This window comes from Mchenga conophoros, linkage group LG15, assembly GCF_057382185.1.
Source record: "Mchenga conophoros isolate Kocher_MC1m ecotype Shallow Benthic linkage group LG15, M_conophoros_male_GT1.1, whole genome shotgun sequence".
Lineage (NCBI taxonomy): Eukaryota > Metazoa > Chordata > Actinopteri > Cichliformes > Cichlidae > Mchenga > Mchenga conophoros.
The window spans coordinates 9,669,608-9,922,149 of NC_140540.1; the positions used below are offsets into that span (position 1 = coordinate 9,669,608).

Sequence of the window (252,542 nt, forward strand, 5' to 3'; positions counted from 1 at the left end):
GATAAAACACCCAAATATTCTGTTAAACATGGACGGCCTCTGCCATGTGGCCGATCCCTGCAATGCCTCCTGGGTAATTATGGTAATAACTCAGCTGTCAGAGGCGAGGCCAGAGGCCCTGGGATGACGAGGTCAGACTAAAAAGGCTGAGACGAGAAGAGTGGCGGTGGTGGAAACAGGGTGGCGGGGTCAAGGTGAAGCGGGAAGGGCTCGTGCGTTGCTATCCCATAAACCCTTGCTGTCATATCAGAGGCCGTTGGATGAATGTGGACATTCCCTCTGATCTGTACTCCTCAACAATCAAGATGCTGATGAGGGATGATGACAAGTGTTTGAGCAGCACTGTTTGTGCAGCCTTGACTAGCGGACGCCTGCTGGGTTGGTGGGTAGGAAGGTCAAAATGTGCCACAGTTTGGGCTGCTGAACTACAGACTTTTAATAGTTGTGAGATATTTCATGTCAAATTTTGAAAAGCTGATTGGACAGTCGACCATATTATTTTCTTCTTTACTGAATTTGCGAAAGGCAAAGGACAAATATGATCCATTATGGGTGCACGTGGTCTCAGAGACGGAGGTTTACACCATTACTTTCAGAAATTAAAATCGACTCCTTTGTATTCTCTGTATTGTCTGACTGCCTGCACAATCTGACGGCGATCTCTTGTATGATGAATAATGGAGACAAAACCAGATGAAACTCTGTGTTTGGATTTTTTTTGCAGAAGATCTACGTGTATCAGTTGGTTCAGTGTTCAGGTTAGACTTTTTCTTCATCTACCCCATTCCATTTAGAGTCATCTATTCTCTGTAAAGAGTGTAAGTGTATGTAAGTTTATTAATCATTAACCCACATTGGTGTGGATTCAAAGAGGAGTAAATCAGAGGGTTGCTGATTGTAAATTAGTCTATGAGAAAACATCCTGGGCTCGTCCGATGTGTGACCTCAGTAAATAGTTTATGTTCTAAATCACAAGTTTAAAAACTTCCCTAATTCCTAATGCTTTTTATTTTTGTAAATTATGGTCTTATTTAGAGTAAAATAGATGACAAGTCAAGATATTTTGGTCAAACATTAATTAAGCTTCAGAAAAACCTACTCCACTAGGGGTGGACATTTACAGTCTTAAAGTTATATCACCATATTTTAAGAAAATTAGTAATAATGATATTTATGATGACTAGCAAAAAACTGTTTTTAGTAGGCCTTTAATGCTTCTTCACTTTGCTCATGCATCAAAACACAGATATGTAAATTGATTTATCATATTATTTTTTTCATCTTCCTTATATTACAGTATATAGTGAGACTGCTGGCATAAACCGCTGTTCACAAACCCAAAACAAATCAATAATAAATGCATGTTTTTATTCCCATATGGAAAATAAATAGAAAAAACGTATAAAAGACTTGCATAAGATTTGGCTTGCTTCATATAGTGAATCATGTAAGGCTTATATGATTTACTCATGAAAGTGGCCACATTTTCATTACTTTCATATATTGTTTGAGTAAGTATCCAAAACATACGAGTTTCATTTATATAATTTTTCAAGGGATCTTATATCTGTTTTCACTCTTGTATGCTTTTCATACAAGTTTCACACAAGACAGATACAAACTTTATAAGATTTATATATATCTTTTCCATATGGGTTGTTCTTGTTCTTTGCAAGCTACGTATTCATTGAAGACTAAATTAATTCTTTTTAGTGCTGCTGCACTAAAAACAGTTTAACAAAATGCATTTACAAACAATAACGTATACGTAAAGTAACGTAGATATAAGGCTGCTATTCGTTTTGAGACGTTGTAGTTTACTACTGCAAACAAAAACAAAGGCAGTTTCCATTCTTCTTGTCCAATGAGCTACTGTCATTGATGACACAAAATGTTGGTGGTAGAAGGTATAGCACAATAGTACTGACACAGCATAAAATATATTTAAGCACAGAAGTAGCAGTAGCATGTTGGAGTGTTTGGGTCTAACTTTTTCAACCAGTTAGTTAAAGTCCTTCTTTTCCTCCAATTGGATTGGCAGTATATCCTTGGCCAAAACACATGTAACTGCATCAGTATTTTCCATCCGCTTTTTGCTCATCCAATTATGTGGAGTGCAACTACTCAGTTTAGGCATTTGTTTTTACTTTTGGAGTGAACATCACCAGATGATTGTATCTTCACTTGACTGGCCTTCATTAACTGGCTGTACTCAATAGTGTGTTTTTGCTTCCAGCAGAATTTGTTGACAGTGGTGTTCAAGGTTTAGCACCAATGGTTTGCATTTTTCGCAAAGCACTGTGGTTTTTTGGAAGTCTGGTCTCTTGTTGCAAAACCACCTCCATACTATTGAAATTGCTTCTTTTTTAGGTACTAAGTCGTGCTGATACGCTACTTAAAAAAACCTAAAACTAAAAGCAAAGTGGGAAAATACATTTAGTTAACTAAAATAAAAATTTAAAGTGGACTTTTGAAAAAAAAAGAAAACTAACTGGAATACCTAACATCCCTATAGGGTTTAAAATATTTCCTTCACAGGGGTGGATCTAGAGAAATTTTGCTAGGGTGGCATGGAATATGTACTATATGTGGTTAAAATACATAAAATGCAGAAAGTATACACGTTTCATTTAAACATTGTCTGTAACATTCTTAATAGCTTTAGCCCAAGTAATTAAACATTTCAGTTACATAAAAAAATTTGAATTTTTTGTATAACAAATAAGCATGTAGCCGAATAAGTACTAAATCTAGAAAGCTACACAACACAAGGTGGTTCAGTTAGAAATACAAGTCTAACATAAGTTTTAATTGCTACTGATAACAAGAAATAAGGAAGCTATGGGTGAACCATTTTTTAATTGTGGGGCCATTATGCGGTATATTCACTTTAAGAATTTGCATTCAATATTAATTACTAATAGGCTTAACATGTTAATGCTAGCTTATTTTAATGAACAACATTGTCATATGCAATGGTGGCACTAGGGGTGGCAAGAGATTATTTTATTATTTTGCCACCACAGTAGATCCACCACTGTTATTTCAAATAGAAAGTGCTTTTCCTGTGTCTTTTGTTTGTACATAGAAACTATGTGACTGAGGCTAGTTTGTGAACGCACGCCATTTTTACAAATATAAATTGAACGTAATGTTTGCACGTTCATGCGCACATTACACTTACGTTTTAACGGTCATTATTGAGTTCAAGTTTTACGAATTTGCAGTTTTAATTTCCTATCTGGCATGCTTTACAATTCTAGACCACCGGTCCCAAACCTTTTTTGCGCCACGGACGGTTTATGTCCGACAATATTTTCATGAACCAGCCTTTAAGGTGTTGCGGATAAGTAAAACCAGTGTGGGTACCTAAAACAAGAAGATTTATTCATAACACACGGAAAAAGACCCAGGGAAACAGAGTTAACGATAAAAATAATTTAAAAAAAATAACGATAAAAATGGATAAAAACCCTGAAAACCATAAATGTCACACCCGAGCCTCATCTTGCCCAGCCCGGGGGTTGGGGACCGCTGTTCTAGACCATTAACTTAGGTTGAAAGATGGTTACAGCAGATGGCAGAGAGAGGGAAACTTTCTAGACATTTGCATGTTACATACAAAGAACCATGATCACCTTAAAAGTCTGCAAGGATTTGCCATGAACTGTGTGGCTGGTCATTCCTTTGAGGTAAGGTATTGACTTCCCTTTTCAGTCACTTCAGTCTCAATTTCTGTGTTCACAATTAAAATTAAATAATGGATTAATATGAATTAATCATTAATTAAAATATAATTTCTGACCTGTTGCAAAATATTGAAAGCTGTACCCTTTCCTCATTTACTGACAGTATAAATGTGTAGTTTTAAATGCTGCTCCAAGTCATCTTTAATAATAATTTAGCAGTAAATCAGCTATTTGTGGTAGATCAACGTTTTGAAGTAACAGAAAAGATATGTAGAACAATCATTGTAACTAGTTCATGATAAGCGCCATACCACATACAGGATGGGCCCGCCACCATTCTATCTTTGTGTTTAAGTTACTTGTTTCTACTGCTTCCTATTGTTTCCAAATTTTTAGTTATTAAAAATCTATATTCTTAAATTGTCAACTGTAACTGTACCAAGTTTATTGCGGTACTTAAAAAGTCTCAAACTAACACTGAAACATTTTAAAAATACAAGACTATAATAACTTTGGCTCTTGCTCTCAGAGAACCAGAGTTATGTATTTGTGCTAGAAAATGTTAAACACACCGTGTAGCTATATTATGGATATCATGAGATGACATTTTTTTAATCACATGAAAATCACATGTAGTATTGTGCAGTGTTGGGAAGGTTACTTTTAAAATGTATTCCGTTACAGAATACAGAATACATGCCCCAAAATGTATTCTGTAACGTATTCCGTTACGTTACTCAATGAGAGTAACGTATTCTGAATACTTTGGATTACTTAATATATTATCGTGCTTTTTACAACAACGTGAATGTACTATTGCTGTGTGATTTATTACTATTACTGAAGGTCCGCGACTCCGAACTGTAGTAAAGGGACCTCTGACTAATACGGCGGGGTCCCTGTCAGCTCATAGCCGAAAAATAGCTTTACTTTGTTGTGTGGGTCAATTTTTCTTGCGAGAGACAGAGAGAGGCGTTGAAAGACTGCTCCAACGGTGTTATATTCTGGTCTCATTCACGACAGACTCCAGAATATCTATTTCCTACCCAACGGGGTAGTAAGTTTTATTAACAAGTCATGCGACTCAGATTGGTCCTCTGCCATGTACAACAGCAACATACAGCCTAGCAATCCTTACTTGTGTGACACTCTAAAACGTCCGTGCAGCAACACAATCTATTGTGGAACAAAACATCTTGCAAACAATAATTCACATTATTACATCCTTTTTTTTTTTTTTTTTTTTTTTTGGAAAAAACAGAAGTCCTTTTGTTTTGATTTGTCCTTCTTCTCACTGAGGGTGAAAACAATATGAAACACTCAAAGAATACAAAAGCATTCCACTTATTCAAACATGTACATTTCTGTAAGCTGTAGTGAACATCAATATCCACAGAATACACAACTCTTCCCCTCAAACAATAAACAATAAATCCTCATTATGCAACATAGTCTTTGTACCTAAGTGGTGGAACCACTTTGCGGCCTGACCTTGTCCTGACACCCCCTGTTACCTCGTCAGTCTTGATCTGCCGCTCACGAGTGTCTGAGGGAGCTGTCACTGACCTGGTCAGTGCCCCGGTGTCCGTTATGGCATTTTCCTGATCCACCACGCCTGCATGTCTCAGGTGCCTCCGATTCCTCCTCAGGACACTTCCAGAGTCCAACTGAACCTCATAGGATGTATTCCGTTACTCCCCAACACTGGTATTGTGGATGGCCTGATATGGCACAGCCCTAGTGTTGGTGACATCACAGTGGCTACATCCTTTATATACAGTTCTTTGATTGTATTGATTGATATTGCCGATAAGAACTTTCTTCATATAGTAATATGATGTCCATGTTAAAAATGAAGACAATTACTAACTTAATAATGATGTAACTCTACTAATTATAACATTCAAAAAGATATGTATAAGCATCATTTAACAGTAAAAGCTCACAATAATTACTTACTCTGTTGTTTGTGCGTGTGTTGCTGTGCATGTGTGTAGCCTGAGGCTTTCTTACATAACCTATATTTAGACTGAAAGTTATGCTAGACGAACAATGACAGAAACACAATATTCCCCCCGTTTTCAGTCCAAATTCTGGTTGGAGGGGAGACCACAAGAAAATGTTACCATTCAATCACCATTTTGGCTTCTTCAGCATTTCCACATTTCCTTGAGCCTTAAATTTTCCTCTCCTGTGCTACTCCTTCATCAGCCAGGCCAAGGCTTTGTCTAGGTCATTCCACTCTCTTTGCATAGAAATATCCTCTCTAAATTATAAATTTGAAAGGAAGTGGATTGAAATGACAAGTGTAATAATTTCCACTGACACACATCTCCATTGAGACCGAGGCTTAATGTAAAAGTGATCAGAGCCAGAGCTATCATCAGGCATTCACATGTCAAGGAAAAAGAGAAAGCTGCATTTAGGGAAAGTGTGAGCAAAAATCTAACATTGCAATGAATAACCTCATAAGGCACTGGGAAACTCTCCACTTAGGTTATTGTGAAGTTAACCAGAATTAGAATTGATAGATATGGACTCAACCTTAATTTTGCACCATAGATCACAATTTTTATGTACGTATTTTTTTCCATTTTAAAGTAAGAGGAATCGCCAAGCCTTAAATATCTCACTTCAGAACCCATTAGTTATTGATGCCATATTCGTGCTTACACAGTTTCATACACTCCATCCATGCTGTGGTTCATTGAGACACCTGACCTGCAAACAACTATAAATATGTATTTGCGTCAGCTTGTCTAAAAATAACTGTATTACAATTGAGTATCCTGGAAAAGGTCCAGGCGAGTTGTGGAGCGAGCAGCAGTCAGCATTCAAAGTCCAGAGAGAGACATGGCAGTGTCAAGAAAGTGCAGGCATATCGATAGCTTTGTGGTCAGCAGGAGAAAAAAAAGAACCCACTTCACATAGGGATCCTTTGGGTCAGAGGATGTATTTCTGGAACATTAAGACTGAGGCCAAGAGCTTATTTAAAGTAATTCTCCCATCAGAGCGTTGAAGCTTTAATGATAGAATCCAAGATGTAAAGCGTTTTTTACCATGTTAGATAAAACAAAGATTCAAGATATATCTCAATGTCAACAGTAATTACTTAATAGTCATCTATAGATGCATACTTAAGTTTGGGTGCAGATGCCATCTGACTAATAAACAAAAGGAATAAATAAAGAAATAGAAGTGCTGGCATGTGATAACAGTGAATTAAACCAAATAGCTATCTACAGTCCTCTGTCAACTGCCAGCATTGTGGTCTTTGACACTTTAATATGTATTTTATATGATGAATTATAATATTCAGATGAGGACTATTAGGCCCTCCTATGAACATTTCATTCTTTTGAGGTATTTCCCAAGTCCTGTTAAACAGAGCACGGAATTTTTAAAACAGCTTTTCCAAACATCCTAATTTTACTTTGGGTGCTTAAATTATTTTACTTTGCGCACAGAAACAAAATTATTTTAAGAAATTAATTTAAAAAATGCAAGGTTAAAAATTTGTCAGTTGGGTCTCTAGCAATCCCAGCTTATTCTTCTCTCTCAAGCTCCTCCAGATTTGATGGTCTTCTAGTATGGACCTTGGTCTTCAGTTCATGCAAGAGGATTTGCGAGGTTTAACAGAGTTAGAAGTTAACTTGCTAGTTTCAATTTAAAGGTGATACCTGAATGAGGGATTTCTGAAAACCTTGGAGTCTTTCAACATAAACGAAGGATCATAAAGGATTAAACAGCAGTAACGCGTTACTGCCCATCTCAGCTGGGTAATCGGATTACGCGTTACTGTAATCCGATTACTTTTTCAAGTAACGAGTAAAGTAAGGGATTACTATTGCAAGATTAGATTAGATTAGATTAGCTTGCTGTTACTTTCCCGTAGGAACGCTGCGTTACTGCGTTACTAAAACCGTGACTTTTTTTTGCAAGAATGTCTCATGACAGTGACGTAAGCGAGTGCCACGTTTGTGACAACAGCTGTGTGCAGATCAACAGTGGATAATATATCCAGTGCGGGAGAGAGTATGAGCATTCAGCGTTTAAAGTAGAAGTACTGACCTTATTTTGAGTTTGATTCCATAAAAAGTGACAAAAACCCTAAACTTCCAAGCAAGCACCGAGTGCGCTACCACGTAATGGGAAATTCACAGAGAAACTCGCGGATTCTTCAACTGACCGCTGCAGCACACCTGCACCAGGGCAAACATCTGCCTACCCCACTCCTGCTTTACAGGTGAAAATAGAGCAACAGGACCGCTAGTGTTTGATTTTATTTATTTTCTGCTGTGTTTTACTTGCATCTATTTGAAAGAGTGAGTGTAAACACAAAAACATATTTTATTTTATGTGCTGGAATGTGCAGAAAATAGGTTTAAATGTTAAACTAATTTCTTCAAGTCAGAGAATGTTGCATATAATTACATTTTTGCTTGATGCATAAAGTTAAAAGATTAAAACCAGTGTTGGGGAGTAACGGAATACATGTACCGCCGTTACGTATTTAGAATACAAAATATGAGTAACTGTATTCCGTTACAGTTACCGTTTAAAAAGGTGGTATTCAGAATACAGTTACTTTGTTGAAATAAATGGATTACACTGCGGTACTTTCCTGTTTCATTTTGTCGCGGGTCAGGACTGTTTGGGTTTTGTTTGACAGCTACGTTCTTTCGTTCCAGGCGGCAGCGTTACGGTTGCCATGGTTACAGGGCGACGCTCTCTCTCTCTTTCTGCGACTGTGTGTTTCCTGGGTGAGAGAGCGCCTTTTCGTTGTTGTTGTTGTGCTAAGCTAACAGGCAGAATGCTACAAGCATAGCTCTAAAGAATGTAGCATCATGGGCAGTATAGTCCGTGTTGCAGGGAGAATGGACTGCCATACACGTTATGTGTCTGTGAGCGCGAGGAGGGAGAAAAAGGCGAGTGGAAAGGTACGAGTTGTCGTCGAGGAAAAACGGGAGCTGGAAACATGTAAATATAATAATAACCACTGCAGCCAAGAAGAGTGCCTGACGAGCCCAGTTGTAAGTAAGCTATTAAGACTCGACTGTACACCGTGTTCGTGTTTTCCTCCGAAAACAATAAGTTCCGTTGGAGCAGTCTTTCAACGCCTCTCTCTGTCTCTCGCAAGAAAAATTGACCCACACAACAAAGTAAAGCTATTTTTCGGCTATGAGCCGACAGGGACCCCGCCATATTAGTCAGAGGTCCCTTTACTACAGTTCGGAGTCGCGGACCTTCAGTAATAGTAATAAATCACACAGCAATAGTACATTCACGTTGTTGTAAAAAGCACGATAATATTGTAACGATGGTTAAGTGTTACTGGACAGTGACATGTTGGTTTTCTCTGCACACTGTTGTTGTTCCTTTAAGATTCATGTTTGGTTGGGCTGCAGGAAGTAGTGAGGGTGGTGTACAGGAAGGGGTGGGGGGACCTGGTTGTTCTGTGTGTGTGCCAGGCTGAAGAGAGGTGTAGTTCGAGAGCGCTTCCCCCTGAGTTAACAACCCGCTGGCTTATGTGCCGAATAAACGGACAAACTGAGACCCCAACCGTCTGGTTCTTGTGAACGTTACATTGGTGTCAGAAGTGAAGAAAGAAAAAAGAACCCCAGAACGCCCGAGACCCTGTTGCCGGCGACGCTTGCCGTTACGAGACGAGGATGTTGCCGGGCAGGATTAAGAAGGAGACGGAGGAGAGGGAGGTTCGTCCGCGCTCGCCCGCCCATGGAGTGAGGGAAACGGCGCTGCGGCTGTCTGCCGAGGCTGGATTTTCTCCAGGTTTGACTAGGCTCGGGAACTGTTCGCACAGCGGCCGCGATTCCGGCGGGAAGGAGTCGACCTCGCTTGGCGCGCCGTCACGTGATGTAAACAAACATGGCGGCGCCCAGCAAGCTGCAGCGAATATAAAAACGCCTAAGTTCAGCGGCAAGACGCCATGGGAAGTGTTTATCGCACAGTTCGAGCTGTTAGCTGTTGCAGCTGGCTGGTCTGAGGAACATAAAGCTCTCCAATTGGCTTTGTGCCTGTGTGAGGATGCAGCTGCATGCCTGCTGCTGCTGACCGAGGAGCAGAGGGGAGATTATAATGCTCTGGTCGGAGCACTTCAGAGGCGCTTCGGGCAGTATAACCAACCAGTGCTGCTGAGGTCGGAGTTCCACAACAGACGCAGATTGCCAGGTGAGCCCCTCCGCATTTTGGCCCATGAAGTCGAGTGCCTTTGCCGGAGGGCGTATGACAGCATGCCACCATCAGTGCAGGCGGAGTTAGCTCGGGACCAGTTCCTGCAGGCCCTGAGCCCTAAAGAGCTCCGCATGCAAACTCAGCTTGCTTGGCCGGCCACACTCAGTGCAGCCCTGGAGCTAGCGTTGGAGAGGGAGATGCTTGCAGGATCCTCTGGGGGCGCTGACGACGCACACGTGGTGAGGGCTGTGTCAGCACCTGTGGAACAGATGGAGACGCCAGCGGGCCTGTGCAGTTTGGTGCAGACAGCTTCGCTGCAGTCGCCTTCCCCTCGGGCTGGCCCACACCGCCGACCTCAGAGCTGCTGGGGATGTGGACAAGTCGGACACCTCATCAGGCAGTGCCCCAAGCTTGCAGCGGTTCAGGGAAACGCCCACGGGCCCGTGTAGGCGGGAGTACACGGGCCTGGGAGAACGACATCCCCACACCACCGCCACCTCCACCCGGTGCGGCCATCACTGTGGGCTGGACCCAGGTTGGCGGCTTTTGCCATGTTCCAGTGACGATTGCGGGGGTGTCCTGTACGGCCCTGCTGGACACGGGATCCAATGCAACGCTGGTCCGACCCGATATTGTCCCAACCGGAGCTGCTGTACAACCGACTAACGTGCAACTTAAGACTGTGACCGGTGATCTGGCCCCAATGAGAGGGAAGGGAGTGTTCCAGTTCAAGGTGGGGGACCTCGGTGTGTCTTATGCTGCCTGGGTGGCTGACGTGCAGGACGCCTGCATCCTTGGGCTGGATTTTTTACGAGCCATTGGTGGTGTACTGGACTTAGGCAAAGGCCTCCTCGTACTCCCTGATGGGAAGAAGGTGCCGCTTATTCCTCCCCCGGTCTGCACAGCATCTGCCGCGGCGTCCACCTCCACCGCAGAGACCCCTGCAGACCCGCCAGCAGAACAGCGAGCGGAGGAGGAGGAGGAGGAGAGGCTCTCAGCAGTGAGGAGTATCTGGTCAAAGAACTGTGAGGGGCTGACTCCACAGCAGCAAGAGAGTCTATGGCAGGTACTAAAATAGTTTAGTGACATTTTTGCCCTGAAAGAAAGTGATGTTGGCTTGACACACTTGGTAGAGCACGTCATTGAGACCGGGGATGCCCAGCCTATTAAAGTGCGCCCCCGCCGCCTGCCCCTGGCTCATCAGGAGGCTGCAGACAGGGAGCTGTGTGAAATGATGAAGGCGGGCATCATAGAACCATCTGATAGCCCGTGGGCCTCCGCGGTGGTGATGGTGCCTAAGAAAAAAAGTCCTAGGATGCGTTTCTGTGTGGACTACAGACCACTCAACAAAGTGACGAAGAAAGACTCTTACCCCCTTCCCAGGATTGATGAGTCCCTCGACTTAGTAGCCGGGTCCTCCTGGTTTTCCACCCTGGACCTGCGGAGTGGCTACTGGCAGGTGCCACTGTCCCCGGAATCCAGACCGAAGACAGCCTTCTGCACTAACAGGGGACTATGGCAGTTCAAAGTCCTGAGTTTTGGCCTTTGCAACGCTCCTGCGACCTTCGAGAGGCTCATGGACAGTGTGCTGGCTGGCGTCCCACGGCAACGGTGTCTGGTTTACCTGGATGATCTTCTAGTGCACGGGAGCTCCTTTGATGCTGCCCTGGATGCCCTGAGACAAGTGTTGGAGAGGTTGGCGGCTGCAGGCCTGAAGCTGCATCCCGACAAGTGCCACTTCATGAGGAGGGAGGTGGAGTTTCTGGGCCACAAGCTGGGTCGTGAGGGCATCAGCACTTTGGAGGAAAAAATTCACACCATTACCGAGTGGCCCACACCAGCAGACCAGAAACAGCTCAAAAGCTTCCTAGGACTGGCGTCTTATTACAGGAGGTTTGTGAAGGGCTTTTCCTCCATAGCCGCACCACTCTTCCACCTGCTGCAGAAGGGTTACTTCGTTCGACACCCTCCGCAGATCGCTGACAGAGTCCCCAGTCCTTGCCCCCCCTGACCCCGCCCTGCCTTTTGTCCTGGACACTGACGCAAGTAATGTGGGGCTGGGAGCGGTGTTGTCGCAGGTTGGACCGGAAGGGGAGAAGGTGGTGGCGTACTTCAGCCGGGTCCTGAACAGGAGCGAGCGGCGCTACTGTGTCACACGACGAGAGCTGTTGGCTGTGGTGGCGGGGGTGAGACACTTTAAATACTACCTGTGCGGCACAGCATTTGTTGTCAGAACTGATCATGCTGCCCTTCAGTGGCTGATGTCTTTCAGGGAGCCAGAGGGACAGGTGGCTCGCTGGCTGGAGGAGCTCCAAGCCTTCAATTTCACCGTGGAGCACAGAGCAGGGACGCACCATTCTAACGCAGACGCCCTCTCTCGCCGCCCATGTGCTGCAGCTGGCTGCCGTTACTGTGAGAAGCGAGAGGAAATAGAGCGGGAACTCACGACAATAGACGGAGCAGCACAGCTCGCCTGCAGGGTTCTTCTGGTGGTGGATGCAGCGGAGTGGAGGGCACGGCAGGAACAAGACACAGACCTGCTGCCGGTCCTGCAGTGGCTGGAGAAGGGGGAGCAACCCCTTTGGGATGAGGTCACTGGGTTTTCCATCTGTACCAGGGGGCTGTGGGCCAAGTTTGCAGCTCTCAGGCTGAAGGAGGGGGTGTTGGAGCGTGCCTGGAAGGATCCTACCACGGGGGAGGAGAGGTGGCAGGTTGTGGTGCCAAGGTCGCTGAGGTCAGCTGTGCTGGGAGCCTGCCATGGGAGCACTGGCTCTGGCCACTTTGGGGTCTCCAAGACTCTTCGCCGCCTCCGCCAGGGCTATTACTGGGGTCAACAGCGGAGGGATGTGGAGGACTTTTGCCGCAGCTGTGATGCATGTTCCTCACACAAAGGGCCACAAGACCAGTCCCGGGCTCAGCTTCAGCAGCAACCAGCAGGAGCCCCAATGGAGCGAGTAGCTGTGGACGTCATGGGCCCATTTCCTCGCACAGACAGAGGAAACTGCTATGTTCTTGTGGCCATGGACTATTTTACCAAGTGGCCGGAAGCATACGCCATCCCAGATCAGGAGGCTGAGACGGTCGCTGATGTATTAGTGGAGGGGATGTTCAGCCGCTTTGGAACAGCAGAGACCCTCCACAGTGACCAGGGGCGTAACTTTGAGTCCAAGGTATTTGCTGCCATGTGTGAACGCCTTGGGACTAAGAAAACCCGCACCACCCCACTTCACCCCCAAAGCGATGGGCTGGTGGAAAGGTTTAACAGGACGCTGGCCCAGCAGCTAGCCATCCTTACCTCAGAACACCAACGGGACTGGGATTACCATCTTCCCCTTACCCTCATGGCCTACAGGTCGGCAGTGCAGGACTCCACCCAATGTACGCCTGCCCTGCTCATGTTAGGGAGAGAGCTGAGAACTCCTGCAGAGTTGGCTTTTGGGAAACCCCCGGACGCGCCAGAGGCACCACCGGGCCGGGACTATGCAAGGAAGCTGCAGGACCGGCTGGATTCTGCACATTCCTACGCCCGAGAGCAGCTGGCGAAGGCAGGCCTGCGCCAAAAGAGGAATTACGACATCACCACTAAAGGGAGGCACTTCCGTGCTGGGGAGCTGGTGTGGGTCTACAGCCCAAAGAGGAAGAAGGGACGGTGTCCTAAACTGGATAGCAGCTGGGTGGGGCCTTGCAGCGTCCTAGAGCGAGTGGGGGAGGTTGTTTACAGGGTGCAGTTGCCTCCTAGGGGGAGGATAGTAGCGCTGCACAGAGACCGGATGGCCCCCTACAGAGGACAGTCCCTCCCCTCCTTTCCAGAGGGACGTGTACAGAGCGTCCATGACCCTGCTCAGAGGGGCCCCCGACCGGGGCTGCGTTCCCCCCCCTCGGACTCTTCACCCCAAAGCCCCGAAGCTCCGCGTCCTCCTCAGGGGCTCAGGAGGTCAAGGAGGGAACGTAGGCTACCGCCCCGCCTCAGAGACTGTGTCGTTCCCTCGGGGACGAGGAACTTATTGCTGGGGGGGCAGTGTAACGATGGTTAAGTGTTACTGGACAGTGACATGTTGGTTTTCTCTGCACACTGTTGTTGTTCCTTTAAGATTCATGTTTGGTTGGGCTGAAGGGAGTAGTGAGGGTGGTGTACAGGAAGGGGTGGGGGGACCTGGTTGTTCTGTGTGTGTGCCAGGCTGAAGAGAGGTGTAGTTCGAGAGCGCTTCCCCCTGAGTTAACAACCCGCTGGCTTATGTGCCGAATAAACGGACAAACTGAGACCCCAACCATCTGGTTCTTGTGAACGTTACAATATATTAAGTAATCCAAAGTATTCAGAATACGTTACTCTCATTGAGTAACGTAACGGAATACGTTACAGAATACATTTTGGGGCATGTATTCTGTATTCTGTAACGGAATACATTTTAAAAGTAACCTTCCCAACACTGATTAAAACTAATAAAAACAAGTTTAAGTTTTAAAAAGAGACTTTTCCATTTGATTACATTTTGTATGATGGATTATGCAGAAAAAGTAGAATTGGGCTGAAAGATCTATCGCTTTATCACCTATTCAGGTTGTAAATCGTGTTTTTAAAAAGTAATCAATTAACTAAGTAACTAATTACTTTTCAAAATAAGTAATCAGTGAAGTAACGGGATTACTTTTTGGGGGAAGTAATCAGTAATTAGTTACTGATTATTTTTTTCAAGTAACTTGACCAACACTGTTAAACAGTAGAAATGTTTGTAGGGTTATTAAAATTATGCTAGCTGGCATATAATGGTGTGCTACCTGGTGGCTACCTACTGAGCTATGGTTAGAATAATAATATAACAACGTTAGCAGAGCAAATCCAATAGCTCTATTTGATCCGGAAGCATGTCATCACTTAACAAGCGGATTTAAATTGAGCAAACAGGCTAACATTTGATTTTAGCCTCTAGCTTGATTTCCGCCCAGCAGCAACACTTCTCCCTCACCTACACACTCATCCAGCAGTGGAATACCACTTGGAATACTAGTCTTGGTAAGAGACAAATAAAACTCATTTTAAGCTTCTTTTTTTTCGCTGTAAAGTAATACTCTAATTTTACTTATATCACGTAATTGAAGCTGTGGGGTTTGTGTGGTATTGTGGGTATAAACAGACACTTCAAAGCTGGTGCACACTGTAGCGATCAGTAATAGCAAGTTCATTTAGCTGATTAACACAGGTACTAACAGAGTCACAGAGACATATTTTGGGGGCAACGCAACTCTAAACACTTTCTGACCTGCCCATGTGTCATATTCCTTGCATGTTTGAGCGTGTTGGATCAACTAAATGATAATGTGAGGCTCAGTGTTGCTTAAATAATTGGTTGGATTGTTACAAAGCAGCAATCCCACTACGTGTTATTGTCATCTACAATTTTTCCTCTTCTTCTCCGAATATTTATTTACGCCGTTTGTCTGTAGAGAGACTGCTCGCACCTCAAAATGACTGCCTCAATCATATGCTGTGTTCTTCTATTTAAACTTTCAAAAATTTTTACTGTTTCTGAACTATTCTACTTTTTCTGATGATAAAGTTCCATTCATTTTGAATTGAGGGCAAGTTCTCTCTCACCTTTCCCCTTTTGGCTTTGTAGGGCTGCTCAATTAATCGAATTTTAATCACGATTACGATCTGGGCTTTCAACGATCATTAAAAATGACGGAGCCGATTATTAGCCCCTCCTTCATTTATCCGCGACACCTTAAAGGCCGGTCCGTGAAAATATTGTCGGGCATAAACCGGTCCGTGGCGCAAAAAAGGTTGGAGACCGCTGATTAAGAGGACCCGAGGGAAGCTCGGAAAGCTAAGCAGAAGTTATTTGGAGAGGAGAGTGACTGCTGTTGGTTGAAAAGAGAGGTTAAAAAAACTTCACTGGTGTTGCACACTATTTTATATTATTTTTTTAAAGTCATTGTTAACCCTTTAAAGCCGGTCAGAGCAGCACGCTCCGTTTTGTGTAACTATTTTTAAATCCCTGTAGAACCAGAACCGTGTAAGCTAGCGCAATAATTTGTTTTGCACCGGAGGAGTTGTACTTACATCTGATGCCATCAGCTTGTCCTCGGTCACGGTTTCCTTCCACATAAAGCTTTGCAAAAATTGCATAAAAAGCGCTTGCAGGAACAAAAACATAATATTCCAGAAACACGCTTTGCCGATCTGATCAGCTGTTCGTAACACTTCCCACAGTTAAACAGACGTCAGCTCGAACTGTCACATGTCCGCCATGTCCTGCCCGAAACCGGAAGTGACGTCATTTTCGCGGAAATTGTAGTTTTTTTACTTGTAGGCCTTAAAAACCTATACTGGTCATGTTTGACTTTTCTGAATAGTTGCTGGGATGCTTAGAACTCGAATTGCACTGCTGGAAATATTTTATTTTGATGCACCTGCTGTTTTCTTTGCAAATTTGCATCATAGGATTGTTTTTTCGTTTTTCCTGCAGTATATAAAAATTGGTGTATCTCCAAAATAAAACTATGAAGACACTCAAAATAAATTTCCTGTTGTTGTAAACTATTTTTTGCAACTTTTTTGTATTTAAAGTTTTGAAGGATAAGCCTCTTAAATTTCTCCAAGTAGAAATATATGTAAAAAAAACAAAAATGATTTTCAATTTTTTTTGTAGTTTATTGCACTTTTTTGCAATTAATGTAGTTACTATGTACTTAATGCATACATATTATTAAAATATGGGCTATTACAGTTGCATAGCAAATTGAAATGCTCCCACAAATGGCACTACAACATGTAAAAATATAATATAAGCTCTGGCGGACTTGGTTCTATAGTAGGTCTTAAAGGGTTAAATAAATATCGTCAAATAATCGAGATCTCAATTTCAGTGAAAATAATCGTGATTATCATTTTTGCCATAATCGAGCAGCCCTATGGCTTTGTATACTGAAGATTATCAGTTCAATTACAACATAGGATTTCTTCTTCTGTCTATGTTGTGTATTACACATTTTGCACAGCACGCTTTACAGAAATCATTTCAAACTGTATAATAATCAAACTATAAACATTTTCCCATGTAAAAAATGATTGCATACTGCAAAGGGTCACCTTTACTACAATAACAATACAGCAGACACATTCATAAGCCCACATCTTCGAAGACTGTGCATGTGCTACAACTTCTACCTGAAAATGTATTTTGTGAAAAAGAAAATACAGAAGATGAAAAGTGTTTCAAACACCATATATATAATATATCAACTACCAATACTAAAACCAGATGCTCACTTGGATGATGAGCGATTAGAGCGATTAGAATCATTCTTGTAAAAACCTCATTCTAATCTGTCTCCCTTTAAGTAATACTATTGCTTACTACATTGACATTTAAAATGAGAGACAATGAAATTCTGTTTAATTACACTCATAGTCGGGGGGCCGTATTATAAAGTGTTAGACACTTCAATAACAGATACTACAGATGTCCCACAGGAACAAATGGAGGAAGACAATAAAAAGGCCAAAAAAGGCTCCCAGGACAAAAATTGCCCAACGTTTCATTCAAAAGGTTGTCACAAATTTCTTTTTGTTACTGACTTTGTTACTGAAAAAGTTGCAGTCAGACAGAACTGATATATTTTAGAGAAATTCACTCTTTCATTTGAGGATCAATGTGAGAGTGGCAATCACTCTTACAGCATGTAAAAAGAAATTTGAGCAGTCACTAAAGAACTGCAGATCAAAGAAAAACTTTACAAAGCAGTTTGCAAAAAAACAACAATTCCTCAGGGCTGAGTTTCACAGACAGAGCAAAGTTAAAAACAGTGAATCGCTTAATACCATTATTCTTAAGGATGAGGAATTTACCTCTCACTTCTCTGCAGAATTTAAAGCGTTTTTGGATATCAACACCCCCTCAGCTACTACTGGAGAAAACATATATTGCCTCCCCATCACCACCATTATGGCAAGAAATAACCGCACTCAGGTCAGCGCTGCTGAATTGCCTTCTTACCAGAGATGCAGAGAAGAAACTTAAATACACCAGACAGAGGTTCTACGAGCATGGAGATAAGGCCGGTAAATGTCTGGCGTACTATGTTAAGAAGCGCGCAGAATCGAATACCATTGCAGCGATATCTGATGAAGGTGGCCACAAGATATATGAAAACAAACTGATAAATGACTGTGTTAAGAAGTTCTACGAAGCCTTGTACTCTTCTCAACAAGTCCCGGAGGGGGTGCAGCTGATGCATAATTTCTTCACCCAATTCGACTTACCAAATTTGTCAGAGGAACAGAAGACTGCCCTTAACAGCCCTATAACTAAGACCGAAGTGTTTAAGGCTATTAAATCACTGCGAAGTGGAAAGTCGCCAGGGCCTGATGGCTTCTGTTGTGAATTTTATAAACAGTTTCGGGATATTATTGTGGAACCGCTTCTTGATATGTTCAACCACTCCTTCATTACGGGTGAATTCCCGCAGACACTGAAGGAAGCCAACATTTCCCTAATTCTAAAGAAAGGGAAGTGTCCTGATTTGTGCGGATCCTATAGACCTATAGCCCTCTTGAATGTAGATAGGAAACTGCTTTCTAAAATTCTGGCCACCCGCTTAGAAAATTTTTTACCTGTGCTGATAAGGGAGGACCAGACAGGCTTTATAAAGGGTCGAAACTCAGCCACCAATGTTAGACGCTTACTGAACGCTATTGTAGCTTTCAAGCAAAAATCTATTGACAGCCTGGTGCTTTCTCTCGATGCGGAGAAAGCATTTGACAGAATTGAGTGGTCTTATTTGTTGTATACTCTGGGCAAATTCGGCTTAGGGGAGAATTTTATAAAATGGGTCAAAGTTATCTACAATAATCCACAGGCAGCAGTCCTGACTAATGGACTTAGGTCTGATTACTTCAACACTCATAGGGGAGTTATGCAGGGCTGCCCCTTATCGCCCCTTCTATTTGCTCTGGCCATAGAGCCTCTTGCTGAGGCCATAAGGGCGACGCCCACAATACGTAGTTTAGAGATTGGACAGCTGTGTCATAAAATAACCTTATACGCGGACGACATCTTGATTCTTTTGACTAACCCTGTAACATCCGTACCCAGTCTCATTGAGGTGATTGACAGGTTTAGCCATTTCTCTGGCTATAGAATCAATTTGGCTAAGTCAGAGGCCATGCCTCTCGGTACTCTTTTCACAATGCCGGCTACTGTTCCTTCCTTTCCTTTTAAATGGTCTCCTAATGGATTTGTGTATTTGGGGATCTTTATTACCCCGTCTCTCGACCAATTGTACAAAGCCAACTTCACACCCTTATTTGGCAAACTCAAACAGGACCTAGAGCGGTGGGCGTCACTTCCTGTCTCCTGGCTAGGACGCATTGCCCTGATCAAAATGAATGTGCTGCCCAGGCTATTGTATCCTATCCAAATGATCCCCGTCTTGTTCTCTAAGAGAGTACTGAAGGACATAAATGGTTGGCTCACCTCTTTCATCTGGAACAAGCGCAGACCCAGACTCAAGATGGCAGTGTTGCATCTGCCAAGCTCCAGGGGCGGCTTGGATCTACCTAATATTAGATTGTATCAGCTTTCTGCCCATTTAAGATTTGTGAGCGACTGGGTTAGGGGTAAAACCTCAATCTGGTCGGATATTGAGACAGCTCTGTCACAATGCAAACTAAGCGATCTATTATTTTGTAATGATTTTAACGGAATTAAGGCCCTTTGTACAAATCCTGTAACAATCAACACCCTAAAAGCGTGGCGAATTGTCCGCCGTCTTGAGGGAAGATCGAGAATAACATCAACCTTTACCCCTATAATGAATAACCCTGCTTTCCCTCCGGGTTCTTTGGACCCCGGCTTTCAACGATGGTCTGATAAGAATATTAAGTCTCTTGGTGACCTTTTCTCGGGTGGTGAACTCATGTCGTTTGAACAGCTTACCAACAGTTACGGCTTGCCTAGACAGGATTTCTTTCGTTTTTTGCAAATACGACACTATATCACTCACAATACAACCCTTGCTGAGCACCCTGAAGTATCTAATGTTGAGAGGGTTTTGTTTGGGCAACAGCTGACGGTGTCTCTGAGTTCATTTTACCATGTGCTTAATGCTTTGACTACCACTGATGCGCAGGGGATTAGAGGTGTGTGGGGGAGGGAACTGTCGGTAACCATAGATGAAGATAAGTGGGATACCGTTTGGTCTCTCGCAAAAAGGATTTCAATTTGTACTCGGACAAGAGCAATCCAATTTAAGATTTTACACAGATTACACGTATCCCCTCACCGCAGACACCTCTTCAGCCGCTCTCTTTCCCCTGTGTGTCTTAAGTGCAAAACTGATGTAGGGACTTTAACTCACTGTTTTTGGTCCTGTTATAAGCTTCAAGAATACTGGGCTGACATTACAGGTGAACTGGGGAAAATCTTCCACGTTGATATAGAGATGGACCCTTTGTCCCTGATTCTAGGTCTTCCAAGTGACCACCTAAAAGCGGCGGCCAACAAAAGATTGTATAACACTCTAACATTTGCAGCCAGGAAAAATATCCTCTTACAATGGATCAACGATAGGACTCCCACTGTCTGTGGCTGGCGCAAAATAGTTTTTGAACTGATTCCTCTGGAATACCTCACACACGTTATACACCACAGTGTGGGTCAGTTCTATGGGATGTGGCACCCCTTTTTGGACTATATTGGACCGGACCTTTCCGCTATCTTATTCAAAGGACTACTACACACGTGATCACCACCCGGGCGCTGTAAGACTGACTCACCACCTCTTGTATGTTATATTTTGTATTTTGTAGCTTGTATTATGCCTTATTTAAGAGCTGTTGTGTACGTTTTGTGTTTGTACTGTTTTGTTGTTCTGTGTCTGCTGTCGAGACACTGTCGTGTTAAAGGAAAATCTGCAATAAAAACAATGATGAAAAAAAAAAAAAACAGTGAATCAGTGGAGAAACCTGTTGATGATGTTGATTCTCTGCTTCAGCCTGCGAGCTCTGTGAGCTCGAAACACTTAAATCAGCTTCAGTGGGCAAATGTTTGGCGTTCACAAAGGCACCTGAAATTCTCCCTGATGTTCTCAGAAGGAAAACACCTTTAACAACAGAATATGATTCACCACACAACACCACTCTGTTTATATTATATTATATTTATATTTAGGTAAAAGTAAAGGTTTTGTTGGCGCTCATGAGATTGTGGTTAGGTACCCAGACTGAGAGCCATAGTCAGCGTAACATGGGCAATTCTTGGCACTCAGACGATAAAAGATCCAGAATTAATAAAAATGCATCCCAGTTGCAGCTTCCCATGCAGTACGTGACTTTTAATGTAAAGCTTAAATTAAAATATTCCTTCATTTTGCCATAAAGCTAAGCAATTAAACATGGCTTGCATTTGTGGATGCTCAGAGAACATTCACAGTTGGCTTCTAGAAGAAGTGTGAGGCGAACTCCAGGATAAAGAACTTATTCTAGTGCAAGAAAACCTTCAAAATTTTAAAAAGTACATTCTCAAAGACCTCCGACTGGGTTAAGATTTTAAATAAATCATAACCCAGAATAGCATAATTTAAATTACGCTGTTTACTAGACCAGCGGTCCCCAACCCCTGGGCCACGGACCAGTCGTTTGGTACCGGGCTGCGAAAGTTGAGGCTTGGGTGTGAAATTCATGGTTTTCAGAGTTTTTATCGTTAACTCGGTTTCCCTGGGTCTTTTCCCGTGTTGTAGTTGTGTGAAATATTTACACGTTACCATAGCGACCAGAGAGCATTAAGGGGCAGAGAGGAGGATGTTACTCTCAATGTTGTTGGCGCATTTCAGGAGGACGCTGCTAATAAAGTTACACAATTACACAGTGAATTTGCGTTTATTATTATATTTACAAAATACCACAGTTTTTGTCTTGGTCGTATCATTTTATTTTGTTGTATTTATCCGCGACACCTTAAAGGCCGATCCATGAAAATATTGTCAGACATTAAAACGGTTCGTGGCGGAAAAAAGGTTGGGGACCGCTGTACTACACTATGCAATTACTGGAGAAATTGTAGGTGGGTTATTGTGTGTAGAAAGTAGGGATGGGCTTGCTAATCAACTAGATTACGACACGACTAATCGCTGCTATTTTAACTAGTCAATACCAAATATACTGGTTATTTAATTGTTAACATTTCAATTGACGCCCAATGCCAGTAATTTGCTTTGTCATTAGATGCCTGCATAACCTTTGAGAAATGCCATAAATTTGTTACTCTCGGCTTGATTGTTCTTTTAAAAGCGAAAGAATGAGATCACAGATACAAGCAGTAGAAATGAGCTTTCTCTGAGGAGTGAATGGGCTTTCCGTTAGCAAAGGGTGAGACGTTCAGTCATTCAAGAGAGGCTCAGAGTAGAGCTGTTACCGCTCCACATCAAAAGGAGCCAGCCCGCCTACTGGGTAAGGTGTTCCAACCAGGTATTTCCTACAGGGAGAAGGCCCCAAGGTCGATCCAGGACACGCTGCAGACATTATAGCTATTGGCTGGCCTGTGAACGTCTCTATTTTTAACCGGATAAACTAGAGTAGGTGGCTGGTGAGAAGGAGGTCTTGGCTTCCTTGCTTAGACTACTGCCTCCGCGACCAGCAACTGCAGATAAGTGGAAGAAAATGACTGGATAATTTACTGTTCTGTTATTTTAGATTTGAACTTATACTGGCTATCAAATGCTTCAAGGAAATATAGTTTCTACATACCTCGTTCAACAAGTTTCACACAGAGGAAACAGAGCAGAGGAGGTTTAATCACTGATTGACCCTACTGCCACAGTGTTACAATAAGCGAATCTGTACAACCAAATCTTAGACCTCAGGTTAACAGAGAATACAACTCACAGAAGTAAAAAAATATCATTAATTCAGTGGCATTTATATTTAAGGTTGATTTTAAAAAGTGCTCAAAGTGAAATAAATGCTGCCTTTATTTCTCTTAGTATATAGTTAAACTGGACTTTTTACCTTAGAGCAACCAACTTCTAAAAGTTTAGTTAAACTGTCTAAAAATGGGATTTTTCCTTTGCTTTCTTTTGCTCATGTGTGTCTGTAGGGGTGTGTGTGGTCTGGTCCAGACACTTGGGTTTTCCTTCAATCCAAATGGGCCTTTTGGGGCTACCGCAAACGCAAGCATGACCAGTCCACTTTCTGGAAAGGTGATGAATAACGTGTGCACTTTCCTGTAATTGCAGAGCATTTGATCAATATGATAAACTTGTTGCAACTGAGTCATTAAAACAACAATTATTTAAACTTCAATTTGTTTAAAAAATATTTTTCACAATGCTGGTGAGTCTGGTTTTACCTCTTACTAAATAAAACCACCTTGAGGGGCACAGAAAATCTGTGGGACAAACCATGACTGTTACTCATAATGGGGATCTAAATCTGCTTACACAGTGTGTGTGTGTGTGTGTGTGTGTGTGTGTGTGTGTGTGTGTGTGTGTGTGTGTGTGTGTGTGGTTTTGAGTGTTTTGGTAGGTGTTTATGTCTCTCTGTGGACAGACTTTGTCACCACAATAGCGTCATGAATGTAAAGTTGTAATGAAACTTGTTGTTGCATGTTATATTTAAATTATTCCAATCCAATTTCTTTATTTAGCACCAAATCACAATAACAGTTGCCATAAGGCACTTTATTACTTACTTTATTGTAAGGTAAAGACCCTACAATAGTACAAAGAAAACAGAGGAAACCCTAACAATCATATGACTTCCCCTAAGAGCAAGCGCCTTAGCAACAGTGGGAAGGAAAAACTCCCTTTTAACAGGAAGAAACCTTCAGCAGAACCAGGCTCAGGGAGGGTCTGTAGCGACCGGTTGAGGGTGAGTGTATATATATATATATATATATCAAGAAGATATGTAACGACACCTGTAATTTTTGTTACCCCCCCCACACACACACACACGTGTGTGGTGTGAGACTTGTCCCGTTTTTGACTGGTAACATATGAGTTGCTGTGCTACGTAAAGCTCAGCCTGAAGCCTAATCTGCCCGGAGACAAACAGATTCAAACTCTGCTCCGTGGCGGATAATTTTATTGTCCTCGCATTGTCTTCATTCTTTGTGCCAACGCTGTATGCCAGTCGATATCAAACTGTCTGCCAGTCTGGCTCAGTATGAGACGCGAGTCTCACTCCGCAACTTGTGCCTCTCCTCCCCAATCCCTCCTTCACCCCGGAATGCAATAAATGTCCGGCCATCATTTATTTTAATTCACTCCCCTCTTGCACAGATGAAATGGATTCGTAACCTTGTAGGACAAGGACGTGCATGCCGTCTGCCGTCAGTTGCTGAGTTATTCTCTATTCTTCTAGCATAGAAAAAGAGAGAGAGAGGGGGAGAATGAGAGAGCTCGAGAAAGAGGCCCAATGATGAAGAGAAATAGTCTGGCATGCAAATTGCCGGCTGCCATGTCCAATGAGGAGGCCTGGCGGAGACTGTCACCGTAGAAACTCTGGACAGGGTTAACGAGGGAGAGACAGACAGGAAGACAGGAAGAGTCTGAAAAAACTCAGAGTGTGATTTATTTGCCAAATCAAGGCACGATGAGTGGATTATGGGTAGACTAATGAGAAAGAGTGTTTAGGGGATAGCTAATTGAACGTGACCAAGAGGGGAATGCTAAGAGCAGGCAGAGATGGAGACTAGGGTGCCGTATGTCATTCATGCTGGCAGTAGCTTAGCTCGCAGCATGGAAGTGTAAGAGTGAAGCGAAAGGTGGGGAAAAAAGAAGACCATAGAGCTGTAATACTATAATATTATTCACCTCTCTGCTCATTTTTTTTCTAATTTATATATAACACATTTAGTGTATCGAATATTAAAATAAGTAAATAATAATTAAATAAATAAACCTGCATTCACAATTTGTAAAGGCCACAGTAAATATTAAACGTACTACTGAAAATGACTGTTTCCATGTTTAGCTCTCGTCCTGCACGATCTCTTTAGTTCTGTATGAACAGATGAACTTTAACGTTATGCCTCACTTGTTAAAAAAGCTGCTTCTCATGTTTAATATTTGACTTTGAGCATTTTAAAATACCGAGGACCGTTAGCTTACGTCTGATATTCTCATGTTCGGATTACTCACGCCTTTATGAAGATCACGTTTCAGTGTTTTGCTCTGAATGTGAGATTAGAACAACAACATCATTTGGTAATGAAATGGAGACTTTGCTTTCCTTGAACTGGATCATAACTAGACACCCAGCAATGCTGTAACGCCCACTAGAGGGTAGTATTTAACTACAGGCAGTATTTAATATCTATTTCTGAATTCTAAACTATCTGCACTGTCTACTGCATGCGTGTCTGTTTTTGGAGTTTGGTAAAATTCTTTACCTTTTTCTCCCACAATCATTGACCCACTTAAAAGCTTATTATTCTCACAAAACACTGAACATTTCTTCTTTTGTTAAAAATTCTTAATCATGTATTTAAGAAACCTCTGTCTGCTGACGGTTATGCGTGTTTTTGTCCAATGATCCCAAATAGTTCTTGTTTTGGTTTTATTTTTTGTAAACATCTTGTATCACTAAACATTGATATTTTTAATATCCATCCTACGTGAACTTAAATGGAAACAAATAAGACCTGGTTGCTGATTTAAAGCAGATCACTGCTGTTTCAAAATCACTTGGAAGCCATGTGAAACTACTTAATCAGGAGCAAGAATCCCAATATTTTTAAAAGGCGTGATATGACTCCCAACTGTCACCACCTGCTGCTGTAAATATTTAATTTTAAGATTTCTGCTCATGCTGTGTTTACACGCTTTGTACTATTCCGGTTTCTTCCTCTATTACGATCTTGTAGAACATAAAAGAGACTTTTTAAGTTAACAAACATAATTTTTGTCTTCTTTTGTTGAAATCTTACTAGAGGCTTTTAAATTTGACCCCACATTTAGCTTCCACGTATACAAATTATTAGCCCAGCCTCTCAGCAATTTAAAACATCAGTTTCCTTCCCTTTCGCTGAATGCAGAGCCTCATAGTGATGACATATCCTTTGTGTGTCCACTGAAGTCCTTGGAAATGTTTGTGTTGCATCCATCTGATCGTGGCTGCATCCCTCTCATTTCATGAGTGCAGCCGAACACACATTCGAAATGGGTTTGGACACAAATTGGATTAATGTTTGCAAGACATCTCCTAAAGTGTTTCCACCTGTAATGTTGTTTGCAGATGCACTAAATGAGATGTCTCAGCGGGAGCGAGCGTCTCTGTATGCAGAGCTAACAGAGGGAGGCCTGCACCGGGCTGCACTGTGACCCTCCTGATGCAGCGTCTGCATCCTGGCTCCAGTTTCAACAGGATGTAGCGTTCAAGGTAAGGGACAACATGGGAAATGTGATTACATAGTTGCCTAATGTAAGGGAATCACATTTGGTTTGTGTGCGACGTTTGATTGTGCCTTTCTCTGCTGGCAAACTTTAAAAAAACAAAAAAAAAAACACAATGCAGATGTGAACAAGGGGGAGCAGTCGCTGTTACTGCCCAATCTAAGGAAGTGTGTTCCCTTGAAAGCACCAAGCGTATCTCACTGCAAGAGACGCAGAGGAAGAACTATTCGAAATAAATCTTCTGTACATTTAAATTTAGCCATAATACTAAAAATAAAATGAAAACTGGCCTTAGAGAGTGTAGACTGTGGGCGCGTTGCAGGATTATGATGTAAGACGTCTATTGAAGGAAAAGACTTTCCTAAACAAGATGAATGAGCAGTATCGAGCTCTAGCTTGACAAACGAGGGCTGAAGTGTCGCAAGTGTTTTATGACGCTCCCTCGGGGTCCTTATCTCTCATAACCTCTGACCTCTCGACCTTTTAAACCACAAGGGTGATTACAAGTGGCCAGCCAGTGGAGTAAGTGCTATACTGTTACCATTCTCTTGCACTCAAACCTCACCCTGCTGTCCAACTGCTACTGCTTTATGCAGTGGTTATGCATTTATTTCAGACTGGAAAATTTAAAACATGAAGACAAACTCTGGTCTTTGATGTGCAGTAACAGTAACTGGCCCTAAAGATACAGTTCATCACCTCAAATTTTCCAAAATAACAAGACTAGGTTGCTGGTGTCAGTGGATTTGAGGTGTTTATGTGTTTGCAGGCGAGGTAGCACACGTAGCAAACTCCCAGCTGCCGTCTTAACCGGTCAGCAGAGTGACGAGCAGAGGTCTCACTCACCACTCATCCACCACGTCTGTCATGTGGCAGAGTGTGATACCCGTTCCCCATGAGACGCGTAACAGTGTAGCACCGGCATCCCTCACTGGCTCTGACAGCAACAGCAGCACTGGCCGCTAAAACCATGGCACACGAAGCATTTTATTAAATGCCATCAAGGTGAAAGAGCAGTCGGCTAAAGCAGGGCTAAGCTTCAGAATAAATACCAGCTGTAACAACGCAGCTATACGGGAACTCGTTGACACAATATTTGATTTTATTTGCGCTTGTTTTCTAACGGGATGAATTTTTGGGGAGCACGGGTTATTGATGTCTGGGTGTTTTTCAGTGGATGCAAGGGTAACCGGCTGCTGGAGACGTACTGTATATCATTTTGTGTAACATTGCAGCCCGAGATTAGTGAGGGGTCCCTGGGGTCTCACTCGTCACTCCATTTCCTAAATTGACAGCTGGAGAAACTCTATTCCACCGGACGTGATAAACGACACTGGGCGTCGGAGGAGAGCGTCGCAGAAGAGAGAAAGGATTGATAAATGAGGGAGGTTGGAAAGAATCAGGGCAGATGAAAGTTGTTGGGCAGTGAGAAATGACTGACAGCTCATTATGAAAATCCAAGGAGGGAACCTAACTTGTTCAGCCACTCCTTTTTACTGTGTTTTCTTGTCTTTTTCCCTGTTTGAAATGCACAAAACGCAGACACAAATGTGCACTAATATGAGTGCTTTTAGTTATCTGGAAATGTTCTTTTTTTGGCGTCTGAGAAGGAGGAAAAACAGAAATTCTAGTCAAATTTAAGCAAAACCTGAAAGTCTTGTTTAATAAAACACAAATAGTTTAGCGTTGTTTTTTTACACTCATCGGTGGCAAGCAACCAGATTTCAGGACTGGTTGCTGTTTTTGGTTAATTGGTCCACTTTTATCAACCTCACCTCACCGAGCTTTTGAAGGTTTCCACCTTCTGTATGTTCAATACTTTCCATGTCTGTTTTTAATCACACGAGCAGGTGTTTGAGCTGGACAGAGGTTATTGTTTTGGCAGGAACATTCTTTTTTTTTTTTTTTTTTTGCATTGTTCACTGCTGTATAACCCCCTTGTCATTTACATTTAAATCATATAAAAAGCTATAAGTCACCCATGTGGACACTAGAAAGCTCAAAGAAACCCCCGAGAGTGCCATTTGGCAGTGCTTTATTGGGTATTTTCCCTCAGTACTCTTACTAGCTTCTTGCAACCTCACTCAATTTAGTTGTTTTAGCCCCCTATGGCCGTGTTGCTGATTTTGAATAAGTGCTCAGGGCAAGAGGGGTCAGCTGCAATTTCAGCTGTAGCTAAACTGGTCTTTTCTAATGTGAGATCTGAGGTGACTTTGACTTTTGATTAATGACAGTTCTCCAAAGGACATCTCACCAGCAAAAACTTTCCACAGCATGAAAATCACTTCCAGTAAAAAAGAAGAAGAAGAAGAAGAAAACATCTATATCTTTATGCATACACAATCCAGCAGCGACTGACTGCATTCAGTGTGAAATAGTACCCAGGTGCCGTTACAGGAGGCAAACAGTGAAAGTGTTTGTTATTAAAATATTTGTACTTTTTGGGCCCCAAAGGCCCACTATGCTTTTTCTCACTTATGCATATTTCCATTATAGTGACATCAAGCAAACAGAGAAACGCTGCTGCCGCCTCACTCCTGTTCTCTCTCGAGTGCTTCTCTCACAGGCTGTGAAAACAGCAGCCCCAGGGAATATTCGTATCCCAAGAGCCCTTGGGGCAGAAGGCCCGAGGACACGCTGTGGGGATGTATTGAGGGGTGTTGTGGGAAAAAAAGGAGAGCTGAATATCTCAATATGATGACTATAGATAAATGTAAAGCAGATAGTTGTTGAATAAAATTGGCCCATTTGGGATTTTAGCAAAGAGATTAAGAGATAATGGGAAAAAAGGTACTGCAGTATAAATAGTTAGACCACAAGCAGATGTGCAAGAAGACCTATAATATTGGAGCTTTTGAAAAGGCAATTTATAGTCAGTTGGCTTTTTTTAGAAAATGGCATTTTAACACACGATCCACAGACTGAGAAAAATAAATGGTGCTTCTAAGCCTTCTGATCTCAGCAGCTGGCAAAGTTATAGTATGCCTATTATTGTCCCTGAATGTGTGAATGAATGGTGTTTCTGAGAAAGAAACCAGGCTGCTTGTGAGAAAACATTACTGGTAACTTTATTAGGTACACCTGCTCATGCACTTGTTAACACAAATATCTAATCGGCCAACTACATGCCAGCATCAGACAGGACAACCTGCTGATGTTCAGACAAAGCATCAAAATTGGTAGGAAGGGTGATTTAAGTGACTTTGAATGTGGGAGGTTTGTTGTTGCCAGAGGTGCTGGTGATAGTATTTCATGATGACATTTTCACACACTACCATCTCTAGGGTTTTTACACAGAATGGTCCAGTAAAGAAATATTCAGTGAGTTGCAGTTCTTTGGGTGAAAGTGCCTCAGAGGTCAGAGGTGAATGACAACAACCAAAGTATGCAGAAGAGCATCTCTGAATGCACAACATATTGAAGCACGTGGGCTACAGCAGCTGAAGACCACACTAGGTTCTAACCCCATCAACTAAGAACAGGAAACTGAGGCTACAGTTCACACAGGCTCAACAAATTTAGACAATAGAATATTGAAAATAAGTTGGTCTGCTGCAGCATTCATCTCTTAGGGTTCAAATATGGTGTAACATCTTGAAAGCATGGATTCATCCTGCCTTGTATCAACAGTTAAGGCTGCTGGTGGTGTTGGGATGTTTGTGTTGCAGATTTTTTTTTTTTTTTGCATACTTTGGGCCTGTTATTAACAGTAGAAGATTCTTTAAATGCGACAGGCATAGACAGTATAAAGCATGGTCATAGTTTCTGGGCTGCAAAAATGAAACTAATGTTGAAGCGCTGTAAACCTGCATTTGATCTGAAAGCCACCAGATGGCGATAGTCATGGTTGAAAGAAGACTTAAGGTCTATGGGGAAAGGGCTTTCTGTCCTGCTGCCTTGACCTTTTGTAAATACTTTCCTGCTGAGTATATGGGCTCAGTCACTAATTTCGGATCATACCAAAGTCTATTTTTAAATCGTTAAATTTAATATGCTTGAAATTTTAAAAGATGAAAGTTTATCTGTGGAATGCTCATTGGTTAATAACTTGTAATTGATTGGTTGGTAGCCATTGAGGATGTAGTTTCACAGTTAGACCTGCCCCTCCTTGTCACATCTGGTTTTCTTTAAACCAAGATGGTGACAGTGGAAATACTCACCCCCCCAACCGGTCGCAGCAGATGGTCGTTCCTCCCTGAGCCTGGCTCTGCTGCAGGTTTCTTCCTGTTGAAAGGGAGTTTTTCCTTCCCACTGTCACCAAACAGTCAACAAAGCGCTTGGTCATAGGGGGTCATAGTATTGTTGGGGTTTTCTCTGAGAAATGTTTGCAGCGCCTTTTTAATTAAAAGGGGGTCCAACCTGGTACCAGGATGGTGTACCTAACAAAGTATCCAGTGCATGTATGCTGTGTGTAAAGCAAGGATTCCTCATCAATTACTTTTAGAGTGATTTGTTGAGTCAATGTTATGATCCCATAAATATGCACAAGGTCAAATGATGTGGAAAGGTCATGAAAAATGAAGCAATGGGTGGACTGGAGTCCATTAACATTAAATATTTGTGAAACAGGTTCACCCATCACCACAAATACTTCTGCTCAGGGTTTGTGAACCAGACCAAGAGCTTTACCAGAAGCAGGACTCTCGGACTGTGGGACAAATTCTCTGTGTCTGTACTCTCGTGTATGATCTTATTATCTGTCAGCCAATTTAACAGAGAGGCCTCTGGGGAGTGACAACGGGGATGTAGGGGGAAGAGGAGGGGACGCCCTCATACACACACATCCACGGACAAACACACACACACACCTCTGCTCTAATTCACACTGACCTCTGTGGCCTCTCCACTATGCCTGTTTTTGTATTTGATAGAAAAATCGATAGGCTTACTGGCAGAGAACAACCTCCATGAAGAATTAAAGCAAGAAAAGTGTTGGTAGTGGTCAGTCGTTTCTCTGCAATATTTTTCTGAAATATATGGTTGATTCCAGAAGAGCACTGTGTATTTTCTTAGATTAAGACAGAATGGCTTCATAATGGCTGCGATCTTAATTCAAAGCTATGAATTGTCATCAAACCATGTTAACTCAATGCAAATATATTCATCCCTGTTTTCTGCACTTTTCTCAGAGTGATGCTGAAAAACAAGCTTCTAGGCTGGACTATTACAATTCACTATTATAAAATTGTGCTCCCTGAAAAAAATCTTCATTTGATCCAAAACACTGCAGTGAGAGTATTGACAGGGACTAGACAGAGAGATCATATTTCAACTAGTTTGGCTTCTCTTCACTGGCTTCCTGTTAAATCTATAAGTGAATTTAAAATTCTTGCCCTCACATACAAAGCATTTAATAATCAGGATGAGCATCATATCTTAGAGACCTTGAGTTTCCGAAAGTAGAATGGGAGGCAGAGCCTTTGGCTGTCAGGGCTCCCAACCTCCCAGTTTTGATTCAAGAGACAGACACCCTTTCTACTTTAAAGGTTAGGCTTAAAAATGTCGGTTTTGATAAAGCTTATACTGAGGGCTGGATCAGGTGACCCTCAGCCATCGCTTAGTTATGCTGCTTTAGGCTCAGGCTGCACAGGGACTTCCCAGGACACACTGAACACTTCTTCTCCACTTCCATCTTTACACTCCACATGTGTTTAGATTCCACTACTGCATGTGATTGCATTAGGTCTTCGCTTTTGTCCTGTATACTCGCCTTTTTTTCCTCTTCTGTTTTCCCTTCACCCCCAGCTGGTCACAGTAGAGGCTGCCTCTCTCTGAGCCTGGCTCTGTTGGAGGTTTTCTTCCTGTTAAAAGGGAATTTTCCCCTCCCAGTTTTGCCAAGTGTTTAAACGGGGTCCTGTGTTTGCTAGGGTTTTTCTCTCTAATATTTCAGGGTCTTTACTTTAAATCAAAGCCACCTGTTGTTGTAAATGCTCATATATAAATAAAATATATTTTTATTGAACTAATTTCAATTTTTGTTTTTATATTTTCATGTCAGCTTTCCTCATCTCATGATAAACAAAAAATTGGATAGCTCTTCTTGGATGGGAAAGTCAATTCCTTTTTAGCCTCAGATTCATATTTGATCAAGAAGTGGACTTTGTTGTGCTGTAGTTGAGTCACAAATGCGTCAACTAGGAAGGCTACCAGATATTGAAATGTGCATCGATCTTATTTTTTGAACTAATGCCAGATTTTACTTGGTTGCCAGTTGCAGTGCTAAAAAAAATACAAAAAAAAAGACTCGCCTTTCATAGAAGACATCCAACTGGGTATTGGTAAAAAAATTTGAGGTCAGTCAGTGGTCTGAATCTTACATGCACTAAACTATTTGAAAAATTAACCACTTTTATGGCTGCATGGACCAGTAATGAGTTTCGGAGCTATAAATCCCAGAACAGTTACAACCTATTAGGAAACATTTGCTTGTTTACTCATTCAGCCATCATAGAGAAATATGTTAATTCAAATTGTTTTCTATTTATTTTATATTTTTTGGTCTCTACCAAATTATAGGTGAGTCTAGTTTGCTTCCAGATGTTCACTGATTTTATGGTGCAGACCTTCACATTTAACTGAACACAGCTAACTTCTGTTTCCAGAAATGGCAACATGAAAGCGATGAAAGCGATTGTGGCTCAGGAGTTGGGCCTTGTAATCGGAAGGTTGCTGGTTCGAGCCCCGGCTCGGACAGTCCCGGTCGTTGTGTCCTTGGGCAAGACACTTCACTCATTGCCTACTGGTGGTGGTCAGAGGGCCCGGTGGCGCCAGTGTCTGGCAGCCTCACCTCTGTCAGTGCGCCCCAGGGTGGCTGTGGCTACAATGTAGCTGCCATCACCAGTGTGTGAATGTGTGTGTGAATGGGTGGATGACTGGATGTGTAAAGCGCTTTGGGGTCCTTAGGAATGGTAAAGCGCTATACAAATAAAGGCCATTTACCAAAATGCCCCAGAAATTAAATATGTGGATGGAACAGGTAAACAATGGGCTGAAATCTGTTACAAAGGGAGCGGCTGAGTTGGGTGTACATTTGCACAGTTTTTTTTCCAGTTCTTTGTTATAAAACTGATCAATGTTGCTTTAAAGAGCAGTATTTTTGTGACTGCTGACCCCTGCTGATGCTCTTTATAGGTTTCAGCTTAGTATTAAAGTTTTATGTAAGCATTAGTTGTTGTTTTTTTGTTTAGTTTTCATTTTCATTGTTTTTTGTGTTCTTGTTCTTTTTGTGCAGTTTACTTATTTTGATGTTTTGTATTTTCCCATAGTTGGAGCTGCACTTGATTTTTTACATTTATAGTAACATGCTACATGATTTGTAGTTTGATTGACGTTGGACTTTTTAGACCAGATTTGTGTAACCAGGGGGAAACAGTTTCATTCACATTCATTAGATCACATCTGTGTCCAAGCCATGTTCAAGCATGCACTGCAACACTGCAACTTTTCTAGGACTCTTAGCCAGTAGAGGTGCATGTGAAAATGTATATATCAGGTCATTTAGATCAGGCATTATAGCCATATGTTATCCTGGTTTACAGAAATGCAGTGCATTTGCTGCTGCTGAGTGGGTTTATGTGCTGCCTTCTCTACACATCTGCAAAAAGGACAACTGTGAAAAATGTCTCTGACCTGCTTCATGGGTGAAAACAGTTTAAGATGAGTCAGATATTTTACAGTGTTAAGTCTTTTTGCAGATGCTTGGTGTGTAAACTGTGTCATCAATATATCTCACAACTTTTTGTCACATATTAGGGAACAGATAATACACCAGTACCAACTAAAGTCAAGTATTTTTTTAAATAGCACACTGGGCAAACAGAGGTGCAAAAAAAATCTAGACTAATAAATTATGTTTTAAAAGCAAGCATTAAAAAATATAATAGAAATAACTAAGCTAATGTCGTTCAAGATATTTTGTCCAATTTGGCTTCACTCTGCTATTAATTAGGTTGTCAGTGTTGTTTTACACATAGTGGCTCCATAGTGTAGTGGTTTGTATGTTTGCCGAACGAATGCAAGATGCCAGCAGGAGATGCAAATCCCTTTCATGTTGTATCAGGACGTGCATTTGACACAAAAATCTGCCAATTCAAACATTTGGAGCTGCATTCTGTGGTGACCTCTGTGTGAAGGAGTGAGCAGCTGAAAGTAGCTTTAATATAAACTGCACATCAGTCACATGAAATCAGCAACCTTAAGTTTGGACTTTTATCAACTTTTTTTATAAGGACTGTGTGTGTGTGTGTAGATGTGTGTGTGTCTGTATCTGCCTTTTGGTTTCTTTTGTTAGTTTTTCCAGCCTGAGTTGGTGGGATTATTGCCAAGGACCCATGAAACCGTCCTGTCCTGGACGCATTGGGTAGTTCACACACACACACACACACACACACACACACACACACCTATATATGTATATATATATATATATATATATATATATATATATATATATATATATATATATATATATATATATATATATTGTCATATATTTGCCAAAATTTGTTCTCTTATGGGGTTTTAACAACCTACTGACTAACCAGTTTTAATTTCATTTTTACTGTGTTTTTTTGTTTTGTTTTGTTTTTCTTACTGATTGTTAGTGGGTTTTTTTTTAATGAAAACAAGACAATAAGAGGACCAAAACTTTGCTAAAATGTATTGAACTTCTAGTCAGTGAATAAAAAGGAGATGAAAATGTTTTGGAGAGACGAGATCCAACCAGAACGAATGAAGTTGTGGAGAAAGGCGGGATGAGTTTGGAAGTGATCCAATCAAAAGTAATCTCCTTGTGTCATAAGGTTATCTGCAGCTGACAGAGTGTGAGGGATATTTATTCGACTAAAACTAAAACAAAATAGATGTCCACATTAACACTGTGAGTAACAAACACAAACCCTAACTGGGATTGTGCATAAACTTGTGTAGCTGCAACAATGTGAACATGTTTTTTAGCCTTGCTATGATCTATTTTTATCATCGCGATGGTGATGTTGCTGCTTTTGTTGATTACAGCGAAGCACATGGATGGCATACTGCGTGAAGTCGCTTTAAATGTTAGCCTGTGCATTTAATTAGTATAGAGAGCGTATCTGGGTTACAGTCTGACGACACGTTTACATTTAAGAAGGTGCACTACACCACATGTATGCATCATCCACGCTGTAGTCTGTCTGCTGTAACAGTCATTTTTTTCCCAAAACCGCGGCCGCCGAGCCAAGGTCAAGCAGCGTAGACAGGCCTCTCTCATGCCAGTCTTGAGGCCATTCTGAACAGATGTTGGCACAGCCAGCTGGACATGGCGACCTTGAGGAAATCTCAAAGGGGTCTTCGTTGGCAGCATGGGCACCAACTCTCCCCCCCTGGCAGAGGAAACCCAGTGCAGTAGCATATAAGCAAGCGATATGTACATATGTGTGTGTGTGTGTGTGTGTGTGTGTGTGTGTGTGTGTGTGTGTGTGTGTGTGTGCGTGCGTGCTTGTGTGTGTGTGAGCCTCTACACAAACCAGCATTGTGTGTCATTCAAGCTTCAGTGAAAAGGTACCAGTGAATCAATCACATGCCCTGTGTAACACAGCACTAAATGAAATTCAATGGACTGATTGAGTGAGTGATGGATGATTCACATACATACAGCCAGAATTAAGTGATGGAGAAACACTCAGACGCAGAGTGGAGGAGGTGAGGGTTGGTTAGACCTCTGAGGACTACATGCTGGGTGTGTGTGTTGCTCTGTAAATGTGTGTGTGTGTGTGTGTGTGCGAAGGGAAAAAATGTAGATGTAGCGTATAGACTCTGAAGGCTGAGCACCCTGAGGAGCGGCTATGTTCGTACCCCACATCTGCCCTCCCAGGATGCAGCAGAGTGTGTGTTTACTCGTCTGTGTGTGCGTGTGCTCATGTGAGTGTGCGTGGTTGCCATCTGGGCAGAACATCAGGGGTACGCCTGGACTGCACGGTGAGCCAGTCCACTTTTAATCTGCCCAGCACCCTCTCCCCACCAACGAAGGTCACCGCCTCGGCAAGGACAGTACTGTCACCCCTGTAACACTAACAGCAGGGGTCGGCGCTGGCTATCCATAATAGATGGCAGCTGGCTTTAGTGTACGTCTTCACTTTGCCTGGGGCAGCGGTGTTCGCCCATCTTTCATTCCCACAACTCCGCTGAGCTAATGTGCTGTGTTAATGCTTGTGTGAATCAGGAGGAGTGCTCAGTCGTGTGTCTCCCCCGTAGCTACCGAGCGCTCGTGTCATTGCCAAAATAGGACAGAAGGTGCTTCAACAAAGGAAACATTCATCTGGAGGTATCGCAGCGTGGCAACAAAATCAACCTAAATACATTAAGAGTTCACAACTCCAACTAGAAAGAGAAGTGGGATGGGATGAACTTTTACGGGACATCATGCCTTTGGTGCACAGTTTTTTGTTTTTTCTGTGTGTGTTATTTTGGTGCAGTCATCTGAAAGTTTTCAAACTTAGATGTACCATTTGGAAAAAAGCACAAGTCCTAGTTTGACAGCACTTTATGTTAAGTGCCTGCACAGTCAGACTCACCCATCAAATATGATTTGCACGCGCAAGTTTTTTTTTTTTTTCAACTTGCCAGAGAGACCAAAACCATTTTAAATGCAAATGACCTAAATAAGATTAGCGAGGTAGGCAGTCCGCTCCCTGTTAATTATCACACGCAGTAGTCAATTAACAACGCTAACGATGGGACACTTAGTGTGCGTTAACCCAATTTACCACGGCTGAGAGCCGGGTGGACACAGTTGCAAGGGGTAAGTTGAGGTGGGGTATGGAGGAGGAGGAGGAGGAAGAGGAGGGGGTTGGAGGTCGCATCTTTATTGAGCTCTACCCCAATTACAGCAGCTCAGAGGTTAGGGAGCTCAGGAGGCGAGTTTAGCGCTTTGCTTTGCGAAAGAAAAGAAAAAAAAAAAGAGACTCTTCAGTGATGCTAAGTGGTTTCTTTTGGTCTATTCTCGCCACCAGGATGTGGAGTTGGGCACCATGTGGGTAGAAGGAGGAGCTGGACTCATTCGGGGGTAATTAGGGTGTGCTAGACAAGATGCTCCTCTACGCTTAACAGCATTATCCATGGCAGGGATTAAGGCATGCTCTGATTTAACAGTTGTCACTAGACCTTGGCTGCGAGTGGCATGGGTGACTGACAGGTCGAAACCAGGATCTCATTTGCGTGTCTGGGAGTGTGCACATGTGGTACCTGTTCACCTCAACGTTCGTGTTTGTCGTGGTGGTGTGATGAAAGGATGGGTAATCACATTTTGAATTTTGCCTCTGCAGCCTCAAAAACTTTTTTTTTTTAAAGAGACACTATTTTACATTTAATCGTCTGACAAAAATTTACCAGTGCGGCTACTACCACAATACACCGTTACCATGTTTTTATTAAAAAAAAATTTTTTAATTGAGTGTGCAGCTTTTCCAGCGTCACATACCAAGTCATAAATATAAATATGATCATACAATGAGGTTAAACTATTATAAACAGCCGTTTGGTTTTGGACTTCAGACGGCATTTATCGATCATCTAAAGACAGCACTGATAAAACTGATCTTATTTTTTGCACTTGCACTATTTTATACAAATATAAAAAAATTATGTCATTATTGGTACGCATTGAGGCTCAGCTTTGTTTTTAAAATGTGCCTCTTGTTTGATTTTAAACCTGATGTTTTCAGGATAACTAGCATAAAAGCACAAAAATAATTTAAAAATAATAAAAAATAATAATTCAGAAGTCTTTGGAGTGTTTTTCCCTTCTTAGTTCTTGGCTAACGATAAAAAAAATTATTCAGTGTTTTTCACATCCCTGTGAGTTTCTACCACTTTGTGGACTTTTGAAGTATCTCCAGCATGCCAGCAACAGTCCATTGGTATGAAACACTCGCTCACTCTCCCAAAGTCCATGCGGTGACATTCAGGCATCTCTATCAGACGCTCTCTCCACAAAATAACACATCTGCCCCGCTAACATAAATCATCATCACACTCTTGACCTGCCCACCCATTTTCATCTGTGTAACCAGAGCCCTGAGCGTCAGCAGGAAGTGTATTGGTGTGAGCGGCCTATTGATAATTGATCTGGCGCCATTGATCCCAACCTAGCCTAGCCTCTGTCCTTCTACAATTCCACTCTTTCTTTTTGTAATCTGTTTGGATTCAGGGGGACATCTTTTGACTCTAATATCCCTCCCTGGAATATGCACGTAAGCTCTGATAATGGGAGAAAATAGCAGTGCTCTTTTGTTTAATGTCTTTATTATCAGGTAACACATCAGGTACCTGATAACAAGTTGACTTCATTTTGTAAAATTTATTTATACACATTTTAAGTCTTTGTAACAATATATATATATATATATATGTGTGTGTGTGTGTGTGTGTGTGTGTGTGTGTGTGTGTGTGTGTGTAATAATATATTCTTTTCATGAAAAAACTTTACTACCTCCTCTTTAAAGGCTTTTCACAATAATCATACTCGTGCATTTCTGTAAGTAATCAAATAATAACGTGCTGTTGATAGTAATTCTAATCTCTAGACATATAGAATATTTTAATGCCACATAATTTCCTACTTTACCAAGAAGAAAATGGTTAAATATTTATGTTACAGAGTTCGATCTTGATCTCTCTATCAGTGGCACAAATGGGTGACAGTAAAAATCACAAGTGCATCATGAGCAAATCAATATACACGTAATTTACAAACTACAAGGCAGCTAATCAATGGGTATAAAAGTATATGAAATATACATTACAGGAATTGGGCTGCGGCGCTAACCACAGACTTTAATAAATAGTTAAGCCATTTATTTTTGTCAGTATTGATTATTCAATCCCGAGAGTTCAGCAGAGTCATCTATCTTCTCCTCCCCTTTTCACTCAATCTTCCTCTGAGAGCTGATTTATGATCTTTTGGGTCAGATGAGCAGCTGCTGGTTAAGACACCTTGGACATGCATAAAAGAGATATGAAGTAACGAGGCCCAAATGGGATTTTTAAAAAGTGGCTTCCCTTGTTTGAAATTGTTAATTAAGAATTTAATACATTCCTTTTGTATGTGGTTTAAATAGATGAATGTAACATTGGACTCGTTTAATTTCCAATTTTTAGTTACTAGTTAAGTAAAAAAGCTGCTGAAATTTATGTGGCAATAACAACACCTGGCTAATGTCACAAGGTTCTGCATTTTTATTAAGCCCTTTAGTCTTTTTTAAAATTTTCATCTTCTTGCCAACTTCAGATTTCCCATCTTTGAGCAGCCATTGCTTGTCATTAGAATAACAAATGCACCGGGGCTTCTGATTTAGTGTGGCACTCTGCCCTGTGATGTATATTAATACCACAGCTCTGCACACTTTACCCAGGGTTCATCTTTCATCGGCGTAAAAAAGGTGGAATTGAAAAGCAGTCCTTGTTTTTGCGGGAATCTGTATCATAGTCATTTATTGTGTCATGAGACAGGGCAACCACTCCGCATGTCCTTCATTTCCACGTGCAATGCCAACCTCTGTTAGGCACTACACTGTGTTTGGGTTTAAGCAATCAGGTGTCAACATGGATGGCAGACTTGACCATTTGTGAAAACGTAGGATACGTTTCCGAAGCAGCTCATCAGGTTAAATATTTCTTCTTGTTTTTTTTTAAATGTTTTCTAGATTTGTCTAAATGTGACTTACGCTCAGATTTCTGAGGCCAGCAGTAAAGTAAAAGGATTTACATTTCATTTCATGTGGGTTTTTAATCATATCTCTCTCTGGCTCTGCCCAGCATTCCCATTTTAGTCTGGTGAGATTTTCATTGAGTGAGTGGTGCAGCTCTGGGTTGAGTTAAGTGATGACTGCTGATGACAGATTGTCCTCCACCACATTGCTAGCACTTCTCCCAGACAGAACGTCCATCCCTTTTTCATCTCTTCCTGAGTGGACATGAGGGCTCACCCAGCAATACAAGACAAATAACACTTCTGCCAGGCCATCACTCTTTCCAACAACAAGGCAGCTTACCTTTCACTTGACTATAGTCCATGTAGTATCAGACTCAGCATCACCTCAGCTTCTTGTTCACTGACTTGTCCTCGGTGCTCTGCCTGAATGCGCAGGGCTGAATCAAGACATCTATGTTTTTTGTCTGTTGATTTTCACTACAATGACTGTAATAACATTTAATCAGCAACATAAAACAAGATAAATATAAGTCTTTTAAAGCAAGAACTATGATAAAATGCTTTTTAGTTTATGGTAATCAATAAGCTCAATGATATAAATGTTCATAGTATGATATATTACTCAAACAGTGTATTTTCTGCAGGTCACAAGGTTTGTAAAACCAATACTGATATTTCAAAAGCTGATATTCAGATGTTTGAATGGTGTTTCTTTCATCTCTTTCTTTTTTTGTTTCTTTTGTTTTGTTTTTTTATGTACTAGCCATTAGAAATGCCAATGCTGACGTACCAACTAATAGGTAATACTGGGGCAGCACAGGGGCACTGAGGTTAGCACTGTTCCCTCACGCTGGATCCGAATTCACCATCTAATCAGGGCCAGCATGGGTTCTCTCCAGCTTTCACTCACAGTTCTAAAAGCCATGCAGTGAGGGGTTAGCTACAGGTGTGAATGTGAGTGCAAATAGTTGTGTGTCTTCCCGTGTTAGCCTGAAACAGACTGTAGACCTGTACCCTGCCTCCTGTTCTATGGTAGCTGGGTTTAAGCCCCACCAGCTCGAGTAGGATAAGAGAATGAATGGGTAGGTGATAATATTGGCTTGATAAATCGGCTGAGTTCTCCCCACAGAAACTTGTCAGAAGGCAATCAAGTAGCCTGACCAAAAATATTTTCTTTGATGATTCATTCTTTGGTAGCAGGGGATCGGTCCGCCAGGACCTCCGCTGCTGGCCACCGTCTGACTCACAATGCACTCGACCTCTATGGCGCCTCCTGCAGGTGTTGGGCCTGCATGTCCCTTTTTCGGGCTGTGCCCTGCCGGGCCCCATGGACTAAGGCCACCAGACGCTTGCCCTCGGGCACCCTCCCCAGGCCTGGCTCCAGGGCGGGGCCCCAGTAACCCTATCCCGGGCAGGGTGAACCGTTCCCTCGATGGTCTTCTCACAGATATCTCTTCTCGTGTCTCTTACAGATAAGGTGAGACGTTTGGCCATCTGGGAGGAGCTCAGAGTAGAGCCGCTGCTCCTTCACATGGAGCCAGTTGAGGTGGTTCTAGTGATGTGTTGGTCGCGAACGAAATGGCTCTTAGAGCCGGCTCTTTGAAGTGAACGACGCAAGCCGTTTTGTTTTTCTTTCTCCCACCTTCTCTCTCGCACTTTTTTTCCGCTTCACTCCATACTAGGGCTGCCACAAACGATTATTTTGATAGTCGACTAGTCACCGATTATTTTTGCGATTAGTCGACTAATCAGATCATCATCCATTGGACGTACAGCTTATTGCACCAGCAGCATCTGGTCTTATATAACTATCATTAGCTTACAGCTTGAAGTGTTTGTGCTAACTAAAAATAAAGACAAGATGGTAGTTTATTAATTTTTAATGAAATTTGCAGATTGTTTCGGTGAAGTTTAATAAACTCCTTGCTTTCTAAAATATAACAGGACACCGGAGTATATTCTCCAGCGTCTCACACTTCTGATAATCAGCTGTCTGCTTGACAGTTTTAGCTGTGCAAAAACTATAACTTTAATCTCAGCCAAACCGATTTACTCAGGAACAAATAAAATACTAAAGAAAGCCAAACAATAACATTTTTAATTTATCTAAGTGACTTATATATATGTTTAACCTGACTAGCGAAAGACGGCGGTGGGTTTGAAAACGATTTGCCGGGAGTCCGGTGTTCTCATGGCTCCAGTTAGCCTTGCCCCCGCCTAGCTAACGAGCTAGTGGGTAACAGACATCTCCGAAAACGTCAGAGCGCTTTTGAAAATATGTGGTGTCTTGATAAACTGAGCAGATATTTGAGGTTTACACAGCTACATTCTCGCCTGAAAATATGTTAAACGTTTATTTTGTGACCAAGAAAGAATAATAAGAGTAAAGTTAAAACTAACTAGCTGCCGCCATTGTTGACAACTGCGCTGGGCTGCGCTATGAATTCTGGGACACAGCTTCTTCTTCTTCGGGGTTTAACGGCAGCTGGCATCCTTGTACATGCAGTGGTGCCATCTTATGTTTCAGTCCGTTATTACACTCTTAAATCCTACTACTCATTCCTGCGTCCTTTGTGATCTTACAAAGCTTCAAACGATGCGTCGACTATTAAATTAGTCGTCGACGATTTTAATAGTCAACATAATCGTGACTAGTCGACTAATCGTGGCAGCCCTACTCCATACGCGAGCCTTGTGCTTGCGCTGGGCAGAGGGGGGTAGCACAGGAACAGAGCGGGAGGGAAAGAGAGAAAAAGAGAGCCAGAGACGACAACGTCACAAATTCAAATCAAATTCAAATTTTATTTGTCACGTACACAGTCATACACAGTACGATATGCAGTGAAATGCTTAGACAACTGCTCGTGACCTAAAGAAAAAAGAAAAGGCTATGAATAAGATAGGAAATAAATATGAAAATTAAAAAGGGTAAATTTAACTAGGAAGGAATAAAATAAAATATATAAATTAAAGTTGAAAATAAAATAACTGTACAACAAAATACACAATACACAGTATAGAAATATATAAGAATGTATGAAGAATTATAAATATATATATACACAATAACAGCAGCTGTACAAGTATTAACTGGAAATGAAGAATATAATGACCAGTGTTGTGCAATCCACATTATTTAATGTCTTGTGCAGTGCAAATATGCTTAAAGTGATTTAAGTGATGAAGGGAAAACAATGTCCAGAAAGTCCAGTGTGTGTGTAAGAACCATATGTGTGGGTCAGTACTGTGTGGTGGTGTGATTGAGAGACCGTATCGCCTGCGGGAAGAAGCTCCTCCTCAGTCTCTCTGTGTTGATCTTCAGGGAGCGGAATCGCTTTCCTGACCTCAACAGAGAGAACAGTCTGTTGTTGGGATGGCTGAGGTCCTTCACGATCTTCCTGGCCTTGGTCCAGCACTGCCTGCTGTAGATTGAGTGCAGGTCAGGGAGCTCGGAGCGGATGGTGCGCTCAGCTGATCGCACAACCCTCTGTAGAGCTCGTCTGTCCTGCATGGTGCTGTTCCCGAACCAGGTTAAGATGTTTCCCGTCAGGATGCTCTCTATGGTGCACGAGTAAAAGTTCCTGAGCACCTTGGAGGGCACATTAGAAAGGTATATTATTGGTCCACAACAATTTTTAGTTACGGATGATAAAGGATTCAGAAAGTTTATTCACGCAGGCCCATATGACTGTGAATGTGCATCTTCTTTGTGTTTTGCATATTTTAATTTATATTTAATTGTGTTGTGGTTTGCAGTGTTTTGTGTTGTTTCACTTTAAATTTGTTTGAATGGAAAAAGCTGAAAATGTAAACAGTTAAAAGTTGAAATGTGAATAGTTGTTTTTTGTATTATATGATTTATTTATTACATTGTATGTGGAGTGAATAAATAAAAGTATATTTACGGTGGCCCCTAGAGACAAAACACGTACAAACTCCAAAACACGTAAAAACTCCAAAACACATACAAAACACAACGGAAGTGCTCCAGGATGCTAGGGGGCAGTGTTGAGCTTTTGTTACCTAGTGGCTACCAGAGATGGGCAGTAACGCGTTACTTGTAACGCGTTACTGTAATCTGATTACTTTTTTCAAGTAACGAGTAAAGTAAGGGATTACTATTGCAAAATCGGTAATTAGATTACCGTTACTTTCCCGTAGGAACGCTGCGTTACTGCGTTACTAAAACCGTGATTTTTTTTGCGAGAATGTCTCATGACAGTGACGTAAGCAAGTGCGACGTTGGTGTCAGCAGCTGTGTGCAGATCAACAATGGATAATATATCGAGTGCGGGAGAGAGTATGAGCGTGCAGCGTTTAAAGTGTGGAAGTACTGACCTTACTTTGAGTTTGATTCCATAAAAAGTGACAAAACATTAGCGTCCATCGTGCGTGGGAAGAAAACTTCTTTTTACAGCGAAAAAAACCCCTAAACTTCCGAGCAAGCACCGAGTAGCTACGACGTGATGGGAAACTCACAGAGACACTCGCGCGGATTCTTCAACTGACCGCAGCACACCTACACCAGGGTAACCCTCCGCCTACCCTGCTCCTGCTTTACAGGTGAAAATAGAGCAAAAGGACCGCTGAGTCTTTGACTTTATTTATTTTCTGCTGTGTTTTACTTGCATCTGTTTGAAAGAGTGAGTGAAAACACAAAAAATATTTTATTTTATGTGCTGGAATGTGTAGAAAATAGGTTTAAATGTTAAACTAATTTATTCAAGTCAGAGAATGTTGCATATAATTAAATGTTTTGCTTGATGCATAAAGTTAAAAGATTAAAACTGATAAAACAAGTTAAAAAAAGAGACTTTTCCATTTGATTACATTTTGTATGATGGATTATGTAGAAAAAGTAGAATTGGGCTGAAAGATCTATCACTTTATCACCTCTTCAGGTTGTAAATCGTGTTTTTAAAAAGTAACTAAGTAACTAAGTAATTAATTACTTTTGAAAATAAGTAATCAGTAAAGTAACGGGATTACTTTTTGGGGGGAGTAATCAGTAATTAGTTACTGATTACTTTTTTCAAGTAACTTGACCAACACTGGTGGCTACACAAGCCAAGAAGTACCAACGACCGGATTTGGTGTGTGGTAGTAACAGGTAAATGAACTTTTTTTTATTTTTTATTATTTGAATATATATGAGTGCTTGTGTATAAATACACAAACAATACGCATATCCTTTCAATTGTGTAATTTAAGTGATCTAGGTAGCTCTGTTTTGGAAGGTCAGTTAATGCTAGCGATGTGTTTTGGAGTTTGTACGTGTTTTGGAGTTTGTACATGCTTTGACTCTAGGGGCCACCGTATATATATTTATAGGTAAACATATAAATAAATCCACGTTGTTTTTTTACATTAGTAATTTCTTTTGTGCATAATTTTATATTGTTGTTGATAATCAATTAATTAAAGCAACAAAACAACCTGAAGAGCCGGTTGGGAGCTGAAAGACCTGGCTCTTTTTAGTGATCCGAGCCGAAAGAGCCCGTTCTCCAAAAAGAGACAGAATTCCCATCACTAGGTGGTTTGGACATCTGACAAGGATGCTCCTGGGCACCTCTTGGGTGAGGTGTTCCAGGCATGTACCAATGGGAGGAGGCTCCCGGGCAGATACAGGACACGCTGGAAAGATTCTATCTCTCGGTTCGCCTGGGAACGCCTTGGTGTTCACCCCGACAAGCTGGAGGAGATGGCTGGGGAGAGGGGGGTCTGGGCTTCTCTGTTTAGGCTGCTGCCCCTGCTACCCGACCCCAGATAAGCGGAAGAAGATGAAGATTGATGGATGGATTAATTCTTTTAATAAAAAACAAATACAACAACTTTGATTTTATATATTTCAGTTGCATTTTATTTAGAATTATTGCTTTACGTTTGCAAGGACGAAGAGCGGGAAGATAGGACCTTCTTTCTCACCTAAGGCCACTTTTCTGTGGCCTTCCTTAAACTTCTACAACTTAAAAATGTGCAATTTCTTCCTTTTGTTCAGGAGCAGTCTCACATTTGATTCTCCACACTGGATAAAAACTCACTAAAACTGACAGTTGGGTTGCATGTGACTAAAATTATAATAAAATCATTAAAACTAGTGTATATATTTCTTGTGTCATAACTCTGGCGGTCTCATTGTGCTGAATATAACATAAGAAAAACAAACTTTGGCTCAAGACTGGCTCTACTACACATTTTACCTTGTACGGAAGCATTAAAATGAATGTGTGCAGAGGCGTATACAATAAACCATGGGAATCGCACAGAAAATGCCTCGCTGACAGCAGTGCTGAGGGATGAAATGGAAGACCATTACTCAGAGCTGTATCCAGAGCAATTCACATCTGATGTAAACTGAAATGAATGCAGCATGTTTCTAAAGCTGAACAAAAGACTGGTTATAAAATTTTGCAAGTAAATTTGTCATGTTATTACTTATAAAATAAAGCAACCCTAAAAAATGAGCCTCATTTAAAAAAAAAATATTGCATTTAACAGAAAAAAAATGCAATAATTTAATGCATGTCTCATTTTACATGTATTTATTGTGCTGGTCTGCTCAAATATAAACTGGGCTCAAAATTTTAGACAACTTAAAATTATGTTTAAAAAAAGCTTTTTATATTTTTTTTTTTTACAAAAAAAGAATCACTTCAAGGTTTTTACCTGAACTGCAAAAGGCACTAAATGTGTTGCCTGAATAACGGTATACGGCTGCTCTACCAGCCTATTACTCCGGAGGACGCTGGTGTGAATGTGCTTGTTTGAAAGAGGAGCTTCGGCTGAATCTCGACTTATGATTCGTTAACTTCACAGGCGCTCTCGGGGAATCCTGAGGCCACACTCCCCCTGTCACCGCCCTGGGCAATTATGCTCTTTTGAAATGCAAATGATGGCATGTGCGAGTGTGTGTGTGTGCCTGTGTCGCTGCACGGGTGGGTGTGTGGGTGGGTATACGTACAGGTTTTTGTGTGTCTTCATTCACATCTGTGGGTATGGGTGCGTTTTTCCCGTAACTTATCTTAAAAGCACCTAAATCCACTGGCACCCTGGTGCAGCAGCAGTCAAATACAATAACATCTAAAAGCGCTGCTACCTTGTGCTCGCTCGGTCCATAGAAGAGACCCTCCAAAACGCAGCGCCGACAAAGAACATACCTTCAATTAGCTAAACGATTAACATTTTAGAGGAAGTCTGTGTTTGGGTCCCATGGGCTCCCTGTGCGCCCCACCAGTCTCTTTTCATATTCAAATTCACAACATAAAAGTTAGCCATATCTAATCCTAAAAATGGGTCTTTTACTGTTTTGTAAGGAGATAATGCCTGAAGTTTTTGCAAGCAGCATAATTGCCAGGTTATGGAGGAAGGTGTACCATTATGTTAGACAACCATCGTGGGCCATGGGTGCTAAGAGCAGAACAAAGCTCTGATATGCAGCACAGAGCTGTATGATATTGTCTTTTCTAATTTACTCGGCGATTAGTCAATCATACTAACCTAGATTCATTTAAACAAGTGCCTCTCTGAGGGTAGCCTCAACGCTTCAGTGGCTTTGTGGTCATTATCATGTTGTGCCATGGTTTGGTCTTCTCCATGAGAGACGCCACTATTGATTTGTTTCATTTTTGTGTCTGGCTGCTGTCACTTAACCATGGCATCTTGGTGCGGTGTAAGCAGGGGTTGCCCATCTGCCCGCCCTCCATAATACAGTGTGACAGTGTAATAAAATGGTACAGCGTGGAAGCCGTAAACTTTGCGTGAACTTACACCACGCTCCTGCGCCATTAGGACTGGATGAAACTCCTCCCGGACGCTTAACCCCGGGTCGGGTAAAGTGAATTTCTCTCGGCTGGGCCACTTAGAGGATGCACAGAGGTGTCTGTTTAATCTTTTTTGTGACTTTAGACTAAAAATTCACGGCAGTGTGCTGTCAGTTCTTAGTAATGCTAGACCTCACATTTAGCAGATTCAAATTCAAACTCTATTTGCATCCAGCAGCTTTAAGGTGACTTTATATAACCCACAACAGGAAGTAGAGGTAAATCATTATTTATTATCAACTATTTTCATTGTACAATAAGAAACACAAAAAGAGCTTAACTCACAAAACAACTAAGTCAGAGTGGTGAATTGAGACATTGATTCAGTTGAAGGAAACACCCTCTGAAATGCTGAAATTATGTATTGATTTTCCTCCTGTCTTTCGCTTCAATGACTCTGGATAATTGCCTCTTTGCTGCTGCTACAGCTGAACTGAACCATCAGGGTGTCTCAGTGTCTCTGGCCTGTTATGTAGACTCGTGGAAGACAACCCTGACGACTTCACATTGCTTATGTGTCTCCACCACCATCAGCTGGACAACTGCAGATCTCTCTTTAACTTAAACATTAGGAAACATTTCAGGTTCTATTAATGGAATAAAAATGTTAATGTTATTTATAAAACAATACATTTAAAAGATGAAACCTTAAAATTGTTTGTTGGTATAATATCAGTCCATTAGGAGCCAGTTTATATGTTTTTATTTGAATAGTTTTAGTTATTAATTATTATTTTATTTCTAACCATGCTGCATGAAACTTTTACTAAATATTGCTTCGCTAAATAATGAAGGGGGTTGAATCTGTCATATAGATGACAAAGTAGATCAAACCACGTTCTAACATTGAGTTATTTTCTTTTTATAGTGTTGATTTTATTTCCATATTTATCCAACACACTTAAGTTTCCTGCACAGTTTGACTGACTGGAAGTAGATCTTACAGTCCCAGGACTCCGGCAAGCTTCTTCGTTATTTTGGTCCTATTTTTTAACAAAGTGTTTTCTGAATATGGCCTCTATTTTCAGTCCAATTCTGATAGAAATTTTAGCATGTTTAATTTGTATATTTTTTGTAAATATACAATTCTTGCACTTTTTTTTATCCACTATCAGCAAATATTAAGAGGTGAAATAAAATATTTTTTCTATATTTTGATTTATTGGTCAAGATATTTCTTTCATCAGTGCAACTTTTATTCATTTCTATAAAATGAATAACTTGTGGATGGAAACCTGCTTTGCCACCTCTTTTGAGTGCAATCAGCCCAGTAAATAACTGTTGCTTTTGCTCCCATAATCATGCATCAGTGAGGCCAGAATAATTGAGATTTCTAGACTAATATCTTTTTCAAAACCTTTAAATTTGGAAAGCATAATGCATACTTTTGTTACATCTAGACTGGACTACCGTAATGCACTGTACACTGGACTTAATCAATCATCTCTTACTTATTTGAAATTAGTCCAAAGTCCTTTGGCCAGATTACTGACTGGATCAAAAGAAGAGAGATCATATTGCTCCAGTGTTGGCAGCCTTGCACTGAGTCCCTGTGCATCACAGAATCTAGTATAAAGTGGCACTGTTAGTGTTTAGAGGCTTAAATGTTCTTGCACCTACACGTTACATACCTACATGCTGGGTCCATAGACTCTCTTAAGAACAACAAGGTCCCCAATATCTCTTAAAGATCCTGTAATGGTGAAGAGCGATTGGGAAGCTTATTTCAAAAGGGGTTTGCACGATGCACTCCGCAACGATCTCCCAAGTGACCTCAGACAAAGGTCAACTGTGACTGTCTTTAAGCAGCTAATCTCCGGGACTGTGGTTGAAGGATAGGTTGTTGTTCTGTTATTTCATGTAAATAGTGTATAAATAGTATATATGTATTTTTTTTATTGTTGCAGCCTCTTCCATTCAAGCCACAAGTACAATCACCTATGTGCTACCAACCAAAACACTCACAATTAGGTTTTTGCAGTGACCAATTTCACCCACAGACAGACACCAACCACTCATCAGCTGGTCAGTTGCCAGTGTCTAGGCCTGTATGCATGAGGCCTGAGCCAGGAGGTGTCTATCATTAATTCTGTCATTGACAATCACATAAGGAGGGCACAAGTGCGCATAACATGTCCAGTGTTGACCACCGTACTATCATTGAAAGCATTTGTTGAAGTATCCTACTGGTTCACTAGAGTACCTTGTGTTGTGTTTTGAGCTTGTATTGGTGTGAAAAAGAGGTTTTGTCCAACAACTTGAACCCAAAGTACGATCTTTCCCTAAAAGTTTTCTTTTTTTTTTCTTTTTGCAAAAACTAAACAGTTTCTGATAACTGTGAAAACCTGGACAAGAAACTATGAGTAAAAAACTCCATCCGGTGGCATATACCACCACCAACACCACCATCTAAGGTGTCATTTTTTGCTACTTCAGCAAACATATGTACGTGATCTGTGCTGCCATCTCCATTCAGTAAGCTTAGCCCAGTAAACAGTAGAAGAGAAACCGTGTTAGCTATAACAGTGAGAGTAATAACAACTGATAACATCCTTTTAAAGAAAAACCTCAAAATCATATGTATGTTTTTCCTCTGTTTTTTTTTTTGTGTGCCTTTGAGCCATCTAGTTTGGAGATCGACAGCTGCACAGATGCCTACAGTTTTATGTAGAAACAATTTTTTTTATAACAAGCTACTTGTCTTATCACTTTGCAGAAGTAAGGGTCTCTCAACCCATAAAGAGAGGCTCATGACAGTATGACAACGTCACTTTGTGGCACCACCAATCAGCTTGGCTGAGCTGTTACATTAATGACCTGCACATTTCTTATGGCTAGTAAAAAGAAAATGTCCCCGGTGTTCTGGGAATACATCCTACCCCACAAACCATCCTACCCCTTGTTTCTGCATATGTGTGCGCATGCGCAGAACACAAAAATGCAAGTTGCTAGCATCTGGCTGTGATTTAACACTACTCCGTTTTCATATTTTGAACTATTAGCACTTTATTGACATGGACACTGTATTTTTTAAGCCACTGTGATTGTTAATTGTACAGTGAAAAACTATCTGCTTATTGCAGAAAACTATTGAAATCAAATTTCCAGCTTTGGTCAAGTCTAGTTTCAAGTTATTGCTTCTGCACATGTGCACAACACAAAAGCGCAAGTTGATAGCATCCGCCTGTGATTTAACGCCTTTTTCATATTTAGAAAATAGCTAAGTATTAGCACTTTATTGACGCGGGTACTTGATTTTAATATGCCATTGTGAATGTTTGTTAATTTTCAAGTGGAAATGCCATCTGCTTTTTGCACAAAACTATCAAATTTGCAGCTTTGGTTGAGTAGGATGGTTTGTCAGAACAACGGCATTAAATCACTCACCACAAAGTGATGTTGTTGAGGTTGTGATGGTTGGAAAGAATTGCTGCCGATAGTTCAAAACCAATTTATTTATTTATCATTTATTTAGTACTAGGTTAATGGTTACTTGGTGTCAGGATATTAAAGAGAAGGCCAATATTTTTATAGCAGTTGTTTCCACAAGTCAGGCAACACGGTGAAATAATTAAGATCAGCGGTCCCCAACCCCCGGGCCTCGGACTGGTACCGGTCCGTGAGTCGTTTGGTACCGGGCCACGAGAGTTGAGGCTCAGGTCTGAAATGTATGGTTTTCAGGGTTTTTATCGGTTTTCAGCGTTATTTTGTTATCGTTTTTATCGTTAACTCGGTTTTCCTGGGTCTTTTCACATGTGTTATGAATAAATCTTCTTTTTTTCGGTACCGGTACTAGTTTTATTTTCTTGTATTTATCCGCGACACCTTAAAGGCCGGTCCGTGAAAATATTGTCGCGTATAAACCGGTCCGTGGCGCAAAAAAGATTGGGGACCGCTGATTTAGATGAATAAATAGCACCGCGGGCAACTTTAGAGAAATTTGTACATTTCATTTCCTGGTCAGCTGTTCCTGAGCTTTATTTTTTGGTATGAATACTTTACCACTTTTCAGATGCAGAACATAAGTTTAAAAAAAATTAATATAAACATGTCATTGCTGCTGAGGATAAAATGTGATTTCCACCTCAAACTCTTGAGATAATAAAAAATCTTAGGCAAAAAAAATGCAAATAAATGTGGAGATAAAATCTAAATTTTTATTTGTGTTTTGAGATCAGTGCTTCACAGTAGCTTACATGTCATGTAACTGTCATGTTTTTCAGTGGTTTTAACAAGCATGAGTAAAAGTCTGGAGGTGAAGCCCGATAATTGCGATGTGTCTGAAGCACACTGCCTCACTGCTCCTGTTTGACAGGTGCCAGCTTTTGGTGCTACAGACAGATTTAATGAGCAGGACCTTTTCCCTGAGAGGTGACACGCTCAGGTCACAAATAGTTTTGCCTTTTATGTCTCGGATATTGGTGAACAATTTTGACACTGTGTTTTGAACAGAGCAGAATAAACCGCTATTTTCATACTTGAGGACTCGTCAGTACACTTTAATTCTGTCAGGATGCTTGGCTGCCTTTTGAAAATGGAAGACGATGAGCCCTCTGCATGAAATGTCTTTTTTAGGACAATGAGCCTTGTGGGCTTTAGAGAAATATGAAGACAAACTGTTGATGACAGCCCCTAATTCCCAAGATCTAGAATAAATGTTTTTCCCTTTTTTTGGTCCAGAAAAAAATAGACCTCTATCCATCATCGAGTTTTCAGAGCACGCCTACAGAAAACATGCTCTTATTTCCAGGGCTAGATGTTGCTCATTTGGCTGAAAGGTAAGTGGATTTTTCTGAGGTTAAACTGTCGTTTAATGCCCATTAAAGGTTTGACGCTGTTTTGCAAACTGACATACGTCCTAGCAAAATCACAGGGCAAACATGGGACACGAAAATGGATAAAAAACTGATTCAAATTCCTTTGATGTGGCGTTGTCTCAGTCACTTGAAAAATCAGATGAAGACAGAGCTGTGGTAAATTGCTCTGTGAATGTGGCTGCTGAAACCAATACTGTTTTCTTTGCTTTGCTAATTATTAATTACCCATCTCCATGCATATGTGTTTATTCCTAATTGTATTTGATGGATGAGTGGCAGCTTTGACACCTCATTAGACCAGATTAATTGAACGACACAATATTTATGTCTCGGCAATGACCAGTTATCCTGCCATCTATCACCGAGATGATCTCACTGATTGAAAACCACTGGTCCGTGTAATCCTAATTATTTTGAATTAGAAAAGAATTTATTGCTTCTTGTGGCGTTTTTCTGTGATGATGGCAAATTGGAAACATTAAATGCATAACGAGGGAGAAAATGAGAGGAAGACACAATCACAGAATTAATGCGGGTGAATGTCGGAAACCAGGTGCACGCCTTATCGAGCCACGGCTTTTCTCCTGCACTGCACAGTCTTAGACGCAGGCTGTCATGTTTTCTCAGGATTCTGCAATAATATTTGTCTCTTTCTCATAAGTCTATAAGGCAATGCCCACAGGATGCCTATTTAGAAGAAGGGTTACTTCTTTCTTTCTTTTTTTTACTCAACCAAACCTCTATATTTTCCAACTCCCTATCCACTCTCTTCCAAACAAGCTTGTGCAGAACATCTTGATCCATATTCTTGTCTTTTATTAAAAAGTTGGCTGAGTACTCGAAAAACATTCCCACTGAACTTCACATAACCCTCCTCCAACTTCTGCAAAGCTTTGCCCCTCATGGGAGGAGCACAAGCTAAAATCCAGCATTTGAGCTCACAGAGAAGCAACAAGGCCCTGAAGAGTGGAGCTTTTACTATCATACAGCATAGGAAAGCCTCAAGGAACAGACTTCTTTCCCAGGTAGTCAGAACTTCCTCATGCTTATTTTTCCAACTTTTCAAGTTTCTAACACCATTAGCCGGCTCCCCTGTGGTCTTGAAAGCAGTAGCATTGATTGAATTAAGCTATTTCCTTCTTTGAGACACTTTGACTAGCTTTCTTATACCGCAGCCAGTCACTGCTGTAACTACACAAACGCCCAAAGCTATAGGCACATACAGCACACACACACATGCTCACCACTGTTTGTATATGTATATGCACAGACAGCGCACATTAAAGATTGCACACGACTACAAATGCAAACTGAATCTGACAAACCATCTGTAGAAATCTGCTGACCAGAGTCGCTCAATGTGATATAGACCAAAGACATTCTTAGAAGCTGCTCTATAATGCCATTTACACCATAGTATTTTAATCAATTTAACTGGCCTTTTTAGATATAGTTGGCTCAAAATGCTCTTTATAGTTTTAAAAATAGGACAAATGGTCTTTTGGAATCAGCTGGGGAGAAGTTTAATCTCATTGAATGGAGCCAAAGCCAGACGTTTAACTCCACACAGTGTAGAATACAAGATTATACCGGCCTGATATAGCCCTTCCACCACCCGTTTATTTTTATCCTCTATTAAGGCAGCGATATCCTTAAAGGCTGCCAAAATTATCCTGTAAAAATGCTGACTGGGAAATATGAAAGGTTCCAGGCGGGTCTAGTAAGCAATCTGTGTGCATGGCGGAGCAATGTGACTGCTGTGCTTGCTATACCAACAGGGGTGACCCCAGTTGGAGGGAGAGGTGAGACTAAATGAAAGTCATCCCTGGATCTTGGGGGAGCCGAGCCTGGAATACCAAGCCTCTCTCTCCGAAATGAGATTTGCTGCCAATGAGGCTGCTTTGCATAAATGTTTGCTTTTATTTATTTATTTTAACTTGATGATTTCTCGGCAGCTAAACTAATATTTAGAGAGCTTCTTTTACGGGCTACGCCACCAAATCTCCGCTTAACCGTTTTGATAATTCTTTCACCCATGGAGGTAATTCATTCACACAAAGAGCTTCTTTCCTTGTGGGTTTGGGACGAACGAAGAGGATAATTTCCCTATCAAACGCGCTCATTTAAAACAGAAAGTTTCGCACTTAAGTTAACCGTTCCTCAGAGGGAAGCTCGTAATTGAAGAGTCACTAGTGCCCTGTGGGTGTTCTGAGACGTTGAAGTCGGTATGAGCCCAAATGGCAGCTCTGTGACATGAATTTGAGAACGTGCTATATTTTTCTTCTTTCAGACACTTTCGGTGAGGCTGACTAATGTGCACACTTGCTATCATGAAGATCTAGATGCTCGTATGCATTCCTGTGTGTTTTATTTTTGTCCAATCAGTTGTGTTACCCACTTCTCTTTGGGCTAGCCGTTTTTATCGGCAGGGTCTAGACACGGACATGCGCGCAAGCATCGTAAGGCTTTAAAAAGCTGACGGCACCAGGCTCCCCTTTTTGCCAGCTTCCATATTGGAATGAACTTGAGATGAATGTATTGATCCGACAATGACACAACCTGGCTTTGCTTCAAAGGTGACTCCATCCCAGACCCTCTTGTGTTATGCAGTTGACGTGGGCGAGTCGCAGAGGATTCGAGCGGTGTCAAGGAGTCGTTTAAAATTAGAGCGTGGGGGGTAAAATTGATTTTGTTTATATGTGATGTGATTAAACACAGCGGAGACCGTTTGCTGTCGCTGGAATCACAATCGCGGCTTTCAAAGATGCAGCGCAGGTTGGAGAAATGTCCTTAAGTTAATATATGCCATTTGGTGATTGCCTTTAACCAAAGTGACTTCTGATGAGTGAAAACATTTAACAAAGAGCACAATACGTAACAGCACCAACAAGGCAGTGATTTAAGAGTTCATAACAGCGGATTTCTCTAATTATGATGCAGACTCTGTACTGAATACTTAGTCAAAGGTCTGATGGAGGCTGCTTAGCTAATTTGGGTGTCATCCCTCTCAGCCTTACATATTTATAATACATTTGCTCACAATATAAACTCCCGCAGGACCTTAAAAGATGTTTTTGGAGAAGCTGTATGCTCACATTTGGTCACACTCAGCCTGTTGCTTACTATCAGTGATGTCACATCAATATCCCACAATAGTAAATGATCAATCTTGAATTGACTGCATGGACATTTTTAACAGCACGAACCAGCAGAAGAAAAGTGAATCCAGTCACATTGTGGGAGTCCGGCTCTCGCAGTCAACGATATCGGAGCCCTGCAACAAGTCTCTCATTTACACAAGCGCTCACGTAGTTTTATTTTAACTGCCCTCAGTAAAATGAGAAATTAAGAGGCAAGAGATAGAGGCTAATAGCATTTATTAACCCAGCGTGAGCGGGCAGCGGGGCGACAGCGGTCCTCCACCAGCCCTGTCTCGTCCTGGTGGTTCAGTCGGCGCAGCCCAGAGAGGGGAGTGGAACATAATAAAGCCCAACAAATGCACCCAGCTGATTAATGCAGCCCTGTGGCTATAGTAATTATCCCTCTCCACACTCCTCCGGCAGACGAGCCAAACAAGTACGCGGCAGCGAAAGGAAAATGTGCAAATGATGGATTTGTGGGACTCAGTGTCTGTTTCGTGAGCTTTGTGTAAGAAGTCGAATGTTGACACGGGGTTTGTTGTTTCGGTTTTGCTGTGGCGGCGGAGTTGAAGGTTTTGCACTTGCAGAAGTTTAATGTCAGCAGTTTAATGTCTGTCTGGAGTGAGTTACAAATTCCTCGTGGGTTTAAATAGATGAAAATAAATGTATCGATTTATTGCATGTAGACGAAAGAGATAACAGTATGTGTGTTTTCAGACAGCAACATACAACAAACTTTTAACTAGTATAAAGTGAATCAAATAATAATGATATGCACTTAAATGCAACACTGAATTTTTATTTTATCAGATTTATATGAAATGCTAGTACACTGATAAAGCAGCTTTGCAACGTGATCAAAAAGTCATATGTATATATATTGCACTATTCCTGTTAAGAATCACAAAGTGCTTGATGACAACAATCAAACGCATTAAAATGCACAAATCTCAAATGTAATGGCAAAAATAAATATAATAACAATTCTATATTTTAAAAGAAAACCACAAGTTTTTTGGTTCTACCTTCATGCACCTTGATTATTTTCCGTGTCACTGATTGCTCATTATGTCAGTAATTTGATTAAAGCAACTGATGATTTCAGGCAACGCGCTGAGTTCATCAAAGTGGCCGCTGATCGAGTGGTGTGTGGCCGAAGTGAAACTAAAAACACCGGCTCCAAGAACTGAAGGTATTGTCTCGTGTTCCCTGCATAAATGAACCAACAAGAAACGGTTTCATCTGTACCAGCTTCTGGAGACTGAATTGAATGCCCAGAACATTTAGGAAGGCGTACAGAGTGAACTTCCTCCTGCTGATACACTTTCTTCATGGCGAGGTCAGAAGGTCAGCCATAACAGGCAGTTTGCTCGTGAATCAAGAATTTAATTACATACAAGCAGCGTGACAGGAAGACCGTGTCCCTCAGCCCACTACAATATGTCATTACTACTTATTGACACGTAACAATTTTGTCCTTTTTTGCACTTTTTTGCACTTTTGAGAAATCTGCAAATTTCTGCTCCTCTACAGAAATTTTTTTCTCACAATCCTTCTCATCTTTGTTTTCATTCATTAACACTCACTGTTTACACTAGTCCAGATTTCACTCCAAAAATAAACCCCGATTCCCTTTCCTACTCAGCTGTTCTTCTCTAAATTACAGCCGTGCTGGGAGTTTACAGTGCTGAGAATGTAAAACGGCAAATGAGAGCAAAACTATAATGAGAGCCTAAACTGCTGCCTGAAAATGCAGGGTGGTGCGAGGCTGGTCTGCACTGATCTCCTTAAAGAGACACAGTCACGGTCATAGAGCCGAAAATCTGTTTTTGCTTAAATACAGATTTAATGATTGGATTACGGTTTCTTCTTCTGAAGATAACGTGATGGTGGGATTACACAGACTGTGCGCTCAATAGATTTCCTGTCAGATGCCACAAAACCCTGTGTCTCTACTCTGTGTGAGCAGGCCGCGCAGAGGAAGGGAGACAAATTAGGTCTGGACGCAAGTATGTACCCACCTCAGAAAGCTGGCAACACAAGAGTGGAGCGGGAAAATGCAAGAAATGTGGAATTTAGCCTTGAATTAAGCATTGCCAAATAAAAATGTGTTTTATTTTAAGGTAGTCTGACATACACTTTATATTTTGCATAAAGTTATTCAGTCTTAAAAATACCAAAAGACCACTTTTTTTTTGGTTTGACTGGCACTGGCTCTATTTTCTGCATGTGAAATCATACATGTCATCTGAACATCAGTTCTCATCTTCTCGGTCTCATTAAAAACATAAACATATCCCCCCTATTGATTATGTCTGGATGTCTTAATCGGATCAGCGGGAATAGCCGGATTTTCCTTCGCAGGAAAGTACATTAAATGCTAAAATATTGATCAAAAATGAAATGGAGAATGCACAGCTGCTTTAATAAAGCAATCAGCCTTTTGCTCCTGTGACTCTGATATGGACTGACATGAAAAGAAAACGTTCAAATGTATAATTCCTTTTCATTTAAAAGATGGTTGGGAAACGGGAGTCTGTCCTGAGGCTTGTGGCGACACGGCAACGCTGTGATCAATAGGAGCGTGTGATGGGTTTTGCATCGATCGGGAAAATGTGGGTTGATGAAGTGGGCTGGAGGGGTGGGTGGCGGGGCTTTGGGTTTCCTCCGATGGGCTGCCACATTTCACGTACGTGGTAAAGATCCACTCAAACTTCTCTGTCGTCGTCATCATTATTATCATTCCTGCCGAGGTCATTATCACTCTCAGTTTTCCTACATCCTGCCTCGCTAAGGACGGGTAGATCCCCTCTCTTCACAGCGTGACTGGTGGAATGCTGTGGGAAGCAGCTGTCATTACTTTAAAGGAGGGCAGGCTGTGGAAAGCCAGATCCATGGTGGAGAGGATAAAAGACTAAAGGGAACCGTTTAGCTCCATAATCTGGCACTGAGCCCTTTAAAGCACCGTAAACAGACCTGTTCAAATCACCCTCAGCGAACGTGCCTCTACTTCTGTTTCTTGTCAGTTACTGCTGTCCACTTTTGTTTACCTCATTACTTTGAATATCTATCTATCTATCTATCTATCTATCTATCTATCTATCTATCTATCTATCTATCTATCTATCTATCTATCATTTCTTTCTTTCTTTCTCTGTTTTGCAGCGCTCCCTTGTGAATGGAGGCCGACTAGTGGCCCATTAGCCCGTCTCATCTCAGTAATCTTTCATCACCATTGGCTGCTGGCAGGACAACCTTCCTGAATCCAGCCAATAGTGGTCGCTCCATATGCACCTAAACCACTCCCTCCTGTTCTTAAAGAGCCCCCTTGTCTTCAATGGAGACTCAATCCCCCCTCGCCGACTTACTCAGCCTGAGTGCGCTCTCACTGCTGCTGCTCTCCATCCATCCCTCTTATCTTTTATTCTCTTTCTCTGTCCACCAATCCCATCATCTGTGTTCTACCTCCTCTCGTTGCTCACCGTTTCCTCTCTTCATCTCTTCCTGAGGTTCTTTTTTTGTTTTTTCCTCTCTCCTCTTTCTCGGACCACCACTTTTCTTCTCACCGGCCGTACTCCTGAGCCCGAGCGTGCGGCACCTGTGCAGACTGGAGTTTGTTGGGCCGAGGCAGAAGGTTTTTCTTTTTTTTTCTTCTTCTCTTTTTTTTTTTTATTTTAAGTGTGCAGGTTGAACACAGGAGGGAGGGGAAGCAGCACCCGGGACCACCTGACCAATATTTATTGAGAATATGAGGAGATTTAGGAACTGATCTCCTGCTTCAGCTTTTCCCCAGCTGTTTATCTGTTGTTGTTTTTGAATTTTTTTTAAAATTGCAACATCTGGAATGCTTAACAAGGACTGATGGATGTTTCCGAACTGTGTATCCCTGACCCTCTCTGCTACCACAACCAGTAGGTGCTTCTTTATACAAATCCCTTTTTTCCCTTCTTGGTTAGCTCATCTAAACTTTTCTGTCTCTCTCTAAGTTGATAAAAATTGTTTAAAAATGTTATAATTTGTTTCTTTAAAAAAGCAAACGAAACTATTTCCAAAGACAGGGAGTTGCTCTTGTTCATGTACAGGACATCGGAGCTGAGCGGTGGCTGCTGTGGCGTAGCCTGCAGGGAGACCGGGGAGCTGGTCTCTGTACAGCTCTCTAGCTTCTGCATCAGGATCCAGGGTTTAAACTAAGCTCGTAGGAGAGAGTCACAGGCAGATTAATGCAGCCGGTATCCCGTGCACTGTCCTACAGCACCAGCCGGTGTCCCGGGGAAAGTTAGTTGTGACTGTACTGTGTAAGCGTGACACAGAAAAGTGTGTAACTGAAGAAGTAGATACATGTCTGTCTGTGTTACTGATACAGCTCATCTCATTTTATTGTCATTTATAGTTTTTATATAAAATTGGTGGTTATGATTAAATAACACTGAGAGTTTAGTAAGTTTGGTCACCTCCAAATGTGGCACAGTATGTGAGTAAAATGCAGTTAATACGAACAACAAAATGTGCACTTTAAAACTTTTTTTTTTCTTGCGCATGCATATGGTTATTGTGCATTTTCTTAGCTCAAAGGCAGGGATCAAGCAGCTTTTTTCCCTAACAAATGAGAAGTTAAAGAAACTCTCAAATCTCATTTGGAGCTCCAGTCTTTATCATTGTTACAGTTCTTGGATACCTGGAAAGATTCACTGGGATCCTCTTAATGTTAATCTGTAGATGGGATTGGAAAGGTTTAATCTGCTAAGCACTTTTTACAGGACTGCGATTAAGGATATTTCCAACTCTGCAAGGCTCCACAAAAGAAAAAAAAAGGGGGAGCATCTCCTGAAGTGTTAAACAAGTGTTTATTCTAACTGCATCAGAGCTGCCACTGCACATAATCAAAACAAATGAGATCCTATCGGTTTGTATTGGTTGAGCAAGTGAAACGACAAAGCAGCTTTGGTTAGAAGCTGTTCGCTCAGTAGAAGTATGTGTCGTTTTAATGCACTTTGCACATGCATCAAAAAAAGCTCATTTTGGTGTTAAGTGTATGTAGTTCTACTGATCACGAAATAAAATGTATACACTGCTGCTGCTGCTCATGATGACGATGATTCAAAGCGCTTCAACACTTCAGTCAAAGGTGTCGTGCACACCTTGAAGGATGTACATAAATTTGATTTATTCACTGTAATCAAATGAATCACATAAAATTCCTTTTGAAAAAGGATGTAAATCATTTCCAGGCTGGAAACTTCAACCACAGTTTTGTCAGTTGTTTTGATATTTTAAATAAAAGTAACAGATCTCAATTAAATACATCTGTTTCAAGCATCGTCTCTGAAGGCTCTAACTTTTAATATCACAGTTAATTCGTGGTGGTTTTAAAACACACAATCGCAAGGCTTTCATTTTTACACTCAAAAAACCTTCAAATGAAAACTCAGAAGTTTTAATTACATCTTTAAAGAAAAAAAAAACTATGCCAAATAGAAATGATTAAAAATGACAAATCCTACGATATGATGCTATTAACCCATCGTGACCCCAGACTGTGTCTGTGTCCATCTATGTGTGTGTGTGTGTGTCTGCATTTATGTATGCAGATAAAAAAATATGCATGCGTGTGCTGACAAGTGAGTAGCTGGTTATGCATGCTATACCTGCATCCTTAAATACTTGTTAGGTCATATTTGATAGGCCAGCACTACACTAACACCACAACTCTACATATTTTTACTGGTTCTGCTTGAGATGAACGATTCTACACTTAGAATTTTTTTATTTAAAAATGTATTTGTAAGCGTTAAAGTTGCATTAACCATGTTGTCCTACATTTTCCCACATCGAGAAGTCGCACGCTGAAAATCTGTGTGCTCAGTGTCACATATATCTGTGATTAGTTAGGTTTGCCTCTGCTTTCAAACCCTTGGAGACTTTTGCCTTACAACTATCATACTGGCCCGAGGTGAAAGGTCAAAGGATTTTAGTGCCCAGCTGTCAAACCACATTTCTGATGCTAAAGCAAATACCTGCTTTGTCAAGAGACCAAAATATTAGTTACATCTAGTGATTTATTCTTTATGAAAATGTGCACGTCGGGATCGTGTTTGCGTGTTGTGGACCAAAATCACAATAAAATGCAGCTGTACATAATTGCATATGACCTACTATTTGCATCAGCCTCCACAGGTGCTCTCCACTATATCTTGTCAGTCAGAACCATCTGCTTTAAAATTAATGGAGGCAGTTTTGAATTAAGAGTCGCATTAGACACGTTTTTTTACACATATTGCTTTATTCTTCTTTTACAATAACTGCATTTTTTTTTAATTATAGAAATTCTAATACTTATTAATTAACTTATTATTAACTGACAAAGGCGTCACATGAAGATTAAATATACTGCTTGCTCAAATTTTTTTCCAACTTGTTTTACCTGCTATTCCCACAGGTGTCCTCCCCAAGTAAACAAACAGGAATGCATAAGCGACCAAATGTATGCAGACACAGATAGACTGGGATCTAATTTTAGCCGTCCGATACATAGAAACACCTGACTGTGTCTGTTAAAGAGGAGCACATCATCTTATCATACATTGCATCTGTAATTTGTTACGCTTAACACACGGGTCTTGCTGTGATTAAGATGCACCCGCAATTTATTCTTTTTTTTTTCTTTTTTTTTAACACTTGGTGTCACGTACGGATGCTTGAGGTAAAATTAATTTGATTGCAACGGAGTATTTAAAACCCTGAACATAAGGAAAATAGTACCTGGAGTTGCCAGTTGTTTAGGGGAATTCAAGCATTACAAATTTGCAGTGAGTGCAGTTCACTATCTGCAATCAGTGTTTTTTGCAACATAGAACATGTAGTGGCGGATTTATTTCCATCCATTCGTGATCGATCTTGCACTCATTGCTTCTTTCGTGTGCTGTCCAAGGTTCGAGTTTGAATATTTCACTTTATGTGTACTCACAGCTCCCGGCCACCTTTTCGCACTTCACCAGTCACCGTTTGGTTTGTGTCAGACTGCTTGAAAAGGATCCAAACCTTACACAAGGGCTGTGATCTCTACCAACTTTGTTTGATAGTTGGCTGATCTGACCAGCAGAACTGACTGGAAAGCCAAAAGAATCCACTGACGGATGGAGGGAGCAGGTGGTGGGAAAGTGCTGCGTTGTGTTGAAACTGTGGTGAGGGGGGGAAAACAATCTGCTTCCTTCCAACTTCACCACCAGCTTTGAGTTTTCATAAAGCTGACAAAAACTGGCCGAGATAAAAACAGCTCTGAACGTGTGAAGTCGCTGCTGTGTTTTCTCATGACTGTCGCGTTCACTGTTAGCAGTGGCTACTCCTTACGAGCCGAGCTTTGTTGGTTCTGTGTGATGGCATGAGGGGAGAAATAGCTTCATCACATGTCATGAACGCCCCTCTTGTTATAGATATATCCTTTAGGTGGCCTGTTAAGACTCTGAGTTCATCAGGCTGGAGATGGACACCTTTTTTTTCTTCACCTGCTGTTCAATCAAACATGAATGTGCCTTTCAAGTGCTCAGGCTGAGTGTAAGCAGCAGTGAGAGGACTTCTTAGAAGGAGTTTGTTTTATTGATCAAATGAAATTAACACACACACACGCACACACACAAGGAAAGAAGCAGTGTGCGTCTAATCATGGAGTGCGGGTCAGCCGGCATGTTTAATTTAATGGGCCTCATCGTAGCTTCACGAGGTCTCACATTGTGAACTTAATTCCTCTTCACCACGTTAATTTGCATTGTGTCAATTGACCGGAGCGCTTACTGTATCAGCTTGAGTCTCACTTGAAATTCAGTCCATGCTCTAATACCATTAGGCAAATGCAAAGTTGTGTCATTTACACATTTGGGGGAGAAAAAAAGGGGGTGTGGGGGGTGGAAGGGGTAGGAGGGGTGAGAGAAAAGCCAATTTGTGCCGAACAAGACTCGCTTGTGATTATCAGTGGATGTTATTACTGTGGAGAAGCAGACGTTTGAAGGTTATGTTTCTGGGCAGTAATTGAAATGCAAAATAACATTAGGATCGATGGCCATCTCTGTTTATTTATGAAATCAATATCGTAACTGTCCCTCATGAGTCCTTCTCTGATTCCCAATGACGGCTTAAGTCTCTGCTCGTTTATTCTTTCTCCCCCCGTAACCTCCTTCTTCTGTCTCTTTTTAAAAGGCAGTTAGGGGTGTGTTTGACTTTGCAGAGAGAGCAATTTCCTAGAGGTGCTGGATGTGTATGTAGATGGGGGTTGATACTCCAGGTAAGGAGACATCATCCATGTGGGAAATCTATGCAGTCTCTCCTCGTGGCAGTGACATTGAAGAGGCCATATGCTGGAAATTCTCTGTATGGTATGTGCATGTGTGTGAGTGTATGCGTGTGTGTTAGAGAGATAGAGAAGAAGAAACAAAGTATATCTATGTGATGCAAAACTAGTGCTGGGACTTACTACCTGAGATAAAACAACATTAAAACAAATATTTTTAAAAATGAAGGTGTCAGAGCAAAATAACATACAGAATGACTTTCCAGCTTTGCAGCACAAGTAAAGGATATGCTTGGTTCCACAAACTTATCATCAAGCTTTAAACTGTGGTTTTAAAGCAGTTGCAAAGGAATACAATCTGATCCATTTTAAACCAGAATCACTCAGTATTATGTACAAGTCTGTGTGTGGAATGCACATAGTCGAACATTAGCATAAACACATATTAAATACACATGCAAGTACACTAAACATAAGCTCAAATGTATCCGAAAAAGAGGGAATAGATAAATCAGTCACACAACAATGCAAGAAAATCCGAACGACTTCAGGAATAAGATGCTCCGAAAAGAAGAAACCTTCACCCTTTAAAGGCAAATACAATAAATACTTCTGTTCAGTTGGTAGATTTTTTTGTTGTTGTCACATTTAACTGTAGGTTTGCGTTTCCTTGACTGAATCTGCAACGTTGTAGCAGATGATTATTAGATTATTAGAAATCCTCTTTCATGTGTTTGCTTCTATCAAATCAGCACATTACAGGGATAGCTCTTTTAAATGTGTATTCATTATAAATATATGAGGGGAAAAAAGCGATATTCGCAGCAGCGAAATTTAAGAACACACACATTTTTGATGACCTTCATTTGTGTCACCCGCATGTTGTTGTTACCACTTAACACTTGGAGACACACGCTACCCCCATTTTCCCACTCGCATGACCATTCATTTCCCAGACACCGCGGCCACTGACTAACAGTGTAATCTATGTGTCAGGCGGGAAGGGGCACTCCGTTTAAAGCTGATAGAGTTTGCCCCAAACAAGGACAGCCTATCATAGAAAGATTAATGAACTAATTTCATGCATGGCTCCTTGCCTCTGTCCTTCTGTGCTTCCATGTTCGACTGTGTGTTCAGCACCGTGATTTACGCTGTGTTCCCTGCTACAAGCTTAACCCCAAGCTCAACAATAATATTTCCTTTATGCGGAAAAGTACACGGTAAAAATTTGGAGAGCCGTATATATTCACTCCTTCACCCAAGACAAGGACAGCATGAGGTCATTTATGGAGAACTGTTTTAAATATGCATTTTCTTTTTCGTGTTTGAGTGGCGGTGTAAATTTATCATGCTGAAATTCAGGAGGCTAGACAACATATTTCATGGAGAAGAGGTGGATGGATTCGGGATTTATGTTGGGAAGCTGGGGATCTGCGGCTCTGCCAGCATGAGGAGGCATGCCAAAATACACACATGCACATGCAAACATCTGAGATTTCAGCTGCTCTGTCGGGACATTTTCCGCACCTATCTCATGTTAGCTTCAAAAAAGAAAAAATGGTCAATGATCTGAGCGTGCATCACAGTCCTGTCGCGTTAAACATTCTGGACGACTGTATTTTGTCGTACAGAGTAGTCTCTTGACGTGTGGTGGACAGACTGGAACGCGTGCATCTGCTGCTCCGTGGTGTCCATTGTGGGACTGTGTGGGCCTCTCAGAACAGAGAAGGCAGGTGACCTTCACGTCTGTCTGATGAGTCCTGCTTGTCTGCTCCGTTTGTACAATTTTTCTGCGCAGCGGAGCAAACACTACCCCATTAGGTATTAGGTGCAGTGCATGTGTGTGTGTGTTTTTTTGTCAAGGGAGTGGGACAGGTTGAGGAGAGTCAGGCTGTGGTTTGAAAACTCTATGTCTCTTTATATTGGGGCTGGTGGGGGGGGGCGACCAAATTATGAAACTATGAAGCTATTTCTGTCTGCACGAATTGGTGGTTCGTGCCATTATTTCATTTCGACAGATTTGAAAGGGCCCATTAGAAATTTCCATTAAACCTAACAAAAAACATCTCCCCAGCGTTGCCGTGTGCTAAGTGTGGAATGAACTACTTTTTACGTATGCCACAATGTGCTATTCCATAGGGAATCCCCCCCTATCTGGCTGCAATGATGTATTAACTATTACCAGGCTGGTCTCTCTCCACTTCAGCTTGGAGAAAATATATCGTCCAATTGACTCTAGGTGAATGCTGATTGCTAACAAGATTTAACATGAGTCATCTGAGTCTTTTATAAGCCACAATATCCTTAGAATGAAGGCTAACACAATGCTGTATCTCTCAATCTCGCACTATGTTAACAGTCTCGACTGATTAAAAATGCATAAGGAATGTCTGGGGCCCGTAAGAGGAGGGTTTATTTTTTCATGCCTCATCTGGAACAGGAAGGAAGCCGAGGATCAATAGATCTGATCTGGGCCCAGGGGTAGAGGCTATCTCCTCCTCTTTTTCTCTTCTTCTCACTACTCGTTTGCAGTTAAAAAAGAAAAAAAAAAGAGGTTTCTTGGCTTTAAATAAACACTTGTGCAAAGGAGGCAAAAGAAGGAAAATGCATTCGGAAACACAACACCATTTAAAATTTAAAAAAAAAAAAATGGAGACAGCTCCTGGCAGTAAAAAAAGCCAAAAAGTTCAGACTGTAAAGCAGCATTAGCTTGCTATTAGTTTCAGACATTCCCATCACGCCTTTCCGCCACTCTCACCCCATATTTATGACTCATAAGAATTTAAGGGCTGAAGTTCTGTAAGATCAACACCAACTGTGACAGACAGAGCCAGCAGTTCTAAGACCAACCCGGGCCTCATTTCATGCTTCGTTTGAGAGAATATTATTGAATTACAGCAAGGAGCGCAACATACACTGGCTTTGCGGCCTCAAAGAGAAATGACTACCCACCAGTAGCAGTAATCGTTAAGTAAACAAGCATACTTATGGAGTTATAACATCACCGTTAAGCAAAGTGTATAATTTCTTATAAAGCTTAACAAGGCAAATAAAGAATACTCTCTTTAGCTTCTACCCTGCATTATGAGGATTTTTTTTTCTTTAATCCTACCTTTGTAATCTTTATGATGAAATTCTTGGAATAAGGCACTTCCTCTGCCAGCTGTAACCCAGCACCTCCACTGGCAAAATAACTGGGACTATTGATTGGGTTATCTATTACCCACAATCCTCCATATGCTGAGTGTAACACCTCTCTTTGTCCATTAACAGCCTTCTGAAGTTTCATTCATTCATTTACTTCTGGCAGCCGACCAATTGTGGGCATTGTTTGCAAGATGTATGGGGCATCTGTTGACATGGTCGTTAGTTACCATTTTGCCTGAGAGGAATGAGCTACTGCACTATATCACTTGGCATTCCGGCGCATTAATGGTTGTGTGTGTAAGGCAATCTATCAAACTCAGGTGAACGGGCTGATGAATTTCTCGCAGAATGAGTGGCGGATGATGGTAGCAGGCAAGACTCGGTACAGTCACGGCGAAGCTTTTGTGCTCTGTTGTGCTCTGTTGTTTGGTCCTCTTTTTTTTGAGAGCCATTGCGTTCTTTTTATTTAAAGAAAAAGTTTTAAAAATGTGTGAAGAAAATGCGGTAAAACGGTTAATATTTTTAAAAAGTTTGCTAATTATTAATACTGAGATGTTACTTTTATGTTATTAGTTTGTGTAATAAAATATTATTTTTATGCCAAAGCTCAGTGTCCCCTGATGTGGTTTCTATGCCAATATGACAGTTTTTGTGTTTTGTTTTGTTTTTTTCCAAATCCAAATCACAATTTTTTTCCTAAATCCAACCAAACAACTCGTGGAAACAAAAGTTGAAAACAACACAAACCATGGTGTCCTTCTGCCTACTTATATATGTGCTTTAAAACAAGTGGTTTGAACTCCACCATATCACCCAATGCTCTCCTTTTCTTTTCTCTTTTTCCTCACACACAGTCAGTCAAAGCAGATGGCTGCCCTTCTAACCTTGTTTCTCCTCGAGGTTTCTCCCACTTAAAAGGGAGTTTTTCCTTCCCACTGTCGCAAATTGCCTTCTCATAGGGGGGTTGTCTGATTGTTGGGTTTTTAGCTCTTATACTGTGGGGTCTTTACTGGACAGGATAAAGCATTTTGCGGTGACATTATAAAAATTCAGTTGAACTGAATTAAACATTCATTTCTTTTCAAAAATTTGGAAAACCATTGCATTCCCTGTAAATTCAGTTTCAAAACTGACTGACATTCCGACTCTGTTTGTGTTTCTCCAGGTTATTAACCAGAATGCCCTCCGAGGACCGGCACCTATCCTCGAGCTGTGGTTCTTATGTCAAAACTGAGCCTTCCAGTCCTTCCTCCTCGCTCATAGACACTGGCAGTCACCACAGCCCCAGTGGCAACTCTGACGCCAGCGGCGGCTACGTTAACGTTGGCAGTGGACGGTCACACACTCTGGACTCCCCCCCAATGTTCAACCCAGGCATGCTGGGAGGCGGCAGCGCCTGCTTACGCCGCTACGAGGAGTGCTCCGGCGGCATGGCCGATGACTCGCCAATCAAGTGCGAGTACATGCTCAATGGAATTCCCAAGAGGGTGTGCCTGGTGTGTGGCGACACTGCCTCGGGGTACCACTACGGAGTGGCCTCCTGTGAGGCCTGCAAAGCCTTTTTCAAAAGAACGATACAAGGTATTTTCCCCCTTTCCCACTTTTCCTTTCACATTTCACTGACTCACCTGAGCTGTCAGTAAAACTGTCTTTTAGGTAATGGGTTCTTTGTATTTTTGTTACAATTGGAGACAAGTAAAAGCACAACCGCAGCAATAGAAAATATGAGTAAAAATGTCTGCTTTTTGGATTAACTATAACTTGTGAATACTTAGAAAAATGCTCTGTGGTGCTCCCATTTACTGCTTAGACCATGCACTGCATTTTTGCATTTTTTGTTTGTAGCTGTTTAAGTACTGGTTTATTTTAACTACATTAGACACAATAATATTCATTCACAACACCACAGCTAACCAGATAAATCAGAGGATGTGGAGAACTGATCGATAGAAGAGAAATGAAGAACCCACACACGTTAAAAATTTTACAGTTTTCATTTTATTTTTTATTGGTTTTTTTCTGTGGATTATCAGATCAATCGATATTGACGGCCTCTGTTTTTTGGATTTTCAAAATAAGTAGCAAAAAAGAAAACCACTTGTCGATAGGTGTTACCAACTCACAGACATCAAAACAGCGACAGGTGAACAGCGCCAGATAAAAATGTTACATTGTTATCTTTTTTTCCCTTAAAGTGGCCATAAAAAAACAATGATTTGTATTTCTTAATATTTTATTCTAAAAAGTAAATTATTGCTAAGGTTGTTACATGAAAGCATTGAAGTAAAGAGATGAATAATTTTAGTGAAACTGAATTTTAATCAAACATAAATCTATACTTAAAACAATAAATTCCTGACTTTCCACCAGTACTTTTAAGCAAGGTGTATTTTCACTCTTGTCACAATAGAGAAGTGCTACTTTTTAATGATTTTAAATACTTTACGTTCACTTGAATACGTGGTCGTGCGTGTCACAGGTTCCTCAGTGCTTTCATGGGGCTAATACGATGTGGTGTCTACCGCAGGCATTAGGCCCAGACCGCAAATCTGCTCTAGTTTGTGATTTTTGATGTCTTTGCATGCGAATCATACATCTGGCACCGAATCTGCCATGTGTGGGATCCGTTCCAGAGTAATCTTTTGGACAGAGATAATGCGCCACTTTTTTTTTTTTAATTTGATTTGCAGCATTTGTGTCTGGATACATGGAGTCAGAGTGAGGGCACATTAAGTCAGGCAAATTTGAAAAGTATTCTGCCTAAATCCCTCTCAATTACTGAAGCACGAAGAAACAGAAGAAGCATCTTTCGGCACTGTTTTTTCCTTTTATTTTATTGGCTTTTGTTAAAATCCAAAACAGCGCATTACTGTCAGAATAAAGATGGAAAACGTGGGACTGATGTGAGAGCTGGTTACCTCACTTGGTCTTAAGAGTGAAACTCTTCGGCACTCTCTCTAATTACATCACATGTTTACAAAATTCTGACTTTTTCTAATAACTCTTAATGTGATGATGACAAATATACCAAGCCTCATCCTGATATATATAATTTTTCTTTTTCTTTGGCAGCGAGGTTTTTTTTCTAAAATTTTCTAAAATATCCTATTTCTCATTATTAATTATCAGACATTTCTAAAAGAAAAACACACACAAAAAATAGAGACAGCAAAGACATATTTTCCAAAACTTATTATTTATTTACATTTTTTTGGCTGCCCATTTTTAGGAAGGCCTTTCCTGGCTTAATTAGCCTATATGAAAATGGCTGGATTGTTTTATCTTAGGAGAATTTTCACTTTTCATGTACAAGAGGCTAAAGCATCTTTGGATCGGGAGCATCAGAAAATGTAGGAAACCCCTACTTTCTTTCAAGTCATCAGCACAATATCTGTTGTTCAGTCCGCATGCTACACTTTGTTGGGTTTTACTGAATGTTTTTGGCCTTCTGTCCAAATCCTGCATGCCTGTTTATGATCAATCATTGGTAGTTAAAAGGCTGCTCGTGCCCCAGTAATGCTGATGTGTGACTTTGCATTGTCTTGCCGAGACCTCTCTCTCTCCTTCTCATCTTCTTCCTCGTCACTGTAGTCTTCTTCTTCTTCTTCTTTTCACTCTCCTTCTTGGAGGACAGGCCTGTAATGAGCTTAATCTGTCCGTCATTCGTCCTGAGCCACGGGAGTTTCAGTCAATAACAATCAGTGTTGGGTGACTGTAATTAAGAACCAGGCATTTCATTGGGAGAAAGTCAAGAAAGGAGGGTGGGAGGTGTGGATCCGTTCCTTTTGCCCCCAGGCCCCTCAAGCCCTCACCCAAGGGGAAGGAGATGGGGTCCAATTAGAAGCAGAGGCACGTGTTGTGGTGGCAATAACAGAGGAAGGGAACAGCGAGACAGAGACGCTGAAGAGTCCTCTAAATAAAGGCGGTGGGACGAGGGATGGGGTAGGTGGTCATTCACAGAGAGGAGAAGCTGCTTTAATGGAATGGTAATCAGGAAGGGGGTCCCGGCCTCGGTAAAGGAGGAGGACAGGAAGAGGTCCAACTTGAGTGGAGATGCACGTGGATAATAGCATAGCATAATAATATATCAAAATTTAGAGGGAAAATAAGAGAGGTTAAGGAAGGTTATTAGAGTGGTTGAAATGTCCTTTGAGAAATAAAGGTGGACACAAGACCTGATTAACTAAGAGGGTTGCCGACAGTGAGCTTTTAGAGGTAGGCAATTTAAGTCTATTGTGGACCCTCGTCTCACCCACCCACACCCAACAAAAAACACACACATGCAGGTCATATTTGACCTATCCTGTTATTTTTGGATTACTGTTTGATTTTGAAGGAAGAAAATTTGATATCCAAGCAAGTTCATCAACCTCAGAAGGTCATGAAATATTGCATGTATGTAGTACAGAGAATAAGTTCAACATTTCAGGCATGCAGCAAACTGTAATGTTGTCTGCTTGTTAAGGCAAAGCTCAGAATCACTGCCTTCAGTTAGTGAAAAATAACATATTGCTCGGTGCTCTACAACAATAGAACAAACAGCAGACGTCAAGGAGGCAGCTGAAGAAAGATGAAAAAAATGAAAACTATTGTGTTTCATTTTGTAAAACCGGAATTTTATACTCACAGATTTATTAATGCCTTTCAACATATCACATCATTTTCATCATTTTGTGCTTGTGCAAAATGTGGTTATGTGATTTAACATGAATTAGATTTTCTTTATGTATACAACATGCATCATATATAACATGTATATATATATATATATATATATATATATATATATATATATATATATATATATATATATATATACACACACACACACATGTATATATATACACACATGTATATATATATATATATATATATATATATATATACATATATATTTCTTTTAGTTATTCATTTATTCTTAATTGTCTCTAGTGTGAATTGTGGGACATTACTGTGCATTAAAAAGTATTAAGTGTACTCATTAGATTATGTAATTTTTACCATAAGAATTTACCCTCTAGTATTCGCACTGAGAATAAAACTAAAGTACTATATATTAATACTGCAAATATTATAACGCTCTTGCTGCATGCAGTTAGTTTGCAGTGTAGTATGCAGTAAGGTACATGGCGTGCATCTCTACATACGAGCGCTGCAGTGTACTTTATTTCCCCTCTGCTAATGCCTCTCAGTTTAACAGACTTTACCTACCCCGAATCCAGCAGCAGCCTCTGCCAACATGCTGGCGTGGTGCCCTCGGCCCCTAACTGTGCATGTGACCCTGCTGGCACTTTCGATGCCAGGGATCCTGACAAATGTTGGCACCTTCTCCTTGACCAACAGGGGGTTGTGTGTGTGTGTGTGTGTGTGAGTGTGTGTGTGTGTGTGTGTGTGTGTGTGTGTGCGCTCCTCTGGCAGACCTGCAACACACAACACCTGGTTTGCTGTTTTTAGGTACCATTAATACATCTCTGGACTTACGGGACATTGTTCAAACAGTCAATCATGGGGTTACGGATACTTGGGAAAGAGGATTTGTCACTGGATTCTTGGTGTCGTGTCAACTTTTGAAGTGTGTGCGTAATGATTTGGGGAAAAAATAAATAAAAAAAACTCTTAACCGGAATCAGGTGAGAAAGACGGGCAGCGGTTAAATTCCAGCAGATTCAATATGTCTGCATTTTCTGGCTGTTTTTGGATCTGAGTGATTAAATTGCATAGGAAATATTTCCATAGTGAGCCAACAACCGTCAAGACGACTTGAATAATACATCGAGCTTTGCTACATGATATCGCAGTCTTAGATTGTCCAGTCTAGCAGCAGCTCCTGGTCTTTGCTGGAGAACATTATGCAGTGTGCTCAGCTGTGCGTCCGTCTCTTAGCCCCGTGCTGTTGAGGGAGGGCAGTTTTCCCATCATCCTTTAGGTGAAGAAGGATGGGCTGGAAAGGGTCGTGGTGAGCGTTGCAGAGAGGACGCTCTGCATTAATGAAGCTAATTTATCTGTGAATCAAAATTTGAGTGTGACTGCGGGGCGGGTAGGTGCTTTTTACATGCCCCATCAAAATGCCACTAAACCCTCCTCTCCTTCAGGAGTGTCACACGGGGTCACCTTGGGACAGGTGTGTGTGCGTTCACAGGCACACATGTGCACACACGTGTTGTGTATTTTGCAGTGTTCTCACTCCGCGCCTGGTGTGATTTGATCTTCCTGCCAGCGCAATAATTCCAAAACAAATTATTCCTAATTGCTGATGTATATCTTTTAAGCACACAGAATAATGGAGTCCTTTTTTTCCAATCCTTTTCCAGGGAATATCGAGTACAGCTGTCCGGCTACCAATGAGTGTGAGATCACCAAAAGGAGACGAAAGTCTTGCCAGGCCTGCCGCTTTATGAAATGTCTTAAAGTTGGCATGCTAAAAGAGGGTGAGTACTGGTTTTTCACACAAGCTCACACAACATATATATATGTGAGTGTGTGTTTGCTTTATCCTTTTATTTTTACTCTGCCCCTTGTGCAAAGCTGCATTATTTGGGGTCTCTGTTCAGTGCTGCTCCTCAGCACTACGAAAAAATCTAAGTACTGTTGTATCCATGGTTGTATATCACATAGGAAGCAGCGTGAAGCAGTTGAGTTCACAGTTCGCAGAGTGACGAGGGCTGCGGTGGATGAATGCTTTAAAGACTTTTGTCTGGAGTCTGTGTCCCTTATAAAACCACACACATGTAATTTTTAGACTTAATTTCAGTCACACTGTGGCTAAGCTTGGGTAACAAAACTAGCTCTTTATGTGCAGGAAAAGGTTATAGTTGAGGTGTTAGAACGCCTTTCTGGCAGTGAGTGCTTGGGTTCAAGTAACACTTTTGGCTACGGACACCCCGGTGCTTGTCTCTGTGATGCCGTATATGCCATGCTATATACTCCCTGGTGTAAATAGCCACATTAACTTTTCCACCCACTGGTGCAAATAGCATTGTTGGCTATTGACACCTTGGTGCTAATAGCATCTGTCTAGATTAATTAACTGTCACATCAAAATCCTAAAGATCATATGCTTCTTAGGCAGCTTTCTCTGTTTATTAGTATATAAACTTTAGACTCTCCTCTATGGCACCAAATTGTCTTGTGATTCTATATTTTAAAATATATGAGATGGTGTAAAGATTTTATGATCAAGCTGAAATCAGGAGGTTTGCCTATATGTTAGAATAAGCTGTCTGTTTTTCAATGGTTGTGGATCTGTGATGGTCACTCCGGTCTAGAGGATGGTCAGTGATATTAAAGCCAGCTGTGGCCTCAGGGAGACACCGGTGACATCACCCACAAGCCTTACTTACTTCTCCTCACACTGCCGAGCCTCTGAGTGTTTAACTCAGCTGGGTGGAAAAAGCTGCTGAGCTGGATATTCTTACCAAGACCGACTGAGATGTGTAACAGTACTCTTAAAAAGCACAGGCTGTTCCCCCAAGACTTCCCTCTCCCCTGGGCTCTGGGTGTCTCTCTCTCCATCTCCCACTCTGTCTGTCTGTCTGTCTGTCTGTCTGTCTGTCTGTCTCCCTTCCCCTCTCTTGCCTGCCGTATTGATCCACTAAATGCTTTCCGAATATCCCACCTCACTTCCTGCACGTGTTGTTTTTCCTCCAGTGTGAGTCCTCTGGGAGTACAGAGGGAAAATCTAGCCGATAGATTTTCTTTTTTTCTTTTTTCTTTCCACGGGAAGAGCATTTTTTTTTATCTTTTCAGTTTGCAGAGCGAGAAGAACTATCCTACACCAATGCAAAGTCTATGAAAAGTCTAAATCATGCTATTTATACGCAGAGGGCTTGTGCTGAGCTTGGACTTCAGTGAACATTTCTGGACAGATGTCCATGAGAAAAAACAAAATCTCAAATTGCTGAAATACAGCCTATTTTAATTACATTTCTTTGTCTTATACTGAAACAAAGAATAATTTTTGAGCAACTGTGGTACGAACGCTGTAAAGGACAATAAATGCACACTGACAGTAACAGTAAATTAATTGAATAATGTGCTGAAATAATCAGAATCAGAATACTTTATTGATCCCTGGGGGAAATTATTTTTTGTTACAGTGCTCCATTTTAAACCAACATTAAGACAAGACAGACAATACGCTAACTAAGAATAGTACAATATATACATATATATACATACATACATACATAAGTCACTTATAAATAAATAGTTGGAAAAGGCAGAAGTGTAGGCTTTCCATAGGTGTTGATGGCATAAAAGATATAAGAAAATAAAGATTTAGAGAAAAAGAAGCAAAGGAATTTTTAAAATATTTCATTCACACATTAGGATTTCTTTATTTCTACCAACATTAAGATTAAGTGTAATTGATTAGAGGAATGACTGCATCGTACATTTTATTAGGACGTAATATGTGCTCTGATAGCATTAATGTGTGTGTATGTGTTTCATAGTCCACACTGAATCCTAAATTAAAGAAACATACGATTTATAAATTTATTTATAAGCTCCACATAGAGAAAAACAACTGTTTCCTAAAAATAAAACCATGGCCATATAGTTTTGTACACATCTGGTAATAGCAGCCTGCACAAGTTGACTGCAATTTGTCCCAGTAACACAAGACTGCGTGTCTCTCTTTTAGTTCACTTTCACTGACCCAGCTTCACTGTGACGTAGCTGCGTTTGTTCCTCTCAGACAGAGGGGCCGTCCGTTCTGTTTGGCATAACGCTACTATTTATACATGCAGCCATTTTTTATGTCTTAATCCTGGCCAAAATATCTCACACTGAGCCTTTGACTCTTGGCCAGAAGAAAAAAAAAATAGCAACACATTTGCTTCAGAAATAAAGCTGAAACTATTAGTGCATGCTTAAAGGAAAAACTGTGGGGTATTGTCAGCGGAGAGCCAGGCTAAGCCGGCCAGTGTGTGTGCGAGGCGCAGCGTCACAGCCACCGCAATATGTGGCACAGTAGGCGATTTTCTAAAAGTGATGGTGTTCAATTAAGAGTAAAAAGGACACTTAATCATGGCATACTGCAGTGGCGTGGACTCTTACAGATTTAAGGGGGACTTTGATCAGTGAACCAGTAGGGGGGAGGGGACAGCGGCTAGCCTCACTTTATGCTATGAGATCACCCTGCAACAAGTGACCAAGGGCTGGTCACCGACAAGGAACAATTACATTGTGTAATTTCTTAAAATGTTAACTTAAATGGTGTTTAACACTCTATTATCCTGCAAGGTTAGTTATATCATCAACAGGTTCAAACACGGAGGACTAATAACAGAAGGCACAAATGCAGACTCTGAACTGCAAGCAGCAGAGTGACATTGTGGGTAAAATCTAGGAAACACTAGCAAGGATTATTTCATAGATTCAATTCAGTTCTATTCTATTTTATTTACATAGCACCAAATCACAACAACTGTCACCTCAAGACGCTTTACCGTAAAATAAAGATCCTACAATAATACAGATAAAATCCCAACAATCAGACGTCTCCCTATGAGCAAGCAGTCGGTGACAGGGAGGAAAAACTCCCTTTCAATGGTTAGAAACCTGCGGACTCCGCTGCAACTGGTTTGAGTTAAGGGGAGGGAGACAGGACAAAAGATACACTGTGGAAGAAAACCAGAGATTAATAATAACTAATGCAGCGTGGAATGAATCCAGAGGACTTAAAGACAACAGCACATTCCACAAACAGGAGATGGATACACTGAAAAGAATAAGGAAGCGTAGTGTTAAAGTATTCGCTTAATAAAGAAGGTTTCTATTATCCTCACAATTATCCAGACTCAGATTTGAAACGCAAATCTTTTAAACCAACAAAGACGAATGTTTGAGCGTCTACTGAAGGGATATTTTGAAGACACCCACAATTGTAGTGATGCCTCCACAGTCCAGACCTAAATACAATAATTACAGAGAAACCAGAAACCAGTTAACTTGTGTTTTATATCCATATCCAAGCCAGACCTAATCAGTTTGGCCCAAATATGTTTTGTGAGATCGCAGTAAACCTTGATCTTTGACATAAAAAAATAGCTGACTGACTCTCTGATGTGGATGAACTGAAAGCTTTTCCAGCTTAAAACAGATTTTTTAGGTGTAAACTCATGATTGTGGTGTCCAAACAGAAAAATGGTTTTATGTTGAAGGTTTACACATTTGAGCAAATTTCATTTTTCGTAGCAATCCTTGTCAATATTAAGCAGGCTTGTGTTTTTTTTACTTCTTTCCTTTGAAATGAAACCATTTTAACTTTTTAATTAATAAAATGTTTCCAGATACGTTTCTATTTTAACTATTATAATCTTCAGCTATTAACAGGTAAACATTGATAAATACATAAACTGGATATTGTAAGTTTCATAAGTTATTCATTTGTTCCCATTGCAAATTTCCCTCACGTTGGCAGTGGCTTCCTAAAAAACGCCTCCCTCGGGGTGCTGTGAGAGTTATATATTGTGATGAGTTGCTCTAGAAGTTTCCAATATTTCTCTTCCTCGTGCCAGTTGTGCCATCCTGACTTTTAAAGGGTAGCTGCCAGGGATTTTGAGCCCCATTAGTGGGTGGGGAAAACCCTTCTGCTGTGCGCCACCTGCCACTAATCAGCTGACTTTACTTCTTCGAACTTGGTTTGGTGGCTTCAGGTGTGATAGGGGTCTAAATAAATCAGGTATTCTAGCTGTGGCCAGTGCCAACATAATGCAAAGGGAATTTATGGATTATGCTTAAGGGTATGTTGAGCTAAGCTGTCTGTTTAAGATGTAACAGATTATTATTTTTCCAAGAAAATCGAATAAATAATATAGATGACAGGCCTCTCTCCTGGTTCGGCTTTACTGCTTTGTCAAAGCAGAGCACCTGGATGAGCCGGGTGGACGGCAGCGAAGGGCAGCTGTTCGAGGAAGCCTCATTCACTGACCCCTCAAATGTACAGCTGAGACTGATGAAAGGTCACAGGTCAGTGGAAAAACTTTCACGTAATTACAACTCACGGAAGGTATGGTGTCAGTCACAACTGCCAGGAGTCAGTGCCCCCAGCTAATAGCGGCGCTAATATCCCATAGCATTACTGTACGGTGTTAAATGATGCAAGAATCTACCGCGTGTGCATTTTTCAATTTCCGCTTTGAGTCACATCCTGCTGAAGAAGAGAGATGGATTCTTTTTTTCTTTTTGTGCCAGTAAGCATGGGTATCTATGTTGGTCCTTGAACAGGTGTCCGATCATCATGTTAACAAATTATCGTGTTCAAAAACCAAGTCCCACTGGAACAGAAGCATATCGCCTTATACCCACTGAGTGTCTGTCCTGGAAGAAGCAGGTCTGAGCATAAAAGGCGCTTACAGTTTGGTCTTTTAGTCACTACTGGTGGGTTCTAGTTCAGTGATGTTAGCTCGGTGTTTCTGTGGTTTATTCTTTGCATGCTGGGATTTTCTGACATCGCTGTAATGTGGTGGATGAACACAAGCTGCCAGACTATTTTGGCAACCTACACCGCTGTCTCGCCCTCTCCTAACCACAGATAGGGATCAGCAGTCTTTCCTGAGCGAACGTGGCTACCAGGGTAATGTTACAGCCTTATTTTCCTCCGGCCACATACACAAAAGATTAGTAAAGCCATATCCAATATCACAGACTGTCAGGTCCCTTCCAAATCAATAGGCTTAAATCAGAAACCAATCTATATGCTAAGATTACATCACCATAATAAAGATATACCCAAAGTCTATACTCTGTGGGCGTCTTCAGAACCAGAATTTTTAGCATGTGTTGGTCTGCACCATTCGAAGTACTTGAACTATAAGTGAGAAGGACCCCTCCCTTCTTGCCACTTGTTTTTTCTTGTACCGTAAACTTGTCTATCTAACAGCACATGTGTGGGGGCTTGTTTGCTTTTTAGGGTGTCAGAGTAGCTGGCAGAATGCAGCTGAAAGTCAGCGCCCACCCAGAGGCTCTGCACTGGCCTGTCCTCACTGTCTGGCAGGTGATAGATCAGACACGGAGGCTAACACGTGTTCCTCCGAAGAAAAAGATTTAGCGAAGCGCTGACCTCATAACAACCCTTCTATACATGTACTCGCTTCCCGACACACATGTTAAAATGTATATCACCCCTGACAAGGGGCTCAGAATCGCTCCTTGAGGTCCCATGCTTGTCACTGACACCGTTCTAGCTTTTTAAAAACATTTTATTTTGTCCACTACACCAGCTTCAACTTCATGAATGATCTCGGCCCTTCTCGAGCTCTGCAGATGTTTTTTATTAGAGCTGCATCTGTGGTTAGGGCGGCACTGCGAGACAAAATAATAGCCCTTTGTGGACACGCTGGCTCAGATTTATGTAAGTGTAAAACATGATAAAGAGTGATACAAGTGCCATGGCAGTTACGGTTAAGCAGTGCCAGCATTGCCAGGCCACCGGGAGGGGGTTGCAGCAGATGGTGCGCCATGTTAATACCCAACCCAATCCAGTTCCCTTCAACTTTTTGTGTCGTCTTTTCTTCGCCTTTCCCTTCTTATTTTCAGCCCACCCAGACTTAAGAAAAAAACCCGATGACAGCCTTTACTGTAGCTCTTTCTGACTTTCCAGATCAGATGTTGAGAGGCAGCCCTGGAAGGGCAGAGCGGCTGCGCTTTGCAAAGGGTGAGCAGGCTGCGTCGGAGGGGGCTGCACGCCGCATCCCTCTGATTTTTCCCAGCTAAAATAGGGAGCTCCTAATCTCCCTTTGGCAGCGTTAGCCAGCCAGCCAATTCTGACACATTCTCTCGAAAGAAGCGCCTCTGACAGGTGAAAGGCTGAAAATAGTTGAGAGTGAGAAGCTTAAACACGCATGTACACACGAGCACATGTTCACATAGTAACACACAGTCTCGATATGAGACACATGCACCTTTCAGTGATGACAGCTGCTCTGTAGAGCATCTTTTTGTACCAGAAGAATGAATCTCATTTATATCATGAATGTTTTTTTTGGACACTTTTTTTTGTTTTTGCTCAACCTTCTGTCTTCCTTTGTGTATTTTTGTTTTTCTGGCTTCAGTTTTACATTGAAGACACTGCTGATGTGGGTGTTTTTCAGCATATAGACCGATGTTTCTGACCACATTGCGAAGAATGTGGATTTAGACAATTTGGGTGAGGGCTTTAGGCCGAAAATTTAATCACATACTTAACTCAGATTTCATTTTGATGTTTGTGTTTTAAGGTGGACTTTAAAAATGTTATTATGTATTCTTAAGGGCCGTTTTTTTGTCATTTTTTTCATTGTGGGCATAAAATGAATATTTTGGCAGCTGCTATGGTGAAATAGATATCTGTCGATTTAATGTGCAAATAATAAACGCATAGCAAAATAATCCGCAGGACACACCCGGCGCACCCGCGGCCAGCGCATGAAGCGAAACACTGTCACTTTAATAAGAAATTTGCCTTAACGTTTTAACAAGTCAATAAATGTTGTGTATGTGAAAGCAAAACAGATCAGGTGGCTGTAAAGATTGCTCCAATGTAAATATGCCTCATCGTCTTGCCACACACATGTGCACGCACACAAACACACTCACATAGCAAGAATAGACTTTCAGCCAAGTATCTCAGCCCGTCTTTCTCGCAGTCAGCACAAAGTTATGAGCGTGCTGTAGTATGTGAATTCATATTATCCAGCACACACATTTCTTTTACCCCATAACCTCACCCATGCATCCATACTTTGCCTGTCACACTTTATGAAAGGCCAGCAACCATAAAAAAGGATCTGGATGCCTTTAAGATGATCTGTGGACCCGCCTGGCCCCCGCCGCCCCCAACCCATGTCAGAGGCTCTCGTCTGGACCCGCATTGTCTTGAAGTGCGGAGGCCGATGTGGTTTTGGGCCTGAGGTTAGGAATGCGGTGCTGACGATGACACACACTGCCCCCCTCGCACCCTCTCCGGCCCTCTTCCAGGGGCCTCATTCAGCTGTCTTGTTGTGGTCATATTCTCAGTACTGTTCCATATCACATGGGGAGGAGATAATCCCGCACTGGTGAGATCAGGTGGTCATTGGGACAGGCAGGGCCGACAGAGAGAGGATGTACAAATTGAGAAAGAAGAAACCATCAGAAAACAGATATATTCATCCAAGCACAGCAGATTGTTCTGTTTGATTTTCCAACCCTCCCACTCTTCAGCCTTATCTAACCCTTGTTTTTTTCCCTTGTCGTTGTCCCTGCCCTCCTGCCTCGGGTCTCTGCTGTTTGGAGCGCCGCTAAGCTGTAAACTGAAACTGGTTAGCGCTGAGCTCTTAATTCTTGTCAGCGTCTATTAATTATGGGCCAGTTGGATGTTCGAGTTCAAACAGCCCCCGCGGATCTTGGAATTCTAACTCTGGCTGTTTGGTCACTTGTCGCTTGTTGTAGCTACATGACCTAGCAGCCCACGGCAGGGAAACTGGTTTGTGTGTGTGTCAGTGTGTGTGTGTCTTGATAATGTTAGGGGCAAAAGCAGCAACAATTCACTGTCAGTTAGCCTTACAAGAACATGCTGCATGAATTCGGTTTTGGTACCTTCTTAATATATTTATGCATTAAACAAGCTTATTATTGTGAAAGGCTTAACTAACTGCATAACCCTTTATTAGGCCTCTGTGTACCATTAAATAGAGAGAGAGAGGCTCCTGAACTGATTTAATATCTGGAGTACATGCACACTGTTTCCTGAAGCCCAATTTATCATTTTAAATTTAACTTAACCAAGAGTAATGCTAAAAACAACCACTAAAGCTCCATCTATCGCAAACCCAGCTCCTGCCTGCCTAACTGACTAATTAAAACCGCATCCACATGTGTTCAAAGAACAAGAAGTCTATTTGCAAGCCTTATTGATTACTTTAAGGCGTACAAATGGAAAGCTGTGTTAGGAGAGGGGCTCTCGATTTAGCTTCAATCTGCCAGGCATAAAATGATCTCACTGTGTTTGCTGGGAAGAATGAGCTCCCTCTGGGCACGGTGGGTAATTAGGTTAGTGGATAGTCGGTGTCAGGAAATTGAAAGACCATCCTAATCGGATTCTTTTGTTTCCAGGGGAATCAAAGGAATTTATATGAGTCACTGGGAAATCTCACACGACTTAATTCCACTTGACCATGTAAAATCTGTTTGCTCTCCCTCAGTGCTCAAACAACTTTTAATGCAAACGTATCAATTCAGGAGACAAGGTGCATCCAGCCCGCATCCTCTGTGATGGCTTTGAAGATAATCCTGCATGTGAATGCTTAAACTTCCACTCAGAAGTCCTGCTTGATGGTTGAAAGGTTAAAAATAAAGGAATGTAACTGTTTATGTAGATAAATGACAGAAAAATGCTGTTATCCTAATTTTTGTACTGTATATTATATGAAGAATGGTTATATAGTATTTGTCATATACAGGGTAGAAAATTAAAAACCCTGAAATGCTCGTGAGAGTCTGATGACACAGCAAAATAGGTCAAGTTTCCCCCCCAATAAATAGGCTACAGTTTTATAATAAGCTGTAGCAAATACGATGCCATAAAATAGGTCGTTATAACTGAATGTAACTTTCAAAAATTAAGCATATAAAAAGAAAGTGAGAAAGTCAGCAGCAACGCCTACTTCCAAACATAACAAGTGAAAAGTTCCCTTTTATTTTATTTTGCTATGTAATCATTACGTTTTGTGGATTCGTCAGAGTGGCTTTGGCTTATCTTATGCATACGTGATATTTTTAATTATTTTTCTTTGCAGGTGTGCGTCTGGATCGAGTGAGAGGGGGGCGTCAGAAGTACAAGCGGCGGTTGGATGCCGAAAACGGCGCCTACCTCGGCCTCACCCTCCCCCCTCCAGCCAAAAAACCACGTGAGTTGCTTTTTTGTTGCTTTTTTCTTTTTTTCATTTAAAATCTCACTCAGTAACAATGTGTGTATTACCTGAGCATTACAAAAAGCATTAACTTTATTAGTTAATATGATGGGACATAAAGCTGTGAAATGAATCCCCTTGAGGAATATGGCGAGAGCATTGTTATCTACATCCAAAGATGAGATTGATGTGGCACAATATGATCATATTTTAGGCAAACACTGTTGCCTAAAACTGTCGCACACCACAGTACATTTATATTCCTTCACGCCCTCCGTCCTTCTCTCTCTCTCTCTCTCTGTCTCTTCCCCCTCTTAGTGACAAAGATCGTCTCTCATTTGCTGGTGGTGGAGCCAGAGAAGATCTATGCCATGCCTGACCCCACCATGCCGGACGGAGACATCAAGGCTCTGACAACGCTTTGTGACTTGGCTGACCGCGAGCTGGTGGTCATCATTGGCTGGGCCAAACATATCCCAGGTAGAAACATGTGACTGCTCTTGACTGAACCTGTCATCAGGGCTCTGGCTTTCCAAACACTTGTCTTAATGTGAAATTTCAGACATAGGTGCTTTTTATACAGGCCATCTATTAAGTTGCTAAAAAAAAAAAAAAGGTTCACGTGTGGTCTTGTGCAGTTAGTAAAGCGGAGGAGAAACTGCTCCCATTTGCTCTTTGATTTGCTCAAATGTTACAGTGTGAGATTACTGGAGTACTTCACCGACTGCTGTACATAACCCGCCACCCCCTCCCGTTCATACGCATGCACACACACAGGATAATTAACATCTGCTACTCATCTGCACCTAAGGGAGAAGCTAGTCCCATATTCTAAAATCTAATCAATAAAGAGCAGCTGAAACCTTTGATTTGACTGGGGTGGGGTGGAGTGGGGTGGGAGAGTCTGTGGGGGGGACCCGCCCCTATGTCAATGTATTCCATTTCAATCCCAGACTTAAAGAAAGCAATCCTCTTACTTACTTAAGGAGACTACACAGGGCCTGTGGTGAAATTGATTTATTTAGGGAAGTACTGATGGATTTCCCTTCTCCTTGTTGATGAATTCTTAAATAAGACTTGCTATGCAAATGTTCTTAGATCTTCCGTTCTTCTCATCTTTATCGGCTGAAGGAGACACTTTGGACCTCCGCGTGTTCATAAGGAGCACTGGCTGGTTTCAAAGTATATGCAAGCCATTGATCTGGTTAAATAAAGCATGTAAAAGACACACGTGTTGTCAATTCAATTATTATTCAATTAAAGCTAGTAATATTCTTCACTGATGCATTTCTTAAAGGGGTTCCTAATTGATTAAAATAAATGGCAGCAGTCAGGACACAAATTTTATCTTCAGTTGTCTTTTGTTGTGCATTTATTTCAAGGTGATAACAAAAAAAAGCAAATCCTTACGTCAGAGTAAGGAACGAAAAAAGGTCTCATGCTTGCTTAAACACAATTAATTAGTCGTAAAAACAAAAATGAATTTATTCAGAGTAAATAAAAAATGATTTTTTGCCAAAACAATGGAGTTTTTTTCTCTCTGTCTCCTTTTGGGCTGGCACAGTGCTGTCCTATTTGTCCCATTTACTGACTCATCGTCCACACTTAAAGCAAGACTATGAATCGTTTGCTGAGCAGTGGCCCAGAGTAGTTATAGGACGATGGCAAATACGGTTATGGGAAAAAGAAAGTACATCCTCTTTTAATTTTGTGGCTTTACATATCAGGACATAATAAAAATTATCTGTTTAAAATTAAGTAAATAAAGCCTCAAAGGAAATGCACATGACATGTAACCTGTGTCATTATTTATTTGACAAAAACTAAAAGATGTAGAAGTGTGTAAACAAAGTACATCCTTACTGCTTCTGTAGGAAATAGAAAGATAAGTGGCAGCAAGCTGCTACTAATCAAGTTAATTAATTGATCATCAGCGAGGGTGAGCACCTCTGTGAAAACTGAGGTTTTGGCAGTTTGCTGGTCTGCGGTATTCAGATGTGTGTTAATGTAATGCCAAGCAGCAAAGATATCAGGAATGTATGGGCTCAAATTGTGGTCATAAATATTTTGTACTTGTAAATCAAATGCGTAGTTGTGAACTGAGTTTTGTAACCTTGTAAACCAAAATATCTGAAACTTTTATATGGAAAGCGCCACTCCAACAGCCAAACCCATCTGTTCTCTGATTGGATTGTTAAATTTGTGATTGAGATGACATTGACCAATCAGCTGAAAGGAAGAAAAAACGGGTCAAAATTCGTACTTGTATGTTGAAACTCACACACAGCCAGGAAACTTGAGCGCAGAGCTTTACACATAGTTTTTTGTTTTGTATCTGTAAGCAGACCTTAACAAAAAAAACTGTAACTTGTGTAAATATTTTTACAAACACAAATCTTTTTTACACACACAAACAAATTCTCATCTACGAATGCACAAACATAAAATTTTCAGATATTTTGGTTTACAAGGTTACAAAACTCAGTAGTACAAAATATTTATGACCACAATTTGAGCCCAATGTTCTTGCACATCAGTCTGGTAAGAGTTAAAGTTTGTTTTTTTTTTAATTGAACTCCAGTGAGAAAGCTTATTCACGGGTGGAAAAAGGATCAAGGTGTTGTAATGGCCCAGTCAAAGTCCAGACCTCAATCTCATTGAAATACAGGGGACCTTAAGAGAGCTTGACATAAACAAACCTCAATGGGCTAAATCAGTGGCGTAAAGAAGGTTACAATGATTTGATGTCATACAGAAAACAGTTACTTCAAGTTATTGTCACTAAAGCCGGTTCTACTAACAACTGAATCATGGGGCGTATTTATTTAGCATTTTGGCTTTGTTTAATAAATAATGACACTTATATGTCATTTTGTTGTTTGCCTTCAAAGTAAAAGTTGACGCTTTTGAAATGCATTGGCTGATGCAGGAAAATTTACTCTAATGGTAAATATTTTTTATTTCTGGTTTGCGTTGTACTTTTTTAAGTTTAACTAAAGCTCAGAGAGATGTCTGCAAGTATTTGCAGTACTTCCATGCAAACTACTGACAACCCTGGCAACTAACTAGGGACCTTACCTGACAACCTTATGACCTTTGTTTGCCAGATGGTCGTTGACAGGCTCGTGTGATTGAGGCCTTAGCAGTAAGAAAAGTTCAGGAATGGAGAATGACATTAGGAGACAACTCCTCCACATTATGTGTCAATTTGCTGTAGACCAGTGATTCTCAAATGTATGCTGTGTTCCACTAGTGGGGCACCTAGCCACTTCATCCACAGTCAGCCAAGTGGGCAACCATCTGAAAACAGCATCGATTGCATAGTGGAGTAACATGAAGGAAGTTACCTGTTGGGGAAAGCTTACATCATCTGTTTGGACTGTGGGCCAAAATGAGCTGAGCCCAAACCAGCCCTTTGAACTTTACATGAATGTTTAGGAAAAGAGAAGCCTTATTAAACGATTAGCCAATGGAGGGTTGCTGGGGTTTGAGACATGCTGTCTCACCACTCTCGAGTTTACATCGAGAAACAAGCGTTAACAGGAACAAAAGGACCTTCCCTGACCCAAATGCACAGTTTTTGGGTTTTGTTTTTTGTTTTTTACTCCTGACCTCTTTTCCATCCAACATATTGTGAACAAGGGAAAAAATCTAATTCAGGTGTATTTTTCATAAAAGAGCCAAATAGGGTAACTACAGTCAAATTCCTCAATTTAATGGAGCCCCATGGGGCCTGTAATGAATTTTACTGTAATGTTTTTCCACTGCCTTATTCTCATTACATTTTTTTTATATATATACATATATATATAAATATAAATAAAAAAGTATTGATCTTGTATGGTGTGAGGATCTAAATCCAGATCTGTCAGAGTTATTAAAGGCAGCACGTGACACTCTGGAGACATTTTACCCGCGGCCACTGGGTCAAAGTGTCACCAAGTAACGATTAAGACAAAAGGGGTCCCTACAGTTTAACAGTCCACTCCCTCCATTACACTCATAGCCCACTGCGCAAATGGCCTTAACGATGAGGTAATAGGAGTCATTAGCGCAGATCGCTCCATTAATGTGAAAGTCCTTCAGCATCCACATGTGGAGAGCTGGGAAGAAACATGTAATACTCCTTAGGTATTGTGGTACACGTGTTCATTGTGAAGGCTTAAATATTTGTGTTTTACAGCTGGAAAGAAGTAATTTGATGAATTTTTAATCCTCACAGTTTAGTTTGGTTTAGGTTTTTTTGTGTGCAAAGGAGCCAATTAAAAATATTGAAGTTTTTAAAAAATAAAACAAAAACACACATTTTGGCTTCAAGAACATGATAGGAGACATGTTATTGTGGCCCTTGATTTGTAACCACACACACACAGACCACCTCACAAAGCGTAGACTACATTCAAGTCAAAAGCGTACAGCGCCCTCTATTCACTTTATCTAATGCTCGTTCTTTTTCCTTTCTTTTTCTCTGTTTCTGTCCCGCGCACCCTCTGCCATAATATCTTTCACACACACTCTCTGGCTTCCTTGTTCTCCTGTTCCCCTGGCTCTCCCTCTCCTACTCCTCCTGCTCATATAGGGCCCTCAAGTCTCATTATTACCTCTGTCTTTTTATTAGGCCCATTAGGGCTCTTAGGAGGCCTGTAATGATACTAAATGAATAGAGAGTGAACTGCTGTCTGTTTTAGACCTCGCTCTCAATGACAGCTTCAAGCTTCACTGCCAACCACTCAGTCTCCTCACTGTACTGAGCAGGGCCTCAGTTATCTTACACGCACCTGTATTTTTTTGTTGCATTACCAGAACCCTGCCAAACAGTTCTTTTTTTGGGGACCTGGGGACCTTTAAAGAAATAGACATATTGCTGACTAACATGCTACATTGGCTAAATATGGGTTTTTACAGTGTTACAGTATTGTAATGTGTTTGGTGAAACGGCAACACCCCTCTCCCCACACACACACACACACACACACACACACACACACACACACACACACACACACAACAACAACAGCCTCCCCCTGCAGGTCAATGCATTACTACAAAAGCTGCCCCACAGTTTGCAGAGCACAACATGGTTTTAAAACAGTGAACAGTGTGATAGATGTAAAAGCAACAAAAATACTTCTGATTTTGATTTTAAAGTTAGCAAAAAACAGTCCCTATTTATTTTAATGCTCAAATAAATAGGGACATTTTGTTATATAACTTACTGTCTCTTTCTTTATGGCTAAAAAATTTCATTTTGATTACATTTTGTCAGCGTAGTAAATCTTTTTGTAACTATTAGCATTAAAATGTATTTGATCACTAAAAAAACAGCAGTTTACATAGTTGGATCAAAATTTTGCAGTGTTACAAACCTTACTATTCCCTGTAGCCATGCACTTGGCAATGGGAAGAAAAAGACTCCCTTTTAACAGGAAGAAACCTCAGACAGAACTAGGGGGACGGGGAGGGGCAGCCATCTGCCTCAGTCAGCTGTGGGGAGTGGCGAGAGAAGAGATGAGCGCAGAGCAATAACACACTATAAACACTGAGCAGGTTAGTTGGGCTCGTAACTACAGATCATAAATGTGTAGCTTGTGCAGAGAGGTGCAAAGAGAGAGTACAAAGCACAAGCTGGAGGAGAGAGAATTCAAATTTAATGGCATGCAGTAGTGGCAGATAAATGCTTTTTTCAGGGTCACTGAGATAGTTTAATTATCAAAAAGAAAATTGTCAAGCTTAGTCATAAAAGTAGAGAATGTGTCTCTTTCCAGTCCCTGTTGGTATACTTGCTGTGGCATTTTTGTAACAAGGAGTTCAGCCTGGAATTGAAAAATGTTTGGACTAGTTCTTCTAGTATCTGAGACAGGGTGTTCCTAATTTTGGCAATAATGCACAGAGTGAAGAGGTAAAAGACATACTTTGGTGAAAAATGGCCTCGTTAGCAAAACTTAGCTTAAAAGAGTTAGCAGTAACTTCTGAGTTTTAGGCATTTATGGGTATTTGAGTAGCCCTCTATTTACATGTATTCAGTCTTTTTTTTACAGTTTTTTTACAGCGACCCTCTATACTATAGATTAGATTAGATTCTATAGATTAGTGTCATAATTTTCCTTTTTGATAAAGCATTTGTTAGAGGTGGATCAGGTGACCCTATATCCTCCCATAGTTATGCTGTAGGCTGCTGTTTCTTCTTCACTCACATTTTTTCACTTACTATGTGTTTATACACCACTCTGCATCTAATTATTACTTATGCTTTGGAAAACAGCCAGAGATTAATAATATCTTTTGTCGTGTCTCCCTCCCCTCGCCCCCAAACAGTCATGACAGACGGCTGCCTCTCCCTGACCCTGGTTCTGTCGGAGGTTTCTTCTTGTTAAAAGGTTGTTTTTTTTCTTTCCCACTGTCGCCAAGAGCTTGCTCATAGCACTTTGTCTGATTGTTGGGTTTTTGATGAATTATTGTAGGGTCTTCCTACATAAAGCGCCTTGAGATGATGGTTTTTTTCCACTATATAAATAAAATTGAGTTGAAGTAAAGTGAACTGTAACCTCCAAAAATTAGGCTTCATTGAGCCCTATAAGTAGTAATTTGCACTCTTGCACTGACATTTTTTTATTCAAAGTGTCTTTTAGGCATTTTCCAATAGTCTAGATTTCTTTAAAATAATTTAAAGAAATCACTTTAAGTTTAAAATAATTTTACCTAAACCTAGTTTCGGGTGCTTCTTTGTTCACAAGGGTCACCACAGCTGATAGCTCCCCATGTTTTTTTTTCTGACGCAACCCTAAAGGGGATTTCTGTCTCAACTGGAATGGAACCAGCAACCTTTTGTTTGTGAAGCAAATGTCTAAGTCACTACACTATGAAGACGCATAGCGATAAAGCCTATAGGATGTAAAATTAAGGATTTTGATTTATTCAGCTAACAAGTAAAACATAAATACTCTAAAACCCTGTAGTTTAGCAGAACAGCGTCGCTGTTCATGTTCTTCATCTCCATGCAGAGAGACTGCAAACACAGAGATGCTGACGTTGCCTGGTTTGCTCAGTATTGTGTCATGTTTGGTCAAACGGCATCAAATCACTAGGGTGAAATATTGATATTTCATCAGGGGGATTCACCCTCCACAGTGACACTTAACTCAGCCACCTCCAGGCGACGCACATCCAGCTCCAGGCTAACCCAAGGGAAACCAGGAAGTCACTAAATTGCTTCAGTAAATTGAGTGTTTAAAAAAAAGAGAAAAGAAAAAGGTGGCCAGGAGTGCTGGGGGAAAATAAGGGAAATATATGCATGTCTTCACCAATGAGTCACAAAATGAAAAGCACAGTGCAATGTTCTGCTGGGAAAACCTTTAGTCCTGGCCTCCATGCAGATGTTACTTTGACATGTCACAAGTTCCAAAATTGCACAGGAGCAACTGGAGGAATTTTACAAAGAGCTCGAAACTTTATTTACAAAGTCCAGTTGAGCATCTGTCCCACATACAAAAACAGCCCAGGTTCACGAAGGCCACACCCAGCAGCTCTCAAGACTCAAAGCATTTGTTACCAATGTCCTGATGCCTGACACTACAGGTTACCCATGATAAGCAAGCTTTTGGCATCACAAAGGGAGGGCATTCTGCACAATTGGTGGTTTTATGTTGAGGCAGTATATTAAAGGTATGCTACATTAAATGGAGCTAATAAGCATGATTTTTAGCCTTAAGTGTTCTTGCTTTATAGTTATTTAAACGGGTTGTTTCTGTATGTAACTATGCTACTTTTTTCTAACTGTCAGACTTATTTTGTCCTGCCTAGGGATGGGTATCGTTTAGGTTTTATCCGATACTGGTGCCAAATCGGTACTTTTGAAACGGTGCCGGTGCTCAAACGGTGCTTAAAGAATGGAGAACACAAAATTGGTCCAAAAACCTCTCATGTTCAGCTGTTGTAAAAAATATAACAATGTTAGCCTTTTCTGCAGCTATGGGGCATATATGGTATCACTCTTGGCTGGAAGCAGTGCTTAAACAATGGAAAAAACACAAACTTTGTCCTAAACCTCTCATGTTTAACTGTTTTCCACTTTTTCTTTGGTCATTTTAGCCTTTTTAGCCAGGGTGAAGGGAGTATCTGCCATCAAACAAGAAGACAGCCGCATGTAGCTATGATGATGTTTGCTAGTTCACCTTACATGCATTAATGTAATAACGTGGTTAGCCTACTCAACGTAAATTAGCTACTCACGCAGAGAAGAACGGCTGCTGCCACCATCATCTGTCATCATTTCTGCTACACTGGCAGGGCTAGGGGCCAGGACTCTCCTCTTCGTGTTTTTGGGGGATGTTGCATAACAGGCAACCCACCCGCAGTAGATGTGCTCGGTGTGAGGTCTCGCAGCAAGCTATCAAATACGGCGCATTTCTGGGCTTTTAAAAAAAAAAAAACGCTATGCGTCGCCAGGTGTTTCATCGGATTTGAGGTGTTACCTCCTTTGACAGTATCACAGTATCAGCTTAAATCACTTGTTGCAGGCTGCTGAGTTTGCATATTTTGCTGTGAAGTACAGCCAGACTTTTGACCGCTTCGCCTTGGACATTTTTAATCTGTAGCTTTGCTCTAACAGAACGTACGTACCTGGCCCCGCCTACTATCCTCGGAAACGTAAAATGATTGGCTAGAATCTAAAGTGTATCACAGCTCAGGAAAAAAAAGCACCGAAATAAAGCACCGAAATGTGCGCTGCTTTTCGGTCTGGTTACTACCGTTTATGTCAGAACCGGTGCCATCATGGCACCGGACACCGGTACCCATCCCTAGTCCTGCCTCACTATTCTAAATAAGCCTCACCAAATTTAGGCCATTCATTTCTCTTGCAGAAGTGTCTTTGGGGAATCTGGAGTAAACTCATGAATTCCTGACACAGCATTGATATCTACATTCAGTGATCCTGTGGTCCTCTCTTCCCCCCACTAAACATGTACCGGATGTCCTCCATCAAATGTCTGTTTGTCAGATCTGAGGCTTGGATCGATACCCTTTCGCATTTGGTGGACTGATTACAATCTACTAATCAATGACACCCCCAGCACTCTTTTCTCTCTGTTTCATTCTCTCGCTTCCCGCCGTTCCTCTATTTGCTTGATAAGAAACATCGGGAGGACCCCTTTTAAGTCAACCTGTCCGATTCCGATCCATACAAGTTTCAAGATTTAAGTAAGCAGCGTGGTGAGTTCAAGGCCCTGGTCAATATCCCCCAATCACCTTCCTATTCACCATAGAGTAGTGAAAGGTATTGTGGCCATTGAGGTCCTTTCAGGTGTTTGATGTGGTGTGTGTGAATGTTAGAGGTGAAAGTTGATGGGTCGACCTCGAGATTTGGATGAATTGCCACACCAAGTTCAAAAGGTTGAACAACACAGGAAGAAGCCTGCATGTGTGCTTTGTTTTTGGATCTTAACATTGCTGCGTTTAAAGCATTCCCCTTCATAATTCCATCCCAATCCCAGTGAATATGTTATTCAGTATATGTACGGACCTGATTTCTCCTGTTGCAAAACTCTAAACAAATTCTCACACACTGAAAATCAGCACATTAATACACTTGTGATACATGATGGTAAATGTTGTTGGGAGAACTACACCACAGCTACAGAACAGATCCAGTTTCTTAATCATGGTGGCTCAAAATTCCTGTGAATGAACTAACCAATAAATACCAGTTCAGAGTCCACAGCCAGAAGAGGTGAGTTGAAAGTTGATGCCAATAAAGAATATGAACAATGTGATAGGCAGGAACAGGATTAGAGTGAGACACCATGTTCATATACAGGGAATGATTGTGCATGAACAGGAAAAAAGACATTTTACTATGATACGCAAATCTGTGTATGTCTGTCCATATGTTTTTGCTACCAAACTTGGTACGCAGGCTCATCTGATACACCTGAAGGTTGTTGTCTATATCAGATATTCTTATGCCCAGCAACCAGCTAATAACAGGTTAAAATGACATGATATTAGCATTTCTGAAGCTGCAGCAACTTATAAAAGGATTTTATAGTTTTAGTTTCACAACAATAACACATCCACAAAATTTAAGTTATGGATGATATGTTATGATACCTTCAGGTTCCATGAGAACCATATTACAAATGACTAAAATTACCTTTTTAACCTTGAATGTACAACAATCCACAATACCTCATGAAATCATCATCACCTATTGTTTTCAATTCACAACATTAACATCTCATTTATATCCACAAAAGTGGAATTACACATGATATATTATCATCATGTTGCATAGCAACCACCTGGCAGTGGGCTGAAATGACCCAATTTGTGCATTTATGGGGCTACAATTTATAAAGCATTGATCATTTTAATTGAATGGCCATCATCAAAAACGGGTCAGAAAGTACCGTGACATGGGCATGTACTATTAGAGTTTCTTGTTGTAGTAAATGTTTTATGTATATAAGTATTATAAACCTGTAGGCTATATCTTTTATAGATAAAAGGTACTTTCACTTGCTTCCTTTAAAAGAAAAAAAAATCATCAGATGGTCTTTCTGATGCAAACAGAGGTTGTTTTTTTTGATTCAGAAGTGTTTTGATTACTGTTTGAAAGGTTTTTCTTTACCCTTTTATGAAAAGGGTGGAGGAATCCCACAAAAGTCTCTTAGAAAATGCGAAAACTATAAAATGGTGAAGTCTAATTATAAATCCACACGATCTTCTTTTTTTCTCCTTCCTATTTTCTCAGTTGGAATTTCAGTACATTAATTTAGTCTGTTTTAAATGACAGAATTAACTTTGAAGTTGTTGTAAAGAAGAAGTGAATGTCTATTCACCCGTCCTTACTCTGACAATGATACGATATAATCAGTGTTAAGTCTGGATTTGTCCTCACTAAGCAGGGTCTCATGTGCTTATGCAGTGGGTTGCAGAAGGACTGAGTTGATGGCTGAGGCAGCCCTGGCTCATGTTTCAAAGGCCTCTGCTCCTGACTGATTTATATTGCTCCCTGAAAGCCACTGCATACAGCAGTCGGTCTCTGTTTCAAGTCGGACTTCTTTGAGGATTGCGCAGCAATTGTACATAGCCCATAAAGCACACAGAGGACTGAAAGAGGCAACAATTGAGCAGGGGGGTTAATAGGCTGCCCTCTTACTATGTCACATGGTTGTTCTGTGTGAGGGCTCAGCAGTACCTAGAAAATGTTCAAATGTGACATATATTTTCTTTATACTCCTGCAGGCTTTTCCACACTCTCGCTGGCAGACCAGATGAGTCTATTGCAGAGTGCCTGGATGGAGATCCTGGTGCTGAGCATTGTGTTTCGCTCACTGCCCTGTGAGGATGAGATAATGTATGCGGAGGACTACGTGGTAGATGAGGAGCAGGCGAGGATCTCAGGCCTGCTGGACCTTCATGTTGCCATCTTGCCATTGGTCCGACGCTACAAGAAGCTGCGTATGGAGAAGGAGGAGTTTGTTACGCTCAAAGCCATTGCACTCTCTAACTCAGGTAATCTTCCATTCACCTGTTAGACTTAAATTCACAATCCTAATCTATGAGTTTGTGAACAGCACAAATATTGTAGGCTCAAATTCATAGAAACGTTGGATGAGTAGTGGGTTTGGATCTTCATAAACATCATAGTGCATCAATAAGTAGGCAGAGCAGGATTGTGTTGCTGAATGCAAGTCAAAATGATGGGATTACATCCTAAACCAAGTTCTGTTTATTGTATTTGGCTTCCAGAGAGTTTAAGTTTTCCAAAAATCATCTATTTAAAACTCCCAGAGATAGTAGTGGCTCAGTGGCATACTTGCGTTGACTACTACCCCCACCCTGTCACGGCAGATGGCTGCCCCTCCCTGAGCCTGGCTCTGCCAGAGGTTTCTTCCTGTTAAAAGTGAGTTTTTCTTTCCCACTGTCGCCAACTGCTGTACAGGGATCATCTGATTGTTGGGGTTTTCTCTGGAGGCTCTTTTCCCTCCAACTTAAAGCACCTTGAGGCGACTGTGATTTATCGCTAAAGAAATAAAATTAAAGTAAATTAAAATACTGTAATCAAGTAATCGAAAACCGATTAGTCACTTTTGCCAAATAGCCTTTATTTTCTCTGCAGTAATGACATAGACAGGAAGGTACATCTTTATATAAAATCTCAAGTAAAGCCTGGCAGTTGGCATTTAATTAAACAGACAAAGAAATAAAACACAGGGATAAAAAATGTCGAGTGGTTATCGGTATCTTGTGGCACCATCACCCCCACAATGAAAGATCCCCGATAAGAGAGGACATAAAGGTCAAGATCAAGATTTTTTTTTAATTTAACTTTGTGTCTGTGTCTGTGTGTGTAGCTATATTTTAATTTGTGTGCAGATACATGTGCACGTGTGTTTGTGTGTGACTGTCACATTGCACTCTCATTCTCTCCATCTCCATAACAGTAGCTGCCAGCGCGCCACAGCCGAGGGAGATATATTTAGCATTTCATTAGAAAAACAGGGGCTGTCAATAAAATGTGTTAAGTGGAGTGGAATGAGCGTCGGGGAGCGACGGGCCTCGTTTGTTCCAGTGTGAAGATGCTGCGCCCGTATTGACAGTTTGCTTTTCATGAGGCTGGGCCTGTCCCCCGCTAATCAATGCCTGTTAGGAGTCTTTTCTCCTGCCTGACTGAAAAAAATGAAAAATGCTGAGCCCAGAGCTTTAGTCTCCTAATGACAAACACTCCATGGGAAAGTTGGGGATAAATAGGAGGGGAGGTGATGGAAAGACAGGGAGGTAAAGGTATAAGGAAGACGTGTGAGAGAGAGAGGAAGGCTAGGGTTCAGAGGGGTTGCTCTGGGAGGGCGAGGGGGCAACTTCGGCTCGTTTGAACACAGTCTCGGCGAGCTTCGGCTCCAGTGGTCCTCTGGGTGTGACAGCTGTGGAAATTCATGGCCATTGATTTTGTAATTAGCAAAGTATCGACGGGATTGACGCCAGGCTGCTGACGGATTACATGGAAATTGTTTCTTCAAAGTTAGTTTTGCATTCCTCCCCCAGCCCCAGCCTCCTTAAACACACACAAACACACACACACACACACACACACTCATGCTTTACGCGTGCACCCATTTAAAAACATATTGCTTATTTTCCACTCTCTTTCTCACATCTGAGCGCGCGCACACACATGATCGTGCAGCCTAATGAGGATCAGATCAGCATTAACATGAAGGTTTCAAATGAAGAGTGCTGGAACACATGTGCGGTCCACATAGCCTAGTTAATTTCCCAAGATAGAAATGCAATTTACACAGAAGGCGACTGGTAAAAGAGACTTAATCAGTCAGTTAGGAACATAATTAGCCTTGTACTTTCCCTTTTTTCTGCCTCATTTACATGTTCATACACGGTCTTACTTCATGCCACAACTTTCATGACACATAGCAGAGCTGATCTCATTCACTTACACTTCAATCAGCAGCCGTGTTTGCCTTCTCTTTAGCGCTACTCCGTATTACTACCAGGGTAGGACGAGTTTATCTCAGTCTGTGAGATTTGATTATAATACTGTATTGAATTCGCATTTGCGTCGTGCACTGCTTTATCTGTGAGTTAATGAATTGTGGATATGATGCATACACAGATTAGACCTGACACAGTATGTCAGTGCAGTGAAATTGGCTGAAAGCAAACCAGTGCTTGTCCATTAAAATGCTCGCTGTCAGCTCGTCCTTCGGAGGACAAGCCTGGTTTTTTTTCTCTCTTTTTTCCCCTCCAACATGTAGACTTATACGTAGAGAGCAGTTTTTAATAAGTCTCAACTGGTTTTATTTTAGAGCCTATACATAAGGGGGCCAACTGCTCTTTCTTATGGAAATGAAGCCCATCTGCCACCATCATTCAGCTGAATGATATCCTAGTAATGCAGCCATCTGAATTCATTAGCAGGGGGGATGTATGTGGTCCATGATACCAAAAGAAATGAATCTTTTTTTTCCTCTCCTGCTGTATATTTATATATACCTACTGTACTTCCCTCTCTTCCTATGTCTCCCGAGACTCCCAGCCATGCATAGTCATTTATTTAAGGAGCGTCATTAAGCACTAAGAAGCAAAATTGCACGTTTGCATATACAAGCTACTGAGTTTAAAACCAGATGATGCAGCTGCAAAACATGCAGTTGTTGTCAATGTAGATATGAAACATCTGATTTGTCTTAGGCATTTTTGTCATTCCGACTTTCTTCTTCTCGCTCCAGACTCCATGCACATAGAGAATATCGAGGCTGTCCAAAGGCTCCAGGATTCTCTTCATGAGGCCCTGCAGGATTTTGAGGGTTCCCAGCACCCAGAGGACCCCCGGCGGGCAGGCAAGCTGCTCATGACCCTGCCTCTGCTCCGTCAGACTGCCACCAAGGCCGTTCAGCACTTCTACAGCATCAAAATGCAGGGCAAAGTCCCCATGCACAAACTATTCCTCGAGATGCTGGAAGCCAAGGCTTGACACCCGGGCCGGGTGTTTGACGTGCAGCTGCATCACCCAATCCGAGGCGAGGGACAGCCCATTAAAAAATAAATCAATAAATAAAGGTGGTGCCAACTGACAATGGAAGGATGAAGCTTGGAGTCATTTTAACACTTTTAAACAAAACTAAACTTAAAGGTAACTAAAGGGACTTGAAATAGTTTTAAAAGGTGGGCAATTATCAGACTGATTGACAGGGGATCACGATTATGTATATAAAGATGTTGTGTACAGAAATCAGGCAGCCGAGGTCTTGTTATAACCAGAGACCCGTTGCTCTATATCACCTGAAGGTTCTGTGAATTTGTTTCTTATCTTATTTTCATCTCAAAATGGAAATGTGATAATATAAATGTCCTCAAGAACTGTACAGCCACGTAGCCACATGTTTTTATTTCCTTCTCTCACGTTTTCTCATCGCAAGCTGTTAAAGCAATAGTCTCTAACTGGTCTACATATAATATGTGTACTGTATATTGTGTGAAATTGCACTGGACATGTGGGGTTGGGGGAGGGAGAACTGTTAGACATATTCTTGTATTGACCATCGAAGACAGTGGTACTCGTTACAGTAAGATTCTCCATTTCTTCATTATATATTTACCTCGTAGAAGCTTCATCAGCTCAGTGGTTCGGTCAACTTGGTGCTTGCAGAAGGACGGTGGTTGGCTGGTGATCAGAGTTCACTGAGAGTTTGCACTGAGCAGCTATGAATAATGTGGCAATAATGAGTATTGTATCAGCTCACTCTGTCGGTCCTTTTTGCTTTTAGAGGCTAAACTTGTCCCTCGCTTCTCTTTGTCCTCATGCACATCTATTGGCAACTAAACGTACTGTGAAACCTGCACGTGATAACGATAAGCTATATTTAAGAATGAAGTTAAACACAATGAATGCAATGTAATACGCCCTTTAATGCAAACTGACACCCCTAATATGAAGACCTCAGCAACTATACAATATCATTCAGTTTGTTTCGAAAGCTTTTTGTTGACGATGGTGCGCTAGATTGTGATATTTTGTACAGGCTTTGCCTTTTCTTGTGAAACTCTGCCCACCTTTGTTTTAGTTTGTTCTCAACACAACAAGTGTCACTATATTGATAGCCCATAGCTGAATATGTCTGTAAAGTATGAACAGTATTATTTGCTATTTAATTTAACATCATCTGTGTCGATATAAAGGCTACAGTCAATTAATATTATTAATTTGTGCGTTCAAATGCTTGTCATAATGTCCCAGTTGGTTTGTTGGGAAGTCTTTTTTTCCAACTGAAGTGTCATCACGTGCTTTGATGTAGGAATGTAGGAGCTTTAAACTAAAAAAATGATGCTTTACATGACTTTTTATCAGGATAACTGATAAAGTTTAAAAAAAAGACTCTTTGTAGACACCAATTTGTGGTTGTAGCATAAGATCATATTGCAAATGAGATGAAGGAAGAAAAAAGTTTATATGCAACATGCTAAATTATACCCAATTTTTTTTTTTTTTTTTTGTCAGGAATCATTATGATCCTTACTTTCCTCACTTTTCTTTCGTCTTAATTTCTCTTTTCATCCAAATCACAATAATGACACTTGTTTGTCTGAGAACAACCTGAAAGGCTCTCCGAGTTCATTCTTAGTGGCAACAATAGTGGAAAATTATATATCTCACTGACCACCAGATGCAGCTTTCGGATGTTTTGTAGTTTTATTGGTCTTTAGCTCATTTTTAATGAAGGTGCTAATATTCAGACAGGCACTGTGTACAAACATACTCCCATTAAGGAGTACAGACTAAGTTAATAAATCTGTATATTCCAAAAGTAATGGTAGTCTTTTGGAGCATAATATCTATCAGTGATAAACCAGTTGCCAAATTACTCAATTAGGATAAAAGTGATAGAGTTATGAACATATTATTTCCTGTCCTGATGACCTGAGCAGGTTAGATGGAACATGTTACCATATGATCAAAACAGTATACTAATAATAAATGAAACAGCTGCTCTTAGGGTTTTAGTAAGACACATATTGTCCCTCGTGAACACTTAAAGTAGTCTTTAAAGTGTCAAGTGCCATTAGCTTCTGCCCAAACAATTATAAAGCATAAAGCCAAGCTGCCAGTAACTATTGACGATTCCCACAGGAACACTCCTGATTCACTGTAATGTAATGCATAGATAATTATAACCATATACATTAGAGAATACAATTCCCACGATGCACTTCCTCACTTGTTAACCAGCTTTTCTGTCCCCGGCTGAAATGAGGGATTCATCACCTCTGTACAGTAGCAAGCCAAAGCATTATTGTCTTTTTAATACACGTTATGAAAGCTGCTGTATTAGGCAGACATGACTGCTGTTTCCACATAAATACAGATTTTAATGGTGAGCATACCCTTTCTGCTCTGTATCCACTAAACCTAACAACAAAACATGCTGGAAATCTTTTATCTTCTTTTGTTCGCTCAATAGAGGCATTGATCGATCATTAGTTCTGTGAAGTCTCACTCTGAGATAAAAACAAGTCTAAAAAGTGAAAGGATTTTTTTTTTCTTTTTCTATTTTTTTGTACTAATTTGAGGAGAGTGTTTCTGTAAATGGCTGCAATCCAGCTCGACCAAAACAGGAAAACTGACCCTCCCTCCTGATCAGAGTTCATTTACACACCTCCATGCTCTTTGAAGACTTGATAGCAGATTAATTGTTTCCCAACTTCCACCCCCCCCCCCCCTTCTCCCAAATTAATATAAGAAAATAAAAGAAAATGCTTAATTTATTTCCAGACTTCTAAAACGGTTCGACAACATCCAATTAACTCTAATTGTCTCCTAAGCTGAAATTCTCAGTAGAAATGGAGCAATTAAATTTCTGCTTTGGCTCTACCTTGGGGACGAGAGACGTTTTACTTTGGTTGATGGTGGGAAGGGTTTGTCTAAACCTTTACAAAGACGATTTCATGAGTCTCTGTAATAGTTTCATAACAGAGCGATCACTGGGCTATGCAAGGCAAATATGGCCACCCTATGTTCCTTGTGTTGTGGAGCATCAGACTGACATTTATTTGTTCTTTGTTTACATTGTGGACATGCTGTACAAATGTATTATGTGCATATTTCACTATACTACGACTGCTGTTCGTTACTATAACTATGATCCTTTGATTTGCCAATTTAGGGAGTTTTTCATGTTGGATTAGCAACAAAATTTAGAGCCCACTGAAAACCTGTATAATACAAGTCACTGTATTGAGTCAATGGGTAATTATTTAAGTAAGTCTTTGGTGAGATATTGTCTTATTTTCTGTTTTTTTTTTTCTTCTGTATCTTTGTGTATCTCAATGCTGAAACACACACACACACACACACACTGCGTTACCATCGATTTTGCTTATCGGCACAGCAGGACATATAGTGAGTAAAGTCGTCTAGACCCTATACCTCAATTCATATTTTTTGAAAATTACACTGGGTTTGGAAGCGGGCCATGGGTTCCTCTTGGGAATCTGTGGCACAGAAATAAAGTGACATCACTGGCTGGGTATTAAAAAAATGTAGATGAACTTACGGCGGTTGGGGAACACATTCCTCGGAGGAGAAAGCTGCTTATTCGCTGTTCCATTTGCGGACTTTACCTTAACTCCGCGCACGCTGAGATGACGAGATTTACATAAAACATGGAGGAACCTCCCTGGCCGTTCTGGTCCACGGTGTATAAAGGACCCTGCTAGGTGTATGTACCACAGACATGTGATTACCCAAGAGGATTAACCCTCCCCTTCTCAAAAGCAATATGTTAGCATTTGTAATATATGAATCAAGATAAAAGGGAGCTTTGGTTCATTTTGATTATACACTTATGCTTGGGAAAGGACAGGCTAACTATGCACGCACAGTCCTGGGAAGACAAAGGGAAAATATTGGAAGTTAGAAGCAACTACAGCTGGGTTTCACTGGACAGTATTGTGTGGCATTTTCTTGTGTTTCGTTTGTTGTGTTCATGCCTACTGTATCCATGTGTAAATATATGCTTTTTTTTTTCTTTTTCTTCTTTTTTTTTTGGAGTGAGTCAAATCTAACAGTGCACTGAATGTACAGTGACAATAAAATCACATGGTTTATGTAACAGCTGCACAGGATTTTTATTGGATAGCTATGCTTAGTTTTGGTCTTCAGTGTTTTTTACTGATAATGTAAGCTTATCGTGGTTTAGGTTTATAACTTTCTTTGTTTCTTTTTTTGCAAATTGTCACCCGGCACTTTTCAGATGTCTTCTGTAACAAAGTTGCCTCTCTGGGTGCAACAGTAACATCCTTTGTTGAAGCGAGGATGCAACCACATCTACAAAATGAGCAACAATGAGGTTTGTTACACTATCACAGTATATACATTTTTATTTGCACAACCTACTAACAATATAATTGCAGCCTATGCTTAACCTGCACTAGATATAAGATGAAATTCGCATCAAACTTACACACAGATGCACACAAAATAAATAGTCCTTAGGCAAGTTGTAAAGCAATAAAACTGGTAGTTTATGTGCAGTGCCTGGAAGACCAGTTGAGTGTCTACACGTGTGTATGTGTCTATGCGCGCTTGGATATTATCAAGACGGTGCCTCGGGGTGTAACGGCATCCTCCTGCCCCCCGACTGTCAGTTGGTTAACTGTCTACACGCCGTCCCTTTTGACCTTGCGTTGGCTACAACGCCGGCTGAATGCACATCTGACGCACTCTCTTCCTTTGTGGTGCAATCCTGTGGAAGTCATTTCATTTACTGGGCTTTCAACTTCAGCCAATATGGGAGTCGGGGTGGGGGTGGGGTGGAGTGGAGTGGGGGTAAGTCTGTGTTTAATCAGCCTGCCACAAAGCATTCCTCTAAACAAAATCAGCTATGATGTCCAGCGAAAAGATGTCTCAACAGAAGACTGAATTAAACAGATAAATGGGCTTGTCACTTTTTCATCTTTTTATTTATTATGCTGGCATAAGCTGCACTCGCCACTCCATATTATTGCTGCAAATCATAACTGTGTATTAACTTGGTCTATACTGTATATCAGCAGACCTTTTTATGTGTAGAAGTTTTATGTGAAGGTGTTCCTCGCCGACGTTTGACTGATAAAAAAAAAAAAACTGCAAGCAAAGTAAAAGAAGCTACAGAAAATGTGTCTTATGAACTTGCAGATCTTCTTTTTTTCACCTATCATATAGAAGGGAATTAGGCCATGGCCCACTGTCCTTATAGTGACTTTCCATCCTGCAAACCCTGTTGTATTCACCTTAAGTCACCACAAGTTGTTAGGGCGGTCTGTACTTACCAAGGGGCACTGACAATATCGCACTGTAGTCTGTTTATCAACCAGTCTTGTTGCTTAGGTCTTTTATTAAATCTTTAATCACACTCTTAGTGCAACCGTGTACCACCGACAAATGCTTCAGCTCCACAGCTGGGCAGCCGGACTCCTTCCTTTGCCTCATGAAGATTATTCATCGACTGAGGTGAGAGTCCACTGAGAATAGGCTGTAAAGTGTCAGTCACAGTTACGTACTCAGAGCGGTGTTGTCTTAGACAATGTAACTGGGTGAAAGTGAGTGAAGGAGATAGGAAACCATCAATATGCTCCCTGTGTAAATTGAAGAAGGTCATGATTTATGGCTCCTGGCTACATTGTACATACATGCTGAATCTACTCTTTTTTATCCACCCCCCGCTCACTCGCCTGGCTCAAGGACAGGTAAGGGTGCCTTTCTCTGCAGCTCATCCCCAACACCATGCAGTCTGTGGCACTTTGTGATGGACAGCCCTGAGGAAGGCCGGTGCTTTTCAAAATGAGTTGAGCGCCATCTATGGGTAGCCACAGTAACTGATTGACATGAAGGAAAGACGAGAGTGTAGACAGAAAGAATTAGATGCACATTATACAAGTGCACTGTACTACCTGTGTTACTCCACCTGTTCTTTGGATTTTTCATCGCCTCATCAGTCACATCTGTCTCGCAGTCTCCTTTTACTTAAGGACTCAGACAGAGAGGGGGACAGCTGTGGGTTTTCTAAGGCCTCGCAACAGCTGCAAGCCCCGCATGGCACTGCATCTGTTCAATTCTCACGGCCTCTATCTCTGCTAAAGCAAGTTACAATTCATAATGTGGTTCTCGCTGGTCTTACCCTATTAACCAGTGAGCAGATGGAAATTATATGGTAGGGTGTTAGGCCTGAAAATGGACCTGTAAGCGTCATGCTGTCTCAAGTACATGCAGCTTAAAATGGGACAATTTAAATAAGGCCACATGAGAGAAATCAGGACTTGGCTGTGAATTCATTCCATGAGCCACAATGAATATCGTGATGTCTTCTCTGAATCTTCTCTGAAGTTTATTATTTATTTGGATGATTTATTATGTCTGGGTGCCTTTGACGTTGTTGCTTTGCCTTTGGGGAGAGCCAGATGTAACAAATGGAGCTCTCATTAGCATTTGACCTCCACATTATGCTTTGTTTACCTGCTGCTCCTCACCTCTATATCTCCTCAGACAAAATCAGGGCTTTCACAGAAGCCTCTAACTGTAACACAGTTTTGTTACTGGGCGGTAAAGGTAAGCACCACATTTGCATTGCAAGATTTCTCAAGCAGCTTGAGCGCGCAGAAACAAGGGGGGTGAAAAAAATTCTCCACTCCCTGGGGACGTAGCCACTCCCAGGTACCGTCATCTAGGATCTGGAGCTCTGACAGCCGTTTAAATCCCAAGAGATGGTGGAAAGAAATAAAGTTACTGTAAAGAGTCACCAGCACAGTCTGTTTTCTGAGTAGAAGAGAGGGCTGTTGTGCTCAGAGTGGAAGTTGTTCACTAATTGCTCATGGGTCGTACGTTTCTGATGTAAGATGGAATTTAGCAGTTTATGCTTGTGCACATGTTGATCTTGGCCAGCCAATAAATATTACAACATCTGTGATTTAAAAAAAAGTTTGGTTCAGGTTCTCTAATTTTTAGGGGACAAGTGAAAGGAAAGGGCACCCACACATAACTCCAACACCGATTAAGCAGATCCTCAATCAGTGTTTAATCACTGTTGATATATTTTAGATGCATGAAATGATGCGTCACACAAGATAACCTGGTTGGTATTAATAAGCACATATAGAAAATGCAAAGATATTTATAACAGAATCTGAGTGATTTAGGAGAGCTCCCCACACTCAACATGAGCTGGTACAACAACCATCTCCATGCAAACTGCAGCCACTGCCCTGCTTCTTAAAGGAGGCTTATTAGTAATTATTTCATAAACTGTAAAATCTCATTTGTCATCCAAAGATTAGAATGTTTCAGCTGCAAAGGTGTTTTTGTTTCTTTGTTTTGTTTTTGTACTGAAAGAACAAAGTGCAGGGCAGATTAATATGAATATGCCATTCACACAAGCAATGTTAAGTACATTATGGCTACACTACCATGGCCTCCATAAATGTAACACATCTACATTACAAGCATCGACAACATCCTACTTTCCATATGAAAAGTTGAAGGGCAAACGGAAAGATCTTTTTCAAACTTTAACATTGTATTTCCTTTTCTACATCGTAGTCCCTTGCAGGTTCTTATCTATAGCAGATGCTATGATTTTACCATGTTGGCCAGCAACCGCCTAACAAACTGGCTAAAATGACCTGTTTTTAGCATTATTTCCCTGCAGCACCTAATAATAGCATCCTAGCATTTTCTGTCACCGCTGTAACATCTCATTTATATCCACAAAACTTCAGTTAGCCATGATATATTCTGATACAATCATTTTAGCTGGCAACCACTTAGCAACATGACTTGTTTTTAGCATTTATGCACCCAGAACACCTTATAAGAATTTTGAATTTTGTGGGGGGGGGGCATATTTTTACTTTTCTCAAGGTTTACGTGTTTCAAAATGGACACAAAATGCCTGCTTAGTTGGTGATAATGGTCTCCATGTGTTGAGAGCATAATTACAGCATGATATTTTTTATATTTATAAAATTCTCAGCAAATTATTCTGTGGAGGTGTCATGTTTAACATTTATATAGCATAAATATACCAGAAAAGGGAATGCACTTGATAAAAGCTAATATCAAATCAAATGACAAAAAAAAAAACATAAATTATCATCCATCTGAGAAACGTCTCTGAGAAAAACATTATAATTGCAATTATATGCTCTGTGAATTATTAACGTCTCCTCGTTTCATAAGGAAGCAGGTCATGCATATTGCCTGTATTAAAAAGAATTTTAGCAACAAGTAATGGTAAATATCCACGCATTACACACAGTCTCACATACACATTCTATTACCAGACCGGGGGGTGTGGCAGGTAGCTGTCTGCACTGTGGTTAATTGTGCAGCGGGAACCGGTTCTCTAATTTATTTCTCGCCTGTCCATACAAGAGTGATCATGAAACCCCATTCATTTCACAGAACACAATTTTCATATTTAATGAGCATGACTCCAATACAATTACAGTAATTAGTCAAATCTCACTCACGGCCAATGGAGCTCGCCACCATTATTAGTGGATCTTATTAATGATGTTGCACATGCGGTGCTCATAGGGTAATTGAGGGCATGTGTGGGTATGGGAACAGGGGTACGGAAGATTGGAAAGCAACGCCGCTCTCATCCTGCTTTTTGTCTTTACCGGGCCTAAAGTTAAATGGAGGTCTGCTTGATATTAACTGTGAGCTGCTTAAACATGGCAGCCAGCAGCAGAAAGCTGACTTGTTGTCAGTTAATGTTAAAGTAACGTATGTTGAATTCTACATGCATTTAGTGTGCTTCTATAAAACTGCTCCAAGAGAAGAAATCCAGATCAGCTTGTTGCTCCTCTTGTCTTATATTCTACATCAGGACAGTTCAGAGCATTACTGCTATGCACAAGATCCCAGGGGATCACAACAAAAAAGAAACAAAGGTGGAAATTGGAGGAAGAAGCCCATTTGCTGTGAGTGATGATACCGCAGTGTCTGACATTTTGGAGGTTTGCAGAGCTTCTCTTTCTAGACTGATCCTTATTAAACCTGTGAGCAGTGGTTGGATCTGCAACAATCACATGCTCTGCAGCAAGTGACACCCGATGCGCAGCGTGGGGCCATTTTACTTTGCAGGTATGTGCAATTCCAGTGAAAGCATTTTCTAATGAGGAGTTATATTCAGAGATTTGACAGATGTCAAACTTTTCAAAGTCTTTTACGAGGGAAGCTGCTGTTTCATGCTCTCTGGGTTGATGTTTCAAAGCAGGCGATCATTTTAATCAAAGAGAAGTGAGTTAAATGGCCTCTTATCCAATTAAGGGCAGTGTCACCGCTAAGTTAATGAGTGTGACGCTGTAACAGAAAAGCCTACATTAACACAGCATAATTAGCGGAACATGGTGGAATTAGACGGCAGCAATGACAGTGCTTTGGTGTTTTTATAATTAAACACCGGAAAAGACAACAATTAAGCCAAATCTTAAACCCTCCCAATCCCATTCAAGCCAGAAAGGACATGTTTTGTTTGGGGAAAGCTCTAGAGATGAGGCCGGCTGCCACCGCCGCGTGAAGTCTGAATTACGGTTCAAAGGCAGGAGCTGAAAGTGGGGGAGGTCATGGCAACAATGCATGGGATTATAGTTTGTTATATACAATTTGTTAAAGAGGACAGACCAGTGTCTGTTGTAAATTTCACAATTTTGTTTCTGCACGTTGTTTCTGCATGAAACTTTGGATGCTGATTTTTGATTTTGATTTATTTATTTTGTCTTTTTCACTGGAATAAAGTTTCAGTGCAGATTAATGTTCCATATGGCGAGATACTGTTGTGGCACAACAACAAACAACCAGAGGACCTACATCTATTTTAGTTAAACCCAAGATAAAACTCCATGAGACATTAATACTCATTAGAAGTCAGACAGGCCATTGCGTAACCAAAAACTCAGTCGCTGCTGTTCATATTGTAAATATCAGCACCAGTACATTGTTGGCTGTGGCTTAGGAGGTCCACTACGACATCTATTAATCATATGGTTGGGGTTTCGATCCCTGGGTACTCCAGTCTGCATGCCAAAGTGTACTTGGGCAAGATGATGAACCTTGAGTTGCTTCTGAATTTTAGATAGATAAGACCTGGAAATAGGAAAAAGTCCTGGTGTGAATGAGGCATGTTGTATAGCGTGCTTTGAAAGCTCGAGTAGAAGGTAACAGTTTGAAATATGGCCAAAGACTAAGGGTGTAATCCCCCTGTAATTAAATGAAATATTGGCACATTTTATTTGATTTTACAACATAATTGTATTTATATAAAAATACATTAGGTAGGTACACTTGTTACGTGGGTAACAAGCCAGGCAATAAAGAAATAATTATACTATGAATTAAGTTTAAGTAATATGTAAGTAAGAGCTACATTTTTCCCTGGCAATTTACTGGAAAAACAAACAATATTTTAAAATCTTACATCACAAATACACCATATTATGGTGTGCCATAGCCTTACCTCCAGTTATTTTACAGGAAAGGAGACACCAGTTATATTGAGTGTAATTTTAGGTACAGCGTAACAAATTTCCTAGTAATTTAGTTGAAAAACAAACAATATTTCCCCATCTTACATTGTAAGTACACTGTACTTTTTGGACAACGGGTTATATTATGGAGTGGGTTAAGCTTGCCTTTTTACAATTTTCATAATATTTCATCATATGGCCCTCGCCCCAGAAAGTAAAGCATGCTTACAGTATAAGATGAGGAAATATTATCTGTCTTTCCACTTATTTACCAGGAAATTATGCAGTACTTAAAATTACAGATGCAGTTCTTAACATTAGTATTACTACTATTTATTTGTTTCGTGTAACAACCCGACTTGTTACCCCCATATTCTAGTGTGCCTAGCTTTAAGTATTTGTCTGTAAATATAATTACATTGTAATTTCAAAAAAAATACATTAGTACTCCATGTTTTTACAGGGGAATCACAGCCTTAGTCATGGGTTGTATTATAAAGTGTTAACAAGTACCAAAGCGCTATATAAGAACCAGTCCATCAAGTGTGCTGAAAGTGATTGGTTTGTGGAATTCTTTTTCAAGACTCAGCATCAGCTTCAACACGGTTGTTAGGCCCACTGTGAACAAACCAATTATTGCCTCTGCAGCATACTGAGGGTCAGGCCTTATTAGTGATGTGCTAATGTGACATTAATTGCTTTTACCTTTTCACTCCATTAAGATGCTGCTATCTCTTTCAGGAGCCTGGCCAGATGGTTTATCGGCCCTGCTCTGGCAGCAATGCTGCTAATGGACTGGAGTGTGGAGTAAAACAGCAACAGACCTCACCAATAAAATCTTGTAACTAAATAACACATTTGTAGATGCAAAACCCCTGCCTTATTGTGAAAAATAAGAATGGCTGAATTTCATCACCTTCGCTCAAATATTGACCTGGGAAGAAAAGACATCCCCACACCTCCAGCCTCAGATGAAAAACATTTTTTCAGTTTAGAGTACTTTTAAGGTTTTGTTGCAAGCAGTGGCAAGTCTTCATTTAAAGTATTGGCATGCATTGACTATATGCTGAACATGAGGCTGCTGCATTGAGTTGTAAAGCCAAGACCAGGGTCAAATGCTAAATAAGAGGAAATTGGCACAAGAAACACCCTGGGGAAGCGTCTTCCTCTGTGTCCTTATTCTCTTCTTCCCTTCTCTGTCCTTACTCTCCCACGTACACCCTTCCTCCATCCAACCTCTCCACCTCCTCGCTACCCTGATGCCAAACCCATGACCTAGGCCAAGATCGATAGCACAGTTTAAAGAGGATGGACTGTGTAAACAGAGACAATAGATCCTGCCAACGAGGGTGCCTTGACCACTGATGGCCTCTGACTAGTGCAGTAGCATTTGATCAAGTCTAGCATTGATGGCTGTCGTCTGTACTTTCAGGACAGATTTTAGATCTTCTCAGTGGGACATCAGGATCATGAAATATGCAGATATTTGAGTGGTCGATTGGTAGATTACTTCCTGCTACCGCTGAGGATGAACAAGGGATCAAATAAAAATGCTGATGTCTCCTCAGGTTCAGATTCTCAGCCATGTAGATTTATTGTCTTTCTGTTAGATTGAACAACATTAGACTTAATAACAGATCTGAGCCCTTTAAAGGAACTATTCATCTTTTTGTACAATTTTAACCCAGAGTGTAATTAAATATCTAGGAAATAATGTGTGTGTGTGTGGGTGGGTGTGTTATGTGAGCCGATAAACCTCCAGTGGGGGTCTGCTAAGCCACACAAACTTTATTATTTCAATTATGAATTCACACAGCCTCCTTTACTATCTGAGGATATAAGCTAAAGCTAAGTGCCCCGATATGTTGATTGAATGGCTGAAAACTTGGTGCAATCCATTCTGGCTGCATAAGTGTGAGCAAGATTTATATGTTTTTTAAATGTAAAAAGCAACCATTCCTGCACTTTTATACAGACCACATTAGCAGATAGCATCTTGTCATTTAAGCACATATTTCTTTAGTGAAAACAAAGACATTACTCACCCACATTTATACAGAATGCATATCAAGCATAGCACTTTGTAAATGCACAATGTGCTAGTCATAATTCTGCTTATCTCACATGTGTGGCAGGTCACATTTTAGTATATAAACCAGCCCATTACTGCCTCTGTAAGTTATATGCAACAACGCATTCTTGCAGGACCTGGAAGCAGCCAGCTGCTTGTATTAATCAAACAGCCCACTTCCCTTTTTGACACAAAGCAAATAGTCATAAATGCTCTTATCAGCCTTTCTAATAGTGTGAGCGTTACAATCAGATTCATGGTGGCATAAACTATTGCATTTCACCTTTATCATATCCAACAATCACTTCTTTTTCACCGGTATCGTTTATAACAGGCGGACAGCTTGTTGCTTAATGAAATTCAAAGCACTCTATCGGCTTGAGGGATCTCACACTCCATTTACTTATATTTACATATATTTTGTTTTTCCAGCACAGGCAAACAGGTATGATGAATGTCTGGCTGCGGTACTGCTGGGACATGTGGCTCCCTGCAAATGATCTGTGATCAGGCAACTGTAATGCTTTACAGTAAAGTGTGGGGAGGTTCCCCTTGTATTGCAATGCAAAAATAAAGACTTCTGTCTTTAAACCAGTGGGCTGATGATGGAAAATATACGCTTAATATGGATGCAAAATCAGGTTTTAATCACTTTGAATTATTTAAGCAAATAGATTAAAAGTAAATTACATGAACAAATGTAAGCAGCAGCTAGAAACTCAGACGTCAGTGAACAGTTTATCAAACAGGTCTATGTTCCAGTGAAACTAACTACCGGACATTCTTCTAAATGTAACGTGGTGGTGATGGTGGTGGTGGGGGCTTCGTCAGACCTCTGCTTTGTATACTCCCCGCATAATTTGGAGGACTTTGATTAATCAATTAATATTCTCTTCTCAAGGTCTTCTTATAAAGCTCATCATTAATAAAAAACCAGACATTCAATTAGCAGCCAAATCTTGATTGCCAATTTTGTCATAACAGTCTCCCTTTGTATGCCTTTTTCCCCCCTTTCTTCATAGTTGGGAGTGTGGCGTGGGTAGGAAGAATTAACTAATTTCATTAATCTAATTGTCATCGCTTTCAACCATCCCACTAATAAGTACAAATTAATATGATTAATCAATTTGACGACGTAAACTCATTCAATTACACTTTTTCAAAGGCAAGTGGGTGTGTTGGGGTGATAGGGAGGAGCAAGGTGCTGAAGGGAGGAGGGCGTCTGAGCAGCTTGCTCTGTGAGGAGCCCAGCCCATAAAATTGGAGTCAAGACAATTAGTCATTCTGAATGATAAATAAAAGGTGATAAAATGTCGTGGGCAGGCATCCCACCAACGACAGATCTGATTTAATGAAACATGTTGCTTTCCCTCAGAGAACTAACAGACTATTGGTGCTTTTAGGACTGTAAACCAGCCTGTCTCCTTTTTTTTTTTGGGAGGACCGCTGTTCTGCGGTAGCTTTGATGGCTGCAGCTCTGGAGGGGGAGGCACAGTCTGTAAACATAAAAGTATCAGAGATTATAGTGGGTGGAAAATAACAGATTCAGACTTTGTGCTTCTAACTTTAACTGCTGTATATGTGGTAACTAATGTAAATGATGCTGTTATAATGCCTTGTTAATTAGTATAAGTCAGGATTACTGTAAAAATTGCCATTACTGTATACTAAAGTCAGGCCAACACATTATTATCTGCTGATATTAGCCTATCACAACTATATAAGCATTTGCAGATGCAATAAAAAAATAGTCTTGGCACTGATAAACATGAAGCAATATTTCTGAATTAAATGCAATTGAAATGTTTAAATTTAAAGGTTTACTTATTCACATAACTAATCATTAAGGAAAATGTATCAGGAAAATGGTAAAGACTGCATGTACAACTGCCAATCAAGTAACCTGCATTTGGCCAGATTCAGTATTTTACATTGTTATGGGAACAGACAGTCACACTGTTTTGTGAAATCCAAAAACACTTCATAACATCCCAAAAGTCAGTGTAAGCCCACCCCCCCCCCCCCCCAAAAAAAACCCCACTATATAGTGTATATTTTCTTCTTTACTTCCACACTGTAAAAGCAACAGAAGATTGCACAAAACCATATTATCTGATGTTTAATTTAACATTTTCACATGAAAAAAAACTATCTTCTAACCATTAATACCATAATGACAGTGGGACAATGGGACAGTGGACAACTGGAATTCATCAAACGCGGTTTCATTATTTACACCAGGAAGGTCAAACTCACTTTACATCATGGGCCACGTGCAACCTATTTGATCTTAAGTGGGCCAGACCAATGAAACTTCCCTTTCTGTCACTCTACAGACATTCAACTCCCTGAGATAACTTAATATAAGAATAAGAAGTACAATTTCGATGGTACATTTTAGTTTTTCTACAAGATCTCTAAGTTGTAAATGAAAGAAATTTGGAAGCACAAATAAATAAATGTGTATAAAATTACAGAAAACATTCTTTGCAAAACAAAACAAAACAGATTTCAACAGTAAATAGTGAAAAAGCAGGAACCTTTTTGTCATTTATTTGTTTATATCAGGGCTGTCAAACTATTCATCCGGGTCCCATAATTGGCCCACAAAAAACTCCAATAAGACCCACGTACTGCTTTGGAAAATGTAAAGGAAGGCATAGACTTTTGATTTTTTTTTTACTGTATTTTCATGAGCTCTACAGCCCATTCATACTACACCACAGTATCTAAGTAATAGACAAACATTTAAATAACTATCTACAATAGAATTTAAGTTTTATGGTGAGTCCTCTGTAAAAAGAAAACAAAATGAATCAAGAAAATAAACAAATTGCAGAAACTTTCTTTAACAATTACAGGACAGTCTGCTCAATGAGCTACCAGAAAATTTGACTGTAATTTTCTAAGCCCAAATAGTTATGCTGACAGATTTCTTCCATTAAGTCCAGCAGCATTTCTTTATCATGTAGAAAAACTGAGACATGCTGCTCAAATTACACTTATTATTTCTTTTACTAAGACATGTGAAGGATTCAGCATGTAGTTAAACTTCTTAAGAGTTTGACACCCTTGGTATATTTATTACTTAATTACTTTAGTGTCATATGAATGGACATGGGTCAGCTGTAAAGGTTAAAATTCTGACCTTTACCTCACAAAAACATGGCCATGCGCTTACAAAGCAAATCAGAGAACTACATGCTTACACTACAAGGTCAGTGATGTTCATGATTTACCCTTTTATTCTGTTCTTTAATAGTCCTAATTTAAATGAGGATATTAATAAAGATTCAGATAGTGTGAGCTTTGACAGACTGTTGAGTCCAGAGTCTGTTTACTTGCTGCTGGGATCTGACTTGTATATTTCGGATCTTCCGTGCCGAGGGAAAGATGTGCTGGCACAGCGGTTTAGGTGATGCCCTTTAATGCACTCTATCTTATCAGTCCACAGCATCGCTCCTATTCAAACCAGTGTTTGATTGAGCAGTGTGATGTTGTTTGGGCCTTACATGGGGAATAGTTTATAGAGGCACCGTCTCTAATTTGTGAATTGAGGTATTATAGAGGAGACAATTAGACAGAGGTTCGATCGGCATATCGAGGCTCGGATGCTGACAGTCAAGAGAAGGCTTTCAAATGTCATACCAATTAATCTATCCAGCCATCAAACAATATTCTGGAAACAAAGTCAGGGGGGACGATCAATCCACATCACTTTTCTCCTCACCGGGTTATGGGAAAATTGATTTGTCAAACAAAGCATTTTGGAAGCAGTGCATGGACTTGTTTGGGATCCATTAGCCTCCATTGAGCATTTTGTTTAACATAGGATTTTCATCTCAGAGAAAATGCCGTGTCCTCAATACTGTGAGCTACAACTTTACGATTTCTGATTTCTTTGTTCTTGCTTAGAAAGCTTTCTAAACTGCTGATGAAGATCGAAAAGGGGCTAACTTCTTCACTGGTGTTTTTCTTTACATGTCTAAAAGTCGATAAATATTTAAATGTTATAGTTTCAACCCAGCTTTCAACGCACCATAAAAATATATATGACAATAAGCGTCAAACGTTTCTCCTATCCAAAAGCATTGGTCCCTAGTGTCACCATTATTGTGTACTGTGGGGTTATTCTGCCATCCAATACAGTGTGGCTGCCCTAAGCTCTATCATGAATCCTCTGTGCGGTGTATTGTCCTAAGACAGAACTGTATCACATTGTGCCCGTCATGCTGTTTTAGAGGGGAGAGAACTTCCTCTATGGGATTTCTCCCACCCCCATCCCCTGATAATGTATCTCTCCCTAAAGGCTAGGCCTCCGTGACCTTGTCTTATTCATCGAGGGCGTCTTAAGTGAAAGAACTGAATCCTGAATGGGCCATTTCCCCTCTTTTAACACCCCTTGAATGTCATCAGTGAAATATGAAGTCATTAGGCGATATTAAAACACTGCTGACAAACTAATTAACGGGAGACATTAAACAGGACCAGCTTGATTAATCCGCTTTAACGATTATTTTTAAGTGGTTCTGGTCAAAATTAATACAGATTTACTGGTGATCTTAAGAAAAAAACACTCTTATGTGTATCAGACCTCAAGGGCAACCTAAAGTCACTGGTCCTTTACCCACCACAGATCTCATCCTGTACGCTGCTAAACCCACTTCAAACACAGCCTGAACTCCCACAGTTGGTTTCTCAGTCAATGGATAAAACTTAAGGAACTATATGAAAACACTCATAGACTGTACATACAGTCTGTGGACATACACACGGGTAGATGGATGGATGGATGGATGGAACTCACATTGCAGAATAATATTGATAATAAAAAAAGTATTTTCATATCATCTCATATAGAATTTTTTACTCAGTACAATGTAATAAAACATTTCTGTGAATACTTCTTGTTGGTTTATATTTCTAATTAGTGATGGCTTTTGCAATTTGCATTGTGTGACCTTTCAGTCCAAAATCGTTAAGTGCTCAATTTTTTCCAGTAATAATAATAATGATGATAATAATAATAATTTGTTTGTACTTTTGTATGTTATTTTGTTTTGTTTGTTTGTTTATTTATTGAGGGGGGGGGGGGGGGGGGGGGGGACGACGACGCGGGAATGTGCTTGTAAATGTCTCCCTCTTGTGGTAATAGGACAAAAACAGCAACGTATTTGTTCCGAGATGGCATGAAAACTCAGCAAGTGATCAGAAACAAAGCAGACGCCTTTCATTTATTTATTTATGTATTTAATTGAGTGTTTTGCATCCATAATAATAACTTGTTTCTCTATTATGGTACAAATGCTTGATTAGGTAGATATCAACAATTAAAACAGATGCTTTGACTAAAGACCTTTTGATTACTGATGGGCAACACTGATACAGATAATATATAATCATTATTATAGATCATAACAACAACGAAAACGACAACAACAACAACAACAATAATGATCAGAAAAAAGAAGCAGACGCTAACAACAATAAAAAACAAAAAAAACTATTTTACAGAGCAAACAAAAGACAAAAAATGTAATGTATTGTTAAGTTAAAAATGTATATACTGCAGATAACTTAAAAAATATATCGCTATTAAACGTTCAGCGCTTGACCGGATGTCATCATCTAATGTGTGATGTGTTTCCGTCATCAGCAGTGTGCCGTCTAATGTCGGTCGCTCAACTGCAAAACCGTATGAACATTTTTCTAATATAGTTTCACAGCGTTACATCATATCCTATAACGGATAGCTGTTATTTAATCTGTGTTGATATCTTTATTTAATGTGTTGATGCTCAGTGGGGAAATTAGAATGTAGCCGTCGTTTTGTTTAAAAAACGTAGGTCGACGTTAGCTGTTAGCTTTGGAAGCCGCTCCGAGCTAGGCTGTATGTGCCTCCACAAAGGCCGTGTGCTGCTTTGTTTTTAACGATGTATCCTACCTGGGGAAATTACGGTGCACCTCAGTCCCAAAACTATGGAGGTGCTGGGCCCCGTAAGCCACTGGCTGGCAGCCACACTGGCCAGGCTCCCGGATTCGGCGGTTTCGAGGCCTCTTCCAGCGGCTCGTTGTTTTCCAGCTTGCAGGAGCAGCACCTCCAGCAGATGCAGCAGCTGCAGATGCTCCACCAGAAACAGCTCCAGTCTGTATTACAACACGGCAACAATGCCAGTACTGCTGCTCCTGCATACGGCGTTGCACACTCTGGTGGGTACATGGGGTCGTCGTGGCGTCCAGAAGGACCTGCACATGTAGACAGCGGCGCTGGCGCTCAGTCCTACTTTAAACCAGAAGAGACTTCAGCGACGAGAGTACCCCCTGCTCCCAAACAGGGTCACCAGCAGCCTCCTCCACTTCCTCCGCAACCGCATCCCACCGATACCCAGCCTGTGCCTCCCCCTCCAGAGCCGCAGCCATCAAAGCCACCAGAGAACAGCAGTCCTCCCAAACCCAAGGAGGCCCCCACGGCAGAAGACGAGAAATCCTTACCGTTGCAGGTAATGGCTTTTAGTGTTGAATTACTAATAATATACATGAAATTAGTAAATAACAAAGACATATGAAGGTACATTGCACTATTTAACAGGAAAACACCGTTCAACCCAAGCTAGTGAAGAGTACAATATATTATTATTTTTAAAATGTAATTTTCAGCTAGGGAAGCTTGCACCCTAATTTGATATTTTACTGTTAAGCCACCTGATTCTTAATAATACCACCAAGTAAATATCCTGAGCTTTTTAATCTGAAGTATAAATTTAAGAGAAGTGTGACATATTCTTAACTTCCTAGCCTTCTTAATTTAAGAAGGTACAGCATAAAGAAATCCTACTCCTTTGTTTTTGTTTCTAAGTATGACTCGACTTCTCCTGTAATTGTCCAAGATTATTGTGTGAAAATGGCTGAACAGATCTTCTTGTAATTGTTTCTGCAAGGAGCAGCAGCAGCTCTGGTACAAACAGCATCTTCAGAATCTGCAGAAACTGAAGCAAGAGAGAGCCAAACAGAATCAGAAAGATGGAGATGGCTCTTTTCCCCTGCCACCACCCCCAGGCAAAACAGCTCCTCCGCCCCCTCCATTAGAACCACCAAAAAGCACACCACCACCCCCGCCGCCTAAAGAGGAACCTCCAACACCGCCACCACTACCTGAGGAAGTAAGGGTAAGAATTCCTACACCATTGGATGCATAAACAGTGAACGCCATCAATTTGCACATTAATATCTTATTAGTTTGCTACAATGAAAGCAGTGCAAAATCTGTTGGAATTTGTAAGTGATATCGGTTTTCAATAGAGCTGAACTCTAAAAGTGAGCTTAACCCACACATCTCTGTAGGATTATCCGGATTTCTGCTTGAGGCTAGCATGTCAAGGCTTCCAGTTAAAAATTTGACTTGCATTGTGGATAATATATAAGAATTAACACATAAATAGTTTCCTAATTTGATAATTTTTAAAAATAATTTGCGATACAACGTACTATTAAAATGTTGCATAAGTCATAAAATACATTTTAACAGCATGGCTTGCTCTCTGTGAATTAAACGTTGGTGTGTGCTCAAAGTTTATATTATAGGTTTGTCAAACTAAATATATGAATAATAATAAAATAATAATGCATTTGAATGCTGTAATGGACAATTAAAATTTCCTGGGCTGCACCGAATTCTGTGGATATCTGAGATCATTTATTTATTTATTTATTTTTGCAAATTATTAATGAAGGCTTTACCTCTACCAGCAACTATTCAAGAAGCAGTCACAGATAAAATGTTTGTCCGTTTGCCTGGGAATTTAAGCAAGTTGCATAGTGTTAACATTACCAGTGTTTTATTCAATAGCCTCTAAGAACACACCACAACCAGTATTAAGAGAAATTAGTTTGTTCCTGAATCTAAACACTGTTTATATTGTTTACATAAATTTACAGAGTGAAAATGTAGGAAAACCACCTACATTTACAGACACAGTAAGTCACACTACCCATTCTGCCATTATTGTAGTGTTCCTCGATAAACTCACTGGATACTTCATTAGGTACACCTTTTTAGTACTGGTTTGGGCCCACCTTTTCCTTCAGAACGACCTTAATTTATCATGGGATAGATTGAACAAATTCCTGGAAACATTCCTTTGACATATTGGTCCATATAGACATGATGGGATCGTACAGATGCTGCAGATTTGGTGGCTGTACATCATTGTTGGGAATTTCCCATTCTACCACATCCTAAAGGTACTTTATTGGATTGAGATTTGGTGAGCGGTGAGGTCATTTGAGTACAGTGAACTTGTTGTCATGTCTTTTGCTTCTATAGTGTATCTGCCTAAAAGTGTTGTGCATTCAGAGATGCTCATCTGCATATCTTGGAAGAACAAGTAGTTATTTAAGTTACTGTTCCCTTCTTATTGGCTTGAAGCAATCAGACCATTATCCTCTGTCCTCTGGCATCAACAAGGCACCTCGAAGAAAATTATCCCTTACTAGATAATTTCTTTTTTTTTGGACCATTCACTGCAAACCCTAGAAAAAAGAAAATGATTGAAAATGCATGATTTAGAGTCACTTAAATCACCTTTCTTCCCCACTCTGATGCTCAGTTCAAATTTCAGCAGGTCGTCTGGACCATGACCTCATACTGAAATACATATTTGCTGCCATTTAGTTGCTAATTAGAAATTTGCGTTAACAACCAGGTAAACAGGCATACCTAATGAAGTAGCGGGTCAGTGTATTTTATCCCATTGTTTGTGTTAACTGCCATAATATGAATTAAGTGGCTTAAGTGTGCAGGAATCAACCACTTTCATTCATCCTTCCCATTGTAATTGTAATAGTGTTTGTAATGGCTCTTTCCCAGTTATAGTACTCATCCCATGTCCAATATTTCAGCAATATGAGCAGTATTTTAAGGCACTCTTACCTAAAAATGTTTTTGTTCTCAATAGTGTCTTGGATTCATCGTAAAGTAATTTCCTTCCTTTCATTACAAACTGCATACACTTTTTTTTTAAAGAAAAATTGTGATTTACAGTGATATACTGTGCTATAATTTTTTCTTGTTTCTGTTTAAAGCCTGAAGTACCAAAAGACCCAGAGGAAGCTGCTCGCCTTCAGCAGTTACAGGCTGCAGCAGCACACTGGCAACAAGTTCAACAACAGAGAGCCGGTTTACAATATCAGGCTCTCATGCAACAACATGAGAAGCTTCAGCAGATTCTGGAGCAATACCAACGCCTCATTCAACAGCCTGCAAACCTACAGGTAGGTAAATGGCCAATGGCATCTTGATGGCCAATAAGTTTTCAGTTTCATGTGTAATGTCTGAGTAATTACTTTGTTATAACTTATGTACAGTTGTAATTACTTTCTTATAACTGTATGTACAGTTGCATCTGGAAATATTTAAGCAGTGACACAGCTTCCATGATTCCTCCTATGCACTTTTGGACCATTCTCTTTAAACTCTAGAGATGGTATTGTGGGAAAACTCTTGGGGTGCAACAGCTTTGTTACAGTTGGCTTAATATGAGTGCACAGCATATCCTTATACATGTCTGAAGTCAATGGGATTCACATCATCCCTAAACATATAGTGAAGCATGCCCATGTATCATATTGCTTCGACTGTGTTTGATAGGTGGTGTTATGCTTTGAATCATGAGCTGGTCCCAGCTTTCTTTGTGCTTTCTGCTGATTATTCTGTATTCTGTCTGGCTTTTTGTTTTTTGGCAGGTTCAGCCATTCTCCATTTTAAGGCTGATGAATAGTTTGCGCCTGGTGTTAAACCTTCTGTATTTACAGTTATAAAGTCTTCTCTTGGTGACTTGTAAAATTATATGTTTACCTGTTGCAGTTTGTGCTACACTTGGCTGTTTTTTGGGGATAGTTTGTTTTTTGTCTTCACCACGGAAAAGCTCATGTGTTATCATCCACTTCTGTTGTCTGTAGTAAATCTCCAGGCCTTGTTGACTTGCAGAGCAGCTTAAAAACTTGCTACTAATGCTTTCTGCATATCACATGGGATTTGTTTTATATTTGCAGCCTAAGGATGATCTGTTTTCATTAATAGTTTGTTAGATATTGTGTTGTGCTTTCACACCAACCTTTTACCTTCTTAATTAGTTTAGAATTAAAGAATAGCTCAATTCTGTCCATAAAATATCTTTTGAATCATTAACCCAGTTATGTTGGTTCCTAAAAAGAATGTATTTCCTATTAAAAAGCAAAGCCCTAAACCCTTCATTCAATTTGGGTACAAACTCAAATGTGTTTTTCTAAATACTTATCCTATCTGCATGTAAAATTAAGCAATAAATAATCACCAAAATTCTCTTTTGCAGTCAATGTCTGCAGAATTGCAGCTGAGGCACTACGAAATGCAACAGCAACAGTTCACACCTCTATTCCAAGACTGGAATCACTCCTTCACCCTGTGGTATGAGCAATTCCAGAGCTATCCTCATAAAGACCAACTGCAGGATTATGGGCATCAGTGGAAACAGTGGAAGGAACAGATGAATGCAACAAATGCCCACCTTCAAGAAAGAGTGGCTACTCTCACTGCCATGGTACCGTTTGCATCAAGCCAATATAATAGTGGAATGATGGGACAGTATGGCCAGTACCCTGTACAAGACACGCCTTTGCAGCAGTCAGTAAACCCAGGTATGCAGCAGACCCCTGTTACTGTTGGTCCAAGACTTCAAGGTCCACAGCCTACTGGTTTTGTAACACATTCAGAATCACCTGCTGTGCCCTCAGTTCGAGGAAGTGCCCCTAGTGGCATAGGAGTCCAACCCCCAGTTCCCCCAGTTGTTCAGCCACCAAGTTTCAACAATGTCAGGGGTCCACAGTAAGTTGTAATTGTCTTTTATTACTATGTGTTACTATGTTTTGCTCAGTTATACATTTGGTTATATTTATCTTTTAAAAGCACATCTTTATATAAAATTGCTTCATATTTAATTGTAATTATTGTTTTCTTTAAATGGGGTGTTTTTTTTTATTTTTATTTCAATTTTTGTTTTTATTTTGTTATATTTCCCAGGGTAAACAACCCCAGATTTGAACAACCACATCAGCGATTTGATGGACCCCCAAGGTTTGACCAACCGCAACAGCGATTTGATGGGCCTCCAAGATTTGACCACCCACAACAACGCTTTGATGGTCCTCCAAGGTTTGACCAACCACCTAACCGTTTTGATGGTCCCCCTCGATTTGACCAACCAAGGCATCGTTTTGATGGTCCACCTAGATTCGATCGGCAACGGTTTGATGGACCGGCCAGATTTGATCAACCTCGATTTGGGCAGCCACCTAGGTTTGATTCCACAAGGCTCACTGGCCCTTCACCTCGTCTTGAATGTCCACCAAACCTTCAAGAAAAACAGCAGCAAGGAATGCTGCCTAAGGTGGAACCAGTCACTCCGCAACCTCCAACTCCAGATTCTAAGACTCCAGAAAAATCGTCTGATAAGCCGCTATCTGAAAATGAAAAAGATAAATTGAAATTGGTTGATAAGAGCGCTTCTGAAGATATGACAGATGACAACTTACTTTCAACTGAGGGTTTTTTTGTCCAAAGTGAACCAATTCCTCAGACATTACAAACAGATACAAAACCTGAGGATTCAAATAGCAGTGTTACTTTGGACAAAGGTGAGAAATCTGAACCTGTTAACAGTAAGCCCCCTGTAAATACTAGTTCTGCTGTTACATCAAACACTACAACACAAAATTCGCAAAAACCAGATGGACCACTGGGAAACAGCAAACCACCACAGATTCCAAAGTCCTCAGGAATCCAACCAGAGCCACAAAAGCAGTCAAAACTAGATCCTCCAAAACCTCCCCCTGGTCGGGGACGAGGCCAGCCCCCAGTGCCTAGCCAGGTGCGCGGACGAGGACGTGGGCAGAGGAGCAGTGGAGAGTTTAAGGGACAAAACACTGTACCAATTGGGGAAGAGATGGGGGAAATGCCTTATGATTACATGCCCCCTGAAGAAAATGTGGGTATGCAAGAAGAACAAGAAAACTACTATTGGCAAGATCCTTCACATGAACAGTTTGGTGGTGAGGAATCAGAAATGCCCCCAGAAGAAATGTGGATGCCAGAAGAACATCACTTCACAGAGGAAGAGTACTATCAAGAGCCAATAGGAGGACCCCACATGGGGAGAGGTAGGCCTCCAATGATGAGAGGAAGGCCCCCAATGCCTAGAGGTGGTCCTCCTATGGGAAGAGGTGGTCCTCCCATGGGAAGAGGTGGTCCTCCCATGGGAAGAGGTGGACCCCTTATGGGTCGGGGAGGTCCTCCTATGGGTCGAGGAGGACCACCAATGGGTAGGGGAGGGCCACCAATGGTTAGGGGAGGGCCACCAATGGTTAGGGGAGGGCCACCAATGGTTAGGGGAGGGCCACCAATGGGCAGAGGTGGACCACCAATGAGTAGAGGTGGACCACCCATGGCCAGAGGAGGTCCACCCATGGCCAGAGGAGGTCCACCTATGGGAAGAGGATTACCCATGGGAAGAGGAGGACCACCTATGGGAAAGGAAGAACCAGTGGACAGACACTGGGAAGAAGCTGAATCAAATGAGTACTTAGAGGATGAAGACCCTTACTGGATTGAAAGGAGACCACCAATGAGAGGCATGAGACCTCCATTTCCTCCTGGTCGGGGTCGTCCCCCACGTGGTCACCCTGGTTTCATGCTTCAAGGACGAGGCCGCCCCCATTTCCCACCACATGGGCCAATAGATCACGAGCCATTAGGCCACGGAATGGAATCTGATGATTCCAATATGGATCCATCAATGCATCCCATGTACCATGGACATGAACCCCCTAGCCATGCGATGCATCCTGACGTAGGACGAGGCAGGCGTCGTGTGCCACCACCACCTCATGAAATGATAGATCATTTGGAGGAGCCAATATACGATGAGGGAACGGAAGGAGAATTAGATTGGCAGCCACCACCTGGCAGAGGTCCTCCACCACCTCCACATGAGATACTAGATAGGGAAGGACTGAGGAGGAGACCTATGGGTCGGGGAATAGGAAGAGGTATGTGGCCGCCAGGTCCAACACATGAGGATTATGAAGAAGGTTATAAAGAGGGTTATGCCGTAGATTATGATCATGGGGAAGATGGGTATCGCTGTCGGCCACCACCAGACTATCATCCTGATGACTGTCGTCGTGATGCCAGGTATCATGAGTCTGAGTGGGACAGAGAGCATGCTCTCTCAGAGAGGGACTATCCCCCCCGCAAGGCACCATCAGAGCCATTCAGAGAACCCCACTGGCAAGAGGAAAGAGAAAGAGGTCACCCATATCAATATGATGAACTTGAGCGGGGGAGAGGAGAACTCAGAATTCGTGAATACAGGGATGAGCCACCTTACCGGAAGGATGAAACATCTTACCCACCTCCTTCAGACTGGGAGAGGCCTTCCAGACGTCCTCCACTGCCAGAGAGAGGGTATCCAATAGACTATGAAGATCGTAGACCTCGCTATGAGGAACAAAGAGAAGAAATTCCTTTGCATATACCTCCACCTACAGCTGCACCTGTCACAAACCTGCCTGAGAGTTCAGTTGAAGCAGCCAGTGGAGCAAATGTACTTGCCCTTTCCCAACGCCAACATGAGATCATCTTGAAAGCTGCTCAAGAGCTTAAACTAATAAGGTAATTTCTAAACATTTACCATTGATTAGGCAAACAAAAACTAGCATCTATCCATGTGATTTACAATTATTTTATTTTCATAGATTGAAAAAAATGTATTTTCTTTGGTTTTTTGTTGAAACTCCATAATTTCACACATTCATTTCTGTTTTAATTTATGGTTAAATCATCTGTTTTAACTTAGTAATTCCTTTCGGGTCCACAGGGAATTGCAGGAGGGTAAAACCTCTGGTAGTGAATCCAAGCCTGCACAAACTGATGTTCTGCCAGATTTGCCTGCTGGTCTTCTTGGATTAGAGATTCCACCAGAAGTCAGGAATGCTCTGAAGGTAAATAAAAATCAACTTTATTATTTTAGTCTGCTTGGTGTGACTACATTGATGTAAAAAGACCAAGATAATTGATTATGTCGATTCAAATCCCGTCTGTTTTGTTTTCATCTATTTAGATATTTTTTCCATGTTTTCTCTTTTCTCATAAAATACAATACAATACATAGAATTTTTTTCCTCCATTTTCTTTTAGTTTTACTGTTAGATCATTCTAATATCAAGTATGTTCCCAGGGTATGACTGCAACAACTCAGACAACTGCAGCTGAATCTGTGCCTCGCGATATAAAATCTACTGCCACACATTATCAGCCGTCATTCCCTGCACCTGCAGTGCCGGTTATTCCAAAGACGGTTGATTATGGTCATGGTCATGGTATGAGCAGCTTGTAGTACCTTTTTTTTTGTTTCCAAATGATGTTTTGGATTTATGCTGATGTGCACTTGATATTTTAGAGCCTGGAACCACGGTTGAGCGGATCTCTTATGGTGAGAGGATTGTGTTGAGGCCTGACCCAGTGCCATCGGACCGGGGCTATGAAAAGGGTAGGTTTCAGTTGTATAATGTGAGGTTGGGCGATTTACTCAATAGTCTTAATTTTCCTGTTGTCCCAACATGGGATCACAGAGAATTGCTGGAAGGATGGGTCACCAATCAGGATCCACTAATCCTGTGTGACTGAAACACAAAAAAATTCAGCAGCAAAACAATTCTGAGAAAAACATACAAAATGATGATTTATTTCTCACTTCCACCATAGGCATAAGCTTTGGTGCATGCTAAACAACAAAAGCTGATTTCAAGCAAACATTATGCCAGCTAATGTTAGGCTTGCGTGTCCTAAAAATCAGGCTTTCCCTCTAAAAAAACAAAAACAGGTTGATTCGATTCTCACATTGTCAGTGTCTGATTTGTTAACAGCATTAAATCCACTTACCAACAGAAATGTTTGGTATGTCCAGTATTGCTGTCATTGGACAGAAGTGAGCTTCTCTGTCTCTTTGACTCATATTACACTCCTTTCACAAAGTTTCACACCAGGGGTCCCCAATCCCAGTCCACGAGGGCCGGTGTCCCTGCAGGTTTTAGATGTGGCCTTGATCCATCACAGCTGATTTAAATGGATAAATTACCTTCTCACCATGTCTTGAAGTTCTCCAGAGGCCTGGTAATGAACTAATCATGTGATTCAGGTGTGTTGACCCAGAGTGAGATCTAAAACCTGCAGGGACACCAGCCCTCGTGGACTGGGATTGGGGACCCCTGCTTTACACCCTCCTCTGGAGTAAATGATCATGGACACAATGGAAGCAGTGATCCGACCATCTAAAATGTGTAGCTAAACACCAGCCAGAGCCTGTGATTTTATTCAAATGATTTGAAATATAATGTTTTGTAAAATTATCATGTTTTATGCACAAACAATAGTAGAAACAAGTCAGCTGGCTGCCATACACGTGTCATGCATCAATAGAGAAGTTAACTAAAGTCCTGCATATATATATGCAGGATTTTATTTTATATTTTCTAATACATGGTTATTAACTACTTGATTCTCATAGAACCACTCAGAGATCCTTACGGCAGAGACTCATATTACGAAAGACGATCAGACCCTTACATGGACCGCCGGGAGTACAGCAGAGAGAGGGAATTATACAGAGAGAAGCCAGAATATGAAAGAGAAAGATTTGACAGGGAGCGCTACCCCCTGAGAGAAAGAGATGACAGGTAAGAAGCTTCTTCACCGTTACTGACAGCATTTTTCCCTACCTATGGAGTAGTGTGCTGCTTCTTTATATATATAATATTGTTTTTTATTTGTCTGTATTTTTGATTCAAGCACTCAGGCCATGAATGATGAAAGGTACTATATGACATTGTGTCATACACTGTGATAAGTCTTCACTGTGCCTTTGTGCTAGTCTGAAATATGAAGTTCTGTTGATGAAATGAAACTTATTATGCCCCCATTCTCTGTAGATCTCCACTGGCATCTTCTCTACGCTCCGGATACAGGGAGAGGGACCGGGATGTTCGAGATAGGGACCGTAGTGGCAGCCGTGATCCAGATGAACATTATGGGAGGCCAGGTTATGATAGACCTCCATATGAGCGTGCTATACTTGAGCGTACTGGGCCTGAACGTTACAGCCATAGCCCATCACCTTACAGTAAGTTGAACATGAGGTAACTCAGGGTAAATTGGTAAAGTAAATATCAAATAAGAAAATCTAAGCTTAAGATTTTTTTTTATCCTATAGTGGACAGAAGAAGTTATCCAGATGACAGAGGGCCCCCCACTGCACCACCAGTCCCACCTCCACAACCTCCCCCACGTGTTGAGAAGAAGCCGGAAATCAAGAATATCGACGATATCCTTAAACTACCTGGCAGATTGTCTCGCCCTGAAAGGGTACCAGCTATCACTGCGATCTTAATTCATGCATCAATACCCCACTCTTTAAATGAGCAGCACTCATTGAAGTTCTCTATTTTAACAGATTGTCATAATCATGAGGGGGCTTCCAGGAAGCGGAAAAACCCATGTTGCAAAGCTCATACGGGTGAGTCGAGTCCTTCTAGCAAATTATAGGGTTATGTAATTTGATTGTAAGCTAAATGAACTTTTATAATAAGTGCACAAACAGTAGAACCTTTACTTATAGACTGTCTTTATGTGTCATTAGGTTTCAACATAATAAATGCTCTTTTGTAAACGACACAAAATCTTAAATACTCTTTTCTGTCTTGTGGACAATGTTAAGGACAAAGAGGTTGAATGTGGCGGTGCACCTCCCCGAGTTCTTGTTTTAGATGATTATTTCATGACAGAGGTTGAGAAAGTTGAGAAGGACCCAGACACTGGGAAGAGGGTAAAAAAAAAGGTAAGTCTGACAGATGAATTGCATAGAACATGCAGTAAAGAAAAATACATGCACGATGTAATGCAGAAAAACCTGTCTTGCAGGCTATGGAGTACGAGTATGAGCTGGAGATGGAGGATACTTACCGGAGCAGCATGCTTAAAACGTTTAAGAAAACCTTGGATGATGGCTTTTTTCCTTTCATTATTTTAGACACTATTAATGACAGGGTTAAACATTTTGATCAGTTCTGGAGTGCAGCTAAAACTAAAGGCTTTGAGGTGAGTTATATTAATGAGAGAGCCAGAAAAACACTCATGTCTGCCCTGTGCTAAAAAGGATTTGTTTCTCTCATTTCAAGGTGTATTTGGCTGAAATCACTGCAGACACTCAGACTTGTGCAAAGCGGAATGTCCATGGGCGCACGCTTAAGGATATAATGAAGGTCTATAAGATCACTTAGCTGATCTCAAATACAGAGATATTTGTTTGGACTGCAAAAAGGGTAACGTTTACTAAACGTATAGATGCAGCGTTCACTTCTCAATGATACATTCTGTATACAGATGTCTAATAACTGGGAGCCTTCACCACGTCACATGGTGCGCTTGGATGTCCGGTCCCTGCTGCAGGATGCTGCTATAGAGGAGGTGAATTTTTTCAGTCTTGAAAAAAAATCAGAAAATTACACTTCTTTGTTACTAATTAAGATAAACCAACATGTGCTTGTTGTATTTTTTTTAGGTTGAAATGGAAGATTTCAACCCTGATGACGAGCCCAAGGAACCCAAGAGAGAAGAGGAAGAAGAGAGTGATCTGGTAGGACATGAAAAGTTTCACTTCATAAATGCGTGGTTCTTAGATTCATATCCACTATTTTTTTTTCCCATCTTCCACTATTTTTTTTTCCCATCTGGCTTATCCAGTAATTTTTACACAAGTCATTAGTGTTATCTCGCCACTTCTTGTTTCAGCAAGGTGAGTTTTATGTCTCAAATGAAAAGCAAAACATGTGAAATTCATGGAAACGGTCAGGTTCATTCAAAATAATTAGGCTCGTGCTCTTTTGTGTTTATGTAGCAATTAGAAAATTTACAGTGAAGCTCAAACAAGAGCAGGGAAAATAGTACCAAGACCGAAACATATATATGATATGTATAGCTGGAGCAGTCCATTAACTAAAGGAGGAAAGTACCCCTTTAGTGTCATGGTTTTCTTTTTAGTTTTTCTAGCATTTGCTCAGGTGTCCATGACTGACTTAGTTCAAAATAATTTTCATTCTCAACTCAATGTCAGGGATTAAAAAATGGCTTTAAATGGTTGCTACCTCATGAGAAACTGTCTCACTTCAGTGTCATGATTCTGGTGAGACCAAAACCAGTTGCTCAGTTTTGGTTTCCTTTTATTTTTAAGGCACACTTTTATCTAGACAAATCACACGTAACACAACCCTATAAAAAATTTCTCATTGTGCAAAATGTTTTTACTCTTTACCACCCGCTTTTATTTTGTATGCCGTTACTACAAAGTTGAAAGTTTTTCAAGAAAGAATTGACATAAATTTTTCTGCCAAATTTTGCACCCGAGGTCAACAGTGCCTGTTGAAATGCAGTGCAGTTGAGTTATATTTTAAAAGGAGGTAACACAGCTGTAAAGATTTTCTAACCTGGGCAAATTTGAGTGATGGACTTTTTTTTTTCTTCTTCTATCTAGAATGGTAAAATGAAACTTTCTCTTCACTGTTTGATGAAGCCTTTGAAGCTGTACCACATAAAATACCAACGTCTAAAAGTTTCCAAACGTGTTTCATACAGTATCAAATTCAGTGGCTTGTTCCCACATTGGACTGCTGGGAAAAGGTTTATGAACTCATGAATAAAAATTCAGTAAACCAGTTTCAAGTTAAACTCTCAATTTATTAAATTAAAACTATTATGTTTTGTTTCTGTTTTTTTCTAATATTCGCAAAACATCCCGGGAGCAACACGTTCTTAAAACATACACTATATTTGATGGTTAATAAAGTTTTATTTAATCTTAAATAAATTAATAACTGAATTTCCTCGAGGAACCCACTCGAGGGATTAATCAAGTTTTATCTAATCTAATCTAATCTAATCTAATCTATAGTGACAAAAATATTGGGCCACCTATATATATTAGACCTGCTGCTGATTTTATGGCATTCCATGCAAAATTTGTCTTCCCTTTGGATCTGTAACAGCTTCCACTCTTCTGGAAGAGCATTTGTGAGGTTGAGCACTGATGTTTCACGAGAGCATTCCTGAGCATGCTCATGGTGAAACAGAAAAGGGCATTCCTCCTAACTATTCCCACAAAGATGGAAGGACAGAATTGTCCAAAATAGCTTGGTAAGAAACAGCATTAAGTTTTCCCTCACTGAGAGAGAAAGAAAAACAAGCCATAGTATTATTCAGTAAGTTTTGGTCTAATTCTTTTGTCCATATAGTGCAGAGGTATTTAATTAAAGTTTAAGGAGGTCCACTTGAGAAAATCTCTTTAAATATAACATAAAGTACAAATCAACAATGTTTATATATGTTTATTATATTAAACATCATATTAATTTTCACAATGAACTGGAGGGAGTTTTAGTAATAAAATGGTAATAATAATAATAGTAAAATGTTCTTTTCTCATTTCAAGTAAAATAAGGTTTACAGTCATAAATGTAAAAAATAGAGCTTTTGAAAAAATGATAGTTGCTTTTCCTGTTTTCTTCATTTTTCCTACATTTGACTACATTTCGCTTCTCAGCTTCAACCCCTCTTTTCTCAGTCTAGTACTCTGACTTACTTCTTCAGACTTATGCATCTCGTCTCCTTGCTTAGTTTTCTGTTTTCTCACACACACACACACACACACACACACACACACACACACACACACACACACACACACACACACACACACACACACAGTTTGCTTGACTAAGTAGCATCACCTGGGATGAATTAGAAAGCACACGTCTGTTTTTCTGTGCGCATAAACTGACTGCTATAAAGACAAAGGAAGAGAATGTGCATCTTAAAATAGCCTTAACTTAAATACAAGAAAAGCTACACAGAGTAAAATAGAAACAGTCCATCAGCTTAGTAATAGGTCTGGATTTGGGTCCGGACTGCAAGTGTATTCATTTAAGCTGGTTTTTCTGAAGTAGCACAGGCAGTCTTGGGTAAAAACACTGACTTTAGTTAAATATATTTTAAATGGCATGATAAAGTTCCCAACTAAACCTATCCTGCTTGGAGTAGGAAATAGCTCATTCAACAACACTAAAAACAGTCAATATTAATAATTACATAAAAGTATCTTAATAATTTTTTTTTTTTAAATTTCTTCCATTATAATATAAAGATGAGCTCCTGTCCCATGTTGTTAACTGAGACAGTTAACATGTGTGGTGTTAGAGCAGTTTGCAGGCTTAGGGGGATTATTTCATTCCAAACTACTTTTTCAAATCTTTTGTTTAGTGGTTTTTGTTTTATTATTTACCCTTTTTGTACTTTTTATGGCTTTTAGTAGTTTTATGAAATGAATTATGAGAGATTTATCCTGCTGAATTGTTAATATTAGTTCATATGTATTGTGATTACATATTGAAAAATTTCCAGTGCAGACCATTTTTATGCAGGTGTTTTCTCCTTTGTGTGCATATGTCATAATTATAAACTTGACAGATTTTTTTTTTTTTTTTGCATATGGCTTCATTTTATTGATACTGAGATGATTTTAATTTATGTAAATAACTTCATGAATAAAGAAAAAAAGAAATTCTAAATATCCCTTAAATTCTAAAATATTAAAGTAACGGACACTATTGCAGTTGTTGTAATGCTAGCATGTATGCAGCAAGTTAAAAAATCCAATGTTATATAGGACTATGTCATTTTACGAAATATTATTTATATTCAGTTATTTTTGTTCTTATTTATTTAAATATTGTTTGATACTTAAACCACCAGGTCATTGATTTATCTGAGTATGGTCTATTATTTATGAGATTAAAAGATAAAAATATGGATTGTGCAGAAATGTGCAGTCTGTCATAGGACAAACAGAAAAAAACACTAATGTGTAAGGCTGTTTTGACCACTTCAGTCCTGCAGTCCCACACAAAACCTGTGTTATCTTTTATTGCTGTCTTGTCAAACTAAGATTAACAGTCCATGTAAACTGCAGGTCTCAAACTGCTCTGACATTGAATCAAATTGGGTCACTTTGAAGGGCCGCCATGTTTGTTTTATTATCAGAGCTGTCACTGTAAAATTAAGTTCTTTACATTTTTGTTGATAAATGCTTGGATGTGAGACATCTAAACTTCAGAGTTAATTTGAAATAAACAAAACATTTTAAATTGTTTTTACTTAACCTCCTGAGACCCTATGTGCACATTTTAGCTTTTCTGCACTTTACACTTCATTCTGCTCAGTGTTGTTGGTACATTATGTGCTATGTACAACTAACATTTTTTATTTAGATTTTATTCTTAAATTATATATTGCGATGTTAGTACAGAAGATGTAGCTATGGGAAAGTATTTAATCAAATTTAACAGACTTCTCAGATATCAAACTATGTGTGACAGCTCACCTGTCTAAAGTGAAGTATACAAAATTCTGACACATCTAGTCTCCATGTTAAATATAATTTATTATAAATAGATAATGAAGTTACTACAGTTGTGCAAAAACATAAGCTTTCTTGTTTGGAAACCCCGGTGGGATTTATCCTGCTGCTGGTATCTAAGAAGAAAAGGTCAAAGACTGCTTTAAAAAGCTGGAAGCAACCAGCTAACTTCAGTTTTGGATTGTAGCCCAATCAACAGTTTAACAGACTCATTAATTCAACCTGTGACAAACTCTGTTTTTGTATGGTGTTGTAACTTGTGATTTAAAGACAATTCAAACAGTAATAGTAAGAATTCTAGAGCAGAGTGGATGAGGGGAAAAATTGTCTCTTAATTTTATCTTTTAATAACAGGATCCTGGCTTTGAGGTGAGATTACAGATGCCATATGCGAGTGTTTTACTGTATTTTTTCCCCCCTCTTGTTCTTTTTTTCAAGCATCTTGAGATGCAGATGACAGTGGTCCTCTTGATAGAATTTAGTCCAAGTTGGGGGAGCTTTTAGGATTTATGTGTGAAGTGTGGCTACCACCCTGAGCACCAAAAAACTTCTTTGTATAAATGGTATTTGAAATGTAGTTTTCCTTAAAATAAGCCATAAAAATCCAGTTTCAATCATACAAATACAATTTGCTATGAAAGGATAGTCATCTAACAAAACATAGATAAAATGTACTCTACACACATTATAGAGGCTGGGTACTGGCTCATAGGAAAGCCAGATGTACACAATATTTGATAAGCTTCCACACAAAGCCCACACCTTACCTGCAATGACTCACACTTTGGCAAAGCCAACAGTGTTCTGATATCAAGCATACCCAAAGTACACAACCATTATACAACAGCTGCAAAGCATTGTTATTATGAAAGACATCATTTACAGAAGAATATCTGCCACTGTCAATTATATAAGTAAAACCAGGACATCAGATCATCACGCAACAACTAATATTAGGCTAATGTGTATTTAAAGCTATAGTTGGTGAAAAAAGGATAAGCATAAGAGAATGGATGGATGTTCTTAATCTCATTCTTGTACTCCAAAAGTGCTTTTTACTTGTGATTCACTGATGACGCTTTTTTATCATGTGTATCTCCAGTCACTGGAGATACTTGGGCCATCATCAAGTTAACTGTAGCTGCTACAGTTAACTTGAGTGCTCATTTTTTCTCCTGTTCATCCGTCTGTTGTCAGTTTATTCCTAGAATTGAGGGCAACCTCAAGTCCAGTTTGGAATTACGTTTGGATTTCCAAGCTGTCTCTTGTTGGATTGGTCTCTTGTGGAGGTACTGTGAAAAACAGATGTGAGCAAGTGTGCCTTAAAAAAAACAAGAAGAAAACATTGACATCCCTTAAGACAGGGGTCTGCAACCTTTAACACCCAAAGAGCCACTTGGACCCGGTTTCCACGCAAAAGAAAAGGCTGGGAGCCGCAAATACTTTTTGAAATCTAAAATGAAGATAACACTGTATAAATTGTTTTTTTTACCTTTATGCTTTGTGTGAACAACTAAAGTAAGTAAGTAAAGTTTATTTATTAAGCGCTTTTCACAGACAGGCAGTCACAAAGCGCTGTACACAAATATTAAAATAAACAATACAATCAATAGACATTATACACAATGTAAAAGATCAAATGTAAATAATGTAAAGAATATAAAATACGTAGATCAACAAAAGGCTTGTTTGAAAAGAAAAGTTTTTAACTGCTTTTTAAAAGTATCCACAGAGCAACTAAGGTGTGTTGCTTGTGAAATCCATGAAGTGCTACAGAGAAAATTTAATTTTATTTATGTAATTAACACATTTTGAACTCTTAAAAGAAATATAACAAAAGGAGAGACACCCAGCTGAACTAAAATGATCCATGTAGCAAACAAAAACTGTTGTGAGCCACCACCTTTATATCTCCTTTGGGCTTTTGGAGCCTTGACCTGACTTTTAAAAAAATAATTGGGGAAAAAAAGCACTATGCTGCTAAAAAAAAAAAAAATAGATATTTGCAAAATTCTGCCTAAATATGTATTTTACCTGGTTAATGTGTGTGGCGGGGCGTGGTCTGCAGTGCCGCTGCATGGGAGTCGGACGCACCTGAGCTGCACCCGCAATCACGCCTCGCCGCCTTAAAGTCTGTGCTCTCTCTGCTGTTGTGTTGTCGGGCTGTGAGCTGAAAAGCTACAGCCGGCTGTATGCGTACAGCAACCGTGGTGAAAAGTGGTCAATAAAGAGATGCTGAAAAGCATGTTCATGTAAACATCATCGAGTCTGCCGCGATATGTTTACAATGGGACTTCTGGTCCCGAACCTCTGCGCACAGCGCCTGCAAATCGGGGCTTTCATCTTTACGCAGGACTGTGAGCTGTCATCTGTGGGGCGTGAGCGGTGTTTGTTTTTAACATAGTTCACGGAGGAGAACAGCTGCCGACATAATATGGATCTGAAGATCCAGCTACCCGGGGTCCGGCTTCCGCGAGTGTGACGCTTATTTTGAGCAATGAAAAAAATAATAAGATATAATTTTATTTTTATATTTCAAAATCACAATAATCTTCCAATTTAGAACTACCGGTACAAGTTAAAAAAAAGAACTAAACACAAATAAAATACACTTGAGCTAAATACTTCTAATTTAATTTCCCAAACCACCCGGAGCCGCAAAATAAAGACTAAAGAGCCGTGGGTTGCCGACCCCTGCCTTAAGACATCGAGCCCCAGGGTCTTTTGTATTTCACAAATAGGCTTTTTGGGGTAACTGCATATAAGCTCAAATTGACCCTAAAATGGTTAATGCAATGTGCCTATGTTAGGTTGAGCAACAGAGGTTTGTGTATTTCCCTCTTATTTACTATTTGTTAAACGTCAACTTTAACCAGAAATGTAAAGGGAAAAAAATCACTTTGTAAAACTGATGATTGTCTTTTGGGCAAAGGCCAAATTATCTTAAAACCCTGCAGAAAGCTGACATGTTCAAATGCCATCATATCAAATGAAGACAAATACCTGAGCTATTTTCTTTTCTTTTAAAAAAATATTTTATCTAATTTAATCGTCGAACAAGGAATACGTTCACATTTAAAACAAAAGGAATATGTATATTTTGTCAAGTTTTTCTTTTTTTTTTGTGATATTTGAGATGATGGGGATATGTTAAAAAAAATCTTCAATTAAAAAGAGGTTCCTCTAAAATGATACTAATCCTAAAGCCATCAGTGTGCCAGTTGCATTTTAACTTTTCCAAAAAACCCACGGCACTTGGGCCTTTCACAGGGTAATGCAGCAAAATAAATAAAAGATAAGGATTTGTACAAGTCTGCAGTGATCGAAAACTTGATCTCGTAGGTGAATATACTTGAGGATGTTGGTAATCAATCGCATATAACATGTTTTTGGTGTTTTTGATTAATTTTCACAGAAAACAAAATCTGTATGTTTGGTAAAATCCTTAAAAGTATCCTATGGAGCCCATGGAACTGTTGCGGAAGGCATCACCAATAACATTACAAAGAGATGAAATTGATATTGAGCAGAATTGAGTTCAGTTTGTTGGCGTTATGCAAATGTTTCCCTGTTGAAGTAGAAAAGTCATAAAAGAAAAGCCTGATGTTTTCAAGCAGTATTTTCTGTGGGAGAAAAAAACTGCACCAGAGTGCTGGTGTTATTTTGGTCCCTGTAACTTTGCAGTTAAATAGTTACACACATAAGTTTTAACACATTTGTTGATGTTGTTGAAGTTTTGCAGAGGTGAATTCTGATAAAGAAATCCAAACAAGCCAGCAACCAAGTGTCTTCAATAAATAACACATGTTAAATTCCTACATGCCAATGTTGTCATGCATATGCCATGTGGAATTAAACAGTCAGATTTTATCATACTCATTTGCAGGGTGATTTCCACACTTATATAATGGATTTGACATTTTATGTTTTTGAAAATAGAAAAACCACTTAAAAAACACCTTGTACAATCATTAAACGCAGTATTCACAACATGTGAACTAATTCTGATGCTTTATCTTTTTATAATACGTATGGTTGGTCAAGGTTAAAAACGCATGTTTTTATTGTTGTATTTGTTGTAACTTTTGCTGCCATGATGGCCAGTTCTCTCTTGAAATGGAATTTAAATCTCAATGAGACTTTCACCTGGATAAATAAAGGATAATAAATTGCTTAAAAGTAAAGGACCTTCAAAACGGTTGATATAGTAATAAAAGCAATGCAATCAGTTAAAATGACAAAGCATGCATTAAATATGCTCCTCATGATCTCAGGACCCTCAAAATTCAGACATTACATTTTTTTAGTGAAATGGCAAACATAGTTCACAATCTCATGCTAGAGAAGATGATCTGAACAAGTTCCCGATGCCTTATATTAAATAATTTACCTCTTGTCATCTATAAAGTTAAGCAGTAAAAAGATGCTCTCTCAGTCTCTTTTAGGTGACATACTAACATTATAAGCGCTATTGTTCAGTCTAACAGAAATGACTCCTTCAGAGATTAACAAACAATCCTGAAATTAATAATTAAATAGTGGAGTTCGAGCAATTTGCTGTTGCTAACCAAATATCCTTTTTATTTTAATGTTTTTGTTTTTTTAAATTTGTTTATTTTGCTTTAAAGGCCAGCTAACTACACAGTGATGTTACAGCAGGGAACCTCATTCATGATGATTTCATGTTTGGTAACGAAAGATCTCTACACACTAAAGCCTTTTCACAAGTAGTACTACTGCAATCTAAGAATCAAGAACCTTTGTTCTTTGTAAATTTAGTTATAGGTTTATCAGTGTGTGTGGAATTGAATTGATTTGAAAAAATTACATGTGAAATGTGTTCCAATCACATGATCATTAGCAAAACAGGTTGACTGTTGTTAAATGAAGTTTGTGTTCACCAAAGCAGAGCACAGTTGTCCATTTTTAAGCCGGTAACAGAAAACAAAAGACTCAGTGTGAACACGTCTCACCTTGCAATCAAATTAAATTAAACTCTGTGCATGCCATTGTTAGTAGTTACTGTATGTCTTTACCAAGTATTGTACCAAGTTTCACCCTACAGTTGTGCTTGTTTTTGTGTCTTATAACCTCTGATAAACCAGTTTCCTGTCTTTTCAGCCAACCCCTTTCCCCACTTTCTCCACCCTTCCCTTTTCCCCCTGTATCACCCTGATGTTTAACCATTGCAGTGTTTCTTTATGTAATATAGGGCTACATTCCAAAAAGCAAATGGGAGATGGACACATCAGAGGCAAAACTTGGTAGGTATTTATTTTTTAATGATGATCCAGTCTTGCCTTTGTCATATAGAGCCTTCTGCATCATTAAAATGTGTTTTAAGTGTCATGTAGCGAGATCTGTGAAGTCGTGTGTGTATGTTTTGTGTTCTTTTTTCTGTTCCTATTGTGAACTTTGTTTGACTGATGCGATTCTTTTGCATTTTGATTGAGTCACTGGTGGACTTGGTCAAGTTACTGGTCTAATGCTTTGTTGCTGATGAAAAGCAATAATAGTTTCAACTGGTTTCTATATCCCACTAAAGACCAACCAACAGCCAAACCTCATCATTATTAAAACTGCATATAGGGGATACAGCAAATAAAAAAATATTTTAAAAATCTTTTTGGGGGGGGGGTTTAAACGGGTGTTTTAGCTTTATATCTACATATAATTCTTTAGGAGCGTACAATTTTGGTGCTCTGAAGGGATTTATTCAGAAAAAGTTTGAGTCAAAGCTTCTTTTGGCTGCTCCTTTATTGATGAGGGGTCACCACAGTGAGTAGCTACCTAATGTTTAATTTGTTTAATCTCCCAAAGGGATTTGAGTCTCCTCCCAGCATTGAACTGGGGATCTTTTGCGCCTGTTAGTACATTAGAGTACACTGTAAACCATAAACCAGTTTATGAATTATGCTTATAGAGAGAGAAAAATGATTTGATAGGACTTGTACAGCTGTTCTTCATTTAGTTGAGCAGGTGTTTTGTTAGATGAGGCTTATGGTGTTATAATCAATAACAGCACAGTACCTCCAGGCTGATCAGATCTAGTACAAACCGCTATTTATGTTGTTAGCATGTCAACAGGAAACAGTCAGTTACTGAATGAGACATGGGCTGCAGTTTCTGTAAGAACACCAGGAAAGCGCCTTAAGTTGTTTCTATTGTGACTGTAAATTTAAAAAATAAAAATAAAAAAAAAGGTTAAATTTTAAATAAAGACCTCATTTCTCTTTAAGTTAAAAAGACACATTATAGACTAATTCTTTGTATAAAAAAGATCAGGTCCTGGATCATCGTTTTATGGAGCAATGATAAAACAGATGTTACTAGTTGTCTCATAATTTTATTTTATTTTTTGATAAATGAGTGATACCTTGTTGAGGTTTTATGTTGTTTTTATGGGGGAGTAGAGGTAAACTGAACGGTAATCTTCAATTTAAACAGACAAGTTGGATGGTCTGGGGAGTGGCGGGAAGAGGAAGCGTGAAGGCGAACATATGGCAGGCCTCGAAGACTACCTACAGCTGCCAGATGACTATGCCACACGCATGTCCGAACCTGGAAAGAAGAGGGTAAAATTTGACCTGACCATCTATGAGTGCATTTGTTTGTTAGTGAGGAAAAACCAAAAGTTCAAGGTTGTTTTTTCCTTACCATTTCTAAGAATGCATTGATACAACAGCTAGCAAATCAGCAAATATGACCTTTATCAATATCAGAGGCTGATATGTATATTTATGTCAGGTGTGAGCTGGCTACATGTTTAAACATGCATTTAAACAGTGAACGTCAGTTCACTATTAATTAAAAAAGAAATATAACAGAAAACTGAATTATTTTTAGCATTTATTTCACAGTTGGTGTGTCCCTAGTAGTTTCTATGATACTGAATGTTCAAAGATGTTACTGAATTATCTGAAATCATTTACCCATTTCTTGTTCATAACATGATATCCTGGGTTTCTCCCTGGTTTTTTTGTTTGTTTTGTTTGTTTTCCAAAGGTTCGATGGGCTGATCTTGAAGAGCAAAAGGATGCAGATCGAAAGCGTGCTATCGGTTTCGTGGTGGGTCAAACGGACTGGGAGAAAATAACAGACGAGAGTGGCCAGCTGGCACAAAGAGCTCTCAACCGTACCAAGTATTTCTAAGAAGATAATCTTACACTTTTTTTGGTTTCAGTGAAAGGTTCGTATTTTTCCTATTCATATTGTTCAGGTTGTTAGAAAAATTGTAGATGATGTTTGTGGCTATTAAGTCATAATATTCTACAATTTAAAATATTTTAATCAGAATGTTTAATGACTCAAATGAGAAGTTTGAGGGAACGTCTTTTGTATCAGTAATATTGGAAAATATACTGAGAGAAACATTTGGTCAATCAGCCAGCCATTTTCCCGAAAAAGATTCGACTTACCATTTCCAAAGTAATCTTATTGAGTTTGATCGGGAGCATACAGATTAAGAATGACTTATATGAGAATGCAGGTAACACTATTATCTTCTGTATTTAACAGTAGTTAACAGAATGCCATAAAATACATGAAATTTCATTGTTTTAATGCAGTCCTTATTGTCACATAAAACAAATAAACTTGAGTGAAATTTAACCGTGAAATTACCAATATCATGCTTTTCTTTCTGCAGGTGCCCAGAATGTGAAAACTGCTGAAGCTTACTGGCGATGAAATTTTGATCAGGGTGATTTCACCAGCTGTTATCTGTTTCTTATTACATTCATTATTACATATATTAGAGGCTTTTATTTCTCTGGATATAAATCAAATCAATATGTAGTTTATAATTCTCTGATACGTCTAGTCTTGCATCCTATCATTATTCTTATGTTTGGATTCTTTTGCTGTTTTATACTCTTCCTAATTCATGTACTGTATACCTGTAGCAATGTTTCTTGGTCCATCCATAGTTTTAAAGGGACAATAAAAAACACAATCTAAACTTTCTGAGTCTTACTGAATTTATCAGGTGGGTTTTATGATCTACATATTTTGTATAAAATTGTATTTTGTTAGAAATTACCATGTAGATCAGTTGACCTACTTTTATTTTCACATGGCATTTTCTCACACAAAAGCTTTAACACTTTGGATTGCTTTACCCAGTGTCTTTACAACATCTTTAGAAATAGATGATGACCAGTTTGAAATTGGACTGTTGGCAGCATCTGTTGAAATGGTTTACAGTGCATCCCTAACCCTGAAACAAACAAAAAAACCAAACAAACCCAAATTGTCAAAATATGGAAGAACATTTTGTAAGGGAAAAATCAGTCCACTCTGGGTTTGGGGTTCTTAGATGTCCCGTTTTTAAAAAATTTCTGTTACTGTTTTTTGTTGGGGTTTTTTCTTTTTTAATTATTAGAAAAACAAAACAAACAATTCTAATATTATTTTTTTGCACTCAAAGTCAAAATAAGATGTTGCCTGTACCACATTTTGATTACTATACCCTCACTGGCCACCTCATCCCTGTTACTAGTACTTGGTTGGGCTTCAATTTGCCTTCAGTTCGTGCACATTTTTTCAGCTGCACATCCATAGTGGAGTCTCCCGTTCTACCACTCCCATTCTGAAGGTGCTCTATTTGATTGAGATCTGGTGAATGTGGAGGTCATTTTAGTATAGTAAACGTGTCATGTTCCATAACCAGTGTGAGATGCTTTGAGCTGTTTACATGGTGCATTAGCCACCAACACACAATGGGTACACTTTGGTCATAAAGGGAAGGACAAGGTCAGTAACAGTACTCAGGTATGTCTGGCATATGAATAGTGCTAATTTAGTTCTAATAGCCCTTTTCCATAAGTACCTACTCAGAACAACTCAATATTTTTATTTATTTTTTTAGGGTTTGCCATTAGGTCATAGTACCTGGTATCAGGTACTTTTTTAGTACCTACTCAACTGGGGTTCCAAGCGATCTGAAAATGTGACATCAACACGCTGCATGCCACTGATTGGCTAGACAGGGACGTCACTTGATAAGTCATGAGAGAAACTCCTTCACGAAAATCAAACCCACCATTTTTGAAATCCAGCAACGATGGAAATGGCTACACAGAAACGACACTCAGAGTCTAACGAAAAGCCACAGACTGACTGCAGGTGTACCATTGTCTTGATGTCCACCTTTGTTGTGGCATTCCGTGTTGCATACAAATGGCGTTCAACCGAATTTGTATAATGATCGTACGCACATCAGACGGTACTCTGTTGTCATGGAAAACAAATTGTCAAGCTCCAACTTCTGACTCTACCATCCCAATGTCGCACCAGAAATCAAGGCTTATTGGACTCATTGGTCTTCTCCTTTCCAATTTAGGTGAGCCTATGTAGCATCAGTTTCCTTTTATTGACTTTAAGAAGTGCCACCCGATGTGGTCTTCTGCTGCTGTAGCCATTCTGCTTCAAGGTTCAATGTGTTGTGTGCTCAGAGATGTTTTTCTGCATTCCTTGGTTTTGACACATGGTTATTTGGGGTTACGTCATAAATCCTAGTGATGGTTATGTGTTAAAAACCCCAGTAGATCAGCAGTTTCTGTAGTACTCAGACCAGCCCAATTGGCATCAACAAACATGCCACATTTAAAATCCCACTTTTTCTCACTCACATTTTTGACTTCAGCAGGTTTGACCATTTCTACATGGCAATTAGCTGATTAGATATTTGCAATAATAAGCAGTTGAACAGTTGTACCTAGTAAAATGGCTTCTTAGTGTGAAATGTATAGTTTCCCAAACTATTTTGTTGTTTTTTTGGCCCCTGTTTGCTGTTGAAATCAAGCACATCAGGATTTTATTTTTTATTTTTTTACAATAAATTTAATCTGGATTACCGACATTGTTACTGGAGTAACTGAAGGACACAACAAGGATCGACGGTTACAAACAGACAAATCACTTCTGATGAAGGATTAAATTGGCTTTGGACCATTGGTTGAAGTGTGCCATGTGGTAAATGAATGGATGGATCCAGGTGGTAAGTATGGAAGAAAGCAAGAAACTATTCCTTTTTGTATTAATCCTTTATTAATACTTTAACTGGTTCACTGACATTGTAATTGTAGAATTGAAATGGTTTGTGTTCTATATATTTTTGTCATTTTGTTTGTATGTACAGTAATAAGTTCTGTTCCATCAATATTAAAGATTTTGTAAATTCCTGGTTTGGAATTTATTTTGTGCTTTTTACAGAAAACAAATTGTGATCTGTGACTCGTCATGTCAACAATAAAATATTTTTAATCATGTAAAATATGTATTGTTGCTATATAATATAGCAAAATACATGCATCTATCCAGCCAATGATGAAACAAAAACGATTGACAGTAGATATATATACACCCCACTGCCATCAGTATGGCAGAATCTACATTACTTTTCAGATGGCCAATCTTTGTTTTTAATTTAATAATAATAATTTTAAAAAAGTATTTTTTTTTTTCCCCATGAAGAAATGAGTAAGTCCACATTGTGACCGGTCACTGTGGCACATGATCATGTCGTCTCCTGGTTCTTATACAGAGTGATGACTTTTGAATTCAGCTGGTACATCAGTGTCCAGTTTACAGATCACCTTGTAGATTGCCTTCTTCCAGGATGGATCACGATCTTTGCCCATTGAAATGGCAACGTAAAACTCTCTCAGTGTAATCTCAGCAACTTCCAGGAATCTGTCGGGCACCTGTGAATCCACACAAGAATTTCTTTAATGGGGGAGAGAGGGAATATCAGTCCTTTGCTGCCATTCTGTTCAGTCTGTCGTCGACAGATAGTGTGAATTGTATATGGCACTATATTTTAGATGTGACTCTAACCGAGAAAATTCAGGTAAGTAACAAATCAGGTCTTAGCACAGAGACTGAGAACAAAATTAAAGGAAGTGAAATGATCAAGAACAAATATTATTTTAGCAAGTTTCCCTGACACTGATTCAGCCTTGTCCCAAACTAAGGTTTATGGTCTGGGATCAGGATTAATCTATGTTTGGGAAACTGAACCAATGAGTATACAACTACCTGTGCTGTAATCAGCTTTTCTTATTTTGCAATGTGAACCTTTAAGTGTTTTAAACTACTGTCATGTAACAAAATAAAAGTGCATACACAAATTTTCCAAAATGGACCTGATAAGCAATGTTATGTTATTTAAAGATATGCAATTGTTAAATCTGGTGAAATTTCAAATGAGTACAGCGAGAATATAAGTGATTATAATAACGGTGGGGTTTGGTATGGATATTTTTTTTAACATTTAAAACATATGCACAAAGATTAAAATCTTATTTTGCACAAACTCATGAGAATATATTTGTGACGCCAAGAGTATTTGAACAACATGTCCAGAGTTTAAAGAAATGTATTTATTAGCAACAACACTCAATAAGTTCTATTGGTGGATTTAATGAACAGGTTTAGGACGTATGTATAACATCAGTTTTTCTTTTTCTAGCTGATGTACTTTATGTCACTAACAGCTGACACTAATATGTGAGATGGAATTGCAATACTTGCTGTGTAATTAGTGTTAACCATATATGGACTGTGCTAAATTATACAAAATTTCATTGTGCATAAAAAAAACCTCCCTATTCGAATGGCAGTTATTAGTTTTACAGGTTTACTCAGTCCAGTTGCACAGCTAGCACAAGTATGTCTAATGACGAATCATTTTTTTCCTTTTCTTAACCAATCTGTTTGACATACTTGTAGCTCCTCTTATGCTTGCCGTGCTGTCTTTGTCTTCTCCCACTCAAAGCACAATTTATAGGTTTAATTTCTCTGTTACTCATTTGGAAATTAGAGGAATACTCGTGTTAAAGCTTAAAACAATTTCAGTTCCTGGAAAACTAATGAATAAAAAAAATAGATGAAAGTTCTTAGTTTTTAGTATTTGTATTTTAGTATATGTTTGTTTGGTAACATTGAAACAAACAATAACTAAACATTTTCAACAATTCCACTAAGCCTAACAACTCTGGTAATCACATGAAGGTGTAGATTTTATTAGGCTGATTCTGATTTCTATCAAATCATGCTGAAATTGTCTCAGCCTTTAAGATCTACACGGAAATGTGTTTTGATTTAAAAGTTGGACAATAAAGAAAAATAATGGTTGTTTTTATTTGCAGAAGTGGGAAATCATGTTGCTTCATTAAAACTCATCACTGTTTTTAATGGTTTAAGTCATACTGAGCACATATAAATGACTACAATCTGCTATTTAATTACCAGTGATTTAAGCTTCTCAGTACAAACAGTCATCATCAGGACGTTTTAGTCCATTGTACTGATCAGCTCTGTTCACAGTGCTGACATTTACTCTGTATTAATAAATGTGCATTTTCAAAGCAAATCTTTATTTAATATATTACTAAGTGCCCTGACTTATTTTTTCTTCAGTAAAGCTTGTCACAGCTGCTTCATCGAAGTGCAACACTCACATCAATATAACATATTAAACCTTTCTTTATATGAACTCTATGAAATAATTTGTGTCATTTGACCTTTTATGATCTCTGTGCATTAACAGCTCAACATGGGCACATTATGAATTAGAAAAATAATCATCGTGACCGTCTGAGAGAAACCATAAGATCAGAATAGGTCAATTTCTGCTTTCTCTTCATCAGTAGTTACAAATTATTAGGTTGTTTACAGTTTTGCAAACTTAACATTAACTGGGTGAAACATAACGCTTAACATCTTACTCTCTTATCCTGTTTCACTGCAGTCAACTGTTCAATAAAGGAAAAAACACTATATTTGTACTATACATAGGTGAAAAAGACCTCTCCACATGGGGGTTAAATCAGACTGTAGAGAAAATTCTTACTTTGAAACATGCTTCTTGGGGGTTTTTTTTGTTTGGTTGTTTCTAATTATTGCGTATTTGCTGCAGTTTCACACAATTTGTACCATTTTCAGGTAAAGTTCACATTTTGGAAAGGTTAAATAAACATTTTACTCAACCCTTCAAAGCCTGAACGATTAAATAATTGCCAGAAAATTTTTTTTTTTTTTTTTTTTACAAAATTCTGGGGTATTTAACGAATCTATTATTTATTTTTTTTAAACTGAATTTAAATATTAATTTGCGTATATTTTTGAGTTTTAATTTGTTTTGTATTTGCTTTTAATATTTTTATTTATTTGTTTTCCAATTTAATACTTAGAAAAGCTTTTTATTTTGTATTTTTAGCAAATAAAAAAATCTCATGTATTAAATATGAAACACCAGGCTTTAAGGGGTTAAAAAAGAAAGAATGAGAATTACGTAACATCTACACAATATTAGTCATAATAATGTAATGAATCTTGGTAAGCTCTATTCCTTTATTACTTTTTCTGAAACCGATACGGCGACATAAAAAAAGAGGAGCTGCAGATACGGTGGACACAGTACAGTGTTTCTAAAATAAAGATGATGCATGGTCAAAAATGAGGCTATAAATTAAGGAATACCTGAGTGACACCTCACGACTCGCTTTTAGGAAGCAATCAGTGTGTTAGAGTAAAATAAGTCCTCAGTTGTTCCTCACCTGGAAGTCGCTGGCTTTGTTGTAGTGCCTGTTGAGAGCCCTGAAAAGTTCTGATTCTCTCCCCACAGTCAGACCCCTTACGTCTGCCACTCCTTCGATGAGAGCGTGTCGAGCAAACTTCTCCATCTGGATGTAGTAAAACTCCCTGAAGTTACTGAACCACTTGATGAGCTGAGAGGTGATGGAGCGCGTGAACTGAGGAGGAAAGAAAGGTAAGTGAGCTTGTCAAATGTGACAATGAACGTTGTTGTTTTCTGATTTGTATGTTTTACAGTGCACACTACAATATGTGAAGCAAATAAAATCACCCATGAAGCTATTTAACTGTCTTCTGTTTGTTTTTTTAAACACACTGTGAATTATATGATGATGTCTTTGGTTTGTGGATTATGATGCTGAAAACGATGTAATAATAAATCCAAAGGTTACAGAGGACTCTTTGTATGTTTTCAGGTTGAGACTTTTCTCCCAAAATGGAAAGTAGCATCGCTGTTGCTCAAATGCAAAATGAAAGAAATTGTATAAATCTGTAAATGCAGCACATGTAACATGTTTTCTACTCTGTGAGAAGGACGATAACACGACATGTGCAAGAATCCAACTTGCAAGCCATCTCTCACCTGTACATCATGGAAACACATCTTCAGCACAAGTGAACTCGGGTAGCGAGTGTAGAAAAACATAAGCTTTGCTTTCTTCAGATGGTTTGTGGTCAGACCCTCCTAAAATTCACCAGCGTTAAGAACGAAACGCAAAAACAAGATATTTTCTCTCCAAAACTGATTCATTTATAGCCAATATACGATGAAAATGTTGATTCCACAATGGGTAGGTTTATTGTCTTTTTCTTTAAAAGGGGTGGCTGGGAATCAGGAGGTCCAGCAGATCATTTACTAAGTAAATAAAGTTTATTTGTAAGTGCCTTTTAGGACAAAACCAGTCACAAAGTGTTTAAAAGAGGTATTAAAAACAGGGTCACCTACCGATTGGAAGGCCAGTGGTTCAATCCCTGGCTCATCAAGTCCACATGCCTCAGTGTCCTTTTTAACATACTGAACCCCAAATTAAATTGATGTGTTTCTGCTTGATAGAAAGTATTTAAATGAGACTTATAGTACTTACAGTAAAGACTTTAAAGACATCTGCATGAGATGCTACAGTATTCAGATATATTGGAGGTGTTCTGTCATTGCTAAGTGCTACTTAAAGCCACAGGTTAACACAAGAAATTAGAAAGGATACATTCAGCATGTACAGGTTGCTTTTCACCAGGCTATCAGACTCTGTCTTCACATGAAGGAGACCAGTGCTTTCCAAAATCACCGGATCTGCAGACACAGCGTGAGTCTGTGGGCTTCTCACAGATCTGGAATTGACCTTTGATCTCACTTTAACTGACTTCCAGCCTTCTTCTGAGTAACTGTCCTGTAGGCTCTTGAGAGCACGGTGATTCTTCTCTGATGCTTGAGATTCCTGCAGGGCAGAGTCAACGATGAGGAAATTTGGAGATTTTGGACGGTGGTGAGCTGGTAACCTGGATCTTTCCAGTTCGTGTTTTTGCACAACCAGAGACAGAGCTTCTGTTTGAACATCTGGGGTTTGCACCTCTGGAGTCCCACAACATGGAAGTCTCAACTTATCATCATCACTGCTCACCGATGGCTGAAGAGGCGTACCAGTCTCTACATTTTCCACTTCATATGGCGATGTCTGTAAAAGCGGCACACTTTTGAAAATGGAGTCAACGCTCTTGCTGACAACTCTGGACAACTCGTACTTTAGAACATCTGCCATTAGCCTTATTCTGGCCGGTTTGGATTGGAAGTAGTTCATCAATTTAACCTTCTTCCATCCTTGATATTTTAGACTCGAACTGCTCTCAAACTCACTGTACAAATCTGTAAACGCATCACCAGATGTTTTGATGGAATCATGGGCTTCTCTCACTCCATCCAGGTGAGTAACCTTTGTTCTGAGCTGCCTGGGGTGCTGATGCTGGCTCTCCAGCTGCTTTCTTGTTACCTGGCTTTGAGCCGTGCTTTCCATGCGTTTCTGAAGGAAAAGTGCTTCTTGGATCTTTTCGTCATTGTGCGTGCAGTCAGTCTCTTTACGCTCCTTCGTTTTCACTTCTGTGTCGTACATATGAGTAGGGCTGGTCATACCTTTGATTATATTTTCTACTCTCGCACGCTTTGCTTGATGGCCTCTGTTCAGGTTCCAGTCATGGTGACCATAAGAAGTGGGTGCGGGAGACGGGTGTCTTCCCATGAATAAAGATCCACTGGTGCTGCCTCTGGATGAAGTAAGATCCAGTTGACTGGAATACATCAAACCAGCAACTGCACTGCTATAATGAGCACTATCTGGTAGTGTTTTCATGTTCTCACCTTCTCTGTGTAAGGTCAATGAAACGCCTGACGAATCTGAGTTTGATGGCATGAGGTCAGGCTGAAAAGAGGAGAGATGCTCTGCAGCACAGCCATCCAGGCAGATGTTGCTGGAGGAATACATGGCTTTGCTCCAAACACTCTGATTCATTCTGGTAGGGTTAAAAAGACAAAAGTAAAAAAAAAAACCCACTTATGAATAATAAAATGCATGCAAGTAATAGCAGGAAAGAGAACTTGGTACAGCTAGTGGAGACATCTTTCTCACATATACATGATATCCCTTTTTAGGTTGCAGGTTACCTCATTTTTAAAAAGTGTCTATTTAATTGAAATCAAACTAAATAAGTAAAAATACAAACAGATATTAAAGTATCATCAACATGGCATCCTTTTTACTCGATATGCAATATAAAACTTACCTGTCTTACAGCTCAGAGGAAGGGTGCAGGTCTGGGTCCTGGAGGAGGAAACTCGGTTATTTGTAGTGGTACAGCAGAGAGCGCTCCAGAAAGCAGGAGGTGTGTTCTAGCATGTCAGCCTATCCCGTCCCCGTAACCTACCGCATTGTTAATAAACATATGAATCTTTGAAGGCTAGTAATGAATAAATTGTTACTTCTTTATGAGTGTATTCATTCATTGTGTCTGTTTTCTTGTTTCTCTAACACCGTGGTCTGCATGATGTGTTATCAATTATAAGTTGTTTTAGTATAGTATGCAGACATGGTACAGTCCTGTTAAATAAATTATTTTCATTATGTTATAATAAGAAAAGCTAAATTTATTTAATTTTAATGACAATATTTAAAGGATTAAAGTTCATGGTGAGGCGAACTATGACCGGAGTGTGAGTAATATCCAGTCTGCTCCCACCGCCCGCTACGGTGGACCCCTCCAGTCCAGCCGCAGTGGTTCCTCCCATTCTTAGAGCTCTGCCGGGCTTCCGTACCGCCGCTTCAACCGCTGTCAGGACCAGGCAGACACTCCCCGGCCACGCTATGTTATCGCGATCTCCGCGTGTTTACCGGACGCTGTGCCGCTCCCTGTCAGCGGCTCGTCAGGTAGGCTGGGAAGAAATAGCCAAACGAGTCTGTGTTTTAAAAGCGCTTCGAGGAGTTACAACATGGCTAGCTTGTTAGCTCGTAAACGCAGGGCCTCGTCACCAGGGACAGACCTGCAGGCACACTGACTGAGAGGCAGCACAAGTTTGTGAAGAGGTCCCGCACACCCACCCGTTCACTGTCCCGCTAACTGTTTTGTTTCTTGGTAGTTTTGAAAGCCCAGCAGTTGCTGTACACTGCTATATGTGACAGGCACAGTCTGAAATAGGATGATGTTTGTGTGTAGAAATAGCCCGTGTCCGACGTGTGTGTAACAGATAGCATGGCTTTTCCTTCACAAGTCCAGCAGTGCGTGCAGATGCATGTGCTGAAATATGAACTGGATGGTACTAAGTGTCTCCTCAGAGTTGAACTGTACTTCTCATGAGTGTGTTGTCAGTGAGTTCAGTCTGCAGAGCTGTGCTGATAATGGTTATCTTGGCTATCAACACAGCTCCTGGTTGAGCTGTGTTGGTTATCAGTTACTTGGAGTGCAGATTAAAGGCTGGCATTTTCCCTGAAGCCTCAAAAAAAAAAAAAGTGTGGACTCCTCTTTAAGTCATGTTGGTGGCTTTGCGATGACACAGTTGTGCTGCATGCTTATTTTTTTAATACTGCACACACATCAGCTGGATTTTTATAATAGGAATGCGCAGATTTTTAGGCTCTCATTGACTTTTTTTAAATGATAGCGGGCTATGGGAAAATAAGTTTCCCTGCAGTTGGCACTAACAAATGTTTTATTTGTTGTGTTACAACATTTTTGTGTCTAAAGATGACATTAGGGCAGTTTAGTTCATGAGGTAATAAATACAGTAACAGAATAAACAAAACAAATAAACAAAAATTTGCCAAATGATTAATTTAAAAATACACGTGAGGCCAGAATTTCACAATCGGTACATCCCACGCTTACAAGTAGGGCTCTGATGAATTGTTGTTTTAATTAGTCAATCTAAGTTATAGTTAAAGGTACAGTGTGGGAAATTTCAACACTAGATGTCAGTAGATTGCAGTCAACTGAATTCTGTTTTTGTACTATGGTGTACAAATCGGTTTATTATGTATGTGGCTAGCCTCTAGCCATGTATATAAAACACTAGAAGGTGGAACAGTGACGTTTATCTCGTCCACTGTGGATAAAATGGCAAGGCATGTGTTTTTATTGCATTCATTCTACATTTATGACAAGGGATTCATTTCTTGGAAGACGTAATTACACACTAGTCACTGTATATTTATGAGTACAATATTTTATTTACCATTTAATAACCTAGAAAAACTGACTGTACCTTCAAATTTCATTAGTGAGGTGGTTCAAGAGTAGGGCTGCCACAAACAATTATTTTAATAGTCGACTAGTCACCGATTATTTTTGCGATTAGTCGACTTATCAGATCGTGCATCAATTGGATGTAAAACGTACAGCTTATTGCACCAGCAGCATCTGCTCTTATATAACTATCATTAGCTTACAGCTTTAAGTTTAAGGTATGTGCTCTCACCGGCTCTAGTGAGCCTTGCCCCCTGCTAGCTATCGAGCTAGTGGGTAACAGACGTCTCCGAAAACGTCGGAGCGCTTTTGAAAATATGTGGTGTCTTGATAAACTGAGCAGATATTTGAGGTTTACACAGCTACATTCTCGCCTGAAAATATGTTGAACGTTTATTTTGTGACCCAGAAAGAATAATAAGAGTAATATTAAAACTAACTAGCTGCCGCCATTGTTGAAAATTGAGCAGGGCCGCGCTATGAATTCTGGGACACTGCTTCTTCTTCTTCGGAGTTTAACGGCAGCTGGCATCCTTGAACATGCAATGCTGCCATTTTCTGTTTCAGTCCGTTGTTACACTCTTAAATACTACTACTTATTCCTGCGTCTTTTGGGATCTTACAAAGCTTCAAACGACACGTCGACTATTAAATTAGTCGTCGACAATTTTGATAGTCGACGTAATCGTGACTAGTCGACTAATCGTGGCAGCCCTATTCAAGAGCAGGAAAAGACACAAAACAAGCTGGTGTACATCTAGCGCTGGTTGCATGAAATCTGTGCCATTTCAAATACAAATATTAATTTCAGAATCAGAATACTTTATTGATCCCTAGGGGAAATTATTTAGATTTGTTTTCATGCGTGCAACTCCGATGTCGCACAGATGTGTGGTGAATCCAGTTATGACAGTCTTCAAAGTTTCTCTTTCTCATATCTAGCTCAGATGGGAAACAGTCCACTCGAGCCATGTTCCCACGGCTTCATTTGGTTTAGGTGTGGTGCTGCCAGGATAGGGCGTGCAGGAAAACGGGACATCCACTTAATGTCCGATCAGACACGCGTGACATTTGTGTTCTCACGTGCACGTCCACCAGGTAACATCTGGAAAAGTTTGCATTCAGTTAAGCAGGGTGTGTAATCACGTAAAAGATCTGTATTTTTTAATTCCATATATTATTTTTACTGGAAAAACGCTTGGGGACACACTGAAAGCGGTAACGCAGGATGAGCCAGTGGTTTATCAAGCTGTTAACACTTGGCTGCGTGCTCCGAGTACTTTGAATAGTACTTTCTGACAACTCCACCCTGCTCCGGCAAGCCCAGAGTAAGCAAGTTTAGCTCTGGGGCACAAGTGACACCGCCAGACAAACATTACTGTAAAAGCAGTCATAACTAGACATACCTCTCCTCTAAAATACACAGACGACTTATATCAGGCTGCAGCGGAGTGGCCTTACAGAAGCCTGTGTTGTCAGCACTGGAAAAATCTTGTGGCTATAGCTGAAATTTAAAAGTATGAAGGATTTTCAGACTGTTTATCTTCCACTGGGGAAAAGTGAAAAGGGAGAGAAGAAAGAATGAAAGAGAATCAATCATTACAGCGCAGTAGATGTTTTTTATTGGCAATATTGTATCGATACAGAGAGACCAAATGTCGTTATTTCATTTAAATAAATGAAAATGTAAAAGGTGATTAACACATTGTAAAATAGCAACACCTGATCAAGTAATTCACTGAAAATGAAGCGAGATTTAAATTTTCTCTACACCCTTAATCGAATAAGTGGATGGATGGGACAGTGAGTGGGTGGATAACTGCGAAGTTATATCTTCTGGTCAAAAAAAAAAAAAAGCACAGCCTCTGTAAAAAAAAAAAAAAAAAAAATTTAAATCGAAATGAAGCAAAACAGTCTGCAGTTTATTAGAGGATGAAAATAATTCCTAGTTACAGCTGCTCTAATTAATCTAATTCTTTTTTTCATATCTTTACAGCTCAGTGATGTGCTGGTCCGACAGAAAACATCAGGTAAGCATGCTTGAGTGGACGGAGCGTTCAGGTGGATTTTAGAGCCTGGATTTCGGGCCACTCTTTTTATCCGGTCTCTCATGAATAACCATGCTCAATTAGCGGGTTGTCTGAAGCAGAATAAGTAATGCTGGCTGAATGGCGAAGATGCCTGAGGAGCCCACAAGTGGTTAACTGCAGCTTTCAGAAAGCTCCACTCATATCTTATGTTAGAGCATGAGGAAAAGCAGCGGCAGTTTGTGCTGATTTTCTTTCCGTGTCTTTTGTTTGTTCCCCTCAAGGCCACACCATCTGCAGCCAGATCGTTTACAGGAAACCTCAGCCGTAAGTTTGTTTCTCATGTACACAAAAATGTCGTCCGCTGTACAGAATGAATCGAAATATTTGATCTTTAAGTGTGACAGTGCTGCATGTGCTTTTTAACGCCGTCATTTAACACTTAATGTGAGCTAGACCTAATCAAAAATAGATCAGCCGGGTGATAAATAATACCACACACTGAATCCCTTAATACATGCTTTTATCTATGTATTTTTTTTTGTTTTTTCCAATCAAAATAAATCCCTTCTTCTTGACATTTAGATGTGATTTTCCATCATCAGCCAATATCTACCAAATAAGATACTTTAAGACATCTGCTCACCACAGTATGTATCACATCTATGTCTTTAACCAATGTCAGCATCATGCTTTGTATCTGTTCTGCATTTAACTGACTGCAAAATGTTTTTGCATTTGCTTGTTTTTTTTTTTCCACAGGGGATGAAGTGGTCACAGTCAAAACTCCTGCATTTGCAGAATCAGTTACAGAGGGGGATGTGAGGTGGGAGAAAGGTTGGTGTGTATAAATATGCCACAAATGACTGACCGTGAGAATAAGCCGAATATTGGTGGTAAATGTTCAACACATGCGATGCATGCTTTCGGATTGATTGTTTTTATCGATTCATTTCCAGCTGTGGGCGACTCCGTGTCAGAGGATGAAGTGGTTTGCGAAATCGAGACTGACAAGGTGTGACAGAGGAAACGTGAGACGGTCTATTTTTGGAGGGTGGGGGTGTTGTTAAAATTACGACAGATTTCTTTGTCTTGTGCTTCCAGACCTCGGTGCAAGTCCCCGCTCCTGCAGCCGGTGTCATCGAGGAGTTACTGGTGCCTGACGGAGGGAAGGTAGAAGGAGGAACGCCTCTCTTTAAACTCCGGAAAGGAGGTTTGCCTGTTTATTTTCAGTAACTTGAGCCCAGTTTACAATACATGGGAAAAATCAAAGACAGAACATGTAATATTAGTTCTATTTGGTGTTTAAAACATGTGTGTTGCAAATTTTGCTGTGAATGTCCTACGGATGAGAAAAAAATCGGATTTTTAATGTTATGGAAATTGGAAGCAAAATATAATATGGCAATCATTGCACCTATACTGTATTTGTCCTTCTCTACTTCTTTCTTCTCAGCTGTTGCTGCCAAAGCTGCCCCCTCCCAAGCTACAGATGCACCACCTCCAGCAGCCGAAACCTCTCCTCCACCTGCAGCCCCAGCTGCCACTCCTCCAGCACCACCACCACAGCCCGCCCAACCCAAGCCTGGTGTGTAGTTTTATGTAGTTGCTGACTGTGTACTCATGTGTACCTCTGCATCTTTTTAGGTTACAATTAGTGCTGTCAAAATTAACACGTTAACACAAGTTAATCCGCCATCACGGTCAACACGATTAAAATTTTTAACGCATCTGGAGTGCAGAATGACTGAAAATCCCTCAAATGTTTCTGTCAACGCATTTTGGGCAGGTTGTCCAAGTAGAGTTACCTTCGCACATGCGCAAATGGGCAGTAGATCTGGTGGTGACGGGCAGCTGAACCAGTCAACTCAATATGGAAGATTATAAACGCACATTGGGCTTCTAACACGTCACCCAGCTTGCGACAAATCACTCACGCAGCATCGGGGGCTCAGTAAGTCTACCTCGGACATATTGACTGACACAATTGTCAAGTTGCGACAAACTGCAGACGTATTAACATAATTGAGAACACGTGCTTTACAGAGCTTTTGTTCCTTGTTTTAAGGACTTGAAGTGACTCCCCAAGAGTGACAGAGAGAGTTTTTTGTTAACATTAATGTTCAAGATGTTCAATAAACATGTTAAGTGTGTATATTTTCCCTTTTTTCTCGAGTCTGTTTGCTCATGCAAAATGAAATGCGATTAATATAGAATAAAAATGAATGATATTTAATCATGATTAATCAAAATGAATCCACAGTAACCCTGTGTAATGAATCTGATTAAACATCTTAATTGTTTGACAGCACTAATATATATTAGCATATAGGTTTGTTTTAAAAGGTGTATTTCACAGGAGAGAACCTGTGCTAAAAGACTGAAGAAAACTATTCCAATTCTCTTTGAATTTAAGCACACATTCTTTGTGTCTTTCTGCATTTACTTCATTATATTGCATGAATGTCAGTTACAAGCTTAAATATAAAGTTGAAAAAATGTAATTGCAACCAGGCTATTGATCAAGTAAATGCGATTAATTACAGAAAATTGTACGATTATCTAGTTAATTTTTTTAAATCTATTGACAGCACTAGTTACAATCAATTCATGTTGGCTCTCACACCTTTGTTTTACAAGAGCTATGTATTAATCAATGAATGATTTTTGTTTAATTATTAATATGTCTTTATGTTTTTACTTAGTTTCTGCTGTCAAACCCACTGTTGCAGCTCCAGCCCCCACAGCAGCTCCAGGAGTGAGAGGAGAAAGCAGGGTAACACACTCGTTGACACAACATTTCATATATTCCTCTGTTACGTCAACGTCTGTAATAATTTGGCCTCAAAATACAGCAGCATAACGACGACCGTTGTTTCCCGTGTCCAGGTGAAGATGAACCGCATGAGGCTGAGGATCGCTCAGAGGCTGAAGGAGGCTCAGAACACCTGCGCCATGCTGACTACCTTCAATGAGGTAGACATGAGGTGAGCATCAGTCCAGATTTTTTGAGCTGTACCTAAGGCTCCCGATTTCCATCTTTTTCTCCAATGTTCAAAATTTCAGCAACATTCACGAGCTGAGAAAACTCCACAAGGACGCCTTCTTAAAGAAGCACGACACCAAACTGGGTTTTATGTCGGCGTTTGTTAAGGCTGCTGCACACGCTCTGATCGACCAACCAGCCGTCAACGCTGGTAAGAACACACAAACATCTCCACTCTCACACACTCAAGCGGCCAACTTTACTGATTAAAACTTCTTTTTGTTATTTTACAAAATGCTTTTGCAGTTATTGATGACATAACCAAAGAGATCGTCTACAGAGATTATGTAGATATTAGCGTTGCCGTGGCCACTCCAAAGGTATGAGATTTGAGTCTCTGTAAACTGCTGTTAGATCTCTTGACTCCTTCAATTTTTGCTCCAGGTAACATGGATCAGACATTAACCAGGTTTGACTTTTAGGGGCTTGTTGTACCTGTGATCCGGAATGTTGAGACCATGAACTTCGCTGACATTGAGAAAGCCATTAATGCTCTGGGAGAAAAGGTAAATGATGAGAGACAGCACAGACGTCCTAGAATCATTTCGTTTTGAACCATTTCATCTCACTGGGAAAAGCAGTCTTTCAGATATTTGTTGTTCCTGTGCACCCCTGAATAAATGAGTAATTCCTTTGCGTTTTGTTCCTCAGGCTCGTAAAAACGAGCTCGCTGTCGAGGATATGGACGGAGGCACTTTCACCATCAGCAACGGTGGCGTGTTTGGCTCCATGTTTGGCACGCCCATCATTAACCCACCGCAGTCTGCCATCCTGGGCATGCATGGCATCTTTGACAGACCTGTGGCCGTCAATGGCAAGGTGAGAATTGTGTTAACTGATGAAATACAGAGCTCTTCTTTCTTTAAATTATAATCCTAGAATCAGTATACAGTTTTTCATATATAATATTTTTAAGACTACTAACTACTGTCTGCTTTGGCAGGTTGAGATCCGGCCCATGATGTACGTGGCATTGACGTACGATCACCGACTCATTGACGGCAGAGAAGCCGTCACCTTTTTACGCAAGATCAAAGCGGTGGTGGAAGATCCAAGAGTCCTGCTCCTGGGAATGTGACGTTTCCGCCACTAAATTCTTATTTAAAGATACTCGGCTGCATAAAAATGAACTCCACATCACAGAAAACGCACAAAATAGCCTGTACCACTATTGTTTTTTACAAGTGTTGATACTACAGGGGCGTACCGGGGTTGTGTTCCAATGCTCATTGCACTTAAATGCATGACATTACCTGTAACGTATCTGTCAAGTTGCCTAAATTGATGAAACTAAAAGTTTGCTACTTTGATCAGTAATTCTTTTACGACGTTTGAATTAATCAAATGGAAATAACTTCAAAAACAAGACAAAACTCTGGCTTTAACTCCACATAAGCCTGTCTAAAGATGCGTTATGAAGCCTTCGGATGAATGAAGCGGTATGCAAACTCACTCTCATCACAGTTGTATAATCATAAAACAGAATGGCTTTTCCAGACAGCAGCTGCTTGCATAACATTTCCCCCCCGCTTGTTAATTAGTGCTCTTGCGCCACTTTTTCCACAGTAGGGCCGAACAGGGATAATTCAGATTAGTTCAAGATGTTGATGTTAACACAGGTTTCACAGATTGCTTTGGTTAGACACTGTAACCGGCAACAGCCTGGAGAAAATGAGTCAGTAACCAGGAAACCAGGTCTTTGTATGGAACTTGTGTGTACAGCAGTGCCATGCCTTTAAGTCCACATCAACTCTCTGTTTGACTTGGTTTAATCATATTCCTGCCTGTCCTGTGTTGTATATAGCGATCTAGTATAAACTTGCCTCGCTCACTGTTGTCAAGGTTACATGCGCTGATCCAACTGTTATCAGTTATTTAGTAAAACAAACGAACATTTCATTTTTGTTCAGCAGAAACTGTACATAACAAAAACCTCATGCTTTTTTACCTAGATGCACACAATTTGTTACTTTATGAAAAATATGTTCGAAGTAAAGTTCAAAGTGCACAATTTGCAGGTTTTTATGCTGGAACATTCATTTTCATTGTCCAGTCTCGTATATGAAATGCTTCTACTTATTTAAAGAAACAATTTCAAACATTAAATCTCTTGATTTATATGTACTGAAACTTGTCTCACACTTTTCTTCTTCATGTTCATACATAGGTGTTCTATTCTCCTCATGCTATTTTCAAGAAGTCTCTGAAGAAGTCTAGTGAATTATCCCAACTTTACTCCTGATCTTTCAAAAAAAACCCTTGTCTTTTTGCAGATGAACTGGACATTACACATTCACATTCATCTCCTGGAAAGTCTTTGTCTCTTTTTAAAAGGTCTTGGAAAAGCAATGCCGGCAAAATAAAAGCAGAGCGCCGAGGTAATGGACGTCTTTGCGGCCGATCTTGGCTAAAACATTTTATCTCGTGCCAGATTCTGTTTCGCTCCCCGAATTCTCTGCCGCATGTGAGTTGTGTGCCAGCGGTGGATCTTCAAAGCCTCATTAGCCAGCCTGCCGCTCAGCTCTTGAGAAGCTCCAAATAATGGGATCATCTCTGACAAAGTCTTGAGGGTTGCTTGGCCCTTTCTCCCACTTCACAAAAACAGGCTCAAGTGTTTGCAGCTGTGTATGATACCTCTTCAGTATTTCTGTTTACTTTAATAATCACAGGGCACAATGGGTCCTAATGTACGTCTTTGTTTCTCTGCCAGCACCTACACAAATGTCTGAACAACACTGTTTGGAGGAAAAACACAGAATTCATTACGCGGGCACAAAAAACCAAAACATTACATTACCATGAGAATACTGGAGGTTCTAATGGGCCTGAATACAGCAAACAATGATACAAGAGCTCCTTTAATTTAATTATTTACTTTTATTACCGCTCAAGATTCCATTAGCGCTTTTGAGATCATGATAATTGGCAGCGTATGCCAGTGGGTGCATAGATATCTGAAGGGCCTGTTGGCAGGTTTTATGTTTCGTCTTCAAAATTTGGCCAAATCTGTGAATTTCCAATGGGACTGCTCAATAAGACGTGGGTTTCAAGTCTTTGTGTCCATTCAGATGAAAGATGGCCCATTAGAAATTGGCAGCTAGCTGTTTGTTTTGATTAAGCCACATCAGAGAGATAATTTACCTAAATTATTCTGTTATTTTTTTTCTCGCTTTCAAAACAAGCTCATTGTGGCAATACTGTTATATAAAGAATTATATTTTAGTCCAGCTGAAAAAGTACATTAAGAGAAATGTGTCCATTACTGGACAGCTGATTTAAAAAGCTGAGTACACTCTATGTACAGGTTTTTTGGGAGCAGTACTGCATAAAAGATTGAAGCACTTAAGATGTTTAGTTCAGTTTAGTTTTTTTTTTTTTTCAGTTCATCCTCCAGTCTTATCGGCGAAACCTCTGATTGGTCCCAAATTCATTTAGCATCAATGAGCATGACAGAAAAGCCAAACTGAGCCAGAATCAGTTAGAACAAGAAGACAGTGTCCTGTAAAAAGGAGTGAAAGCCTGAAGCCCACAAAAGACCTGTGGCAAGTTCTTCATGTTGCTTGGAACAATCCAGCTGCCAAACACCAGATGCAGGTAAACTGTTTGTTAATACAGTTTATGATTTTTGTGACTTTTTTCTAGGTTTTTTTTAAGCAACCTCACACTAATGCATGAAAAATCTACTCTTTCCTTTCTGCTGCTCCCTCCAGGGACCTCCACAGCTGATCCCTTACTCTCAGGTCCACATTCCTGCCTTTGCTACTGTCTCCTACACTTCATGCCTTTGTTGCACTTGTTCCTAAATGCTTTCACTTTGCAATAATACCGCTTATAGTTGATGGTGAAATATCTAGGAAGGAAGAAATTTCACAAACTGACAAGGGCATCCCGTTACAACACCACACTTGGATTCAGTGAGCTCTTTAGAACGACCCGTTCTTTCACACAGGTTTGCAAACGTAGACTGCAAGGCTGGGTGCTTGATTTCATGTGGAAAAGGACTGAAACCCCCCTTAAATTCAAAGACGAAGAGGTGTGGCCCAGTACTTTAGTCCCTATAGTTTGCATACTGAAGCATACAGATGGGCTCAAAATTGGATTCAGTCTGGATCTGGATTCTACAAAACCTGTTTCAGCAGCATTGACAATAAAGCCCAGGTGTTGACATAGAGGTCAACATTCATGTTTAGGAAGATCCAGAAAGAGTGAAAGAAGCACCAACCAAAACAGACGGTGGTTTGCTGACACCTGTAGCTCATCTCGTAGACAAATCTATGGAACTGTTACTCCAAGTTTCTTTGTAACACATGCCTGTTAAAAAACTAATAACTGGGGCTCCTTTCACTTAAAGGTTTCAAAACAAAGCTAAATCTCTGATAAAATATTCAAAAGAATAATGATAATTAAACTGTCAGTTTAAAGGGTGACGCATCTTCTGATCACCCATAGTTGTATCACAAAAAGCCGTTTAATTGTGACACAAAAAGCCGACGCAGATGAGACCGTGCGTTGTGTCATTGTCTCCTCTGTAGCTGCATCTGGAGCCACCTGGCAGAAACCGATAGCGCTGCTCGATATCGCACCTTGAGACAATTCAATTCTGCACACTCTTAATAATAATAGTAATCCCATTCGGCAGGGCCTGCATAAGTAATGCTCTGCATGCATATTCATAAGTGTACCGTTTCCTTTGCGGGCCATTTCATTCAAAGCTAACGAATGTGGTGAAACAACTGGCTCGCATCTGGCCCTATTCTTTGTGTCGCCTCTGTCCTTTGATATGGACCCCAGCTCTTTTCTTCTTCCTCCTCTTGTTCTGTTGTCATACCAGAAGATTATTTTGGATGGAGAGAATGAGGCAGAGGACCCCGCCGGCCGAGCCACAGCTCACAGCACTGAGGTTAGTGCAGCTGGTTGATGTCACAGGTTCAAGTGTACACACTGAAGTGGACCGATTTGGATTTAGCTAAAACTGTGAAAAAATTGCGAAACTGTGCTTTTAGTTGAAAGTTATACTAGAAATCAATGAAGGAACTACTGCATATTAAGGAGAAAATCAAGTATAAACTCCAACAACATTTATTTAAAGATGTCAACAGCCCTCCCAAATCTTCCTGTTAGTGATACTGTGTCTCCACGTCTATGACAGCTCAGTCAGCTGACTGCAAAAATAGAGACACAGTTTAAAGAGAACCTGACATTATATTCATGGCTGACAGACGACGTTCTGAAGATATTTCTCAGTTAGTAAGTGTTTAACTTGAAACACCCCTGATTACATTTAAAGGCTTACTTCACACCCCAGACTGTTTTTAAAATGGATGTATGGATGAAACAGGATGCAAAGCAGCTTAGTTTGAGATTTCACAATGGGACATCACTAACCAATGACAGCACAGTGCCTACGTCCATCATTTATATACAGTCTATCATCCACACATAAAAAACAACCTCACTGAACTCTGTGTTCAAATGAAGACAATAAAAATATTATTGAAAATACTGCGGGGTAAAAAAGCCCAAGTTAAGATGATTCTGTCAAACTTGGATTTCTAAATGAAAAGAACAAGAAAATAAACTTTTTTTATTTAACCTCAGTGCTGTCCAGGTTTTCAAAAACCCAGGCAAACTAGAATAAATGAACTGCATTTGTTAAAGACATCATCAGGGGTCATCATGTGCTGCTGTTTGTGTGTTTGCAGACTAACCTGTACACTATGGTTGCCGTGCAGTTCTTGTCAAACTTCCTGACCAACCAGCCAAGCTGCTGTTGATCCAGAGGTATGTTAGCTTCCTGCATGTGTGACAAGTTCAATTTCCCAATCGCTCATTCACGCAAGAGTGGGAGCTACAACTTACTAAGTTAACATTCTGTCATAGATTTGCTATCGTTGCTCATGAGGTGCATTATTACATTATCACTGCAGCATGACAAACCGTTAGCCTGACCTTTACAGCCTTCCTGAAGGCAGAGGTGGAGACTTTCATGGTTCCCTCTTTGTCCAGAGCCTGGAAGAAATCCATGATGCTCTTATTTTGCTCTTCAAAGAACTTCTACGGAAAAAAACATATAGAGAGAGATCTTGTTTTACAGTTGAAAGCATGTTAAAGAGGCTGCTAAGACTTCTGAAGTATGAACTGAAAAAGCAGAAATGATTTTATTGATTTTCCCATCTTTTCCCATCACCAGTTTTCTCAGCCTTCTTGACAATGTACCTTAAAGATCCCAAGTGCCAATAAGTTCTTGGTGACGGAGGGCAGAATATAATACTGGAACCGCAGAGCAGGGCGGGTCACGCGGGTTTCTTCCAGCAGCTCCACAAAGGTCTCACAGACAAGCACACTCTGCACTCACACAGTCACAGACATATTATGATCATATAATATTGTGATTGTGTATCTAATTACTTTTGGGGGCTTGTGTACAAAAATGTACTCCACTGCGGTGGTGTACAGAGGCAAAATTACAACAAATGCGTCATTAACCAAAAACAGACTGTAAATTAAAACAGATACTACTTTTATTTACACCTCAGCTTATATTCTTTCGCGGCACTTACAGAAATATCGATCTCCTCCAGTGCTGATTTCATGTTGTTTTTAACCGTTCTGAGCAGCGTGGCGGCTCCGATTTTTGTTATGGGGTTGCGAGAGAGCTGAAACGCACACGCAAAGACCAAACATGATCTCAAATTCATAGGGTGCAATGACGTTAAAATCGTTACAATGAAGTATTGCTGCAGGAGTCTTTTACTCACTTTGAGAACCTCGAGGGTTTCGTTGGTGGCCAGGCCCTGGCAGAGCAGCCTTACAGCTTCATCGTCCACACAGTTAATGCTGAGGTCCAGCAGCACAAGTGTGTCATTTTGTTGCAGCACTTCAGCCATCAGCTGTACCTCTGGACGGCCAAATCCACTGTTCGACAGCTGGAGTTGCTTCAGTGTTGCGTTTACCTGAGGAAAGAAAAGGGGGGAGAGAAGGTCAGCAACGAGAGTTAACAAAACTGAACTCTTTGCTCGAGTGTGTCATTTTAGTCACCTTTAGACCAGCAATCAGAGCCGCATTGCCACGTATAAGAAAGTGATTCCAGCTCAGATTTAGGACTTCAATACCGATGTTCTCTGCTACAAGGAAGTGAAATACACATTTTTACAAAGTCACAATACATTTGAGACTAATCTACAAGCTACATGTAAAATTTTCTCAAGTTCAAGAAATACTTTAGGAATACTTAATACTTTACTATTAAGTAATATATCAGTGGGTCACATTTCTCTTTTATAGGCCTGCTTGTTTGTTTTCATAATTACTTTAGTTTAGAAAGTCTGTACAGCAGCCAATCCAGGACTTCAAACTGCTGAAAATCAAATGCTGCCCAACCAAAGTACATCTGATCATCACACGGAATAAGATGAAGTATATAGTATTTAGTTCTTTATGTTTTGTTGATGCATTTTGATTGCCTGCTAATTTGCTCTGCTGGCTTTACTTCTACTACCAGACAGCCATTGCTTCAGTTTTATTTCTTCCCTACTGCTGACGAGATATAAATTCAAGTTCGAGTTCAAGACCAAAAACAGTCAGAAAATTAAAAAATGTGTTATTTTAAAATCCCCTTTTTTTTGTTTCAGTTCTATTTCTTATTTAAATAGTAGCTGTATGTATGGAAATGTATGTAATGTATGTAAATATATAATGTGACTTTTTACCGGTAGTTAAAAATCACAAAATGAACCACCTGCAATACTTCCACAGCCCACCAGGAGGCTACAACACCCACTTTGAGAATCAATGCCGTGCAGCAGAATTTGTCTTTTTCTCTAAAATACTTAAACTACTACAATGATATAGTATAATATCATAAGGGCACACTGACTATATTTCATAATGGAAGGAAACTCAACAACAAGAACAATAATGCTCAAACAGCCTTCACAGTATATCTACTAATAAGAAGCTATAATCCTCAGCTTTTTAGCAACTTTCTTTCCCTGACTCTCATTGCATGATCTATAATATTCTTTGTTATCACTACAGAGGTGTCCTCCCACATGAAGGTTTATTTATACGGTGCAAAATTGCCTCAAGGTACTTCCTATCTTCACGGAAACAGGGAGGGGGTAGCCATCAGTGGCAACTGATTGTGGGTGATGGGAGAGAGAGCACAACTCGCAGAGAGAGAAGGCCGAATCTAACGACATGCTGAGTGCTGACAAGGTGAGCGGAGAGGAAATGCTCAGTGGATCACAGGAAGTCACACAGCAGTTTGTGCCTATAACAAGTAACTAAGGGATCCTTCTGAGTCACCTGATTCAGCCCTAACTATAAACTTCATCAAAAAGTCAAATCTTAAAAGTAGAGAAACACCAGAGAGTGAAGAGTGAAGTTCTCTATTAGGACAATATGGTACTACACCAGCGGTCCCCAACCTTTTTTGCGCCACGGACCGGTTTATGCCCAACAATATTTTCATGGACCGGCCTTTAAGGTTGTCGCGGATAAATACAACAAAATAAAACTAGTACTGGTACCGAAAAAAAGAACATTTATTCATAACACACCTGAAAAGCCCAAGGAAAACCAAGTAAACGATAAAAACGACAACAAAATAACGCTGAAAACTGATAAAAACCCTGAAAACTATACATTTCACACCTGAGCCTCAACTCTCGCGGCCCGGTACCAAACGACTCACGGACCGGTACCGGTCCGAGGCCCGGGGGTTGGGGACCGCTGTACTACACGGTCCATATTGTCCTAATACGGCCTGATTATTCAAAATGCTGTTTGTAAGGAAAACAATTTTAAATTCTAGACTTAACAGGGAGCCAATGCAGAGAGAGAGAAATTTACAGCTGGATGTTCCAAAGTGAGGATAGCTTGTTTCTACCCTAACGCTTAAAGCCCAGATGCTATTCCAAAATTGTCAAAAGCTGCTTCATCATTAGAATTTCTAATTTACAAAAAAAAAAGTAAAGCTTTGCATTAATTTGAAGGATCTAATGTGAACAGAAATAGAGATGATCTGTACCTAACATGACACCCAAGTCTTCTCCTCCTGCATCGCAGATGCAGTTGTAACTGAGGTCAAGCTCTTTGACCACAAAATCATTCTGTTAGATAGGAAACAAAATTCTGAATTGCAGCTTAAAGCATATATAGACGTGACACATATAGACATGTGTAATTCATTATGCGGCATTCGGCAGTCTGCACTCACCTTTAATGCTTCTGCCAAGCATTTAGCTGCAGCGTCACTAAAGTCATTTTCTAAGAGAACAAAGGGAAATGAGAGAATTACCTTCTTCATTTCGCTGCTGTATTACAGTGATAGACAGAAGTTCATGTCAGCATAGCTTAAGACTTGGCTGAGCACCTGAGAGGTTGATGGATTTGAGCTTACGATTGTCTGACAGCATTTTGGAGATAACCTCTGCTCCTTTAAGGCCCAGCTTGTTGTCAGAAAGATTCTGAAGAAAAGACAAGATTGAGATTTTTGTTTTTTAAATAACATTAAGGCCATTTCTCTTGCACATACAGCAAGAGGATTACATCTACACAAAACTGTAGTTTTGAATGTGATATTTTTAAAGTCGTTACTAGACTCTGAATGCTGATGTTTTCAAAAAGCATCGCCATCAGATACTGTGTCCCTTCAGCCTGAAGTGAGTTCCCTTTCAACTCGAGGTGGGTGACTACACCGTGACTCTAAAACATTAAAAAATAAATTAATAAAAAATGATACAATATTGTTTAAAAAGTACAAACTCATTTGAAATATGTTACAGACTCATTACATGACCAGAACTTGATCCAGCATGACCTACACCATCTTAATTTGGGGATTGCATGAATAGCTAGAAAAAAGGATTACTTTCAGAAGGATAGCCAGAGCTTTGGCCCCCAGAGGTCCCAGCCCATAGTAATTCAGGTCTAGAATAGCATCATCCAAGTGGCAGAGGATGTAGGAAACAGGAACGGCTCCTGTCTGCTTGCAGGCCTTTAGATACACGTCTGATGGGGACAAATTCAATCTCCTGCTGGAGGTGAAAACTGAAATGAAAATAAGAAGACGTGACGGGTAAATAAAAAACACATCTACTATTACGGAATTGTTTTGCTCCATGAACATACTATCGTCTTCCAGGTCAGTACTGCATTCATCATCACTGTGCCCTGCTTGGCCCTTAGTGAACTTGATTTCCTCCTGGGATCCTCTGGACAGGACTGACTGAACAGAGAGCTGCTGCTTTTCCTCTTGTGAATTGGACTGAAAATCCACACTGTCTTCATGGATGTTATTCATCACGGCACAAGATCCTGACAACCTCAAGTGTATGTTTGGAAGACAACATAAGAGGAGCAGACAGGTAGGATTCACTGCTGCAGGCTATTAGACTGTTTAAGCAACATTGTGTAATTTTTGTAAACTCCTGTGCACTGCCACTTTCTAGGCTTTAGCATCTATATGAGTGCAAAGAGCTGCACATGAAAGTCTTTACACTGAATTTATTAGGGATGTGCATGATTTACAATATTCAGATGAGTTCTATTTAACTGCCCTACAATAAAAGAAGAAAATGTGATCAACTATGCAAAGTACCCAGACTCGACCGACAAAGTGAGATGAAAGTCTAAACATGTACAGATATTGACAACTGTCAGAAAGGTTATGTGTGGCACCCCTTCAAAAATATATAAAAATGGGGCACAATTAAAGCTACCGAGTCTACCACCACTATCCACAGTAGCAGAGAGCACACTGGGCTGTGGGCAATCTTTAGACAACAATCATCAGTGAAAACTGAACTTAATCTTGAAATATCTTTGCATGAAAAACCCACTCCTGGTATTTCCATCAGCTTAAATATTCAGACTTCCTGTCTTCCCCAACATTTAAAAATCCTGGAAACGCCCCTGGCTATGCACTACTTCCATGAGCAATGTGAACCTGATAGAGAAACCTGCAGAAACAACACACGGATAGTTTTACATGAAGTTTAAAGATCTACTGAACTTAACATGACTTACTTTACAGCGCATTTATTTAACAGTGAGGTAGAAGAAGAGCTGCCAGCTAACTAGCTACTACTGCATTTTATCAAGCAGTTAACAGTTAGATCAGCAGAAGAGGGGAAACACTGTTTTATTCGGAATTAAAACAAATACTTACTTTTTTATATAAAATCCTATTTGTCAGACCTTTATTATTGTTCATAGCAGAGGAATAATCCGCCTACCTGGGAAAAAATTTGTCGTTTTCTAGTGTTAAGAAGATGATCCAACGGCTGATCAGGAGAAGGAAAGTTATGAAAGATCCGAGGGCGGCCGGAAAATTATCGATAAAAACAAATGAAGCACACTGGAAACGGCCATTTCCATCTTTAAAAAAAGAAAGAAAGAAAGAAAAGTACCCTATATCAATTAATAATGGTTTAAAGTATGGTAATAGTGAAGACTTTGATTCGTTTATATAGATAAGCACTAGATGGCGCTGTTCACCGTAATCCCTATCGAGATGAGACCGGATGTGGTTGTAACGTGGGAGAGACCAATGACTGTATAAAGCACTCCTTTATACAGTCAGACTACCAATTCTACCAAATGGGGTAAAATATAACCACAAATATGAGTTGTTCTTTTATTGCAATAATCTCCCGCACCCTTTTTTAGACGTGTTTTTGCTTCTTATTACTAATTGTTAACACTTAAGTGCAAAGGCTGTAGGAAAGAATCACCACGTATTTGACTCCAATGTTCTCACAGAGCTTTGATTTGATTTTGTTTATAGTAGACACGCATGTGGGTATCCTGTGTATCCTTTTTATCCTGTGTAAAATGTTATCGTCATGAGGTTAGAGTGACTGATATTTGACTGTGGACGCTTGTGCGCTAAAGAACTCATGCGATAAATCTCTGTGTAACCGTGGATAAGGATTAGTTTCATTGACCACATTAAAGCTGTAACTAAATCTGCTTTTTGGCATCTCAGAAATCTAAGTGAGAGATTATGTGTCCCAGCAAGAGCTAGAGAAGCTAGAGAAGCCCATTCATGATTTCACTTCTTTACTAGTCAGTTCGTTCTTTAGTTGAAGTCAACATTTTCTCAAGGCAATATGTCACAGTGTCCTTTCCTCTCTGACCATGAAAATCTAATTAGCTCATCCTTGAGCTCAATTGCATATTTGTGCTAAATTTAAAGAAATGTCTTCCAAGTGTTTGTGAGGTATCATATTCACAAAAAAAAAAAAAAAAAAAAAAAAGAGTCCGTTCTAATAAATATACTAATAAAATACATGTTCCAATAAACACCATTCTTGTAAACAGTAATAAAGTACTAGGATAAATTCTACAATGAAGAGGCAGCCAGTGATCGTCAGCAGGTACTGGGGCGTCTGCTGTCGGGTTAGTTCTGTGCCGTCTGTCATTTCTCGCGGTGAGCAGTGAACAAAGGGATCTATGTTAATCAAGGCTCGAAGAAATAAAAGCATGAGTGACCTTTTCAGAGTTGTGCAAACAAAAGTAAAGCCCTGACTTTGGCAATATACTGAAGAATAGCGCTGAAGAAAACGTGATTGCACAACATTTGGTATTCTGTAATTCTAGTGTCATGACCGGCTGGTGCAAATTCAACTTCAGTATATTGCAATATTGCATTTTTACAGGTGTAACGTAATGGAAGGAAAACATAAAAGGTCTTTCTTGTAGTTAGAAAATAAAATTTAATCTATTCAGGATATCAGTTTATACATAAAGAGAGATGCAGAACAGACACTGAAATACTGCTCAGCTGAGGAGCCTCTACTCCTTTTCACAGCTGTTTGACAGCGCAACATGACAGACTGCAAAGACTGAAAGACAAATCACATCAAGTGATTCACAAGCATTTCATATATGTTTATGTATAGAAAGCAGTATAAAACAAGTACAATAATGGACAGACAACAAGTCCAAAAAATAAGGGTGTAAACATTTTGTGTATATGTGCTTTTCATGACGCCAGCGTCACCACAAATCGGATCAACCGGTAACTGCCATCGTCCAGGCAGGGTATAGAAATAAACATTGAAAAAAAAACAAAAAACCTCTACTCCATTTGGTGTATCTGTAATGAGTATTTTATCCTAATAACTCTACACCTGTATATTTCAGCTAGCATACATTAGGAAAACTGCAGAACACGGCACTGAAACAATGCCACACAATCTACGCAGGGCTTTTGTAACAGAGCACCATAGTGATATTAGTGTGTTTCCTCAGCGCTGTTTCCAGTCATACTCTACTGTTTCCATTGGTCCCTTTTTTGTAGAGATGGTTGAAGTAACAACGAGGCACAGCGGGTATCAACAACAACACTTAATGTGGAGATGAACCTGGGTATTTCCAGTCTTCCAATGGACAGAGCCAGCTCGTGTAGCAGTACTGAGGAAGCCCCACAACCTCAGATCTTTGGACAAAGTCTCCAAAAGTCTCCAGCTTGGAGCTCAAGTGCTTCTTTAGAAATGTATTGCCAGTTATGTTAACATATAAACGGCAGCCACGGTGGTGCTAGTTTGGGCTTCAGGAACTTCCCTGGTTTCTCTTTTTTCACTTGGTTTCAGAGGACAGCTGCTCCAGCAGTGGGTTGGCCTCGCTCTCAGGTGTTTTGACGCTGTCGGTCCTCACGATGCATGTCGGCCGGTGGAGATTGAGCATCACCATTAGCTGCTGCCTCTCCAGACGGAGCTCCTCGATCTGGGCTTTCAGCTCCGAGTTCACCATTTCCAGACGTTCCGATTCCTGGACAAAGGCATTCAATTAGTACATACTACTGGAAAAAAAACACCTCACAGAGGACAATCTTACGCTTAATGAGTTGATATTGAAATTTGAGGACAAAAACTAATCTAACCACAAACATGAATAAGTGGTTTGAGATCATGAAAAATGATTTTGTTCTGCTCTTCAGCGTGCAGTGCTGAATCATGAACTCACCCTTTGAAGGAAGTCAGTCCGTTCCTTCTTTTTGTTTCGGCATCGTGCTGCAGCAACTTTGTTTTTCTCTCGTCTTCGTTTCCTCCTTTCTTCATCTTCATCCATCTGCAAATACAAAGTATCATTAATATTAAAACAGAAGAGGTTTTTACATTTTACTGTTCTTATTTTTCCATTTCAATCACAGGTTGTACAAAAAAGTGGACACAGCCACCCTGAGGTTACCCCTTGGCTTACTGATTTGAAGCCATGAGTTTGACACTTTGGCTGCTACCATGTCTTCTGTTTTTGTGACCATACTTGGGTGACAGACAAAAATGACTCTTAATGATAAAACGATAAAGCCTGACTTGATTGGCTAATACTCCCATGACATTCACGTTTCACACACTCTGTTTCCTCTTTTCTCTTCCTCCTCACCTCTGTCTTGATGGCCAACGGCCGTTTCCCCAGCCTGCCCAGGAAGTGCAGCGGAGACAGCATGGTGCCCAGCTGGCGGAAGTCAGCCAGCTTGAGTTGATCGGTGAGCGTGGTGGCCGAGATGCCCGCCAGTGGGCCCAGACTGGGAAGGGAGCCCGCCGCCAGCGAAGGGTCAGGTATCTGTCCCGGCATCATGTCCAACCCGGCCACCACCGCCGCTGTGGGAGGGGAGGGGAAGAGGCGAGGGGGTAAAGAGAGGAAGGAAAAGAGAAAAGAGGAAGAGGGGGATGATTAGGATGAGAGTCAAGCCTAAAAACAACTCGCTGACAGTGAAAATTCAGCTTTCTTTTCTCCACCACAGAGAGAAGCATAGTGCACACACCTATTTTAAATACTTGAGTCTGTAAATCTTTATTTCTAAAAGAAGAAATAATGAAATTAATTAAAACAAATTTTTTTAAGACTTCATGGTGCCAATACTAATATTTTTTCTATTTAATCATAATGCTTTGTTATCAATTTCTGCTCACTTTGACAAAGGAAAAGAAATATTGATTATAAATACTAACTTAATTTTTTAAAGTCTTCCAGCCCACTACCTTATATCTGATCTATCCCTGCATCTGTACTGATAGCTACGGTTTTATTCATACCAAAAACCATGTCATGGGTGCATGCATTTTTCTTTGGATTCCCCCCCCCTTTTCTGACTCCATTATGATAACATAAACATTTATACTTATTATACTGCAGCCATCTGACAGCATCTTTTGTCTTATTATGATGTTATACAGCTTGCCTTTGACACACACTCGTTTTTCACCATTTTTTGTCTTCGTCATCAAATATCTTTGTAAATACTGGCTGCTGTTTCTAAGAATGATTTCAAAATGATTGTGTTGACAGCTGTGTTATCTTTTCAGTAGGCAGCGGGTGAAGAAAAGAAAACACAAAAACCCAAACACACTCACACACACACACACACACACACACACACACTCACACACACACACAAACACAGACAGTGTAAGCAGCGACATACTCATTGCTGTAGCTTCACATGCTAAAGGAAGCAACGAATAAAACTTTTCAAAAAGCTTTTGAAGCTTTTTGATCTAAAACACAGATCCATCTTATCTTAACTATCGTCTTTTACCGTCAGATAATTTACAAAGAAGTTTTGATCTCTGTTCATTTTTTTTTGTTTTGTTTCCTCATGAAAAGGTTTTAAAAGTTATGAAAAGCATTTGTGCCAAAACAGAGCTGGGTAACACTCATGCATTCCATCACCACCCCTCTTCCAACAATTTGGGGTATTTTGGAGGGTTTGACCACAGTACTTTTTAATGTAATCAGGCAGGAATGAAGGACAGAGGAGAAAAAGCAGCATTCACGCAGGCATAAAGGAAGTGGCTGGAGAATTAAGACGTCTCTCTAATTACTGTAAGGCAGAGAGTTGGAAAACTTCTGATGGCCAAATAAAAAACAAATGCTCCAGATGAGAACAGTGTAACATGAACCGACTCTACTCTGTCCATCCCTGCGATCTCTGAGGAGAGGCAAACTGAGACCCACTGACTTTACTCTTACTGTTCCGCATTCGAGCAGAAAATAAAGGCACCCAAAAAATGGCAATTGTAAGCAAAACACTGGCAGACTATTTCACCTTTTCAGAGGGAATTACAAGTAGATCTAATCTATTTGACTAAATTCCTGCACACCTGATACTTCAACTTCTTTGGGTACACTGACAAAACATAGGCTCAACAGCCAAACTTGCAAATGGTATCAGATGGTATCAATGCAACTTTAGCGTTAACAGTTTAATTCACATTTGCTTCTTCGGCATTCAGCCGTAGCCGAACCTCCACAGGTTAGGCACCAACTGAACAAAGCACCTCTCACACCAAACCAACAAAGACGTGTATTGTGAAGTGCTACAAAAACAGCTAACTTTGCTGGTGGGTAACTAGCTGACAGGCTGACTGTATTTAAAGTTAAAGTAGTTAAAGTTTTTCTTTCATTGCTACCCCTTTTTCGCTGGGCTGAAAGACTTTCTGTATTACAAAGGCCATGGAAGAGGTAATGAAAAAAAGCAGGGTTATGTAACTCTATTCTAACGTACTCCACCCTATGCATGGGCTGGTCCCAAAGTGTTTTTACAGGCTCACTAGAGTTTACTGTCGTGCATGGCGGAGACCGAATCCAGCAATCAATATGAACCTCTGAGATATATATGAACTAAATAAATCAAATTATTTTGTCTGTCTAATTTGCACTAGAATTCATTCATTTAACCATCTGCATCAAGTGTAGTGCAGAGGTCAGGTCTAAAACAGCCCTATAACCATAAATTTGTTAAGCTAAAACTTCAGATCACATTTAAACTAAAGATGCAGTGCACGCACAGTAAAAATAAGCTAATCTTGCTAATTCTTTTGATTTTTCAGAAGTCTGCATTATGTATTAAACCCAAGGACAAGTTGATGTGTGGAGCCAGTCCCTCATGAGGCATTTTATTACTTAAATCCCAACTGCCCCCTCTCTCTCGCCCTATGTATACTCCCATTTACACTGCACTTGGCAGCAGCCTGTTGTTTTTGCTGGAGAGGAAAGGAACAAGACAGCCCTGGTTTAAGAAAAAAAAACCCTCAGACAAAATTCCTCCTCTCTGAAACTCACAGGAGTGTTGTAGTGGAGTGGAGGGTGCCAAAGCCAACTCGTTCTAAAGAAAGAGTGTGTAAGAACAAGGAAATACAGACAATAGTAGCGCTGCACAGCTAGTTGCTGATCAATAACTTTAATGGAATTCAAAAGACGGGATCCAAACTAAATTCCGGATTGAGAGGAAAGCCACAAGAACTGAAGCTTCTTTTAGGAATTACTGAGCAAACTGCTCTTAGAGCCAAAATAGAGTCTAATATCAAAGTTGGCCAGACAGTGAGGATTGGTTTACAGACTCAAATTAGGCTCCAACCTGGACAAACAATTTTTCAAGGGAAGCTGACATTGAAGAAAATATGTTAATTCAAGTATAATCTTATTTTATGTCGATTGGACTGGCTCAACACACCCTAGTGTAACCTAACTCTGCACTGTTAGATACGTTACAAGGAAAATCCCCCATTCCTCAGTACGGCGTGTTGAAACATGCAGTTGAAGTCAGCTCTTATATAGACATACACAGGCGCTGATTATATAAGCTTAAATAAATCTCACATTTGACTGCACAACATGAGATCACACAAATCAAAAGTGTGCAGAGACAGTTTTTGCCAGCAGCCTCTAGGACAAAGGTGAAATGATGCATAAAAGAAGATGACTATCAGTAGGAGACGTGAAAGTTGAGTTATACACCATTCCACACAATTAAGCTCCACTGTAAACTCTAACACATAACAGGCACTCAATGTGTCTCGGTTCTGAGTTAAACATGACTTTTAAGTTGAGTTGAGTAGAAAGTTTGTTGTGTTTAATCTGTTCCGTCTGCCACACAAGTGTCTAAAAAAAATCCCCGTTTGCAAATTCAACACCCATTCAAGCCTTAAGACATGAAACCTCACAGAAGCTTCATCTGTACAACACAGGGAAAGTTTGCTGATGCATGTCTTGCGGGGTGTAATTATACATAAAAGCATGAGTCAAAGTGAATTTTACATTTTTCAAAAAAGAGGGTACTTTTCTCCTTTTCTTCTGTCAGCAGCAGCCTGCAGCCAAAGATTAGTGGTCAGCGTTTGATGATGCAACGGCCTTACTGTGCTTTTGCAGTCGAGCAGAAAAGCCAGTGCCACAGCTTTTAGGTCCACTGCAGCCTCGGACAAAGATACCTACACAACACCAGCAGCAGTGTGGGCACCGCTAGCTCACTGAGGGGACGTGAGCTGAAGCCAAGGGCGGTGAACGGAAACATCACGTATTAGCTATGAAATATAGGTTCTGGCATTAGCCCAGAGCCAATCTAACTGCATGCGAGTTAGCTGAAGGTGTGTGCGTGCTCACGTCTTTTGCTAGGCCAAATGTGTCCATTTCCTGAAAGCAATTAGAAGTACCAAAGAATTCAGGCTCTTATAGACCAGCTGCATGACTGGAGGCCCCGTTATCCTCATTCTTTTTAAAGACTGCCTGAGATGGTCAGAGCAAGGATACAGGGGTTTTCATAGGCTACTCATTACCTGTACATAATACTGCAACCACTATGGCAACTGAAAACAGAAGTCAAAACTGCTTGCATTACGGGAAAGACATGCATGCTTCCCTTGATGCCATTTTGCCACCATTTGTCAGCACACTATTAGAGTCTAATTTTGGATTATTAAGTCGTTGCACGGGCCACACACACCAGTGCACACCTTGCAAAAGTGCTTCTACAGCTCTAAACTCAACATGAGCCCTGAAAATGAGCAATGAGCATAGAGGCTGTGGCCAAGGAACACTCTCAATCTCCGGCCAAGGTCTAGGAGATCATCATTACCGTCTGCACTCAGTCAGGCTGTGTGTTGAGTTACAGCCTTTCGCAATCCTCTGAGGAAACCAGGGAATTAGGCACCAGCTTTCCTCAAGAACAGGACAGTCCAAATATACAGTGTCAACATTCCTCCAAGCCCTCATTATATTTTCATTGGAGGGACAGGACAAGACGCAGACATGGGATTAATAGGTGCTGGTCTGATGGAAGATGAGTGGAAGTGATTTTTTTTCTTTTTTTTTGGGGGGGGGGGGGGGGGGGGGTGTATTCTTGTGGGTTAAATAGCTGCCGAGACAACATTAACTTTACCAGAAATTCCTCTTATGGAATTGACTTAATACTCCCAAAGCAATTCAGTCCACAGCTAGTAATAGCAATACTTTTCCTTTACAGTTTGGAGTGAGTGGGATGGAGTGCAGCACATGCAGAGCTTATCTTTTGTTGAAATTACACAAGAGAAGCCCATTTAACTGCTGCATTTTATTGCAGACTTTGACCTGAGAACGACATTTTTTCCAGGCAAATCCAAACACTAAACACCTGCAGATATGCACAAAGCATGCAGGCTGTGGCTGCCATCATTCAAACATTAGTATGTGATCTTTGGCTGTGTTCCTGCTTGGTCTGCTTCGTGCCATTCAAACAGTCGCACATCTATATTCTGCATCTGGGTGGTCCTGGTCGAGTTATTATAACGTTACTATTTTTCCTCCATGCTGTAAGTCAAGATTAGACTGTGCATGGCACAAAGCTTAGGCTTGGCTCAGACACGGATTAAAGGAGTCAAAATGCAAAATGCTGGCAAAAGCCTTTTTAAACGTATGGATTTCACATCTATGACAAATCCAAGACAAGTCCTGTGCAATCTCTGACAACATGATATTGGCCAACCAAGTCCAGAAAATTAGATTTAATGCTGCCTGTTGAAACAATCTCAGTTCTTATGTAACTTGTGGTTGTCACTTTAATGAGGTTTCATACTTTGTCCTCTAGTGTTTCCTCATCCGCCTCATGTCAAGCATACACTTGTACAGTGCAGACACTGGAGCGATCAAACAAGCCGTTCAGTGCTTTTATTCCTCTCAAAGACTAGAAGCTAAAAGGTTTATGTTTAGCTCCACATTTAACACAAAGGGTTCCATTAATCTTTTTTTTTCTAAAGGGTCCTTTTATAAGAAACACCAGTGTTTCTCTCAGTAACACCTTTGGACATGTGGCTGTTTGCTTCCACAGTTTGCATCTAGTCTCCTTGGCAAAAAGGTTTTTACAAACCATGTGGAAAGGCTTATGGGGGACTACAATGTGATACTGATAATGTGATACCCATAGCAGTGAATGGCTGCTCCCCCAGCATTTTAGTATTAGCACCACTGAGCCTGGCTGTTGCATAGTTGGCTCGCTCGCCTGCAATGCGTCTGCTGTCTATTGAGTGTACTGAGGTGCAGCTTGGCAATTCTAGCTCTCCAGAGACACACTGGAAGGCATTTTTACTTAAAATAAACTGTGCGCCCACGTCCAGCCTCACAGCCCCGTCGGCCCCGCGCTGCCTGTCGGCTCGCCAGCCCTTCCCCATTAATCCACTGCAGCGTTCCATTTATGCAGAAACCATCCTACGGATGTGCCCAGGCAGGCACTGGGGCATTTAAACCCTCTGCAACATGCTCATTCACTTAGACCCACACAAACACAGACACAGACACAAAGGAAGCATACAGTATATAAAGAGCACACACGAATAGTTTCCCCTGCGTGGCATATAGCTGTACGCTGCACCCGCTGAACGGTATGCACCTCCATATAGGAAAAAGCTGAACCTATGAACTTGCAAGTGACAACCATCCCCTACCAATCATTTTTCCAATTCCACGATTGGCCTCTAACCTTGAGGTCAACAAGGGCAGATAAGCTGGCCTGGATACAGTTACATATACAGTAAATCTTTTTAGAAGAAGTTGATAAGGGCGTGTTTTTCAGTAGCTCACACCATCAGCAAGAGGAAAACAAACAGTCGCTGTAGTAAAAAAAAAAAAAAAGTCAAGGGTTGGAGTATGTTTATCTGATATGCAAATATACATCTAAGCACCACGCACGTGCACACACACACACACACAACCCCCACCCCCCTACACACAAACAGAGTTTCCTCTCAGCTCCCAGAAAACTATACTCAAGCATTTGGGGGCCAAAGCAAAGACTACAAATGTAAGCCAATAGGAACACACATTCTTGGCTGTACTCCCATGCTCCCAAAGAAATCTCACACTTCATTTGCATTACTTATATTTCACGGTGAGCTAACAGCACCAAGATATTTTCTTCTCAAGAGAGCATCTCTGATAAATCGCATCTAGATTTGTCTTAAATTGATGCAACTTTGTTTGGAAAGTTTTACAATCTCCAATGGACCCCTTATTTTGTTGTTAAAATGTCATGTTAAAGACAGTTTTTAAGGATCCGACAAAAAAAAAAAACACCTTTTCTCTCGTTTCCCCCGTTTTGTTTCTGTTTTATGTTATTATAATGTAATAACTTTGGGGCTGACAAACCAAACAGGAATAAAATAAATAATGGGTGTTAATTCTGCACACCTGACCTGCACGTCTTATCTTACAGCTCCCTGCAAAATTTTTGCATGGAGAAGCTGGACTGGACTAAGAGTCCGATATTAACGCCAATGCACAGAATGACTGTACAAAAACTTTTCAGACACATGTTTGCTGAAAGTGAAAGGGTACACTTGCAGAGCCATGTAGCTCGCTGTAACAGGCTAGCGTAGCTAGCGGTTAACTTTGAAACTCTCAATGAGTGTAAGCCGTTGCATAACTGTCTTCAGAAAGCTAACCGACGCTTGAGTTTAGCAACACAGAAAGGAAGAATCCCGAGATGAAAATACACCCTGACACAAGCGGGCTATAATTTAGCTAACGAGGCTGTAAATAACGAGCTATAAAGCGACAGTTGCTACAACAGTTGTAACAACAACGGGCTTAATGGTTGCGGACGCAACAAATTGACTTCTGCGGTAGGAGCACGGAAAACTTTAAAACTGTAAGGAAACTAGGACTTTCTCGAGCAGCTGAGTGACAGTAGGTTTTAATATAGGAATACGTACATAAATGATCACGGGAATTTGTAATACATACCGAGGAAAAAATGCACTGTGGTAAATGTCTACAACGTAGTAAAAAAAGTGTGAGAAAAATGCAAAAACACGAAGCCTGGCATTTTAGCTAAATACGAACACAGAAACAAAGACTAGGAGGCAACGGCAGCACATATCTCGACGCTTCGCTAACACACTTACCTGTTGTAGGTCCAAAAAAATCCGCAGTATTAGGAGGACCGTGTGGGAGTCAGGAGTCGGATGTGGGGTTTTGGGACTAAGTGAGGTCGTTGCATCAGCCCGTTTAAGTACTGAACTCGCTCAGGAATGCGGAACTGCTGCGTCAGACGTAAGCATGGATGAAAATAGGAGGACGACTGAGGCCCCGCCCATAGCAACAAGAAAACATACACAGACTGCGGAGAGGAAAGTTTCAGCCCGGGGGACACACGGAGAGAAAGAGATACGCACTCCCGGGTAAATACACGTCTGCCACGGCAATAAACGAGTCAATAAATAAAATTGTGACTGTAAACACACCGCACTCATCTTAGCTGCGGGTGTTTGGCACTGCCAACAACAAAAATATAGACTACCAGTCTAAGTAGTAAGTTATTTATAGCCTTTAATAAAAAGGTTATGTTGCAATGTGACAGTTTTTATCAACTATATCAGTACGTGCAGCGCTAACAAGTCACACACAAAAAGATTTTCATAGTCATTGTTAAATTAAGACAGGGGTTGTCAAACATAAGGCCCAGGGGGCAGAGACTGCCTGTGCAAAGACTTCAGTCCCGCCTACTGGATGGCTTTGAACAACGTGAAAGAGATCACAAACTTCGGACTTTTAACTTTATTTTAGTACGTTTTACAGCTTTTCCCATTAATAACGACCCCACCCATGGCCATTCAGACTGGCCTGAGTAATTAAGCAATATAATTACTAGATATAATAATAGAATAATACAATTAAAAGGTAAAGTTAGATTTTTATAGCACCATCTGCTTTTTTTTGGAAATTAACAAAAAAACAACAACACATTTTTATATAATTACAGGGCAGTCTGGTCAAATTACAGAACCTTCTATCTTTCATTTATTTCTTATATTTTAAGTCCATATAGTTGTGCTGACAGATGTACTGCAGGAGCATTTCTTTTTCAGGTAGAAAACTGTAACCTGCTGTTAAAATCACACTTGTTTTTCTCATATTAGGATATCTTAAGGATTCCATTTGCATGTCTGTGAAGGTTCTCAGTCATCCAGGTCATGGTAATCTAAGAAACTTGATTGGCCTTCTTCAAGTTTCTTGAAGAGGTTTCCACCTCTCATCCGAGAAGCTTCTTCCGTTCTAAGATCTTTAGATTCAATTTGTGTTTACTCTGACAGAACGTGAGTTTCACTAGTCTGGCCCACTTAAGATCAAACTATGTGGCCCACAATGTAAAATCAGTTTGACATCCCTGATTTAAGACATTTTTAGAGGCCCAAAGATATGAAAGCAATTCATGCATGGTTTAATTATGACTTACCAGTTTAGTGCATATGAAAATGTATTGATTTGTGACCATTAAGGCCTCTAACATTCCCCTTTCCTTCTGTTGTTTTTCATTTGAATATAAATAAGATATAAACTACTGTGCAAAAATCTTGAAGGAGCTCCCATTTCTTTATATTTTTCTGGGAAAACAGCACATATGTGCACTGTTTTATTGAAACACACAAATATAAATGGAAATGCACTTTAAAAGGCAAAAACTGAAATTGAGTTTGTGCAATTCTAACAAGAGTGAAACACAATATTCATATTTTATTCAGCACAGTCTGAACTTTTGACTGACAGACCTGCCCTGTGATTTATAGATGGCTGTAGACGCTCACTGTTGCACCTCTCTCCTGACCTCTTCAACACACGTCAACAATGATTTGATCCAAAGACGTCAAATTTGGATTTATCAGTCCATAAGACGTATTGCCACTGATTCTCAGTCTTGTGTAATTTGACATACCTCAGCCTTTCCTTCCTGTTTCGTATCTCTTAGATTATATGATTGCACTTGATGAATGAAAATAAAAATGACTACAAAAAATATGAGCATTAACTAGTATTCACAAGAAAGAGGAAGGAAAAAACTTAAACGTAGTAATTAAAGTAATCTTTCTAATCTTGTGGGAGCACTTATTTAACCTGGGCATTCCTACGTGGCGCATATACACTGCTTGCATGTACTAATATCTTTATTAAAGTGATATTACTGCTGAGTAGATCACATAAGCCTGCAGTGTTTTTGCAGAAGTGTTAAGAATTGACTGAGCATAGATTTAAAAATATTTTTATGCAAATCCCTGGAAAAACCTAGTCTGAGCATAGCCTCACAAAGGGAATGCTGACATTGGAGTTCTGCAGCCTACAAACAAAGAACCAAACAAAAAAAAGTCTCAATTGAACATCTGGAGATTAAATGTTTTTGAACTCTTCCACTGAAAACTAAGATCTCATGTTTGCTGTGGAGAATGAAAGTGGAAAGTTTGTGCCAACCTCATATCTGATTTTAACGCGCATGTTAATGAGCAGAATCTCTGACTTCACTTTTAGTTTGTAAATAGGCTTCTTTAGGCTCTGTCATATGGAAACTTGAAGCCTGTATTGCGTATGATCTACCTATTCAATAAAGTACACTACTTACAGAGGACACATACATATTTTTAGGGGATTTATGTTTTTTAAGGGAAAAACTATAGTACAGCAGTATAATTCAGGGGATATTTAAGGTAATTCCTGTTGTTTTCAATTTAATCTGACGACTTGCTTTTCAGTTGTCAAGTTTCTACTTTAGTTTCCTTGTTGTGTCATAAACAAAACTACATCTGAAGGTGTTTTTTGGAGAGTTGGCACCACAGTTTCACTGCACTTCTTTCACCTTGTTTTTCACCCTTTACCCTTTTGGCTCTCAAAGGTACAGCTGCAGCTGCAGCATACCTTTTCTTAGAAAAGTTCAACACGAAGGTAAAAAAAAATGTGGTTAAGGAAGTTTGTTGCACAAATAATACAGTCGGTCCTGCAGGGTAGTTGCACAATAGCTACCCTGAAAGACCATTTTTGTTTTCTTTATTCATTCCTGTGAACAATCGTGAACAAAATTGTGCTGAAATATTTCTAAAGGTGGTTCCAGAAAGTTCTGAAAGCCTCATCCTAATGCTTCCCTCTACTGTGGGCAACAGAAACTACATGTAACTGGACATTTCTACTTATAGGGACGTGCAGTTATCGTTTTAAAAGGCTACAAACAAACTGTTGCCACTACAAGGAGTTGCTTTTTGCCCTCTTTCACTTTATAGCAGTGTTGAGTTATGCATCTCCTTTTATATATTGCAGATACAGCTGAGAAGTTGTGCCACAATTTGAAAATGGATGTAAACAGCGCTGTCACCCCCAAACACTGCTATTGTTTTCTGGTAAATCTTCAAACTGCTTTAAAAGCACCTTATCTTAACACACCAAGCCGTCCTCATTGTCTCTTATTGCGTGTCATGTTTTTATCTTCAACATCAGCTTAGGCTCAGTTTTGGTTTTGCACGATGCCAGCTCAACTGTTCGACCTATAAAAAGCGGCTGAGTTATTGGAGGCTCACCAAAATGCCCCGCTCTGTTCCTTTTTTTAGATTCTAATTTGGTTCTCTGCTGTGATTTATGCCTCGCATCTGACGGCAGGTCGGGGCCGACTGTGCGTCAGAGTCGCTCTTAACGCAGATGACAAATTTTTAGGGGAGACATGTGGAGTTAATAAAGCAGAACTGAGTCCATGACCAGACGGATTATTATAAAACACGAGGGTCCTGGACGTCTGTGGTTAAAACAGAGGTAGCACTCCCTTTGCAGGTGTAGGCTTTCAGCCGGGTTCCTTTGTGCCTGCAGGGAGGCAGCCAGAAATGTCACTCACTACATGAACACACATGGTGCACATTTGACATTCGAAGACAGAGCCGTTACTCACGAAAACAATGAGCCTTGATAATGAAACTAAGAAAATAACACAGCGTGGTATACAGGCAAGTGTGTAGAGCACGTTAGTTAAAGGAAAAAGATCTTTAGTGAGTGTGTAACAGTGCACAGGAATGACCAAAAAGGGTGCTGGTAAAGAAAATCCAGGTCTGTCTCAGGATGTGTAAACCACAAAGTTTCTAAAGCTACTTTCCTGTTTAAACCTTTGCAATCGTACCTCAACGCCTGCCTATAAAGAGCTTTATTATTTGTCTGCTGCAATCCTGCTTTGCATTAAAGCACAAGCTCGGGTGCACTTTTGAGCAGCTGCCACCCTGATTAATGGAGAGTGAGTGGAGTTTGTGGTTTTGCTGCTCTGCCAAACTCGTGCAGAGTTCATAATACGTGGGTGTCAAAAGTCAAGGTAAAGCAAAACCAAATATTTTTTGCCAAAAGCAAGTAAACATTTTTATTTATTTTTTCTGTCTTTCTAATCATTTGGTACATTTCCAAGTCTTCATCACATTCTAAAATTGATAAACAAGTTCAGTCACACTTCTTTATCTTTTCCAAACCCTTGGCCTGAATAAATTCCGTAGGTTAAATGTTTTGCTGTAATATTATCCAACAGCACATCTTTGGGAAATACCCAGTGAACCAGACACCTCCAGACACAAAATCTGACTCATTAACCTCCACGCTGCAGACACTAAATGTTATTTTTAACACTACTCCATTTGATTTCCTTCCTTCCTTTCTTCTTCTTTCCCAAGAATCTCAGACAGTTGTAGACTAAATCATAACGTGTCTATTAATTGTGCGAAGACTCACACGACAGCTCAGGTTATTTAAAACTGTATCACAGATGTCCTGAGTTTTGCCAGCCTTTGGAAATACTGTGTTACTACAGAATGACATTTCCCATTTTCTGACAGCACCGGAGCAAATGGAAATTCTTGTTTTGTCACAGTTTATTCAGCGAGCATCACATTGTTCATACTTTGACTCTTGTGGCGACATGCCAACATTTAGGAGTACACTAGCTGAAGCATTTACAATGCAGCAGCAGGTGTAACACACAGAAATGCTTACATGTGGTGCTTTAGCAGACTCCATTCACAGAAATCAAGCCAACTACACACTTCATCTCTCTTTCACAACAGACTCATCTATCATAACACTACTCTTCCTCCCATATCATGCTGCATCAAATCCTACAAGAAGCACATTTTTCCCTTCCTGTAACAATCCAAATTTTTGTATGTGTGGCAACTTATTCGTTTGGTACTCAAGAAAAGAACAGGTCAGCCATTTCAACATAAACTCCTGAATCAGCACAAGATCTTTCTGATGTAATACTGAAAGTGCCATCTTGCAGTTGGAAGGAGACGGTGAGTTCACGCACGTACCAGCACCATTGTTGGCAGCGTTACCCATATCAGGTGACCTAACCTTTCCCAAAAAGCACATGACATTGATTTATCCCTGCAAATATAGCACTTCCTCGGGAATATGACGGCAAGCAGGAAACAGATTGGTAAGAAGGTATGTGAGATAACAGAGCTGGAAACGTTGAGCAACGTGATGAATGACAGAAAGATGGAAATCTGGAACCGAGGCAAGCGATGTGAGACATACTACAGGGGGCTGATATCGCTGGAAATAAGTCCAACCTGAAAGCCTTCGAGCTTCTTCATGTTTCGCTCAATTCATTTAAGTTCAACTATAAACACAGACACACAGAAACATATATAAATACCACATGGCCACATAAAAAAAAACAAGGCTTCCACAAATCTGTTCAAGTCTTTAAAAGAAAAGATTTGAAAGTGGAGACTTTGTCTAAGCAATATAAGTGGAAAGTAGCAGCTAACCAGCCTGCAGCTGAGCTGAAAAATGTGCACAGATGTTGGATTAAGTCTTTATAAAGCTGTTAACATGCAAACATTTGATTATTATCAAATCCCAAATGCAGTATATTAAAAACAAACCACATGCCTGCAGGCTCTTTTACACAGGAAACACTCAAACAAGTCAGAGTAAGGCAGAGGTGTGAATAATATATTTAGCTGTACACTCAGGTGGGAGTTTTTTGTTTATGCTTGCCACCTAGATATAGGGACAGTTTAAGATTACGTGTTTGACGGTAAGGTTATTGAACTTGAGCTTAAGGATTAAGCTTTTCTCGCATTTACAGGTGATGCAAGAGGAGACTGAATCTGCCTGAACACGCCCACCTCTTCTCCAACGGGAGAAGCACGCATATGAACTTGAGGAACATCCCATTCTTAATTAAAAGGCTTTAATATGATGTCAACCCACCCTTTGCAGCTATAACAGCTTCAACTCTTCTGGGAAGGCTTACCACAAGGTTTAGGAGTGTTTATGGGAATTTTTGACTATTCTTATGGGAAGTGCATTTGTGAGGTCAGACACTGATGTTGGACAGGAAGGCCTGGCTAACATCTCTGTTCTAGCTCATCCCAAAGTTGGGCTGAATGTGCATGCCAGTCAAGTTTTTCAACACCAGACTTGATCATCTATGTCTTTATGGACCTTGCTTTGTGCACTGGTGCACAGTCATATTGGAACAGGAAGGAGACTTTCCCAAACTCATAAAGCTAGGACCATGAAGTTGTCTAAAATTTCTTGGTATGCTGAAGAGTTGACCCCTTAGTTAAGGGTCAAGTGCAACTTCTAAAAAGAATAAAAACACAACATAATCCCCCCCCTCTACCAAACTTTCCACTTGCCGTCATTTCCAATTGCTTCCACTTTGTTATAATAACACTAACAGTTGACTATGGAATATTCAGTAGTGAGGAAATTTCACAATTAGACTTGGTGCACAGGTGGCATCCTATCACGGCACCACACTGGAATTCACTGACCTCCTAAGACCGACCCATTCTTAGACAAATGTTTGTAGAAGCAGTCTGCATGCCTGAGTGCTTGATTTTAAACACATGTGGCCATGGAAGTGATTGAAACCCCTGAATTCAATGATTTGGATGCATGAATTAAGGGGGTTGGATTTTATGCTACATTTAAATGTCTCTAATGTGATCATTGTGGCTGCTGTATAGACTGAGATTTTACACAAAATCAAGCAGTTTATAAAATATATTATGGGTTTATGAATGTGCTGCAGATAAATAGGCACCTTTGATCAGATTAAGTGTTATAATACTACTGCTAATGTCTGTTTAAGTGCTCATCCAGGTCATGGTAGTCTAAGGAGCTTGGATAGAAAGCAACTGCACTTCTTCAAGTTTCTTAAAGATGTTTCACCTCTTATTTAAGAGGCTTCATCGGTTCTAAAACCAAAAGACGGACAGTCCTTTAAGTTGCTCTTTGACTCACTATTAATCATGTGCCTTATCACATGAACCAAAGTGTAAAAAAGGCGTGGTTCGTTATCAGCAGAGGTTTCGGGTGAAACTACTGTCTCACCCCATCAAATGTAAAAATGTATTCAAGAAACTTAAAGAAGTCTTTCTGTCCAAGCTCCCAAGATTGCTGCTTGTACAACATACAGTATGCTACATGATGCATCAGTAATAAATATCCAATAAACAACATATAACAATGAAAGGGCTCATTTCTGTGCTTGCATTTGATGCTTAAAAAAACTGTTGTTGTTGCAAACATATTTTAATGCTTGCAGCGTCACCACTTCTCATTCTGATGACGTTGCTACTTTTTCTTAGCTCAAGTTAGAGAGCAAAAAACCACTTCTTTCACTTAGCAATCCCTGGCCTCAATCCCACTCTTAAAATAAAAACTCCTACCGCTCACATTTCACACACAAAGTTTGGTCGTGAACAACTCTGGCTCTCTGATATGGTACAACTGTGAAACAGGCTTCGGGAGGTGAGAAGCATCACGCTGCTGGACACACATAGTTTGATGGAACAAGTGGAGTGGACGGAGTGAGTGAGTCACGAAGCATCAGAGCTGTTGACGGGCCCATCCGTCAGCGCTCTGAAATAGCCATGCGCCAGGACATCACACGCACACAGTTGATATATAAAAAGAAGAACAAGAAGTTTAGTCGTGAGATAAATGGTGAAGAAAAGCACACAGGACCCTCAGAAACACTGAACTGAAGTTTTGTCTAATATCTGCAAAGGTGAATGTTGCTGGCACTTCCAAATGAATTAGACTGGTTTATGCACCATTAAAAAAGCGGAACCAGCCACAAACAATTCATCAGCAGCAGATCAGGCATGTCCATATTCAAGGCAAAGCTTGAAATGTACATTATTTCTTGAGAAATGACCTCAGTTTATTGCAGTGTTTGTGCTTAAATGCATCACTGTTGCAAATAAACATTCAGAAAATATCTTAAAAATAAAATAACTCATCCTTAATGCCATGTCAGTCAGTTTCACAGTGCCAATATGTGGACTTTGTCTACATTTGTCTAAGTCTCGTATACAGTGCAACTGGAATGTATTGACAGTGCTTCACTTGTTCCACATTTTGTCCTGTTACGGCCTTTTTCCAAAGTGGATGCAATTATTTTTTCACCTCAAAATTCTACACTACACCCCATAATTTATTAATTTATTAACAACAGAAGACAAAAATATAACGTGTATACAAATATTAACAGCCTTTGCTTCATTGCTGCAGAAGTTTTTCTGTACTCTTCCCCAGATCTGTGCCTTGGTATAATCTTGTCTCGGAGGTGTACAGACAATTCCTTGGACTTCACGGCTTCATTTGTGCTCTGACATTCATTTTCAGCTGTAGGAGGACCTTATATAGACAAGCACGTACCTTTCCAAAGCATGTCCAATCAACTGAATTGACCACATGTGGACTCCAATCACGGTGTAGAAACATCTAAAAGATCATTGGTGGAAACAGGGGGCACCTGAGCACAATTTTAAGTGTTATGGCAAAGGCTGTGAATACTTCTGTACATTTATTTTTAATAAATTTGCGAGAATTTCAAGCGAATATCGAGAGTAGAATTTTGAGGTGAAAAATGAATTGGATCCATTTTAAATAAGGCTGCAACATGACAAAATGTGAAACAAGTAAAGCACCGCGAATACTTTTGAGATGTGCTGCACTCTCACATCCACACCTGTGGCCTGCTTAGATTTACCAGTCAACCAAATATGCATGCTGTAAACCGAGTCCCTTCAAGTCCACAAATACCCTAGCAGATACACTAAAACTGAGCTATGTTGATTACAGTAAGAGGACTTAAATAAAGGATAATTTTTATATATCAGGCAGATCGCATGCTTTCCTAAGTATCACTGATAACTTCTAAAGATGAACAACTCGATTTGGTTAGGTCTGTTTGTGCAAACGTAACAACTGAGGTATTCAAAGGGGGAAGTGAAAGCCCTGCAGCCCTCATTACATGACAAGTTCTCTGCTCTGCTGTTGCTCTCGCTGTAGCCACCCCTACTGATGAAAAGAAGAACTGCACCGTTCACTGTTAAGGCATGACATGCAAGCCGTGTGCTTTGTTGCAAAGGACTTTGTGTTATGAGTAAAAAAGGATAAAAAGTAATCCTCTGGGATGAACATGCTTACTGCAAGCTTGAAACACTATCTTCTCCTTGAAGGACAAACCCCAGCAGGTTTATCCCTCATTAAACCCTTCGTTTGCTGTTCCGAGAAATGCCTCAGCACCTCTAAATTACCGACTGCACCGCTTATCGTCAGTCACGTGACCACCCGCTCCTTAATTGATGAGAAACTTGGTCTTTAATGAGGCTCGCGCTCTCCTCTGGATTGTTTCTTCTCCAGCTCCGAAATTTAACACCCGTTGCTATGGATACAAAACAGCTGCAACTACCCAAATATGGTCAAAGGAACTGAAACGAAACGGCAATCGCGTGCTGACGTCACGCACAGCACGCATTGCGCTGCCGTGTGTGCGCTCGGATTCCCTTGGCCGTGACAATAGTGGAGCAGAGAGAAGGCTGTGAATAAATAATTAACCTGCTGTTTGCGCTGCTTCCCACTCAATTCAAACACGTCTCCGTCCACGACGCGTCTCCTTTATGTAATCCCGAAGCCAGAAATAGGCGCAATGCCGTCTTTATGGATTGATACTGAGACGAGAACATCATTAATACCACCCTTAAATTTAGGATTTTTCTTCTTCTGACGTTTTAGTGAGTGTTTGGTAGGTCAGATTCATATTTAAACTGGGTTTAAAGCAGTTTTATTACAGATGAAGTTTGCATTGAAGGTGTTCAGCTGTTCTTCGTCCCCCTCCCACCACATTTCTAAGGCATCTCATGGTTTCTTCATCTGCTGAGGAACTTCATGTAAAGTCACCAACTAAGCAAGGCTGTGGTGCCGACTATCTATTCATATAAATGCTCCTAAATCAATAACAACAGCAGCACAGCATTAATTGCAGTTGTGGTATTTTATTTCCAGCATATTTTATCAATATCTAGTTTCTAGTTTTCTTTTGTTTCTGATTTTGTTTGTTTGTTGTTGATTTTTTTGCATCTCTATATTTTCATAAGTAAAAAAATAAACTATGTCATAAAATACATCTCAATAAAATACATGGCATGATCTTGTTTTTCATGGAAAACAAATGTAAAAGGAAATGTCAGTTCAGGTCTGGAGACGGGGGGAGGGGGGGCACCTTACAGCAAGATGTTACACTTACATATTAGTATCCTTCTATAATTCACTTGTTACATCACAGCTTTGTCAAAAACAGTGTTACACATATATTAAGCTACTCAGCAGGATCTCGTTTCAGACCACACGCAGAGCTTTTTTTTTTAACAACACAATACAATCTCTCCTTGGATTACAGATGACTTGTATTTGCATGCATTTTACTAGCACAAGGTCTCATCTCAGACAACTGCAGCAACAGCATGGAAGAACTCAACCGTGTTTACAGTCACAGAAAAACACTGCGTCTACACAATCTCTGATTTTCAGGTATATGCACGACATCGAAACTCACACTACAAAAGGTTATTTGAGAGCGACTGGAGCTTGCTGGCTGGTTAGAATACAGTATTGTTGCATAACTTCTTTGCATTCACAAGGCCAGGAGTGTGGGCGAGTTAAGACTATCTTTCATTAACTCGGATGCACCGAGGCTGCCTTTGAGGCACTCGGAACCGTCAGCCAGGGAATCAATCTCGGAGTGATTGAAGGAAAACACTGTGCGGTAATTGCTACAAGTGGGACTGGAAGACATGACTGGGGTGCTCAGAGACTCAAGGTCGCTTGCCACGGACTTGTACAGGGTTTCCCAGTCTGAGAGGCAGAAGGGCCCACTCAGGTCAGTACTCTGTAGTATGTCAGGGACAGATGCGGCCGTCTCGGGCGTCACTTCCATCTGTATGCTGGGCACCAAGTCATCCAAGTCATCTCCTTTCAGTTCCTCCAGAGCCTCCTCTTCTGCGCTGGAACACAAAAGGATGTTGGAGTTTCCCAAGATGGCTGCAGCAGGGATGCAAGGGACACTGCTCATGTCTTGACCAATATGGGCTTCTCCAGCTGTGCTGCTCTCTGGGGTTTTTCCATTCTCTAACATGGAAAGCAGCTGCGGGGAGTCCGGTGGATCCTGCAGCATTGTGTCAACATCATCTTCCTTATCATCCCCCTCATCATCATCACCATTGCCGTCATCATCTGAGGAGAGTTTGCAGGACGGTTGGTGAGAAGCTAAGACATGCTCTAGTCTCTCTTTCTCCTTTAGCAGGTTGGCAATCTCTGTCTCCAGGGTGGACTTTTCTTCTTCTAAAGTATCAGTTTCCTGAGGGAAAGAGGGAGAAAGAGAAAAGAAAAGAGCATGAGCAAAGCACAAAAAAAACCCTAAACAAAACAAAAAAAACCTATGTGGCTCTACCGCTCTGCTTCGCTGTTGTGAACTGAGACATTATTCATCTTTGGAAGTATGCAAAGTATTCTGTGAGAATGAATCCTCTATAATGATTTAACAAAGCATTACTTACAGCTTGAAGGGTCTCTATCAGCTCCCTCCGCCTGTTACGACACTTGGCTGCCGCAATTTTGTTCCTCTCCCTCCTGATCCTCCTCCTTTCCTCCTCCTCTTTGGAAGGCTAAAATCAATCAGAAATAGCCCATTAATTTAAACGCTCATCCCACTAGGTCTTGCCATGTCGGCAGTTGGCTCTTAAACACCGTTTCTTGTGCCAAAGTGCAGAGAGAGAAAATCTCCTATGCAGTGAATGCTGATGTGGTCGGTGAAGATTCTCAGTTCAGGCGTTAAAATGCTGCACCACTGGCACGGTCTAGCCAGTCACGTGAACGCGCATTGCATGCAATTTCCTATCCCGCACATAAACAAGGCTGAGCTCGTTACCCCCGCCAAAGTAACCGCTCTGCACCAATTAAACATGATCAAATCGGCTTATGACTGACTCCCCGCAGCAAAATATTCAGATCAATCCGCTAACACTTTATTTCCCCACGACAGGGAAAGAAAAAAAGCAGTTAATTGCGTCCCGTCCCGCTAAAATATCGCGATATCTCAGTTTTCACATTAAGCTTAATGAGTGGAAACGAGGTGGTTGGGGATGGTGTGGGGATCGGGGCAGAGTGCTCTTTTGCTCGCTGTACTGACTGATTGATTGACTGGTGGTTGATTGACACATCAGCATCACCGCCCACCCCTCTCTTCTCTTTACCTGTTCTTTCGGCCCTTTCCTGTTGCTGGCTCTCGCCTTGTTTGCACCTGGCCGGGAAGACGACTGGGTCGCTGCATGAGTTTTGGGCTTTGCACGGCAGGGCGACGGAGAGGCAGATGTGATGACTGTAGGCTGCACAATCCACTTTAGTTCTGGCGATGTTGAGATTGCAGTCACAGTCGGAACAAAGGAGGCTGCTGCACTGGTCTCAGTATCCTGGAAAAACCCACACCAGACAGACATGCATATGCATGCAGTAAAATACTAATTTAGCGTATCTGACGAATGGGTGACCACGTTATTGGCTGACCTTTAGCAATGTTTAAATGTTACATCAATCATTTGTCCAAGGAATGTCAAAGAAGACAAAAAAAATCTGCTCTCTGTAAACACCTCAGAACCAGCCTCGCATCCTCATCAGTTTTTATGATAGATTAAAAAAAAAAGGTTGCAACGAAGACTGTGAAGCAGACAGCAGTACAAACAGTTTTATTTAAATAATAATATCATTGCGCTGTTTTTGCTTGTTTGTTTGTTGGGGTATTTTTTAGGGATTTTCTACAGAGATACGCATGTTTTTCTAGTCATTTTTCCAACACGGGATAGTAATCCTGCTAGGGGAAATGCAGTGCATGAAAAGGACTTCATAAAAATGTGAAGAATTTGAGGAATGCAGTTCTATCACCCGCATGCGTCAAACACAAGATTACGCTTTGTGATCAGGTTTTTGTGTGTGTAATGATGAGATCCGGCTCTACCTTGGTGCTGTCCACTGATGATGAAAGCGAATCAGGAGGATGCTGACTGCACCCAGGGGTGTCCCCGCCAGGCGATGCTGTGCTACAGCTGGACGATAAGTCGAACTCAGTGCTGGAGTCTGGATGCATGGTTTCATTAAAAAATAAAAATTCAAAATAAAATTAAATCACCGCATAAGAGACTGAACAGTCAGTCTGTGCTAGACAGAAAACGGATGTCCCGGACGCCTATATTCCATTTGCCAGGTTCATAACTGTGCACATAGTGGAGAGGCCCGCCTTTTATAGTGAGCTGGAATTTTATGAATGAAATCTGTGTGGTGAGACCGAACCATTTCACCGAGGGAGAAGTGACTGGAGAAAGGGGTTAGCAGATGGGGTTTTTTACAGTTCAACAATCAAATCACTGAAGTGCGTAAAAATCAACACTAACCCATTGTTTCATTTCAGCTTATTATCAGAACTCAAATGGTTTTTTTTAAAAAGTGTGCACATAGAAAGTGGCACCCCTCCCTCCAAAAGGTGCCCACCGCCATGAATGATCTACGTCACTTCATGTATGCAGCATCTGCATCACAGGCTATATGTTCCCGTCATGCCCTCAGATGTTCTCGACATTTACCCTTTGTTTAATGCTTCTGGGCTTTCACGGTAACACGAGCTCTCAATGCTTTAGAAGGAAAGTGGAGGCAGTGTAATAGGCTTCATTAATAAATGGTTTTAAAATAGCCAGTGTGGTGCTTCCCCGATTCTTTCTCCTCCAAACTGTCCACATTAGAACAATGATTATGCACTAATGTTCCAACTTCTATTTATAGACACAAAATAAAATCCGGCATTAATTTAATTCTTTCACAAAGCTTCCAGCACACTGTCTGATTATTTATAAGCCGTCAAAATTAAGTGTCATTCACGTATCACATTGCCTTTCACCTGTCTCTACATATGAATAGAGCTCCAGCAACAGAACTGTCGCTGAAGCCAAGCAGCCAATCGCCGATGGACCGGTCGAGCCATATATGGTATTTCCGGGAGGAGAGGGGGGAGAGGGGGGGCGTGCTGTGGCACAAGGATAGCGCGCAGACGGACGCTGCCGGGCTGTGTGTGGCCCACTCACTCACTGCCGCAAAAAGAAAGTAAAACAAGCTCTCAGAGACTGACCCTATGTTGTACCTGATATCAGCGTCATCAGCTGCGCCAAGAATGGCCGCACAGGCGTTAGTTTGAGGATGCGAAGGATTTGACCCACCTTTCCATATAAGGGTGGCAATTAGGTGCAGCCGCAGATGTGCAAAACACACTCACGAGGGAATCGGAGAATTCAAGAAGGCCAGTGACTGATATAATTTCTAGACAGGAGCAACGTGACTTACTTTCTCACAGACTGTAATGCAGTTTATCGGCACCAATTAAAGCCCGGGCTTTAATTGATGTTCCCGCATAACCTAATTCTGCTCCCATAACAAGAACTTGCGGGCTGGATTGGGCTATATTTAGGTTTCATGTGACCTCACGAATCCACCCAAGTGAAAGGGATAAGCGCTGGATAGAGTGAGAGGCTCCCCCCCTGTTTGCTCTGTGCTCCCGGGTACTTCCCGGCAGTGGCAACCCCCCGCCTTGGGCCCTATTTACCGGCACATCACTATTGGTGGTCGGCTTGAGCGGCCTGGGACAAAACGAAGTTCAAAGGTCGAACAATACTCACCTCTCAGCACATCTCTAACAGTTGTCTTCTTCAAAGCAACTTGAGCGTGAATGCGCAAAGACTGTGGAGTTTATTTTTAGATCCACTGGCATCCAAGTTCACGGTCATTTTAGTGAACTGTTCTCCTTTGAGGAGCCAAAGAGCAGCGATAAAAAATAAATAACTTCAGCTATTAGATAACCGGAGAGTTTAAATACTTTCAAAAGCAGCAATATAAAAAAATATTTTTTCTTTTAGAAATTGCATTTCTTTCTTTCTTTCTTTCTTTCTTTCTTTCTTTCTTTCTTTCTTTCTTCTTCTTCTTATTATTGTTATTATTATAATTTTATTTCGATTAAATTATCATTCCAACACGAAATAACACTAGCAAAAACCAGGTCACTCAAACAGTGCAGGTCAGCAACCTTCATGCCAACCACTCAAACAGAACTCAAACACCGCTCAAGGTAAACGGCTTGTTTGGTGTCCCGTTCCATTCCGTTGACCCGCAGACACCGAGGAAAGGGGAGGACTGTCAGAGACTTGAAAACACTCAGAGCTCTCACTCCGACGTCGTTTCCGGGAACGGCCCCTGACGTGTTCGTGTGCACGTTCCGTCTCCACAGGCGATGCCGAAAAAGTCGGTTTGGTGTTTCTCTGTTGATGTGGCTCCTCCTCATGATTACACACGATCTTCTTTGCTATGAAAAAATAAAAACTAAATGGACGTCACTGACGCGAAAGGGGCTGGGCGTCGCTATGACAACCAGGAATGTTCAACAAAACACTGGCGCGGGAAAGAAAGCGCAAAATCCTATAGCCTGAATTAGGGTCTTTTGACACAATGACACCTTTGTTTAGTCTTTATGGTTTGTTTAATGGGACGAGAGCACTTATGGCGCTTGTTTTGTGCTTGTTTGGTTAAAGAAGGGAATTCCCGGAAGACTCACGAGAGAGAGAAAAAAAGAAGAAGAAAAGCATGAATTGTGTTTCATAAAACTCATAAAATGCTTTGCTCGTGTTTTTTTATGTGCATGAATGTATCGCCTTTATTAAGAATAAACCATGAACAAAACCACCAGCAAAATGTTGCTGACTTTGGTAATATTGCACGAAAGTCACGATGCCTGTTCCACAGACCTACTTCTCAAGTCAACACGATAATAAAAAAAAGTGCTGATGTCAGAGAATGAACAGTTATTAAACAGCAAATGCAGTCGCAATGTTGGCTCACCGTTAAGCCTGCATTTCATGAATTCGTTTCATAGCTTCTTACGTAAATCTTGAGGATTCCCTCTGCTAGTGGCTTTGGGGAAGACCTTTACAATTAACTGCCACCCCTCCCCGTCCCCTCCTTTGAGAAATGTAAACTGTCGTCGAGGAAACGTACACACAGAAAACCAGTTATCAGCTCGCTCTGCAGCTAAACACGCCCTGTTCTGGATTGCAGGCGAAAAGTACAAATAGTACCTGAGGGTGGAGAACATGTCACCCATGTCCTGACATGTAACGTTTATGTAGAGATATTTTAGACAATTCTATGAAACAATTCCATTGTAACTTACTGGATATAAACGCATGGGATTAAATAAGAAAAATACATGGATAAAATTAAGTATATAAGTAAATTAAAAGTCGGTTTAACAGACAGACCACAGAATCAAGTGAAAATCAATTACCCACCGTTTTCTCGCTTATTCTTATCTTTATTCAAATTATTCTTTGTACTTTGTGACCTACCTACACATACAAACATGGGCCTCCTGTGATTGTATGAATTGTCTTGCATTAAATGTGTAACAATTGATCAAATTAAACACTTTAAAAATAGTCGATAAGTGAGTCAGTGAGTGAAGTTAGCGAGTACTTAAATAACATGTTATTTATATACCACCTTTCAAGGTGAATATCACAAAGTGCTTAACTACAAGTTTGCACGATAAAATAGAGTTTCTATATTTCAAAAATACAAATAAAAAAGGAGGCGCACGGCTGGGGGAGGGGGTTAAAAAAACAGAAACAGATTTTTATTTTTTAATGTGTTTGTTTGGTACGTTTTGTTCAGCACAGACACATTTACATGTTTAATTGTGTCCCTGCTGTGTAGGACGCACTTTTCCTCACTGTTATCTCAGTTCTTCAAGTTTTCACAACAGCGTCTGTGTTTGTTGTTTTACATAACGTCATGCCGCTGTCCGCCACTCTCAAGGTGTATTTCCCATCAGGCCCCGCCTCCTTCACAGGATGCACCATATATGGATACCTACGTATCGGGGATCCCGCTCCGGAATATTCCATTTCTTGAAGACGAGTTTTAGAAATAAACATTTTAAATAGTCACTTATCACCTGTAAATGACTCATTCGTGACTCGTGCAAACAAAGTGTATTGAATTTAAATGGAGCGCGAGGAAAAGTCGGTGTTATTACGGCGTTGTTAAGTCAGTGTTTTGGTGTTTTTTTCCTTCCTGGTGTCGGGTGAACGGCACACCCCTCTCTACGTCAGCAGGCACACTATAAAAAAGGCCCAGCTCGGAGAGTTGGCAGTCTAACTTTGAGTAGCAGAACAGCGACTAAAGAGAACTGATCGGGAGCAGCGCTTGAAGAGTTTTCTCGCAAACCCACTAAAGGACTATCCTGACCTCAAGTTTACATTCGTCCTTAGTAGAGTTTGTCCGGATCTTCTTATTTGCTTAAATTTTTTTTCGAAAAAAAGGAACGATGATGTTCAATTTCAACGCGGATTGCGACTCTTCCTCTCGCTGCAGCACCGCTTCCCCGTCCGTGGACACTTTGGGATATTACCCGTCACCAGCGGGATCTTACTCCAGCATGGGATCTCCCCAGTCTCAGGTATGTCCGCTTAAACATTGTTAAATCTTTACAACACGCTATTTCAGCTCAGAAAGAACCTGTTGGAGATTTGAATGTTTACTAAATTAAACTGACAAAGCTTAAATTTGATGTTTTCAAATAATAATAATGTTAATAATGAAAAAGGCTGGCTGGAAATTAAGAAAAGCACCCATTGAGTTTTTAAATATATATATTAAAAAATAACTCTGACCTGCGCACCACACAGTGCAAGGCAAGCTTCATTCATCCACCTGGAAACTCCATAGAGAGAATGTAACGTCATAGCTGACATCATAAGGATATTTTTAAACCATCCAGCTTTTTATAGACCCTCCGTGCTTCATTCATAGACATCTTGCAATGCTGCCACCCCTCCTGATAATGTACCAAATGTCCTGACGATCTCCTTTTTTACTTCATTTCCTCCAGGATTTCACAGACCTGACAGCATCAAGTGCCTCCTTCATCCCCACAGTCACAGCCATTTCCACAAGCCCAGATCTTCAGTGGATGGTCCAGCCTGTGGTCTCCTCAGTGGCCCCTTCCCACGGAGCTCACCCTTACACCTCCAGTCCTAGCCCTGCATACTCAAGAGCAGTCATGAAATCTGCAATGTCCAGGGCTCACAACAAGAGAGGCAAAGTGGAACAGGTAATTATCATTCGTTCATGAAGTGTTATGTATATATATATAGACTAAGATTATTAAAGAGCAGGGGTCCTAACTTTTACCTTCTATCATGTGCAGATGACACCTGAGGAAGAGGAGAAGAGAAGGATTCGCAGAGAGAGAAATAAGCAGGCAGCAGCAAAATGCCGCAACAGGAGGCGAGAGCTTACAGACACTCTGCAAGCTGTAAGTATCCCATCAGATTTACCATCACTCATTGAAACATGTTTATTGTCAGAGCTATAGCAGAGCTATCCAACAGCCAAGCTGATGCAACTTCCTCCATTTCTCTCTCTTACAGGAAACTGATATCCTGGAAGACCAGAAATCCAACCTGCAGAATGATATCGCCAACTTGCTGAAGGAGAAGGAGAGGCTTGAGTTCATTCTGGCTGCCCACCAGCCCATTTGCAAAATCCCCTCTGAGCTGGGCACAGACTTCCCCCTGACCTCCCTCTCTCCTACCCACTCCTGCCACTCCATTGCAGTGTCCACCCAGCCACAGATCACCGTCTCTCATACACCCGCTATCGCTTCCAGCCAGTCGACCTTCACCTCAACCTCCAACTCCATATTCTCCAGCGCCAGCGCCACCCTCTCCACAGCCACCGTCTCTAGCAGCACAGTCAAGATGTCAGACCTGGAGTCCTCTGTCCTGGAGGAGTCTCTGGATCTCCTGGCAAAGACGGAGATGGAGACGGCACGGTCTGTGCCAGAGGTCGACCTGTCCAGCTCCCTCTACACGGGTCAGGAGTGGGAGGCTCTTCACACCTCAGCTAATACCAATGACTTCGAGCCCCTGTGCACACCTGTAGTAACCTGCACCCCAGCCTGCACTACCTACACGTCTTCATTTGTATTCACCTTCCCAGAGGCAGAGACCGTCCCCACCTGCGGCGTCGCCCACAGGAGAGGAAGCAGCAGCAATGAGCAGTCCTCCGACTCCCTCAGCTCACCCACCCTGCTGGCCCTCTAAAAGACTGTACAAGAAACAATGATTCTTCCGATCAAAGCACACTTTCTTACATAGATGTGCCGATCACAGGGCTATGGAACAGACTTATATTAAATTATTTATGATTTTTATCTGCCTTTATCTATACTTGCCTATAACACCAATGTAGCAAGTTTAAAAAACAAAAACAAAAAAACCCCTCCCCGCATGTTTCAACTAATACCATCTAGTCGTTATATGAGTTCGTATATGATTTATATGGTGCTAGATAACATAACTTGTTGTTTATCGATGTATGTTCAGAGCAATAGTTATTATTGATCCAGTTTGTTTTCTGGTTAATGGAATGTGAGAGTTAACATGTGAATTGTTTGTGAAATTTTAAAAAGAAAAAAACAAACAAAAAAGAAACACGTGCATTGTCTTAACCATGGTCTGAGTGGTCTATCCAAAGTTTTCTGTGAAAACATTAGTCCTTTTAATTTATTAAATTTATTTTTTTACACATAGAGGAATAGAGAAAGAGATAGTAAAGAAGAATGTTGTTTGTAAAATATGTAAATAAAAAGATAGTGATATTTCAATTCAATCATCTGTGCTGGCTGGGTGTGTTGCTTTCCTCTCACGATATCCACACACACACACACATATGTATTTACATATTTATTCAGTTCAAGTCAGGTGTATTCATCAGTCACCTCATGGGGCAAGCACTTTGCGACAGCGGGAAGGAAAAACTCTTTTTAACAGGAAGAAACCTCCCGCCGTGTTTAGGGGAAGAGAGGCAAAGGAAAAATAATTTTAGAAAAGATGAAAGAGAAGAGAAAAAGAGGGGAATATTCTCAGGAGTAGTAAATTAAAAGCATTTCCAGTAAAATGCTTTCAAAAATTATTAAAATAATGCTAAAATTAGCTTATATAAGGCATAGCCATCTTTTTTCCCTGTACCTCCACTTGCTCTATTTATTGTTCCGCCTGTTGCCAGGGTTAACTATGTCAGTGGCTCTTACGTCAGTGCGTTCTTTCCATTTTTTTTAATCGTAAGCCGTGCGCGATGACGTTTGGACTTCCGTGCCCAAATATAGGGCTCTGCGAGGAGTCTGCTGCTCGCTGCCGCCTGCCAACAGAAAGTAACCGGGCAGCTCGGTCAGCGCTTTTCCCCCCCGCTAAAACAGATATACGCTCTCTTCTTTCGGCTTTTTCCCCTCTGCCGGTCTCAGGGAGAGCCGATTTAATCACCGACATCTGTGATAAAAAGATGAAAAAGGCTTGCTGCACACTGCTTTCGTAACCGATGCGACACGTTTCTCACGTCCAACCGTGCGCGCGCGCACACACGCAGACACAGACATACGCACGCGATCTGTAGTTGTGCAAGGGAACTCGCAGGAGGATCTGAAAGTGACGTTTTCAGCCACAATATACGATGGTTTAATTAATTCTCGTGCATCAGAAGGTCCCCGATTAGCCAAAACATCACCTCCCACAGAACAAAAGACGTGCGAGTTACAGCATAATTCGAGGAAGGAAAAAAAAAGGAAAAAGAGGAGTCCTCAGAAATAATTCATAAAGGCACAGACAGCATTGTCGACCTATTAAATGAACTTCTGCATGAGCGATAAGGGTTTATTTTTATGCTGTGACTGTATGCTAAATGTGGATCTTGTTGAAGCACATCTGTGCCAACATGGATGCTGAAGTGACAGCATGACATCCAAATGCCATTTGTTAGTTAAAAAGGTCACCTGATGTGGAAGATCTAGAAATGAAATTTTCATATAATCTAGTATAATCTCCCCCAATCCTTACCCCCATAATTTGTGTATGCAGTATGAATTAAAACTGAAGGTCTGGGGGTGGGGGCATCTATTGCCTCTTGTTACGCAGGAGACCATGAAGGCAATAAATGCATCACTTATGCAGTAATCATTGATTATTTCAGATAAATCTCGGTGGTGTGTTTTGTGTGTGTGTTTTTTCCATTGGCATCTCTGCAGATGAATTATTCTGCTTTTATTGCTCCTCACTGTGTCATCAGACCTCTCCCAGCCTTCTCATCTTGTCTGCATGTCATTCTCTCACCTCATTTGCTCATTTCCCCTTGTACCACTATTTCATCATGTGCAGAATCATCAAAAGGCAGGTTGCCTAATGGCTTCACACAGGAAATGCGTGGTGTGTCTGTGTAAAAGACATGCTTGGTGGAAGACTACTGTCGCACAATAACCAACCAGCTCTGACGTTGGAGGCCTTCCAGTGTGGTCACACCCTTTTTTTTGTAAAGCCACACAAGATGTCAGCAGTTGTTGCTGCTCTGCTTCCTGGTTTCAGGGCCTGCTTTCAAATGAGGAACAAGTTTAATATCGCTCAAAGCACTGAAGTAGCAAAATATGGTGTTCTTTATGAGATTGGCTTTTATAGGGTTTCTTGCTTTGTCCTTGCAGTGCCGTTGCATAACAGCCTATTTCTCAGTATCTGTTTTCCTTTACTCTTCAGCAGTACCCCCCCCCCCCCCCCCCCCTTTTCCTCAATAAAGCTTCCGTGTGCGACCATGCAGCATCTAATAACTCTGTTTATTAATACCCCTTTTGCGGGCTCGGGGAGATGGGGTAGCTGCAGAAATAGCAGGTGCCTATTGCTTCTTTTAACATCAGCATCAACAGCAGTAAAATTAGACCACTGTGACGCCAACCTGCGTCGGTGCTGCAACCCAGGGGAGGAACCAGGCAGCATACGCCTGGTAGAAAGAGAGGAGGAGGAGGAGAAGGAGGAGGGAGGGAGACAATGATGAGGATGAGAGGATTGCAGGGAGGGAGACAGACAGAGATCCCTGCCTTGGTGTAATTGTGAGCACAGTGATGATGAAACAGCTGAGTTCGCCTACGTGCCACACTGACAACAGCTCAGCTTGGCTTGGCTTTGTATTCACAGAAAGCCATCCCCCTGATAGCTTTCTGCTGCTGAGAAGGGATGTGAAAGCTTTTAACAAACTACAAAACATCAGTCTGCCAGTCATGGCTAAGTAACAGAGCAAGAGCTGACTCAGAATAACACTTATAGTAATCAATGTTAAGCACACCCAGTTTTATCCAATTTTGCCCTGAAACAACTCTTTGTCTGAGTTATTGTGAGTTTGCCTGAGGCCCTTTTTTAATGATGAATTACTGCTGTGTGAATGTGTCTTCTCAGTATTTAGAAGTGATAAGGAGCATAACTCATAAAATAACAACAGCTAGTTAAAGGGTGTGTGCATTTGCGTCAGCAGGCTTGTTCTTTAAGGAAGTGTCTGTTCTTTGGAGTCAAATTAAATGAAATTTTGGAACTGTGCCCAGAGGTGACAAAACGGTTACAGTCAATCAGGTGTAAGATTTCAAAAGAAGCTCTCATCCTACTCCTTGAAATGTTTAATTCACAATCAATAAATAAATGTGCCCAGAAAGGGTTGGAATTAACAAACAGAAGCAAATAATTTTTTTTTCTGAACAAGCATGACTTTCACACTTCAAGAACAGCTGAAACTAGTTCAAATACAGGCTACTCATTATTGTTGGATGTAAAGTTTTGTGAATTTCATTTGTAGCCTAAGCTCCTCTGCGGCACAGAGGAGTGTGTGTGACTTGCTATTCTTAGAGGTTTTGACGCAATAAGATACAAAACTGGAGGGATTTCTCTATCCAATAATTACTGTTCACCTGCTGCCAGACTCCCCACTCAGCAGCGTGTCCTCTTCTTGTCTCATGGGATCAGTAACTAGGATGTTTCCCTGGAAACTGGACAGCTCTATCATATATAATTGGGTAATCCCTGAGCTGCTGACAGAAAAATAATAGCGTTTGGGATTTTCAAAAAGACCCAAGCCAACACTGAACGTAATATGTCTTTTTCATAATCTAGATCCAGCGATTACAGGATAGATCTGGATTATTAGTAACTGTAATGATAAAGGGATTTTAGTGACAATATTTAGATATCAATAAGCAGATTGTGGGGGGTTAAAAGACTTCTAACTATAAGACTGCTATTTATTCAGTGAAAGGAGTTAAAGTCCCTGATCGATCTATTGTGCTTCTCTCCACCTTGAACTGGCTTGTTTGCACAAGCCTTCCCACGCTCTGCCACTAACATTAGTCTCAGATATGTAGCCTCTCTGACCCACTAGGGGGCCCAGGTTAAAAATATTCTATGGTCTGCAAAACACTAACACAAGGATTTTCTGAAAATGATAGCTCCCTCAAAGGAAAGTTGAGAGTTATTTTTGTAAATACAGCTGCTGCTGTGTGAGTTAAAGTGCGGGGTTCTTGTTGTTTACTGCACATCCCATATTTCCAGTCTTAATAGGAAACTGACCACCAGTCTACTGAGTGGTGTTAGTTGAACAGAGGGCTAACAGGGAGACAGAGGCAGCCATTCAGGTCACATCCTTTTGAGAGTCATAAAAGTCCAGAACAATTTTTGTCCTAATGACTGTTATTCATTGCTCTGTGAACTGCAGCTACAGCTCTGGGCTCTGCATATCTTATATTGTGATAGGATGCTTGAATAAATGAATAGTGTGAATAGTGATGATCTTTATAATGATATATTTAGCTTATTGTGCAAGGTCACCTTGTCTCCGTACCCAGGAAACTCCTTTTTTGGAGTTGGAGCACTCTACAGAGCGAACAATACACCTGATGTAAACACTCCATCCCACACAAGACCACTACCGGGGCAGGGGTAAAAAATTGCACTTTGTTCAGCAAAGTAATTTAATGGCCAGATAAAATATAGTTGATTCATCCCAAAACTAGGGAAATGCCAGTGGTACAGCAGCCAAGGAATTAAAAAGAATGTGTAAAAATGACTTCAGTAAAGGAGAATAGCTCAGTTAAGCAGAAAAATGGAATTTAAATAAATAAAGGGGCCTAAAAAATAAATAAATAAATAAGCAGAAATGAAAAAGCAATGAGTAAAAATCTGATGATACAATAAGAATACCTGTTATAAAGATGAATAAGAATAAACCTTTAAAAAATATATGTATATTTAGCTAGCTATCTCACTAGATGATAGCATAGTGATGATACTAATGTCAGAGCAGGGGTGTGTTCTCCAGGGGGGCATCGGATGGCACCAGCTCCAACTGATGCCCCCCTACAAATGATTTGTGCCCCCTAAAATGAGGGCATTAGATAACATTACTGTTAATTTTATAATCCCCCAAATCAGTAGATATATAATTCTAAAGGTGCCATTCCACATAATGAGTACACTTACTTTAGTTACTTTAAAGCTTTAAGTAACTAGCTTAAAGCTTTAAAATTTAAACAATGAACCTGTGAACTATTAAGCTACTTGATTAGGATTTTAACGTTTAGTTTGCTTTTACTTAAATGAAAAGTCTAAATACTTTTTTCCACTTTGAAACAATTTTATCCAGTGCAAGATTATGTTTAAGTTAATAAATTGGATACAGGCATTCGTGAGAGCCTAAAAATCATGTTTTCTACACCAGTTTTCTACAATGCTTTTACTTCTGATGAAATATTCTGACTTATTAGTACCTCTGTGCCACGGTTCTTAAACAATCTTGGAAACACGCCTGTGTCACAGCGGTCATTTCCGTCTCATATGCAGTCTTTGGTTAAAACACACTGGAAAGCTTGAAGAACATTTCCTACAGATCCTTCCAAAAGGCTTAAAAAGAAAAGAAAAGAAACCAGGTAGATTTTCCTGTCATAAGTAGGAGTAAGCTGTTCTGCTATTACAGTAAACATGTTAACAGCCCGGTACAGAAATTGTTTTGGTTTTTCAAGCTAAGGTATCTCTTTTAACAAGACCTGTGTGGCTGGGGCAGAGCTAGAGAAATTTTCTTAGGGTGGCATGAGGGTGGCATGGAAATCAGAGGGGGTGGCAAAAGCAAAGCCATTTCTTTAGACACATACAGTAGTTACATTCTGTAATATGCATTATATATAAATGGTGAAAATACATCAAATGCAATAAGTATACACGTTTCATATAAACAATAACAATAACAAAGTCTATAACTTTCTTATTGGCTTTATCCCAAATCATTAAACATTTCAGTTCGATCTTATGTACTGTACAGCCAACATAATAAATAAGCATGTAGCTCAATAAGTATAAACTCCTGAAAGCTACACAACATTAGGTGGATCAGTTAGAAATGCAAGTCTAACTTCTCTTTGGCACTTTTTTGTTACATGCTTGAATTTACACATAAGGTCAGAAATCTGTACTGTCAAACACTACTGACAACAGGAAATAAAGCCAGCTCAACACTATGGGTAACACATTTTTAATGCAAGGGTAACATTTTGCAATATATTAAGTTTTAGAATTTATATTCAATGTTAACTGTAGCTAGGGTAAAAGTGTTCATGCTATAAACAACACTGTCATATGCAAAACTATGGTTGCACTAGGGATGGCAAGGGATTATTTTAGGATGGCACATGCCACCACAGTAGATCTGCCCCTGCCTGTGTGGTTGCTTTATACAATTTATATAATCATCATGTTAAGGCAGGTCCTGAAGACCAGAACCAGACCACCAAAGGTTCTGTTGTAACCCACTGAATGGCTCTGCAAAATGTGACAAGTGGAAAGAAGAAGGGTATAAATTTCATCGTTTTACTAACAACAGCCTTAACCTGTTAGACACAAAAATACGAAGAAAATAAACCAATAAATATTCGACATGTACATGTTTTTATTGTTAGTATTCCACTAAATAACAAGTAAATAATAAGTTCCCTTTTTTTTCTTTACGATTTTTTATGTTTTCACAGCAGGCGCACAGTAAAGTTTGACTGAAAGGTGAACGCTGACTAGGTTGCTGTCTGCTTTGAACCTCTCACGTCTCTGTAACTGTCGTCAGTAACTGAACTGAACTCTGTTGGTGCCTACATGAAAATTTTAAATGACAATATCTAGCAAATAACATGGTTTGCTACGTGGTTAGTTTTTTTTTTTCTCTTTCTTTTTTTCAATTGATCTGCGTGAACTTGACAAACAGTACAAAAGTCTGAGCTCCAGTTTTAGTGAGAAAGAACTGGTTTTAGCCAGGAAAACCCCTGCAACCTGATACAGTATGCTCCAAGAAGAAATTACGCACTTCACTTAAATGCTCCGTTTATGACCAATATACACAAAAAGTAAAGCTCTGAGCAGTTGGAGTTGTGATTAATTTAGGAAAACATTTAGCAAATAACTCAAGAGTTGTAGTCATTCCTCTGACACATTGTGACACACTTATATACAGTATGATTTAGTCCTTTAACATACAATATGTGCTTGTCACACCAAAGCACTAAAGCTCATTTACCATTTTGAGTATATCTTGTAAATTTCCCCATGCTTATCATTAATTCCCCCCCTCCAAGTGTTTCCTTATCTTTCCCTCTTCTTTATCTGTGGGGTTGATTATATTTGGTTTGTGAAATGCAAATATCTGATGTTTCAGCGTAACTGTGTGTAAAATGTACTGGACAATGCAACAAAGTGGCTTATTGTGTGCAGAGAGTTGAATATTGTGACAGTACAGGGTGGAAATGGAGAACAGTTGACTCTCTGCTGGAGAATCTACTTTTCTACTTCATGTAATGACGATGTGGAGCGTTATTATATGAAGTAGAAAAGATTCTGTAGTTGAGGGCTTCACTAAATAGAATATAGAAAGTGCTCCCCTGCCTGCCCAGTGAGTGGTACAGAAGGCAGTCAGGATTAGCTTACACATGATCAAAGGATGAAGAAATCCTCCTTCAGCTTTCACTGGCCAAAATTTTGATTCCTCTTCTGTTGCAGCTGCTGTCTGTTTGGTGTCCATGCCACCTGTCATTGATCGCTGCCTTTACACCAATTTAGAGTTTTTCACATATGCATGTACCAGTCCCTCCCTTTGTAGATGATACACTAGCAGATTTCTTAGGTGTTGGATGCTTTGTGGTAAGGGCTCTTTGTGACCTGAGCAGTTATTTTTACAACAGTTTAGTCATAGAAAAGTCTTGCTGTGATTCTTCTGGTAGTTTCTGTCAAGGTAGAGTCCTTGTAAGTATTTTAATTGCCTGAGTGCAAACCAGATCTGCAATGTCATGCCTACTGCAAATGCATCCTTCTCTTTGCACCAAAGTTATAAAAGTAAACCATAACTTAACAAAAGACTAAAACTAGGTGCAAAACTGTTTCAGCTACTTTAAAAATGTAATTTAAAGCTTACTCCGCCACTCCAATCAAAACAAAACAAAAAATATTTCTTAGAAAAACATTTTTTGCCACCCATAAATCAAAATTTCAACTCACTAACTCAAAACATCAATATCTTTAGTTTTAGATATAATAGATATGCTGGACAAAAGGTTTTAAACATGCGCTGCTGCGAGGCAGGACGAAAAGAGGAAGTACACAGAGAAGACAATTGCCTGGACAAAGTGTTTATATTTTTATATGCTTTATTCTTAATTCCATGAATATTGCTCTTAACCAGTTGGCAAGCCTGGATATAATATAATAAAATGACTGTAAAGGGACTAAGATAAACTAAAATGAACAAAAAATAAAACACTTGGACCTCACCCGAACTTCACGGACACAGGATCTGCAGTTGGAGTTCCACGTCCAGGCCAGCGGCGGCGCTGGAGTGCTAAGGGAGGCCGGTAGTGTGAGTTGGAAGTCGGTGTTAAGCTGGTTGGCTGGCACGGTCTGGTTGGTCGGTTGATGGTAGCCATGGCTCGAGTCGCTGCGCTACTGCTCTTACCGGTTCTTATTGAATCGGTATTATCAATTTCCTTCTTTTTACCGGTCAACACCAGAAAGTGTTTACGGGAGGAGATCCACAAAGACGTGCTAGTCACGGGGGAGTATGACATAAGCGAGCAGGCGAACACGAAAACTAATCTGAAGGTGAGCGCAGACCTGCTGGCTAGCTACCCTCACCATTACCAAGTTTGTTGTCGGGGCCGAAATGGCTTCAATCTGGTTTTTAATGACCCGATGCATCGCTTACAAGTGACTCTCGTGGCTATATATGTTAAATCGAGTAATTTCTGCTGCGAAAATGTCTACTGTTGTTAGCATTGTAGCTAGCCCAGGCCCAGAAAACCTCGGCTTCCTGGTTTTAGAAGCTAATTAGCCAGCTGGCTACAGTCAGTGCTCGCTAACACTCCCGTTCAGGTTAATTTGAGGGGTAATTTACTTTAAAAAAAAAATTAGTTAAGATACCTTGACACTAGTGAGCACTCGCTGTAACACACAGTGCACGTATTTATATTAAAACATTGGAGAAACGACCCTGCCGGTGACTTCGTCTGGGCTCTGCTGCTGTTACACGTCAGTCTTAGGGTCCATTCAGCTGCCAAGCACAGCTTAGCCATATTAGCACATTAGCTTCCAACACGTCAGTGATGGTTTGTGTATTATTTAAATGAAGATCTTAAAAGATTTTCCTCACATCAAAGAAAATGACCGATATTTATACTGTTACAGATTGCACTGCGTCCTCACGAAGTTATTTTGTTTTTTTTACTCCCCTCATGTTCTAACAGCTGGCAGTTTAATGGCTTGCGTGGGGTGTTGCAGCCTTGCATTTTCAGACACATGTAAGGATGACAAGCAACCATCATCACAATCTCAGCCTATAACTATCTAGAAAACGACACAGTTGAAGTGTCTGAAATCCTCATGTTGGTGTCATAAAAATACCATTATTAGTGATAATACTGGTCAATGATTTAAAATTCCCACATTAAAGAGCAAAGTAATTCAGTATTGATTTAAATATTTCAGTTAATATTCTGCTGTTTCTTTGGCTCTTGACTGTTGTTTATTGCTTTTGTGTATCTTTGCAGATCACAGACTCCTCTGGCCACACTCTTTACTCCAAGGAAGATGCTTCAAAAGGAAAGTTTGCATTCACCACAGAGGACTATGACATGTTTGAGGTTTGCTTCGAGAGCAAATCACCCATGGGTAAGCATGCCAACCCCCCATGTGTGTTATGGACAGCTGCTGCTGTTCACACACACTTGGTTTTATGCCTTAGTCACTGTCAAATCTTCTGATTAACCATTTAACCCGCTGTCTTCATCCGCTATTACTTATTAGTTTTAGTAGATTTTGCAGTGATTTTGGGTTATATCGATAGATGGTCATGAAACTGAAAAGTGTAATTAATGAAAATGATTAATAAAATAAATGAATGCAAGTGATATTCCAGCCACTGTTGGCCTATAAGGTGGCTGGTGACAACAACTAGTGCTAAATGTTCAACATGACATAATGTACAACTGAAAGACTACATTTATTGATTCTTTACTATATGGCAGGGCTCGCAAAATCGCTAGCCCGACATCCCGGAGCTAGCGATATCTCCGGTCGGGCGACCAAAATCTATCTCAACCCGCCCGTCGGGTTATCATATAGCCCGACGGGCGGGGCTGAGATAGATTTTGGTCGCCCGACCAGAGATATCGCTAGCTCTGGGACGTCGGGCTAGCGATTTTGCGAGCCCTGTATGGGGATTTCTACATTTCAGATAGGGGGAAGAAATAAGAAAGGCCAAAATTATCATCATCACATCAAGCCAATGTTTCAAAATCAGGGCATCGCTACAAATACATCAATTATCTATACGTTTTATGTATTGATTCCTATTTGCACTGTGACTATTAAAGTTTTACAATGCTTGTCTTTCCTGGTGTGTAAGTTAGTGATTTTTAGTTCAAGCTTCACAAAGTGCTGTAAAAGAATACACTGTATTCTTTTACAGCACTTTGTGAAGCTTGGTAAAAAAAAAAAAAAGTGCTAGAAAGGATAAATTATATAAATGATGCTCATTTTAAATGTTTCAGTGAAATTGAATATGATGATTAAAGTTTTTTGCTCTTTTAATCAGGAACTGGAAGAGTGCCTGACCAGCTGGTCAATCTGGACATGAAGCACGGTGTTGAGGCCAAAAACTACGAAGAGGTCAGAATCAGTCTGAAATGTTTGTTTGTTTTCATATAGATGATGCACATGGTGTCTTGGAGATCAGGTCAGTAGGTTTTCTTGAAGCAGCCTACAATATCTTCACTGTTACATATAGGTTTAGTCTCATGTTAATCAAATGTTACGGAAGCATAATCTGGCAGTTGTGACCTCAGTGCCTCCTTTTTTAAAACTTGTCTTTTTTCCTGGAAGTACTGCTGTAGTTGTCTTTTGTTGAAGGACAGTGTTGACCTCTGGGTGCTTTGGTAATGTGTGCGGGAGGTTCCCTGGCTTCACATCATTCAATTTTTCTTGTATAGGGACGTGTGTATCGTCACAGTACTTGGGTTCCTTTCCCGAAAATGTATTACCACTAACTGTGACTGCCTTAGGCAACACTTTAGAAATTTAGGCGTGATAAAGAGCTGTGAGCTGATGATCAGTCCTCCCTCCCCACCCACACGCAGCGCACAAACATTACATGCTGTTCTTTGCGTGTTGATGGATGTTCGCCGAGACTTCCAAGTGGGCATTCCTGTTTGTGGGTAGCTGCAATTTCAGCTCCACCCACCATGTATTCACCTACATAGATGGACATGTTACTTATTGAACAAATTTGCAAGCTGTTCAGTGGGGGGTGTAGTTAAAAACACTGGAAGAATTCCTCACTGTTGCAGAATACTTGAGAATGTGTGCTTGGTAGAGCCGGCTGTAGTGTGCTGTGTTTTTGATCATTTGGCAGCTCACGGGTTTTTTACATCCAAGGTCCTAATGGCTGAGTGGGCCTGAAAAATAAATAAATATATATTTTACTTTATTTATTTTTGTTTCACACGACTAAAGGATGCATAGAGAAATTAAGTAGAAACATTCAAACCTGTTTCGGGCAGTTTTCCAGGCCTTTCTTGGACTGACGAGAATTTGTTCTAGTGGCTTACACCAAGTCATGCACAAAAAAAACAAACCAGGAGCTACCACATAACCAAGAAACTTTCTGACGCTAGTTGAGTTGGTACACGTCGTGCATTGATATCATAACACGCTGTGGTTGGTTGTGGTTGCGGAACAAGGCCAACCACACCCAGGCTTTTCTCAGGTGCAATTGTTCACACCAGAGTTCGAATGGCAGATTCTCATGAACCTGTGTAAACAGGAATGCTTTGGCATACACACGACACTAGACTGACACCTGCTGGACAAATTATTTAATAACCCTTCTTCTCAAGCTGTTGTACAACCTTCTCTGCCATTTCCCTCTGATCATTTTCTTTTGTCCCTCCAGATTGCCAAGGTGGAGAAATTGAAGCCTCTTGAGGTTGAGCTCAGGCGCCTGGAAGACCTCTCGGAGTCCATCGTGAACGACTTTGCTTACATGAAAAAAAGAGAAGAGGAGATGCGGGACACCAATGGTAATACAACCCAGCACATAGCTATTCAGTAGCTCTCTCACTGAATTCAGTTTAATTTTATTTATATAGTGGCAAATTGCAGCTGTCACCTCAAGGAGTGTATTTTAAGTTAAAAATCCAACAATCCCAAAAGTCACACAACTCCTTATAAACTTGGACTTGGTGACTGTGGGAAGGGAAAACTCAGATTTAGCATAAAGAAACCTCTAGCAGAAGCATTGTCGGGCTGGAGCAGCCATCTGCTGCAAATGTTCCTTTGTTATTGTTTTCTTAGGAAGTAGCTAAAGACGTCAGAGTAAAGTTGTCTGCTTGTAGTGGTTACTTCAGTGATGAACAAGGAGTATTGCATCACTGTCCTATAACACGGCTACCCTTTTTTCGGTCATCTGTCTACAGAATCCACCAACACACGCGTGCTGTACTTCAGCATATTCTCCATGTGCTGTCTGATTGGGCTGGCCACATGGCAGGTCTTCTACTTGAGGCGTTTCTTCAAGGCTAAGAAGCTGATTGAGTAGAGCGACCCGCTCCCAGCTCCTTACCTCGCGGGACGCTGCCTGACGGTCAGCCAACACATCCAAACATCCACCCTCCTTGGACTAGCTTCAGCAAACAACAGCAAGTGGGGGCTCAAAATCTAGTTTTCAAGGCTGAGAGAGAGAGTACCAAGGTTTTCTTCTGGGGAAAAATAAAAGTAAAAATAAAAAAAATATCACCTGCTTATTTAGTGGTTGGAAACATGAAAAGCGCTGTAGGGAGAAATGCACTGTAAGACATGGGAGATGTCCGTCTCTGTGGTTGACATTTCTGTCTGCACTGTTTCGAATGTTGCAGCTCACTGAATAAGAACTTCGAGCGTTCGTTGAACAGCAATGTTTGATTTTGAGCTCAGTTTGAATGGATGTGCCATGAGCGAATGTCTTTTGCCCTCCTGTTTATACACTCATTCTTTGCCATGCCAAGTAAACTAGATCCTTGGTGCCCTTTTATTGAGTGAAGGTTCTTTGAAAACACAGTTTGTTGTTACTTTGATGAGACAATTGGCAACCACTGAACTTCTGTGTTTTGTCACTTAATTTGCATACATGTCTGGTAGCTAAATTTAACTGTTTTTTTTTTTTTCATATTGTAATTACCACTTAGTTCTTTCAACTGGTAATTTTCTTTTTCTTTTTGGGGGTTGTGAGTTGTCAGTAATATTCTTAGTTGTAAATTAGGTCATTTCTATGGGCTCTTGCATAGATTTTTGTTTCGGAACATTAACATCACCTATCAAATGAAGCAAGGAACCAAAAACCTTGTTCCTAGGAAGGAATTTGTAACATCCTATGTATATGGTTATGAGTAAAAACACCCTCCTGATTTCTATTATACAGTTTATATATATCTATATATATATTTGTGAAAGCTTCTCCTGTCAGAGTGCAATGGACAGAGGTGTTGAAATGTAAAGCTGTCCAAGCATTTTCAGTCACAGGCCCTTCTTCTTGACACTGGTAGAGCTAATTATTCTTCTGAAATTTCACAAATATCAGTTCCCAACTACAGTATGTGCAGATCCATCCAACATGCTTCTTTCCAGCAGAATTGTTTTGGCTCGGGGTGGTTGCAGATTGTTTTTGATGGGGATAATTTAAAGCATCTGTCATGGGGTACATTTTTAACAGTGAACGTTGTGCGCAGTCACTGATTTTTATGTTGACTGATTAAATTTTGTAAATTTGTGTTGGGCTTTTATTCAATAAACTATTGGATGGATTTACATTATTTTTGTTTTGTCCTTTGAATTGCCTATTTAGGCATTTTTGAAAAGTAGGAGACGCATGTAGAGTGCATGTGCTCTCATTGGCTGATTTGTTATGTACCCCTGCCCAACTGCCAAGTAGTGCATGCATCTAATCAATCACATGGCAGCAGCTCAGTGCATTTAGACATGTAGACATGGTCAAGACAACCTGCTCAAGGTCAAGCTGAGCATCAGAATGGCGAAGAAAGGTGATTTGCGTGGCTTTGAATGTGGCCTGTTTGCTGGTGCCAGATGGGCTCGTCTGAGTATATCAGAAACTGCTTGTCCACTTGAATTTTCTCCACACAACCATCTCTGGGGTTTCCAGAGTATGGGTTAAAAAAAGAAAAAGAAAAAGGAAAATATCCAGTGAGCAGCAGTTCTCGCAAGTTGGGTGAAACTCCATCATTGATGCAAGAGGTCAGAGAATGACCAGATTGTTTTAATCATTTTTAGTCATGTTTTTATTGTGTTTTTACCGTTTTAAATACATCGGAAACCTCCATTTATTTATTTTTGCCTTTCCACGTTTCCAACATGTTACATATGCATGTTCTGTATTGTTTAGCTGTAAAGAAGGCTAAAGAGCAATTTCTGCTCGTATTTCACATGTACTAATGCTTTATAGCGGTTTTAAAAACAAAGCCTGTTTGACTACAATGGCAACTGTCACTTCAGTTAGACTGTCATTCTTCTGTTACTGTTGGTTGATTGAAAGCAAATAATAGCTCAAAAACACTTGTCACACCCAAGGTATTCAGAACAGCGTCTATGAATGGACAACATACAGAAGTTTGGGAAGATGGGCTGCAGCAGGAGAAGACCACACCAGGTGTATTTCCTGTCTGCTAACAACAGGAAACTGAGGCTAAAGTTCACGCAGGCTCACCAGAATTGGACAAAAGAAGATTTGGACTAAGGAACATGAAAACTTGGATTCCGGATGCCTCGTATCACTGGTTCAGGATGGTAGTGATGATGTAATGAAGTTGGGGATGTTTCTTTGGCAGCATCTTGTTGAATCTTTGCCACAAAGAATTAAAGCAGTTCTGAAGGCAAAAGGGTGTGCTAGTGAAGTGTGTTTATGTTTGTTTATGACTGTTATTGAATCTGCTGAGTGCTACAGTTTCTAACATGAAGCCATCATGTTAAAGTGACTTGATGCTTTCCAGTAGCCTAATATTTAGATGTGGAAGTCACCTTTTAAATGTATTTTTTGCCAGATCAAAGTGGAAAAAAATCAATGAAATAATTTTAGTAACAAACAATCTAGAAATAGACTAAAATCTAGTGGAAAAACAGTGTTGCTAACAAATTAAAACCAAGCAGAAAAACAGGTGTCCTCTGTGTCACAGCCTGATGACATTCAAATTTCCTGTCACACTAATGATTTTAAACCAGAAATCCAAACATCCCATCACCATAACAGCAGTTATCTAGGTTGGCTAGAGAACCTGCCTCACTAACCTATTAATCTTACTTTTTAGAACAACTCTTTCTGTTGATCACAGTAACGACCAATAAATTTTCTTTTTGCATGCCTTAAAGCACGTGAATAATGATCACTAATGACCAATTAAATGGTAAATGGCTTGCATTTGTATAGCGCTTTTCTAGTCACTAAGGACCCCCAAAGCGCTTCACACTACATTCAGTCATTCACCCATTCACACACACATTCACACACTGGCGATGGCAAGCTACATTGTAGCCACAGCTGCCCTGGGGCGCACTGACAGAGGCGAGTGATCAAACTGTCCAGAAGATGATAACCATCTAAACACAGCTAGGATGCATGCAACACAGCGTATCTGAAGAGATGATGGAGCCATTAACCTCATGTGGAAGATGCTTCGATCCAAACAATTTCCAATAGATTGAACCTCTGCAGTGAGAAGAGGCAGATGCCATCAAAAGATGAAAAGTGAGCAACTGTGTTCTTATCTTTGTGTTTTGTGAGGCAATACTTTATAATGTCTTATATGCATCCAAATAAAATACTTGTGTCTGAAAGAGGAAGGCTGACAGTCACGACTGTTACTGGAGGATAATACAGAGACGCCAGGGTGTACTTTAGTTAGAGATTCCACTTATAGTTGCTATCAATTATTCAGACTCCCAGATCAGTGCCACAGGATACCTGCACCATAATCACAATCCACCAGGCTCAATACAAAATCATATGATTGTGACAGACAATAACCTCAACATTAATTTCAAGGTGATGGAATATCATGGGACTGCGCTCTATTATTGCTTTGTTATAAGATAGAACTTTATTAATCCCTCGGGTGGGTTCCTCTGGGAAATTCGATTTCCAAAAAAAGCACAGCAACGACCGAAGTTACAGTTACAGAATTGTTATATATATATATATATATATATACACACACACACACACACATATATAAATACAGAAACAAATATAAATAAAATATGCAAAGGGGATAAATAGAATAAATAGGAATAAAAAATAAAAATACAAGTGAATTGCACATTTCAAGTATTGAGTCTATTGCACTGTTGACTATTTACAAAAAGTATTGCACAAGGTATTGTACAGTGAGGTGAAGAGGCACTACAGCTTAGTTGTTCCCCCCTCCTTTGTCCTCCTGTTTCCCCTCCCTCTCCCCTCCAGAGAGGAGTTAAACAGTTTGATGGCGTGTGGGACAAAGGAGTTTTTAAGTCTGTTAATAATCCCCCTGCATAAAGCAACAGTCCCGACATATTCTCAGAAACTTATAGTTAGTAGAAATCCAAGAAAAGTCAGCAGTATTTCAATGGCTTACAGTTTTTTCTGATTGCTTAAGCACATTTTTTGTAACTATTGGCTAATTTTGCAAAACTCTTCACACAAATAAGAAAACCTGTCACCTAATAATCAAAACATTGTAGTTCTCTTGCAAAAGCAAACACAGCTAGATTAACTCTTCACACCTTCGTAAAAATGGTGTTTCCGTATCAAACAGTACACACAAGCCATCATCTACTAAGCACACAATGCGCCAACTGCACACTGATGGTATGAATACAAAACACATCTGGCTTTTGCTTTCTCTGTGCACAAGGTAGGCTATGTCAGTTTGAGCTCATACTTCTGTCATAGATCCATAAGCATAGAGGGATCCAAACTTCAAGTACTGGTGTTTATTCAAACACATCAAAACAAACACAAGTGTTTATTTCCAAGTATAGGATTATTTGCAATCGCCATAATGACTATATGGGTTACTTGGTCTGCAGTGAACATGCTTCCTCTGCCCCCAGCATCTGGTCATCTAGCAATTCTGTAAAGTAACAATTTCAGTATTTTTACATCAATGGTATTGGTGTGTTTCTCACTGGCATATGGCAGTGCTACAAATCTTTGTGCGAAGTGACTGTACTAACCGATTCTCATTTCAAGATGTCCTTATGGTACTTGCTACAGTGTAGCGGCTCGAGATAGGGTGGACCTGTTGGCCAGCTACCCTCAGGGTCATTCCACGGTTGATTACATGGTCCACTATTGTAGCTCTGATGTCATCAGCAATTCTATTTCTTACTCTTCCTACCCTTCCTCTCCCCCCTCCTCATCTTCCTCTCCTCCCTCCTCATCTTCCTCTTGCTCCTCCTTGTCCTTGTCGTCCTCTTCATCCTACTTCTTCACCTCCACGTCCTCTTCCTCGGCCTCCTCTACTTCTCACTCTTTCTGCTCCCTCCATTGTACTCCGCACACACAGCTTACCTGTATTATAGTGCTTAGGCTGATTGCAAAGTGAACTAATTATCTAAAAAAGTTTTCACATGTGAAAGTGTGCCAGACAGTTGGCAAATTAGTGTTAATGATAGCCATACATGTGTATACTTTTGCTAGGAGTGTGTTGGAAATTTGGTAATTGAGTGTTGTGCAGTGAATTGTGCCTACAGTTTTGCAAAGTGTGTGTTACAAAATTGCAAACTGAGTGCAAAGCAGTTTTTGTGCTTTTAGTTTTGCAAACTCAGTGAGTGGTTTTGCTATAAGTCTGAATAGTTTTAGAGATTGTGCTACAGGAATCACAGTTAAGCATTCAGAAAAAACTGTAATATCAAGGCCAAACTTCCACTCAGCCTCAGACTCAAGTAACCAAGGGCTGCTTGAGAATATAACCCCCTATTAAACAGCTGACAAGGATACAAAAAGTTGTTTTTTTTTAAAGGGAGATGATTTCTTTTGGCTTCAAGCATCATACTGAAACACATGTAAAATCCTACTCTTTAGGACTGTGTTTTCCAACCACTGTGACCGAGAAATGATCAGGAGTACCGTGGAAGATTATCTGGTTCCACCAGATTAGTGCACTAAGCGATCGACGTGAGTAACTAGCAGAACAATTACATTCTCTTCCACTAGAGGGCAGTACAACTATCTGCTCTAATTTAATGGGTTGCCAACTGCCAGTAAAATAGAATATGACGTAGAGGAAATTACATTGTCAGTGAGACAACGCAGCGCGTAATAGCAATAGATAAATATTTGAAAAGAAAAAGTGGTAAATCTGACCTGGGTCCTGGAGAAAATTGCGACCCAGACGAAGGCCGTAGCATGAGTAGTGATCAGAAAAAGCAAAAAAGGTATACTGGGGACAAACCGAGCCAGTTCCTCTATGCCTGGTGCGCGGGGGGAAATGATCAATATGCCTTTTGTGACATTTTTGTTTGGTGGTGTGCCGCGTGATTTTTCTAATGTTAAATATGTGCCATGGCTCCAAAAGGTTGGGAAACACTTCTTTAGGAAATATATGTTTTCAACAGTGCAGCGTGATCACTTTCAATGAGTCTGACAATGACAGGAAGAAGAAAAGCCTCTTGTGATGTGTTTGTGTCTTATTTATATTTTATTTAATTGTATATAATTTATTAAAATTATTTTGTTGCATTTTTTACAGTATGTATAAATTAACCAGGAGTGGACTAGATCTAATAAACTGTCAACTTTGTGTAAATATACATATGTTTTCTATAAAATTTGAAACCAAACGAGCAGCCAGCCCGTTCACTAATTTCTCAATTTAAATGTTTTAACGATACATAGACGATAAATATCTACTATTTTTTATTGCTATGATAGTAACTATTAATATTACTATAATTAATCTTTCTTGCGCTGTTTTCCATTTCTCTTAAAAATACACTTCTTTCAGCCTCTCTTGGTTTTCATCCAGCATCTATGGCCCAAAATGGCCATAAAAAGGAATATTTGTCAACAAAGAATTAAATTAAATGGAAATAGCACAAAGCATTGACCAGAAAGGTGTATGCTTTAGCTGAAGCTTGTTTTATCTCCAATGTATACAGAGCATATTTTCATAAATAGCAAGCAAGACTTTTATTATGGAATCTAATTTCTGCCACTAGGAAAACTAAAATTAAAAACTTTTCGTCTATAAGTCCAAAGTTGGAGTTATTGTCTCAAAATTTCAGCTTATGTACTCAATCTTCTGAGAAAATAACTAAAAATTGATCAAATAGCATATATGTTCAAGTTATTAAGTCCGGGTTTTGAGATAGTAACCCGATATTTTTTACGATATAATAATCATAATAATAATAATAATAATAATAATAATAATAATAATAATAATAATAATAATAATAATATATCGTTGTTTTACATTTCACTTTCAGACTGTCATTTTACTGTAGAAATGGGAAATTGTTGTAATTTCGACCCACTCTACTGTAACGCACGTGAAGCGGCAGACCAATCAGATGACGGCGAGCCCACAGCCACCCGGATGTACTCCTGAAGTGCTTCCTCGTCAAAACACTGGCATGGTGGAACTATTGAGTGACTCAAGTGTTACAGTGACAGCTTTTTAAAACAGCTATGCCGGGCCCATACAAAGAAACAGACCTAACCGAGAGGGTCGAGGCGTTCCTGTCCGACCTGAAGCGCGGGGGGACCGGGGCAGGACCTCTCCGGGGCTCTGCGGAGACAGCCCGAGAAACGACAGCCCTGCTCCGCAAAATTACAGCCCAGGCTCGGTGGAGCAGTGCAGGTGCTGAATGCTGTTTGTTGTCGACACAGTGAAGTTAACTGCAGCGACAGCTGCCATTGTAGTCAAACAGGCTTTGTTTTTAAATCTGGTATAACGCTGTAGTACATGACAAATAAGCTTTCTTTAGCTTTCCTTACATCTAAACAATACAGAATATACATATGTAAAATGTTGAACATGTAGAAAAAATGGTTGCTGATGTAAAATCATACACAAAAAATATTCTATCCCAAGATTTTGGTCTTTTGCAAACATCTTCTCGATTTCAGGTGATCTGATGGAAATAATCCGCAAAGACGGGAGGAGGATGACAGCAGCTCAGCCCTCAGAGACCACAGTGGGTAACATGATCAGACGGGTGCTGAAGATCATCAGAGAGGAATATGCCAGGTGAGGACGCCAAAACCTACCATTTTCAAAAAAAAAAACCATTTGGTCCTTTTTAATTTGATAGCAACGTGTCCCAAAAAAGTTCGGATGAGGAGAACAAAAAGCTGGAAAAGTAAGCAGTACTAAAAGTAAACAGCTGGAGGAACATTTTAAAACCAATTAGGTGAACTGGGAACACTGGGTTCACCAGTCTGCAAAAGCCCTCCATAAATTGTTGATGAATTTCAGAATAATGTTCCTCAACGTAAAAATGTGAACACTTTGAATATCGCATCATGAAAAGATTTTGAGAAACTCGAGAAGACTCTGTGCGCAAGGGACCAGACTGAAAAACAGGACTGGATGCCTGTTATATTCAGGCCCTCATATGGCACTGCATTTAAAACAGACATGATTCTGTCATGGAAATTCACTGCATGGGATCAAGAGCACTTAAAGAAATTATTGTTTGTGTTCACCTGTGTTCATCCACAAGTGTATGTTAAAGCTATACCATGTAAAGAAGAAACCAAATGAAGTGAGTCAAAGTGGAAAACTCTTCTATGCATCATCAGTGCTGAAAACTATTTACAGGTTTTAGAGTAACATATGTTCCCATTCAGATATTGGTAAACTGCATCTTGTACAGCAGCATGGCTCTGTAGTAGAGGTAGGGCTGTGCGATATGACCAAAATCTCATATCCCGATATAAGAATTCTATCGTCCCGATAACGATATAAATCACAAAAATGTAACATTTTTGTAAATTCTGTGAATCTCGGGAAGCTCGACTTGCGGCAAGTGTTTCCAGCTGCGCGTCATGTAGCTGGAGTCGAGTGTTTTAACCGATGTATGAAACTATACATTTTTAGACATAAGTTGTAACGGCTGCCGTTTTCTTTGTGAGTATTTATTACACAGTGTGCCACGGGAAACAGCCTGTTCTAACGTTTGAGTCTAAGGTTTATTTTTTAGCACCAGGCGGCTCTTTTTTACTTCTCATCCGTAAATAATCTGCTCTTTCACGTGATTCTGTTTATTTTGAAAAGTCTCAACAGGATCTTGAGCTTTATTGTGAAAGGTTTATGTGGAACATAAACAAGCGGACACGCGATGGTTTTACCGTCGTTGTTGCTAACGACAACGCATAAAAGCAGGCGCTTGTCCGTCTGTAGTGTGGTTATATAAAATATAAGAGAAAGAGAGAACTTTAAGAAATTAATATAGCCACTACAGTGACCATCAAAACTATGAAAAAATATTGCTGTAAAGAGTTTATTTTGCGACACCACGAAACAAACGATAGCATAAAATGAAACGATAAATGTTTTTATATCGTCATCCGATATATATCGTTATATCGAACAGCCCTAAGTAGAGGTGCTTCAGCTCTGAGCTTCCCTTCCTGCAGTCCAGACCTTTGACTATCTGGAAACATTTTATGCGTGTTGAAGTAAAGTAAATGTGACAAAGAAAACCCAGGACTATCGAACAGCTATAATCCTCCAGCATCCTCCAGCAGCTTTTCTCTTCATTTCCCAGATGTTTACAAACTATTTACAAACATGTCGCTGTCCCAACCTATTTGAGATGTGTTGCTGCCCTCAAATTGAAAACAAACTAATGAGCTGCAGTTTCAAGTTTTTTCTTCTGTCCCAGAAAACCATTTGACCTAACAGTTGAAGTTGAATCAATAGGCAGCCATGAAAAGCAAGTACAATCGTACCATATATTAAAGGATGAGAGTATGTTGCTTAGAAATACTTAAGCTACAGACGGCTGAAATACTTTGTGTTTTTGGTGAGATTTGTGCTTAACTGTGTTTTTCTTTCAGATCTCGGGGCAGCAGTGAAGAAGCAGACCAGGAATCCCTCCACAAGTTGCTGACCTCTGGGGGACTCAGCGAGGAGAACTTCAGGCAACCTTTTGCTCTCCTCAAATCCAATGTCATCGAGGCCATCAATGAGCTACTCACTGAACTGGGTAAGTTGCGTTATTACCAAGATAGCGTCAGTTTGTATTTTAAATCACTCCAATTCTTGGTGCCCATCATTCTGTTTTTCAGAGGGAACGACCGACAACATTGCCATGCAGGCCCTGGAGCACATCCACTCTAATGAGGTCATCATGACGATCGGCCGCTCGCGCACCGTGGAGGCTTTCCTCAAAGATGCTGCACGCAAACGCAAGTTTCACGTCATTGTGGCAGAGTGTGCTCCTTTCTGCCAGGTAGCTCATCTACATCAGTCATAAAGGAAATATTAAATGTCTAACTTTAGATAGAAAACACAGTTCCTAATCTTATTTTTTCACCTCTCTACAGGGGCACGAAATGGCTACAAACCTCTCAAAGGCTGGCATCGAAACAACTGTGATCACAGATGCTGCCATATTTGCAGTCATGTCTCGAGTTAATAAGGTACTTAACGTTTTAAGGAGACGTTAGCGCAGTCATGTTAGAGCATGCAGGTGAACTTGTGTCATGATCTTTTTGCAGGTCATCATTGGAACACAGACAGTTCTAGCAAATGGAGGCCTGAGGGCCATCAACGGGACACACACACTGGCCCTTGCAGCTAAGCATCACTCCACACCTCTGATTGTTTGTGCTCCCATGTTCAAGCTCTCACCTCAGGTAAGAGATTACTCCAAAGTCCGAGTTATCTCCTTTCAACCCCCATAAATGATTAAACTCATACTTCTGTGAACATGATATGTCATATTTCAGTTTCCAAATGAAGAGGATACCTTCCATAAGTTTGTCTCCCCACATGAGGTGCTCCCGTTCACTGAAGGTAACATTTGCAACAAAACTGACCTCAACCACGTGCCCACCTTTGGAAAATCCTTTTCAGATTTGGACATATCCTCTTTGTCAGGTTTTTTTTAAAATAACTCACATTTTTCTGTTTATATTTCAGGTGAGATTCTCTCAAAGGTGAATGTGCACTGTCCTGTGTTTGACTATGTCCCGCCCGAGCTCATCACACTGTTCATCTCCAACATCGGAGGACACGCACCGTCATACATCTACAGACTGATGAGTGAACTTTACCACCCAGAGGACCATGAACTTTAATCGGTGTATTTAACAAATAAATAGAAATGAATGATTTTGCAGTGTAGTTTGTGTCTCTTTTGATGTGGTTTCATTTTTTGTACCTGAAGTCCCTTACAATAAAGAGAGAGCTGTTAAGAACAGCTGAGGTTATTGTGTAACACCAGTACAGATAAATGCTCATCATATCATAATGAATAACACTGACTTCCCTTTAATGGAACAATGGATTCAAACTAAGATGTGGAAACAGAGTCACATGATCCTGATGAACAGCAGACTGTAGTTGCAACTGTTGTCCAGGTGGAGGTGGTGTAGGACATGCAGAGCAGCAGGTTTGTGAGTATTTCTGATGGTGATAAGAAGAATAAGACTTGGAGAAAGTCAGATTTCATCACAATAGTCTCAGTGTGAACGTCTCCAAAGAGAGGTGAGAGTGGAACAATGGTAATCCTCTCCCTCTGGTGAATTTTTTTCAAATTATTCAGGACTTCACAGTGTTGATGATTACAAAAGTGTAGAGAGATTACAAGCACACAACTAAGGTATATTTGGAATTAACACAGATGTTCATGATTTCAGTAGTAAAGTGATTTCTTTTTTTTCTTTTTGTGTGTGTGTGGGGTGGGGAGACTACAAACAGCAACCTGAAGGTCTGACAGATCATGGAAAAATTTCGCTGTCAGAAGTGGGATTCGAACCCACGCCTCCAGGGGAGACTGCGACCTGAACGCAGCGCCTTAGACCGCTCGGCCATCCTGACATACTAAGCTCACGAGTATTTGAATAATCCTGAGCAGCTGCTGACTTGTATGTTGAGCGCATGTATGTTTAAGATAAACGAAAGCAAATAAAAAATAATTACAAAGAAAATACATTGATTTAAAAGTTTGTGTTAAATGTTGTAAGTCACATCGAAATAGAAAGATCAGGTGTGGGTGGACAGGAATGATTAGATGTCAACGACTTGATTGGATGGCCAAAGTGTGAAATGTGACGTCCTGTGAAGGAAGCGTGAAAAAGCGTGAGCAAGTATAAAAATTAGGTAAAATCATTTTGTCTTTTGCGAGATGAGCAGTCGGGAAGGTTGGATGTAAGAGGTTCACAGTTGAAAGTTCAAGCAGAGACACTAGATGGGGAATCACAGCCCAACCTGTGAATTGATTTCCACTGAATGCCCAGCTGCTTTCCTGTTGGGTGATTTTCATCAACACGGAATTAAGTGCGTTTTGGGGTCCAGTAGTGCTCATCCTTTCTCCATTCTCTTCTCACCATAAGTGTAGTTTAAATGATTATGGTTTTGTGATTTTACTTGATTTTGCTTTGCTCCTGCTAAATCGCTTTAATCAAACTTCCATTAATTAAAGTATAAATAGTGGACATTACGTTTGTGAAACAGTAAATATAAAAGTCGAAGTTTTATTCTTTATTAGTTCAAATAGCTCTTACAGGTTACCCTAGTCATAAAAAACAGCTGGACGATTGCTGGACGACTGTCTTGCGTTGTGAAATACACACTGTCAGTAGTATAAAATACCATTGACATGATAAATACAGCGCTGAGATTTAAAAAAAAATGTAATTATTTTAAAATACAATATACAATTTCATTCAGTAATAGATGGCATTACAACCTGGCAAAAAGTATGATTGAATACTTTTTGGAAGGTTGTCACGACCTGACAGTGTGATTGCTGCAACAGGGGTTCCATGGTGTAATGGTTAGCACTCTGGACTCTGAATCCAGCGATCCGAGTTCAAATCTCGGTGGGACCTGATATTTGGGAGGTGTCTTCTCCGGCACTTTGAATTTCTGTATGAATTGTGTTTTCAGTGAACGCCGTATAAAATCAAGCAGCTAACTATGACGTCTGCCTTTACAAAACACTTGTCAATCACTAAAGAGTAGTACTAAAGAGCTGTCTGAAATTCAGTTGCACACCACACAAAGTTACAGAGTAAAAGTCACAAACACGCTGCTGACTCTCTAACCGCACAGCTCCAAACCTCTTCCGACCTCAAAGTCAGCACAGAAAGTGGGCGCCACGAGCTTCGTAGTATGTGTTTACATGGCTGAACAGCTGCTATATTCGAACAAAAGCCTCCAGAGGAGACTGCGACCTGAACGCTTGGCGACCAAAAACCTGCACAAGTTATCATTACCTGACATGCAGTATGGTTTCACCTCTCAAAAAACAGTCCCACCGAGACTTGAACTCTGATCGCTGGATTCAAAGTCTAGAGTGCTAACCATTACACCATGGAACCTATGCAAAATCTTGCGAACTGTCAGGTCATGGCAACCTGCATAAAAGTATTCAGCCAAATGATCAGTATGGATGACATTGTAGATTATTGGCACTACGTTTCCATGGCTGAACAGCTGCTATATGTGTTATGAGAAGGATAATGTTTGTTTCTTCCAAAGTATCTAACAGTGGTAACCTCCACCAAACTGACACTGCAATGTCAGAATGGCCGAGCGGTCTAAGGTGCTGCGTTCAGGTTGCAGTCTCCTTTGGAGGCGTGGTTTTGAATCCCACTTCCGACATTGACGCTTTACTCTTCTTGATATTGTGACAAAATGCTCTTGGGTTAACCACGAGCTTTCTAAAAACTTGCATATAACAATTGTGCACCATTCATTCCTCATCTTTGCTGCCCATCATTACAACTTTGCTAATGATGGGCAGCAGGTTAGTGTCATGATGTCACCTCAGACATGGTTAAAAGCCCTGTTAACGTAGCTGCTTGTCGCAGGGTGTGGTGGCGCATACCTGTAATCCAAGCTACCGGGAGGCTGAGGTTGGAGGAGCGTTTGAGCTCAGGAGCTCTGAGCTGCAGCAGGCTATGTCGATCGGGTGTCCGCACTAAGTTCGGCATCGATATGGTGATCCTGGGGGAGCCCGGGACCACCAGGTCACCTAAGGAGGGGTGCACCGGCCCAGGTCGGAGACGGAGCAGGTCAAAGCCCCCGTGTCGCTCAGTAGTGGGATCGCACCTGTGAATAGATGCTGTAGCGCAGCCTGAGCAATACAGCGAGACCCAATCTTTATACACATCCTTATACCTGTCTCTACCTCACACAGCAACCTCATCAGTCCTTCTTTGTCTTTTTACAGTTTTTTCTGAATGCTTAAACCCTAACTGTGATTCCTGTAGCACAATCTCTAAAACTATTCAGACTTATAGCAAAACCACTCACTGAGTTTGCAAAACTAAAAGCACAAAACCTGCTTTGCTTTGCTTTTTTGACCAAGCAAAAACATGACAGCCTTTTTAATAAGCCGAAGGACAGCGTATGTGTACGTGTGTGTTTGTATATTATTGTTTTGTGTGTACACTGTCAGAAATACAATAAAAATGTTGAAGGATTTTTACTCAGTGTTTACAATTTTCGCAAGTATCTGATTGAATTGATGACAGCCTGTCATATTTTCATGCCATGACATGGGATGGGACCAGTCCTTATTTTAGGCTAATTGGGGTCAATAAGAAAGATTGTTTCAACTTGCTGAAAGTTTTGACTTCACAAAATCAGGTTTTTAGCACATCAGTGTCAATGTGAGCACATTCAAAGATGCACCAGTAATCAGCTTCCTGTAGTGAATTTTATTAGAATTATGTAGAATGTTTTTACAGTGTACATCATTATAAAATCCACTACAGTTCAGGGATGAACGGTGCACAACTGTGATAAGCAAGTTGTGAGAAACCTCGTGGTTCAACCAAATTTCAAGTGTATGTTGTGACAATATGAAGAAGAGTAAAGCTTGAATGTCAGAAGTGGGATTCGAACCCACGCCTCCAGAGGAGACTGCGACCTGAACGCAGCGCCTTAGACCGCTCGGCCATCCTGACGTACTACATGGGACTTTCGTGGAGGTTACAACTTTAGATAGTTGGGACGACACAAACGTTATACTCCACATAACACATATAGCAGCTGTTCAGCCATGGAAACACATACTCGTGGCGCCCACTTTCTGTGCTGACTTTGAAGTCAGCTGTGCAGTTAGTGAGTCAGGGGAGTGTTTGTGACTTTTACGCACAAGCGCACCTCAGCACTCAGACACCCCACTCTGTAACTTTGTGTGGTGTACAACTGAATTTCAGACAGCTCTTTAATACCACATAGTGATTGACAAGTGTTTGTAAAGGGAGAGGTCAAGGTTTGCTGCTTGATTTTATACACCTCTCACTGAAAACACAATTATAGCACAGTTTTGGTGTCCCAGAGAAGACGCTCAAATGTTTCACATCCCAATCAGCGGATAAAAAAACTCAGGTCCCACCGAGATTTGAACTCGGATCGCTGGATTCAGAGTCCAGAGTGCTAACCATTACACCATGGAACCCCTGTGAGAGTGTGTGAACTGCCTGATCATGGCAACCTGCCAAAAAGTATTCAGCCAATATGTAATATATATGTATATATATATATAGTTTTATATACTGTTGATTATAAGATGAAAAATCTATTTAAAAAAATAGAGAAATTATCCCAGTAAAATGCAACACAGTCCCTTCCCTGGCAATCTTTCACCATACACTCAAAGAAATGATGTAAAGAAAACATTTACTTTACCCTGAAATCCTGACTCATGCCTGTACTGAAGTTGTGCACAGTTCACTTCTAAAACAAAAAAAACCCTTTTTACATGACAGTCAAAGCTGTGATCGTAAGATGCAAATATTAAACCCAAAGGTTACCTGAATGAATTTCCTAGTTTGAGTTTGTCTCCACCTGCTGGGCATCAGAAGTGTTTAGGATGGAGGATGTATTTGCAGCTGTCCTGCAGGTGGAGGTGGTGTAGGACAAGCAGAGCAGCAGGTTTGTGAGTGTGTTTAACGTCAATTAAAAAGACAAAGAAGGACTGATGAGGTTGCTGTGTGAGGTAGAGACAGGTATAAGGGTGTATATAAAGATTGGGTCTCGCTGTATTGCTCAGTCTGCGCTACAGCATCTATTCACAGGCACCATCCCACTACTGAGCGACACGGGGGCTTTGACCTGCTCCGTCTCCGACCTGGGCCGGTGCACCCCTCCTTAGGCGACCTGGTGGTCCCGGGCTCCCCGAGGATCACCATATCAATGCCGAACTTAGTGTGGATACCCGATCGACACAGCCTGCTGCAGCTCAGAGCTCCTGACCTTAAACGATCCTCCAACCTCAGCCTTCCGGTAGCTTGGATTACAGGCACGGGCCACCGCACCCGGCGAGAAGCAGCTACGTTAACAAGGATTTTAACTATGTCTGAGGTGACATCATCACATAAACTTCCTGCCCATCATTAGCCAAGTTGTAATGCAATAAGTTATTAGATAGAGATAGAGAGATTGATTGATTGATTGATTTAGTTTGTCTTCACCTGCTGGGCGGCAGGAGTGTTTAGGGTGGAGGATTTAGTTGCAGGTGGAGGTGGTGCAGGACAAGCAGAGCAGCAGGTTTGTGAGTGTTTTTGATGTCAATTAAAAATATAAATAAGGGCTGACGAGGCTGCTGTGTGAGGTAGAGACAGGTATAATGGTGTGTATAAAGATTGGGTCTCGCTGTATTGCTCAGGCTGCGCTACAGCATCTATTCACAGGCGCGATCCCACTACTGAGCAGCACGGGGGCTTTGACCTGCTCCGTCTCCGACCTGGGCCGGTGCACCCCTCCTTAGGCGACCTGGTGGTCCCGGGCTCCCCCAGGATCACCATATCGATGCCGAACTTAGCGCGGACACCCGATCGACACAGCCTGCTGCAGCTCAGAGCTCCCGTGCTCAAACGATCCTCCAACCTCAGCCTCCCAGTAACTTGGATGACAGGCACGCGCCACCGCACCCGGCGAGAAGCAGCTACGTTCACAGGAAGTTTTACTTTCATTCATGTGAGCTCATCAGGTTAGTGGCCATCATCAGCCAAGATGAAATGCTGTAAAAGTAAAAAACCTAATCATTTCAAAATGAGGAAGTCAGCACAGTAATAACAGGTTGTTGTTTTTTGTTGGGTTTTTTTTTTTTTTTGACCAAGCAAAAACATGACAGCCTTTTTAATAAGCCGAAGGACAGCGTATGTGTACGTGTGTGTTTGTATATTATTGTTTTGTGTGTACACTGTCAGAAATACAATAAAAATGTTGAAGGATTTTTACTCAGTGTTTACAATTTTCGCAAGTATCTGATTGAATTGATGACAGCCTGTCATATTTTCATGCCATGACATGGGATGGGACCAGTCCTTATTTTAGGCTAATTGGGGTCAATAAGAAAGATTGTTTCAACTTGCTGAAAGTTTTGACTTCACAAAATCAGGTTTTTAGCACATCAGTGTCAATGTGAGCACATTCAAAGATGCACACATTTAGTTGTGCACCAGTAATCAGCTTCCTGTAGTGAATTTTATTAGAATTATGTAGAATGTTTTTACAGTGTACATCATTATAAAATCCACTACAGTTCAGGGATGAACGGTGCACAACTGTGATAAGCAAGTTGTGAGAAACCTCGTGGTTCAACCAAATTTCAAGTGTATGTTGTGACAATATGAAGAAGAGTAAAGCTTGAATGTCAGAAGTGGGATTCGAACCCACGCCTCCAGAGGAGACTGCGACCTGAACGCAGCGCCTTAGACCGCTCGGCCATCCTGACGTACTACATGGGACTTTCGTGGAGGTTACAACTTTAGATAGTTGGGACGACACAAACGTTATACTCCACATAACACATATAGCAACTGTTCAGCCATGGAAACACATACTCGTGGCGCCCACTTTCTGTGCTGACTTTGAAGTCAGCTGTGCAGTTAGTGAGTCAGGGGAGTGTTTGTGACTTTTACGCACAAGCGCACCTCAGCACTCAGACACCCCACTCTGTAACTTTGTGTGGTGTACAACTGAATTTCAGACAGCTCTTTAATACCACATAGTGATTGACAAGTGTTTGTAAAGGGAGAGGTCAAGGTTTGCTGCTTGATTTTATACACCTCTCACTGAAAACACAATTATAGCACAGTTTTGGTGTCCCAGAGAAGACGCTCAAATGTTTCACATCCCAATCAGCGGATAAAAAAACTCAGGTCCCACCGAGATTTGAACTCGGATCGCTGGATTCAGAGTCCAGAGTGCTAAAATGCAACACAGTCCCTTCCCTGGCAATCTTTCACCATACACTCAAAGAAATGATGTAAAGAAAATATTTACTTTACCCTGAAATCCTGACTCATGCCTGTACTGAAGTTGTGCACAGTTCACTTCTAAAACAAAAAAACCCTTTTTACATGACAGTCAAAGCTGTGATCATAAGATGCAAATATTAAACCCAAAGGTTACCTGAATGAATTTCCTAGTTTGAGTTTGTCTCCACCTGCTGGGCATCAGAAGTGTTTAGGATGGAGGATGTATTTGCAGCTGTCCTGCAGGTGGAGGTGGTGTAGGACAAGCAGAGCAGCAGGTTTGTGAGTGTGTTTAACGTCAATTAAAAAGACAAAGAAGGACTGATGAGGTTGCTGTGTGAGGTAGAGACAGGTATAAGGGTGTATATAAAGATTGGGTCTCGCTGTATTGCTCAGTCTGCGATACAGCATCTATTCACAGGCACCATCCCACTACTGAGCGACACGGGGGCTTTGACCTGCTCCGTCGCCGACCTGGGCCGGTGCACCCCTCCTTAGGCGACCTGGTGGTCCCGGGCTCCCCGAGAATCACCATATCAATGCCGAACTTAGTGTGGATACCCGATCGACACAGCCTGCTGCAGCTCAGAGCTCCTGACCTTAAACGATCCTCCAACCTCAGCCTTCCGGTAGCTTGGATTACAGGCACGCGCCACCGCACCCGGCGAGAAGTAGCTACGTTAACAAGGATTTTAACTATGTCTGAGGTGACATCATCACATAAACTTCCTGCCCATCATTAGCCAAGTTGTAATGCAATAAGTTATTAGATAGAGAGATAGAGAGATTGATTGATTGATTGATTGATTGATTTAGTTTGTCTTCACCTGCTGGGCAGCAGGAGTGTTTAGGGTGGAGGATTTAGTTGCAGGTGGAGGTGGTGCAGGACAAGCAGAGCAGCAGGTTTGTGAGTGTTTTTGACGTCAATTAAAAATATAAATAAGGGCTGACGAGGCTGCTGTGTGAGGTAGAGACAGGTATAATGGTGTGTATAAAGATTGGGTCTCGCTGTATTGCTCAGGCTGCGCTACAGCATCTATTCACAGGCGCCATCCCACTACTGAGCAGCACGGGGGCTTTGACCTGCTCCGTCTCCGACCTGGGCCGGTGCACCCCTCTTTAGACGACCTGGTGGTCCCGGGCTCCCCCAGGATCACCATATGGATGCCGAACTTAGCGCGGACACCCGATCGACACAGCCTGCTGCAGCTCAGAGCTCCTGTGCTCAAACGATCCTCCAACCTCAGCCTCCCAGTAACTTGGATGACAGGCACGCGCCACCGCACCCGGCGAGAAGCAGCTACGTTCACAGGAAGTTTTACTTTCATTCATGTGAGCTCATCAGGTTAGTGGCCATCATCAGCCAAGATGAAATGCTGTAAAAGTAAAAAACCTAATCATTTCAAAATGAGGAAGTCAGCACAGTAATAACAGGTTGTTGTTTTTTGTTGGGTTTTTTTTTTTTGACCAAGCAAAAACATGACATAGCCTTTTTAATAAGCCGAAGGACAGCGTATGTGTACGTGTGTGTTTGTATATTATTGTTTTGTGTGTACACTGTCAGAAATACAATAAAAATGTTGAAGGATTTTTACTCAGTGTTTACAATTTTCGCAAGTATCTGATTGAATTGATGACAGCCTGTCATATTTTCATGCCATGACATGGGATGGGACCAGTCCTTATTTTAGGCTAATTGGAGTCAATAAGAAAGATTGTTTCAACTTGCTGAAAGTTTTGACTTCACAAAATCAGGTTTTTAGCACATCAGTGTCAATGTGAGCACATTCAAAGATGCACCAGTAATCAGCTTCCTGTAGTGAATTTTATTAGAATTATGTAGAATGTTTTTACAGTGTACATCATTATAAAACCCACTACAGTTCAGGGATGAACGGTGCACAACTGTGATAAGCAAGTTGTGAGAAACCTCGTGGTTCAACCAAATTTCAAGTGTATGTTGTGACAATATGAAGAAGAGCAAAGCTTGAATGTCAGAAGTGGGATTCGAACCCACGCCTCCAGAGGAGACTGCGCCCTGAACGCAGCGCCTTAGACCGCTCGGCCATCCTGACGTACTACATGGGACTTTCGTGGAGGTTACAACTTTAGATAGTTGGGACGACACAAACGTTATACTCCACATAACACATATAGCAGCTGTTCAGCCATGGAAACACATACTCGTGGCGCCCACTTTCTGTGCTGACTTTGAAGTCAGCTGTGCAGTTAGTGAGTCAGGGGAGTGTTTGTGACTTTTACGCACAAGCGCACCTCAGCACTCAGACACCCCACTCTGTAACTTTGTGTGGTGTACAACTGAATTTCAGACAGCTCTTTAATACCACATAGTGATTGACAAGTGTTTGTAAAGGGAGAGGTCAAGGTTTGCTGCTTGATTTTATACACCTCTCACTGAAAACACAATTATAGCACAGTTTTGGTGTCCCAGAGAAGACGCTCAAATGTTTCACATCCCAATCAGCGGATAAAAAAAACTCAGGTCCCACCGAGATTTGAACTCGGATCGCTGGATTCAGAGTCCAGAGTGCTAACCATTACACCATGGAACCCCTGTGAGAGTGTGTGAACTGCCTGATCATGGCAACCTGCCAAAAAGTATTCAGCCAATATGTAATATATATGTATATATATATATAGTTTTATATACTGTTGATTATAAGATGAAAAATCTATTTAAAAAAATAGAGAAATTATCCCAGTAAAATGCAACACAGTCCCTTCCCTGGCAATCTTTCACCATACACTCAAAGAAATGATGTAAAGAAAACATTTACTTTACCCTGAAATCCTGACTCATGCCTGTACTGAAGTTGTGCACAGTTCACTTCTAAAACAAAAAAAACCCCTTTTTACATGACAGTCAAAGCTGTGATCATAAGATGCAAATATTAAACCCAAAGCTTACCTGAATGAATTTCCTAGTTTGAGTTTGTCTCCACCTGCTGGGCATCAGAAGTGTTTAGGATGGAGGATGTATTTGCAGCTGTCCTGCAGGTGGAGGTGGTGTAGGACAAGCAGAGCAGCAGGTTTGTGAGTGTGACATCATCACATAAACTTCCTGCCCATCATTAGCCAAGTTGTAATGCAATAAGTTATTAGATAGAGAGATAGATTGATTGATTGATTGATTGATTTATTTAGTTTGTCTCCACCTGCTGGGCGGCAGGAGTGTTTAGGGTGGAGGATTTAGTTGCAGGTGGAGGTGGTGCAGGACAAGCAGAGCAGCAGGTTTGTGAGTGTTTTTGACGTCAATTAAAAATATAAATAAGGGCTGACGAGGCTGCTGTGTGAGGTAGAGACAGGTATAATGGTGTGTATAAAGATTGGGTCTCGCTGTATTGCTCAGGCTGCGCTACAGCATCTATTCACAGGCGCCATCCCACTACTGAGCAGCACGGGGGCTTTGACCTGCTCCGTCTCCGACCTGGGCCGGTGCACCCCTCTTTAGACGACCTGGTGGTCCCGGGCTCCCCCAGGATCACCATATCGATGCCGAACTTAGCGCGGACACCCGATCGACACAGCCTGCTGCAGCTCAGAGCTCCTGTGCTCAAACGATCCTCCAACCTCAGCCTCCCAGTAACTTGGATGACAGGCACGCGCCACCGCACCCGGCGAGAAGCAGCTACGTTCACAGGAAGTTTTACTTTCATTCATGTGAGCTCATCAGGTTAGTGGCCATCATCAGCCAAGATGAAATGCTGTAAAAGTAAAAAACCTAATCATTTCAAAATGAGGAAGTCAGCACAGTAATAACAGGTTGTTGTTTTTTGTTGGGTTTTTTTTTTTTTTTGACCAAGCAAAAACATGACAGCCTTTTTAATAAGCCGAAGGACAGCGTATGTGTACGTTTGTATATTATTGTATATTATAACTGTGATAAGCAAGTTGTGAGAAACCTCGTGGTTCAACCAAATTTCAAGTGTATGTTGTGACAATATGAAGAAGAGCAAAGCTTGAATGTCAGAAGTCCTTATTTTAGGCTAATTGGGGTCAATAAGAAAGATTGTTTCAACTTGCTGAAAGTTTTGACTTCACAAAATCAGGTTTTTAGCACATCAGTGTCAATGTGAGCACATTCAAAGATGCACACATTTAGTTGTGCACCAGTAATCAGCTTCCTGTAGTGAATTTTATTAGAATTATGTAGAATGTTTTTACAGTGTACATCATTATAAAATCCACTACAGTTCAGGGATGAACGGTGCACAACTGTGATAAGCAAGTTGTGAGAAACCTCGTGGTTCAACCAAATTTCAAGTGTATGTTGTGACAATATGAAGAAGAGTAAAGCTTGAATGTCAGAAGTGGGATTCGAACCCACGCCTCCAGAGGAGACTGCGACCTGAACGCAGCGCCTTAGACCGCTCGGCCATCCTGACGTACTACATGGGACTTTCGTGGAGGTTACAACTTTAGATAGTTGGGACGACACAAACGTTATACTCCACATAACACATATAGCAGCTGTTCAGCCATGGAAACACATACTCGTGGCGCCCACTTTCTGTGCTGACTTTGAAGTCAGCTGTGCAGTTAGTGAGTCAGGGGAGTGTTTGTGACTTTTACGCACAAGCGCACCTCAGCACTCAGACACCCCACTCTGTAACTTTGTGTGGTGTACAACTGAATTTCAGACAGCTCTTTAATACCACATAGTGATTGACAAGTGTTTGTAAAGGGAGAGGTCAAGGTTTGCTGCTTGATTTTATACACCTCTCACTGAAAACACAATTATAGCACAGTTTTGGTGTCCCAGAGAAGACGCTCAAATGTTTCACATCCCAATCAGCGGATAAAAAAAACTCAGGTCCCACCGAGATTTGAACTCGGATCGCTGGATTCAGAGTCCAGAGTGCTAACCATTACACCATGGAACCCCTGTGAGAGTGTGTGAACTGCCTGATCATGGCAACCTGCCAAAAAGTATTCAGCCAATATGTAATATATATGTATATATATATATAGTTTTATATACTGTTGATTATAAGATGAAAAATCTATTTAAAAAAATAGAGAAATTATCCCAGTAAAATGCAACACAGTCTGTAGGTTTCCTTCTAATGGAGCCTTAGCTTGACGCTCCGCTTGGTCCCTCTTTCCTTATCCACAAAAAACAAAAAACGAAACCGCAGTCCTTGATAGCTTCTCAATATTTACTTCAATAGTCCAAACAGGTACACAGCAACAGAATTCCAAATTACAAAAACTTATAAAGGTCAATTCAAAATGGATGAAGAGAGATTGCGAGGTCAAAAAACCATATGGCTCCACTCTCCTCTCGCCCAACTTCCTGTTTTCTGCACTATCAAAATAAAAGCATACATTTCAAATTAAACTGCATGTAGGCTTCTACATTACCGGCCCCTAATTGTTATCAATGTCTTTGAAACAATTACTACAAAATCTTTAACTTAAATGAAAAGATCTATGGCTACATCACTTAACTGAACTTCAACTATCTTAAAAGAATCTTCTTTCACTTTCCTCCCCTCAGAGGAAACTAGTTCTTGATTTTCGAAGAGTGCATCATTTATCTTCAGCTTCTTGCAAAAGGCACAGCTTTGTAACTGGTCGACAAAGCTCATTGGTCTTGGTCTTTACTTTCACCTGACGCACCAGACCTTTCTGGTCTGGAAAGGTCTCTACGATTCTTCCTAGTGGCCATGAATTTCTGGGTGCTGTGTCATCTACGATCAGCACAACATCACCAACATGGAAATTTCTCTTAGGTGTAGTCCATCGTTGATGCTCTTGGAGCTGCATGAGGTATTCCTTGCACCAGCGTTTCCAAAAAATGTCTGCAAGATATTGGATTTGTCTCCACCTGCGATTTACATACTGGGCATCCTTGTTGAAGATTCCTGGGGGTAATTCTGGCTTAACCTTCAGCAACAGGAGATGGTTGGGTGTTAAAGCCTCCAGGTCATTGGGATCTGAAGATTCCTTTGTAATAGGCCTGCTGTTTATAATAGCCTCAGCTTCACACAGCAAGGTGTGGAGACCTTCTTCATCCAACAGTTGTTCTTTTACTGTGACGTTCAAAATTTTTCTCACTGAGCGGATGAGTCTCTCCCAGCTTCCTCCATGGTGAGATCCTGCTGGTGGATTAAAATGCCATTGGATCCCCCTTTGCTGTAATGATTTTATGATCATACTGGAGTTCCATTCTTTAATTGCTTTCTTTAACTCACTGTTAGCTGATCGGAAGTTGGTTCCATTATCCGAGTACATCTCTTTAACTTGTCCTCTTCTGGCAAGGAATCTTCTGATGGCGTTGAGACATGCATCAGTGTCAAGTGAAGATGCAACCTCCAGATGTACAGCTCGTGTGGTAAGACATGTGAAAATGACACCATATCTTTTTACTTGACTTCTTCCCCTTTTTACCAGGAATGGACCAAAGTAGTCAACACCTACTTTGGTGAACGGAGGGTCATCAGGCAGGATCCTGCATTTTGGTAAATCTGCCATTATTTGTTTGCCAGTACTTCCGTGTAGCCTTTTACAGGTGACACATTTTGACAAGAACCTTCTAATGGCTCCATTTGCTCCAGGGATCCAAAATTTTTGACGCAGATGAGCCAACATGTGATTCCGTCCGGCGTGAGCTGTAACATCATGGGTATGTCTTAACACAAGCTGTGTGATATGTGACTCCTTTGGCAAGATGACTTGCTGCTTAGCATCATCTGGCATCGCTGCTCGACTCAACCTTCCTCCAACTCTTATGACTCCATCTTGCAGTACTGGAGTCAACTTGTAGAGAGAGCCTTTTTTCTTCACCCTTTGATGTTCTTTCAGCATTGCCAAGTCCTGTTCAAAACTTTGCTTCTGACAGTACTTCACAATTTCCATTTCTGCTTTAGACAAATCATCACAGGTTAGATTTTTTCCCTTGAAAGCTTTCTTGAATTGGCTCATCCTGATTTCCTCACTCATTGTGCTTGCTTCCTTTCTCTTTGCTATTAATTCCTTAAGCAAACTCTTCAGCTTCATGAACCAGGCTACAGCACGCTTTAGCTTTGTCCAAGATGAGTAGTGATTCATCAGCTGGTCTACTGCGTCTTTGAGCCCTTGCATCTGAATGACATGTGTCTGAGCTTCTCTTTTGACCTCTAAGTCATCAAAATCCAGCATTCTGGGATCTGGATTCTTCGGCCACTGATCTTCTGAGCAGAATAGGAAACTTGGTCCCGAAAGCCAATCGCCACATTTTAAGAATGCTGCAACAGTCTGTCCTCTAGAGACATGATCTGCTGGATTCAAAGTGGTATTGACATATCTCCACTGCCGAATGTGAGAATGGCTCAAGATTACTGAGATCCTATTAGAAACAAAGGTCTTGAATCTTGTGCCTTCACTATTCAAGTACTTTAGCACAGCCGTGCTATCTGTCCAAAAAACAGATTCATGCAGTTCTACTTCTAGTTCCTTCTTTAGAAGTTTATCCATCTTCACTGCAACAGTTGCGGCAATCAGTTCCATTCGTGGGATGGTTGGACACTTCAAAGGTGCAACCCTTGCCTTTGCCATTACCAAGGTGGACTGAGTCTCGCCACTTGCATTGCGCAGCAACAGGTAGCTTGCTGTGCCATAAGCGTCTTCGCTTGCGTCAGCGAAATGATGCAACTGCGCAAAGACTGGTGCACCAAACTGCTTTGACTTGATGCTCCTGTCAACTCCAAAGTCGTCAAGCCTTTGCAAATCTGCAACCCACTTATTCCAGCTCTTAATGACGTCCTCCGGTAGGTATTCATCCCAGCCGTATTTCCTCCGACATAAATCGTGCAAGATTTTTTTCGCACACAGAATCACCGGAGCAACAAATCCCAGTGGATCAAAGATGGAGCTGAGAAGGGAAAGCAGTCCTCTTCTAGTGTTCGGTCTGTTTTTAAGGTTGATCTTGAACTTGAACTGATCTGATTCAGCACACCACTGAATTCCCAATGCTCTTTCCATCGGCAAATTACTCTCGTCCGGATTCAGAACTTTAAATCCTTGTGCTCTTTCTTCATCAGGAATTGAGTTGAGCAACTTTCTGCTGTTGCTTGACCATTTTGTTAGTCGAAATCCGCCTTTTGCCAACATGTTCCTCAAGTCAGAACACAGGGTGATTGCTGCATCTTCCTCTGCAATTGACTTAAGACAGTCGTCCACGTAAAAATTTTTCTTGACTGTCCTTGCAGCTTCTTGACCAAATTCCCTTTCGAAATCAGTAGCGCATTTCTGAAGTGCAAAAGATGCAACACTTGGCGAAGAGGTGGCACCAAAGATGTGGACCAACATTTTGTGTTCTGCAAGCTTCTCCTTGTAATTCCCATCAGACCACCAAAGAAACCTGAGGAGATCTGTATCTTCCTTGCTGACTCTGACCTGGTGGAACATGGCCTCCACATCAGCCATTACTGCCACAATCTCCTGTCGAAACCTCAGGAGGACTCCCACCAGTGAGCTTGTCAAATCCGGTCCCTGCAAGAGATGCTGGTTCAGCGATGTTCCTTGAAAGCTTGCCCCGCAGTCGAAGACAACACGTAACCTTTGCTTGACCGGATGTCTCACTCCATGATGAGGCAAATACCATGTTCGTCCCTCCAGTGACTTACATTCAGCATCGTTCAGTTTGATCGCGTAACCCTTTTTTAGGATATCATCCATATATGCAACATATTCCTCGTAAAACTTGACATCTCTGGTGAATCTTTTCTGTAAGTTCAGCGCACGTTGCACTGCGACTTCTCTGTTGCTTGGCAAGCACAGCGCCTTGCTTCTCACTGGAAGACAAATACTATAATGGCCATCCTCCAGTTTTGCAGACTGAGACACCATGTTCAGAAACTGACGATCTTCCTTGGACATTTCAAGATTTTCGTCTTGTCCTGCATCAGGAAAGTCCTGCTTAAACTGTAGCTGCCAGAGCTCTTCCAACCTGGCTACTGATATCCTATTCACAGTCACTTGTGCTGATCTGTTTCTCCCACTCATGTCGCCTCCACTCCTAAGTGGTCCATTTACTGTCCAACCTAATATTGTTCTCACTGCGTAGGGTCCATTGTCCACGCTGTTTACCACCTTAAGCGGTTCCATGGCTTTGGGAACATTCACTCCTATGAGTAATCCAACATCCGCTTGGATAGTGGGAAGTTTCACTTCCGTCAGGTGTGACCACCTGTCAACATCTTCTTGGCTTGGGATATTGTTTTTACTTACAGGAATGTGGTCTTGTGCATACACCTCTGAAAGTTTAATAAACTGGCTACCATCCAGACTACTGACTTCCAGTCCAGTCACAATGCAGGTGTTCACAACAGATTCATTTCCCATCGTGCGGAGTGAAATTTTCGTAATTCGTCCATTCAAGTTCAGTTGTTTTATCAGTGACTCTGTCACAAAGGTGGCTGAGCTGCCTTGATCCAAGAATGCATATGTTGTTACTGTCTTGGTTCCTTTCTGGGCCTTGACACGTACTGGAACGATTGGAAGAATACAATCTTCCTTACCGGCCCCAGTCATGCTGAAAGTTGCTGTTGTTTGTACAAGAGCACTTGATACGAACTGTTGAGCAGCCCCCCTTGCTGTTTCTTCTTGTGAGTCCCTATTGGTGATGTGCAGCAGGGTAGGATGCAGTCGAGAGCATTCTTGACAATGGAGCTTGTCTTTGCAGCTGCTACTCATGTGGCCATGTTTCAAACAGGCAAAACACAGTCCTATGCTCCTTAAAAACTCAATCTTGTCCTTGTGAGGCTTGTCCTTGAGCTTTCTGCAGATTTGGAGGTTGTGTTGCTCTCCCTTGCAATAAACACAAGGTTTGCTGCTTGAATCCACTTGGACGGTCCGTGTTTTTGATGCCACTTGTTTGGCACTTTCTGTCTTGTTTTCCATTTGAGGGTCAGTGATTGCTGTTGTAAACACTTTCTTTGGTTTGAATGTCTCTGCATATTGTGGCTTTGCTCTTTGTCTGAATGAGTCCTTCACACCTGTTGTAGTTTCCCTTATATTTCCATAAAGTGGGTGTAGCACGTACCTAACTTGCTTATTGATAAAGTTGACAAAATCCTTAAACTTGACCTTTTTCTTCGTTTTGTCTTGCAGGTCACAAGCATATTTTCGCCACGCTTCTTTAAGTTTGTAAGGAAGCTTGTTAGCTAATGCCCTTAGGTTAGACGTATTATCCAAGTCTTCCATGTAGTTAACATCTGTCATTGCATTGTAGCAGCCGGTGAGAAACAATGCAAAGGACTGTAGTGCAGTGCCGTCTTCTGGCTTAATTGTCTGCCAATCCAAGGCCTCCTTTATGTAGGCTTCAGCTATCTTAAAGTCATCTCCAAAATACTCTTTGAGCATTTGTTTCGCCTTTGTATAACCCACTGAAGGTTCCATGTGGATGCAACTTTTAACCAACTCATGTGGTTGTCCACTCGTGTACTGAAGCAAATACTGTAGACGATCACGATTATTATCAGTGCGGTTTTCAATTCCATGTTCAATGGAACCGATAAAAGAGTTGTATTCGAGTGGATCTCCGTTGAAAGTTGGAATGGAGATGTCAGGTAATAGAGAAGCTTTGTGATTCTTTACCAGGTACTCAGTGACATTAACTTGCTGAGAAATGGCTTGACACAAACTATCGAGCACAGGTTCACCGGCCCTTTCAGTGCTTGGCGCAGGCACTGTCCTTTCATGCATTGGTGTCTGCACATCGTCGCCATCGTAGGGTGCTGATGAGACGTACTGCGATGTTGGGTGGAATGTGGTTTTAATTTCAGTTTTGCCATTCTGATCATCATCTGCAAAAATGCTCATGTCTGGCTGTGTATCTTCATATTTTTGCAAAACTTCCAGTTTTGCATCTGACTCAGCAAGGGCAGTCTGCATAGCATGCATTTCCTTTTTAGCCTTTATTGCAGCCTCTTTTCCTTTCATTTCTGCGTACCAATCCGCTTCTTCCTTTTCTATTGCCAAACTCTTCTCCAGAGCTGCAGCCTTTGCCTTTAATGCAGCACGCTCCATTTCTACCTTTAATCTAATAGAGGAAGATGTAGAAGAAGATGTAGAGGAAATGCTTCCGCGCTGTGATCCAGATCTACTGGAGCGTTTGCTTGCCGACTTTGATGACATGGACCTATTGTCTGCCTGCTTTCTTGTGTCGTCCTCTCTGTTCTGTTCAGAGAGTTTCATGACTTCATTCATCCACCCTTCACATTTCCAAAAGAAATCATTCAGGGACTTGTTCTTTGGATCAAACCAACTATTTTGATCTTCCAAAAATTCCTCTTCACTCATAAGTTGTTGCAGTTCAGAATTTAGGCTAGCAAAGTCTTGCTGCAAAGAGCTAAAGTCAACTCGTAATTTATTTTTAACGAGGTCAACGTTTGCATCATCTTCCATTAATTGCTCAATTTCTTTTTTCATGCCGGTTAATTGAGAGAGCTTATGTCTACGTGTGTTGACATTTCTAGTCTTGCAGTCTTCCATAGCCTTCTCAGTCATTTTTACAATCCTTTTTCCACTGTTTTGTTCGTCCATGGGTAGCAAAATTCCAAACTCAATCAATACACATGCACCTCAGCAAATTTAAAAAAAAAAAGGCAAGGCAATTTAAGACTTACGGTTTTCCATCTTCAGTTTTTCCTCGGTTCGGTATTTCCTTCTTACTTTATAGTCAGGCGTTTCCAAACTCCATTAATCCGTGAAGAGCAGGTTTTTTGACTAATGTAGGTTTCCTTCTAATGGAGCCTTAGCTTGACGCTCCGCTTGGTCCCTCTTTCCTTATCCACAAAAAACAAAAAACGAAACCGCAGTCCTTGATAGCTTCTCAATATTTACTTCAATAGTCCAAACAGGTACACAGCAACAGAATTCCAAATTACAAAAACTTATAAAGGTCAATTCAAAATGGATGAAGAGAGATTGCGAGGTCAAAAAACCATATGGCTCCACTCTCCTCTCGCCCAACTTCCTGTTTTCTGCACTATCAAAATAAAAGCATACATTTCAAATTAAACTGCATGTAGGCTTCTACACAGTCCCTTCCCTGGCAATCTTTCACCATATACTCAAAGAAATGATGTAAAGAAAACATTTACTTTACCCTGAAATCCTGACTCATGCCTGTACTGAAGTTGTGCACAGTTCACTTCTAAAACAAAAAAAACCCTTTTTACATGACAGTCAAAGCTGTGATCATAAGATGCAAAAATTAAACCCAAAGCTTACCTGAATGAATTTCCTAGTTTGAGTTTGTCTCCACCTGCTGGGCATCAGAAGTGTTTAGGATGGAGGATGTATTTGCAGCTGTCCTGCAGGTGGAGGTGGTGTAGGACAAGCAGAGCAGCAGGTTTGTGAGTGTGACATCATCACATAAACTTCCTGCCCATCATTAGCCAAGTTGTAATGCAATAAGTTATTAGATAGAAAGATAGAGAGATTGATTGATTGATTGATTGATTGATTTAGTTTGTCTCCACCTGCTGGGCGGCAGGAGTGTTTAGGGTGGAGGATTTAGTTGCAGGTGGAGGTGGTGCAGGACAAGCAGAGCAGCAGGTTTGTGAGTGTGTTTAACGTCAATTAAAAAGACAAAGAAGGACTGATGAGGTTGCTGTGTGAGGTAGAGACAGGTATAAGGGTGTATATAAAGATTGGGTCTCGCTGCATTGCTCAGTCTGCGCTACAGCATCTATTCACAGGCACCATCCCACTACTGAGCGACACGGGGGCTTTGACCTGCTCCGTCTCCGACCTGGGCCGGTGCACCCCTCCTTAGGCGACCTGGTGGTCCCGGGCTCCCCGAGGATCACCATATCAATGCCGAACTTAGTGTGGATACCCGATCGACACAGCCTGCTGCAGCTCAGAGCTCCTGACCTTAAACAACCCTCCAACCTCAGCCTTCCGGTAGCTTGGATTACAGGCACGCGCCACCGCACCCGGCGAGAAGCAGCTACGTTAACAAGGATTTTAACTATGTCTGAGGTGACATCATCACATAAACTTCCTGCCCATCATTAGCCAAGTTGTAATGCAATAAGTTATTAGATAGAGAGATAGAGAGATTGATTGATTGATTGATTGATTTAGTTTGTCTTCACCTGCTGGGCGGCAGGAGTGTTTAGGGTGGAGGATTTAGTTGCAGGTGGAGGTGGTGCAGGACAAGCAGAGCAGCAGGTTTGTGAGTGTTTTTGACGTCAATTAAAAATATAAATAAGGGCTGACGAGGCTGCTGTGTGAGGTAGAGACAGGTATAATGGTGTGTATAAAGATTGGGTCTCGCTGTATTGCTCAGGCTGCGCTACAGCATCTATTCACAGGCGCGATCCCACTACTGAGCAGCACGGGGGCTTTGACCTGCTCCGTCTCCGACCTGGGCCGGTGCACCCCTCTTTAGACGACCTGGTGGTCCCGGGCTCCCCCAGGATCACCATATGGATGCCGAACTTAGCGCGGACACCCGATCGACACAGCCTGCTGCAGCTCAGAGCTCCTGTGCTCAAACGATCCTCCAACCTCAGCCTCCCAGTAACTTGGATGACAGGCACGCGCCACCGCACCCGGCGAGAAGCAGCTACGTTCACAGGAAGTTTTACTTTCATTCATGTGAGCTCATCAGGTTAGTGGCCATCATCAGCCAAGATGAAATGCTGTAAAAGTAAAAAACCTAATCATTTCAAAATGAGGAAGTCAGCACAGTAATAACAGGTTGTTGTTTTTTGTTGGGTTTTTTTTTTTTGACCAAGCAAAAACATGACAGCCTTTTTAATAAGCCGAAGGACAGCGTATGTGTACGTGTGTGTTTGTATATTATTGTTTTGTGTGTACACTGTCAGAAATACAATAAAAATGTTGAAGGATTTTTACTCAGTGTTTACAATTTTCGCAAGTATCTGATTGAATTGATGACAGCCTGTCATATTTTCATGCCATGACATGGGATGGGACCAGTCCTTATTTTAGGCTAATTGGAGTCAATAAGAAAGATTGTTTCAACTTGCTGAAAGTTTTGACTTCACAAAATCAGGTTTTTAGCACATCAGTGTCAATGTGAGCACATTCAAAGATGCACACATTTAGTTGTGCACCAGTAATCAGCTTCCTGTAGTGAATTTTATTAGAATTATGTAGAATGTTTTTACAGTGTACATCATTATAAAATCCACTACAGTTCAGGGATGAACGGTGCACAACTGTGATAAGCAAGTTGTGAGAAACCTCGTGGTTCAACCAAATTTCAAGTGTATGTTGTGACAATATGAAGAAGAGTAAAGCTTGAATGTCAGAAGTGGGATTCGAACCCACGCCTCCAGAGGAGACTGCGACCTGAACGCAGCGCCTTAGACCGCTCGGCCATCCTGACGTACTACATGGGACTTTCGTGGAGGTTACAACTTTAGATAGTTGGGACGACACAAACGTTATACTCCACATAACACATATAGCAGCTGTTCAGCCATGGAAACACATACTCGTGGCGCCCACTTTCTGTGCTGACTTTGAAGTCAGCTGTGCAGTTAGTGAGTCAGGGGAGTGTCTGTGACTTTTACGCACAAGCGCACCTCAGCACTCAGACACCCCACTCTGTAACTTTGTGTGGTGTACAACTGAATTTCAGACAGCTCTTTAATACCACATAGTGATTGACAAGTGTTTGTAAAGGGAGAGGTCAAGGTTTGCTGCTTGATTTTATACACCTCTCACTGGAAACACAATTATAGCACAGTTTTGGTGTCCCAGAGAAGACGCTCAAATGTTTCACATCCCAATCAGCGGATAAAAAAAACTCAGGTCCCACCGAGATTTGAACTCGGATCGCTGGATTCAGAGTACAGAGTGCTAACCATTACACCATGGAACCCCTGTGAGAGTGTGTGAACTGCCTGATCATGGCAACCTGCCAAAAAGTATTCAGCCAATATGTAATATATATGTATATATATATATAGTTTTATATACTGTTGATTATAAGATGAAAAATCTATTTAAAAAAATAGAGAAATTATCCCAGTAAAATGCAACACAGTCCCTTCCCTGGCAATCTTTCACCATACACTCAAAGAAATGATGTAAAGAAAACATTTACTTTACCCTGAAATCCTGACTCATGCCTGTACTGAAGTTGTGCACAGTTCACTTCTAAAACAAAAAAAACCCTTTTTACATGACAGTCAAAGCTGTGATCATAAGATGCAAATATTAAACCCAAAGGTTACCTGAATGAATTTCCTAGTTTGAGTTTGTCTCCACCTGCTGGGCATCAGAAGTGTTTAGGATGGAGGATGTATTTGCAGCTGTCCTGCAGGTGGAGGTGGTGTAGGACAAGCAGAGCAGCAGGTTTGTGAGTGTGACATCATCACATAAACTTCCTGCCCATCATTAGCCAAGTTGTAATGCAATAAGTTATTAGATAGAGAGATAGACAGATAGAGAGATTGATTGATTGATTGATTGATTTAGTTTGTCTCCACCTGCTGGGCGGCAGGAGTGTTTAGGGTGGAGGATTTAGTTGCAGGTGGAGGTGGTGCAGGACAAGCAGAGCAGCAGGTTTGTGAGTATTTTTGACGTCAATTAAAAATATAAATAAGGGCTGACGAGGCTGCTGTGTGAGGTAGAGACAGGTATAATGGTGTGTATAAAGATTGGGTCTCGCTGTATTGCTCAGGCTGCGCTACAGCATCTATTCACAGGCACCATCCCACTACTGAGCGACACGGGGGCTTTGACCTGCTCCGTCTCCGACCTGGGCCGGTGCACCCCTCCTTAGGCGACCTGGTGGTCCCGGGCTCCCCGAGGATCACCATATCAATGCCGAACTTAGTGTGGATACCCGATCGACATAGCCTGCTGCAGCTCAGAGCTCCTGATCTTAAACGATCCTCCAACCTCAGCCTTCCGGTAGCTTGGATTACAGGCACGCGCCACCGCACCCGGCGAGAAGCAGCTACGTTAACAAGGATTTTAACTATGTCTGAGGTGACATCAGCACTCAGACACCCCACTCTGTAACTTTGTGTGGTGTACAACTGAATTTCAGACAGCTCTTTAATACCACATAGTGATTGACAAGTGTTTGTAATACTGTTAGATAATAATCACAAATTGTTACATTTGTGGAGCTGTGCCCATCATCAGCCAAGCTGTAACACAGTATTTGATGAGATAAATAAATAGATAGATAGGTAGACAGGTAGATAGATAGATAGATAGATAGATCGATCTAGATAGAACATCTTTCCAGATAAAAATACCTTTGTTTTTTTTATACATCTTCCAGTCTGTGAAGTGAAACGTTGTGTGGAAAGTGGATGAATGTGAAAGCTTGGGATGAGGGTCAGAGGGGAGTAGCTAGGGTTTTGGCACCCCACTAGTTCTAACAGAGAGCGTGCATTGTTCTCTGACCTAAATTTCATGACATGGAACTGCAGAATAAAAAAAGGTCAGAGTGAATTGGACGCAGCAGCAATGTATTCACTCTCCACCGCCCCACACAAATTGGTCAGACTATGACATCATCCAACTGTCAAAAAGTATTTTAAGACTAATTAGGAAAGTGCATTTTAGGAAAGATGTTAACCAATGAGCATATCTGATCTCATTTTCCTCATTTTTGCAGCTTTGGAGCAACTTTTCCAAAATATGCATTCACTGATTAGTTAATGATAAATGTTATGATAAAGGAAAAGGCCAAGGAACACCAGAACCTCTTGTACTCACAAATGTGAAGCTGTATTTCAGAGCAATCACTGTATACACAGCATACTAGGACAAGGATGTAATAAATGAGGCAACAAGCTTTCAGAGGCACAGTCAAGGTCACATTAAGGCCACACATTAGAAAGACTACAAGGAAATCTTTCTAAGTTTAAACAATTTCAAGCCCCGTATTTCCTCACCTGTTCGGCAGTACCCAGTTTTCCATTCACTTGACTTTCACCTGTCAATACACCTGCTCTCATTCCACTACAAACCAGCCACTCGGAATGTATTTCTGTCTACCACACATAAGTGTTTTCTTGTAAGACGTTTGGCAAGTCACAGTAAGAAAAACAAATGTGTCACTTTGACGGTCAAACCCCATTTAGTTGCTTTGGTTTTAGGGCCCTGTAAACCCCACTTTCATCTCAGCTGTTCTGCTTGGGTTCAAAACACTCTTAAGTATAATGTATAATAAACAGAAAAGAGACATTAAAATGCTCTTTTTGTCCAGCAGGCTCATCAGCATCTAAAACACATCTAGCGGCATCATCACATTCACGGGGGTGTCTTGTCAAGCCCCACTTGTCATTTCTCTGTGCCTGTTAGCTCATCTCGGTGCGTGGAGGAGGCGGTAGAGGGAAAATATAAATCCCACACTCCTTTTTATCACACTGACTCCATTCTTCACGGGCCTTGATGAGACAGGGGAGCAAACCTGGGTGGAGTCTGAAGATTTATGACTGCCAGAAGTGTGCTGGCCATTAGATCCCTGTGTCCTGCTAATGAACAATCACACTGAGAGGTACAGTATCTTTGGAGCTCATCGATCAAGAGTCATCTTCAGGGACGTGCAAGCTGTAGTCTGACAAGGTGGCACCAAAGGACAACAAGATTCATCTTTGTTTTCTACTCAGACTTGTACTCATGCTAGATCATGTGGTGTAGTGTCTCTGACGGAACACCACATGTTGTAAGTTTGTAGTTTTAGGTTTCATGTGTTTTTCTAAATCAGAGCTGAATTGCAACAGATTAACACAATAAAGTTGCAGTTAATAAATCAGTTTAGGATGTGCCAGACTGATAGTAGCAGCAAAACTGGCCCTGCATAACTCTAACCACAAACCCCCCAACATGCAATCACACCATCGTTACTCCTTTTGCCCCCTTGGGTATTGATGTGCAGTCGGCAGCCTCAGCTGCTGGTGATGCAGAACCTTCCCTGTGTTGTCATCAGTGTTGTGGCGTCTCATGGGAGAGCAGAGATGAGTGCTGTAATTAGCGGGGAATGAGGCCAGCAGCAACAAGAGCGTCTGTGTGGGGCCCCCTCTGGCCTCTGGGGACTCTGAGACGCGTGGCTAACCTGTGGTGCACTACCTGTGGCACTGAGGGCTGATGTGTTAGACACACAGTAAAGTGCCTTTATTTGAATTTTTCTTCCAAGGAGCCGGATTTTCTCGTATTTTTTTAAAAAGTTGTTTTGAGTAGTAGTTCTACAGGACTTGTGAAGGTCTTTGTTTGGCCATTGGCTGCTTTTTTACTTATTTTCAATGCATGTCAGATATATGTTTTTTTTTATTTGTTAGCTCTCATCTATGAATCATTAAGGTACAAAAAAAGGTCCATAACTCAAGAGAAGAACCAGTGTTCTGCACACACAAAATCCACCTAACCTGACACAAGACTTGAGAACCACATCTGGACCTTCAGTTGATCATCTACTGTTCACTGAAGTCTCATCAGCAATGGCCTCAGTGGAAGGGTGGCTGTCAAGAAGCCATTCTTAAGGAAAGGAAATAAGGGTGAAAGGATGAGGTATGCTAAATTACACAAGAACTGAACTGAAAATGAGTGGCGTCAGGTCTGTTAAATAACTGTTTGATTGTTATTTATCCTTATTTTAGGTTTTGTGCTGTTAGACTACACACTGCCTGTGTATTTCTGTAAATACCATGCAAAGTGACAGTTTGAGCCACTGGTGTTGGGGATCTCCACAACTGATGGAATTATAAATGCAGAAAAGTACTGTCAGAGTTTGATTGACCACGTAATGCCATCTGGAAAGTGTCTGATTTCCATGTCATTTTTCAGGATGGCAATGATCCCAAACACACATTGATTGTAGTAAAAGCATACCTGGATAGAAAAAACACACAACTGAGCACTTTACTCATGGATTTGGCTCCACAGTCTCTCAGCCTCAACGTCATTGGAGCAGTGTGGATCATCTTGACAGAGAACAGGGCAAAAGGCAACTTTTCAATTTTGGACATGAGGAGGGATTCAAGAATTTGGAATAGTACTGTAAAAACAACGCTTTTTTAATTTGTCCCAGTTGGAAAAGCAGAGGTGGAAAAAATAAAATCAGCATGTCAAATACTGGCATGGCTTCAGACACAGTTGATGGGAGCTACTAGTAATGCTGAAAAATATTTGTGTTTTACCTGTATGCTGTCACAAAGACTATGTTAAAAAGAATTACAAGAATATTGCCAGCAGAAAAAAAAGAAAGACAATCAGTGTGCAAGACCAGAAGCAAAAAGGAATGGATGAGTGTCCTCATGCAAAATCATAAATTTAGGGAAATAAATTATTTCTTTTACACAGGACGAGGATAAACTAAATGAACTAACACATAAACTAACACTAATTTAATCCAGATTAAAATTGTGTGGATTTATATGGTGTCAAAGACATGAAATGACTGTTTATATACTTAATTAATCTTTATGAAGAATTTGTTTTGTTTTGTTCTCTCCTGAAAATTCAGCAAATGTCTTATCATGCTTTCACTGTTAGAATGGACTGTAATAAATGACTTGTGTTTCCACTGTGTGTGTGTGTATGTATGTGTGTGTGAGTGTTACAGCCCCAGTCTCTGTGTCTGCGTGCGCTGGTGTGTGCAGGTGTATGACTGCTGCTTATGCTCCATCTGCTTCTGCCGCTGATGAGTAAAGCCATGAAATAGATCCAGCTGGAGATGTGCAGAGGAGCTTGAGGCCTCCTGGGAAATCATCCACACTTCCACCAGCACCATGTTGTCCACTTCCTTTGCACCCCAGAGAGCTATCAATAAGTGGGTAATTGAATTTTAAGCACAAACACTGCTGTCAAATGAGTGTTGCTGTGGTGGTGGTGGTGGTGGTGTGTGTGTGTGCGTGTGCGTGTGCGTGTGTGTGCGTGTGTGTGTGTCTGATGAGGCATGTTTAGCTGTGTGAACATGGTGATGCTCTCTGCGGACTTTGCGCAGAGAGGATGAATGTTTAATCCATTAAATAACAATTACAGCCTGTAATGGTCCAGAGAGGCTGGTGGAAGAAGGGAGAGAGGAAACATAGCTGGACTGTTCACAAGCCTCTAAACAGCGTGCATCCATTAAATGCGATTATCGGCATACACGTGCAGACAAAATGAAGATGTAAGACTAATAACATGTGCATAGATTCTCTGTAATGCTCTCAAGTTAATACATGTGTCTTGTTTTAACACTAAGGTGATTTCTGGGGTGTTTTATAACCTTAAGGGGATGCATAAATGCTCTGCACTTATATACACACGTGTAGATGACATTTAAGTATTTATCACTGTGTTTGATTTAGTGTATTTAATACAGGTAATGCTTGTGACCTTGTGATCTTTTAAATGGAAAAAAGGAACACTTCAAGTCTAAACATGCTACAGCTCACACCTTGGGAAGATATCTCCTCCTATAATCATTATGCAAGAGGGTATGTTAGGTTGGCCGGCTCTCTCTTGGAAATGAGATTTAAATCTCAATCAGTCTTTTCACCTGGATAAGTAACGGATAATGACATAATGAATGAAAGATACTCTATGATATAGCTTGTAGCACTTAAAATGCTAAATATTTATGATGTAAGAAAGGGAATTATTGTTTGTTCTTTCCTCCAAAGTGCCTCAAAGGTCCTCATTAAATGAAAGGATCTTAAAGTATGATTTGTCTTCTGCGCATCCTGAATTCAAATTAATTTAATGGTAAATGGAGAGAAATCAAACCACAAGTTGGCAGCTGTATTACAAAGTGCCAAAATAAATGATAATGATGCAAGCGCACCTATGGCTCTGCAGCCTTATAACTTATTTAATTCAGTGACCTCTGAACTCACTTGTAAGCACACAATGTCTGAACTTGGATTCGGTTAATGGTGTTGCCAGTATTTTTATTTAATTATGGGAAACGTTCATAAGAAGAGGCATGTCACAGTAATAAAATAAATAAATGTAAAAATAAATGGGTGAACAGACGTTTGAGGAAATTACATTTCCACTCCAGCTGTAAAGGAAATATGTGGTCTGCATAATAAAATAATATTCTAGTGGCTTTGAAATAGCAACTATGTTAATTAATGGTCATTCATGCGAATCAGGAGGCTAAAAGGAGACGGTGGAGAAGATGACCCAAAAGTGTGACTATTTTATTGATTTAATTGTTAGAAAGACTAAAAACATCTACACTTGATATGAAGAAAAGGTATCTTATTGCCAACATCAGTGCGAATACTGACTTACATGTTTTGTGAACTTGGCAATATAGTTTGTGTTTAAATAGCTGAGTGCTCATGAGATAGTGTTTTATAGTATTTATGTTTGTGAATCTGTCAGTGTGCTGCAAATAAGGAAATCGGATCATTTTGCATATATGTGTTTGGCACATATAAACTGACATTAAAGACAAAAAGGTATACGGGTAAGATTTGCCTGATCACACTAACACACTGACCTTTACCCTGACCAGACAAACACCGCTCACACTCCCAGCTCGATGAACGCGGTTTGTCAGTGCGATCGTTAAGTTGCACTCGTGATCCAAAATGAGTTTGCTAGCTGTGGATTTCTCATGCTGCTCACACAATGGCCTGTATACGGGAGCTGCCTGGTGGCATTGCTTAATTAGGCGAACAGTTGATTCATTTGCACTAATTGACAGCTAATTAAAGGAGTGAGGGCACATCAAGCTGATGTCCCTCTGAGCTGGGCCTTGACTGCGGATGATCATAGGGAGAACATATTATGGAATATTGAATCTTCTGAGAACCAGCTGCCATTAGAAGAGGCCTCAAACATATGGACCAGTCTGTGAGGCTGTGAGTGTTTAAACAGGCTCATCCTACAGTGTTGAAATGCAGCCTGTAGAGCCCAGCTGCTTATGAGCCAAGGCTTCATTGATTGCTAGAAAAAAAGAGAGCGAATAGGACCTAGAATTGGTGTAAAATGCTGTATAATCAACAAACAGGAAAGATTTACAAGCAAGTACCCTCAGAAATGTAAAAATGACACCTTCTGCCCACCAACATAACAAACTGAGCTCTGGAAACAGAAAAAAATGTTTTACCAAAATCTACATTAGATTTAAAATGTAAAGTTTACAATTCTTATACAACAATGGATAAAAGACCACTGATGGACATGTAAAGAAGAGTGGTCCATAATTTCTCCACAATGATATGACAGACTGATAAAGTCACAGAGAAAACAAACACTCATGTTATTACTGCTAAATGTGGTTCTATAGAATTTCACACACTGCTTTTGTTAAATAAATAATGATGAGGTGTATTTAAATCATTACAAGGCCGGGTAAAGACCAGGTGAGATTTTATACATCCTGATATGCAAAATCTTAACAATGGCAGAGAGCATACTATCTTTTTACAATTAGCTATCATTAGGTTTTTCTGCTATAAAGTGTTGTCACTGGTACTAGAGGAGCTTGACTGTAATGTTTGATACTGTATTTACACTGTGTGGTCATGTAAAAACAGAAGATAAATATTAGAAGAGTGGATCCTCCCATCAGCAACCTTTACAGCTCTTTTGACTCCAATTACAGACGAGATCAGCAGAAATTTGGATACTTCATAATAAGACTCTAACTTGAAACATATTGGAATACTATACTATTTGTCATGGGCTGTACTGGCAAGAGTTTTATTTGTTCTTTTCTATGTTTCAATTTTTTAAATGTCTGCAAGTGTTGAATTTCTTGCACTTTACTCACAAGATTTAAAATAATCCTTGATATTTATCAGAATGGTAAAAATGTAACTCTATTTGGGATTTTCATTATTTTCAGCATCTATGTTACTGCTAAAATGAAATGAATGTCTGTCTGGAGTTCCCTGAGAGACGTTTGCAGGCTCTCCTTGGGCCAGGCACCACACTCTCCACAGGAAACCAGGAATAGGCTGTCTTCATGTCTGCTGGTGCTGCCCATGTGAATCACAAAAAGACAATTAGGGGCTTATTAGGGTCTTGGGGCGATGCAGCTCACGGGGCGTCCGCTTGCCGGTTTGCCCCCAGTTTTGAGCCACTGCCATAGCTGAAAACAGTCAGGGGCATTGTCTCACCTAATTACACTAAATGGGCCCCTTTTTGTGCTGCTGCTGCTGCTGCCATGCCTGTCTAGTTCCCTTCACCTGCCTAACTGCTAGTCCCTGTCTACTGTGGACATGTGCTAATTAGACAAGAAATGGGCCCAAGTAATTATGTCAATTCTTGTTAGGAGCAGCCACAATGTGTAATGTTATTTTGTCAAGAAACTTTTGGCGTTGGGGGGGGGGGGGGGGGGGGTCTCTCCCACGTTTCTCATAGTGTTTTCCTCATTACGCCAATAACACATCTGCACATGCAACAGGGGAATGCGGCACACTCGGCAAGTCCCCGACAAACTTCAGAGCGTAAATAGATGCACTCATTCAGAAATGGAGACTATAGAATGGCAATGGCATAAAGTTATTGCCCTAATTAATGCTTTGTGCCCACAGAGCAAACTGTTGATGCACTGGTGCCACATTGTTAGGACTGTGAGAGCTTTTTTGTCTTCTTTGCTCTAATGGGATGTTTTGATCAACGGCTGTTTGGTGACCCAGCTCCTCTTCTTAAATGCCAAGCTCTGGGAAATGGCAATTAGCTAGATTAGTAGAGCCATTTCGGGAGTCTCAAACATAGACAAAGATCAGACAGGGGCAGATGAAACTCTAACATGACAAAACAAACCATGCCTGATATTTATATATATAAATTACAGTAAATTTTTGCATGTCACCCAACAACATTCAGTCCTGACTTTTATTTATAACCAAATCATTACTTGTCATTGTACATGGATATTTTCACAGATTTAATTAGTGTCTGCAAAATTATCTCAGTAGAATTACAGCATATTATTGCTTTAGTCCTTTCAGGGATCGGAGATACAGAAATAGAAAACAAACTACATTTGAAGGGATTACAAGTAACAGTGTGCAGTCAACTAAACTGTCAAGTAAACTGGGACACTTTTTAGTTAGTCAATTGGGACACTGAGGAAAACCCTTTGTGTAACATTAAACTATGTTCATGCAGTTTCTTTTTGATAATTTTGTGTTGTATTGATATAATAAAATGTATTTATTCTGGCCCTAAAGTTTTATCAAACATCAGTTGTTGCACATTTTTTGAGATACGAAGGGTTCAAATAAAATGGGATATTAAACTACAAAGAGTAAAAAAAAACATTTCAGTACTATAATTTGAGAACATAATGTAATAAAACATTTGCATCAGAGGTGGGACCAAGTCATTGTTTTGCAAGTCTCAAGTAAGTCTCAAGTCTTTATCCTCAAGTCTCAAGTCAAGTCTCAAGTAATGTCAGGCAAGTCAGAGTCGAGTCTCAAGTCACTGGTGTAAAAGTCCGAGTCAAGTCACAAGTCTGAAACTTTGAATTTCAAGTCCTTTCGAGTCTTTAAAAAAAAAAAATTAAAAAAATAATGTTGCAGTTATATGCTAAATGTAAATATTAGACCATGTAATTTTAAAATCTGTGTTTTTCTCAACACATGACAAAATAGTGAACTTAGAAAATATACACAAATTGTGAAATTGCACCTCTTTAAAATGCAGCTCAATTAAACTTAGCTCCAAGAATAATTTTCACCGACAGTTCTGAGATAAGCTGCATGTTATTCTTGGATGCGGTTGTAGGACCAGCTTTAAAATCGCATGACAAAAATATCATACACATTAAAAAAAACTGTATCACCAACGTAGCCTGGACAACATTTGCTAGTTAGATGAAGTCAGCTATCTCATCTTAGCATATTTATATGCATATTTATAATTACACGGTTCTTGGAGTGAGTGCATACACTCGTGAAGTTTAGTAACTTCAGGTCACTGCAACAAGCCCAGGTACAGTTTACCGACAGATGGGTGCAGGACCTTGAAATGCACCGTGTAGAACGAAAGACCATCGTACGTATCATAAGTTTACCAGTCTCACAAATTGTCGTCATAAATACACATTCCTTAACCGTTTATTAATAGGACCTTTGAGCTCAACGGTAATTAATTAGTAGTGGAAATAACTTCTGGTACCCATCACAGAAATGTAGCAGTGACAATAATACTGTATGCTGTAATCGTACTGGACAATTGGTGATACA

At 40.6% G+C, this 252,542-nt stretch overlaps 10 protein-coding genes and 21 non-coding genes across 43 annotated transcripts; 9 read left to right on the plus strand and 22 right to left on the minus strand.

The window, feature by feature from the left end:
- Positions 1-58,904: 58,904 nt before the first annotated feature.
- LOC146557740 (steroid hormone receptor ERR2-like) lies at positions 58,905-97,599 on the plus strand. The gene is made up of 7 exons (XM_085247188.1): positions 58,905-59,657; positions 68,340-68,755; positions 73,486-73,602; positions 82,936-83,046; positions 83,368-83,529; positions 94,294-94,563; positions 97,296-97,599. The coding sequence occupies exons 1-7, from the start codon at positions 59,608-59,610 to the stop codon at positions 97,538-97,540; spliced, it is 1,371 nt and encodes a 456-aa protein (XP_085103314.1). The 5' UTR covers positions 58,905-59,607; the 3' UTR covers positions 97,541-97,599.
- Positions 97,600-115,784: 18,185 nt separating this feature from the next.
- Positions 115,785-145,461, plus strand: ylpm1 (YLP motif containing 1). Of its 6 annotated transcripts, XM_085246732.1 has the most exons (24): positions 115,785-116,640; positions 117,079-117,306; positions 118,076-118,114; positions 119,222-119,410; positions 120,490-120,814; positions 120,911-121,001; positions 121,197-123,845; positions 124,051-124,174; positions 124,411-124,552; positions 124,633-124,722; positions 125,740-125,908; positions 126,021-126,044; positions 126,161-126,351; positions 126,442-126,593; positions 126,682-126,744; positions 126,946-127,065; positions 127,149-127,325; positions 127,406-127,489; positions 127,611-127,694; positions 127,789-127,863; positions 136,907-136,958; positions 138,142-138,269; positions 138,700-138,883; positions 139,343-139,654. In XM_085246732.1, exons 1-23 carry the CDS (start codon positions 116,074-116,076, stop codon positions 138,844-138,846), a joined length of 5,910 nt encoding a protein of 1,969 aa, XP_085102858.1. In that variant the 5' UTR covers positions 115,785-116,073; the 3' UTR covers positions 138,847-138,883; positions 139,343-139,654. The 6 variants fall into 6 exon arrangements, with proteins under 6 accessions (XP_085102858.1, XP_085102855.1, XP_085102856.1 ...); XM_085246729.1 differs by having other exon boundaries at positions 120,490-121,001; XM_085246730.1 differs by lacking the exon at positions 126,021-126,044 and having other exon boundaries at positions 120,490-121,001.
- Positions 141,480-148,383, minus strand: LOC146557742 (uncharacterized). Of its 2 annotated transcripts, XM_085246736.1 has the most exons (5): positions 148,066-148,383; positions 146,499-147,795; positions 145,877-145,978; positions 145,257-145,451; positions 141,480-142,400 (listed from the first exon to the last, which is right to left on the minus strand). In XM_085246736.1, exons 2-5 carry the CDS (start codon positions 147,792-147,794, stop codon positions 142,233-142,235), a joined length of 1,761 nt encoding a protein of 586 aa, XP_085102862.1. In that variant the 5' UTR covers position 147,795; positions 148,066-148,383; the 3' UTR covers positions 141,480-142,232. The 2 variants fall into 2 exon arrangements, with proteins under 2 accessions (XP_085102862.1, XP_085102863.1); XM_085246737.1 differs by having other exon boundaries at positions 146,499-148,383.
- A 192-nt stretch (positions 148,384-148,575) lies between these two features.
- Positions 148,576-157,221, plus strand: LOC146557743 (dihydrolipoyllysine-residue succinyltransferase component of 2-oxoglutarate dehydrogenase complex, mitochondrial-like). Its single transcript, XM_085246746.1, has 15 exons — positions 148,576-148,706; positions 152,015-152,048; positions 152,330-152,372; positions 152,631-152,695; positions 152,808-152,882; positions 153,005-153,060; positions 153,150-153,258; positions 153,502-153,633; positions 154,751-154,821; positions 154,935-155,032; positions 155,112-155,242; positions 155,338-155,411; positions 155,514-155,597; positions 155,743-155,910; positions 156,035-157,221. The coding sequence occupies exons 1-15, from the start codon at positions 148,644-148,646 to the stop codon at positions 156,167-156,169; spliced, it is 1,338 nt and encodes a 445-aa protein (XP_085102872.1). The 5' UTR covers positions 148,576-148,643; the 3' UTR covers positions 156,170-157,221.
- A 2,931-nt stretch (positions 157,222-160,152) lies between these two features.
- LOC146557744 (leucine-rich repeat-containing protein 74A-like) lies at positions 160,153-166,633 on the minus strand. Of its 7 annotated transcripts, XM_085246741.1 has the most exons (15): positions 166,332-166,632; positions 165,936-166,055; positions 165,226-165,411; positions 164,966-165,144; positions 164,692-164,799; positions 164,468-164,561; positions 164,312-164,361; positions 164,123-164,204; positions 162,130-162,215; positions 161,850-162,044; positions 161,652-161,747; positions 161,308-161,436; positions 161,041-161,145; positions 160,800-160,885; positions 160,153-160,253 (listed from the first exon to the last, which is right to left on the minus strand). In XM_085246741.1, exons 3-15 carry the CDS (start codon positions 165,395-165,397, stop codon positions 160,232-160,234), a joined length of 1,404 nt encoding a protein of 467 aa, XP_085102867.1. In that variant the 5' UTR covers positions 165,398-165,411; positions 165,936-166,055; positions 166,332-166,632; the 3' UTR covers positions 160,153-160,231. The 7 variants fall into 7 exon arrangements, with proteins under 7 accessions (XP_085102867.1, XP_085102871.1, XP_085102865.1 ...); XM_085246745.1 differs by lacking the exon at positions 165,936-166,055 and having other exon boundaries at positions 160,800-160,858; positions 165,226-165,419; positions 166,332-166,633; XM_085246739.1 differs by lacking the exon at positions 165,936-166,055.
- Positions 166,634-167,975: 1,342 nt separating this feature from the next.
- Positions 167,976-177,405, minus strand: jdp2b (Jun dimerization protein 2b). The gene is made up of 4 exons (XM_085246747.1): positions 177,255-177,405; positions 169,486-169,703; positions 169,066-169,170; positions 167,976-168,870 (listed from the first exon to the last, which is right to left on the minus strand). The coding sequence occupies exons 2-4, from the start codon at positions 169,678-169,680 to the stop codon at positions 168,679-168,681; spliced, it is 492 nt and encodes a 163-aa protein (XP_085102873.1). The 5' UTR covers positions 169,681-169,703; positions 177,255-177,405; the 3' UTR covers positions 167,976-168,678.
- A 10,017-nt stretch (positions 177,406-187,422) lies between these two features.
- LOC146557746 (protein c-Fos-like) lies at positions 187,423-191,303 on the minus strand. Its single transcript, XM_085246431.1, has 4 exons — positions 190,457-191,303; positions 189,699-189,914; positions 189,003-189,110; positions 187,423-188,803 (listed from the first exon to the last, which is right to left on the minus strand). Exons 1-4 carry the CDS (start codon positions 190,583-190,585, stop codon positions 188,081-188,083), a joined length of 1,176 nt encoding a protein of 391 aa, XP_085102557.1. The 5' UTR covers positions 190,586-191,303; the 3' UTR covers positions 187,423-188,080.
- A 3,369-nt stretch (positions 191,304-194,672) lies between these two features.
- On the plus strand, positions 194,673-197,208 carry fosab (Fos proto-oncogene, AP-1 transcription factor subunit b). The gene is made up of 4 exons (XM_085246432.1): positions 194,673-194,992; positions 195,425-195,646; positions 195,743-195,850; positions 195,966-197,208. Exons 1-4 carry the CDS (start codon positions 194,861-194,863, stop codon positions 196,638-196,640), a joined length of 1,137 nt encoding a protein of 378 aa, XP_085102558.1. The 5' UTR covers positions 194,673-194,860; the 3' UTR covers positions 196,641-197,208.
- Positions 197,209-205,279: 8,071 nt separating this feature from the next.
- tmed10 (transmembrane p24 trafficking protein 10) lies at positions 205,280-210,760 on the plus strand. Its single transcript, XM_085246890.1, has 5 exons — positions 205,280-205,523; positions 206,468-206,588; positions 207,514-207,587; positions 208,870-208,996; positions 209,393-210,760. Exons 1-5 carry the CDS (start codon positions 205,338-205,340, stop codon positions 209,512-209,514), a joined length of 630 nt encoding a protein of 209 aa, XP_085103016.1. The 5' UTR covers positions 205,280-205,337; the 3' UTR covers positions 209,515-210,760.
- Positions 210,761-216,548: 5,788 nt separating this feature from the next.
- eif2b2 (eukaryotic translation initiation factor 2B, subunit 2 beta) lies at positions 216,549-220,287 on the plus strand. The gene is made up of 8 exons (XM_085247811.1): positions 216,549-216,802; positions 217,072-217,192; positions 219,007-219,155; positions 219,238-219,401; positions 219,496-219,591; positions 219,670-219,807; positions 219,901-219,967; positions 220,094-220,287. Exons 1-8 carry the CDS (start codon positions 216,631-216,633, stop codon positions 220,249-220,251), a joined length of 1,065 nt encoding a protein of 354 aa, XP_085103937.1. The 5' UTR covers positions 216,549-216,630; the 3' UTR covers positions 220,252-220,287.
- Positions 220,288-220,910: 623 nt separating this feature from the next.
- On the minus strand, positions 220,911-220,993 carry trnal-cag (transfer RNA leucine (anticodon CAG)). The gene has a single exon. It is a non-coding gene; the product is annotated as a tRNA-Leu (tRNA).
- A 941-nt stretch (positions 220,994-221,934) lies between these two features.
- Positions 221,935-222,006, plus strand: trnaq-cug (transfer RNA glutamine (anticodon CUG)). Its single transcript has one exon. It is a non-coding gene; the product is annotated as a tRNA-Gln (tRNA).
- Positions 222,007-222,698: 692 nt separating this feature from the next.
- trnal-cag (transfer RNA leucine (anticodon CAG)) lies at positions 222,699-222,781 on the plus strand. Its single transcript has one exon. It is a non-coding gene; the product is annotated as a tRNA-Leu (tRNA).
- Positions 222,782-222,986: 205 nt separating this feature from the next.
- On the plus strand, positions 222,987-223,285 carry LOC146557753 (signal recognition particle RNA). Its single transcript, XR_014888802.1, has one exon.
- Positions 223,286-224,008: 723 nt separating this feature from the next.
- Positions 224,009-224,091, minus strand: trnal-cag (transfer RNA leucine (anticodon CAG)). The gene has a single exon. It is a non-coding gene; the product is annotated as a tRNA-Leu (tRNA).
- A 425-nt stretch (positions 224,092-224,516) lies between these two features.
- Positions 224,517-224,588, minus strand: trnaq-cug (transfer RNA glutamine (anticodon CUG)). The gene has a single exon. It is a non-coding gene; the product is annotated as a tRNA-Gln (tRNA).
- Positions 224,589-225,153: 565 nt separating this feature from the next.
- LOC146557756 (signal recognition particle RNA) lies at positions 225,154-225,452 on the minus strand. The gene has a single exon (XR_014888810.1).
- A 316-nt stretch (positions 225,453-225,768) lies between these two features.
- Positions 225,769-226,067, minus strand: LOC146557757 (signal recognition particle RNA). The gene has a single exon (XR_014888803.1).
- A 718-nt stretch (positions 226,068-226,785) lies between these two features.
- On the minus strand, positions 226,786-226,868 carry trnal-cag (transfer RNA leucine (anticodon CAG)). The gene has a single exon. It is a non-coding gene; the product is annotated as a tRNA-Leu (tRNA).
- Positions 226,869-227,758: 890 nt separating this feature from the next.
- On the minus strand, positions 227,759-228,057 carry LOC146557759 (signal recognition particle RNA). The gene has a single exon (XR_014888813.1).
- A 326-nt stretch (positions 228,058-228,383) lies between these two features.
- Positions 228,384-228,682, minus strand: LOC146557760 (signal recognition particle RNA). The gene has a single exon (XR_014888807.1).
- Positions 228,683-229,383: 701 nt separating this feature from the next.
- trnal-cag (transfer RNA leucine (anticodon CAG)) lies at positions 229,384-229,466 on the minus strand. Its single transcript has one exon. It is a non-coding gene; the product is annotated as a tRNA-Leu (tRNA).
- Positions 229,467-229,892: 426 nt separating this feature from the next.
- On the minus strand, positions 229,893-229,964 carry trnaq-cug (transfer RNA glutamine (anticodon CUG)). Its single transcript has one exon. It is a non-coding gene; the product is annotated as a tRNA-Gln (tRNA).
- A 768-nt stretch (positions 229,965-230,732) lies between these two features.
- On the minus strand, positions 230,733-231,031 carry LOC146557763 (signal recognition particle RNA). Its single transcript, XR_014888804.1, has one exon.
- Positions 231,032-231,714: 683 nt separating this feature from the next.
- Positions 231,715-231,797, minus strand: trnal-cag (transfer RNA leucine (anticodon CAG)). The gene has a single exon. It is a non-coding gene; the product is annotated as a tRNA-Leu (tRNA).
- Positions 231,798-232,223: 426 nt separating this feature from the next.
- On the minus strand, positions 232,224-232,295 carry trnaq-cug (transfer RNA glutamine (anticodon CUG)). The gene has a single exon. It is a non-coding gene; the product is annotated as a tRNA-Gln (tRNA).
- Positions 232,296-240,047: 7,752 nt separating this feature from the next.
- On the minus strand, positions 240,048-240,346 carry LOC146557766 (signal recognition particle RNA). Its single transcript, XR_014888811.1, has one exon.
- A 322-nt stretch (positions 240,347-240,668) lies between these two features.
- LOC146557767 (signal recognition particle RNA) lies at positions 240,669-240,967 on the minus strand. The gene has a single exon (XR_014888806.1).
- Positions 240,968-241,682: 715 nt separating this feature from the next.
- Positions 241,683-241,765, minus strand: trnal-cag (transfer RNA leucine (anticodon CAG)). Its single transcript has one exon. It is a non-coding gene; the product is annotated as a tRNA-Leu (tRNA).
- A 426-nt stretch (positions 241,766-242,191) lies between these two features.
- On the minus strand, positions 242,192-242,263 carry trnaq-cug (transfer RNA glutamine (anticodon CUG)). The gene has a single exon. It is a non-coding gene; the product is annotated as a tRNA-Gln (tRNA).
- A 775-nt stretch (positions 242,264-243,038) lies between these two features.
- LOC146557770 (signal recognition particle RNA) lies at positions 243,039-243,337 on the minus strand. The gene has a single exon (XR_014888809.1).
- Between the last annotated feature and the right edge of the window lie 9,205 nt (positions 243,338-252,542).

Bases quoted from the DNA above. Each gene is read 5' to 3' on its own strand.
- LOC146557742 (XM_085246736.1), bottom strand. From the start codon at position 147,794: ATGAATCAGAGTGTTTGGAGCAAAGCCATGTATTCCTCCAGCAACATC. The intron at 145,979-146,498 runs GTATCCTTTCTA...GGTGAATTTTAG, and splicing joins GCAACCTGTACATGCTGAAT to GAGGGTCTGACCACAAACCA. The intron at 142,401-145,256 runs GTGAGGAACAAC...GTGGATTCACAG, and splicing joins ACAAAGCCAGCGACTTCCAG to GTGCCCGACAGATTCCTGGA.
- ylpm1 (XM_085246729.1), top strand. From the start codon at position 116,074: ATGTATCCTACCTGGGGAAATTACGGTGCACCTCAGTCCCAAAACTAT. The intron at 127,490-127,610 runs GTCTATAAGATC...TTCTGTATACAG, and splicing joins CGCTTAAGGATATAATGAAG to ATGTCTAATAACTGGGAGCC. The intron at 136,959-138,141 runs GTAGGTATTTAT...CAATTTAAACAG, and splicing joins CACATCAGAGGCAAAACTTG to ACAAGTTGGATGGTCTGGGG.
- jdp2b (XM_085246747.1), bottom strand. From the start codon at position 169,680: ATGATGCCGGGACAGATACCTGACCCTTCGCTGGCGGCGGGCTCCCTT. The intron at 169,171-169,485 runs GTGAGGAGGAAG...TTGTATTTGCAG, and splicing joins CGTTGGCCATCAAGACAGAG to ATGGATGAAGATGAAGAAAG. The intron at 168,871-169,065 runs GTGAGTTCATGA...GCCTTTGTCCAG, and splicing joins GGACTGACTTCCTTCAAAGG to GAATCGGAACGTCTGGAAAT.
- tmed10 (XM_085246890.1), top strand. From the start codon at position 205,338: ATGGTAGCCATGGCTCGAGTCGCTGCGCTACTGCTCTTACCGGTTCTT. The intron at 206,589-207,513 runs GTAAGCATGCCA...TCTTTTAATCAG, and splicing joins CGAGAGCAAATCACCCATGG to GAACTGGAAGAGTGCCTGAC. The intron at 208,997-209,392 runs GTAATACAACCC...ATCTGTCTACAG, and splicing joins GGAGATGCGGGACACCAATG to AATCCACCAACACACGCGTG.
- LOC146557740 (XM_085247188.1), top strand. From the start codon at position 59,608: ATGGATGTTTCCGAACTGTGTATCCCTGACCCTCTCTGCTACCACAAC. The intron at 59,658-68,339 runs GTAGGTGCTTCT...GTGTTTCTCCAG, and splicing joins CCTCTCTGCTACCACAACCA to GTTATTAACCAGAATGCCCT. The intron at 83,047-83,367 runs GTGAGTTGCTTT...TCCCCCTCTTAG, and splicing joins CCCTCCAGCCAAAAAACCAC to TGACAAAGATCGTCTCTCAT.
- eif2b2 (XM_085247811.1), top strand. From the start codon at position 216,631: ATGCCGGGCCCATACAAAGAAACAGACCTAACCGAGAGGGTCGAGGCG. The intron at 216,803-217,071 runs GTGCTGAATGCT...TCTCGATTTCAG, and splicing joins GGCTCGGTGGAGCAGTGCAG to GTGATCTGATGGAAATAATC. The intron at 219,808-219,900 runs GTAAGAGATTAC...GTCATATTTCAG, and splicing joins TGTTCAAGCTCTCACCTCAG to TTTCCAAATGAAGAGGATAC.
- LOC146557744 (XM_085246739.1), bottom strand. From the start codon at position 165,397: ATGAATAACATCCATGAAGACAGTGTGGATTTTCAGTCCAATTCACAA. The intron at 160,886-161,040 runs GTCAGGCTAACG...TCACACATGCAG, and splicing joins CCTTCAGGAAGGCTGTAAAG to GAAGCTAACATACCTCTGGA. The intron at 160,254-160,799 runs GTTAGTCTGCAA...CTATTTTTGCAG, and splicing joins ACGGCAACCATAGTGTACAG to TCAGCTGACTGAGCTGTCAT.
- fosab (XM_085246432.1), top strand. From the start codon at position 194,861: ATGATGTTCAATTTCAACGCGGATTGCGACTCTTCCTCTCGCTGCAGC. The intron at 195,647-195,742 runs GTAATTATCATT...TATCATGTGCAG, and splicing joins AGAGAGGCAAAGTGGAACAG to ATGACACCTGAGGAAGAGGA. The intron at 195,851-195,965 runs GTAAGTATCCCA...TCTCTCTTACAG, and splicing joins TTACAGACACTCTGCAAGCT to GAAACTGATATCCTGGAAGA.
- LOC146557746 (XM_085246431.1), bottom strand. From the start codon at position 190,585: ATGCATCCAGACTCCAGCACTGAGTTCGACTTATCGTCCAGCTGTAGC. The intron at 189,915-190,456 runs GTAGAGCCGGAT...GGGTTTTTCCAG, and splicing joins CATCAGTGGACAGCACCAAG to GATACTGAGACCAGTGCAGC. The intron at 188,804-189,002 runs GTAAGTAATGCT...TCTTTCCCTCAG, and splicing joins TGATAGAGACCCTTCAAGCT to GAAACTGATACTTTAGAAGA.
- LOC146557743 (XM_085246746.1), top strand. From the start codon at position 148,644: ATGTTATCGCGATCTCCGCGTGTTTACCGGACGCTGTGCCGCTCCCTG. The intron at 153,061-153,149 runs GTGTGACAGAGG...TTGTGCTTCCAG, and splicing joins GCGAAATCGAGACTGACAAG to ACCTCGGTGCAAGTCCCCGC. The intron at 154,822-154,934 runs GTAACACACTCG...TCCCGTGTCCAG, and splicing joins GAGTGAGAGGAGAAAGCAGG to GTGAAGATGAACCGCATGAG.